Source organism: Zalophus californianus, chromosome X (assembly GCF_009762305.2).
Source record: "Zalophus californianus isolate mZalCal1 chromosome X, mZalCal1.pri.v2, whole genome shotgun sequence".
Lineage (NCBI taxonomy): Eukaryota > Metazoa > Chordata > Mammalia > Carnivora > Otariidae > Zalophus > Zalophus californianus.
Window position 1 is genome coordinate 86,418,201 of NC_045612.1, and position 277,432 is coordinate 86,695,632.

Consider the following 277,432-nt stretch of genomic DNA (forward strand, 5'->3'; position numbering starts at 1 on the left):
TGATGAACATAGATGCAAAAATCCTCAACAAAATATTAGTAAACAGAATCCAACAATACACTTAAAAAAAATCATTCACAGCAGCTCTTTCTGCCCATGAATCTGGTCCCCATGTTTTAATAAAACCACCTTTTTTACAATGAAAAAAAAATTTTAACTAAAAAATAATTCACCACAATAAAGTGGGATTTATTCCTGGGATGCAAGGGTACTTCAATATTTGCAAATCAATCAAAGTGATACATCACATCAATCAGAGAAAGGATAAACACCATGTGATCATTTCAATATGCAGAAAAAGCATTTGACAAAGTACAGCATCATCCATGATAAAAACACTCAACAAAGTAGGTTTACAGGGAACATACCTCAACATAATAAAGACCTTATATGAAAAACCCCCAGCTAACATCATACTCAATGGGGAAATACTGAAGTCCTTTCCCCTAAGGTCAGGAACAAGATAAGGATGTCCAATCTCACCACTGTTATTCAACATAGTACTGGAAGCACTAGCCACAGCAATCAGACAAGAAAAAGAAATAAAAGGCATCCAAATTGGTAAGGAAGAAAGAAAACTGTCACTATTTGCAGATGACATGATACTATTTAGAGAAAAACCTAAAGACTCCAGAAAAAAACTACCAGAACTGATAAATGAATTCAGGAAGGTTGCATGATACAAATTCAATATACAGAAATCTATTGCATTTCTTTACACTAATAAAAAAGCAGCACAAAGTAAAATTAAGAAAGCAATGCCATTTACAACTGCATCAAAAATACTAAAATACCTAGGAATAAACCTAACCAAGGAGGCGAAAGACCTGTATTCTGAAGACTATAAAACACTGATGAAAGAAATTAAAGATGACACACAAAATGGAAAGACATTCCATGCTCATGGACCAGAAGAAAAAATGTTGTTAAAATGTTCACACTGCCCAACGCAGTCTACACATTTAATGCAATCCCTATCAAAATATCAACAGCATTTTTCACAGAGCTAGAACAAACAATCTTAAAATTTGTATGGAACCACAAAAGACCCCGGATAGCCAAAGCAACCTTAAAAAAGAAAAGCGAAGCTGCAGGCATCACAATTCCAGACTTCAGGTTATATTACAAAGCTGTAGTGATCAAAACAGCATGGTACTGGAGCAAAAATAGACACTTAGATCAATAGAACAGAATAGAAAACTCAGAAATTAACCCACAACTATATGGTCAATGAATCTTTGACAAAGCAGGAAAGAACATCCCATGGGAAAAAGTCTCTTCAACAAATGGTGTTGGGAAAACTGGAGAGCAACATGCAAAAGAATGAAACTGGACCACTTTCTTACACTATACACAAAAATAAATTCAAAATGGATTAAGGACCTGAATGTTAGGAAATCATAAAAATCCTAGAGGAGAACACAAGCAGTATCCTCTTTGACATAGGCCACAGCAACTTCTTACTAGGCATGTCTCCTGAGGCAAGGGAAACAAAAGCAAAAATAAAGTATTGGGACTATGTCAAAATAAAAATTTCAGCCCAACAAAGAAAACAACCAACACAGCTAATAGATAACCTGTTGAATGAGAGAAGATATTTGCAAATGACATATCTGATACAGGGTTAGTATCCCAAATATATAAAGAACTGATCCAACTCAACACACACACACACAAAAAGTCCAGTTTAAAAATGGGCAGAGGACATGAACAGACATTTCTCCAAAGAAGACATCCAGGTGGCAAACAGACACATAAAAAGATGCTCAACATCACTCATCATCAGGAACATGCAAATCAAAACTACATTAAGATAAGGGCGCCTGGGTGGCTCAGTCGTTAAGCGTCTGCCTTCAGCTCAGGTCATGATCTCAGGGTCCTGGGATCGAAACCCACATCGGGTTCCCTGCTCCACGGGAAGCCTGCTTCTCCCTCTCCCACTCCCCCTTGCTTGTGTTCCCTCTCTCGCTGTCTCTCTCTGGTCGAAAAATAAATAAAAATCTTTAAAAAAAAAAACTACAATAAGAAATCTCCTCATACCTGTCAGAATGGTTAAATCAAAAACTCAAGAAAGAACAAGTGTTAGCGAGGATGTGGAGAAAAAGGAATCCTCATGCACTGTTGGTGGGAATGGAAGGTGGTGCAGCCACCACCATTCCTCCATACTGTGGAAAACAGTATGGAGGTTCCTCAAAAAGTTTAAAATAGAACTACCCTACTATCCAGCAATTGCACTACTGGGTATTTACCCAAAGAATACAAAAACACTAATTCGAAGGGATAAATGTACCCCTGTGTTTATAGCAGCATTATTTACAATAGCCAAATTATGGAAGCAACCCAAGTGTCCGTTGATAGATGAATGGATAAAGAAGATGTGGTATATACATACAATGGAATATTATTCAGCCATAAAAAAAGAATGAAATCTTGCCATTTGCAACAATGTGGTTGGAGCTAGAGAGTGTAATACTAAGCAAAATAAGCCAGTCACAGAAAGACAAGTACCATATGATTTTACTCAAACGGGGAATTAAGAAACAAAACAAATGAACAAAGGAAAATAAATCAGATAAACCAAAAAACAGACTCTTAACGATAGAGAACAGATGGCTACCAGAGGGGAGGTAGGTGGGGGGATGGGTGAAATAGGTGAAGGGGATAAAGAGCCCACTTATTTTGATGAGCACTGACTAATGAATGGAATTGTTGAATCACTATACTGTATCTCTGAAACTAATATACCAATCTATGTTAACTAAACTGGAATTAATGGGCGCCTGGGTGGCTCAGTCGGTTAAGCGGCTGCCTTCACCTCAGGTCATGATCCCAGGGTCCTGGAATCGAGCCCTGCATCAGGCTCCCTGCTCAGTGGGAAGCCTGCTTCTCCCTTTCCCTCTGCCTGACACTCTGCCTACTTGTGTTCTCTATCTCTCTGTCAAATAAATAAATAAATAATATCTTTTAAAAAATAAATAAACTGGAATTAAAATAAAATATAAATAAATTGGTGATAGGTAGATAGAGAGAGATAGATAAAATAGGGGTTTGGAAATCTTTGTCTGCTGAGTCAAAATCCGAGCTCCCTCAAAGCAGTTTCTTTTGCTTGCTTTTTACCCTGTGTGGTTAACACGTTCCCATTTCTTTGCACATCTCATAATTTTTTTGAAAACTGAATATTTTAGATAATACATTGTATCAAATCTGAATTGTCATTCCTACCCCCAGCAGCCAGTGTCATTGCTGTTTGCTCATTTATTTAGTGACTTGTTGGATGCATTTTGTAGAGTCTGTCTCTCCTGTGTGTAGTTGCTGATAACTGCTGAGGTGTTTTTTTTTTTTAATTCTTGTTTTTATTTTTAAACCTGGCTTCATAGAAGCTGCCACTGAGTAAGCACAGCTTAATGGTCAGCCTATAATTGATCAGAAGTTGTGCTTAAACACTTTTAGCTAACTAAGACTTCCACCCTTTGCCAATCAATCTGGTGTGGTTTGAGGAACACATTTGACATTCAGGCAGTTTACAAGACTACCCAAGCTTTTATTTTCTTTGTGGCCAAGACCTCATATTCATCCTGGGATAAATAGATAGTTAGGACCCTGTCTGGTGTCTTCAGAGCATGTGTGCAGCTTTGTGCAAGTTCACAGCCTTACAGGCCACCAGGAATCTGTGAAAGCCCACCATGCCTGTCTTGTTCCTCAGATCCCCCTGTTAAATTTCTGTTTGGTCTGCCAGTCTGTTGCTTTCTCCAGCCTGTACAGAAATTTCAGATTACCTGTGATGCTTGCCAAATTCCCTTCGTTCTAACCAAGGCTCCACATTTTTCTTAAATTAATGCTTCTCAACTAGTTGTGTGCCTTTGGTCACCTTTCTAGAGTCCCTAAGGGGTTGTCTTTGATAATCTAAGTTTTATCATTGTTTTTTGTAGGGAGAGTGTTTTCAAGCTCCTCGTTCAGCCATTCTACTCTACAGTTGTTTATTAATTGTTGTACAAGATTCTTTATCCATAAAAATAGTGCAATTTTCAAATAGCCCCAAAATAAAGAGGCATTGCTGTCTTAAAACATAAGGCAAAGATTGTTTCTTCGTTGCCCAAAAACACAAAACAAAACAAAATCGGTCAAAATCATTTTTAATATTCAACTCACAAAATAACAAATATCAGGTAATCTGATAGTCCTTGGCCATTATGAGGTACTTTTGTTTTCACGTTTTGGTCTTAAAGTTGTCTCAGGTTTATGATGCAGTCAAATTTATTTACTTGTATCTTTCTGTCTTACGCCTACCCTACGTTAAAGCTTAAAACACTCTCCTATATTTCCTTTTATAATTGTATATTTTATATTCAGGCCATTAATCTATCTGAAATTTACATTTATAAAAGTTGTGTGGTAAAGTTATAATTTTATTTTTCTTAAATGGATAACCAGTTTTCTTGATACCACTTATGGAGTACTTCATCCTTTCTCCTCTGTCAAAAACTGGATTCCGATATACTCTTGTATCTATTTTGGACTCTTCATTCTGATCTATTGATCTACTTGTCAATTTTTGTTTCATTATCACATCATTTTAATTACTACACCTCTTGGGTATATTTTGATTATCTGGTAGGGCAAGTCTCCTGCCATTGTTCTTTTTCAAAACTGTCTCAGCTATTCTTGTACATTTTTGCTTCCAAGGGATTTTTAATTATTTTTTCCAATAAATATTCATCCCAAGGGATTTTTAGGGTCAATTTGTTGAATTCTGTTTAAAATATCATTAGAGGGCACCTGGGTGGCTCAGTCGGTTAAGTGGCTGCCTTCGGCTCAGGTCATGATCCCAGGGTCCTGGGATCGAGCCCCGCATTGGGCTCCCTGCTCCGCGGGGAGCCTGCCTCTCCCTCTCCCACTCCCCCTGCTTGTGTTCCCTCTCTCGCTGTGTCTCTCTCTGTCAAATAAATAAATAAAATCTTTAAAAAAAATAAAATATCATTAGGATTTTGGTTGGGATTAAATTTATAAACTTTTTAAGGTACTTGGCGTCTTTACAATATTGATTTTACCATAATATTTCTATCACTTCATTCAGATATTCTTTTATGCCCGTCAGTAAAGTTTTATATTTTTCTTCATCTAGATTTTTTACATTTATTGCTAGTTTTCTCCCTCTAGGCAATTGTTAGTTCTGAGAGTTATCGTGACTGGCATCTTTTCTTTATTACATTTTCTAGCAGATTACTGCTGGTATATAAAAACATTATTACAAAAAGGTATGTTGCTCTTGAATTTTTGCCACTTTGCTTAATTATTTTTATTGGTTCTAATAGTTTCTCAGTTGATTATCTTGGATTTTTTATGTAAACAATCATATTGTTTACAAATAATGATAGTTTTGTATTTCCGTTTTAGTATTTATATCTCTTTTGCCAAAGTTCATTCATTCATTCAATTAATATTTGTCAGCTGTTATGTAGCAAGGCAGCTGCTATGCGCCAGGCATTGTTCTACATTCTGGGGATACGGTAATGGGCAAAAGAGACACGTTAATGCCCTTTAGAGCTTATATTCTATTCAAGCAAGACTGACAATCTAGGAAAGGCATAAAAGGCTGAAGCAAGTGTTGAGACATTGCAGTTTGTGTGTTATTGTGAAGTGGTCAAAGAAAGGTTATCTGAAATTGGAGGGCAAATTGTTAATGACAGATATAAATGGTATCTTTGTATAGGTTTTTGCTTTGTTTTGTTTTTTGTTTTTACTCGTGCACCAGGAATCACAGTATATTCATGTAACTTATCACATCTTCCTAGTATTGACATCTTACCCCTTCAAGTGAAATATAGGTCCATTTTGGTCCGATTATGCTCCCACTTTATAATTAACTTATCCTAAATATTTCCGTTTGTATATTGTGAACCACATCAGACAATATAATTTTGTTTTCAGTAATACAGCAATTTTTTAAAACATAAAAATATTTCCAAACATAATTTTTAAAACTCAGAAGGAGATGTGTAGTCTATTATACTTACCTATTCTGTTGGTATTTCTTCATTCTTGATGTTCCAAGTTTTCTTTCATTGTCATTTCCTTTCTGTATGAAGAACTTCCTTTGGTCATTCTTTTTTTTTTTTTTAATGCATAATGCCATTGACTTCCTTTTTAATAACAATTCAAATCCAAACATTCTGTTTCAGTCATTCTTGAACCCGTAATCATGGGCCAGAAATGCTATTTTTTCACCAGATAGTTGCAACTGACTGAGATAGACAGGACAATGGGCACTAATCTGGCATTGGGGTTAAGAAAAACAGTTCCACTAGTGACAAATTTTGTTAACTTTCCTTATCTGAAAATGTCTTTATTTTATCTTCATTCCCAAAGGAATTTTTTTCAAGTTTTTATTTAAATTCCAGTTAGTTAACATACAATGTAATATTAGTTTCAGGTACAGAATTCAGTGATTTATCACTTACACACAACACCCAGTGCTCATCACTATAAGTGCCCTCCTGTAGGATACTTTTGATAGATAATTCTGTATTGATCATCCTTTTTTTTCAGCACTTAAGAAATGTCATGCCACTTCCTTTTGGCCTCCATGGCTTCTGATGAGGACTCCATTATCATTTGAATCCATGATCTTGTATAAGATTGCTTTTAAGATTTTTTTTGTCTTTAGTTTTCAGAATTTTTTTTTCAAGATTTTATTTATTTGAGAGAGAGAGAGGGAGAGAGAGTGCAGGCGGGAGAAGGGGCAGAGGGAGAGGGAGAAGCAGACTCCCCGTTGAGCAGGGAGCCTGACAACAGGCTCGATCCCAGGACCCTGAGATCATGACCTGAGCCAAAGGCAGATGCTTAACCGACTGAGCCACCCAGGCGTCCCATAGTTTTCAGAAGTTTTATTATGAAGTGTCTGGGCATGAATTTCTTTGGGTTTATCCTGTTTTGTTTTCTCTCAGCTTCTTGAATCTGTACGCTATGTCTTTTGGCAAAATGGGGGGGGGGCGGAATTCAGCCATTATTTCTTCTAATATTTTCAGCTTCATTTTTAGCTTTTCCTTCTGGGACTCTGATGATATGAATGTTGTATCTTCTATTATTGTTCCACATGTCTCTAGGCCCTGTTCATTAAAAAAATAAAATCTGTCTTGTTTCTGTTGGTTTTACTGGATGATTTCTGTTGATCTAGATCACTGATTCTTCTCTTTACTGTCCCCATTCTGTCATTATAGTGAGATTTAAAATTTTTGGTTATTATATTTTTCAGTTCTAAAGTTTCCATTTGGCTTTGCTTTATATTTTGATTTCTTTGCTGAGGACTTTCTATTTTGTCGTTTCTTTTAAGACTATTTGATATCTACAAGAAACATTTCAAATATAATGATAGAAGTAGATTAAAAATAGGGGAGGAGCTTGGAAAGATGGCAGAATAGGAGGACCTTAAGCTTACCCTGTCCCACATTTACAACTAGATAACACTCACATCTGTCTAAATAAACCAGAAAGTGAGCTGAAGACTGGCAGAACAAACACCACAACTAAATGAAGAGAGTTTAGAAAGGGCAGAAACATGGTCAGGAGCAGCCTGCACAGGATGGAGGGAGGGAGTTCAGGTGCAGAGAGGGTAGAGAAACAAGGCCTCTCACCAGGGAGCCCACGAGGGGAAGACAAATCCCCATAATGTCTGGCTCTGAAAACCAGAGGGGCTAAATTCCTTGAGTTTTTATAACCAGTGGAACTTGGAGCCTGGAGCTTTAAAAGTCAGCGGACTCAGCACTGCCCAAGTCTAGAGGGCAAGCAATAGCTGGGTCCCTGCCCTCAAAGAGACAGCAGCCTGCACAGAGAGGCAACATAGAAGTAATAGTTTGCAAAACACCGGGAGCAAACAGTAGAAGATATGTTTATAATGATTTTGGAGCATGTTGGGGAACTTCTCCAGGAACACAGGACCTGGCAGGTGCCATTTTCCTCCCCTGCCTCCCAGCATGAAAATAGAACCACCCCCCCCCACACACACACACATTCTCCTGAGGACCCACCAAATCCAAGCCTGATGGCCTTGGCCCTGGGACTAGCCCACATTTTGGTAACACCATGCACATGTCCTGCCCAGCCACCTCGCACATATACACAGCACGTCTGGCAACCGCATTTCAGGGATTCTGGCCTAGGACTAGCAGCTCAGCAGAAATTTTGCGAACACTGCCACCTTGCCCCTGAGCCCTCTTGTGGTCACGCTCCCTGTGAGCCAGGTGGCCTGGGTCTCCCTAACACCACGGAGAGAAAGCACAGCCCCAACAGGAAGAGAGTCAGTGTTGATGGCTGGACTGAAAGAAAAAGCAACTCAGACACAACATCAGGATGAAAGCAACACACATAAGAGATAGACTTGAAGCACCAGGTCCTGGGGAGTGGGGGACCAGGCACTGCACAGAACTAGAACAAACATTCCTAAAATTTGTGTGGAACCACAGAAGGTCTTCTTGAATGGCCAAAATGACCTTGAAAAAGAAAAACAAATCTGGATGAATGAATAAAGAAGTTGTGTATATATATATATATATGTATATATACACAATGGAATATTACTCAGCAATAAAAAAAGAATGAAATCTTGCCATTTGCAACAATATGGATGGAGCTAGAGAGTATGATACTAAGCGAAATAACAAAGAAATGATCTCACTCATATGTGGAATTTAAGAAACAAAACAAATGAACAAAGGGGGAAAAAAAGAGAGAGTGGCAAACCAAGAAACAGACTCTGAACTATAGAGAACAAACTGATGGTCACCAGAGGGCAGGTGGTGGGGATGGGTGAAATTGGTGATGGGAATTAAGGAGCACATTTGTTATGATGAGCCCCGGGTGTTGTATGGAAGCGTTGAATTACTATACTGTACACCTAAAACTTGTATTACACTGTATGTTAATTAATTGGAATTTAAATTAAACCTTTAAAATAAAGAACAGTAAGCAGCTATTTAAAAGCAAGAGGGAGAGCTATAGTGCTGATATGGAATGATCTCAATGATGGATTTTTAACAGTAAAAAGCAAGAGACTGTGAATATAGTATGCTACCATTTGTGGGTTTTTTTCTCCCTGGACAATACACAAAGACTGTCAAAAGTAAAATTACATTTGAGGGGCACCTGTGTGGCTCAGTCGGTTCGGTGTTGACTCTTGGTTTCAGCTCAGGTCATGATCTCAGGGCCATGAGATCAAGCCCCATATAGGGCTCTGCGCTCAGCACAGAGTCCACTTGAGATTCTCTCTCCCTCTCCCTCTGTCCCTTCCCCCACTTGCACTCTCTAGATAAATAAATTAATTAATTAAAAAATCTTTTTTGAAAAAAAGTAAAATTACATTAGGATAGAAAGACTAGGGTTCTGGGACTGGGAGCTTTTCATTTTAAATTCTATTTGTCAGAACTTCACAAATATTTTATCATGTGTACATATAGCTTCTAAATAAACCCCAAAACACCATTCTAAAGTATCAAAAAGGTCATTACCAGACTTGAAAAGCCTGGTCCATGGACCAGGTTAAGAACCTTTATTTTAGGGGAAAAAAATTGCCCAAATATTCAATTTTGCATTTCTTCAGTCTGGTAGCTCTTCGAAATCAAGAGCTCTACGGAGACACTTACAGCAAGGCTTACACCCTGGAAAGTCACCGTTGGGCAAATAATCTTTAGCAAACAAAGGCCATATGCATGCTAGAACATTAGGGGATAGCTTTAAGTAGCCAACTCTAGGTTTTTTCTTCTTTTTTTAACGTCTTATTGTTTAATTATTATGGGCTTGCAAGAAGTTGCAAAATTAGCACAGAAAGATCCTGTGTCCCCTTTCCCAGTTTCCCCTAGTGGTGCCCTCTTATGTAATTAAAGTGCATATCAAAACCAAAGAATTAATTGGCTCGATACAATTATCTAGACTACAGCTCTTACTCAGATTTTACCAGTTTTTGCACATACTCATTTTTTTGGTGTATCTCTGTGTCTAATTCTATTACATTTTATCACATGTGCAGAGGGATATAATCGTCACCTCAGGCAATAGACAGACGTGTTCTGTCACAATAAAGAAATGCTCTATTCTGTCACTTCATAATTACACACTCCTTTTACTCCCCTATCTGTTCTTAGCTGTTCTCCAACTCTATAATTTTGTCATTTTGAGAATGTTATATGAATGGAATCACAGAGTATATAATCTTTTGGAATTAGCTTTCGTTTACTCAGCATGAGTCCCTAAAAATCCATCCTTCTTGTTGCCTGCATCAGTAATTATTTCTCTTTATTGCTAAATAGTAAATCATTGTATGAATGTATAATAATTCATTTAATCATTCACCCATTGAAGAAAGGTTGTTTCCAGTTTGGGGCTATTACACATAAAGCGGCCATGAATAGGGACGCCTGGGTGGCTCGGTCAGTTAAGCATCTGCCTTCGGCTCAGGTCATGATCCCAGGGTCCTGGGATCGAGTCCCGCATTGGGCTCCCTGCTCAGCGGGGAGACTTCTTCTCCCTCTGCCATGCCCCCTGCTTGTGCTCTCTCTCTCTCTCTGACAAATAAATAAGTAAAATCTTAAAGAAAAAGCTGCCATGAATATTCATGTACAGGTTTTTTTGTGTGAACATACATTTACACTTCTCTAGGATAAATACCCAGGAGTGCAACTGCTGGGTTTTATACTAAAAAATTGCCAGACTGGGGGCACCTAGGTGGCTTAGTCAGTTAAGCATCAGAATTTTGATTTCAGCTCAGGTCATAATCTCAGGGTGGTGGGATCAAGCCCCGTAATGGACTCCAAGTGGTAAGCGCAGAGTCTCCTTGAGATTCTCTCCCCCTCTCCCTCTGCCCCTCCCCTCGCTAAATAAATAAATAAATAAATAAATAAATAAATAAATAAATAAATAAATAGGGAGCCTAGGTGGCTCAGTCAGTTGTCTGCCTTCGGCTGCGGTCATGATTCCAGGGTCCTGGGATTGAGCCCCTCGTTGGACCTGCTTCTCCCTCTCCCTCTGCCATTCCTCCTGCTGTGCTCTCTCTCTCTCTTAATTAATAAGTAAAATCTTTTTTTAAATTGCCAGACTGTTTTCCAGAGTAGTTCTACCATTTTTCATTCCCACCAGAAATGCATAAAAGTTTCAATGGCTCCATTTCCTGGTCAGCACTTGGTATTGTCAGTATTTTTCATGTTAGCCATTCTAAGAGGTGTGTAGTGATATCTCATTATGATTTTAATTTGCATTTCACTAATAACTAGTGATGTTGAAAATCTCCTCATGAGTTTTTAGATCCATATCATCTTCTTTGGTAAAATATCTGCTCAAGTTTTTTGCCAATTTTTGAATCAGATTGATTGCCTTCTGGTGAATTTAGATCATTATTTGTATATTCTGTACACAGTCCTCTGTTGAATTGAGATTTGCAAATATTTTTTTCCAGTTTACAGCTTGTCTTATCATCATCTTAACATGGTTTTTTTTCACTGAGAAAAATTTTTAAATCTTAAAAAAGGTCAATTTATTTTTTAATGGATTGTGCTTTTGATGTCATATTTAAGAACTCTTCCTCTAACCCAAGGTCACAAAGATTTTCTCCTGTGTTCTCTTCAAAACATTTTACACTTTTACATTTTACATTTAAATCTAGGATTCATTTGAGTTAATCTTTGTTTAAGATATGAGAGTCAGGTGGAGGCTCATATTTGGGGGGATTTATGTCCCATTGTTATAGCACCATTTGTTGAAAAGACTATCCTTCTTCCATTGGATTGTTTTTGCTTCTTTGTCACAAATTAGTTGAGCATATTGGTGTGTGTCTATTTCTGGGTTCTATATTTTGTTCCATTGTTCTGTGGGTCTGTGCATCATCCAATACCACAGTGTCTTGATTATGGTAGCTATATAATAAGTCTTAAAACCTAGCAGTGTGATTCCTTCAACTTTATTTCTCCATTTCAATATAGTCTTAACTATTTTACCATCTTTGCCATTCCAGATAGGTTTTAAGATAAGCTTATCTTTATCCACAAAAAAATCCAATGAATCTATAAATCAGTTTGGGGGGATTTAATACCTTTACAATGGAGAGCCTTCCAGTCTATACATGGCACACCTCTATTTATTTAAATCTTCTTTGACTTCTTTCATCAAGGTTTTGTAGTTTTCAACATACAGATTCTGCTCACGTTTTCTTAGATTTATATTTAAGTATGTTTGAGCTTCTTTTTTCTTTTATTTTTGGTGAAATGTTTGTAAGTGTGTTGTGGTTTTAATTTTGGTTGCCAATAGTTCATTGATAGTATAAAGAAGTAGATTTGTTTTTTGTTTGTTGACCTTGTTTCTTGTGATGTTGTTAAACTCATTCATTAGTTCTTGGAGTTCTTGTAGACTACTTGGGTTTGTTCATGTAGTAAATCATGTCGTCTACAAATAGGGGCAATTTTATTTCATCTTTTCTGATCCATATGCCTTATGTCACCTTTTCATGCTTGTATCACTGGCTAAGACTTCTAGTACTATGATAAGATAAAGTGACGAAAATCGATTTCTTCAACTTGTTCCTGATCTTAGGTGAAAAGATTTCAGTATTTCACTATTAATTATGACATTAGCTATAGGTTTTATATAGATGCTCTTTATGAAGTTGAAGAAGTTCTCTTTCATTCTGAGTTTGTTGAGAGTTTTTATCAGGGATGAATGTTAAATTTTGTCAAATGCTTTCTCTTCATCAATTGGTCTAATTATGTGATTTTTTTCTTTCGCTTGTAAATAAGGTGGATTACATTGATTGATTCTCAAGTATTGAATGAGCCTTGCATTTCTGGTATAAATTACACTTGATCATGGTGTATAATTATTTTCATATATAACTGAATTCTGTTTGCTGATATTTTGTTATGAAGTCTTATGTTTATGTTCTGAGGGATGTTGGTCTGTAGTTTCTTTCTTTTTTAAAAAAACATCATCTTAGGTTTTGACATCAGAGTGATGCTGGCCTCATAAAATGAATTGGGAAGCATTTCCCCCTTCTCTATTTTCCGGAAAAGGTTTTGTAAAATTGATATTAATTCTTCCATAAGTGTTTGGTTGCATACTCTAGAAAAGCCATTCGGGCTTGAAGATATCTTTTTCCAAAGCTTTAAAGATTACTGATAAAAAATCTTTTAATTGGGGCACCTGGGTGGCTCAGTCAGTTAAGCGGCTGCCTTCAGCTCAGGTCATGATCCTGGGGTCCTAGGATCAAGCCCCGCATCGGGCTTCCTGCTCAGTGGGGGAGATGCTTCTCCCTCTGCCTCTGCCCCCTGCTCATGCTCTCTCTCTCACTCACTCTATCAAATAAACTAATAAAATCTAAAAACAAAAAGTCTTATAATCACTGTAGGACTATTAAGATTATCTGTTTCACCTTGGGTGAGTTTTGACAGTGTATGTTCTTCCAGGAGCTGGCCCAGTCTACATTTTCTGATATTAGTATAACCATGATAGATTTTTTTTGATCAGTGTATCTTTTTCTATACATTATTTTTTTAAGAGCTTATTTATTTATTTGAGAGAGAGAGAGAAAGCAAGCACATGAGCAGGGGGGAGGGGCAGAGGGAGAGGGAGAAGCAGACTCCTCAGTGAGCAGGGAGCCCGACGCGGGGCTTGATCCCAGGACTCTGAGATCATGACCTGAGCCGAAGGCAGACGCATAACTGACTGAGCCACCCAGGCGCCCCTCTTTATATTATTTTTAACCTACTTCTTTTCAATAATTTTTTTAATTCCAGTATAGTTAACATACTGTAGGTGTTATATTAGTGTTATATATTTTATTATTATATAATAAGTGTTATGTAATAATATAGCTAACATAATAAGTGTTATATTAGTTTCAGGTATATAATATAGTGATTCATCAATTCCATACATCACCTGGTACTCATCACAACAAGTGCACTCCTGAATCCCCATCACCTATTTAACCCATCCCCCCACCCACCTCCGCTCTGATAACCATCAGGTTGTTCTCTATAGTTAAGAGTCTGTTTCCTGGTGTCTCTCTCTCTCTCTTTTTTTTACCCCTTTGCTCATTTGTTTCTTAAGTTCCACATATGAGTGAGATCATATGGTATTTGTCTTTCTCGGACTGACTTATTTCACCTAGCATCATACTCTCTAGCTCTTTCCATGTCATTGCAAATGGCAAGATTTCATTCTTTTTATGGTTGAGTAATATTCCACTGTATATATATACCACACCTTCTTTATGCATTCATCAATCAATGGACACTTGGGCTGTTTCCACAATTTGGCTATTGTAGATAATTCTGCTATGAACATCAGGGTGCATGTATCCCTTTGAATTAGTGTTTTTGTATTCTTTGGGTAAATACCTAGTAGTGCCATTGATAGATCTTAGAGAACTATTTTTTTAATTTTTGAGGAAACTCCATACTGTTTTCCAGAGTGGCTGCACCAGTTTGCATTCCCACCAACAGTGCAAGAGAGTTCCCCTTTCTCCACAACCTCACCAACATCTGTTGTTTCTTGAGTTGTTGGTCTTAGCCATTCTGGTAGGTGTGAGATGAAATCTCATTGCAGTTTTGATTTCTATTTCCCTGATGATAAGTGATGATGAGCATCTTTTCATGTGTTTGTTGGTCATCTATATTTCTTCTTTGGGAAAATGTCTGTTCATGTATTCTGCCCATTTTTTAATCGGATTATTTGTTTTCTGGACATTGAGTTTTATAAGTTCTTTATATATTTTGGATACTAACCCTTTATCAGATATGTCATTTAGAAATATCTTCTCCCATTCCAAAGATTGCCTTTTACTTTTGTTGACTGTTTCTTTCACTGTGCAGAAGCTATTTATTTTGATATAGTCCCAATGGTTTACTTTTGCTTGTTTCCCTTGCTCAAGAGACATACCTAGAAAAAGTTGCCATGGCCAATGTCAAAGAGGTTACTGACTATGTTCCCCTCTAGTATTTTTATGGTTTCCAATCTCACATTTAGGTCCTTAATCCATTTTGAATTTATTTTTGTGTATAGTGTAAGAAAGTGGTCCAGTTTCATTCTTTTGCATGTTGCTCTCCAGTTTTCCCAACACCATTTGTTGAAGACACTGTATTTTTCCCATGGGATATTCTTTCCTGCTTTGTCATTCATTGACCATATAGTTGTGGGTTAATTTCTGAGTTTTCTATTCTGTTCTATTGATCTAGGTGCCTATTTTTGTTCCAGTACCATACTGGTTTGATCACTACAGATTTGCACTATAACTTGAAGTCCAGAATTGTGATGCCTCCAGATTTGTTTTTCTTTTTTAAGGTTGCTTTTGCTATTCGGGGTCTTTTGTGGTTCCATACAAATTTTAGGATTGTTTGTTCTAGCTCTGTGAAAAATGCTGTTGGCATTTTGGTAAGGATTGCATTAAATGTGTAAATTGCTTTGGGTAGTATAGCATTTTAACATTTGTTTTTCTAATCCATGAGCATGGACTATCTTTCCATTTCTTTGTGTCGTCTTCAATTTCTTTCATCAGTGTTTTATATAGTTTTTAGAGTACAAGTCCTTTACTTCTTTGGTTAGGTTTATTCCTAGGATCCTATTGTTTTTGGTGCAATTGTAAATGGGATTGATTCCTTAATTTCCCTTTCTGCTGTTTCATTATTGGTGTTATAGAAATGCAACAGATGTCTGTACATTGATCTTGTATCCTGGGACTTTACAGAATTCATTTATCAGTTTTACCAGTTTCTTGGTGGAGTCTTTCAGGTTTTCTATACAGAGTACGGTGTCTTCTGCAAATAGTGAAATTTTGACTTCTTCCTTGCCGATTTGGATGCCTTTTATCTCTTTTTGTTGTCCAATTGCTGAGGCTAAGATTTCCAGTGCTATGATAAATAACAGTGGTGAGGGTGGACGTCCTTGTCTTGTTCCTGACCATAGAGGAAGAGCTCTCAACTTTTCCCCACTAAGGATGACATTTGCTGTGGATTTTCATATGTGCCTTTAATATGTTGCAGTACATTCCCTCTAAACGTACTATGTTGAGGATTTTTATCATGAATATATGTTTTACTTTGTCAAGTGCTTTTTCTGCATCTATTGAAATGATCATATGGTTCTTAACTGTCTTTTATTAATGTGGTGCCTCATATTGACTCATTTGTGAATACTGAACCACTCTTGCAACCCAGGAACAAATCCCACTTGATCATGGTGAATGACTTTTTAATGTATTGTTGGATTCAGTTTGCTAGTATTTTATTGAGAATTTTTGCATCCATGTTCATTAGGAATAATGGCCTATAGTTCTCTCTTTTACTGGAGTCTTTATTTAGTTTTGGTATCAGGTTAATGCTGGCCTTATAGAATAAATTTGGAAGATTTCTTTCCTTTTCTATTTTTTGGAGTAGTTTGAGAAAAATAGGTACTAACTCTTCTTTGAATGTTTGGTAGAATTCGCCTGTGAAATCATCTGGTCCTGGACTTCTGTTTGGTGGGAGTTTTTTGATTACTACTTCAATTTCATTGCTGGTCAATGGTCTGCTCAAGTTTTCTATTTCTTCCTTTTTCAGTTTTGGCAGTTTATATGTTTCCAGGAATTTATCCTTTTCTTCTAAGTTGTCCAATTTGTTGGCATATAGCTTTTCATAACATTCTCCTATAACTGGGGATGCCTGGGTGGCTCAGTCAGTTGAGGTCTGCCTTTGGCTTGGGTTATGGTCCTGGGTCCTGGGATTGAACCCTGTGTTGGGCTCCCTGCTCAGCAGGGAGTCTGTTTTTCCCTCTCTCTCCCCCCCTGCTCATGATCTCTCTCTCTCAAATAAATAAATAAAAATATTTTTAAAAATATTCTCTTATAATTGTATTTCTGTGGTGTTGGTTGTTATTTCTCCACTCTCATTTGTGTTTTATTTATTAGGGTCCTTTTTCTTTTCTTTTTGATAAGTCTGGCTAGAGATTTATCAATTTTATTAACTTTTTCAGGGAACCAGCTCTTGGTTTATTGATCTGTTCTATTGTTTGTTTGTTTGTTTGTTTAGTTTCTGTATCATTTATTTCTTCTCTAATCTTTATTATTTCCTTCCTTCTGCTGGCTTTAGGCTTCATTTGTTGTTCCTTTTCTTCTAGCTCCTTTAGATGTAAGGTTAGGTTGTTTATTTGAGATTTTTCTTGCTTCTTGAGGTAGGCTTGTATTGCTATATACTTCCATCTTAGAACCACTTTTGCTTCATCCCCAAGGTTTTAGACCATTGTCTTTTCATTCTCTTTTGTTTCTATGTATTTTTTTATTTCTTCTTTGATTTCCCAGTTGACCCATTCATTGTTTAGTAGCATGTTGTTTAACCTCTATGTATTTGTGATCTTTCCAAATTTTTTCTTGTGGTTGACCTCTAGTTTCATAGTGTTGTGGTCAGAAAAGGTGCACGGTATGATTTCAATCTTCTTGCTTTTGTTGAGGCCTGATTTCTGGCCTAAAATGTGATCTATTCTGGAGAATGTCCCATGTGCACTTGAAAAGAATGTGTATTCTACTGTTTTACGATGGAATGTTCTGAATGTATCTGTTAAGTCCACCTGGTCCAATGTGTCATTAAAAGCCATTGTTTCTTTGTTTATTTTCTGTTTAGATGATCTGCCCTTTGACGTAAGTCGGGTGTTAAAGTCCCCTACTATTATTGTGTTATTATCAATCAGTTCCTTTTTGTTTGTTATTAACTGTTTTATATATTTGGGTGCTCCCATGTCGGGTACATAAATATTTACAATTGTTATATCTTCTTGTTGGATTGTTCCCTTTATGATTATATAGTGCCCTTCTTTGTCTCTTGTTACAGTCTTTGTTTTAAAGCCTAGTTTGTCTAAGTATTGCTACTCCAGCTTTGTTTTGACAGTCATTTGCATGATAAATATTCCTCCATCTCCAATCTGCAGGTATCTTTAGGTCTAAAATGAGTCTCTTATAGGCAGCATATAGATAGGTCTTGTTTTCTATCCTTTCTGACACCCTATGTCTTTTGATTGGTGGGTTTAGTCCACTTACTTTCAAAGTAATTATTGATAGATATGTATTTATTGCCATTTTAGTCCTTACTTTGTCATTGTTTCTGGAGATTTTCTCTGACCTTTTCTTGTCTTTGTTACTTTTTGTCTCCCCTTTGCATTCAAAGAGTTCCTTTTAAAATTTCTTGTAGGCCTGGTTTAGTGGTCATGACCTCCTTTAGCTTTTGTTTGCCTGGGAAACTTTCTCTCTCCTTCCATTCTGAATGATAGCCTTGCTATATAGAGTATTCTCGGCTGCAGATTTTTCCCATTCAGCACTGACTATACCATGCCACTCCCATCCAGCTTGCCGAGTTTCTGTTGAGAAATGTCCAGCTAGCCTTCTAAGTCATCCCTTGTAAGTTAAGGACTTCTTTCATCTTGCTGCCTTTAAGTATTTTTCTTTATCATTATATTTTGCAAATTTAATTACAATAGGTCTTGGTGTTGGCCTGCTTTTGTTGATTTTGATGGGAGTTCTCTGTGCCTCCTGGATCTGGATGTCTGTTTCTTTTCCAAGATAGGGATGTTTTCAGCTATTATTTTTTCAAATAAATTTTCTGCCCCCTTTTCTCTCTTCTTCTTCTTCTTCTGGGACTTCCATAATACAAATGTTATTATGTTTGATGGAGTTACTTAGTTCCCTAAGTCTATTCTCATGTTGCATAATTCTTCTGTCTCTTATGTTCAGCTTCATTTTTCCCAGTATTTTGTCCTCTAGGTCACTAATCCATTCCTCTGCTTCTTCCAGCCTGCTGTTCATTGCATCAAAACCGTTTCCAGTCTTGTTTATTGCATACTTCATCCTTCTCTGGTTCTTTTTTAACTCTTTCATCTCACTGGTAAGGGTCTCACTGACATCTTCTATTCTTTTCTCAAGCTCAGTGAGTATCCTGATGATTGTTGCTTTTAATTCTCCATCAGGCATGTTACTTATATCTGTTTTGCTTAGATATCTGGCCATGGCTTTATCTTGTTCTTTCTTTTGGGATAAGTACCTCTGTCTTTGCATTTTGTCTAAGTCTCTGCCTCCTCCTATGTGCTATAAAAGCCAGTTATGTCTCCTGCTCCTGAAAGTAATGGCCTTATGAAGAAGAGGTCATGTAGTGCCTGGGGTCTGGCACTTCAGGGAATGTCTCTGGTGTGTGCTGCATGAGCTCTGCTGTGGTTTTCTGGTTTCTCTATCCTTCATGCCAGTCACCTGCAAAGGCTCTCCTTGCCTGCTGTGGGCAGTTTTTGGTCCCTGGCCTGAATGTGGTGTGTATTAACTAGGTGTGCTCTGATCTGCTTGTGAAATGAGACTGACACCACTTCCACCAAAACTGAGGCCCTGCAGCACTCTCATTCAGAGAGGGGACATGGTGTGAGAAAGGATTTCTGCTGATCTCCTAGGGGAGGGGCCCACTGTGCTGGGATAGAGGCAAGCTTGACTAAGAAGGGCAATCCCCACCAGTACAGGGGGGTGGGGCTTGGTGTAAGCAAGTTAGGTAGCCAGTATCAGTGCTGTGCTTCTTCCTGCAGGTAGCTCTGTATTTATGCTGAGGTGTGGGGGAGGAAAATGGGATCAGCCAGCTTCTTTGTTCCCAGAGAGGCTTCTTGTGAACACTGCCTCTCAGGGACTGCACTCTGACAAGAGTAAATAATCTCCCCCACTGTGTGCCCCACTCGTTCTTCAGATCACTCTTTCCAAGCTGTCTGCTCCCAGGTTGTTTGCCTGCCTTCTCTCCAGGAGCAGTGCAGTGCCCTCAGGGCTCTATCCCAGCCAAGCCCACTGACCTTTAAAAAGACTCCAGGTCTTAAGCCCCACTGGTAGCAAGCTCTCAAAATTCAGTCCCTCTTGTTTTCCAAGCCAATCGCTTTGGGGAAATGTTCTCCTTGTGCATTCCCCTGTGTGTTCCTCTGTTGCCCTTCTCTGTGACCACATCTCCCTCCCCTGCAGCACCCACAATCCATTTCTCCCCTTAACCATGTCTCCACATGTCCTACCTTCTTCAGTGTGGCCTCTTTTCTCCCTTTAATTGTAGAGGTTGTCATGTCATTCTTCAGGTTGATTTCTGGGGTACTTAAGATGATTTGATAGTTATCTAGTTGTGTTTGTGGGACAAGACGAGCCTAGGGTCCTCCTATCCACCATCATCTTCCTTTCTCTCTTTCTCTCTTTGTTTACTGTTCTTAATATTAATAGATGAACCACAGTCTATTTAACCAATCTTTAATGACGGACATTTAGTTTTTGCCTTTATGAACAAACTCTGAAGTAAACATCCTTGAATACTTACTTCATGGCATGCTTTTGAGTATATATGGGTAGGGCAAATTCTTAGCAGTAATATTGTTGGGCCAAAGATACATGTATGTAAATGTTGATGCACACTGCAAAATTTCCTCCAAAGACCCTGTGCTAGCCTCCCACCAACAGTAGAGGATAGCATTTATTTCCCTTTATGCTTGCTATCCTTGAGCATTATCAAACTTTAAATTTTTTTTTTTTGCCATTTTGATGGCAAACAAAAAACAAATGACAAACAAATGACATCACCTGATTATTGCTGGAGATAACTGTCTTTAGATGATTATGATTCTTCTGAAGTCTCTCTCTAAACTTTCCTCCTTATCTGTTGTCATTTATTTTTAAATAAATAATTGCATTGCTTTATCTTACAGAAGTAATAACTTTCATTGTAAAAAGAAGAATCAAACAATATAGAAGTATAGAGAGTGAAAAGGGAAACCCAATCAGTCCCAGTTGGCCATTCCCCAACCCCAATCCCATCAGTTCCACTTTCTTCCTCAGAGCTGCAGAGACACTGTTGTGTGCCCATGAGTTTCACTCTGCTGTTTGCAAGTGCACCAGGCACTCATTCTGATGTCTCTTATTTGGGATTGGAATGTTTGTGATGGGGCATAGCAGAGGTTCAGCTTTACCATATCCAGAAAGAAGCACCTCAATAGTAATAAAGACTGCAGAGAAAATGTCCAAACAATCTATGTGAACAAAATGGCTTAAAAGTCTTTCAAAAGCTTTAGAGGCATCATTTCCTTACAACAAACATGCAAGCTATAAATAATGAGTTTATTAAATCAGAATGCAGAAGCACTTCAAAGCCTAGTTCATTTATTTCCTATATCTTTGAAAGTAGTGGGACGGTATTTAAATAGAAATGGAGGGGAGGGGGAATCCGTTAGAAAAGACAGAGGCAGAGTCTACATGTCTCGAGACAGACTGGGATAAATTAGTTTCCTCATATCAAATGAGAATAATTGTAAAATATGTAGTTCATAGAGATACTGTAATAAATAATCCATGTAAAGTGCTTAGCACAGAATTAGGCATCAAGTAAGTAGTCAATAAATGGTAGTTATTCTTAGCTATTCCTAAAACCTTTCCTGGAAGAGGGAAGGTACTGTGAGTGGGAAGTTCAGAATGAATCAAAGCTTGGATTCTGGAATGAGGATGATGTGTTCAGAAGGACAGTGATGAGCCCTGAGTAGAAGTGGAAGATTTGTGCAGTAGATGGGGAAAGAATGAGGAAAGATATTGAAGTGGTGAGGAAAATGGAAATATTTTAGGCAAAAATCATGCAAGGAGTGGGTAGAACAGTTTCAGATGGCGAAACCAGGGAGCTGGTGGGGGCAGTAGGAAGTTGCGGCCGCACAGGAGAGAGGTAATGGATATCCTAACACAGGAGGAGCCAGAGGGCAAAAATGTTGTGAATGAATATGAATGGACAAAGAAAATGCCGTATATGCATACAACAGAATACTATCCAATCTTAAAAAAAGAAGAAAACTCTAAAACATGCAACTACATGGATGAACCTTGAGGACATTATGCTAAGAAACCAGTCACAGAAAGACAAATGCATGATTCCACTTAAATGAGGTATTTAAATAGTTAAATTCATAGAATCAATGAGGGAAATAGTGGTTTGCAGGGGCTGGGGGGAGGGAGGAAATGAGGAGTTACTAATCAATGGGCATAAATCTTCAGTTAAGTAAGATGAATGAGCTCTAGAGATCTGCTACACAACATTTTGCCTATAGTCAACAACACTTAAAAATTTTCTTAAGAGGGTAGATGCATTAAGTGATCTTAATAAATTAAAAGAATAAAAAAATTTTTAAGAATCCCCAGGCCTTGACGCCTGACTATTTAAGGTATGCGGAAAGAAGGGAGAAGGGAAAACTACTTTGTTAAATGGATAGTGTTAGTTGGAGGGGTTGGTTTTACTCTAGGTGGAGACCTGAGACTGAGATCATATATACTGAGTATGAGTGAGGTGACTGCAGAAGACTTCAATTAGTAAGCTTTAACTAGAGGGAAAACCAACAAGGCCAAGGTCTTTGGGTCTCTTTTCCAGAATTTCTGACATCTAAACAGTTTGGATTCAGAATGACCGACACGACTGTTACATGTTATCAAAGATGCTAGTTTAGGAACACTCACTATCCTCCTCAGATTTTGTTTTTCACCTACAGAGTTCAGGACTGTTCCAAAACACATGCCTGTGGGACCAGAAGTTTACTACTTCAAGAAGGCTGCTTCAGAGGCCTGGTTCCAATTACTCGCATTCCAACCTGTGGCATCTCTGGCCTCTGATGGGTTATAATTCAGAGATGTAGACCCTTGCTATTTAGAGTGTGGTCTAAGGACCAGCAGCACTGGCATTACCCAGAGCTCATTAGAACTGCAGAATCTCGGGCTCCACCCCAGACCTACCGAAGCAGAATCTGCATTTTAACAAGGTCCCTATATTAAAGTCTGAGAAGCACTGAACTACAGCATGGTTTGGGGAGTCAGATACTTTTTGGAATATTCTGAAGAGGTGAGAAAAATGACCTTAAAGGTAAATGTAAAATAATGATGAGTGCCAATTTCAGAAATCTGAAAGAATAGCAAATCATAGAATCAAGGAAACATGGTAGTTACGTATTCAATAAATACATCTATTGCTTTTGTAACCTAAGTAGATGATGACGACGATAGTTAACATTAGCTTTCATTGAGCACTTAGATAGGATAGGATAGGATAGGATCTCAATTAACCTTCAAAGTAATCTATAGTCTCACAACAAACCTATGAGACAGGTACTGTTATCATCCCCATTTAACAGATAAGGAAGCTGAGGCACAGGATATTCAATTGACTTGCTCAAGTTCACACAGCTAGTAAGTCTTGGAGCGACTTTCCAATCCAATATGTCTGACTCCAGAAGCCACAGACTTAAATTCCATATGTCAGTTGACAAATTTCCCCTATCCCAGACCTGGGAAGTTCAATGTTCTCTCCAAGATGTCTATATTCTCAATGTCACTTGCTCACTTTTGCTTGAAGAACCTGCTGTTGCTGAACTACTCTGTATCCCACTTACATTTTACCTCCTGTGGCTGAACTTTTCTCCTTTCTCTGAAGGAACCACTACACATGATCAGTCTCTTTTTAATTTCCACCGAAATTACTCACAAAAGACATTTGTGTGTGTATCAGTCTTTAGTGAAAGCTTGAAGCAATGGAGGGAATTGATACTACAGAAATACAAAAAGAAAAAAAAAGCAACAACCTTAACTGATTATTTGATACCTTTGCCCTTAAAATCCTTTGTCCATCTTCCTAGTAGAAAATTTTCACTGTCTCCCTACAATCTTGCTCAACTCCCCAGGACCTCAATTTCCACATTGCAGGAGGCTTACCAAGTTATTTTCCTTAAAAAATTGCATTCCCTTCCCTAAGAGAATTCTAGCACCACCTATTAAAATATCAAATGTTCACATCACTACATACAGATACAGGTTTCTGTTGGTTGGTTTTGTTTTCTACAAAGTGGGGTTATATTGTACTTAATCTTCTGCAACTTGCTTCTTTCACTCAGTTATATGTAACACCTATTCTTCCATACCAGCCCATATCAATCTACCTTATTCTTTTCAGGATATAGATAGACTCATTGTATGGCTGTACCATAATTCATTAATCACTACTATATTGATAACTGTTTAGGCTATATCCATTTCTCCATGATACAGACAATGCTGAAATAAATACATAAAGCTTTACATAAAGCTTTGCACAATTGTTTATTTCTGTAGCAATGTTTCCCAGAAGAGGAATGCCAGGGACAAAGGGTAAGCGCACTTACAACTTGGCGAGATCATGCCCAGTGGGCCTCTATAAAGGTTGCATCAATCTATATTCCAACCTAGGGTCTGGGGTTGTCCCTTTCCTTGTACTCTTTCCAACCTAAACCTCAGTCTTTCTTCAATCTTCATTTATATTTCTTTGACCGTGAGCGAGATCAAATGGCTTTTTAAAGTATTTATTGGCTGTTTGTGCTGTCTCTATGACTTGCTGTTTTATATACTTTTTGCCCATGCATCACTCCCTACCAGTCATGTTTTGAACTACTCCCACTCTCAATTCCTTCCAGGGTAGCTCAGGCTCAAAAACCAGGCCCAAAATATATCTCCACCACTTGAGGCTTTAATCTCGTTGTTTGCTTAAAATGTTCTATTTTATTAACAAACTTTCTGTCATTCTTAATATGAAAAGCAAGCTATTTCTAAAAGCCATTCCTTTTTATTTTTTCAAAGAATAGTGAATGAAATGGAAAACACAATGGACTGCTAACGAAACCACTCTTCAAGTGTGGAGAACTACAGTCCCACTTTTGTGTAACCCATGCATGTTCGGCCAAAGTTGAAATCACAGCTGGGGTATAATTTGGTGCCTCGCTTTTGGCATTTATCACTGGATCATTATTAACCTCGGGTTTTTCTCGGTCAGCCCAGTGCCCATTTGCATTCCCTTACTCCCCTGGCCATAAATCTTAGCCTGTGGCTTTGGTTCTAATTGCTGTGCTTTAGTAAAGCAAGACTGGAATCTGTGACTTAAGGGAGTCCCAGATTCTGGTGTGTTCCTTTTACCCATTCCCCAGAGCTGCCATTTCCTGTCATCTTCCCCAGCTAGGTTGCAGGTGAAAACAGTTGCTGAGCAGTCACGTGGCCCGAGGCAAGTCCACAGGGGCAAAACTCCTTTAGGCTTGGAGCCAGGGCCTGAAACAGGCCAAAGCTGTCTTGGAATAGACTGGAGAACAGGAAGTCAAAAGCCCAGGAGAGAAATCATTCTGGAGGAAAAGACATCTGTGGAAAGCAATCTGCTCCAAAAAATATTAAATGGGAGGGGGGAAAAAAAGAATATAAGGCACTATGGATTAGCATCACTCTAATTGTGTGTGTGTGTGTGTGTGTGTGTGTGTGTGTGTGTGTACAAACTGTCATATACAGAAAAATAATAAAAATATGTTCCCCAAAACCCGAACAGTGGCATCTGTGAGTGAAGGAATTGTAGAGAATTTTACTTTCTCCACTGTGATTTTCTGCATTTTCTTATTTTTTTTACAGTGATCCTATATTTCATAATCAGAAAAAATTAAACATTATAATTTAAAAAGTAGATTGTTGCTTTTCACATGTCCCAAAGTCATCCTTTGAACAGTTGGGAACTGAGGGAAGCAGGTTCTGATCTCTGAATTCATTATAATGGCTTCACCCAAGGAAGGGGTGTCAATCTGCTTGGGCCACCATAACAAAATACCATAGAAGGGGTGGCTTAAATGACAGAAATTTATTTTCTCACAGTTCTGGAAGCTGTAGGTATGACACAGGGTGCCAACATGCTCAATTTTTTATGAGAGCTCCCTGCCTGGCTTGCAGACAGTTGCCTTCTCATTATGTCCTCACATGGATAGCCTTTCCTCGGTGAGAGAGAGTGAGCTCTCCCTCTTGTGTCTCTTCCTCCCCTTCTTCTCCCCCTCCCCCTCCTTCTCCTTCTTCTTTTTGGCTTAAAACAACAGAAATTCATTTTTTTCACAATTCTGGAAGCCAGAAGTCTACCAAGAAAGCTCCCTCCAAAACCTCTAGGGGAGAATCTTTCCTTGCCTCTTTCAGCTTCTGGGGGTCCCAGGCATTCCTTGGCTTGTGACAGTATGACCCCATCGTCTGCTTCTGTCTTCACGTGGCAATCTTCTCTCTGTACCTCTTCTCTTATAGAAAACTGGTGTCTCTTCTTTTTTTTATTTTTTTTAAAGATTTTATTTATTTATTTGTCAGAGAGAGAGAAAGCACGCACAAGCAAAGGGAGCATCAGGCTCCCCACTGGGCAAGGAGGACCCCGATGTGGTACTCGATCCCAGGACCCTGGGATCATGACCTGAGTTGAAGACAGACACTTAACAGACTGAGCCACCCAGGCGTCCCAACCAGTGTCTCTTCTTAAAGGGACACTAATCCTATTGGATCAGAGCCCCACCCTTAAAACATCATTTAACCTTAGTTACTGCCTTACTCCAATTACAGTTGCACTAAAGGTTAGAGCTTCAACATAGGAATTTTGGGAGGATGCAAACGTTCAGTCTGTAACAGAAGTAAAGGGAAGGGATCTACATACCTACTATATGCCAAGCCGTTTCACACATAATCTCACGAAATTCTCAGAACCACCTTGGAAGTTAGGTGTTATTTTTCCTATCGTGTACGAAGTAATAGCAATAGTCAAATTTATTAAGCACTTACCATGTGGCGGGCGCTGGGCTGGGGGGGGCATCCCTTTTAAGTAGCAGGAAAAAAAGCTTATTGAAATTGTTGCCTGAAGTCATGTGGAAAATAGAACAGGTGAGGAGCCTGCTTATTTACTCAACAAGATTTCCAAGCAAAGTGTTGAAGGCATGGTCTGGTTTCTTCTTGCTGTTTATAGCAAAATATGAAAGGAAAAAGATAAATGAGGGAAGAACTGTTAAATCAAAAAGGAACTGGGACTTGATGACTCTCAGCCTCTCCAGATGGCAGAAGATGTTAAACGTAAGAAATGGCTTCCAAACACTGTCAGGAAAGGATGACATGGAGAAAAAGCTGAGAGAGTGACTGTACAACCTTTTGTTACCTCCTCAGAAAGATCAAAGGATCAGAGTGGTATTCCGTCACACAAAAGGCCCTTTCAAGAGATTTAAGGGTGTGCCTCATGGAACCTCTCAAACAATAGGGCCTTTAGGAAGCTTAAGGCTGTGTACCTAGCCATCCCAGGACTCAGAGATAGAGAAGGGCTTATCTAGAACAGATCTGCAGGTGTATCTTTTTTTCTAATGGGCTGAGCCCCAGTTAAATCCACGGAAGACTCATCCAGTCGGTTGAAGGCCTGAAGAAAACCAAAGACCCACCTCCCCCAAGCAAGGTGGAATGCTGCCAGCAGACAGCCCACAGACTCAGACTGCAACATTGGCTCTTCCCCAGGTCTGCAGGCTGCTGGCCACCCCCTGCAGATTTTGGACCTGCCACCTCCATAATTTCATAAGCCAAATCCTTAAAACCTCTCTCTCCCTCTACACACGTGCGCGCACGTGCTCACGCGCGCGCACGCACACACACACACACACACACACACACACACACTCTATTGGTTCCGTTTCTCTGGAGAACCCTAACACAGCAAGAAAATAAGAGTGCCCTCTGGTTGTCAGCAAGCTAGGAACCAAGGCCTTCAGTCTGGCAGCCCCACAAGGAATTAAACCCTACCAACAATCATGTGAGGTGGATGTGGGTTCTTCCCCGGTTGCATCTCGGATGAGATCCCAGCCTGGTCCACATCTTGACTGCAGCCTTTACAGAGAAACAAGATGAGCTGTGTCAAGACCCCTGACCCACAGAAACTGGTATAATAAATGTGTGTTTGTCTTAAGCTGCTAAGTTTGTGGTAATGGTGTTACACAGGAATCGATAATGAATACAAGAAGATATGGAAACTTGGGGATTTTTGTCTCTATAGTTGACCCTTACTATTTCTTTCAAGAGATCTCCTAGCTTCCAGAAGTCAACCCTGTGCAGTGCTTTGTTAGCAGAAATATTCTTTGGAAAAATTGAAGGATTGTGGTATTGTAGAAAGAAGTTCAGAAGTCCTACAGACCTAGACTTGGATGCCACCTCTACCACTTCTTATCCGTGTAACCTAGGGCAAGTCACTTCCCCTTCTCAGCAGCATAAGCTTCCCTTTCCTCATCTGACATAAAAGATTTTAGGGGTGCCTGGGTGGGTCAGTCAGCTAAGCATCTGCCTTAAGGTTTGGTCATGATCTCTGAGTCCTGGGATCGAGCCCCTCCATTGGGCTCCCCGCTCAGCAGGGAGTCTGCTTCTCCCTTTCCCTCTGCCCCTCCTCCCCAGCTCATGCACATGCGTGCCCTCTCTCTCTCTCAAATAAATAAGATCTTTAAAAAAAAGATCTTAAAAACAGTGTCTATTTCTCAAGGTTGTCATGGGGATTAAGTGAAATAATAGATGTGACACAAGGAGTCTAGTGCATGAAACAGCAATCACTCTCAATACGTGGAAATTTTTTTAAATATAATTTTCAGAGGGTTCCCACGCCCACACAATCCCAAGGACAAGGACCATTGCCTGTCCCTGCCCCAGATCCAGGACCACTTGTTCCTCTGGGGGAAGAGCTGGTGGTGGCCTGGTGACCAGTGACCATGGTCACCATTCCCCACTAGACAGAGAAAAACTGCCAGGCTCCATAAATATTTGAGGAAAGAGTACCTGGAAAACAAAACAGAAACACCGCCACCGGACTCTAAGCCCTGTGAAGACAGAAGCCATATCTATGTTGTTTGCTACTCTATCCACAGCACTCAGCACAGTGCCTGAAACAGAATCGATGTTCAGTAAGTAGTTGCTCCATAAATGAATGAATGAACAAACAAATGAATGAATGACTACCTCATATACGGGACATGAAGGGAAATAGGTTGGGTGTTTACTTCCAATATGTGGCCCCTCCACCTGAATGGCTCCTCAGAGATCCCCGATAGAAGCACTGGGGCCGCCCAGGGGCTCCCTTTATGCTGAATTATTTCTACTGCTGTCCTGGGGAACTGCTAATTTCCCCCGAAGGGAGGCAAATAGCTGTAAGCAGACCGACCTTGGTTTTCTAATTAAAGTAGAGGTAGAATGCCATTTTTAAGGTATCTACTGAGTATCAGACACTGCTTAGCTTTTTAACACACATTATTTATCTCATTTAATTCCTTACCACACCTTTCTGGGTCAGGTATTCATATTATCTGCATTTGGCAAAGGAGATTACTGAGGTACAGAGGGGTTAGGTGCCTTGCCCAGGATCACACAGCTAGTAAATGACAGAGCTAGGATATGAACGTAGACCTGTCAGACTCCAAAGCCACAGACTTTCAGAAAGTCTAAGAGCAGGGACCCTATCTTATTTGCCTTTGTGCCTCGAGTTCTATCACAGTGGCTGTCGAGTAGTAGAGATTCAACAAATGCTTAATGAATGAGTCTATCAGTGAAGAACTCTTCCCACTCAGTCACTCATTCATTCATTGAACAGATATTTATTGAGTGCCTATAGTGTGCCAGGTATGTCTAGGTAGAAGCCGCGGATACAATGGTCAACAAACTCCCTATGGCACTTACATTCTAATTGGGGGAATATACTAAAAACAAATAAACAAGAAAACGTCAGACAGTGATGAGTCCAGAGGAGAAAAAAGAGCATGAAGCAATTATGAATGACTGGGAGGTCAGGGAAGACCTCTGGAACAGAGGATACTTAAACTGAATAATGAGAAGGAGCTAGTTATGTGAAAGTCTAAGGGAGATACGTTTGAGAGAAATGAAACAGCCAGTGCAAAGATCCCGAGGCCGGAATAAACTGGGTGTGTGGCGACCTGGAAAAAGAAAAAAAGAAGATAGAAGAAGATAGTGTGCTAGGAGCAAGTAAGAACAGGGGATAAGTGCTAAGAGATGAGGGGTATTAGTTTGCTAGGACTGTCATAACAAAGTAGTACCATAAACCAGGGGGTGTAACAGAAATGCACCGTCTCGGGTCTGGAGGCCAGAGGTCCGAGGTCAAGGTGTTGGCAGGGTAGGCCCCTTCCGAGGCTGTGAGAAAGAATCTGTTCATGCCTCTCTCCTCGCTTCTGGTGATTTTCTGGCGATCTTTGAGGTGCCTTCTAGAAGCATCACCCTGATCTCTGCCTCCATCTTCACACGGTACTCTCCCGGTATGTGTGCTCGTTTCCAAAGCTTTCCTTCTTGTAAGGGCACCGGTTATATGGGATTAGGGCCCACCCTACTCCAGTACCCCCTCATACTAATTCAGCTAATTTACATCAGCAACAACCCTATTTCCAAATAAGGCCACATTCTGAGGTTCTGGGGGTTAGGACTTTAACATATCAATTTTAGGTAGAAACAATTCAACGTATAACATGAGGTTAGCAAGATAGGCCAGGTGAAGGGTATGGAAGGCCTTAGAGGCCAAGGCAAGGGGTTTGGATTTGCTATGGTCGTAATGGGAAGTCACCAAAGGGTTTCACATCAGGCAAGTAGCATGATCTTATTTATGATTTAAAAGGATCATTCTGGCTGCTATGTGAGATTCTGAGAGAAAACAGCCTCCTGTACCTGCATGAGTCACATGGCCCCCCTGCTAGGGATGGAAATTCTCATGACAACCACTTACTGGACCTGAGGCTTTAGTTTTCATTATCTATCATTAGTTCACAGGAAAAATAAATTTAGCTTCCAGTTGATGAGATGAACACATCCTTATAACTACATATACAAATACTGTTTTCTTTCCTGGATGTTTACATTAAAAAAAAATTTAAAAAGTGATACTAGCTCTTGGTAAAAGCTTCATATAATACCAACAGAGGTAAATTAGTAAATACAGGCTCCCGGACACTGTTCCCCTCACCCCTATCCATTCCCACGTCTCACTCTTTACACACCCACATTTTAAAAGAAACTTTGGAGATCCCTTCCTAGAATTGTTTCTGATAATCTCTACACATCTCTATACAGATTCTTACCCATGGTAAATTTTTAACACTAGGCCAACTGCCCAACCAGACAGGCTCCTATTACCTCCCTCCCATAAACTGGCCTGGAAATGGTCAAGGGTGAACAGCACTTAGCCACAAAATTAGTAGTAGAAAGATCACTGGACTTGAGATCAGAAACATTGAGCTCCAGTTTCTGTTACAACACTACCTGCCTCTGAGATACTGAACAAATCGCCACCAAGTCTTAGTCTTCATTTCCTTGGATTTTGCCTGTCTCAGGGGTTGCTGTGTAGTTCAAGGGTATTTGTGTAATAAAACATTTCTAGTATATTGCTGCCTGCGTAGACGACCCTCTTCTTCGCTCTCCACATACACACAGCCATATCTGTTGGTATTCATCCATATACAATGGAGTTTTTGTTTTGTAACTGGAACTAGAAAGAGGAGTTATGCTGGAGGACGGGCAAGGAGGAAAGAGGTACAGTTGGCTTTGTCAGCCTGGGTGGTATCTGGGATGAGGAATAGTGCTCCCAGGTGGTTTTGCCAGCTTCAGATGTGGCCAAGTGGGAGTTGGAGCCAGAGGGAATGAAGTGGGTGCATCCTTCTTGAGAACCAGAGCTGACGGATTGGTTTGTGTGTACACCTGGGATGTCCTGATTTAGTGCTATATTCCAGAGTCTCAGAGGCAGAAATAATCAAGAAATATTTTGGTGGGTGAGGAGGTGCCAAGATTCTGCTAATTATTCAGGAGAGGTTGCCAATCCCATAGATGCTGGACTTGGAAAAAGAATATTCCGTCACTAGAACAGACTGCTGGTTTATGGCATTCTAAATGGACTGTGATTTGGATTGCCATCTCGGGAACGGGCCTGTTTTTTCCTTCCATTGAATCCCTAGTGCCTAGTGGTGCCCAATAAACACTGGTCATGAATTGACTGTTCTCATACGTTATCTTTTAGCCCTCATGACAATTGAATAGCAACGACGTTTGTATAGCCAACTTGTAAAGCCCAATTTTTATACCCAGTTCCAATTCATCTCAACGATCCTATGAGGCAGTTTTCATCATCATTCCTACTTTACAGTTGAGGTTCCTGAGGTTGAGAGAAGTCAAATCATGAACCGAATGAGTAGGAGAGCCTGAAATAAACATGCCCTCCATCACTTCCCGAGGGCGGTATGAGATGGTGATTATTGGGTCGTGACTTATAAACTCAGATAGAAGAACTTCTTGTGGGTGCATAAGTGCATTGTCCCTGGAAGGCGGTGTACATGTAGGGAAGAGACACATCTCCAAGCAGGAAACGGGAACTAAAAAAGGCAAGCTTTACACAAACAGCCACCCCGCCAGTGCTGTATTGTTGGGGGGCCCGCGTTGTGCCGGGCCCCGTAACTGGTACTTGGGACACAGGAGTGAACAAGTGGGACCGTGAGTTCTCCCAGGCGGTGCTAAGATGGTGCCCACCAGGTAGGAGGCTGATAAGACTTCAGGGTGTGGGGGCGGGGGGTGAAGCCTGTAATACTCCTGTATGGTTTTCCAAATACCCGTCCAAGATTTAGCACCAAACGTCCAGGAATCTCTATTTTAAGACCCATTTCAGATGATTCTGATGTGTAGTCAGGATAAGCCGAATGAGCTTGTTGCACGTCACATTGACTCCCTTTTATTTTCCCCAAGCTTTCAGATGAAAAATTCTACCTCTGCTCAGCTGTGCTATAGAGGCACACTCAGGCCAGAATCTTTAAGGAGTAGTGATCTCCCACGCCCCCCTAGGCCAGTGAGATAACCAGAAAAAGGCCTCACCGGTAAGGAGAATCATATGGAACTCAAAGCCATGCTGTGAGATCCAGAAGCCCCTTTTCAAGAGGGCCAATCTTGGAGATCCTGAGTTTTGTTTGACTGAGGAAGGCAGCAGTTCCCTTGCAGGAAAGCCTCGAGTCTAGGTCCTCTGGCTCCAAACCCTATGCTTTTTCCCTTCTGTCTTCTAGTTTATCTGCAGCCTCCTGAATCAAGATCCTAAAATGTCTACTGGGAGACACTAGCACTGGGTAATGTATAGACAGGGAACTCTTCAACTCCACAGCTTAAGGAGGCCTAAGGGGAGCCAAAAGGCCAAAAAATGTCTTTTTCCTACCCTGAATGTTGCTCTCTGCCCAGAGTCCTACTATTATTTTTGAGAACAAGACTTTTTTTTACCTGCGGTTGTTCAAACACCTCTCTTACCTCACATCCCGTAGTAGCTGAGATTGCTTATTACGAAGGAAGGAAGAGAGGCCAGAAGAGGGGCCTTGGGAGCTCAAGGAAAGGGCAGAGTCTGAGCCCCCCAGGGAAGGAGCCTCGGAGACCTGGAGCTAGATGGAGTCCAAAGGCCAAAAGCTAGAGATTCCTGAGGAAGAGAGTAACTACACCTCTTGCTTTGCCTGGTGTTGGGAACTGAATGTTTGCATGCCTCCCCAATTCATCCGCTGAAATCCTAATTCCCACTGTGATGGTATTTGGGGGTGGGGCCTTTAGGAGGTGATTAGGTCAGGAAGGTGGAGCCTCCATGGGTGGGATGAGTGCCCTTATAAAAGGGACCCCGGAGAACACTCTAGCTCTCTTTCCGCCGTGGGAGGATACAATGAGGAGTTGCTAGTCTGTGACCTGGGAGAGGGCTCTCAGCAGGACCAACCATGCTGGCTCAGACTTCCAGCCTCCAGAACTGTGGGAAATAAATTTCTGTTGTTTCTAGGCCACCTGGTCTACAATAATTTGTTATAGCGCAGCCCAAACTAAGACATGTGAAGTAATTCCAGTCTACACCTGTTGTCCCTGGGTAATTATTAACACCACCATCCCATTGTCAGCAGTGTCCTAATCATCCAGTATCTGGTCATCCCAGCGAGGGAGGAACTGGAGTCCTTCTTCCCTCCTTTTTCCCTAGGACACTGCCTTGAAAAAGCTACAACTTTTGGACACCAGGACGACGAGCTCCTTAAAGGTAGGGACTGCCATGTGATTAATTTAATAAGAAGAAAAGCATAACGTTTATTAGATACGTTAAAAAAGGAATGTCTGCTAAATACCTTGTGCCTGAATTTTGTACTCCCACCATCTAGCTGTCCTATGAACCCATGCTTCTTGCCTCACCTGCCCTCAGACTCGGTTCTTTTTTGACCGAACCGTAAGCCACGTCAGTATTTTAATGATTGCACTGACATCTGGTGGTCATTTCCAGGTGTTTCTCTGGGCCTCTCCTGTACTAGGTGATGGATCGATCTGTACCTCATATTCCATCAAAGCCACTTTTATCTGAGCCCTGCAGCGACCGGACATGCCACTCTAATTCCTAGTAAGTGGCTGATAACCCGTAACACCTAGATGTAGTATGTGTGTGTGTGTGTGTGTGTGTGTGTGTGTGTGTGTGTGTGTGCGCGCGCACGCGCGTGTGTGTGTGTTTCTCAAGAGGTATTTAGATTAGATGCAGGGATGGTCATAGTGTGGAAGGGGTCCGGTAAAATGATAAATAACATCAGAAACTCAAATTTCATCATGGAATTTCTGGCTTATGAGGGAGGTATCTTGATACAGAGGTGTCCTTCCTAAAATGATACCAAGTAGGCCAAAAGCCTTCAAGTTCTTGGTAGCAACAGGTCAACGCCACGGCAGATGTGATGGGGTCCCCACTGGAGAAATTCTGAAGCAAAAAGTTGGACACGTGGTAAACGGCCTTCTTCGGGGTCTAGCTAACAGAAAGGGGAGGGAGGCGTCAGATGTGGGGGAAAATAGAGAAAGTCGGAAAACCAGACTTCAGTCTGGCTTTCCCTTGTTTTCCCCCTGTTCTGCAAAAGTGTGAAAGGGAAATGTTTGCATGTTCAACCTACCTCCCCAAAGAGCCCCCCCTCCTTGGTCACCTCAGAGGGCTTCTCACAGAAGACATTTTAATCCCAAGACACCACAAAGAGGGTACTCCTAACCTTCCTTTCTACTGGAGGCACCTTTCATTCACCCACCCTCCTCCTCTGAAGGAGTGACTGTAGGCAAGACGCCTGTCGAAGACCATCATCTGACATCACTAAAAGCTCAAAAAGAGAGGAACAAATCCAGCTCCCAGCTAATCCTCATGTCATCAGGAAAGTATCAGCAACCTATGAGACGGCAATGAGATGGATTGTTTCCATTTCTTTAAGGGGCCAGAATGAATGAGGTATCTGGAATCTCTCAAGACGCAAGCTACCCCTCATTTGTCTCCTTACGGTAAAAAGGTATTCCTGAATCTGTACTTGTAAAAAATAATTAAGCATTTAATAAATCACTTTAAGAAGTGAGCCCGCTAGTAGGAGTTTGCAGGTACCTTTTATACCATCCTCCCTCTCAATCCCCCCTGCCCTACCACACCCCCCCCACTTCTACGATCAGAAATCAATAGCTACACAACTTGGGGGCTTCAGAAAGACACCAGACACCAGGTTGGATAAGGCTGTGCTTTATTACATGCATAATTACAAATCTGTGCTAGGTGAAAATGTATAAAGCAATGGCGACCCGGGTTTATGCCACAGAGAAAGGGCTGGACGATCCCGTTAACCCTTCTGCCAATGTCCGTTCCATTGCCTTTCACGTGATTGTTTCCATTTCTTAAAATCTGCATAGCACTTACTTGTCAAAGTACTTTCCATTCATTGTCTCAGTTTATCCTCACAACAACCCTGTGAGGTAGGTACGGCAATTAACGCTATCCCCATTTTGCAGATGGGAACACTGAGGCACAGAGCGGTTAAGATCTCGAGGCTAGTTAGTAGAAGCATAGGGAATAGAAACCAGGTCTCCTAACTCCCCAGCCCATGTCTTCCTTTTTAGACTACGTTGCTATGCACGGCCAGGGAGCAAAATGAGGTGAGCAGTAAGCCAGAGCTTTGGCACAGGCTGTGCCTGTGAACGGGGACCAACACCTCTACAAGCTGGAGCAAAGCTAAGAAAGTGGGACTTAAGGGTTGGCAGCACTCGAATAAATAATTGCTCTGAACAGCTCAGCACCAAGCTGCCCGTGGAAACTCAGGCTGTATTAGCTTTGGTTGATGCTAGTTTCTGTACATGCCCGGCTACTGCTGCTCTCCATACATTAGCTTCGGTTGAACTTTTACCAACGCTTAGGAACTAAAATGTCGAATCAGATAGGTTTTCTTTGGCTACTGTGGCCAGGAGCCGGCCCTACAAGTGAGCGTACTACAGAGAATTCATATAGTGGCCCATGGGCTGGAACCCGGCTTTTCTGACCCTCCTGGCTTCACTGGCTCACCCAGTGGGTGGTCATTCTCCCCGAGCCAGAAGTGAATTGGACAGAGGTAAGAGCAGGAGGCCGGCCTTGGTCAAACAGAGAAGAGTCACCGTCGTGACATCAACGTCATCCTTAGGTGACATGACCAGGGTGCTGTCTGGCAGGCCCGACTCCTTTCTGGCCTGTACCTGGTTAGCAGCATAGCTTCAAAAGACAGTTTAAAAGAACAAAATATTAAACACATCATTTTTTTTAATCTAGAATGAAATGAATTCTTAATCATTACATAGTCCTAAAGGACCAAATATATGATAAAAATGTAAATACTTATTAAAAAACTGAGTACTGAAAAGGCAGGGCAAAGGGGGAGAAAGGAGGGAGAAAGGGGCTGACGTGAAATGGAGAAGGGAAATGAGCAATCTTAAAGGACCGTGTATTCTGAGGTACACTCAATGTGACCAGACTGAACATTCCCACCCTGATAAAACCATCTCAGGCCACTCCCTTGTCCCCATGTGGCCAGATGGCATTTCACTCACCAAATCCTAGGCTGCCTTTGACTTTCAACAGATTTGGACTAGTAGATAATCAGGTTTAGCAACGAGCACTTCATATGTCTGCCTTGAGATGCTCAAGCCCTCAACGCTCTCAACAACCCCGCCACCCCGCCCCGCCCCGGCCTTGGCCCCGCCCCAGCCTTGGCCCCGCCCCGGCCTTGGCCCCGCCCCGGCTTTGGCCCCGCCGGCGGAGCAAAGCCCTGTCTGGCCCATCGGCTCAGAAGTGTCTTCCATTCTCTGTTCTCAGAATGATGTTGTCCCTCCCCCAAGGTCCACATTCAAGACAACATGCCTGTTAACAACTGAGAAAAAATTGGAATTGGGATGGGGGGAGGAAGAGGAGAGAGAAGGAGAGGCAGAGATCACTGTTTTTAAACCTTCATATTTTTATACCATCGTATGCTGTTTCTCCCTTTATAATAAAAGGCCAAACTTTAGGCAAGGCATTGATTCAGTGAGTGCACACAGAGGCTGAAGACCCTTTGGCAGGAACTGAGAGGTAGGAAGTTATGACTGTGGGACTGGGCAGGGGGACCTCATAGGTCCCATCCAAGAAATGCAAACTCTGCACATCACAGACTTTCTTTCTTGGGTGAGTTGGCAAAATCGGACTACGCAGTGGAAAAAGCAATTTCGTTCCCTACATCGCTTCAAAACTTTGCCCAGATCCAGATGTTCAGAAGTGAGACTGCGGCCAGCAAACATTTGTGGAGTAACGTGAAGTTGCTAACACCTACTATTCCAAGAACTTCTCTCCTTGGAGCGAACAACCGAAACTGAGGCAGAGCAAAGCCGGAGTGGTCGCCACGGGACCATTGCATTAAATTTCCCTGTAAGTTTACACAGTTCCCTGAGCTCTGATCTGAGAAGCCCTCACCTTTCTTTTCTTTCTAATACATAATAAGTATATTCTAGGGAGGCTAAAATGTAGATTTAAAAAAAAATTCAAGACAATCTACCTAAAGCTTATCATTTAGGCAATCGCACGTAGTAGCTGGCCTCCTTCCTGAGCAGATGTCTGGTCACGGGTCAGCCCTCGAGAGTACAAGTGGACTGCCTCCAGCCGAATGTGGCTTTGAGCCTCTCCTCTGCTTGCAAACCCTGGTCTCTGAAAGACTACTTGACTTGCTCTCTACCTGAGGCACATGATCAGACGGTTTATAAATGCCAGGTTGTATGGCGTGGGGCGCAGGATGGCCTTCCTCCTGCCATCTTGCAAAAACTCAGACACATTCTTACTAGGGCTTCTCCACTGCCACATCTTCCAATTCTCTCTCCAGAGGGAGTCCAGGCAAACCCAGAGGTGGTTAAGCAAGTTCAGACCACATATTTAGACATGTTTTTTTTTTTTTTTTAAGAACTGAATATCCTACTTCCCATTTAATTTCTAAATCTCTAGTTTTTCTCGGGGTTTTCAAGAGCTCAATACTCTGTGCACCACCCTAAAAAAATGTTCTCCTGCTTTCTCTGAACTGATCGGTAGCAATGTGGCCAGTCCTCAGTAAGCACTTTGGCAGTACAAAACACACTGGCCGTTTCAGATTCTCAATATCATCTTCACTACCATCATTAAAAACCCAACTTCAAAAATTGCACTCCTCGTGATTTATTTAAAAAAAAAAAAAAGATACTGTGGGGTAACAAGTTCACCTTCCCATTCATCACCTCACAAAACAAACCAAGATTGAGACCCCAACCGGGATAGGCGACTCAAATACTTAAAACGTATACCATGTTCTCGATTACTTTGCATGATGGACTCTATTGCATGACAAGTTTTTAAAAACATATTTGCTCCCCCCACACCTGAATGAGTTCGTAACATCGTGGTTAAGGGGCGCCTGGGTGGCTCAGTCGGTTAAGCGTCCGACTCTTGAATTCGGCTCAGGTCACGATCTCGGGGTTGTGAGGGGTCGTGCGATCGAGCCCCGCATCGGGCTCCAGGCTGGGCGTGGAGCCTGCTTAATATTCTCTCTCTCTCTGCCCCCCCCGCCCCTCCCCTCCTTTAAAAAAAAGATCATGGCTAAGAATTACTTCACAGCCTTAGACCACACTAAATCCCCATTACTTTATCTTTCTCATGTTCCAACGGAAATGGAGACTTGCTAGAGAAATTTATGCTGTGCTCTGCTCTTCCCGTAAGGGGTTCAGATTCCGCCTCTGATGTCAAAACAACTGAACCACTTTGCCGTTCAATCAGCAAATTAATCGTTTGCTCTGCCAGCTGGCAAATCCGAAGTGTCATCAATGTCAGATTATCCACCAGAGGATATCAGTTCTGCGGGTTATGCCACCTCTACTGCACAGCTGGTCTGAGCCAGAAGGAAGCTGGGGCCAGAAAAGAGGAGAGCGTCGGACTAAACATCCAAAAAGAAATGACCTTGACAGCGGCCATTAGTTTGCATTCTCGGTCCCTTGCTTCCTCCCTCCTGTGGTCTCACTGTGCATTAACTGTTTCGGCCTCTTTTAATTCTTTACATTGAAGATCTGACTCTACAAAGTATAGCAGCTAGACTTCTACAAACCTACCGACTCCCACTCTTCTCACGACTGGATGTGTCCCAGATCTTTCTCTTCCGCAAATCCTAAGTCTCTTGAAGCATGCACTGGCATTCTTTTGTAGATCCTTCCCTTGTGTCGGGCAATTTTCTTTTCTTAACGCCCAAACACACTGGTCGCAGATCATCTAGTCTTTTGCCATTGAGGTATGTGGCCACTTGAGGCTACCAACGGGCCTCCCTGTATCGGCTTTGTATGTTGGGTAAGTCTGTCCAACTGCTGAATTTGCAATGGCAGAAAGAACATTTTCCTTTGCCTGAAGACAAGAAACCCTTGAGTGTTAGGTGCTGAGCTAGCAGTCTAGCAGAGAGCTTTAGCCACAATTAGCCAACCTTTGGGCCAAACCATAGGATCAGACATCTAATGAATACCATACAGTATAGCTACTTCTAGCCTATGTGTTACAAGGATTCCTGAGAAGCTGAGGTTAATGAATGAGATTTATCAGGAGTGAGGTATCAAAAGGATATTATTCTCTGGAGGGCCAATCGGTGCTTAGCATCTGGAAAGTATACCTTGGCACAGTGTTATCTGATTTCTCAAATTAATTCTCTGAAGTAGCACCTTAACACTGGCTCATCTGTCTGAAATCAAAAACAGAGCCTAGAAGAAACACAAAGGCAAACTTAGACGCCCTCCATATCGCCGCTGCACTATGAAATGCGACCAAACCTTTGTCATCAAATACCAGAAATACTGACGCTTCCTGTTTTGCAAACTTTAGCTGGACGGCTAATAAGAAAAGATAGGTAGTGAACCAGAAATATACAGATAAGAATGACTCCTGCACAATACACAGGGGCGGTCCGGCCCAGGGCCTCATCCCATATGAGGAAATCAGTGGCATGGAAGGGACAAAAGACATAGAGTGACTGAGTCATGACTCTAAGAGAAGACAACCTAGAGAGCTTTTTTCTCTTTCACTAAAATGTTAACGTGATAAACTTAAAAAAAAAAAAAAAAGAAAAGAAACGAAACTCTGGTGAGTGCCTTGATATTTGAAAGATAAAAATCAATACAAGCCTTGGCTACCCAGGTCTGGGCAATGAAAGATCTTCAGATTTTGGAAAAATAAGAACTAGGGGTAAAAAAAAAAAAAAAAAAAAATCCTAGATTCAGGGCTCAGCAACTTGTAAGATGAGGCACCCTGAGGTGTTCGGGGAGGGGAGGCGGGGGCGGGGGAGGATACGCTGAGCGATTGCTGGTTCCAGGCTGGAAGGATGGCGCCAAGTGCAGGGGGACAGACCTGTAGAACAGGAAAGGCTGAACTCACAGCCCTGCAGTTGAGTCTCGCTGCTACGGGCACTGGGCATCGGCACAGAAAGGGAGGGAGGCCTGGCAGCAGCAACTGGGCGAGAGAGCAAAGCAAATGGCTGTGTGTTACCTCAGGGGTCCATGTGTGCCAGAAGGTTGCTGAGCCCCGGTTTACAATTTAACTAGCCCCGGGAGTTATTTCTTGAGAGAGGAATGATTAACCAGGCATGGCGCTCAATCCCAAAGAGAGGAGTCGGGACTGAGGAGTGGGAGGGGAAAAGAATGGAGGGGAACATGGGGGTGGGGGGCAGCCGCACATGGGGAAAACAACAGAAAATGAAACCGGGCGTCGGTCGGGATGACGGTGGTGGCGCTGTGATTCCACCAGCTGTCCCTATGGTGTGATGTTTTCTACTGCAGGAAAGGTGGTAGAAAATTGAGACAGGCACCTTTGCAATTGGATAAACAAGCACCTTTGGTGTCACCAGGCCTTGTCCACACCCCTGGGTCTTAGGATGGTTCTGCATTTTATTCAGAATTCTAACGAGCCTCAAGGGAGTGGCAGCTGCCTATCCTAATTCCAATGCCTCGAATAGATTTGAAAGTACCCCAAGCCTAAATTCATGTTCACAGGGACAACACTGGCCTGTTACATGTACTTAACACTGGGAGGAGGCACGAGTGCCCAATTATTTGAGTACTGGTGGTCTTTATGAAGGAATGCATGAGAATGCAGATTCAGCTCAGGATCTTCCCTGGTTTATCAGTACACAGTCTAGACTTGGTTCCCTTTACTATTCTTACATATTCCAGAAGCCTAAAGCACCATCACTCATGGAGGTGGCATCTGGGTAAGAGAATTAGTTGGGACCTCACCAAAAAATGTGAAATTCCTTGTCATTGACTTTGCTTAGAACTTTACTAATCATTCATTCCAAGGAAGCTGGAGAAATCATTCCTTGCTACTAACAAATTCATGGTGAAGTCCTTGTCTACCAGCTAACAAATACCATCGGGAAAATTGCCCTTTTTGCAGACAAGGAGAAAGTTCCATAACTTATCTTTGTGCACTTCAAAAGAGTACCAGGAACAAGCAAGCTATAAAAGTCAACCTCTCTAAATTCGTTTAGAGAAGGTTAACCAAAGCAGCATTGTCTTATAATCAGATATTAAAATTAACATACACGTACACACACACAAACTAATAATGCTAAATATTGTAACAGGAACAAGATAACATTTGAACTGAATTTTCACAGTCTGGAAAACACCATTACTATTTTCCTTCTGGCCTTCCTTTCTGTGGTTGGAAAAGCAAAGCCCCTTAGTTTACACTTCATCTTCCACCAATGACAGTTAAGAGTCCAAAAAAGTGACTTTTTCATGAGTTTCCTGCAGGCTATAGGTCAGGACGGTTGGAATTTTTCTTGCATAGTTTTCAGTGATTGCATATTGGCTAACAATTATGTTTTAAATTAAAAAAAAAATTTAAGAAGAATCAAACCAGAGCAATCTCACTGACTCTTTCACGAAATCTTCCTAATGCAGTGTCACAGAAGCCTAACTGTATTTTCTCCTAAAGAGAAGATTAAATTCCAGAGATTATGTAGTGCAACCGGTTAACTTATAGGAAAGAGACAACACACTAATATAACTTCACCCTCCAAATATGGGAAATGTGTTTTGGGTACCCAGTTAACAAAATACATCCATGGTCTGCAATGTCCTTCCTGTTTTATATCCAAGCACAACCCTGTGATTCTAGTTGAAGAGAATGGAGTCAGGATCTTGGTTTGCCATCTGTGCTATATGCTTTAACACGTCCTTTTTGGTAATGATTCCGAGCAACCGCCTGAAAGACAAAACGAGACAACAAAACAAAAATAAGCCCATGGTTAACATCCTGCGAGGGGACGCTTTTCCGCCCCAGTCCTTTGCAACTCTGTCTTCAACGGTGTCTGCGCATACAGCATGAGGTGCTAGCAGGACCAGGTGACATGCGCCAGGCGAACGGGACTGGGCATGGGTCCCCAGACAGGCAGCCAGTATTTCTACCTCGGGTCTCGCATCCTGCTACTTCTTGTGGCTTAAGTATTCCCTATATGTCTGAATCTTCTCGTTTGCCACCCAGTTCAAGCGCTCCTCTTCCAGAACGCCTCCCCTGATCCTGCGGGCCAGCAGTGACTGTGTCCTCCTGGCAGCAACGGCCTGACCTGTGCCTTTGTCCTGTCTGCTGTCGTGTGACACGGGCTCATGTGATCTCAGATTCCCTATGACACTGTGCGCTCCTTGAGCAGGGAGAAGGGCCTTATTCCTTTTTTGTGTCTCCTTGGCGTCTAGTGGAATACCTTCTTGCACGAAATAGGGGATTTGGTAAATGCTGAATGAATCAGTTAGGGAAAGTCCCCTTGCTGATTCAAATCCTGCAAGACATCTGTTACAACATTTATAAATTGTAGAGAGTGAAATTCTTACATAATTGCTGGATTAACATAGCATGCTTAGAAAAAAAAAAAAATCCACCCTCCTCCGCCACCTCCCTTCTTTTCCAATAAAAATAGCAGGGCTTCCTTTACTGCATAAGAAATGTCCCGGGGGGGGGGGGGGAATTTTTTTTAATTAAGAAAAAAATAAAATAAAGAAATGTCCCAGAAAGAAAGAGCCTTGGCCTTGAGAGTCGGAAGACTTGTGTCTAAAGCCTACCTCTACTATATATTAATGGGGGGCCCTTGTGCAGATCTTCAAACCTCACCAAAACTTGCTTTTCTCATCCTCAAATAATAATAACAAAGGTACTAAAAGGACCAAATACTATATATACATATAGTATGTAATACCATCATAACTTCAGTGCTGTCTGTTCAAGAGGACACAGCCGTTTCCTTTGCGGGGGAGGAACTGCATTATTTACAATGTGCAGCAAGCAGTTCCCATCTCTCAAACACACTTTTCCCCCCAAACCCCTTTTCCGTTAATTATGACAATAAAAGAAACACATCCATCTTCATCACGGAGCTTCAGGAAGGCCTGTAAGTGCTACTAACATTCAAATGAATTGGGTTCTTCTCTCTTTCTCTCTCTACGGTCTCCTTCCTCCCACAACCCAACACGCCTCCCCCAAGGAGCCCTCACCCGTTGTGTGTCACCAGGCACTGCCGCAGTCCCAGCTTGCGGAAGATGTCCACAACAATCTCCATGGGCGTGAGGTCAGTCACAGTGAAGGGGCTGAGATCCAGGATGTTCCGGAGCTTTAGGGTGGGCGGGGTGTAGGGCGGCATGGGAGGAGAATGTTCGGTGAAATAAATGATGGACGTGCTCACAACCCCATCCTGTTTTTTTCGAGCATTTTCTATGTGAGAAGTAGAAAAAAAAAAAAAGTTGAAAATGGAAATGCTTGTTCTATCTTGAGGGCCCCTAACTCATCCCGTCCTCCCTCTGTCTTCCCCCCTTTGACACATATTGATTTATTTCCACAGCGGATCCCATGATCCTCTTTCGGAAATCCTTACCAATGGAAATAATGAGATCTCTCCGGAGGACAAAACCCACAAGTCTTTGGGACTCCCGGGACACCACCACTGGGAAGCCACTGTAAGTGGTTTCACTGATGATGGTCTCTACATCTTCCACGGTCATACTGTCCTGAGTAAGGACAGTCAATAAAGGATCATTTCTTCGGGGTTTCATCACATCCATTGCCAGGGTCTTATGGGCAAACTCTTCTTTGGCTTCAAGAAAGGGGTAACCGTTGAGACGAATGTGGGCATCGTAGATGCCCTCTCGCCCAAGAGCGTCTGCCACCCACTTGCTTGTCATGGCTGCAGCCATCAGAGGCACAATGTACTCCAAGCCCCCCGTTAGTTCAAACATTATGACAACAAGGGAAACAGTCATCCGGGTCACCCCACCTGCAAAGAAACAGATACAGGCCACTGAAAACAGGAAAAGTTCAGACTCATGCCAGATAAGGGCCTGCGACAGACCCCCATCCAGGGAAAGCTTACTTACCAGAAACACTGCTAAGATGGGGGCTCCCCTGTAACTGCAACTGCATTACAGCCAGTTTATAATGGACATGAGTCACATTTCTCAAAATAACATCTACAGAAGCGCAAGAGGCCTTCTGCATTTTTCTCCTTTTGTTTCTTACTCGTGCACTGCTTTCTCCCCCCCTAATTATAAAGGTCATTGCAGAAGATACCCACAATTGGTGTAACACTACTGAGACGAGAGGCTCTCTGGAACGTACAGGCCATTGTGGAAAAGTCAGAACACATTGCTTTAAAGTCTTTAAAAGACGGGGCGGGCGCCTGGGTGGCTCAGTCGGTTAAGTGTCTGCCTTCGGCTCAGGTCATGATCCCAGGGTCCTGGGATTGAGCCCCGCATCGGGTTCCCTGCTCAGCAGGGAGCCTGCTTCTCCCTCTGCCTTTCCCCCCTGGCTTGTGCTCTGCTCACTCTCTCTCACAAATAAATAAAGTCTTTTTTAAAAAATTAAAGTCTATAAAAGAAAGTCATTACCCATAAGCTCACTGCCTAGAACTAAGCAGAGTGAAAATTTTTAATGACTTTTTCAAGTTTTTCACTACATAAAAATGTATGTTTTTATGTAGGTGAGCTCTTATTACACGTTTAATTCCCCACTGTGCTCCCCTCCCCCCACTTTATGTCAGAAACATCTTGGATATTATCACAAATTTATTTAACATTATATTTAAAGATGTTAAGTATCAGCAACACATTTAATAGCTACATAGAATAACATTACAAGGTTATACGGACCATAATCCACTGAACCAGTCCCTTCCTGTGCATATTTAAGTTGATTCCAATTTCTTGCTATCATAAATAATCCTGTGATGAACACTCTTGGGCAGATACCTTCTCCACGTTTCTGATCATTTCCTTAGTATGATGAAATTTGAGAGTAAAATTGCTCCCCAAAGGGAGGAATGTAGCTATATGATAAAGAATGCTTCCAAAGCACTTGAAAAATGGCAAACCCAAAAGGAAACGGATGGTCATTTAAAAAAAATAAATCAATCTGCAGTCAACTGTGTTTCATATCATGCTTCTTCATGATGTCACCTGGGTGGCAACTTCTTCAAACCCAATGCAGACACCACTCACCCAAGCAGGCTGCAGCCCCAACCATCGCATACAGGCCGGGGGTGATGCAATCCGCTCCCTGGCTACACCAGCTGTTGAAGATGGCCCAGTCATGGTGGTAATAAGCCAGCTGTTCCATCCCCACTCCCAAAAGTCGACCTGCTATAGCACCAACAGCCATGCTGGGGATAAACAAGCCAGAAGGGATCTGCAAAGAGAAAGCAACGGGTGCTTAGGGAGGAATGATGCGCCCGCCTGGCACGTGGTAAGGGCTAGAGGACTGACCCTCTGCGAAGCGAACAGGCCAAATGACAATTTAACTATGCACTATGCTAGCAAGTGGCCGTAAAGACTTGTGTAACGCTACAGGGGCTAGAGGTTCTCTGGGACGTGCAGGCAAGGACGACTGCAGAGAAGCTTACCCTGATCCGGGGTCCATCAGGCAAGAACCTGAATTCTCCAGACCAACACAGAACTGGAGGCAGAAATTAAGCCTTTCCCAAAGAAAAAGGAAAATAGATGGAGTTTCTCATATATGCAGACATGTTCCCCAATTCTGAATTCTTAGCAACAATTCCCCTCTATTGACTATATACCATGTTCTATGCTGGATACTCAACTGACAGGATTCCCTGAGTTCTTGACAACTACCCCTGGGGGGACAGGCATTAGGATTACCCAATCACAAAGAACTCAAGGTTCAGGGAGGTGAAGTAACTCACCCAAGGTCAGGATACAGTAAATACCAGTGCTGGGGATGAAACGCAATGCTCCTAACCACTCCCATATACTGAATCTTAACCTACTGCTCGCATTAAAAGTATTGTACATGAAGTTACATTTTATTTTGTAATGGTATAAAGAAAGACGAAATGATGACATTTTTTAAATGAGGTAGTAACTGTGGTTGCGTGACTATCCAAAACAAAAAAAACCCACTGCCACCACCACCAAAAGACCCTCTCATCAGTCTCCCGCTCTATTTCCTGACTCCTGGGATATATACAGTGAATTCTCAATGTTCTGTGTGAAGGGAGGGAAATGATGACAAGGACAAAATAAAACAGCAGATTATTTTTAAATAGGCTGTGTTTGATTGTGGAATACATATGAATCTGGGTGGGTCCGATGGTCTGAACATTCACTTTAAAGGAAAGAACGAAGCCACAACGGGGAAAAAAAAAAATCACTCAAGAAGCACTGTAAAACCTTCCAGGGTGTTGAGGAGGATGCGTATCAATTCGGAGACTATAGTACCGGCTAAACTGAGCTGTGGAGTCTTTTCTGGTTCAAATCTCCATTTCCCTAGAGAACAGAGGGAACTAACTTGGTAGGTGGGTGCTAAAGAAAAGACAAACAAATAACCTAGGGAGGAGGAAGAAAATACCTCAACGAATGTTCCTTTCTGATTTCTTCTGAAACATGGAAATGGTAACAGGTACCGAAAATAAAAGATGCTGGCCCGACATCTGCTTCTGACAGTTGCACTATTAACTTGGGATCACCTGTGAAGTTCCTGCTACTTGGGCACTGATGACAATGGTATAGAATGCATTTAGCGCCACACTGGGCCAAACCGTAGGACACTGCCATCTTAGGGTCAAAATGGTTGAATAATGGCTACTTCATTTGGTTCAACTTGATATTTTGCTCTATTGGCAAACTCTAAAGCCACCCTATAATGACCAAAAATGTGGTGGTCAGACATTGTTTTAATACAAAATGTGCATGAATAAATACCTCACCATCCCTTTTGAGGGGCAAAATCTGTTTTCCTCTGGAAAGGAGAACACACTTCTCCTTAAATCTCATCACTGAGGTTTGCATGTGGCCTAAAACTAGGCTTGGATGATGTTTGGTAGAGGTACAACTGTCTAGGAAGTTATGAGGACACGTGGGGGGGGGGCTTCTGAGGGTGGGGGATAATGCTACATGAAGCTGGAAATGCCACATGAGCTTTGAAGATTGTATGGTGTCTTGGCTTTGCCCCCCAAAACCCACAGCCACACATCTACCCACCAAGTATCAAAAGGATGTGCTCACCTTCATGCCAAAGGTGAATATGGTGATGACAATTTTCAGTATGAGTGTCAAGGCCAGCTGCCACATGGCACTGTAGACTCCCACACCAGCTGGTCTGTCGGGCAGCTCTCCCCCCTTGCTTGTGTTGAAACGGTTCTCATAATCACAGAGCTTGGAGGAGTCCAGCAGGCCACAGTCATTGAACAGCTCAGAAATGAGCTCACTTGTGCTCATGCGTGTGTATTCGTTGGGGAAAGCCAGGATGGCAGTGATGGCTGTCACAACGAGTACCTCCACGACAGGGTACCTGCCCAGCTGAGTGGTCTTACGCTTCCGACACCAGGCAATGTTGGTGCGGATAAACAAAGCTCCCCACAGACCACCAAATATGCCCAGCAGAATGAAGGGCACGAGCTCAAAGAGATGCCAGGGGGTGTGAAACTCCACATAAAATAGAACCAGGCGGCTGTTGCCAAAGGGATTGATGGAACGTAGAGTAAAAGCTGCCACCAAGGCAGCAAAGAATGAGCGCCACAGTGTTTTGAGGGGGAAATAGTAGCTGACCTGGAAGAAAGAAGGTGAGAAAGCAAACGTAAACCAGGATGCAGAAACAGTTTCAGGTGAACAGTCGCTGCTGCAGTTCTGTGAGGACCGAAGAACTGCCCAGAGAGCACTGGTCACACGGTAAATGGTAACCCGCTGAGTCGGGCGGAGCACTGCCGGTCCGCAATGTCCCATAGACACCGGCCAGGATTCCTGACACGAAAGCAACACACACATATTCCAGAGACAGAAAATAGTAGTTACCTCTTCTAGGCTGAATAACACCCCGCCGATTGGTGCCCCAAAGGCTACAGATACACCAGCTGCTGCTGCAGCCGACAAGACCTACAATCCAAAACTCAAAATTAGTGTTGGAATAATGACACCCTTCTACCGTCGATCACGTTTTAAAAAAGGAATGTTAGTGTTTACTAAACATTTAAAAAAAAAAAAACCAACTATACATGCTCCATATCCAGTTGATCAAAAATGAAGTTCAATTCATATTTACTTATTTTGAGAGCAAACGTTGCAGGCTACATTTCAAATGCATGGTTCAAATGCTGGAACAGGTAGAGGGTCTTTCCTGTGTAATTAATCCAGGCATGTACTTTGTTCCGAATCATTCCCCTCATCCCCAGTACTCTCAATTCATTAACTGAACTTGAGTCTGTAGCCCTATTAACCACCTAAATGAAGTCTTTTCAGTGATATATTTACATAGCGCTTTCTTTATTAAGGAATGCTTTTTAAATGAGATTTTAGAGAAGGCTGTCATGATACAAAACTGAAGCAACAATTGGCTCACAGCTACTCAGGAGCTGCAAATATTCATACAACGGGTAGCTGGGGGTTCCTGTACTCTGTGCCCCTCTCGGTGCCTGGTGACCGGTGGAAACAGAAATAGGGAGCAAACTAGAAGCAACGAGAAGCAAGGGGATAGACTCTGAAGGGAAGAGAAGACCCAAGTGTGTTTCGGTGAGGCAAGGAAAAGGGCTAGGTGGGAGAGGAAGAGGAAGGGGAAGAAGCTGTCAGAGGGAAATAAAAAAGGACAAGGAGGTAGAGGAAGAGAGCGAGTTTAGCTCAACCTCAGTATGCAGGCACACTCATGCGCATGGAGAACATGCATGACCAACACCCCAGAATTAACAGAAGGATAAAGTCCTTTCATTGGATTCTGGTTGCTGTGGAGTGACACGTGATTTGTGGTAGTAAGGAAATTTTTAAAAGAAAGTTCAATGAAAACGAAGAGCTTCTGAAGAATAAAGTGGTTCTTGGCAAAATAAATAGGCAGGTTTCCCTGGGAGCGCAGGATGGCCCAGGAAAATGAAGGGGAGGAAGGAGTGAGGTCTCCGGGGCTAGCCTGGGAGGACTTCGAAATTTGTGCCTATATACTGGCTTTCATCTGAGAAGAACGAGGACAGTCAAACAAGAGGATCTCAGTGACTCTTTAGGATGAATTATGAGGAAAAAGAAAGAACCGTGATGGCGGGTTTGCTTCAAGTTTTTGCTGACAGAGTGGAGTCTGTCTATGCCCTTCCTTCTCAAATCTGTAATCTCAACCATCTGCGCACTTTGACAAGGCCCTGGGACACAAAAGGGTTGCTGCCGATGGTGAGAAGGACAGGAAAAAATAACTGGAAAGTCTAAATAAACCATAGGAAGTGAACTCAAGATGCAAATATTCACGAGTCTAGTTAGAGAAATACAGGACACCTATACAGGGAAACAGCCCGAACTCCCCTCTCATTTTATAAGGAACTGTCTGAACAAAAATGCCAATTTTATGGAATGAAAGAAACCGGCAATCTATAGTTTCGAAGTCCCCCTACCCACGCAAAACCAGCAAGAATCAACACTCTACTCTTGCCAGCTAAACTGGTTTTTTCATCTCTTTAGCTTCTGTTGTACCTTATTCCCATCTAACAACCTCATCAGTTTCACACTGCCTTTATGCCCCACTGCCATTTGACGGGTAGCTAAACAATCGACTCCAACTTCCCTCTCCCTTTCCTGCTAACCTTCCTCTCCTGCCAGGAACTTTCCCCCTTGAACTATCAAAATGGATTCCATATTTGAAATCTCAACATTTTTGAGTTTCCTTCTGGGCCTTATGGTTTGGTTTGGTTTGTTTTCTGAATAAATCACTGGGTTCCAATTTTGTGAAAAATCCGTTCTAATGAAATGACCTTGGCCTTGACCCATTTCCTATGTGATTTCTGTGTAATTCAAGGAAAACGGAGCAAGAACCATTGTTTTCTTAAATCCTTAATTATAGCAGGATAAAAGTAACCAATGACCCGGGACAGTTCTAAAAACTGTTCTTCCTCCGCAAAATGATACACATTAAGAACCGCATGAACGTGAGAACAGCTACAGAGATGCGGTGGGGGGGCTGTTAGCAGGGTTGAGGCAGAAGGCAGACAGAAATCCTATACACAGAGAAACTCATTCAGTGTGGCATTAAGGTAGAAATAAAAGATGGAAAAGCTGGTACCTGAAACACATGTGGAGCTTATATTCGTTCACAGGAATAAATGACTTCTTTTAAAAATCTTCTCTTATTTTTGAAACTTATTTTGTTATAAAACAGCACAACTTGTATAGCGTGATATGTAATAAAGGTTATTAGAGTTAAAGTCCTTACTTCTCCCTCACTACCACCTCACTTTCCTGCTCACCACAGGTGGACATTTTCAACAGTTTGGAGTAAAACCACTTTCCAGACATTTTCTTTCTAGGTGCACATATACATACTTTTTAAAAAAACACTAACTGAGTTATTCTATACATGCATCATTCCAAAATTGGCTTTTAAAACTTAATGCTATTTTGTAGCCATCATTCCACGTCAATATACGTAAGGCTATCTTCTTTAACGACTGCCTAGTATTCTATAGTATGGCCAGAATATCGTTTATTCGATCGCTCCCCTGTTGATGGACCTTGCGATTGTTTCGTTTTACTGCGATACTGACAAATGCTGCACCGACCAGCCCCACACACATACCTTGGTTCCCACACACACTTGGGGTGTCCGTAGGAAAAATTCCTAGAAGTGGAACCACTGGGTCAAAGGGTATTTGTACTGACATTGGTCGAGTCCCCAGATCCTCATCCCTAAGATCGTACCACTTATGCTCACCAAAAAAGAGACAATTCGGGCCATCTGTCATTACCTCTCTGCGCTTGGCTTCATTCTTCCTGTATTTGTTGAAACAATGGCACAGGATGTTCCCACAGCAGCAAGCCACGTGCACCAGGGGGCCCTCTTTGCCCAGGCTCAAGCCAGATGACACGGCCAGCACCAGCGTGATGGTTTTGATAATCAGGGTCCACTTACCCAAATAGCCCCTAATAATAAAACCGCTCAAGATAGTTTTTATCTGCAGGTCAAACACAGAGAGATTGAATATAGACTAAGCAAGTAAACAAGGTTGGGAAGCAATAATCTGGACCTCATTATGGAAACTGCACCTTTCGAACAAGTGACATAGAAATGTTTGACCTACGTGACCCCAATTTGGGAGGGATCCCGAGAGCCCAAGAAAGCAAGAACTGTTCTTAAAGCTGTCAAGTTCCTTTCCCCACCCCCACCCCCCTGCCATGTGCTAGCTGGGCAAGGGAGTACTGCAAGCATGACAGTGTGTGTATATCGGAGAAGGGGAGGCAGAGTGGGAGGGTGTTTTCCTTACTTACATCCTTACAGGCCAGTAGAGCCTTGATTCTCTGCCAAAGAAATTTGTAACTATGACTTGGTCAGGAAACAGAGAGGGGCAAGGTCGTCTGGGTAACCTCAAATCTCAGTGGTTTCGGTCACTGTCAAGCAATCTAAGCCAAAAGTAGTTAGAAACAGGATTTCGGCCACCCTCCTTCTAAGCCCGAATCACATTATAGGAAATGTAGCAAAATAGTTTTATTTCTCCTGCTCGAACAAAGTTGACAATACCACTACTTTTTCCGGCCAGAAACCTGGGATCTACACTTGATCTCCTTGGGTAGGGAGCAGGGGTTGGCCTTCAAAGGGCCTGATTCCCCAGGAACCCGCAAGGGGGCTAGGAATCCACCCCTTTCGTGTCCAGGTGGCCCAGGCTGGGAGACTTGAGGGAAGATCTAGAGAGACCCCACATTTCCTCCGGGTCTGATCCTGTTTCATATTCGAATTGCAGGACAGGCTGGAATACCTATTAAAGGCTTTTAACCAGGAAGGATTCACTACTGTTAACCATTTATAAACCGTTTGAGAGACTCACCTCAGGAATTCCAGAGCCACAGGCGTAAGGCGCAAACACTTTGACAAGAGACACGGCAAGGAAGGCAAATAGGAGAGCCCAGAGGACGTACATGAAATAATTGACTATGTAGGCAAAGGCTCCCTGGAACAGGGGAAAAAGAAAGAAGCTTGTTTTAGCCCCGGCAGCCTCAGTGAGGCACGCAGCACTGAGGAGGAATAGGGTTTCGGGAGAGGGCCTCGGGAAGGGGAAAAACCTGTATCACATCGCTCAAAGGCGACCCCTGAAACTCTGTCAGCCCACTTGGCACTGAAAACGAGAGGCTTTGCTCCCCGCAAAGGAAAACTGACGCCAGCTGCTAAGGATGGACAAGAACGAAGAACAAACAAAACCCGAAGCAAACTCACATTCAATACGAGACCTCAGGCAGGTTCTGTGGTCAAACAGATCTGATTTTATGTCGATTTTATTAAGAGCCTGGAAAGCTCTCTTGCTGGAACGGCCGAACCTTGGCTACGCGTTTGAAGTGAAGACCAGCTCTACCTGCCCTGGTGTCAAATTCTCAAGGGGGTTATGGTGTCAAAAATTCCTGAACGCTTTTCTTCAAATACACAGTTCCGTTCTATAGGGAGTCACCACATCTTTGAGAGAATTTTGCTGTCACAGACTCAGCAAAAAGCAGATGCGAGTAGAAAGTTTCAGGCTCTGACCATAGAACAAAACCAGTGAGATGCCAGCTCATCCGAAGAATAAAACAGCAACAGCTCTTTTTAAAATGGAGAGAACATACTTGTGACACTGTCCTCCTAGGATAATCAAGTCTGCCAGAAAATAAATATAATTTTGACCACTAATAAGGAGTCACCAACATAAAGGGCTGGCAAATAGTTACATCTTAAAAAAAAAAAAAAGGCAATTTTGAACATTAGGAGATGATGCTTACTGATAAAAAGAGAAATTGAAACTCACTCGAATTACATGAAACACACAACTCACTGCACTTCTGGCTTCTTAAAATGTAAAACATTATTAAAATAATTCACTGACCTAAACAAGCAGAGCCAAACTGCTCAGGGTTTTTTTTTTTTTTCTCCTGAGTTATAGCTTTGACACAAGTTTTCCATTATTTTAATCCCTCAGAGGAATAAATAATTGCTCTCTCTTGGCCTTTCAAATGTAGCTAGGGAGGAAGAAGACTCCAGAAGCAGGAATCAAAGAGGGAGAGGGAGTGGAAAGGCAAGTAGCTAAAAGCGGCTAGGGCCAGAAACCTGGAGGCTAAGTTCTTGGCAGGAGAACTCTTAGAATCTAGAAGACTCTCCAGGCAAGGATTTCATTCATTAAAAAAAAAAAAAAAAAAAAAGACGGCCAGAGAAATGTGTCACTTGAGCAAATCTCAAGTTCCAGTTTGAAAGCCATAGTTGGAATACTTAAAAAAAACACATAAATGGCTATGACGGGGTAGCATGGGGGAGCCTTACAGGGATGGAACAATAGTTCTAGATCCTGATTGTGGTGGTATTACATAAATCTACATGTGTGATAAAACTGTAGAGAACTGCATACACACATACACATGCACATATACACACACACACATCTATGCACGTAAAGTTGGTGAAATAAAGTCTGTGGATCATATCCTTGTCTTGCTACTATCCTCTGGTCATAGAAGATGTCACCATTGGGGGAGGCTTGGGTGAAGGGTATGGGAGACCTCCCTTGCTGTGCAACCTCTTGTGAATCTATAATTACTTCAAAAATAAAAGAATAAAAAAAGGCAAGGGAATCTCTCTCTCTCTCTCTCTCACACACACACACACACACACACACACACACACACACACACACACATACACACACTCACCCTAAATTCCAGGGCTTCTCAAACTTTTCTACCCAAGTACTCCTAATCTAGGAGAGAGGGTAGGGGATAGGCTACTCAGGAGCAGAGCTGAAACAGAGATTGCTTTATCTTAATAAACATGGAAATTTTGCACCCCTTTGTAATTCAAGGTAGTTTTAGAAAAAAATATTCAAAACAAACCCCACTGATTTTCTGAGAAGGCACACAGCATTTATCTTGTGGTTTTTACCCACCCACTGGCACGCCAACTTTAGCCCAGTTGGAGAAGAACAGACCTAAACCCTCTCACACGTATGGTATGTACCTAACCCTTTTACGGAGCTCTTTGCCCCAGCCAATGTGTACAGTCATTTATGTACATAAACACTCTTATTTCTGACTTCACTATTTTCCTATCCTTCTTTTCCCTTGACCGTGTGTGTGTGCGCGCGCGCGCACGTGCACGTGCACATGCACACACCCCATTGCAAATCATCTGTGGACCAAAGTAGGAAAAAAATGCATTTTAAATGTATAAATATATATCCTAGCCTTGTCTCAGTCACTTTGCCAACAGAGTAAATGAGGAGTGAGCTGAGATGGTACCTGTTTTGGTTGGTGGAAGCCAGAAAGGAACTGGGAATTGAGAGCTGTTTTGTTCTGTCTTGTGTGTTTTTGTTTTTAGTAGGAGAGATCTAACAAACAGCTCAAGTGGTAACAGAGAGGGAAGGAACTGGAAAACAACGTTATCTTTACATTGAAAAATATCTGCTAGGAGACAAGGACAAATGAAAATATTGATTTATTCTCCAAAGAAGGCTACTGGCAATTTTATTCCTGCGTTTCTGTTATTTTCATATGGAATGTATCCTTATTTTTTTTAATGTACTAATGCAATGCTCAGGGGAAAATTACTTCTGGAGTGTATACAACAGACACATTTTTAAGCCACTCTGTCGTTGTTAGAAATTATAGCATCCCTGTTGGCTGGCTCTGACATTTTTACTGAAATTATTAGAGAAAGACAGATTCAATCACACCCCGTACTAATAGCTAAGGAGAAACACCGGGACTGTTTACCACGAGCAAAAACATGAAGTCACTGTGTAAAGCATCAAAGCGAGGGAAATAGGGTCGCACTTACACCACAGAGAAAGGCAGCTGGCGCTGGTCCCCCTTTCCATGAAGAGGAAAAGAGGGGCGCATTCCACAAGTGCCGGTGAGTACAGTATAAGAAATTCAGTCAACGTAAGAATAAAAGCCGGCGGTTTGGAAATCTTCACAATGCATTACCTCATCGGTGCTGATGATAAGCTGGGACCAGCTGTTCCACTCTGGGCATTTGTCTCTGTCTTCGAAGGTGACGTGGTCGGAGTTCCAGCAACAGTGCTCATGGTTAAACCAGAATCCCTCCGTGCATATGCCTTCTTTTAAGTCTGTCATCCAATGAGCAGAAATGTCTATCAAGCCAGCTAAGGAACCTGATTTGAGGCAAGGGAAGGGAAGGCCAAAGTTGTCAAGAGAAAACGAGGGAAATGGCAGCAAAATAATGGATGAGCCATAAACTTCCCGGCTCCGCCTGCAAACTCTTTCTGATGGTCTGTCTGCTTGATTTCCACCTATCACCTCCAAGAGATTTCGCCTGTCATTAAATGCCTATTCAAAATGGGGCACCTAGGTGGCTCAGTTGTTAAGTGTCTGCCTTTGGTTCAGGTCATGATCTTGGGGTCCTGGGATCGAGCCCCGCGTCAGGCTCCCTGCTCAGCGGGAAGCGTGCTTCTCCCTCTCCCACTCCCCCTGCTTGTGTTCCGTCTCACTCTCTCTCTGTCAAATAAATAAATATTTTTTTAAAAAATAAATAAATGCCTATTCAACAGGGGGTTAAAAAAAAACACAAAACACTGTCTGCATTGAACACTGTGTCCGTAGAATTTCTACATAGGGGAGCTTGGGGGAGAGCAAAGTGGTTGGGTGGGCACAAGGGGTGAGTAGATTTGCCTTTTAGCTGATTTACATGGCCAAGACTCTGCTTTGCCTCACAGTTGCCGGATACTGATCTCCGAAGACGATCAAATTTCTTAAAGAGCATTTTATTCTCACTATTTACAGAAGACTGAGAAAATGTGAATTGCCTGCCTTGAAGACTCTTATATGATCTTTGTCTGAGATGGCCGGGGGAAGGGAGCTGACGAAGACTACTGAGAGGAGAGCTCAGCCTTGTTAGCGATCCTGCTCCATGGACGAGGGAGCCTGAGCCATGGCAGGAAGGCATTCGAGGCTGAGGGAAATGAACCTGAAAAAGCACATGGAAAGTTACATGAAGCTACAGACATGTCGAAGCCTCCTGAGCCTCGCACGTGAACATCTCGAAGTTTTCATAGTGATAAAGGAGCAAACAATATTATCTGCAGAACAGCCACCAAAGGCAATTCTGAGAAGCTGAAGAGTGAATGGGGACTTATGTGCTATGGTTAACAGACTGGTAGGGTTAAGATCGTTATAGTACTTTCGATTCTGGCCTTCTCATCATTTCTGTCGTCCAGACAAAGAAACTCTGGCCTAAAGAAATGAAATGGTCTAGAATCACGCTTTAGGGAAATAGCAAAGACACCATAAAATTCACAGCCCCTGAATTCCCAGACTGTTCTTGCGTTCAGACACACTGCTTCTATTGTTGCTCTGCGGTGCTTAAAAACAAAATGCCCTGTGTGTTCGAGGGAAAGAAAAATATTCACTGGCCACCGAGTGACAAGAAATACATTAAAAAGTTGAGGATATTACGCCTACATTCCAACAGGCTGGAGGCCATGTCATGTGTATGTTTGGGTAGGTGCTAAAAGTGTTAACAGAGGTTATTTACATACTTGAATAACCTAGTCAAATCTAACACCTTGTTTGACACCTCCTCTCGGCCACGCCCACCTTCTCCAGCCTTCTAACTCTTCATCCTAACTCTTAATTCAGAAAATTGACATGTGTTACAGAGTTTGGCTTGTTCTCTGGTTGTTTTCGTGTGAGCCTGTCTTATTCTAGCTAATGCCGGTACCCTCAATCCTATCCTCCCTTCTCCTGCTGTTTTGCCTTCTTTTCCCGATGGGCCCCTTCTTCCCCGGTGACAAATTTTATCAGGTTTCCCTTACCCTACAGAACAAAATGCTTTCCCTTGTCCTCGTTACCGTTCCAAGCTTCTGTCCCTTCTCTCCTTCCAATGGCCACCAAATAGCTCCGGAACTTCTACGCTGGTCGCTTCCCCTTGAAATCTGACTCCTGATATTTTTTTATGAGATAGTTTTCCAAGGTCACTGGTATCCTACTAACTGCTAAACTATAACCTTTTCCTTCCCTTCAGCCTCTCTGCAATACTTAGCATTACAGACCACTTGGTCTACCATTAGCCAACTCTAGACTGGCCAGACCACGTTCTCTCTCCCGCGTGAGCCTGTAGGGGTAGTACTAAGCCCCGAGACCACGGGTTGGCAAACTATGGCCCAGGGGTCAAATCTGCCTCTATGCTTGCAAGTAAAGTTTTTTTTTGGGGGGGGGCCACAAATCCTAAAATATTCACTGTCTGACCCTTTACCAAAAAACACTGCTGACCCCTTCCCTAGATAATCTTTGAAAACCCAGCTATGGCTGAGCCTTTCTTCATTTGCAGCAACCGTCTTATGCTCTGTGGCTTATAACGCTTCTCCAGGTAACAGCAGCAGTGGTGTTGTTAACAACTGTGGGCACCGTGCTGAGCACCATCCGTGCTAGATCTCATCTACCCACTATTCTGTCCTCACAGCAAACGTGGACTATGCGTACTCTTATGAGCCCCATTTTATAGATCAGTAAACTAGAGCTGCCAAGGGTTAAGAAATTTGCCAAAAGTCACAAAACTATCATGTGCCAGGGCTGGAATTCAAGTCCCAGTAGCTGCAAAGTAGAGCCCGTGCTAACGGCCATTTTATCCCGTCTACCTCCAGGTTTCCCACCTAACTTCTCTTTCAGCTCAATATTCCAGATCCTCCTAGGCCCATCGTTTAATGCCGTTAAGGATACAACCCTTAGTATCTCTGCCAGGGTATTTTTGGCTTTCTGCTTCCCCGGTGGGAGGGGAAGCCTGCCTGGAAGCTTGCTTTAAAGCTGTATGGGCATAGCAAGGGCACTATTCCTACTTAGACTGTGCATTATTTGGAGCGGCTTGGGAGGTTGACGAGACGAAAGGAAAAGGTAGTGCCATCCCACTCGTCCACCAGCATGAAAGAGTGCGATTGTAAGTTTCTTGAGGGCATGGGCCACATCTTCTATGCTGTTCTTCACCACCAAATGAGAGAGCAGATGTTTAAGAAATACCTACAAAAAGCTCCCAGGAAGTTCTCTTTCTTCTCTATCTCCTCTTATACACCCCACATAGTATGTGTTTAAAAAAAAAAACAAAAAACATTGTCCCAGAGTGCCTGGGTGCCTCAGTTGGTTAAGCATCTGCCTTCAGCTTGGGTCGTGATCCCTGGGTCCTGGGTTCTGGGATCAAGTCCCAGTCGGGCTCCCTACTCAGAGGGGAGCCTGCTTCTGCCCTCTGCCCCTCCCCTGCTCGTGCTCTCTCTCTTTCTCTCTCAAATAAATAAAATCTTTAACAAAAAAAAACCTTGATTGTCTCTATTAGAAGGACTCCTCCTCAAGACAATCACTGGAAGGCAGTGCTAATAGGGCCTTAAAATGGATACAATATTTTATAGCATACAAATGCATTTAGATACATTTCCCCTTTTAACTGCATTTATTTAAGGAAGGGGATGCAGTATCCCTTTACAGATGGGAGCATTGAGCTTCCTCAAGGTCCACCAGCAATATATTGCATGTAGGAAAACCGTAAAGCACAGCACTCAACTCAGTTCATGACTTGGGGGAAGAGCACACCACAGTTTTAGGAGATTTGTTTAGAAAACAAACACAGTTTACCATACCTGATAAGAGCCCAATAAGTAGCATTAACAACCAGCCAGAAAACGCATCGCTCACACTGTGAATTAAGGCCCATGTCGACTCTTTGCTTTTATTGGTAATCTAGGGAGAAATGAGAAAAAACTGGTACACTCTATACACACGCTTGCTTTTTCACCTTAAAATGCACATTAAAGAAATACAAAGATAAATCTGTTCATTAGGCAGAGAGACCAATCTGGAGTTACTTCTCAAATAATCTCGGGGTGAACTGACCTCATCGGGAACTTGGGAGGTTTACTGAAGCTTGTCTTACTGAACCCCACCTTTCTCTGCAGTATCGCAATGGCTCCAAGTACCTTAGTCAGGGATTCCCCATTCAGCTGCTAATTCTCTATCACCTCAATTTGGTTTGCTTTTTGCAGTGGTCTCTGTCTGCCCCAGACATCCGATATTCTAAGGATGGTCTCTTGACTCAGGCAAATAGGCTGACTGTTTTTCCAATCGACAAACACGGGCTTATTTGAGTGGTGAAAGTACAGTGTGAAGTTTCCTATCCGGGCTGTGCTTCAAGTGAGGCAAGTTCCAACACTTGCTCCCCGCACCGATCACAGATACTAAATGGTATCAGGGATGCATCTATTTTCAAAAACCTGCTGGGAAGGGTGCCTGTGTGGCTCAGTCAGTTAAGCTGATGCCTTCGGCTCAGGTCATGATCCCAGGGTCCTGGAATCGAGCCCCGCATCGGGCTCCCTGCTCAGAGGGAAGTCTGCTTCTCCCTCTCCCTCTGCCCCTCACCCTGCTCATGCTCTCTCTCTCTCTCAAATAAATAAAATCTTTAAAAAAAAAAAAAAAGACCCTGCTGGGAATATCTGAGGCTAATCGAGAGGTGCAGAAAGGTCTTCTGCCCTTGCCTCAATTTAACCCTTCAGTGCCCACATTTCAAAACCAAGCATTCTGACAGCTTTGTCATTGTCCCCCTTCTCTGCACCTCTATTTCTTATCTTTGAAACTGTGACTTCGTTACCCCATCTTCATCTACAGCACTATCACAAATAATGATAAATTATTATAAACATTTTAAAAGCATTTTAAAAATTCATCTTGACCTATGACTTTAAGTTTCCAGTTTTAGTGCTGAAAGTAGATGAGGTGATGTTTTTTTCTGTGACAGTGTTTCCAGTCAGATGATGAACAGTTTAATGCAAAAAAAAGTCCCTTTTGATCACTTGATAAACACATTTTAATTGATTTTGAATTATTGTTAATTGGCATAATGTGTCTCAGATGTGACCATTTTCAGATAGTGGGAAAGATGCCCTTGTCGTATCCCAGGTGACTTTCACAATGTAAATAACATGCTGAATATGCACGTGATGACAAATTGAACTTTGAATTACAGATGGCAGAAATTCTAAAGCCTGCCTGATGAATTGATACGATAGAGTATGTGTGCATGTTTCCAAACAGTGGCAACCTTATGAAAAAAACATGGAGTGTTTTTGTGGAGATCCCCCTTTTCAGTTAGGATAGAAAATTCAGTGAGATGGTCACAAATCCAAGGATTACACAGGAATTTCTCAAAGCTTCTCCCAGGGACAACCTGACTGTGAGGCTCCGGTGATCATGAGAAAACCAGTCAGGAGATGGAAATGGCTTAAGAATACGAAGCGATCTGCCCCTGACTGCTCAGGAGACTTGCCTGGCTCTGAGAGAAGGAAATCATGAACACAGGAGAGAGTGGGACCAACTTAAAAAAAAAAATCACATTTTAAATTTGGACTCAAAGCAGAAATAGTAAGGAAAAAAAGAACCACACCTAAGGTTGGTTGAAAGAATGTCTCACCAGAGGATCACCCACTGAATTCGGATCACTGGGGCTAGGGCCCTCCCTTTCTAATAAGCTCTCCGTGAGGCCCTGATGCGAGCTAGAAATTGTGATTCCCTGATTTAAATGACACACAGCAACAAGTTAAAGACAGACTGCTTTAAGAGGTTTTCACGGGACTCTGGAAAGAGAAAAGTGGGGAAATTCTCTCACCAAATTCAAAGGAATCTGTGTCATAGCCATGAGCGCCATCTTAGTACCTATCACATTTAATTAATGTCCTTAATTTTGGATTTGATTGGTCTTGTGGGTTTGAGTCGAATGTGTACATTTTGTCTTATGGTTGTTCAAGAGCCATAATCACAAGGACTTTATCCCGTAGGCTTCAGTAAACACCAGGGCTCTGGGGTTTTTTGGGTTTTTTTCTTCTTTTATTCTTTTGAAAGCAGCACCCTTTCTTTTCTTAGTTCTAAAACTCCTGTTTCAGGGAAAACCATAAAAGGGAAACGAGATCGGGCGCCTGGGTGGCTCAGATGGTTAAGCGTCTGCCTTCGGCTCAGGTCATGATCCCAGAGTCCTGGGATCGAGTCCCGCATCGGGCTCCCTGCTCCTTGGGAGCCTGCTTCTCCTCTGCCTCTCTCTCTCTCTCTCTTTCTCTCTCTGTGTCTCTCATGAATAAATAAATAAAATCTTAAAAAAAAAAACAAAAAAAATCATTTCTTGAAAAAAAAAAAAAAGGGAAACGAGATCGAGGAAGACGATCTCTGAAATGCACTTCAGTCCCCTCCACCAAGTTGGTTTTCACCTCTTTGCTAGGCACTTATCCTCACGTCAGGGCTGCAAGGATTCTTTCCAACTACTTTACTACAGGAAGATAAATCACCGTTAAATAGAAATTCTTAAAAGCACATACAAGATGCCCTAAAAATAAAAATAAGTTAAAAAATAAAACCCTACATTGCCAGTAGACACCAGATTCAGCCAGATCCAGGGCTGAAGGAAAGCACACATGGAAAGAATACGTATCTTCAACTTCTTCCCCTGGTGCTTCCTGACACTTAGCTCACATACCATCTTTGTTCTTACCTCTCGGTGCCTATCCCGGTCCCGTGACTTCTCCCTCACCCAGTCAATTGTGTTGAAATCATCATAGGTCCCCACACCAGGGATTGGCTCCTCCAAGAAGTCCATCATCCTATTTGAAGAACCTATTCCTCCACCATTGTATGACCTGTCCTCTGTATTGAACAGGAAGCAGACATTAGTGCCTCAGACACTCTAAACACTTTGATACCTCCCTGCTAAGTACCAAAAGGTGAGTCCTTAAACCATCGGATGATTACAGTTAGGGTGTGCTGATAAAGCAATATAATCATTGGTGGGAACATCCATCGTATTTAGAGGTTTCTGTGGTCTAGGCACAAAACGGTGAGTGCCTTCAGGCCGTATAAATGGAAAGGGACAGATGAGCAGGACAGTACAAAAGGGAGAATTGACAGGAGTTGAAGTGTAGTGGGAAAGGATTTATGAAACAAAATACAGGAGCGCGCGGAGCAGCTTAGGTTTTTCAGTTTCTTTTATGGAAGGGAGACAAAAGGGCCAAAGGTCTTTGCAGACATATCACATCAGAAACCATTTTGCATGTGTAAGGCAGTAATTCAATTCTGGGAGGTGGCTTTTGCCTGAGTGGGAATGCCAAAGAAAGCAAGTCAGCCTCTTCAAGAGTTAAGCTGGCTGGAATGTACACATTTCCCTTCAATAGGTGGAAGACTTTGATCCCTGATGTAATGGGCTTGTAGAATGTCAGAACAGCCCAAGACTTACAAGTAGAGATTCAAAGACCAGTGCACAGTCTGGCGATGGGCCGTCCCTCTCTGATCCTTCAGTGGAAGCAACATATCCACTTGCCCAACTGCAGTCCTTTATCTGCTTTGCTTTCAGCGCTTCTATTACAATCACTTATGCAAATGTTTTGTCTTCCTTTCTAGACCGGAAGCTCTTTGAGGGCAGCCCTCTATCTGAGTCATCACTGCCTTCTCGCGTCTAACACATAGCCAAGATTCAATAAATATCAGCGGAATCAACGTTTATTTGCCGAATGGTGGGGATGAGAAAGAAGTATTCAAACTCAGGAGCTGTACACACACAAGGTTACTTAGTATTGCTTGACAAACTTGTTCCAAATATTTCCACCGTCCTCTGGTGAAACAGTATTTCTCTATTAAACACAAAATGTAAAACAGTATTCAGGAATTTATGCAAACGCGAGCTGAGGAAAAAATGCAGAGTAATGCGATCATTGAACTCAACCAGCCAAAGCTCACATTCGCAGCATCAACCTTGGCAGGGACAAAGCTTCATCCAGACTGTTTGGTGATGAATCCCTCCGCAGAGGAGGCCAAAGTGGGCCTGAGCTGAAACCCAGCTCCCTCCCACCCAGCCTCATCCCCATCTTCACTCTAAACTCCGTAGGGACGACTTCAGCACTGTAGTGGGGTAAGTGGAAATTAACCCCCAAGCTGTACCTGATTTACAAACTGTCTTCCAAATACTTCACCTGGTATACCTTTCACCAGCAGCACACACATTTAAAAGGAAAAGCCCTGCAGAATCCAAATCATATTGAGGGTGGGAGTGGGGGTGGGGCTGGAGTGGAGGAGGGGAGCAAGTTAATCTTAAAACCCCCTAAACCAAAGTCCTTTCCATATCTTGAACCTACCTGGCTGTAAAATGGTTGGCTGCTGAATCACCAGCCCAGCGTTTCCTATCATGTCAGTGGCATACTGATAAACATTAATGCCGGTGTGTTTGAGAGCTTGGAGGGAAAGAGCCAGCTAGGAAAGGGGGACAGAAAGAAAATAAAGTATGGGGGGGGGCAGCAAAAAAAAAAAAAAAGCTGTTTCTATTCTCGAGACAAATGCTGACATGAACATAGGACACCAAACAACCAGAAATTGGCTTTTGAAAGCAGGTTAATGCTCCAAATGAATTTGCTCTGATTCAAGGGCTCTCCTTTCAGGAGAAATTTAGAGAGGATTTGGTGAAACTGATTTTTAAAAGCACCCAATAGCTATCTAAGGTTACACGATGTATCAAAGGAGCACCCCCCCCCCCCCCCCGCCGCTCTAAGGCTCTAAGGATGTAAAAAATGAAGCTCTGCAACAGCTTCCTAACAGGAAAGGAAAGAATCCTATTACATCACTAGGTAACATGAGCACTGCATCATCCTTCTTTGTAGATAGTCTCCTATTAGCAACGCAAATTGTCAGGCAGCTCTGCAAAGAGCCAGCAGTGATCAGAAGCCGAGAAACAGACTGCTTGTGATTCTCCAGATCCCCTTCTCCCTGGGGTCACACTTCGGTCCTGGGCTGGGCTCAAGTCGGCTTACCTTCAATCACAGCTTTCTTTTTTTCTGCCTCAAGGAAGAAATAACCTGGGCAGCCCACATTTGGCCATTTAGGTTGCGGCGCTTTTCTAGAAGGAGCCCCGGGAGGCACTGCTTTAGAAGGGCACTTGCTGCGTTCTCTGCCTTTTGCAGGAACAAATGCCACCTAAGGCACCACCAGTGTTCCCCAGGCGGTCAGAATGTGATGTCACTGGTGGAGTCACGTGACCAGACCCTTGGACCAGCCTTGGAGAAAGGAAGATTTTTTTTTAACCGAGCACAGGCGCCTTAAAGATGTAGTCTCATCTAAACCAAGGCCGTCCCACGGGGGCCGCCAGGTCAGTTCACAAAACCGGGGTGCAGGCAGGTTTCAGTCTTTAGACCTTATTTAGCAGCAAATCCAGGGAGGCAAAGTAGGGCTATCTGAGAGCACTCAGGCAAGTTACGGGGATCCTAAGTTAAAAAGGGAGAGGGGCAAATACAGAAAAGCCTTTTTAAAACGCCCTGGAGAGCAAAAACACGGAGGAAATCTCAGACATGTGACGCTGGATGAGAGATGCCAAACACAGGGGCACATAGCGCGACTTCTCTCCACAGAAGTTTGAAACCAGGCCAACCTACATTATGCCATTTTAGGGCGCAAATGTAAGTTGCCACATTACAAAGAGAGGCAAGGGAATGACAAAAGTACAGACGGTAGCTACCCAGAGGAGGGGAAGGGGGTCGCCTTCTGGACGGAGCACATGGTGAGGGTGGGGCTTCCAAAGGCCGGTAATTTTTCTTGATCTGACCCGTAGTTACCTGAGTGTCCACATGATAATCATTCTTTAAACTGTATGCATATGTTCTATGTCTTTCTGTGTATACGTCATAATTAGAGAAAATTATGGAAACGGAACTGCATGTGAACTTACTATACAAGCTCAGCTCTTTAATAGCACCTAGTAACTTAAAAGCTCAGATTACAGTCAAGAACATGAGTTGTTTCATAGTATTTAGTTCTCTACCCAGAAAGCAACATCAAATCTGATCTCACTAATCCAAACTGGGTAAAACTAGCTATTTCAGCTGTGAAAATAAATGCACTACTACATTTGCATTATTTAAAAGGCTCTCCCTTCCCAGGCCCTATTCCTAAGGCTATTCTCCAGCAGGTCTTAATTAACTGTGCAATAAGGCCAGTTGAGTAAAGGAGAATGAAATAGCCATCTCACAACTTCCTCAGTGAATCCGCAGGACAGCTGCTGTTAAACATTAATCCAGTCAGTGTGCTCCAATAATCAGACCTAAATGTAGGGGTCTGAAATGTTGTGATCACTCTCATCACTTCTTAGGGCCCAACGCATCCTGAAATGTTAATACAGCAAAACCTCATGAAATGTGAGGGACTTCATGAAACCTGTGTGCTTTGGGTCCAGTCCATCATTATCGTAACATCTCAGTCTCTTGATGAACTCAGCTAGCATTAATGAGAAGAATTAAAATGAAGTGGCAACTGATAGTATTTGTGAATGAACTGCAAAGCTTGAAAATCAAAAGCGATTTGTGGCCCAAGTATGATTGCGTTACACAACTGTACTTTTAGAAAAGTGTGTCTATCTTACTCAAAGAGTGTAACATGCCCAAACTCATAAGCCTCCTTCAAAGTCATTCTTTATTAAACAGGATCCTACCACTAGTTTCTGAAGGTAACTGCGGAATTCACTTACATTATCTGGTAAGATGTATGTTATCTCACTAGATGATTTTACGCTTCAAGATAGTATATGTTTTGGTATTTATAAAAATGTATAGTTCTTCAATGTACAGTGACTGAATTGTAGGACTGGTACCGTGTTCTAATAACTTTTGATGTAAGCTCATGTGTTTTTCAAATGTTACATCTAGGGGAGGGACTTTATCATTCCATGTAAATTTACTTCCTTTGAAAACTAGGTCTGGTAGCTACAATGCAGTCCTTGTACTAAAATGAGATTTAATTTAATTACAATTCCCCTTTGTGCCAAATTTGTAATCTCTAGCATATGTTCATGATACAGACTGCCAGGCGTAGGTCCATTGATATTATTGTGAAAATAAGACACAGAATGCTTACTGATTTGTAATGCAGCCTATGATAAAAAACAAAAAATATAGTCAACATTTGGGGACAAACAGAGTTAGGTTTCTGGAACACAGATGTGATCAGATCACCTTCTGATTTCTAAAATGTCAGTGGCTCCAATAACAATGTTTTTTTTTTTTTAATTTTAATTCCAGTGTAGTTAACATACAGTGTTATATTTGTTTTTAAAACTTTCAGCATAGGGAGCCCACTTAATGGGCATTTGGCACAAGTGTAGAACCAGAGTTTTTAAATATCCTCGTAATTTTTAGAATAGGACAAATAAAATACTTAAAAGTACATAATAATAATGACAATGATGTTACAACTATTTTCGGTTTCATCAATGAGAGGGATTAAATTGTTTCCACTCTTTCACAGACATACCTATATCTGACTGGATGACAAACAGCTTAAACTGTGGGTCATATGCCACATCGAACTGGTTTCGTTTCTTAGCATTTTTTTTAACTTACTAGAAAGAAATGGTAAATTTATAAAACTTAGTTGTCAAGAATAGAAGCAGAGATTATCCCGTTGGGGACCAACTACTGAGGTACAAAGAAAGTCACAAAATGCAAAAGGGCTTTTCAAAAAACAGTGTATTAAGAGTTAAGCTTCTGGTGTGTAAATTCTCTGCCAAGGAAGGAAGAGTAAAATTAAATGGGACCCTAAATGTCATATTAAGGTACTTAAGTAAGTCTAGATTTTTGCCTCCGTACCAAAAAAAGGTAAAACTTAGCTCAAGTAAGTTTTTAAGGCATAGTGTGCTCTAAGTTACACATAAAAAAATTTAATACTTTAATAGGAAAATGATTCAAGTTAAAGTACAATTAGATCTCAATTTGAATAATTTTTTAAAGCCCCTAAAGGGTAATTTGCACTGCTTGAGTCTGGGAAAAAATGTCCAGAAAAAAGTCAATACTTAAACAGCTTTCCCGGTAGGTTACACTTAGGTCTAAAAACTTAACAATGGGTCTTTAGAAACACACCGCTTGAATGAGGCGGCATATAAATGAATGCATTTAGCTCGTTCCCCTTTATGGAAACTACTTTCTAATTTTTTTTCCTACAAATCACATGATGCTTGAAACTAGACAACCCTGTAAAATACAAAAAAAGAAATTCCAATTTGAGAGTCATGTTTACTTCAATCCCTAACCAATAAGCCACTAGAAATTTACCTGGGGAGCTGAACAGTAACTGATTAAGTGAACTAGTTAAACACTAACAAAAACACAAGGGGAAAGAGGATAGAAGGAAACCTGGTGCACAGACCCTGAAATACTGCTTTAGTAATATGGCAGATGCAGGAGGGCTCACTTATTGGCAGCTGCCCTAAGGAAGAAAGAAACATTTAGAGAAATGGGGCAGGGCTCTTGGTATGTATCACAGGAGCCGAAAAAAAGTCCCATTTTTTTAAAATATATTTCAGTTTTTACAAGGATATATTGTATGTTTGCAATGCTGAAATGACACCTACAAAAAATTCAACACTCTACCTAGCATACGTCAGCAGATATTCATCTTGTGGTTATTTAAATTTTACCTTCATTCAACGGCATGTACTAAGAGCCTATCGTATGCCATTTCTCACTTCCGTTTCTGCAGCCCCTTCCCTTCTTTTATTGGCTCATCCATTTTAGATCTCCCAGAAAGTTATGAACCCTTCCACACTCCATTCATCCCTAGGTTTGAGACTGCATTACAGTTGAAGCCCCAATATTAGTCAATACTTTTAAGACCTATCAACTTGAGCCTCCATTTCACTTCTAGCTTGCTTTCCCACTTACCCAGACCCAGGGGCTGAAAAGCAACTGTTGGTGGAGTAGCTCTCCCATCTAAGCCCTGGAGAGTACCACAGGACCATGTCATGCTTTAATACACTATCTTAGTTTGGCCCCTGGGACACATATTCAAGGAGACTTTCCATTGATACCCATCTGTACAGCCATACTGGTTGTTAAATACTGAAATACCTCCAGAGCTGTGGATAAATAACTACTTTTTCCTGAAGCCTCTTCTCCCCACCAACCATCCCCTGGAAGGCTCCTGAATGTTCCCCATGATTCAGCAGCTGGAACATGAGGAGGCCCCAGGACACTGCCGAGTGCTACGTCCGGCATCCAGTCTGACTGGTCAGTGCCTGTGTTGGTTTGCATACATTTCATTTCAGGACTGACTGCTTTGGTTTCCGTTCACAGCAGGTTAAAACTTGAAGTTGTCTAAGAGGCAGGAAGGACAACAAAGAGGAAGCTCTCTATCCCAACTCTGCTGAAAGCTAGACAAAATAAGAGGTGGTGAGGGGCGCCTGGGTGGCTCAGTCGGTTAAGCGTCTGCCTTCGGCTCAGGTCACGATCCCAGGGTCCTAGGCTCAAGTCCCGCATTGGGCTCCTTGCTCAGCAGGGAGCCTGCTTCTCCCTTTGCCTGCAGCTCCCCCTGCTTGTGCTCTCTCTCTCTCTGACAAATATATAAAATCTTTAAAAATATATATTAGAAAATAAGAGGTGGTAAGAGATGCGGGTAATGGGACTGCAAAAACGGCAACAAATCTACTAAGTGAAGTTTGAGGATTCTGAGCAGTACACAGGAAGATGAGGCATGGCAGAAAGCGATAGGGAAAAGACTTTAGAAACAAGAAGGAATCTAGATTCTAAGACCACCCTTGGACTCCCCATTTCCCAATGGATACAGCTCTGTCCCCACTGGGTTGTAGACATGAGTGTGGGAGTGTAACTTCTACGCCTCCTACCCCCAGCATCTGCTCTAATCTGGAAGTTCCCAACCCAATCCACTTTCATTACCACTGGAGCCAGGCTGCAAACTTCCAGAGTTATCAAAGCTGGGAGAAATGGCATGTGGATTTATGGCTTGGTATCGGCAGGCTCCTGCTGGACTAGAATGCCACAAAAATCCATGGAGAACTGGAAGTAGAGGGACTAGATTTGACAAGGTTGCCGAGGGGTTTGTCCACGTAAAGAAAACATCCCTCAGCTCCATTACTTGCTCTTCATTCTTTCCTTCTCAAATTTACACATTTATGGGATTGACAAAAGGCCTGGGGAATGTCATGGGTAGGGAGACGCTGCCCTAAAATGCATATAACATACCCCAGGGTTGGGAAACCTAGCTAGCACAGTCCTGTGTAATAACTTGTAATTACTGTTTCAGAAGCAGCGGTTCTCTGCTTCTTCTGTCCTAAGTCTGTGTTGGTTTCTCTTTATTAATCTCCAGAAGGAAGTTGGGAACAAGAGATCAGCAATTATTCTTTGCAGGAGCAAAAACTTGGAGAGGAAACACCAATTAGGAGATTCTTCTTGGGGGCACCTAGGTGGCTCAGTCGGTTAAGCGTCTGCCTTCGGCTCAGGTCATGATCCCAGACTCCTGAGATCGAGCCCCGCATCGGGCTCCCTGCTCGGTGGGAAGCATGCTTCTCTCTCTGCCTGCCGCTCCCCCTGCTCTGTGTGCGCTCTCTCCCTCTCGATCTCTCTCTCTCTCTCTGACAAATAAATAAATAAATAACATCTTTAAAAAAAGAGAGAGAGAGAGAGATTCTTCTTGGGCTCATGGAAACAGCGTGATGTCATGGACAGAAATAATGAATTATAAATATAAAATCTAACAACTGCTCTTAAAGAAACCCATGTACCTGGCCACACCAATGTGTGTATGTTATTCACTGCAGCACTGTTAGTGGTAGCAAAACCTGGAAACAATGAAAGAGTCCAGTAATAGGCGCAGAGCACAAGGGGAGAAGTAGACTGATATGAACTAAAATAGAAAAATCTCAAACACAGTGTGTAAAAAAAGCAAGTCACAAAATAATAAGTAGAATATTTTTAAAAGTGTGTGTCTATGTGTTAACTGCAGAGAAAAAGAACTGCAAGAGTCACACTGAATTATTTTTAGGGGTTATCTCTGGAGTGGGAAGTGGGGGGGGGGTCTTTCACATTTTCTATACATGTGCATTGTTTGAATCTTAAATAGTGAGGTGTATCTATGCGTTACGTGGTGGTTCTGAAAAGAAAAATAATGACCAAAAAAATGATAGCGCAGCTAGAAGAGTAGAGACAGCACATTTCAAAGGGCAGACTTTCATTCTGAGAGGCAGACCACTGGAGTATTTAGCAACAAAGCAGGTGACAGTGTCTGGAGAACACCAGGAGGAAAGCACCAAGAAGAAGATGGCTTACGTAGTTTTTAAATGAAAGGCAATGGGAAGAAAGGCTTTGCCGGCGGCCCTCTTGTCCCGCAGTGAGAAGGTACAGATTCTAACCCTAGCTCCACAAATCACTAGTTTTATCACCTTGGGCAATTGCCTTAATCTCTGTGGCTTTCAGGTTCTCCGTCTGTAAAATGGGGGAGGTTTAGCAAGCATGATTTTTAAGGTCCCTTCCAACTCTGATATTCTATCATTTTAGCGATGATTTTTTTTTTTTTTTGGTCACTCATACACTGTGCTGCATGACTTGAGAAGACCTTAAGCTTTTGAAGAATTCTAAATGGCATTTTGATTGCATAGTTATCTGAGAACACCCTTCTGGCAGGATCATAAGATGGCACTACTGATCCTTAGGAAAGAAAAGTAAGACTCAGCTCATGAGTGAAGTATATGACAACCTGGGACCCAATGCTCTGGGGTCCCTTCAAGAGGGGATCAAAGTGGACCCACTGGCTGAAAAACACACAGGGAGCTTCCAGATTCAGCTCTGGCAAGTTGTCACTCCCCATCCCTACAACAAGAAAAAGCTGGACAAACTGAAAAGTCCCGAACTTTCCAGGGACCTGCCTGAGAATGAAGGCTGCAGGGGAAACTGCAACGCCCAAATCCACAGAGACGGGTTTATCCAAAAAGACACAAAGAGATCTGCTCACCTGAAGTAGAGACCAACTGAAGCAGCAACTGTTGCAGGGACACTTGAATGGCGACGCTGATGAACTGCGGAAGGCTGAGTGCAGACCCGTGTGAGAGTGAGAAACTTCTAAGGCTTGCCCGCCTGTGGGCTCTACCTCCAGGAACCCTACCAAGTTCTCACAGGGTAGATAAGAGAAAGATCCCCTCCTGGCTCTGAGGAGGGGAGGGGAAGAGTAATCATTGTGAAATTCCCCAGAGCTTTCTCTATACCAAAGGCCTATGCTCCGGGGGAAATACTTTGCCTCAGCCTTCTCCCAACTGGGGGAAGGGCATTCCTCTCACTCCAGCAGAGAGAGAGAGAGAGAGAGAGAGAGAGAGAGAGAGCGAGCACCCCCCCCACATACCCACCCCCACCCCTACCAGCCTTCTTGTCTCACCCAAAGGAAAAAAAAAGGCATATCAACAGGGGCCTGCGCTTCCAGGAAATGGACTGGGAAGGCCGTGGTCAGAACAGAAGTATGGGGCAGGGAGAACAAAAACTGTACCACTGGACGAAACCGTGTGAAGGTCACAGCCATAAGACACATGCCCAACAGACACTGAGATTTCACAGAAAATTATAAAAAGACCTGCTCCCACATATCTTACCATGACACCATAGGGCTCCCGTGTAATGACAGTGGACTGCAGCTCAAAGAACTGAGCCACAGAATCTCTCTCAATAAGCTGCATTTAACTCAAAATCAAGAGGTGACACAAAAACAAGGTCACTACAAGGGCGCCTGGGTGGCTCAGGTCATGATCCCTGGGGGTCCTGGGATCAAGTCCCATGTTGGGCTCCCTGCTCAGCAGGGAGTCTGCTTCTCCCTCTGCCACTCCCCCTCCACTCATGCTCCGCCCCTTGCTTTCTCTCTCTCAAATAAATAAAATCTTAAAAAAAAAAACAAGAACACTGCTACAAAATTTTAACACTCTGGCACAGACAGTTACACCAAACATTAAACAGCCCAATGCGTGGCCACTTTACCATAAATTCACAATGGAATTAAACTAGAAACCAATAAAAAAAATAGCTGGGAAATGCCCCAATACCTAGAAATTAAACAACACACTTCCAAGTAACCCACAGGCCAATGAAGTCTCAAGACAAATTACAAACTATTTTGAAGCAAATGAAAATGAAAATAGAGGGCGCCTGGGTGGCTCAGTCGGTTGAGCGACTGCCTTCGGCTCAGGTCATGATCCCGGGGTCCTGGGATCGAGCCCCACATCGGGCTCCCTGCTCGGCGGGAGGCCTGCTTCCCCCTCTCCCGCTCCCACTGCCTGTGTTCCTGCTCTGTGTGTGTGTGTGTGTGTCTCTCTGTGTCAATTAAATAAATAAAATCTTTAAAAAAAAAAAGAAAAAATGAAAATACAAGATATCAAAATCTGTAGGATGCAGCAAAAACAGTGCTTAGAGAGAAATCCATAGCATTAGGTGCATATATTAGAAAAGGATCTAAAACCAAAGAACTAAACCTCACCAAAGAAGATACACAGATGGCAAAGAACAAATGTAAAGATGTTCAACATCATTTTTCATTAGAGAAATGCAAATTAAAACAATAATGAGGGGCGCATGGGTGGCTCAGTCAGTGAAGTGTCTGCCTTCGGCTCAGGTCTTGATCCTGGGGTCCTGAGATGGAACCCCATGTCAGGCTCCCTGCTCAGTGGGGAGTCTGCTTCTCCCTCTCCCTCGGCTGTCTCCCCCCAGTCATGCTCTCTCTCTCTGTCTCTCAAATACATAAATAAAATCTTTTTAAAAAATGAGATACCACTACCTACCTATCAGAATGGCTAAAATCTAAAACACTGACAATATCAATCATTCACACAGATGTGGAGTTAACAGGAACTCTCATTCATTCCTGGTGGGAATACAAAATGGTACAGCCACTTTGGAAGACAGTTTGGCAATTTCTTACAAAACTAAACACAGTCTCACCATATAATATGGCAATCACACACCTATATATTTACCCAACTGACTTGAAAACTTATGCCTGCACGAAAACCTGCACACAGATGTTTATAGTAGCTTTGGTCATAATTGCCAAAAGCTGGAAGAAATCAAGATCTCCATCAGTAGATAGGTGAAAGGACAAACTGCCATATATCTAGACAATGGAATACTATTCAGCAATGCAAAGGAGTGACATCTCAATACACACAAAGACATGGAGGAACCTTAAATGCATATCGCTAGGTCAAAGGCGCCAACCTGAAAGCCTACAGACTACATGATTCCATTTATTGACATTCTGGAAAAAGCAGATTGATGGAGATGAAAAACAGATTGGTAGTTGCCAGGGGCTCAGAAGGGAGGTGGCTGAAGAGGTAAAGCACAGGGGATTTTTTCTGGGCAGTGAAACTGTTCTGCATGATACTGTAACAGTGCATACCTATCACTATGCATCTGTCAAAATCCATAGAACTTTATAGCACAGTGGACCTTAATTTACACAAATTTTTTTTTTAAATCCCAGGATGGAATGCAGAATGTGACAGAAGAATCTATAATACAAATTAGTGAAACAGCCTCACAGAAGGAGGTATTGAGAGAAAAGGTGCTGATCCAAGAAACTGGAACTGAGTGGAGTGTGTAAGGCTAAAGGCTAAAGAAATTGTGTATAAGTATTATATTCTAGCTGACAACGTAGTTTCCCATGGAAAGTAAGGGTTAACGATTTGAAAGCACCATACATGGGTGCACGCAGGTGACTCAGTCAGTCAAGCATCTGCCTTTGGCTCAGGTCATGATCCCAGGGACCTGAGATCAAGCCCCACATCAAGCTTCCTGCTCAGCAGAGAGTCTGCTTCTCCCTCTCCCATAGCCCCTCCCCCAGCTTCTACGAGCTCTCTCTCTCTCTCAAATAAATAATCTTTAAAAAAAAAAGATAAAAAAAAAAAGAAAGCACCATACATGTACACTGGAAGAGAACAGTTAAATAATGGATGGAGGATGGTGGGAGCCAAGTTTCTCACTACCTGTAATGGGAGGTTACAAACAAGCCATGGGAGGAGGCAAGAATGATCCATGTGTTAATGGAGCAGAATTACAGACATCAGTACAATCTCATGTTTAGCTTAATGTAGACACGGATGGTCACATGTAGATAATATATCTACCTATAGATATATATATAGACACGGGTCAGTACACACACACACACACATTTTTTTACTGAGTGGCTGAGAGTGCCTAAACCAATAATGCCCCAGTAGAAATGAGCACACCTACTGCCCATATCTTCATTCCTAATACCATTCTCTACTAAAGGGAACCAGGGGGGTGCCTGGGTGGCTTAGTCGTTAGGCATCTGCCTTCAGCTCAGGTCATGATCCGAGGGTCCTGGGATCGAGCCCCGCGTCGGGCTCCCTGCTCCATGGGAAGCCTGCCTCTCCCTCTCCCACTCCCCCTGTTTGTGTTCCCTCTCTCGCTGCTGTGTCTCTCTGTCAAATAAATAAATAAAATCTTAAAAAAAAAAAAAAGGAACCAGGGCTCCTTGGAGAAATGGCACATTGCAGTGGCAGACAGTAGGTCCTCAAGAAAACCCCAAGGTGACAGGGCCATGTCAAAGGGAAACAGAAAACTGAAAGAGTTCCAAATGGCCAAAGCTGGAAAAATTTGAACAAAATAAAGTAGAAATGGATTATAACCCAAAGTTTAAACAAATGAGTCCCTACTGACATAAATAAGTAGTTGAATAAATAAATGGGAGAGAACAGACAAATGTCCCATGCAGAACAATTCCAAATAATTTCTATAGATACTTTACCCTCAAGGAGGTGGAGCACAGCTCCCTAGTTCTTAAGTGTGAGCTATGCAGTGAATTCCTTCCATAGAGTACATTATGGAAAGGATGAAAAGCAAGTAACTTTACAGTGGAGAAAGCTGACACACACCACCTCAGCCAGAAGATCAAGGTTAAAATCGGCAGCCATAAGTCATATCAACAATATATAGCCTTGATACAATGTGATGAGAATGGCACTTTACCTCTACTCCTCCTCCCTAAAACCCATAACCCCAGTCTAATCATGAGATAAACATCAGACAAATCCCAATTGAGGGACATTCTACAAAATACCCGACCAATAATCCCCAAAACTGTCAACTGGTGCAGCCACTGTGGAAAACAGTATGGCGGTTCCTCAAAAAGTTACAAATAGAACTACCCTTCTATCTAGTAATTCCCCTTCTGGGAATGTAACCAAAGGAAATGAAAACACTAACTTGGAAACACTAACTCCCATGTTCACCACAGCATTATTTATAATACCAAGGCATGGCAACAGCCTAAGTGTCCATCAATGATGAATGAATAAAGAAACTGTGGCATATACATATACAATGGAATATTATTCAGCTATCTAAAAAAAACGAGGAAATCCTACCATTTGTGACTGGACAGATAGACACTGAGGGCATTATGCTAAGTGAAATAAGTCAGACAGAGAAAGACAAATACTGTGTGATCTCACTTATATGTAAAATCTAAAAAAAAAAAGTAAATGAACTCATAGAAAAAGAAATCAGATTTATGGTTGTCAGAGACAAGGGGTAGGAGGATGGAGAACTGGAGAAAGGTGGTCAAAAAGGTACAAACTTCCAGTTACAAGACAAATAAGTGCTAGGGATGGAATGTACAACATGACGGAATATAGCTAACAGTTAACACTGCTGTATGATATACAGGACAGTTGTTAAGAGAGTAAATCCTAAGAGTTCTCATCACAAGGAGAAAGTTTTTTTTTTCCTTTCGATTCTATCTGTAGGAGATGATGGATGTTAACCTACTGTGGTAATCACTTCACAGTATACATAAATCAAACCATCATGCTGTGAGCCTTAAACTCATACAGCGATGTATATCAATTATTTCGCAATAAAACTGGGGGGGGGGGAGAACACAGGTATGTAACAAAGTTTAAAAACTACGGAAAAAAACACCTGTCAAGGTCATCAAAAACAAAGAAAGTCTAAGAAACCATGGCAGCCAAGAGGAGCCCCAGGTGACATGAAGACTAAATGTCACATGGTATCCTGGAAGGGACACCAGGTAAAAACTAAGTACACATGGATAAAGCATGTTCTCGAAATAAGACAAAAATGTAAATAAATAAGTGGGAAGAGATAAGAAGGCACAGATTCTAAAATCTAACCAGGTATTTTCCTATCAAGTAACCTAAAGGAAGCCCTTAAAGCCTGGATCCATGATAAGAAGCCTCATTTTGAGGGTTCGGCACAGAAAACTGGTATGGTTTATGGCCCCACGGTGCTTTTACTATAGGCCACTTTTTTTTTTTTTTTTTCCCAAGCTCAAAAAGCAGCAGTAACAATCACCGTCCTCCCAGGCTAAGTATTTAGGGGAAGTTTGAGTATTATGAGGGTGATGGATTCTGAAGTCCCTTTCGTTATCATAATAAGGACAAAAAAAAGTTTGTGCCATCCACACTTGAGTCAACTGGAGTGCTGACAAGAGCCCATGAGCTGGGGCCCAAGATGTTTTTCCATTTCTCTCTGGAGGGATACGATAATCTTTCATTGCCGCACAGCAGAACAAACACAACTGTTTCACAGCTTACTTGGTGGATTTCACACTGTGTCATGTGCTTCATTTTCAAAGACATCTTTCCTTCCCTGGGACATCGGGAGGTTATGTTGAGGCCTGCAGGGGCGGTCTGGGCACGTTCTCCCACACGAGGGGGGCTCGGCCGGCTCCCACACTCTGCCTGGGCTCTGAAGTCATCTGTGACTCTTCCAGTTTATTCTCCATATCGAATTAGTCCTATCAATCCCCCTTTTGAAATTTCTCTAGAAGTTATTATTCTTTCCTCTCCGTTCCTGTTGTCTTAATTCAGGCCATTTGATCTTTTACCTAGATTATTGTTTAAAAAAAAAAAACAGTTTAACTGGTCTTCCAGTCTTTGACCCACTCTTCCCCCGAATCCACCCTCCACGCTGCCATAAATTCACAAAAACACCAATCTGATCATATCATTCCTCCGCTTTTAAATCATTTGACGACTCCTTGGTTACAAGATAAGGTCCAGAAGCACAGACTGTCTAGACCTCACCCAGATTTCTAACTGGATCTCCCGCCTTATCCCCTGCTATCTTCCCCTCCTGCTCCAACCATCATCATCTCTACCCCAGGAGCCTCAGACCCCAGATGCACAGGTTCCGTGTTGCCTGAATAGAAAAGGCTCTCTCATGCCGCCGTGCCTTTAGCCACGTGGCTCTCTCTTGCCAGGAAGGTCTCCTCACTCAACAATCTGAGAGGAGTAGCAAGGCACACGAGGTGGAAAGACAAGGAGGTGAGGGAAACAAGGGAATTGATGAGCATTACTAAAACGGCACAGGGCTGGGTTCCTAAGATCTGGGGGCTCCATAAACACTGAATACCCGAATGCGTGAATGACTGAATTGCCAAACATGATGCCCAGGCTGCAGAGGCAGGCAAGTGAGAACGGATGGACTATGAGTACAGCTCTGAATTTCTTCCTACTACTCCAACCCTTTTTTCTATTTCCCTCCCCCTCCCCTTCTGTGAGACCTCCATGTTTATGTTTCTTCTCATTGGCAGACTACTATACCACCACCACAGATGCACTTAACCATGCCATGCATAATTTATTTATTCATTCCTCATAAATCAATCCCTCTAGCCATCTGGAAAACAAGAACCACTTCTACTGCCTTTCAAGCTCCTTTTAACTAATCTTTTTAGTACGTGCTATTGTGCCTGGTACAAAAGGTAGTATTTTATGTACAGCCACACCACCGATATCAAGGACTTTATGACCTTTTTTTCTGTTGTTGCTTTTGTGTACATTAGGAAATCCCAGGTGAAAACATTAAATAAAGTGAGAACAATTAAAAAGCAAAGCAAGAAAATTATATGACTACAGAGTATAGTAAATGGACCAATTTCTGTGTGTAGCTCACAGAAAACAGCTTTGCCGTTTTATGGTCAGACCTTGTAAACCACAAGCAGTAATTCTCCTGTAAAGGCCAAGTGAAAAGTGGCAAAGGACTACTCATGTAAAAACACATTCTACAATCACAAGCAATGTCAAAATCTCGTCTGCCTCAGCTTTTGGGTCTACTAAATAGGAATAATAGATGGATACTCGCCTGCCTCCAAGACCTACTGAGAGCACTGTGAACACAACGAGTACTTTGGTGATAGGGATGTTATGCGATATCACTTTCGATTAGAAGCAATAACGAGAACTAAGCTAAACCACTCTGGATTAGCCAGAGGTTTATTAGAAGTGGCCGGCTTAAGCTTACGGAAACCCTAACTGACCACTTCACTCGAGCCAGTGATGGCTGTAACTGACTCGCGAGGGTTATAACTACACATAAGTGGACAGGATATATAAACACATGTGCCTTTCACAGAAGGAGGCAAATATGAAAAACCATTAAATACCAAACCATGAGTGCCCTTCTTTTATGAACTTTAAATTCAGGGGCTCTCTTCTACCTGTTACTGTCTTGAGGCACCTTTACGAGACAATTTCTTATTATCCTTCTGAACCTGTGGTTTGCATACTGGTATGTTCTTCCCAAGTTGGTCACCTCCTCAGAGAGGCCTTGCCTGACCTTTCGAACTTTCTAACCTTTCTAAAATATCATCCCTTAGTTATCCTCTATTGTCATTCACTTTATTTCCATCTTGGTACTTATTATAATGGGTAAATAACTAAGTAGTTGGTTTGTTTACTCATTGACCCAACTAGATCTAAATTCCAGGTCAACTTGGATCTTACCTACGTTAATCCCACCACTGTATCCCCACGGCCTAGGATAGTGCCTGCTTCGTAGCAGGTATTCAAAAAGTATTCATCGAATGAAAGGGTGAAGGAGTTTGTCCTCACAGTGACAATAAAGTTGATTCAAACTTCTTAGCGTGACATTCAAGGCTCCAATCTATTTATTTGGGCTTATAGCCTGCCTTTTCATACCTCTGTATATTATGCCTGTTGATATCTCTGTAAAAGCTTGCTTTCTGCCTAGAAAGGCCTTCTTCCTACCAAATATCTTTCAAGGCCCTTCTCAAACACACCTTCTCTGTGAAATCTTTTCCAATCCTAGACACACACACACATACAGAATGCTTCCTCTGCTGAGTTCTTATAAGAGTTATAACACTTACAGTATAGGGTTATAACAGAAATAAAATAACAATAATAATGAGAGCTAACATTTTATTGAGCGTTAGCTCGAGGCCGTGTACAATTATAACCACTTTATGTTATTATTTCATTTAATCCTGAAAACCACTCTAAGAGTTAGGTGCTCTCATAAGTACTTAATGTTTGTTTAGCCAGCTAGAATCAACTTCATGAAGGCAGGGAGGGTGCCTTAAAGCCTTGCTAATTCCCAGAACCTAGCAAAGTTTCCACAGTGTCATACGCCTCCAATTCAAATTTGCTAAATAATAAAATTCTGACATAGTTTCTTGTCCTCTGACTTTATGTTGAGAATGGCAATTCCAATCAGTTAAAGAACCAGGCAGTAGTTTTAAGTAATTGTACAAATTTAATATTAAAGTCCTTTCTGACTACAACAAGAAACTCAGAAGTCAGAAAAGAAAAGGGTGATATATCTGGCTATGTAAAAATGTTTAATATTTGTAGATTTTTTTAAAGGAAACAAAAACAAAACAAATGGAAAAAATACACACCAGCTACGTTAGACAAAACATTAAGAGTAATATATGAAGGGCTCCTAGAAAAAGATAAGAAAAGATAATCAGGCCATCAGAAAAACAGGAACATCATATAAACAGGAAACTTCCAGAAAAAGAAATTTAAGTGGTTCGTAAACATATGAAAATACACTCAACTTCATTAATCTAAAAAAGTGAAAATTAAAACAATAATGAAAATTTACTGATTTTATTTATTTTGCCTATCATAGTGTGAAGATGAAAAAATTATAATATTCAGCACCAGCAAGGCTGTGGGGAAATAAGCACTCATACACTCATGCTACAGAAATGTTCTAATATACTAATATTCTAATACAGAATAAATATTCTAATATACTTCTAATATACTACATCTTATATATACAGATGCACACACATACACATACACAAGGTTGTTCATTGCAGCATTGTCTGAAATAGCAAAAGATTGGAAACTGAAATGTACATCAATAGAAATTTGGTTAAATAAGCTATGGTACAGCTATACCATGAACTTATATGCAGTTATTGAAAAGAATGATGTTACTGGATAACCATATAATAGATGGAGGGAATTCTCCTTCTATAAATATATTCCAGGGACTCCTGGGTGGCTCAGTCAGTTAAGTGGCTGCCTTCGGCTCAGGCCCTGCTCCCAGGGTCCTGGGATCAAGCCTGGCATCCGGCTCCCTGCTCAGCAGGGAGTCTGCTTCTCCCTCTCCCCTGCTCAGGCTCTCACGCGTGCTCTCTCTCTCTCTCTCTCTCAAAGAAATAAATAAAATCTTTTAAAAAAATAAACGTATTCCAGATAATAAAAACCCAATTATAAAAAAGGGAGAGGATTTGAACAGACACTTCGTTGAAGGGGATATAAGGTTGGCAAATAAGCACATGAAATGATGCTCAACATCATAAGGCATTAGGGAAATTAAATTAAAACCATGATGAGATAACACTACACACCAATTAGAATGGCTAAAATAAAAATTACTGAAAATATCCAGAGCTGTTGTGGACGGGGAACAAGTGGAACTCTCACTCATGGCTAGGTCAGCTATAAAACGGTACAGCCACCCTGGAAAATGGTTTGGCAGTTTCTTAGGAAGTTCAACATACATTTCCCACATGACCCAGTGATCCCACATCAGGCTCTACTAAGCAAGAAAAAAAGGAATGAACGACTTGAATTAATCTCCAAGGCATTGGCTGAGTGAATGAAGTCAGTCTCAAAGGCGACATACTATATGACTCCATGCATATGACATTCCAGAAAAGAAAAAAATACAGGGACAGAGAATACATCTGTGGCTACCAGGGGTTTGGGGTGGAGGAGGTTTGGCTGCAAAGGGATAGCAAAAGGGAACTCTCTGGGGTATGGAACTGTTCTGTATCCTGTCGGTGGTGGCGGTTACAAAAGTCTCTACATATGTTAAATCTCCAAAGATTGCACCAGAAAAAAAGTGAATTTTACTGTGTGTACATAAAAAATAATTTTTAAAAAGATAAACTGTCATCCACAGTAATGATACCAGGGTGCCTGGGCGGCTCAGTCAGTTAAGCCTTGCCTTCAGCTCAGGTCATGGTCTCAGGGTCTCTGGGCTCCCTGCTCAGCGGGGAGTCTGCTTCTCCCTCTCCCTCTGCCTCTCGCCTCCCCACTCATTCTCTCTCTCCCTCTCTCTAATAAATAAATAAAATCTTTAAAAAAAATAAAAAATAAATTTAAAACAAACAGTAATGATACCTTCTATTTCTCCATCTAAGGGAGGAACATCCTCTCTCATGGAAAAATCCATAGCTGTCCCTGGAATGTCCATCAAGTCTTCATCACTGGAGCTGCTCCGGAAGCTATTGAAACTCCCCTGCTGAAAGCCTCTGTTATCCATAGCCCCTGCGCAGAAAGAAAAACAGGAGGCTTGTTACAACGATCTTCAAGCTCCTTACCACTTATCCTTTTTTACTATGGTAAATACACATAAAATTTACCATTTCAACCATTATAAACTAGACAATTCAGTAGCATTAAGCTCATTTACAATGTTTTGCAATTACCATCGCTCTCCATTTCCAGAAATTTTTCATCCTCCCAAACAGAAACTCTGTACCCAGTAAACATAACTCCCCTACCCCAGCCCCTCGTAACTGCTATTCTCTGCCTCCATGATTTGCCAATTCTGGATATTTCATATAAATATAATCATACAATATGTGACCTTTTGTGTCTGGCTTCTTTCACTTTTCATAATGTTTTCAAGACTCGTCCATGTTCTGGCACGTATCAGTATTTCATTCCATTTTCAGACTGAACAATACCCATTGTATGAATAGACCACATTTTGTTTATCCATTCATCGGCTGATGGACATTTGGGTAGTTTTCACCTTTTGGGTTACTACCAATTCTGTTTTTTATTATTGAAGTATAGTTGGCACACAATGTTATATTAGTTTCCGGATGAACAACACAACGATTCAACAATTCTATACATTACTCAGTGCTCACCACAATAAGTGTAGTCACCATCTGTCACCATATAAAGTTATTACAATATTATTGACTGTATTACCTATGGTGTACTTTCTAACTCTGTGACTTGTTTATTTTATAAATGGAAGTTTGTACCTCTTAAATGCCTCTCACCTATTTTGCCCATCCCCCACCCACCTCCCCTCTGGCAACCACCTGTTCTCTGGATTTAAGTCTGTTTCTTTGTTCATTTTTGTTTTTTAGATTCCACATATAAGACAAATAATATGGCATTTGTCTTTCTCTGTCTGACTTATTTCACTTGGCAGAATACCCTCTAGGTCTGAGTAACATTCCATTGTGTATATATACCACATCTCCTTTCCATTCATCTATCAATGGACACTCGGGTCGCTTCCACATCTTAGCTATTGTAAATAATACTGCAATAAACTCAGGGGTACATATGTCTTTTTCAAATTGGTGTTTTCAAATTTTCTTTAAGTAAATACCCAGTAGTGGAATTACTGGGTCATATGTTATTCCTATATTTATTTTTTTTAAAGACTTTATTTATTTATTTGACAGATAGAGAGCACAGATAGGCAGAGTGGTAGGCAGAGGGAGAAGCAGGCTCTCCACTGAGCAGAGAGCCTGATGTGGGGCTTGATCCCAGGGCCCGGGGATCATGAGCTGAGCTGAAGGCAGATGCTTAACCTACTGAGCCACTCAGGCGCCCCTGTTATTCCTATATTTAATAAAGGAACCCCTATACTGTTTTCCACAGTGGCTGCACCAATTTACATTCTCACCAACAGTGCACAAGGGTTCTCTTCTCTCCACACCCTCACCCACATTTGTTATTTCTTGTCTTTTTGATACTAGCCATTCTGAGTGGGGTGAGGTGAGACCTCATTGTGGTTTTACTTTGCATTTCCCTGATGATTAGTGATGTTGACCATCTTTTCATATGTCTGTTGGCCATCTGTATGTCTTCTTTGGAAAAACGTCTATTCAGGGTTACCACTCATTCTTATGTCTTCTTTCATGCTCCTACTTGGACAATATAGACACGCAAACTACTTAGTATACTCAGTTACCTTTCAGGTGTAATGTGCCTCTACCCTTACCATGTAGTCGACAGCCGTTTTTTGTTTTGTTTTGTTTTTTTGAGAACCATGCAAATGAGCAAACCAAATGAGGACATGTGTACAAAACTCATGGGAATTCATAAGTAATCAACTGAAATAAAACCTAGACATCAGTACTAACAAATGTCCTGGCCATTTAGGAGTAGAGAAACATTATCTCATGGCTCTGACTCTCCCAGAGCTCATAACACAATGCAGATGCTCAGAAATACTGGGAAAAAGAGGCATGCTATGCTGTTTAATGTTTTTCTCTGCTCAAGAATTTAGTATTAAAGATGAAACATTCCCTATATCCCAAGTGTGAATCTTCAGATTATAAATTTTACCCCCAAAAAATCTTAGTATATTGATTTTTAAAAATAGCATTATAGTCAACTTTACTTCACCTAGTCCTGTCCCTTCACCTTTTTTAAATGAAATCTTGATCCAAAATCATAGTCAGCATAGTTCTTTTGGGTTTGGCAAATAATATTCCTTTTGAAGTATTCCAATTCTTTTAAGAAGCTTCTTACTTTTTTTAGGTTACCAGAAGTATATACGATGAATGTGGAAAAATCAGATAGGATAAATTAAGCCATAGAGCTGGAAAATTGGACTAACAGATAACTATTTTAAACACTAAGCATAAAGGACAAATAACCAACATTTACCAGGTACTTACCAATTTTTAGGCACTGGGCTATGTGCTTAAACTGAATTCTTTTCCCACTCCTAGTGCAGATGAGGAAACTCATGAAGCTCAGAGAGGCGAAGTATTTGCCCAGTTAATATTTCATAAAAAGTCAAGCTCTAAATCATGTGTTCGATTTCATAAGAACTCACTTGTAATAGAGACCAGCCTGACTGAAGTGTGAGTGACATTCATGAACCACCTATTACATACAAATCATCGTGGGACAGTGGGACAGATACAAAAATGAGGCTGGGTAGGCCAGATGAGATGAAGATTGAGAGTCAAAGATTTGAGAGTCATCAACGTCAAGGTGATGGTTGAAACCAAGAGAACAGATATCCCAAGGGAAATCTGCCATTCACTTATGGATAAGAACAAATATAAAGAAAAGAAATGCATTCCCAGCACCCTCCCTTAATATGCACAAATAGCTTGAACTCTGTGCAGACATGAACAAGAAGTTCCCCCAGGAACATTACCATGCTTACACGGTCACATATGGTCAGGTAGGGAAGGTAGGGTCATTTATCCAAAGGTACTAATAATGTACAAAATTACTGATCAGAAAACCATTTCCTCAGCTACAAGAACTCTAACCTCGCTTTGTGGATCAAGCAGGTCCTAGGATACTAAGAATCCATGCTCTGTGGTCTTAGCTGAGCTCCTCCGCGGCTACTCACCAAACCTTCATCCTTGCTGGACTCTTTCCCCTGCTCTACTACTTCCTTCACTCACCTTCTCCGAGCACCTCCCACAACAAACGTGCTTACACAGAATGCCCCGTCTCAGTTGCTACTTCTAGGGAAACTGACCTGCCACAGGTCCTTAGCAGTTCTTTCCCATTACTAACAACACGGAGGAAATCCTGAATTTCTCTGTCTTCCCTCATGCCATACAGGAAGAAGTGTTTTTACTTTCTATTTAAGAAAAAAAAAGGGGGAAGTAGGGATGCCTAGGTGGCTCAGTCGGTTAAGCGTCAGCCTTCAGCTCAGGTCATGATCCCAGGGTCCTGGGATCGAGTCCCGCATCGGGCTCCCTGCTCAGCGGGGAGCCTGCTTCTCCCTCTGCCTGCTACTCCCCCTGCTTGTGCTCTCTCTCCCCCCTCTGTCTCTCTGACAAATAAATAAATAAAATCTTTAAAAAAAAAAAAAAGAAAAAGAAGAAAGGAAAAAAAAGGGCCCCTCTGCTTTGTTCTGGATCTGAGATCACAGATCCTTCTCCACCTTAATCTGATTTATTTCATTTGATCCTGTAAAGAAACCTACTATCCCTAGCTCTCATCTCTACCTTGAGCTCTAGTCCTGAATTCCCAAGAACTCTACCTGACACTTTTATTGCTACCTCAAACTCAACAGGATGAAAATGAAAAATACAGCAGAAATAACATCAACTTAAACACAAGCCATAAAATGCAAAGAAGACATGTTCCCTGCCCTCACCCTCACCCTCCACATCATCCTTCCTTTTTAAATGCAGTTGGCATCAGAGTCAATATTTGTAGTTAATATTTGTCTAACTCTGGATTTACTACATTCACGAAACCTACAAAAAGCACTTTATCTCAAGAGTAGGTATTCCAGGTTTCTAGAAACCTTCGCTAAAAACAAACATCGTTTTAGCTGATGAGAAGAACTCAGGCTAAAAGGGTAGCACAACTCAACAGGTTTTCTTTCCGTTTATATTTATCAAATGCCCATGAATCCCATAGAGTGACTAGCACTGAAAAAAAAAAAAAAGGCAAGACAATTTGCAAAATAACGCAGAATCCTTTTCATCTCTCTCCACTGGTTGCAGGTTTCATTCAGGAAATGATGTAAAATACACAGTGCCAGCAACTTTACATTAACCACACAAATCATAGGAAGAAAAAGTATGGGGCGTCCAAAAATAATTTATGTCTGGCTTTGGAATATGTCCTGTGGTCATATTTTCAGATGGGTGTACCTATTGTTCTGGGAATTCATTAAAACAAAATAATGACACTACAGGATGAGGACTCACAAAGGAGAAGCTGGAAAACTTTTCAGTTTCCCCACAGGGACCTTACAAACTCCTTCCTGTAACCCACTGACATAGAACAATCCAGCTAAATTGAGCTGCCTCATTCTAAACATTTCCTGGAGCAGCTATCTGGTTCACTGTTTAGGTTATAAAGTGCTTCCTTAATAAATACATAGAAATAAGGGGTCAACAAAAGTAATTTAGAAGTAGCAAGTAAATAGAGCAAAACAGGTGCTATAAATAGGAGTTCGACAAAGGAAATAAACACAATTGGTAAAATGCAAGAGTGATATTTGCCTATGGATAATCCATTCCAGTACAGCCGGTGGTTTTACTCTGCAGATACACAAAAGTTCAAGAGAAAAAGTTAAAGCAGCAGAATAATGAGAAAATAAAGTTCCTTACAGCTGAGATTTGAACCCACATGCAGTTAAAACTCCGAGCCCAGGGCTCTTTCCACAAGAGTTTGCAGCTTCACCATGACATGTAGGTCCAGAGAATGGCACATCTGGAATAAATCAAACTTCTACATGGCCACAAACCTGAAATCAGCCAGAATTTAGGGTAGGAGAGGAACAAAGTAAGGGGATTTGATATATCATCCCAACGAGTGGATTACATACATATAGGGCTTGTCATTTAATGGAGGGCCAAGGAGGAGGGCAATCAGGGGGCAATGTTGGGTTGTTATCTGTGTTCCACAGCTGACTTTTTCAGCCTAATGGCAGTAGTGCCTTCTGTCACTCTCTTGCTTAGAATCATAAGCTGGTTCCCCAATGCCTATAGGGTCAGGTTTACATTTCTTTGCATGGCGTTCAGGGCCCTATCAAATCTAGAGCCCATCCACCCAGCTAGACTTCTCTTTGGCCACAAATTTTTATACTCCTTATAAGCCGCCTACTTTTACACCTCCACGCCTTCGCTCAGGCCAGATACTCTCTCTGAAATCCCATCCAGGCCCCCATCCTCTTTTCCGCCTGATGAAATCCCATTCAATCCATCTAAGAGCAAGCTCAAACAAGCTTTTCCCTCAACACCTCCTTTGTTCAGACATCTATGTTGATTGCGTAATCTCTTCCACTTAAGTCTTGTGATTACACCATGTTCGCCTCATTTCTGTTGTCACAGCAACTCTAGTGTTGTTCCAGGGTAGGTGTTCAATAAATTCTTACTGAGGAGGATTCCAGTTGGGGAAGAAGAGTTAACAACTAATCAACATATTTATATGGCTGACACTCAATAAATCTATTCCTTGCACCGTGACAGCAGGGAACTGAGGACACACAAAAAAAATATTTGCTACCTTGTCACTACTCGCAAGGAATTTTGATCTAGTTGGGGAGAAAACTTTCATATGATACGATTACACAACAGCTAAGTGCTAAACCGTTAGAATAAAAGTGCAACTGGCATTCAGAAAATGGAGAGGAGACTGTAAGCCAGAGAAGGCTTCCTGGAGGAGAGAGGGTATTCCAGGCCCCGGGGTGGGGAGTGGGAGGGGAGAATGGCCAAAGGCTTGAGATGAGAATGAGGCCAGCATTTGTGCTTTGACTACAGGGCAGGAGGGTAGGTGTTTGTAAGCAAATGGATGGAGACAGATGTGAAGGACCTGGGAAGCCCATGGAGTCATTGTGGTTTTTGAGGAAGAACGTGATCAAAAAAAAAAACAAACATGATTTTAAGAGGTAAGTGCGGCAGCAGTGGGCTGGAAGAGACAGGAGTAAAGGGCAACAGTAAGGCAGTTTGCTACTTCCTGTTTAAATGTGGGGCATTGGCGCGCCTGGGTGGCTCAGTCGTTAAGCGTCTGCCTTCGGCTCAGGTCATGATCCCAGGGTCCTGGGATCGAGCCCCGCATCGGGCTCCATGCTCTGCAGGAAGCCTGCTTCTCCCCCTCTCCCACTCTCCCTGCTTGTGTTCCCTCTCTCACTGTGTCTCTGTCAAACAAATAAATAAAATCTTTAAAAAAAATAAATGTGGGGGATTTGGGAAGGAGGAGGGGTGCATATTCCCAAAGGCTATACTGAAATAGCCAGGTGCGTGTGGCGGGGGAGGGTGCTAGTTTTGGTATACCTTCCTGACATCTTGTTTTACTAGTGACACTGACATCTGTTGGTTCAAATAAATTAACACTTCCATCTCAACTAGCCCATTTGGTAAAAACAGATGTATAAACCAATGGGTGGGCTGATACACATGGCCCTTCAATGAAAATATAAAAATATATCACACATTCCCATGCTAAGAAGCCCAAAGAAGTAATACACTTTTCTATTTCTTATTTTTGCTCCACAAAAATAGCCGTTGACCTGCACATGGCATTCTGTGTAAGTAATACTATGCCAGATGCTGCAAAAGCGGAAGAGAATGCAAGAGGAAGAAAAGCTTGAGAGAGGCATTATAGAATCTACCAAGATACAAGTATTATCATATCATTAAAAATAAAACATTAAGACAATCCTAAGTATAACACTAAAGGTGATACAAACTGACACACACATGAGAAAATCAGTTTTTGTCTACCCACTGTACTTTGAGTTACCTGAGGACGAGGTAACTTAAATCTTTGTTCCCAAATGCCAGACACAGAGAGCTCAGTAAACCATCTAGTTTACAGTCCAATTCCAGTTTTAGTTACTTTATTTTGAGAAGCAGAAATGAAATGCAAACCTTGCAGTGTAGTAGATGACATGGAAGGTACTTATTTCAGAGGTTTGGGCCGATCCTTAACCCAAGGCACCTTCTCTGTCAAAATTGTGGGTAAAGGGGCGCCTGGGTGGCTCAGTCGTTAAGCATCTGCCTTCGCTCAGGTCATGATCCCGGGGTCCTGGGATCGAGCCCCACATCGGGCTCCCTGCTCAGCGGGGAGTCTGCTTCTCCCTCTCCTCCCAGTTCCTGCTCTCTCTCCCTCTCTCCCTCTGACAAATAAATAAATAAAATCTTTAAAAAAAAATTGTGGGTAAAAAACCCCATGAGGAAATAATAGCACTGCTTCTCACCACGTAGTCTTCATCTGGGAGTCATCCTCACAGCTAAGTACGGACTATGAGAAATGACAGGACTCAAAGCAGGCAGCTTCAGGGCAGCAGCTCTCAAATTTTTTGGTCTCAGGATCCCTTCAGTCTTCAAAATTATTGAGGAGCGTAAAGAGCTTTTATGTATATGGGTTCTATCTATAACTATTTACTTTATTAGAAAGTAAAACCGAGGAATGTTAAAAATAAATACTTATTAACATATTTAAATATAATAATACTCCAATCACTATACATCAACATTCTGCAGGAGTGAGGGAGGTCTATATTTTACAAAACAAAATTAGTGAGAGGCACTGGGGCACCTGGGTGGCTCAGTCGTTAAGCGTCTGCCTTCGGCTCAGGTCACGGTCCCAGGGTCCTGGGATCGAGCCCCACGTCCGGCTCCCTGCTCTGCAGGAAGCCTGCTTCTCCCTCTCCCACTCCCCCTGCTTGTGTTCCCTCTCTTGCTGTGTCTCTCTCTATATATCAAAAAATAAATAAAATCTTTAAAAAAAAATGTTTTTAATGTCTGCCTTAATAGAGGACAGCTGGATCCTGCTTCACATATTCCATTAACCATCAGAGCAATGACATCATCACCTGTCACATAGCCTCTAGAAAACTCCACTGTATAGTCATGATAAAATGAAAGTCAAAGGGGCACCTGGGTGGCTCAGTCGGTTAAGCATCTGCCTTTGGCTCAGGTCACATGATCCCAGGGTCCCAGGATCAAATCCCCTATGGGGCTCCCTATTCGGTGGGGAGTCTGCTTCTCCCTCTCCCTCTGCCCTCCCCCTCACTCGCTCACTCTCTCCCCCCCAAATAAATAAAATCTTAAAAAAATGAAAGTGAAAAAGGCAAATAATATTTTAATATTAATATGAAAGTAGTGTTTGAACTTGCAGACCCCTCAAAAGAGTCTCAGGAAGCCCCGGCCACTCTTTGAGAATTGCTGAACTAGAGACAGAACACTGAACAGAGAAACTGTATCTGGGCCACACCTATGCCCCGTGAGACAGAGGAAGGGGACAAGCCAGTCAGGAGAGACTACAGTGGCTGCTGTGAAAGTGAAACAAGTGACAAACTAATATTTTCGATAATTTTTTTTCCAAAGGAGTAATAGCCATGATATATAAAAAGATATTTTGAACCATTAAAATTGGATCCCAACAGATGAACAGCAAGAAGACATTAGTAGATAATTTATTAAAGAAAAGGAAAAGGGGGGCTTTAAAAATTCAGAGAAACTAAAACTAAAACAATCATGTGCTATCTTCCCTTGGTAGATCAGCTTTTCTATGGTTTTATCTCAGAGACTCTTCGCATGTGAGAACACCGTTATAAAACCTTTCAAGAGAGAAATGAACAAGATGGCTAGAGAAGCACCATGTGGTTCAAGGACAAGGGTCTGTCATGCCTGCAAAGACAGTGCTCAAAATTTATAGATCACTTTCACTTTGGAATATACGAATAAAACTCCTAAATAAACTTTAACAAACTGAATATAGCATCACATTTGCAAGAGTTGCATGCTATAAATAATGAGAGTTTATTCCAAGACCATAAGACTGGTATTGCAAGGCAAACTATCAACATACTTTATCAGATTAACCGACAAAATTTTAAAAGCCATAATTATTTTAACAGATGTCAAGAATGGATTTTTTTAAATTTACATTTATTCCGGATTAAAATTTTTAAAATATTCCGAGTGGAGGATTTCTTTCCTGACATGATATAGAATATTTAAATTAAAACCAAGCTGCAAAATAGCATTCTCTTTAATATGGGAAGGCAATGATGTCTCCCCACTGTTGCCAATTATATTAATATGGTACAAGAAAAACTTTAAGGGGGGAAGAATGTACATAGGCAAAGAAGAAATATGATATTCTGATGTTTAGATTACATATCTATATGACTCTAAGAATATTAACTAAAATAACTAAAGATAATACATGAATTCAGAAATTATAAGGTAAATAAGCAAGAAACAACTACATTCCTATGTACTATCCTAGAACTAGAAAATACAATTATTTAGGATAGAGACATAAACTCAAAATACAATATTACTTTAAAATTTATAAAAGTCAAATAGTAGGGGGAAAAAGGAAGACATAATTCAAAAGATTTATCATGCTCTTGGATGTAAAGTCTGAATATAGCAAGAATGAACAGATACTAATTTAAATTGTACTACATCTATATATTAATCTAAAGTCCCCATGGCATCTTTTATACAACTTAAAAGATTGATAGTGAAATTCATTTAAAAGAGTAAGTAGGCAAGGATACTAGTGGATGTATTATCTTTTTAAAAATTCAATTTATTTAAACTAAAAACAAAAACATTTTGCCCATGTCTATCACCCCCACCCCCCATTTCTAAAAGCCACCAATCTATTCTATGTGTCTATAAACTTAGTTTCTTCTTTTTAGATAGCACATATAAGAGAGATCACATGGCATCTGTCTTTCTCTGACTTATTTTACTAAGCATAATGCCCTCAAGGTCCATCTATGTCATTGCAAATAGCAAGATCTCATTCTTTTTGATGGCTAAGTAATTGTCCATCATGCGTGTGAGCGTGTGTGTGTGTATGTGTTTCTTTCCCGACATGGATTCTTTATTCATCCATTGGTGAGTACTTGGATTGTTTTCATATCTTGGCTACTGCAAATAATACTGTGATGAACATGGGGGTGCACATGTATTTTGAAATTAATGTGTTTGTTTTCTTTGGGTAAATACCCACTAGTGGAATTACTGGATCATATGGTAGTTCTAATTTTTTGAGAAGCCTCCATACTGTTTTCCATACTGGCTGCACCAATTTATATTCCCACCAACAAATGTGCACAGATTCCCTTTTCTCCATATCCTGGCCAACCTTCTTTCTTATTTTTAGTCTTTTTTATAATAGCCCTGCTAAAAGGTGTGAAGTGATTGCATTTCCCTGATGATTAATGATGTTGAGCACCTTTTCATGCACTGTTGACCATCTGTATGTCTTCTTTAGAAAAATGTCTATTCAGACCTTCTGCCTATTTTTTTAATTTTGTTATTGAGTTTTAGAAGTTCTATTGGATGGATATTAGCCCCTTAATGGATATGAGTCTCAAATATTTTCTCCCATTCAGTAAGCTGTCTTTTCATTTTGTTGATGGTTTCCTTTGCTGTGCAGAAAGAAGCTTTTTAGTTTGATGTAGTCCCACTTGTTTATTTCTGCTTATGTTGCTTTTGTTTTTGGTGTCAGTTTAACCAAACATCACCAATACCTATGGGAAGGAGCTTACTGCCTATGTTTTCCTCTAAGATTTCATGGTTTCAGGTCTTACATTCAAATCTTTAACCATTTTGAGTTAATTTCTGTGCCCGGTGTTAAGGCAGTGGTTCAGTTTCATTCTTTTGCATGTAGCTATCCAATTTTCCCAACACCATTTATTAAAGAGTCTGTCCTTTCCCCACTGTATATTCTTGCCTCCTTTGCTGTAAATTAATTGACCATATATGTTTAGGTTTAATTCTGGGTTTTCTATTTTATTCCACTGATCTATATGTCTGTTTTATGCCAGTGTTTTAATTACTATATCTTTGTAATATAGTTTTAATCAGGGAGGAAGATACCTCCAGTTTTGTTCGTCTTTCTCAAGATTGTTTTGGCTATTGGGGGTCTTTTATGGTTCCATACAAATTTTAGGATTGTTTGTTCTATTTCTGTGAAAATACCATTGGAATTTTGATAGGGATTGCACTGAATCTGTATGTTTTGTGTAATATGGACATGTTAACAATATTAATTCCTCCAACCCATGGGCATGGAATATCTTTCCATTTATTTGTGTCTTCTTTGAGCTCTTTCATTAATGTCTTGTTGGTTTCAATATACAGGTCTTTCACCTACTTGGTTAAATTTATTCCTAGGTATTTTATTCTTTTTGATGCAATTGATTGTTTTCTTAATTTCTCTTTCTGATACTTTATTATTAGTATATAAAATGCAACAGATTTTTGCATGATGATTTTATATTCTGCAACTTTAAAGAATTCATTTATTAGTTCTAACAGTTTGGTGGAGCCTTTAGAGATATATATCTCAACAGTTTTTATAGAGAGATAAAATATTGACCAAACGGTCTTTCCTTTTCTCTTAGATACCTTTTATTTCTTTTCTTGCCTAATTGGTCTGACTAGGACGTCCAAACTATGTTGAATAAAAGTGGTGAGAGTGGGCATCTTTGTCTTGTCCCTGGTATTAGATGAAAAGCTTTCAGCTTTTCAACACTGAGTATGACGTTAGCTGTGGGCTTCTCATATATGGCCTTTATTATGTTTAGGTATGTTCCCTCCCTCTATATTCACTTTGTTGAGAGTATTAGTCATAAATGAATGTTGAGTTTTGTCAAATGCTTTTTTCTGCATCTACTGAGATGATATGATTTTTATCCTTCATTTTGTTAATGAGGTGTATCACACTGACTGATTTGCAGATGTTGAACCATCCTTGCATCCCTGGAATAAGTCCCACTTGATCGTGGTATATGAACGTTTTAATGTATTGCTGAATTTGGTTTACTAATACTTTGTTGAGGATTTTTACATCTATTTTCATCAGAGATATGGGCCTGTAATCTTTTCTAGTGTAATTTTCTCATCCTTGCCTGGTTTTGGTATCAGGGTAATGCTGGCCTCATAAAATGAATTTGGAAGAGTTCCCTCCTCTTCTAGTTTTTTGGGAAGAGTTTTTGGGAAGGATTACTATTAATTCTCCTTTGAATGTTTGCTAGAATTCACCAGTGGAGCCATCTGATCCCAGACTTTTGTTTGTTGGGAGGTGTTTGATTACTGATTCAATCTCCTTACTAGTAATTGGTCTGTTCAGGATTTTCTATTTCATCTTGATTCAGTCTTGGTAGGTTATATGCCTATAGGAGTTTATCCATTTCTTCCAGGTTGTCCAATTTGTTAATGTATATTTGCTCATAGGGGCGCCTGGGTGTCTCAGTTGGTTAAGCGCTGCCTTCAGCTCAGGTCATGATCCCAGGGTCCTGGGATCAAGCCCCACATCAGGCTCCCTGCTCAGTGGGAAGTCTGCTTCTCCCTCTCCCTCTGCTGCTCCCCCTTGCTTATACTCTCTTGCTCACACTGTCTTTCAAATAAATAAATCTTTTTAAAAAAATGTATATTTGTTCATAGTAGTCTTTTATGATCCTTTCTCTGTGGTATCAGTTGTAACAACTCCCCTTTCATTTCTGATTTTATTTATTTGAGTCCTTTTTTTTTTGGTGAGTCTAGCTAAATGTCTGTCAATTTTGTTAACCCTTTCAAAGAATCAAATTGTAGTTTCATTGATCTTTTCTACTATATTTTTCTATTTCTTTTATTCCTGCTCTGATCTCTGTTATTTACTTCCTCCAACTAACTTTCAGCTTTCTTTCTTCTTCAGGTGTAAAGTTCAGTTGTTTACTCAAGACTTTTCTTGTTTCTTTAGATAAGCATCTATCACTATGAACTTCCCTATTAGAAATGCTTTTGTGGCATCCCATAAATTATGGTATGTTACATTTCTCTTTTCATTTGTTTCAAAGTGGTTTAAATTCTCTTTCGATTTCTTCACTGACCCACTGATTGGTCAGTAGCATGTTATTTAAACTCCACATATTTATGAATTTTCCATTTTCTTAAATGTAAATATGGCAAACATCCTGTCAGATTTTAATCATCTATAAAGAAACAATCATTAAAATTTTGTGACATTGGAATAACAATAGAGATTCTAGCAATGGATACAAATTACTATAAGAATTTAAGTGTTAATAAATCAGAATCAACACAAATGTAAGAATTGCTTTTTGGCAAACAGTTGAGAGATCCCCAGATATCAAAATGGAAAACAATATAAAATTACAGTATATACAACACTGCAATAAATTCCAGATAAGGTTTTTAAGCTGATTTTTATTTTTTTTAGTTTTTATTTTAATTCCAGTTAACACACAGTGTTAGATTCAGGTGTACGATATAGTGATTCAACAATTCCATACATCACCCAATGCTCATCACAAGTGCACTCCTTAATCCCCATCACCTATTTAACCCATCCCCCCATCACGCTCCCCTCTTGTAACCATAAGTCTCTATAGTTAAAAGTCTGTTTCTTGGTTTGCCTCTCTCTTTTTCACTTTGCTCTTTTGTTTTTTTAAATTCCACATATGAGTGAAATCATATGGTATTTGTCTTTCTCTGACTTATTTCACTCAGTATTATACTCTCTAGCTCCATCCATGTCACTGCAAATGGCAAGATTTCATTCCTTTTATGAATAATATTACATTGTGTATATATACACTTCTTTATCCATTCATCAGTTGATGGACACTTGGGCTGCTTCCATATCTTGGCTATTGTGAATAATGCTGCTATAAGCATCAGGGTGCATGTATCCCTTTGAATTAGTGTTTTTGTACTTTTGGGGTAAATACCAAGTAGTGCAATTACCAGATAGTAGGGTAGTTCTATTTTTAAATTTTGAGGAACCTCCATACTGTTTTCCACAGTGGCTGCACCAGATGCCACTCCTACCAACAGTGTACAAGGGTTCCTTTTTCTCCACATCCTCCCCAATACCTGTTGTTTCCTGTGTTGTTGATTTTAGCCAGTTTGACAGGTGTGAGGTGATATCTCATTGTAGTTTTGATTTGCATTTCCCCACTGATAAGTGATGTTGAGCATCTTTTCATGTGTCTATTGGCCATCTGGATGTCTTCTTTGGAGAACAGTCTGTTCAGGTCTCTGCCCATTTTTTTTAAAAGATTTTGTTTATTTGAGAGAGAGAGACAGAGAGTGCACGGAGTGGGGGAAGGGGCAGAGGGAGAGGGACAAGCAGACTTCCTGCTGAGCAGGGAGCCCAACACAGGGCTCAATCCCAGGACCCCAAGATCATGACCTCAGCCAAAGTCAGATGCTTAACCAACTGAGCCACCCAGGTGTCCCATATTCTGCCCATTTTTTAGTTATTTGTTTTTTGGGTGTTATGTCAATTCTTTATACATCTTGAATAGAAACCCTTTATCAGATATATCATTTGCAAATATCTTCTCCCATTCTGTAGGTTGCCTTTTAGTTTTATTGATGATTTCCTTTGCTCTGCAGAAGCTCTTTATTTTGATGTAGTCCTAATGTTTACTTTTGCTTTTGTTTCCCTTGACTTAGGAGGCATAGCTAGAAAAAAGTTGCTATGGCCAATGTCAAAGATGTTACTGCCTATGCTCTAAGATTTTTATGGTTTCAGGTCTCAAATTTAGGTCTTTATTTTTATTTTTGTGTATGGTGTAGGAAAGTGGACCAATTTCTCTCTTTTCCATGCTGCTGTCCAGTTTTCCCAACACCATTTGTTGAAGAGACTGTCTTTTTTCCATTGGATATTCTTTTCTGCTTTGTTGAAGATTCACTGACCATATAGTTGTGGTTTTATTTCTGGGTTTTCAATTCTGTTCCATTGATCTATGTGTCTATTTTTGTGCCAGTACTATACTATTTCAATCACTACAGCTTTGCAATATAACTTGAAGTCTGGAATTGTGATGCCTCCAGCTTTGCTCTGCTTTTTCAAGACTGCTTTGGCTATTAGGGGTCTTTTGGGGTTCCATACAAATTTTAGGAATGTCTGTTCTAGTTCGGTGGAAAATGCTGTTGGTATTTAGACAGGGATTGCATTAAATGTGTGGATTGCTTTCGGTAGTATACACATTTTAAAAATATTTCTTCTCCTAATCCATGACCATGGAATATCTTTCCATCTCTTTGTGTCATCTTCAATTTCGTTCATCAGTGTTTTATAGTTTCCAGAGTACAGGTCTTTCACCTCTTTGGTTAGGTTTACTCCTAGGTATCTTATTATTTGGGGTGCAATTATAAATCCACCTGGTCCAATGTGTCATCCAAAGCCATTGTTTCCTCATTGATTTTCTCTTTAGATGGTCTGTCCATTGATGTAAGTGGAGTGGTTAAAGTCCCTTACTATTATTGTTATTACTATTGATTAGTTCTTTTATGTTTCTTATTAACTGTTTTATGTATTTGGGTGCTCCGATATTCGGTGCATAAATATTTACAATTGTTATATCTTCTTGCTGGATTGTCCCCTTTATTATTATATAGTGTCCTTCTTTGCCTCTTGTTACAGACTTTGTTTTAAAGTCTATTTTGTCTGATACGAGTACTGTTATTCCAGCTTTCTTTTTTTTATTTTTTATTGTTATGTTAATCACCATACATCATTAGTTCTTAATATAGTGTTCCATGATTCATTGTTTGTGCATAACACCCAGTGCTCCATGCAGAATGTGCCCTCCTAAATACCCATCACCAGGCTAACCCATCCCCCCACCACCCTCCCCTCTAGAACCCTCAGTTTGTTTTTCAGAGTCCATCGTCTCTCATGGTTCCTCTCCCCCACCGACTTACTCCCCTTCAGTCTTCCCCTCCAGCTATCTTCTTCTTTTTCTTTTTTCTTAACATATCTTGCATTATTTGTTTCAGAAGTACAGATCTGTGATTCAACAGTCTTGCACAATTCACAGCGCTCACCATAGCACATACCCTACCCAATGTCTATCACCCAGCCACCCCATCCCTCCCACCCCCCACCACTCAGCAACACTAAGTTTGTTTCCTGAGATTAAGAATTCCTCATATCAGTGAGGCCATATGATACATGTCTTTCTCTGATTGACTTATTTCACTCAGCATAACACTCTCCAGTTCCATCCACGTCGTTGCAAATGGCAAGATCTCATTCCTTTTGATGGCTGCATAATATTCCATTGTGTATATATATACCACATCTTCTTTATCCATTCATCTGTCCATGGACATCTTGGCTCTTTCCACAGTTTGGCTATTGTGGACATTGCTGCTATAAACATTGGGGTGCACGTACCCCTTTGGATCCCTACATTTGTATCTTTGGGGTAAATACCCAGTAGTGCAATTGCTGGATCGTAGGGTAGCTCTATTTTCAACTGTTTGAGGAACCTCCATACTGTTTTCCAGAGTGGCTGCACCAGCTTGCATTCCCACCAACAGTGTAGGAGGGTTCCCCTTTCTCCACATCCCCGCCAACATCTGTCGTTTCCTGACTTGTTAATTTTAGCCATTCTGACGGGTGTGAGGTGGTATCTCATTGAGGTTTTGATTTGGATTTCCCTGATGCCGAGCGATGTTGAGCACTTTTTCATGTGTCTGTTGGCCATTTGGATGTCTTCTTTGGAAAAATGTCTGTTCAGGTCTTCTGCCCATTTCTTGATTGGATTATTTGTTCTTTGGGTATTGAGTTTGATAAGTTCTTTATAGATTTTGGATACTAGCCCTTTATCTGATGTGTCATTTGCAAATATCTTCTCCCATTCTGTCGGTTGTCTTTTGGTTTTGTGGACTGTTTCTTTTGCTGTGCAAAAGCTTTTTATCTAGGGCGCCTGGGTGGCTCAGTTGGTTAAGCAACTGCCTTCGACTCAGGTCATGATCCTGGAGTCCCGGGATCGAGTCCCACATCGGGCTCCCTGCTCAGCGGGGAGTCTGCTTCTCCCTCTGACCCTCCCCCCCCATGCTCTCTCTCTATCTCATTCTAAATCTCAAATAAATAAAATCTTTTAAAAAAAGCTTTTTATCTTGATGAAATCCCAATAGTTCATTTTTGCCCTTGCTTCCCTTGCCTTTGGCGATGTTTCTAGGAAGAAGTTGCTGCGGCTGAGGTCGAAGAGGTTGCTGCCTGTGTTCTCCTTTAGGATTTTGATGGACTCCTGTCTCACGTTTAGGTCTTTCAACCATTTTGAGTCTATTTTTGTGTGTGGTGTAAGGAAATGGTCCAGTTTCATTCTTCTGCATGTGGCTGTCCGATTTTCCCAACACCATTTGTTGAAGAGACTGTCTTTTTGCCATTGGACATTCTTTCCTGCTTTGTTGAAGATGAGTTGACCATAGAGTTGAGGGTCCATTTCTGGGCTCTCTATTCTGTTCCATTGATCTATGTGTCTGTTTTTGTGCCAGTACCATACTGTCTTGATGATGACAGCTTTGTAATACAGCTGGAAGTCTGGAATTGTGATGCCGCCAGCTTTGCTTTCCTTTCCTTTTTCAATATTCCTCTGGCAATTCGGGGTCTCTTCTGGTTCCATACAAATTTTAGGATTATTTGTTCCATTTCTTTGAAAAAAGTGGATGGTATTTTGATGGGGTTTGCATTGAATGTGTAGATTGCTCTAGGTAGCATTGACATCTTCACAGTGTTTGTTCTTCCAATCCATGAGCATGGAATGTTTTTCCATTTCTTTGTGTCTTCTTCAATTTCTTTCATGAGTATTTTATAGTTTTCTGAGTATAGATCCTTTGCCTCTTTGGTTAGATTTATTCCTAGGTATCTTATGGTTTTGGGTGCAGTTGTAAATGGGATCGACTCCTTAATTTCTCTCTCTTCTGTCTTGTTGTTGGTGTATAGGAATGCCACTGATTTCTGTGCATTGATTTTATATCCTGCTACTTTACTGAATTCCTGTATGAGTTCTAGCAGTTTTGGGGTGGAGTCTTTTGGGTTTTCCACATACAGTATCATATCATCTGCAAAGAGTGAGCGTTTGACTTCCTCTTTGCCGATTTGGATGCCTTTGATTTCTTTTTGTTGTCTGATTGCTGTGGCTAGGACTTCTAAGCCAGCTTTCTTTTAACATCTATTTGCATGATAGCTTTTCTCCATCCCCTCACTTTCAATCTGCAGGTGTCTTTAGGTCTAAAATGAGTCTCTTGTAGGGAGCATATAGGTGGGTCTTGTTTTTTTTTTAATCCATTCTGTCACCCTATATCTTTTGATTGGAGTGTTTGGTCCATTTACATTCAAAGTAATTATTGATATATATGTATCTATTGCCATTTTATTCTTGTTTTGTGATTGTTTCTGAAGATTTTCTCTGACCCTTTCTTATCTTTCATGGTTTGATGATTTTCCTTAGTGATATATTTGGATTTGGATTTCTTTCTCTTTATTCTTGCATATTTATTGGTGGTTTTTGATATATGATTACCATTAGGCTTGTATATAACCTTTTCTGCACATAGCAGTCTATATTAAGTTGATGGTTGTTTAGGCTTAAACCCATTATTTTCTCCTCTCCTCCCCACATTTTAGGTACATGTTTTTATATTTTATATCTATTTTTTTTACTTCCTTAACTGATTTTTTACAGAAATATTCATTTTTGGTGCTTTAGTGTTTCCTACCTTTATACTGTCACTTTTGGTTTTTCCTTTCCACACAAAGAGCCTCTTTAATATACCTTGCAGGGCTGGTCTGGTGGTCACAAACTCCTTTAGTTGTTGTTTGGGAAACTCTTTATCTCTCCTTCTATTCTGAATGATAGCTTTCCTGGACAGAGTATATCTGGATGCATATTTTTCCTATTCAGTACTTTGAATATATCATGCCACTCCCTTCGGCCTTGCAAAGTTTCTGTTGAAAAATCTCCTGCTAGGCTTATGGGTTTTCCTTTATAAGTTACTGTCCTCTTTTTGTCTTGCTGCTTTTAAATATTTTTCTTCATCATTATATTTTGCCAATTTAACTACAATATATCTTGGTGAGCATCTGCTTTTACTGATTTTGATGGGAGTTCTCTGTGCCTCCTGGATCTGGATATCTGTTTCCTTCCCCAAATTAGGTAAGTCTTCAGCTATTATTTCTTCAAATAAATTTTCTGCCCCCCCCCCCCGCCTTTCCTTCTTCTGGGACTCTTATAATACAAATGTTGTTATGTCTGATAGAGTCTCTGAGTTCCCTGAGTCTATTCTTGTTTTGCATAATTCTTTTTTCTCTATTTTGTTTAGCTTGATTACATTCCATTACTCTGCCTTCTAGGTCACTAATTCGTTCCTCTGCTTCTGCCGTCCAGCTCTCCATTCCATCAGGTGTGTTTCTCATTTCATTTATTGAGCCCTTTATGTCTGCTATGTTATTCCCTATCTCTGTGTTAAGGGTCTCACTCATGCCTTCCACTCTTTTCTCTAGTCCAGTGAGTAGTATCCTTATGATCATTGCTTAAATTCTCTATCAGGCATGTTACTTATGTCTGGTTTTTTTTGTTTTATTTTGTTTTTTTAAAGATTTGATTTATTTATTTGACAGAGAGAGAGACAGCAAGAGAGGGAACACAAGCAGGGGGAGTGGGAGAGGGAGAAGCAGGCTTCCTGCTAAGCAGAGAGCCTGATGTGGGGCTCGATCCCAGGACCCTGGGATCATGAACTGGGCCGAAGGCAGACACTTAACGACTGAGCCACCCAGGCGCCTCCACTTATGTCTGTTTTGCTTAGATCTCTGGCTGCAGCCTTGTCCATTCTTTCATTTGGCATAAATTTCTGTCTCTTCATTTTGTCTGCCTCTCTGTGTCTGTTTATATGTGTTAAGAAAGTCAGCTATGTCAGCTTTGCGCAGTGGCAGTATCATAGCCAATGAGGTTTATCCAAGGCGCAATTACTGCTAATAGAAAGTCAGCTATGTCTTCTGTTCTTGAAAGTAGTGACTTTATGAAAAGGTCATGGAGTGCCCTGCAGTGCAGTGTCCCTTGTCCACCAGAACCTGGCACCTCAGGAGAGTATCCTACGTGTATTGTTTATGCCCTGCTGTTTTGTGTGAGTCACTTTCCCTTTCAGTGCAGTCATCTGCCTGCCTCTCTGCCTGTTGTGGGCTGTGCTTGCTCTCTGTGGTATTAGGGGGACCCAGGCAGGCCAACTCTGATGAGGCATGCCCACTGGGGAACTTTGGCTGGTGGCTGTGTTAGCAAAATTTGTGCCAGGCCACTAGTCCTAATCTGGATCCCCCAAAGCACTGTGGCAGCTGGGGACTGTGCCATCAGGGCAGTCAAGGGCACAAGGCTGGACATAGTGCACATCAATGGCTGGGCATGGCCGGGCTCAGAATGCAAAGGTGGCAGGGGGCATCACAGTGGCTGGACATGGTGGAGGGACAGCAGCTGTGCACCCCATGGCTGGATGGGGCACACTCGTGGCTTTAATAAAATTTGCCCTTACTGCAGGGCCAAGACTAGCAGGCTTGGAGTAGCTGAGTCCCCAGAGAACTGGTGGGCATGGCATACTACTAGCAGGTTAGGTATCAAGTGTCTGTGCAGCCCCACTTCCCACTAATGGCCCTGTACTTATGCTGGGGGATGGCCTTTAAGTTGATTTTTTTAAAAAACACAGAATAGTATATTTATCCCAGATGTAGGCACTACACAAAAATTATTTCTGACTATGGAAAGATATAAAATGGATTAATTCAGATGTACTAAAATAAGCAACTTTTTGCATCGGGGAATGTATGCAATAAAATGAAGTGAAAGGAACAGAACTGGAATATATCCATGTCATCAGTGATAAAGGTCATAGAAAAGGCAGCTCCATTATCCAAGTAAAAAATCAAAGGTCAACTTTGGTTTCTGGTCAGTTGTGTAAAGAGCTTGGAAGTCATCCTCTCATTCTCACAATGATTAAAAAAAAAAATTGAAGAAACTGAAAACCAACAATTCTTCTTAGATCCATCAGAGAACTGAGGTCACAGGGCAAACTACTGCTTTCGAAACTGGGGAGACAGACATGTGGATACAAAGAATCACAGCTTACACAGCAGAAACCTCCATGAGAACCAGTACTGGAATAGAACTTGAGATATAGCTGAAAAATCACCAGAGGCTCAGTGTGCACAAGCTTAAGAGTTAAGAACTTGAGGCGGCCCAGTCTTAGAGGAACCCAAAACTTCCATAAATTTTACCCCCAGGTGCCCTATTAGTTCTCACAGTGAAGACCAGAGAATAATCCCCTGTGCTTCTTGATGAGGGCATAGAATTGAACCAGAGCATTCTGTGTTTCTTACCAAGGCTGGCCCTCAAGAGAGACTATTTTACCAGAGCTTAATCAAATTAGGGAAAAGAAAAACTCAATTCTAGTTCTCTCTAGCCTTCCTGTCTCACTTAAGTGTGGAAAGGCACAAAACCAAACAAAACTGAGAAGCACTTATGAAATTCACAACTAAAGGGTACAGGCTCACTAAAAGACTAAAACCTAATCATAGGACTATGGAACACTATTCCCCCCACTTTAATACCACATCAACAGGGCTCCTGAAAAACAAGAGAGGAACACAACTACAAAAACTGCCTGGTTTAAACCTTATTTAAGAAGTCATCTCTAGTTGCGACACCTGGATGGCTCAGTCAGTTAAGCGTTTGCCTTCAGCTTAGGTCATGATCCCCAGGTCCTGGGATGGAGTCCCACATCGGGTTCCTTGCTCAGCGGAGAGCCTGCTTCTCCCTCTGCCTGTGCGCTCTCTCTCTCTCTCTGACAAATAAATAAAATCTTTAGAAAAAAAAAAAGAAGTCATCTCTAGAGAAACCCAAGTACATTAGAGAGACAAAGACAAACACTAAAGAACATTTTAGCCTCTGATGCACAGCTACAGCAAACAGTAAACACATACTAACCCCCATCCAGATAAACACTAAAGGCCTATATACCTAATCAGTTACTTGTATCCAATATGTAATGTCCAGCTTTCAAAAAAAGAAAATTACAAGGCATACTTAAAGACAAAAAAAAAAAACACAAAAGCACGGAGAGAGCAAGCATCAGAACCATAGTCAGATATGGAAGGAATGTTGGAATTTTCACATTAGCAATTTAAAATGACTACGATTAATATGCTAAGGGCCCTAATGGAAAAGGTGAACAACATGCAAGAACAGAAGGATAATGTAAGCAGAGAGATGGAAACTGAAAAAAAAATCCAAAGGAAATGCAAAAGATCTCTAAAAGAAATGAAGAATGTCTTTGATGGCTCATCAAAAGACTGGACAAAGCAGAGGAAAAGAATCAGCAAGCTTGAAGACATGTCATTGGAAAGTTCCAGAACTGAAATGCAAAGAGAAAAAAGAGGATAAAAAAATGAACAGAACATCAAGTACTGTAGGACAATTACCAAAAGTGTAACATGCATAATGAGAATACCAGGAGAAGAAAGGAACAAAAGAAATATTTGAAGCAATAATGAAAGGGAATGTCCTAAAATTAAAGACACCAAATCACAGGTCCAGAAAGCTCAGAGAACACTAAGAAGGATAAAAAAAAAAAATCTACAACCATGCCTGTCATATCCAAACTGAAAAATCAAAGACAAAGAAAATTCTTGAAAATAGCCAGAGGAAAAAAAATGCCTTACCTATAGAGGAGTAAGGATAAGAATGCAATCAGACTTCTTTTCAGAATCCATGCAGTCAAGGGAAAAGAATGACATACGCAAAATGTTAAAAAGAACCATGAATCAAGAATTCAGAATCAAGAGAGATTATCCTTCAATATTGAATGAGAAATAAAGGTTTTTTCTCAGGGAAACAAAAATTGAGGGGATCTACTGAGAGTATACCTGCCTTGCAGAAGTGTTAAAACAAATTCTTCAGAAAGAAGAAAAATGACAGAGGTCAGAAACTCAGATCTACATAAATAAAGAGTTCTAGAGAAGGAATAAATGAAAGTAAAATAAAATATTTTCTCATTCTTTCTTTTCCTACCTGCCTTTTTTTCTTTGAGGTATAATGGACATATAACATATCACTTCAAGTTTATAATGTAATGGTTTGATATTTGTATGTATTGCAAAATGATCACAATAAGTCTAGTTAACATCATTTTATTTTTATTCTAACTGATCTTTGTTCAAAATAATAATAGCAACAATTCATTTGGTGATGACAGCTCATGGATAAGTGCAATGAAAGGCAGCAATGTTTTAAGGGAGGAGAAGGGAGGAAGTGGGAATACTCTGTTATATGGTATTTGCACTACCCATGAAGTAGTATTATGTTATTTGAAAGAAGACTTGGATTAGTTGTAAATGGACATTGCAAACAAAGGGTAGCCACTACGAAAAGTTTTTTTTAAAGTATAATTAATATGCTAAAAAGAGGGGGAAAATATTATCACACCAAATGCTCAACTAAAACCAGAGAAGGCAAAAAGAGTGGAAGACAAAATGAGAAAACAAGGACAACAAATAGGAAAAAGCAACCAATATGGTAGATAATATGGAGACTCAAACATAACAGTAGTCACTTTAAATGTCAGTGGTCTAAATATTTGAATTAAATGACAGAAACCATCAGAGTAGATAAAATATAATAGGGGTGCCTGGGGGGCTCAGTCAGTTAAGCGTCTGACTCTTGATCTCGGCTCAGGTCATGATCTCGGCTCAGGTCATGATCTCGGGGTCATGGGATGGAGCCCTACAACGGGCTCCACACTCAGCAGGGAGCCTGCTTGGGATTCTCTCTCTCCCTCTCCCTCTGCCCCCCTCTCTAAAATAAATAAATCTTTAAAAAAATACAATACCCAACTATGTTTTCTACAAGAAACCTACTTTAAATATAAAGACGCAAACAGATTAAAAGCAAGGATATGGAGAAAGATATAACATACTAATACTAATCAAAAGGAAACTAGAGTAGCTATATTAATTTTAGACAAAGCAGACTTCAGAGCAAGGAAAATTATCAGGAATAAAAAGGGGCACTACATGATGATAAAGGGTCAATTCTATAAAAAAATTCTAACAATCCTTAACATATACATGCCTAATAATAGAACATAAAAAATACATGAGGCAGGGGTGCCTAGGTGGCTCACTCAGTTGAGTATCTGACTCTCGATTTCAGCTCAGGTCATGATCTCAGGGTCATGGGATCGAGCCCCATGTCAGGCTCTGCACTCGGTGGGGAGTCTACTTGAAGATTCTCTCCCTCTGCCCCTCTCCCCACTCTCTCTTTCTCTAATAAATAAAATGTTTAAAAAATATATGAGGCAAAAACTGATAGAATGGCAAGGAGAAATAAATGAACCCACTGTTAATAGTTGTAGTCTTCAATACCCCTCTACTGGAAGTGGAGAGATCCAACAGCAGAAAATCAGTAAAGACATAGTTGAACAGCATCATCAATCAACTAGATCTAATTGACATCAGTAGAATACTTCGTCTAACAACAGCAACAGAATATACATTCTTTTCAAGTTCACATGGAACATTCATTGAGATAGATGACACTCTAGGCCATGAAATATACCTTAAGAAATAAAATTTAAAAAAAAAACAGAAATCATGCAAAGTCTCCTCTCAGATCACAATGGAATTAAACTAGAAATCCATAACAGAAAGATAGATGGAAAAAAACAAAATAGTTAAAGATTAAACAACATGCTTCTAAATAATACATGTGTCAAAAAACAAGTTACAAGAGAAATTTTAAAAACATTTTGGGGACGCCTGGGTGGCTCAGTCAGTTAAGCGTCTGCCTTCGGCTCAGGTCATGATCTTAGGGTCCTGGGATCGAGCCCCGCATCGGGCTCCCTGCTCAGTGGGAAGCCTGCTTCTCCCTCTCCCACTCCCCCTGCTTGTGTTCCTTTTCTCGCTTTGTCTCTCTCTGTCAAATAAATAAATAAAATCTTTTAAAAAACAAAAATAAAAACATTTTGAACTACATGAAAACGAAGAAATAACTTGTTGAAATCTGTGGGATGCAGCAAAACCATCACTTAGAAGGAAATTTAGAGCATTAAATGAATATATTAGAAAAGAAGAAAATATCTAAAATCATTCACCTATGCTTCCACCTTAGGCAACTAGAAAAATGAGAGGAAACTAAACTGAAACTAAGCAGAAGAAAACAAATAATAAAAATTATAGCAGAAATCAATAAAACTGAATAGGAAAGCAATAAAGAAAAAAATCAACAAAACCTCCAGCCAGGTTAACTAAGAAAAAAACAGGGAAGGTACTCATAACTAATATCAAAACTGAGACAGGGACCATCACTATTCATCACATGCATATTACATATACAATAAATATTATTAACAATTCTATGCCCACAAATTTGATAACCTAGATGAAATGGACCAATTCCTTGAAAGACACAATCTATCAAAACTCAAAGAGAAATACATTAGTGAACAAGCCGATATCTATTAAAGAAATTGAATCACTAGCTAACAACCTTCCAAAACAGAAAGCACAATCTCTACAATCCCTTTCAAAAAACAGACCCAGAGAGCGTACTTCTTTATTCACTGTACAAGGCAAGAATTATCTTAATACCAAAACAAGACAAAGACATTTTAAGAAAGGAAAAACTATAGACCAGTCTCATGAACGTAGTTGCAAAAATCCTCATCAAAATATTAGCAGATTGAATTCAACAATGTATAAAAAGAATTATATACCATGACCAAGTTGATTTATCTCAGGCATGCAAGGTATGTCCAGCATTTAAAAAATCAATTAATGTAATGTATCACATCAACAGGCTAAAGAAGAAAAATCTTAGGAGAATATCGATTGATGCCCAAAAAAGCATTTGACAAAACCCAGCATCCATTCATGATGAAAATCTCTCAGCAAACTAGGAATGAAGGGAACTTCTTCAATTTGATAAAGAACATCTACAAAAAACCTGGAGCTAATATCATACTTTCTTTTTTAACAAAGAGTGTTATGTTAGTTTCATGTGTACAATATAATGATTCAACAATTCTAGATATTACTGAGTGCTCATCAAGATAAGTGTACCCTTGATCCCCTTTATCTATTTCACTCCTCCCTCACCTACCTCTCTTCTGTCGACCACCATACTTAATGGTGAGAAACTAGATGTTTTGTGCTAAGATCAGGAACAAGACAAGGATGTCTATACTCACCACTCTCATTCAGCATATTACTGTTAAGTCCCAACTCATGCAAAAGACAATAAAAAGAAAAAAAAGTATACAGATTGGGAAGGAAAAAAATAAAACTTTGTTCACAGATTACATAATTGTCTACGTAGAAAATTCCAAAGGATCAACAACAACAACAAAACTCCTGGAAGAAATAAGCAGTTATAACAAGGTTGCAGGATACAAGGTTAATATACAGAAGTCAACTGCTTTCTTATATATCAATAATGGAAAACTGGAATTTGAAATTAAAAATACAATGCCATTTACACGAGCATCAAAATGAAATAATTAGGTATAAACCTAACAAATAGTACGAGAGCTATTTGAGGAATACTACAAAACTCTGATGAAAGAAATCAAAGACCTAAATAAATGGAGACATAATATATGCACCTGGACAGGAAGACTCAATATTGTCAAGATGTCAGTTCTTCTCAACTTGATCTATAGATTCAATACAATACCAATCAAAATACCAGCAAGTTATTCTGTGGGTATCAACAAACTGATTCCAAAGTTTATGTTGACAGGTGAAAGACCTGGAACAGCCAACACAATATTGAAGAACAAAGTCAGAGCACTGACACTAGATGACTTTAAGACTTTACTATAAAGCTATACTAGTTAAGATAGTGTAGTGTTGGTGAAAAAATAGACAAATTGATCACTGAAATGGAACAGAGAGCCTAGGAATCAATCCATACAAAAATAGATCTTTGACCAAGAAGCAAAGGCAATTCAGTGGAGACAGAACGGTCTTCCCAACCAATGGTTTTTTGAACAACTGGATATCTACATGCAAAAAAAAAAAAAAAAAAAAAGAGAGAGAGAGAGAGAGAGAGAGAGAGAATCTAGACACGGTTCTTCAAATTTCACAAAAATTATCTCAAAATGGATCACAAACCTCAATGTAAAATACAAAACTATAAAACTCTTAGATGATAATATGGGAGGAAAATCTAGGTGAATCTTGGGTTTCACAATGACTTTTTAGATATAACACCTAAAGTATGATCTATGATAAAAAGGATTGATAAATTAAACTTCAATAAAATTAAAACTTCTGTTCTGCAAAAGCCACTCCCAATAGAATGAAGAAACAAGTAATATACTGGCAGAAAATATCTGCAAACAACATACCTGATAAGGGAATAGTATCCAAAATACACAAAGAATTCTTAATATTCAACAAGGAACAACCGGATTAAAAAATGGGCAAAAGATCTGAACCTAACCAAGTAAGATATAAAGATTGCAAAGAAACCTAAGAAAAGATGTTCAACATCATATGTGCTTGGATAATTATAAGTTAAAACAATAATGAGATACCACTACCTACCTGTTAGAATGGCCAAAATCTAAAACACTAACACCAGATGCTGAAAGGGTTACAAAGCAACAGGAACTCTCATTCATTGCTGGTGGGAATGGAAAATGGTAACAGCCACTTTGGAAGACAGTTTGGCAGCTTCTTACAAAACTAAACATACTCTTACTATAGGATCCAGCAACTGTGCTCCTTGGTAATTACCCAAATGACTTAAAAATTTACATCCACAAAAAAGCCTGCACACAGATGCTTATAGCAGCTTTACTCATAACTGCCAAAAGTGAAAAGAAACCCACATGCCCTTCAGTAGGTGAATGGATAGACAAACTGCAGTACATCCAGATAATGGAATGTTATTCCATGAGAAAAATAAATGAGCTATAAAGCCACGAAAAGATATGGAGGGATCTTAATTGAAGTAAAAGGAATCATTCTAAAAAGGCTACATACTGTATGATTCCAACTGTATGACAGTCTGTAAAAGGTAAAACTATGGAGACAGTAAAAAGATCAGAGGTTGCCAGGGGTTAGGGGAAGAAGGGCTGAACAGGCCGCACAGACGATTTTAGGGCAGTGAAACTACTCTGTATGACATTATAACGGTAGATCACAAGAGTATATAATTGTCCAAACCCACAGAATATGCAACACAAATAGGAAACCCTCGTAGAAACTATGGACTTTAGTTAATAATAATGTATCAAGGGTGCCCGGGTGGCTCAGTCGGTTGGGCGTCTGCCTTTGGCTCAGGTCATGGTTCCAGGGTCCTGGGATCGAAACCCACATCAAGCTCCCCACTCAGGAGGAAGCCTGCTTCTCCCTTTCCCTCTGCCTGCCACTTCCCCCTGCTTGTGCTCTCTCTGTCTCTGTCAAATAAATAAATAAAATATTAATAATAATAATAATAATAATAATGTATCAATATTGGCCTAAATGTAAAAGTGTACTCCGCTAACTGCAAGATGTTACTAATAGTGGAAACCGAGGTGGGAAAGTATATGGTACCTCTCTGTACTTTCTGCTCAATTTTTCTGTAAACCTAAAACTGCTTAAAAAAAAAAAGTCTTTTAAGTTAAAAAAAAAAAATCGCAAAGGAGACTAAAAGGGAAGTTTACACATAAGGCAATTTTGACTCTCCAAATCAGCCTGTGGAATGCAGAAATCTCTATTAAAGTTATTTAAACCAGAGGTTCTCAAAGTTCAACATGCATCAGAACCCCTGGACCAGCACTTGTTAAAACCCAGACCTCTGTCTACCCTCCAACTTTCTGATTCCCTAGGTCTGGGGTGGGGCTTGCAGTTTGTATTTCTAACAAAGTGCCAGGGAACGCTGATGCTGCTGGCCCTGTGAATCAAGAGAGATATAAGTGTATAGAATTGTCGAATCATTATATTTGTGTACCTGAAACTGATATAACACTGTATGTTAATAATACCTGAATTTTTTAAAAAAAATTAAAGAGTTAATAAAGTCTAATAAAAATAAGAACAAAGCCGAACAGTAACCAAAAAGGGATCTTAGGGTAGATAGAAGATAAGGGGCACATACTAAATAACCTGAATCTTTTCTGCAGAATATAATGGGAGAAGTTGTGAGAGAAGGACCAAGAGTCAGAATTTTTAAGTGCCACCTGTTTAAGAACTCGAGAAAGAAGACTGAAACGTAGTGTCTGTATTTCTTTCTCACCATTTGTAATCCTGTATTGCTATGCTGACCTGAAAATCAGAAATCTGTAATGGGCAATGGGCAAAGACACTGAGAAAAACAGGAATAAACAGATCAGTCAAGCTGAAGGAAAGAGGAAGTGCTGGAGAATAATGCTAAAGCCACAGTGGGGACAGGCTAAAAATGCTAGGCCAACTCCAAATTCTCCAGCCCCTCCCCATCCCTTTCTCTTAAAGATTTATCCTAGATCACTTAACTCACTGGATTGTCCCCTCATTTCCAGGAGACCAAAGGTGCCGCTGATACACAACTTTGAACCCTGGGACAATAGTCTTCTGCCTCTTTCTACCTCCCTTTACACACAAATGTGAAGTTAAAAAGTGAATAGAGAACGTACTAGAAGATTCTAAGAAACTCCTGTATGTGCCCACAAGGCCAAACACCCAATGCCGTCTACTGTGTTCACTGCAGTATTTCTAGCAAGCAGCACGGTGGCTGGCATGTGGGAAATGCTCCCTAAATAAATGCTGAGAGAATGACCAAATCTGAGGGAAGTGATGTAAAGGTGAACAGTCCTCCTCTATGATCACAATGCATGCTTTTCTTCAATACAGCAATAGAGATGATGGATTCAGAAGGCAGGGCACCTATGTGCAAGGACTATGACAGAGAGAGCAATCAGAAGGCTCTGGTACTGGGTGAGTGTGTGTGCATACATGTGCATGTACCTCCACCTGTCTACAAGGACAAGGCCCAAACCGACACGTCCTAGGTGTGCCTAACAGGTAATAAGGAAATCTACTCTTCTCTATGCTTCCCATAGTCCACTACAAAGAAGATTCGCCTTTCTGTGCGTGGGGCGGAAGAAACGGAAGACTGATTTACTTGCACAGTGAGCATGCAGACATAATAATGATGGTTTCTTCATACAAACCCACTAGCCAGTAAGGCCACTGGATCCCCAACACCCAGAGACCACCCAATAAATATTTATCAAAGAAATGCATGAATGAGTGGGAGAGAAGGATAATCTAAGGGCCCTCTGGGCCTGTCCATGTCAGATGAGGCTCACCTTCTTAAAGTCCTTGTACCAGAGCACTGAACTGCAAGCACCTGGACCCAGGGACCAAGGATGGGAGAGATGGAGATGAATATGGGGCACCTGCATGCCCCAGGTGAGACAGCCAGTGAGCGAGATGGAAAGAGAGAGACAGATAGTATGGTAATGTAAAGATATAGGCTGTTCTCCTTTCCATAATGTATGATGTGCATACAAGATCAGCAATAAGAAGGGGCCCCTGCTCTTCACTCCCTCTCCAATTCAAGAACAGTCTATGGTGGGCATCTTAAGGAAGCTCATAGTCCTTCCTGCAGATCCTGGGAGATAAGGGACAGCTTATGAGCCCAAACTCCTACACATCCTGTTGGTGTGATGCTTCTCCACCAATGGGCACATCTCCCTGTCCTCAGGGGGGATGGCGTTGAGGGTGCCATCAGTGGCCGGGGAGGCTGGCAACAAGACTTACTCTTTAGTGCCTCCAACATCTGTGCCCATCTGCACTGTGGATCTGGATGAAGTTCAATCTCCTCAAGATGCCACCAGAGGGCACAGCCAGTGATTTTGCCTGTCTGTTCATTATTGTACGCTCAACACTCAACACAGTGCTGGACACACTCCAGAAACTCCGTACATACTCAGGAAGGCAAGAAGGGAGACCTAACAGCACTCAGTCCTGCCATATGCAGGCAAGGCTCCCTCTCTTTGAAGCTCTGACTGGAGACAACACTTGAGACAGCGCTCGAATCTAGGTTGAAAGGAAGTGTGGGAAGTGCGGGAAGGAGCAGATGGGAAAGCTCTGGTCCCAGCCCAACACACCCTGTGTGTGGAAGGCAGGAGAGGAATCAAGAGAAGGCTCACTCTCCGGCACCCTGGGCACCTGAGCACACAGACATTATTTGATAAGGACTTTTCTTCTAGAAGACAGGCAAGCCCACCAGACAGAGAGACCAAAACCCGTAACTATTCTGTTTTTCGGTGCTTCCCCAACACCCACCAGTTACAGAAAAACTCTTACTGAGAAGGAAGGAGGGGAGAGGGAAGAAAAGGAGCGGGGGAGGGAAGGAGGGAGGAAAGGTGGGAGGGAAGGAGGGAGAGAGGGAGGGAGGAAGGTGTCCAGTCTCTGTCCTTCTTGGTGCAGTCAAGCCCACCCTCTCTGAATCCTTGCCCAGGTGCATTGCACTGAGACAGCACTACCACCCAGAGAGCAAGGATTAGAGAGGTGGAGCAGGGCAGAAGGCTGAAGCACCTGCAGTGCTCGAGGTGGAGCAAGTTTTCGGTTACACAGGTCCACGTGGGAGAAGGAAGGAGAAGTCTCGAGATGTGTACGCAGTGGGAAGGGGTATTAATAAGAGGTTCCATTCCGTGGCCCACCAAAACTCAGCACATGCAGGGATATTCAGGGACACGGAAGTCCGCTCTCCTGCATATATGCTTCGAGACAAGGGCCAAGCCCATGCTGTGTCCCATCACTGCCCAGCACAGGGTCAGCACATTTGCTCAATAAATACTTGTGGGAGGGGGGAGAGGAAAGGAAGGAGAGAGGGGACAAGTCACAGGTGCTTTGTCCTTCTACATGCAGCAAAGGGCTCCTACTAGAGTCCTGGAGGTGTACTGCATCAGGAGAGTACTCACATCTAGGTCGCGAGCATGTGAGAGGAGGAGCAGAGGAGAAGGTTCGGGATGTGCGTACGTACCATGTGCACATCTAGGCAAGGGACTAAGGAGAAGCCCGATTCCTGCACCCTGAGCCCAAGCATCCACAGGCATTGTCGTGAGGAAGCTGACACTCCAGGAACCTGCTAGACTGTAAGGCCAGTGTCCCTGACCGGTTCATTTCCCATGACATCCCCACACAGCAGGAACTCAGTACCCTTGTGAAATGATGGACAGAGAACCGCACACACAGAGAATTGAATGAACAAGCAAAGCCCAGTGAGGTTCTGTCCGACACATAGACCAGGCTCACGATCTCTATCCTTGCACGAACCCACCGCACTGATCAGCCAGCACTCGAGCCTTGGCTGCAAGGACAGGGGAGGGGGGGACAAAAATCATGGTCCAGACACCTGTCCAAAAACCATGCATTTGGACTGTGAGTGCAATGAGGAAGTTCACACTGCTTCAGACAACGATGAGGGAAAACAAAGTCTATCTCCTGCCTTTCAGTCTGGGGCAGAAATGTGTGTATACGTGTGTATACGTGTGCACATGCACAGGAAGAACATGGGTATGTATAGGAGAACGAAAAGGCTCAATTCCTGGCACAGCCTGCATGCCTGTGTTCTAGGCCTGGGGAAGTTCATTCACCACATTCCTCCACTGGACAGGAAGTCCTGTAAAGAAAGAAGTTGTCTCTTATTCAGCAGGATACTCCAGCACATGGCCCCTAAAATGTCATCAGTGAATATGTGCTGATTGAAGTGCTTGGTAGAAGGTCTGTGATGACAAGGCTCACCCTCCTGTAATCCATGCACACAGGAGGTGCTTTGAGAATTCACAACTCCGATATGCAATGGGTATAGGAAAAGGAGCAGTTCATTCTTCTGCACACCACAAGCATGCACGTGTGTCTGTGTGTGTCTACAGTGTTAAGTTCATGCCCTGAAAAGGAATGATGAGGCTCTTTCCTGATACGGTCTTACCTGTAAGCTCACTTAACTTCCTATGCTGGCCAAGTGTGTGGTTCTGGAGGAGGCAGGGAGAGTCACAAGTGGGTGTACTCCTTGCCACAGCGTGCGGGGACACAGCACGGAGAACGTGCATGAGAAAGTGGGAGCTCATTCGCTGCCACCCATGACAGGAGGAGTCCTCCGAGGGCTGAGCCCCCACCTGACTTGCTTCTCACTGCGTCCCTAAGCACTCCCACTAACAGTGATTCTCAAACGTGAGTGGACATCAGAATCAGTGGGAAGGCTGGTTAGAAAACAGACTCCTGTGATTCATCATTTACTAGGTCAGGAGTGGAGTCCAAGAAGTTGCATTTCTAACAGGTTCCAAGGTGATACTGATGCTACTGGACCAGTGAGCACATTCGGAGAACCACCATTCTAAATAGAGACATTAAAGAAATTAAAGAATGAGAGGGGTGATGTAAAACTCTCCACTTTCAAATATGGGTGAGATTCCCTCTGAATTTTTGTACAAGGGCAATGCACTGGGACCGCACTTGGACCTCAGTACCAGGAATGAGAGACAGGGACCTGAGCACAAGTCTCAGGCCTTTTCAGATCGTGTGTGTGTGTGTGTGTGTGTGTGTGTGTGTGTGTGTGTGTGTGTGTACAAGAACCATCACTCTTGCGCTCACAGGTGACTGCCTACGACTGGACAAAGGGAAGTGCCTTTCCTGCACATGCACATGTGAGCTAAGCCTTCAGGGCTACTTTCATTCAAGCTCTGGCTGTGGAAGGAGCATATGGAAAGCTCACTGCCCCGCCCGTGGGACATGGAGAGGCTGCTGCTGGGCTGCTCAGCCCCTACACACAGTGGATGCAGTTCTGTGTGAGGGGACACACCTGTGTTTCTATACCTGAGTGCTATGTGTGGGGGTGGTGGCGTGGGTGGGTGTGTGCGGACCCGGTTGCGCCCTTCCCCTGCACACAGTGTACTTATATGGGATTGTACTGAGGTTTAGAAGGTTCTCCTACATACATCTGTGAGACCAGAATGGAGGGCAGGGCATCTCAAGTCCCAGCGTGCAGCCCACCCACCCCCAGGACATGCAGGCATAACAAATGAGAAGGAATCCGTGCAGGGAGGGACCAGAAGTGGCTCATTCTCTTGTGGGCCAGTTGCCCAGCATAGCACCTGAAAAAGAGAAGGTCCTCGGTAGGCAGTTGTAGAAAGGCGAGGAGGGAGGACATAGAGGTGCTCTGTCCCACGCGAAGATGATGCTCTCCCTCTCAGAATCCTTGCCCAGGTGCACTGCATTCAGAAAGCACTCTCACCCAGGTAGCAAGGATTAGAGAGGGGGAGCCAGACCAGAAGATTCCAGCACCTGTATGCCTTGTGTGTGTCTGTGTGTTTAACAAGAAGGCTTACTGTTCTTGCCCAGTGCCTGTACGCAGGACTGACCTGAAGAGAAGGTTCTCCTACACATATCAGACATGCATTTGTAAGTTGGTGGGGGGGGGTAGGTGGTAGATAAGAAGTCCCCTATGTGACACACTCACTCTCAGCACATGCAGGGGTGGTGAGTGATGACAAAGCCCATTCTCCCCCCTGGACTAGAATATCCAGGAGGGCAGGGACCAAGTTTGTCTCGTCCAGTCTGCCATGACCAATGCCCAGCACAGTGCCTAATATTATTTGTGGAAGGAAAGAATGAATGAGGGATAGATGGCAGCCTGGCAGGCAGCAAGCAGCTGAGAGGTGGTGTACAGATTCCTCTGTTCTTCTCCATGCAGAGGATGCTTGCCCTCCAGACCCCTGGCCCTGGTGCACTGCAATTAGAAAGCACTCTCACCCAGGACAGAGGATGAGAAAGAGGGAGCAGAGCAAAGAGCTTGGGCACCTGCGCCCTATGTGTGGTGCACATGCGCGTGTGTGCATGTGCATACTTAACTCTTGGTTGCGTTCCCACCAAGCATCACCATGTGCATTGAATAAGACCAATGCATCCCCCCCGGGTGTGCACATGTATTCATCCCCACAAAATCACACAGCCTCTCTCTCTCACGCGGTCTCTCTGAATACGTGCTGGGAGTGGCCCTTTTTTCAGATGGTACCTGAGCATCTGCATGTGTTGGCGGTGGGGTTGGGGGTTAACAAGGCTGGGACAATGCGTGTACATGGGCACTGCTGTGCATATACATGTTGGAGGATGGCATAGTAAAGGGGATACTTCCCTTCCATTCCTCTGCTAAACCATGAGCTCACTGAGGGCCACCACTGGCTGTGTGAGGCTTATCACCCAATGTATGTCTCCCCATTACAGTATCTGACACACACGAAGCCAAAAGAAAAAGAAAGCTCATGCCCTGACATAGGGGCAAGTCTGTCCACAGGGAAGGATGTCCATTCGCCCACAGGTGTCCTTGAGAGAGCCCAGGAACGAGGCCTCCAGGACAGGGACCTTATCTGTCTTATTGACCACTGTAGCTCAGTGGTCACACCCAGTGCAGGGGCCGGCATCTCAAAGCAAACTCAAATATTTGACAGAATGTGGACGAGGTGATGTACATACAGGTACTCAGTTCTTCTACATGCAGACAAGGCTCAGCCTCTTTGAATCCTTGAATAGGTGTGTTGCACTGAAACGGCACTCACACCTAGGTTCCAAGGATTCGAGAGGGGGAGCAGATAAGAAGGCTCAGGCACCTGCCGTGTGTGTGTGTGTGTGTGTGTGTGTGTGTGTGTGTGTGTGTGTGTGTGTGTGTGTGTGTGTGTGTGTGTGTGTGTGTGTGTGTGTGTGTGTGTGTGTGTGTGTGTGTGTGGCTATGACAAAGAGTACAGAGACTATTCTCTCCTGCACTGTTCTGTGTGAGATCAGAAACGACGCCACGCTTCTGTGTACTTGTGGGCGACAATGGCAATGAGAGGGCCACTCTGTGGCCCACCCACTCTCAGGGCAAGTAGGTGCAGTAGCTGATGAGGAATTCTATTCTTCTCCCTTGACTGTAAGCAACACAAGGACAGGGACCAGGTGTGCCTGCTACTGCAGGTTCACCGCCCAACTTACTATCATGTATAGAAGAGGCGATCACAATTACTTGTGGAATGGAAGCAGGATGGGAAAAATGTTCTATCCTTAAATGAAGATGAAGCTCTCACTCTCAGAATCCTTGCCCAGGTGCATTGCATCCAGAAAGCACTCTCACCCAGGTAGCAAGGATTAGAGAGGGGGAGCAGAGCAGAAGGCCCTGCAGGGGTTTAACAAGACAGCTCACCCTTCTCCACAGAAGGTGCTCTCTTGTGATGACACAGAAGACAAGGTTCTTGACCTTCACGTTAAGGATGTCCGGTTGAACAACCATTTGACTGATTCCCTGAGATGACAACGAGAACAATGACAGAAGAGTATAAACTTACAAGGACAAAGAGACCGAGGAGAGGAGTGTGAGCAAGAAGAAAGAGAGAATGATCATGAGCCATCGCCTAGCTCGTGGTCCCTTATATGCTTTGTGTGAATATGTGGCCGGAAGGCAGGACAGGTAAGTGCAGTCGTTCGTAAACTTCAACATGCATCATGATCACACAGAGAGCTTGGTAATATGCAGGTTACCTCCTAATCGTGCCGAGAAAATGAAAGAAGACAACAAATTAATATAAAGTGGAACACGACATGGGACACACAGCCATAATTATTTGTACTTCTTGCCCTCATTTGTAGGTGTGTGTGGATTTGAATAAGTGTGCATTTTAAGGAAGGCGGTCACATTCCTGCATGCAAGGGACATGTGAGAGGGAAGAGGTGTGAATATCTACGAGACCAAGTACTTGCATCGGGGGGAGTGAGTAGATTCATTCTCCTGAGTTCCTTGTGTGGGCCTGAGGTGATGAGTCTCTCTATCTTTCAATCTTGCTTATCAACAAAGTCCACACTCCTTCATATATAAACAATATGAAGGAAAACATCAGAAGTTCCCCTCTCCTCTACAGTGTGTGTGTGTGTGTGTGTGTGTGTGTGTGTGTGTGTGTGTGTGAGAGAGAGAGAGAGAGAGAGAGAGAGAGAGAGAACGCACAGCAGGGAGCCACTGCAACAAAAAGATGCACCTTCCTACAAAAGCACCATATGGGAATGGTGTTTGGGAAGCTCACTGTTCAACAGGCAGGAGTTTAACTCCAAGAGCAACCTCAAGTTCAACTTCCAGTTCAACTGCAAGAAAGTTGAGTCAGAGGGCCTGTGCCTTCATATTGGGCAAGCATTCGTACATATAGTTCTTTGTGGGTGGGGGGAGTGGGCCAAGAGAGTGAGATAAGCTGAGACTTGCCCTCCTGCAAACCCTGCACGATGGAGGGAGTTGTAGAGATCCCAGCCTCCCCCACCCCCCACCCTGGGGAAGGGATGTGTGAGGGAACAGGTGGGATGGCTCACTCTCCTGAATGTCTCACGTGCATGCATGCATGTATTAGAGAGTAGCCAGAGAGAGAGTCAGAAAGTGAATTCTTTGAGTGAGCGTGTGTGTGTGCATGCGTGTATAAGAGAGAGAGAAATAGAGAAAAAATACAAATGAGTGAAAATGAGGGCATTTGCCCCTATGAGTACGAAACCGAAAAGCTCTAGTGTCTCCCGTCTCTGAACACTCATCTGCCTGTATATGTTGTGCACGTAGCTATGTGTGAGCCTCTCATGCATGCTTATCGTCCTGTTTACCCTGCTTGTGCATATGTGTACGTCCAGGTATCTGTGTATGTGTGAACGCAAGAGAAAGCGCTAACAAGCAAGTGCACCTTCATTCAACAACTTCTCAAGGGAAGAACGCTGAGACAGCTCAAGGGCGCGGAATCAGGGCAGTCAGGCTCTATCCCTGCTCACCTCTGGGACTCCAGGCACACAGGTCCACACCCTGCGATATGCCTACCTGTCCTGGGAATGGGACAGGGCACTGAGCAAGTGGGGACTAAAGTGTAAACTCCTTCACCAGCATCCTCAGTACATGGGCACACCTGCACGGTGGGTTCAAATGAGGTCCATCTTCCTGTATGTGCCCACTAGCCCGTGTACTCAGGGGACTACGACTGTCCTGTTCACCGCTGGCTCCCCACACCCAGCACACTGTCTGGCACCAAGTAGTAAGTACATACATAATGGCAGGCAGGAAGGAGGAGGAGGTGATGGACAGGTAATCTGTCCTTCCATCTGCAGATAAGGCTCAGCCTGCTCTGAAATCTTGCCCAGGTGCATTGCATGTAGAAAGCACAAGCAACCAGGTATCAAGGATTAGAGAGAAGGAGCAAATGAGAGGGCTCCCCAGGGGTGGCGTGGGAGGAACAACAAAAAAAGCTCACTTTCCCCAGCCCCTTGAGCACATGAAGGCAAGCCTAATGGGAGTGAGGAATTTTATTCTCTGGCACAAGCTCATGAGACAGTAAGCCCAGGGCCCCTAATGCTTTGCCCACTCCGGGATTCCCAAATCCAAGAGACATCCAAGAAGATCTGTGAAAAATCTGAGGAGAGGTGACAGGCACTCTGTACTTCTCACCTCCTGTGAATCCTTGCCCAAGTGCACTGCACTGGGACAGCACCTGCATCTGGGTACTAAGACTAGAAAGAGGGAATAGAGTAGAAGGCTCAGGCACCCACATATCCAGTGTTTGCACAAGTGCCCAACTCATACGTAAAAAAGAGGAAAGAGAAGGTTCAATCTTTTCTTTCTCTCATACCTCACATTCAATATATCAGTAAATTCAATCGGCTCTAACTGTAAAATATATCCATATCTAGCCAGTTTTAACCACCTTCACAGTTCCACACTACCACCATGTCTCCACCAATTTCTCACCCGAATTATTCCAGTGGCCTCCCAACTGGTCTGTCTCTGCACTTGTTCTCTCTTATAGTCTACTTGCCATGCAACACTTAGAATGATACTTTTGAAACAGAAACAAATAGAACCCCTGTAATCCTGATTTGTAACTGGAAGTTTAAGACTGAACTCATATGTTTTATCTCGAAACAAGACAAAAGCAACAACAAAACATTTTTTTATGACATGGTCATGGAAGAAGCCCGAAATCAATCACCAATCCAGAGGCAATGAGCACCCCTAGTGCCTAGAATGTGGTCTCTAAATACCACGTCCAATAAAAGGAACCAAGGCTTATTGAAGACACAGCAGATTCCAAGTCTGGGGAAAGAGATGTCTGTCTGAGATGAGCCTGGAATCTTTTTTTTTTTCAATCCAGAAGGCAGAGAAGCTATTGAATAGTTACTGGGGCCATGTCAAAAGAACTCAGGAGCCAATTTGAAGAAGTTCCCCCTGGCTAAAGATGGGACATTTGAACTTCACTGAAGATAAGAACTACAAGAGATTGAAAGGTCAAATATATTTAAATCCATGACTTTATCATAATAATTTTTTTAAATCCTCTTTGGAGTAAGCTAATGAGCCAACTCATTATTCTGAGCACTGACAGAAAGAATCAAGCACTTATCCTGCCTTTCCTAAAAAACGGTAGCACTGCATAATCAAACAGTAGATGAGGGGAATTTTTTCTTTATAGATGTATCCCAGCTAATAAATGAAGACAGAATAATGGAATTAGAATATCATCATTTGGCAAACCTAATAAAATAATGGCTCTAGGAATTGAGCATCAGTGGCAACTAACATCACAGAAAGAGAGACAACAAGTCATTATGTGCCTCTTGATGGAAGTACTTCTGACCCCATCCCCAAAATTAAGCCTAAATCCAATCAGGCTTCTAGATACAAGTATCAGTTTACAGGAAATACAAACAAGGAAAAGGAACATGTAAACTACACCACAGGGATGCAATCAGAAAAATCCAGCCTGTGGGAAACTGCAAGATAAATGGCCCACTTTCTTCCGACAAATAAATTACAAGCAGAGAAAAAATACAGATAAAGAGGGAAGTTATAATTCAAAGACTTCAGATACCTATCAGGCAATGTAATGTATGGACTTTATTTCGATCCTAATTTATGATACTTTAAGACAACTAGAAATTTAAACAATGGATATTTGATTGTGTTCATTATTGTTAGTTATTAGGTGTGATAATGGTATTATGGTTATGATTTTATTTTTTTAAAGACTTTTTATTTATTTGAGAGAGAGAGCACAAGCAGGGGGAGCGGCAGGCAGAGGGAGAAGCAGGCACCCCGCCGAGCAGGGAGTCTGATGCGGGGCTCGACCCCAGGACCCTGGGATCAAGACCTGAGCTGAAGGCAGACGCTTAACTGACTGAGCCACCCAGGCGCCTCGGTTACAATCTTTTTAAATGAAGAGTTCTCAACTTTTGGGGATATGTACTAATAATCATCAGCTTTCCATTTCGTCCATCATATCTTACTACTTCCCAACTCTCTGCTCCTGCCACAATGGCCTCTTTGTTGTTCCTAGAACACAGGAGGCCTTTCCTGATTGCTGTTTGATCCTGAAACTTCTTTACCACCATCTCCACTGCCACTGCCCCCATCCATTCCTTATCCCCTTTCCTGCTTTATGGTTCTCCAGAGTAGCGATCACCAACTGACGTGCTATGTGTTTTATTTATTCACTTTGTTCGCTGCCTGTCTCCCCCAACTAGGGCAGGGTTTCTTGTCTTTTGATCACTGATGGATCCCTAGTGCATAGGAGGGTGCCCAACACATAGTGGGTGCTCATCGATCTCCTGCAAATCTATGCATGACGGAGATGGGAGAAAGAACACACAGCTGTGTGTGTCTTTCTTTTCTTGAAGGTGTGTGTGTGTGTATGCGCACATGCACAAGAGAGCAAGGAAAGCTGAGGCTCACCATCCTGCAAACCCTGCATGTGGGAGGGGTTTTCAGAAAGCTCACCCTCCACCATGCAAGGGATGTGAGAGAGGGAGCAGGGAAAGGCTCACTCTCTTGGCACATCGTGTGGGTGTGCTCTAGAAAGCAAGGTGCATCAGCCTGGGGGGTGCCCACAGGCAGTAAGGAAGCCAGAGGAGAGCACTGGTGGGTCAGCCAGGAGGGCACGCATGGAGTGGGACAGTCATCCAGAGGGGGATTTGGTGGCAGTGGTTTGTGTCCCCCACACAGGGCTTATGAGGGAGGGGTTCCATCAAGACCTCAATTGCCTTGTGTGTGTATGTTTGTGCTCCTGCCTGTGCAGAGAGGAAGGAGGCGGCTTGCCCTCCTGCAAGCCTTGGGTGTGGGAGGGTAATTAAGATGCCAACGGTCCTACACTCAAGGCATGTAAGAGAGAAAGCAAGTCAGGAGGCTCGCTCTCCTGTACACCGTGTGTATGTGAGTGAATGCGTGGGTCCCAGTCGGACGGGTGTGTGTGTGATCGTGCCCCAGACATGCTAGAATGAGAAGGTATGTCTGTGTACACATTCCCATATGTATACCTTCAGGAATGTTCACTATCTACTACCTATTTTTCCCCCATTGTCCTTCTTTCTTTTTTCTTATTTTTATTCCAAATGCCATTATGGTGTTTGTTCTTTACAGGGCACTGCTCTGAGTGCTTTTCATATGCTAACTCATTCAATGCTCATAAAATATTTACAAGGCAATCATCATCATGCCTATTTTACAGCTGACACAACACCAGACCATGCAGGGAGGACACACGGTAAGAAAGCTCAGAATCTTACGTGCTTGTGTTTATAGAAAGAAGACCCAACAAAGAAGGGCTCAATCTCCTGACCACTGTATGCCTATGAGACAAAGAGAGCTTGCTCGAGCATGAGCACAGGAGCGTCCACCATGCAGCATGTGAGAGGGGCTCATCCCCCCTCCTGCTGCATGGAGCGAAGGAGGTGTGGGTGTGACAGTGAGGTGGAGGGGATCTGGGTTCCATGCGTGTGCTAGATGTAACAGGGAGGCTCATGCTCCTGCTTGCCTGCTTGTGTCGGATGTTAAAGTCCACAACCCCACACACGAGGCATGAAAAATGACAGGGTCCCCATGCGCAAAGACAGAGTGCAAGAGTTTCAGAGGGAGAAACCAGGCGATCCACTCGCTAAGAAGTTTCACTTTCGTGCCAAGTCATAGGAAGGAGATTTAAGAAGTGTAGCTTTCTGCAAGCAAAGGATGTGAAGAAGAGAAGAAAAGCCTTCCTCACGTGCCTGTGTGAGCAAGGGCATGAGAGCCAGGTGAGCGGAGGCTCGCTCTCCTGTACAATGGCAGCACTTTCAGAAAGCACACCTTCCCCCTGGCAAAAGATATGAGCACGGCAGCAGGTGAGATGGTTTGCTCTCGGGTGTGCACACGTGTGTGTGCGTCCCAAGTGAGATACAGAAAGAATGTGGAGTAAGGCGCAGGCAGGCAGGTGGACAAGCAAGGCCGGGGCCTGGGGCAGATGGTGGCTCACTGTCTGGAACACACAAACCCCTACACTATGTATGTGCAGTAGTGGCTGGGAGGCTGGGGAGGGGCTGTAATGAGTCCCCCTTTTGCTCAAGCTGCCTGTGGGGGAGAGGGTAGAGGAAGGTGGAGTGTGGGAAAAGGGAACAGCAGGAGGAAAGCGACAGAGCCAGATAAAGAGGGAGAGAAGTGGGAGTGGAAGACTTTCTCTTCCGTCAGCACAGAGAAGACTCAGATTAGGGTGGGAAGTAATGGAGGAGGTGACAAGGGGCTGGATGCAAAACAGTCAGATTAGGCATATATTCTGAAAGGAGAGCCAAAAAGATTTGATAATGGGTTGGATTTGGAATGTAAAGGAAAAAAAAAGTGTCAAGGATGAACCCAAAGACTTCATATTAAAATCCTATGCATCGTTGGCCTGAGCAATTTTTTGGCGGGGGCAGGTCGTGGTGCCATTTACTGAGAGAACACTGAAGGGAGAGGGGGGAGGCTTCTTGAGGGAGAGGAGCGGAAAATCAGGACTTCAGTTTTGTGTTAAAGTTTGAGGTGCTTATTAGACATCCAAAGGCAGATGTCGAGAACTCACTTGGATACATGCATCTGGTATTCAGGAGGGAGGGCCAGTCTGGAAATAGAAATATGAAAGTCATCCACACAGGATGGTATGTAGAGCCATAGGACAAAATCAGGACAGCTAAGGACTAGTGATGAATAGAAAGACGTCACCCACAAACTAAGCCCTAAATCCCTCTGTTGAGAATTCAGGAAGAGGAGAAGCCATTGAAAGTGGCTGAGAAAGAGAAGCTGGTGAGCTGAGAGGACAACCGAGTGTGTGGAGTCCTGGAAACCAGGTGGAGTCTCAAGACACAGGGAATGAGCCATCGTGCGTGACTCTGTCAAGTCAGATGGTGAAAGGGCCCAATGAAGTGGGTCATGTGAAGAGCATCGGGGGTCGTGACAAAGGCCATTTTAGGGGTGTGGTGAAGAGTAAAGCCTTAACCAGAGGGTGTTCAAGGGAGAGTGGAAGAAGCATAAAGAGTGAAGTGCAACAGAGAAATGGGTAGAAACTGGAGGCACTCTTTGGGCCAAAGAAGGAAGTAGTGCCTTGATTTTTTTAATTTAATTTTCAAATTATATATGTTGTGGAAACTGAGACACTAAGAGGAAAAGTCACTGGTCTGGGATCACGGAGCTGACAAGGGATCACACCAGGCTTCCACCACAGGTAACTCGACTGCCAAGACAGCAGGCCCAACCACCAAACCCCGAGCATGTATCCATGCGTGTGTGAGAACCAAAGGGGATAAGAACTCATTCTCTGGCACCTCCTCGGCACGTGCATGGGAGAGGGAGGGGGAAGATGACAGAGAGAAAGATCAAGAACGTATAATAAGAAGGCTCAAGCTGCTGTCATGACCGTGTATGCGGGTGCACACAAAGAAAGGAGTAATGAGCAAGCTGACCCTGAGCACCATCAGTGTGTGCTTTGGGAAGTTGTAATAACAAGGCTGATTTTACTTTCGTTTAAGCCATGCGTGGGGTGGGAGGGGGGCAGCACTAGAAGGTTCACAGTCCTGCAATGCTGGATGCAAAATGGCAGAACACACACACCACATGTGCACATGTGAAAGAGGTGTGTCAGATCAGAAGAGGCAAATGGGAGGGGCCCCTGGAAAGCACACACTGCAACAGACGGCACGTGAAAGAGAGAGCGCGTCAGCAGGCTCACTCACCTTCAGTGAGTGTGTGGGTCTGGGAAAGCACGTTAAAAAAAAAAAAAAAACAATCTCTGGACGCCTGCATGGCTCAGTCAGTTGAACGTCGACTCTTGACTTAAGCTCAGGTCATGATCTCAGCATTGTGGGATCGAGCCCCGCATGGGGCTCCAGTGCTCAGTGTGGAGTCTGCTTGTCCCTCTCCCTCCACTCCTTCCCCTCTCACACTCTCCCCTTCCCCCCCAAAAAAAAACCCTTTATAAAAAGAAAAAGAAAACAAGCTCATAATCCTGCATGCTCAAGGTGGAAAAGATGGGACAGCTCAAGAGGCCTGCACTCTTGCACAGACAGTGGGGGGAATGGGGGGGGTAAGTGGGGAACAGAGGCAGAAATGGTGCAGGTCTAGGAATACTTACTGATGAATCCTATAAAAATGTTAAAATACCATAAATATTCACACTACCTTCATTTGAACACTGTTCCAAAACCTTTGAAACAACTAAAAGACAAAGGGCTTTTAATGTACAGACTAAGCAAGCAAACTTACTAACTGTAGGATAATTGTCATATTCTTTTCCTTAGATGTCAGTTGGCTTGACAACACTAATTATAGTATAAAGAGCCAAATGGTTATTCACCTTGACACTTTCTCTTTAGGCTTCAATCTTGCTGGCCAACAAATTATAGCTTAGAAGTTACCCGCCATCCTTGAAGGATAAACTCCTCCAGTTTCTGATCTTATTTTTTTTTTGCCCTAAAAGGGGCAAATATTTTTTTATTCCTTCAAACACCCCACCATACAAGGCAAACACTAACAATCAGAAGGATTCTTCTCCCTCACTGTGTGTGTGTGTGTGTGTGCACGTTGTTTGTGTACACATCTGAATAAATATGCACCTGTGGGTCTGAACCAACTTTTTTAAAGCCCACCATCCTACAAAGCATGCTTTAGGAAGGAAACTGAGAAGGCATGCTGGGTTTAAGAGACAGGGCACAGCTCAGAAAGACTACACATCAGTAAAGGTTGTGTGTGGGAGGGGACCTGAGACAGCTCACACCCCAGCATGTGAGCCTTGTGAGACCAAACAGGTCAGGAGTCTCCTGCTCCTCACAGACAGAGAACGTGCACAGACACAGGTATGTGAAGGCCAAGGGTAATAAGGAGGCGTGCATCATCTGTGTGCGTGTGTTGGGGCGGGGAGGGTGTCACTGTGGTAAAGCTCACTCTTGTTCACCATGCCCATAAGAAAGGCAGGGGCGCCTGGGTGGCTAGTCATTAGGCGTCTGCCTTCCACTTGGGTCATGATCCCAGCGTCCTGGGATCAAGCCCCACATCAGGCTCCCTGCTCGGCGGGAAGCCTGCTTCTCCCTCTCCCACGCCCCCTGCTTCTGTTCCCTCTCTCGCTGTCTCTCTCTCTGTCAAATAAATAAAAATCTTTAAAAAAAGAAAGGCATTAAGAAATCTCCATCCTGCATGCTGGGGGCAGGCTCACTCTCCTGCAAACTCTACTAGTGGGAGTAGGATTTGGAACTCACCTCCAGTCAAAGCATATGAAAGGGTGATGGGGTGAAAAGGTTCTTCTCTGTGGCACTCTTTGCATGAGAGAGAGACAGAAACAGAGAGAGATAGACGGGGTGGGGGGGGTAGGGAGGGGGAGAGAAAGACAGAGAGAGAGAGAGAGAGAGAGAGGAGTCACAGAAAGGCTTATTTACCTGCAAACCTTTAGTGTGGGAGGGGGGACTGAGAAAATTCACACTGACACATAGAAGGCCTGTGAGGAAGCAAGCAGGTCAGAATGTGGGTGTGCTTGTAGGTCTGAGGAGAGAAGGCTTGTTTATCTGCACCTTTTTCATGCGGCTGCTTGCGAGAAGGTTCACTTGGCAGCTTCCCCTATGCAGGGTTATGTGGGTGCCCACGCACTGGCGGAGCAGTGGGGGTGGTGGGAAAGTAAGAAGGGTGACCCCCAACTGTTCATTTTCTCCCTGTCAGGGGCCAGGAAGGAGCTGCTAAAGGATGCTTAGTCCCAGACTTTACTCTGTGCTCAGCAACCTGGAAGTAAGGGGCAGGGGAGGAAGAGAGAGCGAGAGGGAGGGAGGGAGTGAACAAGAACTAAGAAGACAACACAGAGGTGGAATCTGCCATAAAAAATGTTCATTATTACAATTTGAAGGAAAGGAGAAGGTGTCAAAATGGACTGAAGACCAAGACATCTGCGTGTATGTGTTCAGGAGGTGAGTGAGGAGGTACTGAGGCAATGTGTGAAGATACAGACTATACAACAGGGACATGACATGTGGGAGGCGAGACGGTAAACTTGTGGCTTTGATTCCTCTAGCGGAAACACAGGAGATCAGCAGGATAAGCTAGATACTGAGCTCCTAAAAAGAAAAAAAAAAAATCACAAGGTAATGGTACATTTAGTGGCATCCAGAGTGAAGAAACTCTAAAAAGGAGACACACGTTCGGGGCGTCATATGTATAACGTGACCGCTGTCCTCAGGGAGCCTGAAGTGTCTGCACCAAGGAAGAGTCCTATGAAACGGTCTCTAAGCTCCATCCCACTCTGAGACTTAGGGGATGCCATGAAGAGAGATCTAAGCCAGATAAAATGAAAAGCTGAATCGGTGACACAAGGCGGTAGATGAAAAATGTAGGAATTTAAAGAGGAGAGACACCGCTGCAGACCAGATGGGTTATAGAGGAGAATGAACAAGGAGGATGGAAGAGATGCCAAAAGGCCAAGAGAAGAGGCAGTAGAGGAGGGAGTGTTCCAGAAGGTAGGGAGGAGAATATGTAAAGGTGCTACCTAAGAGGCCACAAATAAACCAGTTGGGCTGGAGTGGAGAGTTCTGCCAGGAAGATGAGGGTGAATCAGGTCAGTGCCATCCTGTGGTCCTTAAAGGGCACAAGCATAAAAATCAGCTGGACTTTCGGGGTGCTGAGCAACCACTCCAGGGAGGGAATTTTAGGTGGCTCACTGACGTTTCTCGTAATGTGTCTACTTGAGTGTGAGGAGGATGACCTAAAACTAACCCCAACTCACGTTTGCATGGAGTGTAGTGCTTGAGATAGAGATTTAGTTTTTTAAATTAGCTGATTCAAAATAAGACAGCAAGTCCCGATGGACATGAAGACTGTGAGGACAAGAGACCGGCAGGGCCACGAAACACAGGGACAGGCAATGGGCAGTTACCGAAGTGGGAGAAGTTGGAGAGCAAAAACGCTTCTTTGCGAAGTTTAGTCCAGCAGCAAGTGGAAATGTGGATTGGCACTAGAGAGACCAATCTAAGGCGCGGCCCTCACAACCGACACATGAGAGAGTCCAGGAGGGCTGGAGCCAGGCTGAGTGGATGGGAGAACGGAAAGGAGGGGATGGGGGGTGGGGTGCGCAGGGATTCAGTAGATTTCAAGAGCAGGAATTGGCAACTCATTGTATGAGGTGTTTTATGAAGATGAATCTTGGGACAGCGTTCGGAACAAGGCTTGAATGAGGGGCCAGCTGGGCCAACAGAAATGAGATGAGCATGAGGGACCCTTTAAACAATCTACAAAACCTGGACAATTAAGCAGGGGCATGATTCCATCAGAAAATGCCAAGGATTCCAGCATTAACACACAAATAATGGCTTGGGGCTAAGAAGTAGGCATTTGGGGTCTTAGCATCCTTCCCTAAAAGGGAAGCGGAATGCTGTGGCACTGCAGGTACCCGAAGCATTTAAGATACTTTTGCTACTCCGAATTCTGAACAAGCTACCTATCCTGTGCTGGTGGTATTCCCAACATGAAGCACTAATTCTTCCCTCATTTCCCAACCCCTGGAGCTCTAAAGCCAAGCTCTAACACAGGATAAAACCGGCAGTTGAGTGGATTTTATTTTATTGCTCCAGGGAAATTTAAACAAAAAAAAAAAAAAAAAAAAAACGACAAATTGGAAGGACTTTACCCATGAACTCAAGTCCCCTCTAAAAATAGACACAGTTACACCATTCATTTGGTACATAAACTTATTACGTCTTACAACTTGGAGAACGGGCAGAATGAATAGATTCATTCTCTCTTTATTTATGCTTTTCTTAAGAGCTGTCAAGCCTTTGCACTCTACATTTCCTCCAAGAACCCCCCTCTAAGAATGTCTCTCTGACTGGCTCACACAGCATTTACATGTTTCCCGCCCCGAATTCGGGGATTTGCATTATGCCTTATCTCTCCCGAAGGGAAGAGACTAACTTTGACATCATTGGGAGGCCTCAGACTAGGGTAGAAGCTCCCTAACTATCTGTGAAATAAATCTGCTTACTTTTAGGCTAAGTACAGCCACTCCCATTCTGTTTGAAGTCCTGCCATTTCAAGGGCCCCAAATTGTCTTATCAGCAGCTATTCAGATTACTTCCCCTCCGCCATTATTGTGCAAGAAGATATGGATAAAACGATTTACTAATTCAGGAAGATTTCAGGGTGTGTCAGGTTTTAGGACACACACTCCATCCTTCAGTCACCGTTCTGCCTCCCCACCCACCCAAGGCGTGGCGACTACTACCAAGACAAATACCACCTACACCTCACTCTAATTCTAAATTGTAAGCTTATGAATGAGCTTGGTCCGAATTTAGGTCCAAGAGACAAGATATATTGGGTTGAAGGCTCATCTTCATTCTCTCGATGGGCTAGAGAAGAAAGAAACGTATTGAACAATCTGGTGAGTTGGATCCAGTTCCAACCCTGTCACTGACTTGACTGGAGTCTGCGAGAAAGTGGTTGGCCAACACCACTGCATCTTAGCCGCTTCATACTCACAGGGATAGGAACAAACATTTATTTTGGGGAGAAAAAAGGCTGCTGGAACTTTGTGGAAGAATTCACCCAATCGTGTTTAACTTTTGTGACCTACTGTATATATTTGAAGAGAACATGCATAAGCCTCTGTCTTGCGCTGTCCCTAGGGTTTATGCAGCAGACTGGAACCATGGGTAAGACTCTTCTAGGGACAGCTACCTTCTTGGAATGGAACACAGGACTGAATAGGAGTGTGTATCAAATTCTGCACTATTACAGGTTGCATTATAGTGACGTTCTAACTTTACATGGCAAAAGGGGTGTAATATACACAAGATCGAACACAGCTGAAAGGATTTTCTTTTAACTTCCTCCTCTCCTCAATTTCTTCTTTGAGCATCTGAAATAAGGTGACCCCCTAACCCGTGAAATGCCTTTGTCTTTATTTATATTATACCCTACAGTAGTCTCACTCTCCTGCTACCTCTGTGATCTTTCCTTCTTTTCAATCTTTGCTGCCACCTCTTCCACATTCAAGGTTCCTACTGTGTGTGTCTCCCACCTCCCCAGGCACCCCCCCCCAGCAAGAATACATCTTCAGCTTGCTAATCATCTCTCTCTGAATTCTACTATGGGTTTCAGACATCTTTATTCGCTAGGTATCCATTCCTGCTCTCCCATTCAAGCCACAGGATATTTCAAACCATTTGTCACAACATAAAAAGGCTGGTACCTAAAAAACATACCTAAAGCTAAACCCATTACCTCTCTGCAAATCAAATATCCAATTCCCCAGATTGCTTGCAATCACCATTGCTATTTTGAGTTTACCAACTTAGAACGTTAATTACCTTTTGCTCCCTCCTACTGTAATCACTGTATTTAATTTGTTACCGAGTCCGAACTTTCTGGTTTGCAACAGACCATATTTGTTCCCTTAGTTTCTATCCCCACCTTTCCCTTTGGAGGCTGGCCCTGACTGTTTTATACCTTTCGTTAGCTGTTATTCCTCCCCAAGACTGGTCCCTCCTGTTGGCCACACTCAATCTGCTTCCCAGACTCTCCACAGTCCTCTTGCCCATCAAGCCAATTTCCTCCTGGTCAGCCCCCCACTCTCCCCAACCAGACTTGTGTTACTGGGCCAGACTGGATTGCACCCTCACTCTCTACATGGCGAAATGCTGACTGTCTTTATTTTTTTTAAGATTTTTTTTAAATCTATCTGACAGAGACAGCGAGCCAGAGATCACAAGCAAGGGGAAGCGGCAGAGGGAGAGGGAGAAGCAGGCTCCCTGCTGAGCAGGGAGCCCGATGCAGGGCTTGATCCCAGGACCTTGGGATCATGACCTGAGCCGAAAGCAGATGCTCAACTGACTGAGCCACCCGGGTGCAACATGTCGACTGTCTGTAAAAGGCCCTGGGATACCTGGGTGGTGCAGTTGGTTAAGCACCCAACTCTTGGTTTCGGCTCAGGTCATGATCTCAGGGTTCTGGGATCCAGTTCCACATCTGACTCCATGTTCAGTGCAGAGTCTGCTTGAGCTTCTATCTCTCCCTCTCCCTCTGCCCTTCCCACTCATGTGCACGCGTTCTCTCTCTCTCAAAAAAAAAAGTAAATTTTTTTTTTATAAAAAAGCCCAGTTCAAGTTTCACTTCTTTCATGATACTCTGCTTTTTCTAAATTCCCATTGGACAATGCTACTCGCTTCTTGAGTATATTCTCATTCTCTCCACTCCTCCTTGTTTCTTGACTAATAAGCATGAACGAAGCTAGGTTTGGGACATTTTTCCCTGATATCCTCATCCGTGGTGCCAGATGCATAATAGGTGCTCAAGAAATGCTTTTTGATTTTACAATGATTAAGGTTCAAACTGTATTACTTCACTTGAAAACCTCTGCTCTTATTCCTCTTCTCAGTGATCAAATATTCAATTCAGAAGAGCTCATGAGAGTCATGACACTCTGGTTCCCCTCCCTACTCTTCTCTCCCCTTTTGCAATTTAACACATGAAAAACATGCAGCATATGATACTTAAAGTTCAGCAATTTGAGAACTTTAGTAACAAAGGACCACAAAATCCAGCTAGATACTTCCCTTAAATGTGAAAACCTGTTTTCCCCACAGCATTCAGGTTAAACAAAGCCCTTAAATTAAAAGGCAAGGATAACCGGAAACCCTTCCTCTTCAGGTCCCTGGGGAAATGCTGCTCTGAGACTGACCTTGGTGGTGGAGAAGGTGGGTGTGGGGAGGAAACCTTAAATGCCTAGAATCCAGGGCTCAAGCCAAGGGAGGATGAGACCCAAATCCACTGGCACACAGCACATCTTTCTCTGATGCCAGAAGTTGAAGGGGAGGGGGAGGATCTCACTTTTTAACTTGTCTTGCTCTATTCTTAAATCTGTTTAAGCCATTGTTCTGCTCATCCTATCGCCCACCAGCCACCAAGTAATAAGGCCTTCCTAGTTAGCTCAAGGAAACAACAACACACCAAGTCACGGACCCTGTTGTGCTCTGCCGAAGAGTAACTGCAACACTGAGGTTTTCGTGGGCCAGCAGAACTTAATTAACTACATTATAAACCAAGGAAAAATTATAGCTCCACATATATGCAAATCTTTATAATTTCAATACATCCCTGAATTAATCATAAGGGCAAGGAAATTACTTGCATTAAAAACCATCTAAAAACGTTGTTGGCTTGCCACAAGGTTAATATATCACTGAGTTAAGAAATTATTGCTAGGGAAAAAAAAGGAAGAAAACAACGTATGGAATACGCAGCATATCATCCTAGCAAAGTGCTAGTTCTTCTGTGAAAGACTTTCGCGGTGCGGCCATTTTTCTCCTTGACACAAACCACAATACTTAAGTACTTCTCTTTCTTTTTTATTCCCAAACCGAGGTCTTGGAGATTCTGCCAGTGAGGTAGCTGGAGAGTCACTGGGTATGTTAGTCTGGGTACTGACTAAAAATGCCCACCCTACAAAACACATAGGACCCTGAAGAAGAAAACAGGCCTTCGAGCACAGGTACTTAATGAGGGTTGTGTCTAAGCCTACGGTAAGACGCATAAAATAGTACGTCAGAATTCTGAGACGTTGAAAGCCCAAAGAAAGTGGTAACAGTGGAAAAATGGGGATATGGAAACCTTTTTGTAATTTTTCCAAGCTGAAATTCAGAAGGCAAAAGAAAAAAAGAAAAACAATGGGGGCGGGAGAGACCAACCCCAAGACCCTTTTGCAGATTCTATGGCACGAGTCAAGAAGATGTAGCCAGCCAGCTCATAAATTTGCCACTAACCACAACTAAATATAATTCAAAACACCTGGAAAGCTTTTTGAATAAAATGAACTGAAAGACCCTATAGAGTCAGGCAGTTGTCAGAATTTGTGCTGCCAGACAGATGGCGTCAATCCTCTCAGGACAATGAGACAAGTCAAAGGCTTAATTCATTCCACTGAGCAGCACCTCTACACATGGATTACAGTTTACACTTCATAACATACACTCCTGCTAACGCCATATGTTTAAGAAACCGTCACTGGGGTTGTGAAAAAAAGGAAAGACAGTTCCCAAATTCTCTCCGCCCTTGGTTACACGAGTGTGTTCCCTCAGTGATAAATCATGGAGCTGTAGCTTTGGATTTGCACGCTATTTTGCACGCGTGTTATATCTTAATAGAAAAGTTTAAAAGCTTCCCGGCACCCTTCGGCTAAACTAGTGGTACCATTAAGCACTGCAGGAGAAATACTTAGAGAGCACAGCATTCCAGTCAGTCATCTGGAGTAAACTAACCAGTCAGGATGGAAACGTTAACTGCGTGCGGACTACTGGCTCATGGGCGCTAAGAACCAACATCGCATCTAAATGTCTAAGGGAGAAATTATTCGTTGATTTAGGGGTGTACATCCTGGGCCACCTAACCTGAAACAGGCTAATTCAGCAATTTCCAAATGTTGGACAACTGTAATACTCTCTGGGTTTAAGGTTTACTCTAACCTTTAAAGGGAAAAAGCACTGCATGGTGTGTGTATGTGTAACAGAAATTAGTAGAAACTGGGCCAATAGGAATCCATTTTTGAAGTTTCAAAACATTCTTAACACATGACACGCCATGGAATGATAGAATCAGAGCCGAGAATAACTGATCTGAATCAGCAGAAAATGCCTATGAGAAGCAGGACACCCAACCAAAACCTGTGGCCATGGTCACAACCCTATACAGCAGCTAAAGGATTGTATAACGGGGCAAAAGTGGAAAGTGAGTACTCTCTCTGTCCCCAGACTATAATCAGTTTAACATACTTTTTAAATACATGCTTTAATCAAGTGCCTCCTATGTATTATGGAAGATTCATTTTAAGAGTAGGAAAATGTTATATTTATTTGGAAAGAAGATTCACTTATTCCTTTAACAAATATGTATTCAGGGACTTCCATGGCTAAGTGCCAGGATACAATATTTTTCTTGAAGACACACTTTAGGCTCTTTAGGACCTCAGGCTACTTGGGAAGGCAGGCGGTGGGCGGTACTAACAGAGATGCAACAATCACAGAAAAATAAAATGTGATGTGTATCAGGTGCTAAGCAGTGCCGTATTAACTGCAGCAATTAAAGGAAGGGGTAAATTCGGTATAGATTAGTATAACTGCAGGGGTGGGAGTGGGATGGGGCACAGTCTGGGCCTTCTAGCATGGGCAAGTAAGATTGCTGAAAGAGATAGGGCATTCCAAGCTAGGACAGGTACAATCTAGGCAAAGGGCAAGGTGATATGAATCAGCAGGAGGTAGACAAGTGCCACTCAAAGTGTGATTCAAGGCCTAGTGCCAGCCCCCAATTTTTTATTACCAGTGTTCACCAAGACAGGTCCAGAAATTAACAGGCATCTAGAAATTTTTATTGCAGTTTGACAGAGTAATTTTGTTTTGTGAAATAATTAATAAATATGAAACTGACATTTTATACATCTTTATCATTTCATTCTCGTAATGGTTTTTACTGTATTATACAAAAGTATCCATCCATGATGCGTTAGAAGTTAAAAAAAAAATACAAATCCGAGCAGCGGATCTCTCAGCACAGCTCCTTTGAGAAGCACTGGTAGGGAAGCGTGAATAATATATCTGACTCAAACAGCTGGGGTGTGGAGGAGAGGTGGGGGAGGCAAGAGAGATAACAGGGGCCTTGAAACCCTAGCAGCTGGAGGAATTTATACTGGAGACAACAAGCACTGGAAAGTCGTCCCAGGTTCACAAATAAGGAAGTGACATGAAGAAAGAAGTTATTTTGTGAGGCAGAGTCTCCCAGCAGTTGGTTGGGTTTGACTGGAAGGGAGATCAATCTCTGGGGGGGGGGGGGGGGTACAGGGATTAGAGTTAATTCGGAAATCTGGTGAAGAGGCTGAATTTGAATTCCCCCGAGCCCAGAGGGATGGATGGTAGCACTGTAGAACAAGTGGCAAAATTTAGAGACACTGGCTATCTGGGGGTAAAAAAGGAGAAACAAGGGCTCCAAGGTTTCTTGCTGGAAGCCGAACACAAAGACCTCACTTCTCTTAAAGGAAAAGCTAAGCTTTGACCAAGGATGACAAGTAAAGAGGGGCTAGTAAGGAATGCGGGGGACCCAAAACACTGAATTCCTTGAAGGATGGAGAGGTTTTTATGGGGGTGGGGGTTTGGGGGGGCAAAAGGTATAATCATGGAAAACAAGAAAGGTCTAGAAAAGTCACACTTGAAACACCAAGACTATGTATCAGTACCTCATCAAATCTGTATAATCTATAAACTAACCTACATACATGGTTTCTACCCTGAGATTGCTCTGCCCTGGAATTAGTATATATTAAAATGGCCAACTGCAGAGGACACTGTGGGGGAGGAGCCATTCTGTAAAGGTTTAAATTGCAATGCTTCCCTGAGCTCCTTCGTACAGGCATAGGCAACAGAATGTTACCCGAGATTTAATAGAATCTAAGATGACCTCTGCTTGGGACTTCCAGGAAGAATATTTTATTGTGCCTTGAAAATACCCTCATAAAAAGTTTACAATGATAACACCAGTGATCTGTTAACATTCAGTTTGTGGTACCTAAGGACTTCCAAGGGTATCTTCTATGAAGGACAGTGATTTTCCCCCCTTGTCATACTTGTACCCATAAGGGGTTGATTCTTATGAATTTAATAAGCAGTAAGACTGCTTTTATATAAGTATATTACTGTTAGTAAGTTTCCAAAAGGATATACAAATTGCTCTCAGACTCTGGTTGGGGAAAAAAGATAAGATACCATCTATCTTGTATAAGAAATGCATTGTTTACCCGCCCCCCCCCCTCCAAGGCTATGGAAGATAAGAGGACTACCCACAACCTCGGACAGGTTTAGAAGCTAAGGAAGGACTACTGGAGTTACAGTCTCCTAAAATGTCAAACTTCGAGCAATTTCAGTAAACAGAGACACAGAGTGGGGTGGGGGTCCCTATGAGGATGAGAATATGTTATTAAAAAATGTGTTGGCAATATATGCTGGTTCTCTTGTCAGCACTGAAGTTTCTGGCCTTTACTATGCCTACATTAAATGTTCCTGAATGTACCTTGCATTTTTCCTTATTACATAAGCTTTAATTTCTGAAGATTATCCTGTCCGGCCAGCGGCCTCTTCTGAATGAATGCAAGTATATAGTCCCTAGACTGGCATTTTCTAAACTGTGAATTAATGGACCACTTGGTTCTATGAAATGTTAGCATATTCCTCACAAAAAGAGTATGACTGTCCTATGGTCAAAAAAAAGTTTGGGAAATATACAAACATATTAAAAATTTCAAGAAGCTCTGCAGTGAAGAAATTCATTAAACTTTTTACTTACCTTATAATTTTGGAAATGACCAGAAAACCTTTTTTCCCCTTCTCAGAATGTTTATGAACCTCACAGCAAACACTGTGTTTTATGTAGAAAGTACCGCCTTGCCTAAGCAGAGTTAAAATCAGTATTTAAAATAAAAACTAAATGAAGTATGTCATTAGAAGGAAAAAAAAAAGGATCCATGTGAAATTTTTGGAGAAAATATATAATATTAATATTATCGTCTCTTTGTTAAGTTTCTATTACGCTGACCAAAAGTGAAATGTTTCAGATGGATTTGAATGAGATGGAAAGTGTAACAGAGATAATTTTATTTTAAAAGAGCAGTATTCATAAAGTCCTTTGTCTTAAGCGTTAGAGGTAATTTCATATTTTTAAAGTATATTTACTTTCCCAGCTGCACTTTCCATACTTTTGTTTTTATTCCTGACTGTGGGGGACAGCATTTTTCAAAATATCGGGTAGGCGGCAGAAGACAGGCAGATGGGATGGGATGTAAACTTAGCCACAAATTGCCCATGCATACATGGACTTGACTGAGGATATATTTTTAAGGCTTATAAATATATAGAGATAATTTTATATAATTTTATTTTTAAATGTTAAGGTTACAGAGAAAGCAAGCTGGAAGACAATACAGTCACTTTGCTTTGAGGAAAAAACTGCTCTTTTGCTAAATGTTTAGTTTATTAGATCTGCTAGTGAAGAAAGAAAAGTAGATTTCTAAATACTGTGTTTCCTTCAATAACTGCTTTTCTCTAAATTAAAAATGAATAAGGATGGAAAATTATACCATAAATGCAAAGGGAAACTCTTAATCATCCTTAAAGTTTTACCACATATGAATGAGCTAAATTCACATCTGCGAACAGAAAGATTAAAACACCCAATGGATTTTTTTAAACAAACAAATCCTTATATACATTTGACTAAGGGAAAAATAATTTATTTTCATATCCTAGAAAAGAAATTCCATGTAGGTGTTTTTAAAACATAACGTTAATTGTTAATAATAGAAAAAATGACTGAGTAAAGCTGGCCACACATCTGGCCACACAACAGCTCCTTTGAAATTAAATATATCAACTTTTTCTTAGTCTCAAAGAATAACGAGTATTATTAATAAAAAATAATCAAGATAGGACTCGATTATTATGATTTTTTAAGACGCAAACCAGGTCCAATTAAAAAGTTTTGCAATACACAAAGCAAATAAGCAAAGGTGCAATGAATGATAAGGTGAAAACCGCAGCAATTAAGATAGCATAAGAAAAACAAGTAGAATAGGATGGATGGTCTAACAAGTACATAAGAAAGACTACAGTTCTATGGCAAATAACCATTGGATTATTAGAAATAAAAGAATCGCTGGACACAGCAGTAAGAAAATAAAGCAATATTATAAGTTAAGGAATTAAGGCCATCCTTTCCCATCATTTTGAACCATCCCTCAAATCTACTAGAGTATGAATTTAAAAAGAAAAAATCATCCACTGCTAAGTGAAATAAGATAATTATAATGCTAAATACCATGCAGTGAGTACAATACAAATAATTATAGATCAGAGTAAACAAAATCTGACCCTAACTGATTATAAAAATACATGTTAAGAATGGCTACTCCTTTCAGATTCGCTAATGCAAATTAAGAGGCCAGACATTAGTCAAAGAATCTGAAAAAAAGCAAATTTTGAACCAAAAAAGGACATAAAATGATAAAGCACCAGATAATTTTTTAAATATCTAGTAAATTAAAGAAAACCTAATGATTTTTTACAAAACACTGATAAATTTAACATGACAAACACAATCCCACCTGAAAAACTATTCTACCATTTGAATGAAGAATCAAATTAGCAACACAAACAACGAGAGAATTCAGTATATCTAAACAAAACAACCAATACTATAATATAATCATCAAGTTAATCATAATATTCAAGTGCAGAATTTTGGGAAAACGTTTCTTCACAATAGTTTATCATATACTCAGATACAGACATTCTCAATCAGTATAATACTGCAGGATTTTTACACAGCACAAGGCAGTACAATAAATGGAATATAAGAACACGATCAAGCCACATGGAAATTGTAAAAATACATCTTTCTTAAATGACAACTGAATCAAAATAGGAACTATTTAAAATACAGCAAATCGAAATATATTCATAGCTCTACATGCCTCTCTTAAGAACAGCTTGAAAAAAATAGTAAAACTGATAAACTGCTAATACAATTAAACAAAAGAGAAAAGCACACAAATTACTGACTTCAAAAATAGATAGTTAATGCAAAAATTATTTAAATTGTTAGGGAGTTCCATATGCAAGAATGCTTTTCTTTAAAAAGGAAAGGAATAACCTCAAAAAGAAAAGAAAAAAAAAGCTTAAGTACCTAAAATGAAATAAAGAATCTAAAGAGACCAAAGAAATAAGCAATATTATCAACAAATTTCAAAAGAAACAAAAATCTCACTTAAATGTTTAAATATTAAATGAATGATAATCCTCTTACAGAAGTGGTTCTTAAAAATGCTCTATCAAATTCATCTTCATGAGGTGAGTGTCAGCCTGATTATTAAACCAGACTTACGGGGGTGCCTGGGTGGTTCAGTTGGTTAAGTGGCTGCGTTCGGCTCAGGTCTTGCCCAGGATCCTGGGATGGAGCCCAGCATTGGGCTCCTTGCTCAGGAGGGAGCCTGCTTCTCCCCTGCCTGCCACTCCCTCTGTTTGCTCCCTCTCTCTCTCTGTCAAATAAATAAAATCTTAAAAAAAATTTTAAACCAGACTTATGACTAAAATCTCAAAAGGAAAATTACAGATTGGTCTTATTTGCGATCTTAGATGCAAAATTCGAAATGAAATTTTAACAAACAACTTTAAAAGAATTGTTCTTCATGTTCTGTCAGGTTTTAGCCTGAGCCTACAAGGCTGATTTTAAATAAGACCAATGATTCACAAAAGAAATAATAAAAATAAAGTGATATGGTGAAAAAAAAATCTGAAAATCCAACACTCATTTCTGTCTTTAAAGTAGATGGATTTTTTTAAAATATTATATATATGATATGTCCAAAAGAAGTCAACACTACTCTTAAAGGAAACAATTAGATCTAGTCATCTAAAAAAAGACCACAGAAAGATATCTAGTCACCATTCCTAATTAACCATGTTAGAAAATTTGACCTTTATAGTCAAGTATGAAAAACGAATGAGTTATATAAAGAAACAAAAGTAAAACAGCACTATTTACACACTATGCAATTATATAACCTAGAAGACCAAGATACTGAAGAAACAACCCTAAAAATAATGAGTTCAACAAAGGGGTAAGTTATAAAAATCACAAAAATCCACTGCACTCCCACTCCAATAATAAACATCTACCAAACACAACTGGGACAGAAATCCGTTTTACCACAGTAACACCAAAAAAAAAAAAAAAAAAAAAACCATTATCCTGAAAATTACCCTAATTGGACACATACACTGTGGGGATTAAGCATGGCCAAGATGACAACAGCTTAATACAATGCAGAAGCTAAAATTTAGGCCTTCATTTCTACCTCAACAGTTTCCAAATCCTGTCAATTTCACCTCTGTAACGTAAGGATATAATGTACAAAAAGCTTGTCCTCTAAATATCAACTTAATGCCCGAGTTCCTCAGAACAGGAGGTTAGAGACAGATGGTTTCTATTGAAGGAATGAATGAAACAAACCACAAGTAAATGGTTATTTAGTACATTTGTGGTCGTAAAAGAAAAAAAATAAGGATAAAGCCAAATAACTGTGGAGCTACTGGGATAATGAAGACACTCAAGACTCTGTTGACTATACTCCCACATAAACCAGCAGTCTGAGCCAGGACTCTCAGGAACAGGTGCCCCTCCAATGAGACTTCTCCTCTTCCCTCCCATGTAAAAAGAGTGTTTTCCACCAAAGATGTTTGTCGCAGCTGTATTCATAATTATTTTTTTTAAATCTCAGAGATGTGATTAAACCAACTCTGATATAGCACTTTTTCCCCTCATTCCCTGATTGTTCGTTTCGAGGGATATGCACATGAACAAAACATGCAGTCTCTGATCTCAGGGAACATCCATTATATTATTTAAGACAGCCATTAAAATAAGCGTTTGTAAAGGAAAAATAATAATAAGCGTTTGTATCATGCTACCTGATACATGAAAACGAATGTACAGAAAAAGTCAGCTGATAACGTCTCTCAATGACAAAAACAAAAAACGGCATAGCCAATGATAAAAGCAGTGTGAAAGGATTGTCTCTAAAATGCAAACAGAAACAAAGGGGAGAGATGAGAATCTGAAAAAAAAAAAAAAAGGGGGGGACAATATAAGTAGTTGGTGTTTTAAATCTGTGCGATCGTTTTCTACATGAAACTTACACTGCAACTTTCACAAAGCTTTCAACAGCAAAGTCTGGCATGATCTAGCTGCTTCTATTCCTGTATTTTTTAGAGGGGGACCAGCGTTTATGTATAGGTAACTCAGTATACCCCTTTTTCCCTCTCCTCTGTTTCTCTTTTGACTGCCAATAACATAAAACACAAGTACTTCTTGTAAATTACTCGCTGTACTTACTGAATAGGGGAAGTTATGTTCCTTTTCCTCATTTTAAAACAAGATGAATGGAACATGTTATATTTCTTTACTTTTTAAAAGTCGTTTTTTTTGTTTTTTTTTTTAACCGTGTGAGCCTTAAATGAATTCTTTCAATGGGTCGGTGGCCTCATGATAGAAAAAAAGTTCCCCCGCCCTGTTTAATATGATGTTATTTGTTAGAATATAAAACGAAATCCCAAAAGTAGACGTTCCAAGTTCTCCAACACGGGGCAGGGGACGCCTCTACATTTAGGCCTTTGAAGACATTTAAAGGGATTTTATGTTTATTCTTTAAACTTCCAACTTACTTTGTTCCTAAATGTTGCCTGTATTAAAAACAATGTTTTGTCTCTCAATGAAATCTTGCCATTTGCAACGACGCAGATGGAACTAGAGGGTATGATGCTAAGCGAAATCAGTCAATCAGAGAAAGGTAAGTATCATATGATCTCACTGATACGAGGATTTGAGAAACAAGACAGAGGATCATAGGGGAAGGGAGGGAAAAATGAAACAAGAGGAAACCAGAGAGGGAGACAAACCCTAAGAGACTCTTAATCTCAGGAAACAAACTGAGGGTTGCTGGAGTAGAGGAGGGTGGGAGGGATGGGGTAGCTGCGTGATGGACATTGGGGAGGGTATGTGCTATGGTGAGCGCTGTGAATTGTGTAAGACTGATGAATCACAGACCTGTACCCCTGAAACAAATAATACATTACATGTTAATAAAAAAAATCCAGTCTGAGAAAAAAAATAAAGACCAAATAAGCAACTGCTATAAAAAAAATAAAATATCTTTGATGAAGCAGTAAAAAAAAAAAAAAAAAAAAAAAAAGCAGAGAAAGATGTGGATAAGGCTCAGAGACAGAGGAATGAGTTAACCATGAAATCAGAAATTAGAATAGGATTCAAGCAACTTCAACCACGTGAGCAAATGGATAGCAGAAAAAGAATTCACACAATATCTTCGGATTACAATGTGAGAAATGATGGCTCAGTGGGGAGAGGAACTTTCAATAAACACTTTTGTGGAAACGATTAAAATTCATTCCAGATGAGTCAAGGATTCAAACTTTTTTAAAAATTATAAAAAAAACTAAAAGAGGGGTGCCTGGGTGGCTCAGTCGTTAAGCGTCTGCCTTCGGCTCAGGTCATGATCCCAGGGTCCTGGGATGGAGCCCCACATCGGGCTCTCTGCTCTGCGGGAAGCCTGCTTCTCCCTCTCCCACTCCCCCTTGCTTGTGTTCCCTCTCTCACTGTGTGTCTCTCTCTGTCAAATAAATAAATAAAATCCTTAAAAAAAATTAAAAGAAAATGGAATGATGCATTTACACTCTATGTGTGAGAGAATTTTATTACTACCAAAGCAAAGAAAGAAAGAAAGAAAGAAAGAAAGAAAGAAAGAAAGAAAGAAAGAAAGAAAGAAGTTATGACCCATGGGTGATATACATGACTAAACAAAAAGATAGCTTTTTGTACATTAAAAAAAAGAAAAACAATATTGCAGCCACAATTTTGATGTTAAAAGAACTTAATATAGAAAATAAAAATCCGATACAACCTGATAGTTAATACTACTATAAAAACATTATGCCAACAAGAAAGGAACACTGAAAAATGTTCAGCTTTCATCAGCAACTAAAGTACTGCATCCCTATTAACTTTATAACAAAACTCAAAGCTCTATGCACAGTTTATTCTCTTGGCAAACGATAGCAGTTTTTAAGGATACAATACTCTCTTGGCTCCAGGTGAATTAGTTAAAGCAACAAATAAGAGAAAAATCCATATTTTAAGTCATTGGCATTTTATATACTGGCCATTTCCATATACCACTAGGATAGTTCTGTGACTTTTAGCTCATGTTTTGAACATTTCAGTTTCTTTCAGATTTTTTTTTTTAATTTCAGGTTTATTTTTAGTCATGTGTGCCTAAATGTATTTGCTTGGCAGTCTTTCCTAAATAGTTCTCCATTACATCTCTGCCATTAAGTGAAAATGCTTTTAGAAATTTGGTGATAAATATTTCCAATCACAAGCTTATTTATGACAAATAATTCTGTACACTCTCTGGTGATTTTACCCCATTTAAAACATACTTTTAAAAAAAGCATTTTGGACTATTTTAATTATTTTGTTTCATAAAATCCTCTATCATAGAAAAACAAAACTTTTATAACAGGGTTTAAGGACTGGCTAAATTTATTGTTGGGTGTTCCTAAAAGTGGCATTAGATTTTAAAAGTCATTTTATGATAGAGGTGTTGGCTAACACTAAAATGTAATCATACTGCAATATATAAATGTATCAAATCAACATGTTGTACACCGTAAGCTTACACAATGTTATATATCAATTATAGCAATAAATGTTATTTTAATTCTATAATATAAAACTAAGAGATACATATATAGGCATACAATTAATTCAGTATCTCAATGATCACAAGAATATTTATATCTTTACTCCTGTATGCATTATACAGTACTAAACCTGTAATGGGACTAATTAATGTTTATAAAAGCAATGTTGCTTCAATATAAAAGAATTCTACAACAAAAAAAAGGTGGAGAAAGCACAGCTAAAGAGGTAAAGCAAGCAGAGACTAACATTTTAAAATCGCCTGAAAGTTTACCTAATGGAGAGAATTCTTTTAAGTTTAGAAAGATACTGCCAAACAAGTAAAGCAGATAAGCTGAAACTGAATTATATTTTGTTGAGCGAAGAATGGAGAGAAATAATTCAAGGCAGGTAAAAAGCTTCAGAACTACCCTGTGGTACACAGAAATAAGCAATATGTGAAAATTGTGTTTAAGTTCATTCTCTCAAATAAACCATCTGCTTCCTAAACGTTTTAAAAACTCTGTCAGTGGCTAAATAAACTCTGGTATATTAGTGAAGGACTAAAATCTAGCCATCAAAAATGATAAATGTGTAGCCCATGGTGGGGGGTGTTAGGAAAGATGGGCGGTAGGCAAGACCTTAATAAAACAGAGAACACAAATGTGTTTTTGGCAAAAATGACAAGGACACAAAGAGATTACAGAGTTGTATACACAGTTGGTACTCTGTGGGGAAGACACTGCCCTCTTTTCTCTTAAGGTATTGCAGTATACAATAAAGAAAAAAAAATCATAGTATCTTCAACCTATTTTTGCTCATTTCAGTGGATGAAGTGTCCCCCCCCATCCTCTCCAAAGCTGTCCCTCTAACTTGTGTTTCCATGATCCTTTGTGGGACCCCTGTATGCCCAGTGATGCATGTGGTCCACCTCTCCCATTTAAAACAGAACCAGTAACACTCCTTTAATCTTGCTGTACCCTCCAGGACCACCCCCCCCACCGTGCTTCCACAGACACTGTGCTCTTGCCTTTATATCCCACATTGGTTGACAAGATGTCTACCCTTTCAGAAGAGTCTACAGGTCTAACCTCTCCCACTTAATGTATCATATTCTCTAAATAAAGGACACATTTTTTTTCAGCTTTATTGAGGTGTAACTGACAAATAACGTTGCAAGACCTTTAAAGTATCCATCGTGGTGATTTAAGTATACATTGTAAAAGGATTCTGCCCATCTAATTCATTAATACATCCATCATCTCACATATTTATCTTTTAAGTGAGAATATTAAGTTCTACTCTCTCAGCATATTTCAATTATATAATACACTTATCAACTATAGTCACCATGTTATACATTAGATCCTCAGACCTTATTCATCTTATAGCTGACAAGCCAGATTTAAAATAAAATCATTGTGTAAGAATTTTCAAAGGAGATTTCAAGACTGGCAGGTAGAGGCTACAAGCAGAGAAAATGAATGTGAATGTGTTTGTTTGTTTTAAAGATTTTATTTATTTGAGAGAGAGAGAAAGGAAAGGGCAGAGAGAGAGAGAGTCTTAAGCAGACTCCGAGCTGAGCGAGGAGCCCCAAGTGGGGCTCAATCTCATGACCCTGAGATCTCAAAACCAAGAGTCAGATGCTTAACGGACTGCACCACCCAGGTGCCCCCGTTTGTTTTTAAGTCCAGACCATAAAGAAAGGAAATAAACACTTATATTTCAATAGGAGCCACTACGTTTTTTGAAGTGCTTTCCTTTGGGTTAGGGAATGTCACAGGTATACTGTATACTGTAGAGGAAATCTCAGCAATGCTCTAATCTAGCACTTTCACTTTACAGATGAAGAAACTGAGGCCCAGTGGCTTGTTAAGGGTGGCTAACATCAACCAATCCATACTCTGCACCTACAAGTAAATGCTACACATGTGTCTTCTGTATAAACCTCAGTACAAGCCCCACTTAACAGTTGGGAAAACTAACTCAGGACAGTTAAGTAATTTCCCAAAGGTGACACAGGCAAGCTGCGTTAATTTGCCAGGCCCAGTGCAAAGTGCAAACGCAGTGTCCCTCGTTCAAAGCTTAAGAATTTCAAGATCGCAACAGTAGAGAATTAAACCAAGTACAAGGCCCTCGCCTGGCTCTGGGGGACTGCGCAGGTCACAGTGCCCACAAAGTCGAGCCCGGGTGTACCGTTAGTACAAGCAGTGGGGCTGGCACTTAAACCCACTTCCTCGGATCTCAAAGCCCCTAGACTTAGCCACTACTTTCTTCTGTCTCCTGGGGAATTGAAGGGATTGGCCTACCCAAGGCCTCACCACTGGTTTGCAACAGAGATAAAATATGAACCCCAGAAGCTTGACACCAGTTGCCCATGGCCACAAAAGACCCCTCTGCGCCCGGTCCCTCCTCCAGGTGATTGAGATCAGCTAGTTACAGGCAAGTGAGGGGACGCAGCTGTCACCTCCACAGCTGACTCGGCTTGCTGCCGGCTGGCCCAGCCCTGCCCACCACCTGCCCCACACTCTAAAATCAGCCTTTGTACAGCCTGGCTTCGGGGAAAGAGGCGCTGGGAGGAAATGGGGGGATGTGGTTCTTCTGGGTGATTTTGGTTTGTTTTTTTGTTTTAAGTGTCCCTCCGTACATCCTCTCTGGGGCCAGTCTAGACATATATTTTGAAAAAGTCCCCCTGTGGTCCTCCTATCTAACCTTGGGTACTGATTTTAGTCTAATAAGGAGAGTTATGAAGACATCTCAGGTACCTCTAGGAAATACCACTAGGGCAACTATTACTGTGGAAATGGCAGTACACTTGGACAAACACATACCAGGGCTTAGAATTCGAACTCTGACACTTACTTGCTGTCTGACTCTGGCCACAACATTTCACTTCTTTGAGCCTTAATCTCCTCATCTATAAACTGAGGATGCCACCATGAATTTCTCTGTCTTGTAAAGTGTGCTTAAAGACTCACTGCCCTGTGCCAGACGCACATCTAATCATGAAGCTTTTTTTTAAAAAAAGAGGGAAAACTCCACTACACAAAATAACTGCTTTTTAAAATTTATTTAAATTCAACTTAATTAACATATAACGTATTGTTTCAGAGGTAGAATTTAGTGATTCATCAGTTGCGTATCACACCCAGTGCTCATTCCATCAAGTGCCCCCCTTAATGCCCATCGTCCAATTACCCAGTCTCTCCACCCCACTCCCCTCCAGCAACCCTCAGTTTGCTTCCTAGAGTTAAGGGTTTCTTATGGTTTGTCTCCCTCTCTGACTTCGTCTTATTTTAGTTTTCCTTCCCTTCCCCTATGTCCATCTGGGCAAAATAACTGTTTTAAAGCAAAAATTATATTCAACATTAGGGAGCATTTCCCTAAGATACTCTATTTGTTAGGGAAGCAAATCTCTAACCCCAGTACCTGTTCTAACTCTCCTTCCCCCCAAAACAGACAAGGATGTAAAATCCTTTTCTCCTCCACCCCCACTCAATAAAAAAGCTTCTTTAAAAAAAACTATTCAATACAAACATCAACCCAAATAAAATTTAGGAAATCCATAGCATGGCTCTGAGATAGCACTCTGAGTATCTACTATTTATCATGTGAGCTAGACGCCTAAAGGAGACCTTTCTCCCAGTTGTCAGGTCCATATTCTCAGCTTCCTTAATGAGGCTTAAGAAAAATTTCTGTTCTGAAGTTGGGTTTTTCTGTTGTTTACTTCCCAGATCACCAAAATTAGCCTAAGTGCACCTGGCTGGCTTTTCCGAGGACTTCAAATTCCACCAAACCACCCTGCCCCCAAGCAGAACAAACTGACAATGAGATCAAGTTTACCTTTGCTGCCATCACAAAACACCGCCTACTGCTCTGGCATAGCCCTTGAAAACCCCTTTGTATTTATTGTGACAGCAGAATGCTCCCCTGTAAAAATAGTTATGTACATAGACAAAGCCTGGAAGAAAACACAAACAATAAAAGCCGCTGTGTTATAGAGGCACCAGAGTACTGGCAAGTTATTCCCACAAGCCTAACCTAAAAGATAAATTTTAAAAAGTTGTTATGATGCAAAGATGACTGCAAACTAAAAGCTTTCAGCCCCCCGCCCCCCCCCCCCCCCGCCGCCAGAGGCCCCCTACTCCAGCATGCCACTTAATGACATTATCATGGCCTCCCTCCATTTCAGGAGTCTTAGCTGTTAGCAGCAGACTCACCTCCCTTTGCCTGTTCTCATATTTAGCAACCCTTCGGGAATAGTTGATACCAGTGACCACACTTCACGCTAGAAATCATCACTTCCTGTGGATTGTTCTACCATTACTCATTGGCCACTCCTACTCTGGCTTCTCTTGGGGTTCTGGTGCTGGCTCTGTTACCAACCAGCTTTGGGACTTTAGGGGTGCTTCTCCCATTTCAGCCGGCATCAGAATCCCCTGGAGGGCTTGTTCAAACAGAGCTGGGTTCCAACCCGACTTTCTCCTTCAGTGGCTGTGGGGTGGGACCCTAGAATTTGCCTTTCTAAGAGTTCCCGGGTGATGCTGCTACCGCCAGGGTGCCGCACTTTGAGAACCACTGTTCTAGGTAAAAGAGTACTGAACTTGATTTAGATTCAACCAGAGTTTCTCAACTTCAGTACTACTGACATTTTAGGTCGGTTAACTCTTGGGGGGGGGGGGGGGCGCTGTTCTGTGCACTGTAGGATGTTTAGCAGCATCTTTGGCCTCTATTAGATGCAGGAACCACCACCCCCAGCCAATTATGAAAACCATAAAAGTCTCCAGATGTCACATGTTCCCTGGGGATAGGGCACACAATTGCCCCTGGTTAAGAAGCACTGAGTTACACTGACAACCAAGCTCCTTTCCTGTGAAGTGATGAAGCCTCCTCGTCTCATTCATGAGATGCAGATCTTTCTCAAGAGGTGGTCCTTTTTGTTTAATTCACCCATGCATCCGTCCTACTCTGTGTCAGGCACTGGGGGGCTACTCAGGTCGATGAACATGTCCCTGCTCTTAGGGCACTTGCAATTCATAGAAAAGACAGTGTGACTGATCATTAGGCCCCACTAAGCTGTGGGGACACAGAACCGGGGGTCACGGCAGGTTTTCTGAAAGATGACAATAAAGATGGGCAGGAGTTGCCTAGACCGAAGGGATGGGGAAGGACCACTCCAGGCAGAGGACTTGGCATATTCAAAGGCACGGGGGTAACAAGGCACAAGAATCAGAAAACTACGTTCTTCCACAGGGCCGCAGGCCATCATCTTTCGCCCCTGGTAGGAAGTGGGAAAGTAGAGGGGAACAATATTATCAACTGTCAACTTTCTTATCTTTTTATCTCCTGCCCATCTCTGGTAAATCTATGTCCTCCCCCCAACTTATATCCTAGGCTATAGCCATTCTGAAATTCTACTCACCTCAGAGCCTTACAGAATCACTTTTTGCAGATGCCTGAATTAAACCCTCCTCCTCTCCTCCAGCGTGACACCCATTACACCTGATGAGAATTGGCTTTGTCTGTCTGCCCTACTAAGCCCACAAGCTCCATTTAGGGCAGGAACCATGGCTATGCTCTTCAGTGTCTCTCCGGGGTCCTGCATTGCGTCTGGCATAGACAAGCCACTCAAATGTCAGTTAATGATGCCCGCTTCTCTATGTCCCAGGCTGAACACTCACCAATGTCTCCCTTCCCCAAACCAGCTGCTACTTTTATATCCACCCACCATCCCCTCCACCTTCCACACTCCCCACCCCACCCCCAACTCATGGAGTCTCATCGCAATCTTGGCATGATCTTCACTTCTTTTTTCTCACTCCATACATCCACCTTGGTGTTTCCAGTGAGAAGAAAGGTCTGTCGTCTGAACCTTAATAAACACTTCATCTGGGAGACAGTATAGGGAAAGAGCATGGGCTCTGGAATCAAGCAGAGGGTGAGCTCATCTCACTTCTGCCTCTTGATCACTAGGTGATTTTGAACACATTACGGCCCAGCCTCAGAGGCTTAATTTCCTCATCTTTAAACGGGTTCGACAGCACCAACCTTATAAAAGGTTGTTATGAAGATCAATGTGAAGGACTTAGTACTTCAATGTTACTATGTAAATGTTTCCTTTCACCTCATAGCATCCCTGGCAGGAGTAAGAAGCAGGCAGGAAGATGGGGAAAGAGCTAGCTAAACAGGAAGGTCAACAGAATGGGGCCGAGTGAGAGGGAGAACATGGAAAGCCAAAAAAGAAATAAAAATTTCATTTCCCGAAAGAGCCACATTCTCTTTCCTCTTTTTTTTCCTCTCCAAGTTGAAAACATAACACTTATGCTAATTGAGGAACACAGTAGAGAAATGAAAATGTATGTCTACCAAAACACTTGTACACAAATGTTCATAGCAGCATTATCTGTAAGAGCAAACCAGTGGAACAGCCCTGATGTCCATCAACTGGTGAATGGGTAAACAAAATGTGGTCTAGCCACACAATGGAATATTATTAGGCAACCAAAATGAGGGAGGTTCTGTTACATACCATGACATGGATGAACCTTGAAAACATTATGCTGAGTGAAAGAAACCAGATACACAAGATTGCATATTGTGTGATTCCATTTATATGAGATGTCGAGAATAAGCAAATTCTACAGAGACAGAGAGCATATCAGCGGTTGCCGGGGGCTGGGGGGCTGGGGGGCTGGGGAGAACGAGCAGGGACTGCTAATGGGCACAGGGTTTCGTTTTGGTAGGACACAAATGTTTCGAAGCGAGTGTGGATATACTTAAAACCATCGAATCATACACTTTAAATGGATGAGTTGACAGAATGTGATTTATATTTTAATAAAGCTGTTAAAGGAGAATGAAAAGAACAGCTAGAGAAATGCCCCCCCCCCAAAAAAAATTCTAATCATTTCCTGCCCACATCCTAGTAGATTATGTTCTATATCCCGCTCTAAAGACTGCCACCTTCAACTAAAGAGAAAGTGTCTGGCTATAGAGAAAGTCTCTCTGGCTCTGGCTGTGACAGGAATTTGTGGGCATGGACAGAGAATCTGGTGAGGGGACAATGAGCCAGGTCTGAGTAGCAGCGAAGGATCAGTGCCCCCAGAGAAGCACTGCTCAGACTTGAAGGTACACACGCGTCACCTCGGGGTCCCGCTTTCACAGGTGGTTGTGGCTCTAAAATGAAAGAATGTACTAAAATGTTTTGGGATCAGTAAAGTGCCATATAAATGTTGTTATGCAATCAAGTCAAACACTTCTGAGGCTATATGGGGATCATTTTGAGAGGAGGAAGGGATATGGCAGTAAGATTTCCTTTCCCCTACTTCACTTAGGCCGGGGGTGGGGTGTGGGTAGGAAATGACGGCCACTTCACCTCACTGAGCCACAGTGTCCTTAAATCTATACGCTGGAAGCATCTGGCACAGGTTTTAGAGTCTATGACCTTAAATTGCTTTAGAATTCTTAAGTAGGAAAGTCACATGGAGACAGCGGAGAGCTTATCCAGCAAAGTCATTTGGTGTGGAAAGAGTATGGCATCTGGGGTCAGAAATCTTGACTTTTGAGGCCCAGGCCTAACACTTGCAAAGCTTTATATCTTTAGTGAATTCCTCAGTGTTTCTTCATATTTGATACGGGTGGGTAAATGTATCTTGCTTATGTCACAAGGTGGTGGTAGGATCAGATGAGCCAATATGATGAAAGCACTTTGTCAAACTGGATTGGTTGCTTCACAGATCTTTTCATTGTACAGGTCTATCAGGAGGAAAGCATTCAAGCATGGACTCCCATGTGTGTACCGCTGTATTAATATTATGTACAATATAAAACACATACAAAAACAGAGGGAGAAAGCATGAGATAAAAATAGATTAGAATTCCTATGGTAGGTTTAAGAATCAATGTCAAGTTTTCTGAAATTGGTTATTATGCTATGATTATGTAAGAGAATATCTCTACTCCTAAGAAATACACAGGGTAAAGGGCCATGATGTATGTACTTTACTCTCAAGTGGCTCAGAATAGGCATATACACACCAGAGCATGCAAATGGAATAAAATGTTAACAACAGGTGAATCTGGGTAAAGGGTACAAGGGTGTTCTTTGTACTCTTAATTTTTTTTGCAAATTTTCCGTAAGTTTGAAATTATTTCCAAACATTTTTTTTTTTTTAAATTAGAAGTTCTAATCATTGGGACCTACAGAATGGCAGAGTGAAGAGCTTGGCCCACTCTCTCCCCAGCAAAGCAACAATTTAACTGGTAAAAATTATTTTTAAAAGCAATCATTTAAAGTCTCTGGAGGGGCGCCTGGGTGGCTCAGTCATTGGGCATCTGCCTTCGGCTCAGGTCATGGTCCCAGGGTCCTGGGATCGAGCCCCACATCAGGCTCCCTGCTCAGTGGGGAGCCGGCTTCTCTCTCTCCCACTCCCCCTGCTTGTGTTCCCTCTCTCGCTGTGTCTCTCTCTGCCAAATAAATAAATAAACTCTTTAAAAAAAAAATAAAGTCTCTGGAAATTGTCCTGAGGGCAATCAGCAAATGGAGACACATACATTGAGGAAAATCTATTAAATCTCAGCAACAGTGACAGTAGATGACATTTGAGCAAAGACTTGCTTTCCTTACCGCCCTCCGCCAAGCTCTGTGTTACAGAGGCCCTGCCCTGGGTAGCCAAGAAGATGGGGGCTCCTTCCCCTCACCACTCCCAGTCTGGGGCTACGGTTTCACCTCAGGAGGGGCAGGTTGTTGGTGTTTCTCATCACCCCCGCCCCTTGGCGTTGCAGAAGTTGTAGCCCGATCAGGCACAGCCGAAAAGACCAAATCTCCCCTCCCTTACCCAGTTCCCACTTGCAGGGCAGAAACTCTGCTCCAGGTACAGCAGGCCAAGAACGCTGGGCCCTGATCACCCTCACCCCAGCTCACTCCTAGGGCAGGGCCTCCACACCCATTTCTTTTTTTAAGTTTAAGTTTAATTATTTTAATTCCAGTTAGTTAAGATACAGTGTAATATTAGTTTCAGGTGTACAATAGAGTGATTCAACACTTCCGTACAACACCCAGTGCTCATCACAATGAGCGCACTCCTAATCCTCATCGCCTATTTCACCCATTCCCCCACCCACCTCCCCTCTGGTAACCATCAGTTTGTTCTCGATAGTTATGAGTCTATTTCTTGGTTTGCCATTCTCTCTCTCTTTCACTTTGGTCATTTGCTTTATTTCTTAAATTCCACATATGAGTGAAATCATATGGTGCCTGACTTTCTCTTATTTCGCTTAGCATAATACACTCTAGCTCCATCCCTGTTGTTGCAAATGGCAAGATTTCATTCCTTTTTATGGCTGAATAAGATTCCATTTGATATCTCACATCTTCTTTATCCATTCATCTATCAATGGACAATTGGGCTGCTTGCACATCTTGGCTATTGTAAATAATGCTGCTATAAACACAGGGGTGCACCTATCTTTTTAAATTAGTATTTTCATTTTCTTTGGGTGAACACCCAGTAATGGAATTGCTGGACCATATGCTATTTCTATTTTTAACTTTTTGAGGAACGTCCATACTGTTTTCCAGAGTGGCTGCACCAGTTTGCATTCCCACCAACAGTGTAGGAGGGTTCCCCTTTCTCCACATCCTCACCAACACCTGTTGTTTCTTGTGTTGATTTTAGGCATTCTGACAGCTATGAGGTGATATCGCATTGTAGTTTTGATTTGTATTTCACTGATGATAAGCGAGCATCTTTTCATGTGTCTGCCGGCCATCTGGAAGCCTTCTTTGGAGAAATGTCTGCTCATGTCTTCTGCCCATTTTTTAATTAGATTATTCAGTTTTGGGGTGTTGAGTTCCATGAGTTCTTTATATATTTTGGATACTAACCCATTATCAGATATTTCATTTGCAAATTATCTTTTCCCATTCTGTAGGCTGCCTTTTAGTTTCGTTGACTTGTCTCCTTCACTGTGCAGAAGCTTTTTATTTTGATGTAGTCCCAATAGTTTATTTTTGCTTTTGTTTCCCTTGCCTCGAGACGTATCTAGAAAGAAGTTGCTACAGCTAGTGTCAAAGAGGTTACTGCCTGTATTCTCTTCTAGGATTTTTATGGTTTCCTGTCTCACATTTAGGTCTTTAATCTATTTTTAATTTACCTTTGTGGGTGTTGTAAGAAAGTGGTCCGGTTTCTTTCTTTTGCATATAGCTGTCCAGTTTTCCCAACACCATTTGTTGAAGAACCTTTTTCCCATTGGATATTCTTTCCTGCTTTGTTGAAGATTATTTGACCACATAATTGTGGACTCATTTCTGAGTCTTCTGTTCTGTTCTATAATCTATGTGTCTGTTTTTGTGCCAGTACCACACTGTTTTGATGACTACATCTTTGTAATAGAGCTTGAAGTCCGGAATTGTGATGCCTCTGGCTCTGCTTTTCTTTTTCAAGATTGCTTTGGCTATTTGGGGTCTTTTCTGATAAAACCATCAATAAACTAGGAATCGAAGAGAACTTTCTCAGCATGATTAAAGACCAACTACAAACCCAGAGCTAACACATAATTAATGGTGAAAGACCAAACGCTTACTCCCTAAAATCAGGAAAAAGACAGGACGTACACTCTTACCACTTCTATTCAATACTCTGTTAGAAGTTCTAGCCAAGGCAATTAGGCTGGAAAAATAAATAAAAGGCATCCAGATTGGAAAGTAAGAAATAAAACTATTGGTATATACAAGGGACATGATCATGTATCCAGAAAATCCTAAGGAATTCACCAAAACATTATGAGAACTAATAAATGAGTTCAGCAAGGCTGCAGAACACAAGGTCAACATACAAAAATCAACAGCATTTTCATACACTAGCAATGAGCAAGCTGAAATGAAATTAAGAAAAAAATTACGTTTATAATACCATCAAAAATAATAAAAATCCTTGGGAACAACTTTAACAAAAGCAGTATAAAATCTGTACTCTGAAAACTCCAAGATGTTTTTAGAAGAAATTAAACAAGACCTAAATAAATGGAAAGGACATCCCATGACAGACAATAACAAGTGCTGGCAAGGATGTGTTAAAATTGGAACCCTCACACATTGCTGCTGGAAATGGAAAACGATGCAGCTGCTTTAGGGAAAAAAAATACATTTTGGCAGTTTCACAAAAGAGTAAACAGAGTTACAATACGACCCAGCAATTCCATTCCTCAGTATATAGCCAAGAGAAATGAAAACATAGAGCCACCTAAAAACTTACATGTGAATGTTCATAGTGGCATTATTCATAATAGCCCAAAAGTAGAAACAACACTGAAGTCCATCAACTGATCGTCAAAATGTAGCATATCTACACAATTGAGTATTTTTCAGCCAAAAAAAATGAATGAAGGACTGATGATGCATGCTACAACATGGATGAACCTATACAAAGTTGAGGCGCCTGGGTGGCTCAGTCACTAAGCGTCTACCTTCGGCTCAGGTCATGATCCCCGGGGTCCTGGGATCAAGCCCCACATCAGGCAACCTGCTCAGTGGGAAGCCTGCTTCTCCCTCTTCCTCTATCCCTGCTTGTGTTCCCTCTATCGCTGTCTCTCTCTCTGTCAAATAAATAAATAAAAATATTAAAAAAAAGAAAACATTATGCCAAGTGAAAGCAGCCAGTCACAAAAGACCACGCACTGTATGAATCCATTTAAAGGAAATATCCAGAACAGGCAAATACACAGGGACAAGAAGTAGATGAGGGCTGGCTTAGGGCTGGTGTGGGGGAAAGGAGAGTAAGACTGACTTGCTAATGGATACAGGGTTTCTTTCAGGGTGATGAAAATGTTCAAAAATAAGATTGTGGTGATGGCAGCATGACTCTGAACAAAATTAAAAAAAACTATTAAATCGTATACTTTATTTATTTTTATTTTTTTTAAAGATTTTATTTATGTATTTGACAGAGAGGGATACAGCGAGAAAGGGAACACAAGCAGGGGGAGTGGCAGAGGGAGAAGCAGGCTCCCCGCAAAGCAGGGAGCCCGATGCGGACTCGATCCCAGGACCCTGGGATCATGACCTAAGCCGAAGGCAGACACTTAACGACTGAGCCATCCAGGTGCCCCTAAATCGTATACTTTAAATAGGTGAGTTGTACGAAGAGTTATATTTAAAATGTAAATAGTCTAAACAAATCAAAGAAAGGCAGAAATATACAGACTGATTTTTAAAAAGAACTTATGTACTATATGCTGTCTATTAAAAAAAAACACTTTAAATAGGACACAAGTTAAAAGTAAGAGACAAACTAAAGCTACAGTGAGATACAACTACACACCTACTAGAATGGCTAAAATTAAATACACTGGCCAAATCAAGTACTGGTATGGATATGGAGCAACTGAAAGTCATTGACTACCATTTTACATTCCCATCAGCAATCACTTTGGATAATGGTGTGGCAGTTTCTTAACAAAGGTAAACATACGCTTACTGTGTGATGTAGTCATTCCAAACTTAGCTATTTACCCAAGAGAAATACAAGTATATGTCCATAAAAAGATCTGCTCACAAATGTTCGCAGTAGCATTATTCATAGTAGCTAAAAACCAAAAACAACTCCGTCCCCAGTGTCCATCAACAATAGCAGAATAGATAAATTGTGGTATGTCCATACTACAGAGCAACAGAAACCAACGCACTGATACATACAACATGGATGAATCTCAAAACAAATACGCTAGACAAAAGGAGCCAAACAACAGAGACTACATACTGTATGATTCCATTTACATAAAACTCTAAGAAATGCAAATTAACATTTCTATCACATAGTGATAGAAAGCAGATTGGCTGGGGGCTGGCTGAGAAGGGTACAAGGGAGGAACTAAGAAAAGACTGGGAAGGGGCGCCAGGTGGCTCAGTCAGTTAAGCGTCTGCCTTCGGCTCAGGTCATGATCCCGGGGTCCTGGGATTGAGCCCCACATCCAGCCTCATATCCAGCCCCACACTGGGCTCCCTGCTCCACGGGGAGCCTGCTTCTCCCTCTCCCTCTGCCTGCCACTCCCCCTGCTTGTGTTCTCTCTCTCTCTCAAATAAATAAATAAAATCTTAAAAAGAAAAAAGACTGGGAAGAAACTTTTGGAAGTAATGGATAATTTATCTTGATTACGGTAATGGTTTCACAGGTGTATATGTATTTCAAAACTTATCACAAAACTTATCACATTGTAGATTATAAATATGTGCAGTTTATTGTATGTCACCATGATCCCAATAAAGCTGATAAAAAATAGATAAAAATCACACGTTCTCAAAGCCAGACAGAATCCCACAAATCATTACACCAAGCCCAAGCATATCCTTCAGCCCCTTTGCTACTTCAGTGCTCCTGGTTTTAAACTGAGGAGGAGGATGATTTCATGTGTTCACCTTCCAAGTGGAAGGAGTAACACGTGACTGCTGACTGATTTATTTCAATCCTGCTGCTGGGTGCCCCAAGAGCACATATATTTTGTTATACATGACACAATTTTCAGTCACTGTGCATACTGATATACTATGCATAGGGATATGAAAGGTTTTTCCCTCAACTTCGGAGACTGGGTCACCATCCCGCGTGGGATCCGTAGAAATCTGCTGTTGAGGGAGCAATGGAAGGGAAGGCTTGAGAAACTGAACAGTGTGATGGCTGAAAGAATGAGACCTGGAGACAAGTGTCTGGCACAAAGTACTCAAAAACTTAGCAAAAAATAACAAAATTTAAAAATAAATACCATTAATTCAGGCTTTGTCATAATCTGGATTAGAGTCGGGTAGAAAAATCTTTATATGGGGATAAAGGAGTTTGATAAATACATCAATTGCACAAGCAGGATTTCGGGGGGCATGACAAATCCACTGGAACAAATTACCCTTATAGGTCCCTCAGAAAGAACCTATTTGCAGCTCAATACAGGTAGCACAGACTGTGGAAATGGACTGCCCGCAGTCAAATCCCAACATCCCAACTTAACAGCCTTGTTAATGTTGGGCAAGCTACTAAACCTCTATGTGACTCAGTTTCTTCATCTATTATATGGGAGTGAAAATAGTATCCACCTCATAGAGCTGTTGTGAGGATTAATGAGCTAATACTTGTAAGATGCTTAGAACAGAGCCTGGCACTAAATTGCTACTTGTTCATTAGAACGATAACCGGAAAGTCTATTTCAGGCCACCCCTTTCGCTAAAATACACTGATTTTACTTAACATTTGGATGGGACTAATGAAGTTTCTTTTCAAGGTGTAATCTCTCAACTATTTCTCCTTTAACACCTCTTTCTAAAGAACATACCTTGTAAGTAGTTTGCCACTCTGATTTGAACAAAAGCAGTTCAGTTATTCAAAACATCATTTGACACTTTCTGGCACATGGTTGGTGCTCAATAAATGGTTACTGAACAAATATTCTTCCAGACCACGGCAAATTTACCATACTTAATACTTTCATTTTTAAAGTCAGAGTAAAAACACAACATGCGGGGCGCCTGGGTGGCTCAGGCGTTAAGTGTCTGCCTTCAGCTCAGGTCATGATCCCAGGGTCCTGGGATCGAGCCCCACATCGGGCTCCCCGCTCCGCGGGAAGCCTGCTTCTCCCTCTCCCACTCCCCCTGCGTGCCTGCTTGTGTTCCCTCTCTCGCTGGGTCTCTGTCAAATAAATAAATAAAATCTTTTTTAAAAAATGCAACATGCATCACATCCAAATAGGGAATAAAAGACTCAAAAGAGGTACAGTTACCACCTAACCAATTAGCCAACTTCAATGAAGTTGCCCAAGATAAGAAAGGTGCTAGTTTACCGCTTTGGTTTCAACCAAAATGATGATGCCAGGCAGGCATTCCTTAGCACTTTCTGGTGATACTTAGAAAAAAGACAAGACTTGGGGCACCGAGCTGGCTTAGTCGGTGGAGTATGCAACTCTTTATCTCGGGGTGTGAGTTCAAGCCCCATGCTGGGTGTAGAGATTACTTAAAAAGAAATAAAAATCTTTCGAGAAAAGGCAAGACTTAAAGGTCCACAAACAGGAAGAATGTGGGCTCTCTTCTAAATGGCCTCACCAGGAAATGGCACAGGTCTTCGGGGTAACTCTGACAGAACTCACCTGTCATCTCTCTTTTGAGGGCAATACTGACCTGGTTTGTAATATTTGTCCTGAGATCCCTTTTAAGGAGGGAAACTGTACTCCCTTTTTCTTAATGTAAGACCAGAATCAAGCAGGAAGTAGTATCTCCTTGCTCTGAGTGGTCCAGGTGAGCAGGAGGTGAAAGCACCTTCCCCAAAGGCAACAAGTAAAGTGCCTTCAAAAGAAGCGGCCAAGGGGTCACCCCACTCTGCCCTGGATACTGCTAGACATTTCTGTTCCTCCTCCATTCAAGACTAGTTTTATGTTACTCTGATGGCCATCGGTTGCAATCAGCCTCTCCCCAGCCCTCAAACCATACACTTCACTGAGAAGAAAGGTCACCAAATGCAAGCTTTCTCGTTCCTTATTTCTCCAATCTCAAGAGAAGGGCTATTGTTCCAACATGACTCGTTCATTCTGCCTTCCATCCTTTTACACAAGTCATTCTGTTCTACCCAGAATCACTTGCTCTTGTCTCTCTAATCCACCCCAACTCAAATACTTCCTTAAAAATAACTTTTAAACCAATGAATGCCCTTCACTTCTTTCACTGCTCCCCTCCTTCTGGAGTCACTGTCTGGCTACTCATTAAGTCTGTATCCCTTTCACCACCATGTATAGTACTGAACTGGGTACGTCAAGCCCCTAATACTGTTCTAATACTGGGTTTTTAGCTCATGCTATTGCCTCTAGGCTGAGATGGCACCGTATCAGTCTGTTACCAGCACCTTCCCAGGGCTGAGCCAGGAAGGGGGTGGGGACTTCATTCTCAAGGCAGGAAACACGGAAGTGGGCTAGGCCTGAACTTAATCAAATAGGCCAAATTTTCATTTGGGGGAAGCTCTCTCAGGGTGAGACTGACATTTAAAGCTTAATCTGCCAGAGACCACCAAGGACAAGTCTGTAGTCTGACCAAGTCACATTTACTCATCATAAGGGAGGGGAGTCCAGAGGAACCATGAGACGAAGGGACCAACAGGGATCAAGGAAGTATCTTTGGGCTTCCTGCTGAATGATTCTGAGGAAGATATAAGGAAAGCAGCGGTCAGTTCTGGATTGGCTATTATCTCTAAGGCAAGATTAGAAGCTGCGATAAACTAGGGATTGACTGGGTGCTGTTCTGAGGCAAGGGTAGCTCAGAAATTGGGAGTCTCCAGTAATAGAGGGACATAGCCCAGTGGGTCTGGGGCCTCATTGAAAAGAAAGCAGTATTCACTGACAGAGGGTGTCTTTGTGGCTTTTTACAGCTGCTGCATGACTTTGGGAGAAACAGTGTTTCCTGTTAAGTCTGCAGTTGTCTTTATCTGTGTCTGTCCTCCCAGCCTAAGTGACATCAGGGCTGCCTTTTTTTTTTTTTTTTTTTTTCTTTTCAGTCCCAGCTGATTCTTCCATCCTGGACATTTTTGACTCTTTCACTGAGAGGGACATGGGCGCTACCCACCTTCCAGTTTATTTTCAGATCTGGTAACAAATTATATAACCAAGAAGAACCTGGACTGTATCTACTGACTCAGAAAGCTTGGGTAGAAAACTGAACACTTTAGGGGCACTGTGGAAGCTTTTCACCCCTTCCTCTTGTTTGAAGGTCATTAACTTTTGACTAGAAGGGAAGACATGGGCAATGAATATCTTGCTACTTAAATGATGTCAAAGAATAGGATGTGGTTTTCTGGACAATTACTTAAGATCTCAGAATGATGGACTTCCAGCAAGGGATAGAGAAAATTTCACACAGACCAGGAAGAAATGATTTTTTCTAGAGATTCATTAACATGATGAATAGGGACTCAAAGGAAAAGGTTAAGGGGAGGGTAAAAATACCACCAACTGGGCGCCTGGGTGGCTCAGTTGGTTAAGCGACTGCCTTCGGCTCAGGTCATGATCCTGGAGTCCCGGGATCGAGTCCCACATTGGGACTCCCTGCTCGGCAGGGAGTCTGCTTCTCCCTCTGACCCTCTTCCCTCTCGTGCTATCTCTCACTCTCTCTCTCTCTCTCAAATAAATAAATAAAATATTTAAAAAAAATACCACCAATAAAAATGTGACACAGAGGGGCACCTGGGTGGCTCAGTCAGTTAAGCGTCCTGGGATCGAGCCCCGCATCAGGCTCCCTGCTCAGTAAGGAGTCTGCTTCTCCCTCTCCCTCCACCTCTCCCCTGGCTTGTGCTCTCTCTCCCTCTCCTCTCTCTCTTGCTCACTTTCTCTCTCTCTAAGTAAATAATAAAATCTTTTTTAAAAAATGTGACACAGAAAGAAAAACCAGAGTGGAAGAGATACCTACTATTCTTCAGGAGAAAACTGGACAAAAGAGCTATAAGTCATTCCTAGGGCTGAAGAAGCCCACAGAATGATTTAACAGAGGAGCAGTAACAAAGTCACAGGGTACTCACAACACGGGAAAGCAAATATGATCTCACGGTTATCATCATCAAGAGCTAGTGAGATGGCATCTGGTACTAGATCACAGAAGGCAGGAGAGAACAGTTAAAAGAGAAATTTGAAGCCAGGATGACCAGGGCTCAACTCCCTGTGCTGCCTCTCACTTGGCATGTGATCCTGGTTGAGACACTTACCCTTCCTGAACTATCATTGGCCCATCCATAAAATGGGTATTAGAATACTTACTTCAGTAAGTTATCATGAAGATTAAAGGTTATAATGCATTTAAATATCTACAACAGGGGCGCCGAGGTGGCTCAGTCATTAAGCGTCTGCCTTCAGCTCAGGTCATGATCCCAGGGTCCTGGGATCGAGCCCCGAATCAGGCTCCCTGCTCAGCAGGAAGCCTGCTTCTCCCTCTCCCACTCCCCCTGCTTGCCTGCTTGTGTTCCCTCTCTCGCTGTCTCTCTGTCAAATAAATAAATAAAATCTTTAAATAAATAAATAAATATCTATCACAGCGTGTGGTATATAGTGAGCACCCAAAAGGTGGACACTATCATCATCATCATCATCATCATCATCATCATCACTTATAGTAAAATGGTGGTACTTTCTTATGGACTTCAACAAACCAGATGATGAAAACATGGTGCATAACAGTTGATTGAGAATAAAAGCAAAGGGAAAGAAGCGATGCTACTGGATCATGCTATGAACTTCCCTGGAACAGAAGAAAGGTACAGTATTGAATTCTATCCCTCTCCCTCATACTTCTTTTCCCCTCTTAAACAGGCATGGGCAACTCTGTGTATGGATATACATATGTACATACGTACATACATACGTACGTACACACACACACACACACACACACACACCCATTCCCTCCTCTGTTTTCTGTATCTCAGGGCGTCCAATCCACCCAACCTGAATTTTGAAGCCCCTATTGACCTATGAAAGGTCAGTCTTTTTAGTAGAGGGAAGGGTGTACAAAGCAGATTCTATGAGCTGATGACAGAAAGATGAAGTATAAAAAATATCCCATTAGTCTATGGGGATGGTAGGATTAAAAAATGCTTGGGAAGTAGGTGGAAGAGGGATTCTTGGACATGTCTATAGACAGAAGAAAAAGAGCTCTTTGAGAAAAAATACTAAAGATACAAAAGAGAGAAAGGAGAGATTAATGGAACAGAGTGTCTGTAAGGAGGCATCCAGGGATATGCAAAAAGACGGGTTAGCCTTGGAGAAGACGATACAAAAAGAATGAAGATAAAAGTAGCCATGGAAATAAACATTTCTGAGGGAAAGAGAAGAGTTTGTAACCAATGGGCTCTATCTTTTCAGGGAGGTATGTAGCTAGATTATCTGCTGAGGGGAGTTGGGAATAGGGAGGGCTAAATTGGGGCACCGAAAGGGTATAGTAAGAAAATGCAACAGATGCTGTGGGAAACTGGAAAAGGAACCAACTAGGAATGTGTAAGAAAGGATTAGTGAGCAGCCACTGAGGATCCAGCTGTGGTCAGAAATCACAGTTTGGTCATGGATATAATCAGCATGGTGAGACGATTTTCCCGAGTACTACTCAGCAGCCTGGGAATGGGAGAGAAGAAAACAGATGCTCAAGTCCATCTCGGTCTGGGGATTGGCAGGGCAGGTGCAGGGAAGCAAGAGGGACATAAGGGAACTGAGGATACTGGTGGGGATTAATATCAAATGGCCGACAGAGTTGAATGTGGGTGGGAAACGGCTGATTGAGTGGGGAAGACCATCGAGGCAGGAAAGTACCGAGAGCCAAGGAAGACAAGAAAAGGGACTGGGAAGTGTCAGTGAAGTCAAAGAGGTTCTGGAAGAGCAAGAGAATAGGAGACACGCAGGGCTCGAGACACCAGTCGAAAAGCTGAATTTCAGAGTTTGAAATATTAGAAGTAGAAGAGCTCCAGTTCCAGGAAGTGCTATGCTGGAGCATTTGATGATGTATCCGTGTGGCCGCTGACATGGTCTAAGATGACGCCCGGAGTCAGGATAGCATAGAATACTAATCTAGGTGCCAGAGTCCTCAAAGAATGCGAGCAAGTCACCCAAAGATTGGTCTATGCCAATGAAGAGAGTCAGTACAATACCTGATGGCATGTATATTAAAGAATAAGCAGAAAGGAAAGTTGCTGAACAATGTCCTGGCACCAGAAGCTAGCTTTGAGACTGAGAAATTACAACCATGGGCAACTTCCGTGAAGAAAATAGAGTCATCGAGACAAAGAAATCCAGAAAAAATGGTTGAGGATATATGGACATTTCTTCACTGACCAAAGAATGACCAAAGAACAGGAGTTTTGAGGGGCACAGGAGACATTAGAAGGGAGTGTCAGCCAGGAGACCATATGCCTATGAAAGGGACAAGACTGCGCTGAAGTTATAAAGGGACATTTCAGCCTTTAGGATGCCAAGGAAGCAGCCAGGGGAGCTACAGCTCTGTATGAGTTTGACCAAGAAAGAAGAACTGATTGGTAAAAAGAGAAGTGAAAGAAAATTTAGGAAATAGGGCCATGTCATCTTAATTACTATTCAGCAATGACCAAGGACAAGAAAGTGACAGGTACCAAGATATTCCCCAAATACTGGGAGTGAAAGTTTCTACAAGAGACCACAGTGGCTCTTCAGTGGACTACTGTTTAAGAATAAAAGATCTGGGGGGGGGGGTTGTTCTCATATCATCAATTCTCCATGTTCTTGAAGGAAAAAAAAAAAGGAGAAATAGTTGAAGAACACAATGGAGCTACACAGGAAACAGGCCGGCAGGCTACGGGAACTATAGCAAGCTTGGATTTTTCAAGGTAAGATCACTGACCCTAAATAGAAGATATATGTGAACAGGTGACAGAGCAAGTGAGCAAGCAAGAACACCAGTGAGATGACTTGGTTCCTATTTCTATTCCACTTAAATGATAAGGATAATTTTCAAATTGGAAAGGGTAGCATAAACATGAATAATAGTTCGTAAGGGCCCAATAGATGCTGAGATACTGAGAACAGCAAGCTGCTGAAAATGAATTTGGGCCCACGGGCCCACATCAAGGATATCCCATGGTACTGAGATAACCAACATTCCTGATCAAGAACACTGCTGGTAATCTCTGAAAAAATCATGGCCCACTACAAAACTGAGGAAGACGACAGTTTGACAAGAGCCCAATTTTCAAAAGCCAGACACTTCTAAAACAGCTCAGAAATCAAAGACTGATCTTGATGGAAAAAACAGTCTTCGGTGGAGTATTAAGCTGGTGGTTATGAGCAATGATCAGGTAGCAAGACTGGTAGATTGAGGTAGTGCCACCAACTAAGTGTTTCTGAGTATCAGCAAGTCACTGAAGACATTTCTCCCTGTAGAATACATTCATTTGAGGCAGGGAGATGTGCCCTGCACTGTTATACACGTAGGTTGACTCATGACTGACTGAATAACCTTAACTCAAAAAGAATGCTAATAGAGTGCTACTCAGCAAGAAAAAGGAACAAACTACTGATAAACGCCACAACTTGGATGAACCTCAGAAAATTATGCTGAGTGAGAGAAGCCAATCTCAAAAGGATATATATTGCATGATTCCATTTATGTGACATTTGTGAAATAACATAGTCATAGAGAGAGTGAACAGTTGTCAGGGAGTAGGCGTGGGGAGAGGGAAGGGATGTGGCTACAAAGGGGTGGAACAAGGGAGTCTTGTAGCGATGGTAAAATGGAGTATCTTGATGGTGGTGGTGGGTTACACAAACCCATATATGTGCTAAGACTTCATAGAGCTATACACACACACACACACACACACCTACACACAATCTGAATTAAGCGCTATGGATTGTACCAGTGTCAGTTTGGTACAACTGAGACCTAGTTGCTTATCTCAGGGCTCTGTACTTGGTACTACTGACATGCCATTTTTAACCCAACAAGCTAAAGAGGACAGAGAAAGCATGTTCACCAAGTTTATGAATGATATAAAATGCAGAGACCCAGTGAATCTGTTTTCAAATAGAACCAGAATCCAAAAATATCATCAGGCCAGACTGGGGACTGTAATGTAGCAGAGGCAAAGGTGGAAGCCACTGGTGTATTCCCCAGCACACGGCACAGTGCCTGGCACAAAGAAGAGGGTCCAAAAAACTATGTGGTGAAAAAATAAGTGAATGCTGTTTTTAAAATATTCGACAGGTTTAATGGGACTTCATCTGAAAAGGGTCTTTGGCCAAAAGAATGATAATATTCCCACAACCTGACACAATATTCCAGTTCATTAACAAAGTATAGATTTTTAAGGGACAGGAGGGAGGAGGTAAATATTACATTATCACTATGCTCTGCACGATTCTCATTGCATATATAGGACCAAGTCAAGCCCTAGGAGCCATGGTTTAAAGGAGACATGAATAAAGGAGAATCTATCCCAAGTAAGGCAGCTAAGATGGTTATCCGGAAACCCTATTATATGAAAAACACTAGAAGGAACACAAGATATTTAGCCTGGAAAAGATGAGATTTGGCAGGTGGAAGGGACAGGCTAGATATAATTATGTAATTATCAACGTAGACCACGATATAACAACACTAAATACTCCATCGTAGATAGCACAACGCTCTACAATTTACAGTGTGCTTTCACACTTGTCTCTTTCCCTGTCCAAATACCTAAAAGCTGGCAAGTCAGGGAAGGGTTCAATTTTTTTTCTGTGCAGCACAAGGGTTAGCGATTACAAAGAGACTGCCGCTCAAAATAAGGAAGGATTCTCGAACATTTCAATCTTCATGTCAATGCAATATCAGTAATGGTAAGAGCAACAAGAATGTGCTAGTAGCCATATAATAAGGACTATACATTTATTATCTGACTTAATCTTCACAACAGTCCCATAAGGTGGGCACCATTATCCCCATTTTGCAGACGAGAGAACTAATGCACAGAGGGGTTAAACAACCTGCCCAAGGCTATAACCACAGCTAGTCAAGTGTCAGAGCTAGAATCCAAATTCAGGCAGCCCCACTCCAGAGCCACGACTTGTGGGGTAATGGGAATGATGACCCGGAAAGGCCACTGCAGGCTGAGTAGACTGCTAGACTGAGTCAGAGGCTGCGCTAGAGCAAATGTAAGATAATAGGATTCTAGGAATCTTGGATGATGGGCTGGTTTGGACTGGAAACACAAAGCGACGCCCTCCCGGAAGTGGTATGGCTCTGGTCCAAAAACAAAAAGAAAAAGAACCACTTTTAAAAATTTATAGTTTACTAGGCAGGTAAGGGACATTGCTGTCAGAATCGTTCTTACACGTCTATTTTTAGTCTTGTAATGGCTGTTTATTTGATTCCCTAAACCTCTGCTCTCCTTTGCTCTCCTGCAGAGTATTTTCACCCTATTTCCACAGTGTTGGGTTTATCCTAGATTTAAGAGTGAGGGGGAATAAAGCATAATGCAACGTGTGTAGTTAGGAAATGAGCTATGCTGTTGCCTGTTCGGTCTACGTAGCCCCTACACTGAAAACAACTAAGACAAAGCAAAACAAACAGAAAATATTAGCTGTAAGGCCCTAAAACAGGCTGTTTGAGAGTGAAAGCAACAGCATTAATGCCCAAAGAGCTAAGACAGACCTTGGAGATAGTAGCACAATTCTCGACACATTTGGATTGATTTTGGCTTTACCAAAATCTGCAGTTTGAAAATCCACCAGAAGATTAGTGTCATCATAACCGAATCACAAAAGTACCTCTGAACTATTTCCTATTCCAACCCCTGCCTCCATCAACTGATGCAACATACATTAAAATCTCAAAGCTCACTATACTTTGACAGTTTTAATTAACAAGTTTTCTCTGCTCGAACCACATAAATTGAGATTTCTACCTCTGGGGAAATAGAGTAGGGTTTTCCCTCATTAAAGATTAAAAAAAGAAAGAAACCTGCCAAATTGAAAGTCAGTTTAATAGTTGCTAACTTGAACTGTCTTTGGAATATGCAGTACGTGGTTAAAAGCAGAGACAGAAGATAAAATACTGAGTCAAATTAGATAAATTTCTGAGTAATAACTTAGAGGAAAATAAACCAAGGTCATCACAATAAGCAACCTGTTTTCAGAAGCAGCCAAATTATCTCAGACTTTTACCAATGGCCATGCTTATGGCATCTCAAGGGAGTTGGGGGTGGGTACTGTCTGAACAGCTTGTCAGAAGCCTTCAAACAAACACGCCAACCCTGTAAAATAAAAGTGCTTTGAAGAGAAGGCTTCATAGCTCAGGGGTTAGAGCACTGATCTTGTAGAAGTGCTCTGTTGGGTTTCTACAGATATCTGCATTCCCATCTGCTGGGTTCTGGCGGGAGTTTAAGAAACAGAGCTTGCGGGGTGCCTGGGTGGCTCAGTCCGTTAAGCGTCTGACTTGATTTGGGCTCAGATCATAGCTCACGGGTCGTGAGATCAAGCCATACGTCAGGCTCTGCGCTCAGGGCGGGGCGGGGGGGGGGGTTCTTGGATTCTCCCTCTCCCTCCCTCCGCCCCTCCCCCTCTAATAAATAAATAAACCTTTAAGAAAAAAAAGCAGCAGAGTTTGCTACAAAAGGAGGTAGAGTTTTGACCGCTTTATAAACATGGGCAACAGCCAGCCTGTAGCACGAGGATGAGGTCTGAACTGACCACAAGGGGCAGAACCTAGAAATTGCAGCCAGCTGGGTGAAACAGTGGGTGGTGTGCAGGGGCAGACGGGCGGGTAGGATTCCCGTATCTAATTATCAGAGACCTGTTTTCCATACCATGTGAAAGGCCAGTTAGCACCAGACCCCAAAGTCAAGCCCAAATCTATCTGTCTCAAAAGAATGAGCACTAGTCTGTCAGTCATAAGAAACATATCTGCCACCAGCCAGCCCAGTGACTGCGCATAAATTACAATTTAAGACTCGCTTTCCCCAGTTATAAAACAAGAGGGGTGACATTTGGGGGGGAAAGTTAGTTTGGGGGTTTTTTGGAGCTTTTTTTTTTTTAAGATTGCATTCATTTGTCAGAGAGAACGCACGCACAAGCAGGGGGAGTGGCAGAGGGAGAAGCAGGCTCCCCGCTGAGCAGGGAGCCCGATGCGGGGCTCTGATCCCAGGACCCTGGGATTATGACCTGAGCCTAAGGCAGGCGCTTAACTGACTGAGCCACCCAGGCGTCCCTAGTTTTTGACCTCATAGCTCAGCCCAAAGGAAATGCCAGATGGAATCAAGATTTAAATGTCATTAAAATCATAAATATTACTGTGAGAAACAGGTCCATTCCCGACATTTGCAAAGCCAGAGGCAAGAATATAAATGTAGGCTCACAATACCCCCTCCCCTGACCCCACTTCTTCCTGGTTATAATAAGAACATATCACATTACTTTTTTTTTTTTTAAAGAGGAGAGCTGGATTCTCATTTCTAGGGACTTCGTAACCTTCTACAAGAATATCCCTTTGTGGCTTTAACATTTCAGGGTTCTATGAAAGGAAAAGCCATGGGGCACCTGGGTGGCTCAGTCGTTAAGCGTCTGCCTTCGGCTCAGGTCATGATCCCAGGGTCCTGGGATGGAGCCCCGCGTCGGGCTCCCTGCTGTGCGGGAAGCCTGCTTCTCCCTCTCCCACTCCCCCTGCTTGTGTTCCCTCTCTTGCTGTGTCTGTCAAATAAATAAAATCTTAAAAAAAAAAAAAAAAAGAAAGGAAAAGCCAATGAACTGTATGATATTCTCCAGAAAGCAGGAGTCACTGGAACATCTTCTACATCAATGGGACAAAACTCTATTAGCATAAAACAAACAAAAATCCCCCTAGAAGACAAAGGCCCTGCAAGTACAGAGTCCGGAGTCCCCATACTTAAGGCTCTAGAGTTCTTTTCTTTCTGGATTTTTATCTTGAAAGTGATATCCCAAAGCCTTTTCATGCCAAATGACTTCCGCACAAACCTAAACCAATCCATTTGATGAACAACTGGTAGGTGGAAGGAAAGGTCGGAAGTGAACACGGTAGTATTGGTGGGGGGTGAGGAGAGTAATTTTTCCACTTCTTCCATTTCAAGGTGGAGAATCTTCTGTTAGAGCAACATTTCCAGCCTCTTTCTGGCCCTGTACTCCCTCGTCCCACGCTACAATTATTTGCTTGAGATATCAGACAATTTAGAAGAATAAATTCATGTTAATCTAAATTTCAAGACTGGCCCATTGTAACTGTAGTTTAAAAACAATTCATCTGCCTGCCTATCCATCTGTAACGCACCCAAAAACATATGCATAGGCACGAGCTACATGCTTAAGCAACACTTGCTGCCTGGCTGATCCAGGAGGTCAGAAATCAGAAAGACTTAGATAAGTAGTCTGTTTCATGACTGGAAATTTGTGTGTATATGCAAGAAAGGGGTCTGCTGAGCAAGGCATAACAACATAAACGGGTCCTTAGAAATCCCCCATTTCGATGTATCGGGCCTCTCTCCATCTTGTACGAGGCAGAGCTTCCCTTTGGCAAGCAGAAAACCACGCCAGCTCAATGACCTGTCACCTATTTCTGCATGTCCCTTTGAAATACAGAGGGGACCTCTATTAAAATCCTATCCATCTTTCTCCAAGCAGCTCAAATGTCACCTCCTTCCCAAACCTTCCCTCCTCCTCACCATAGCGGCAAATGACCTCTTGTTCACTTAGGACTCCAAGTGCTTTGTTTCTACCGCTCATTACATACGATTTAATGTAGAATCATGTGTGTACATGTTCTCTTTCTAGATTATAAGCTCCTCGATGGCGAAGTCCAAGTCATTTATTTTTATCTGAGCCACATTATCAAGTGTCTTACACAGTTATTCAATAGATGTGTACAAGACTAAAATTTTAGAACTTATATATGTTTAAAAGCATCCTCCCTCCCCACCCCTTAATAATGCAAGCATTAAGAGAATCGACCTGATGTCTACCTCAGAGACTTACTAACTACAGCAGCAAACTTTAGCCTAAAGATTTAAGTTTTAAGCCCCCCTCAGCTTTTAGTCTCAACTACATGACAATAAGGCAAGAGATCACCCACCCCCAGGAGCTAGCTTGAAAAAACAAGGGCCATCTAAAAGAAATATAAAAACGCCAGCCACATGTGTAATTTTAAATTTCCCAGAAGCCACATTAAGAAAAGTGAAAAGGGGGGCGCCTGGCTGACTCAGTCGTTAAGCATCTGCCATCAGCTCAAGTCATGAACCCAGGGTCCTGGGATCCCGAGTCCCGCATCAGGCTCCCTGCTCAACGGGAAGCCTGCTTCTCCCTCTTACTCTGCCTCTGCCTGCCACTCCCCCTGCTTGTGCTCTCTTGCTCTCTGTCAAATAAATAAATAAAATCTTTAAAAAAAAAATAAAGGATAAGTGAAAAGAAATATGGTGAAATTAATTTTAGTAATAAATTTCACTTAACCCAATATATTCAAAATATTATCACTTCAACATGTACTCAATACTTCAAAAATTATTGAAATGCTTTATATTCTTTCTGTCATATTAGTTCTTTGAAATCTGGTGTGTACCTTCCATGAACAGCATACCTCGATTCATACCAGGCACTATTTATTCATACCAGGCACTATAAAAGCTAGTACCTTAACCTCTCCACCTCAGCGTCCTCCATTTAAAAAGGGGGGGAATGGCATTTACCTTATAAAGCTGTACTAAATTTTAATAATATGCATAAAAGGGCTTAAGAATAGTACCTGGCAAACTGTTAGGGCTCCACGAACATTAACTTCATCATCATCATCCTTCATCATCATCCTCCATTTACTATATGGAGAAACTGAGCACATGACAAATAAAGCATATTTCCCAAGTTCATGAAGCAAATCAACGCTGCCTCTATTCTCTTTCAAACAGTTGTCTATTAAACCGTACAGGGCAGCTGGGAGCAATGGAAAATCAATTTTTTTTTTTTTTTTTGCCCACTGAAAATTCCAAAGTGCAAGCCAAATGGAGTTTGGGAGTCGGCCCAGAAGGCAACATTCTTCAAAATGGCAGCTAAGAGAAATGCCATCCAGCTGTGTTATACTAACACCCTTTTACCCCCACCACTTCCTTGAGGCTCTGTCCGCCATTTGCTGTAACACTGCATCCATGCTAACAGGTAAAAAAGTAGAACTCCTTAAGTTCCACTTTGCCTCATTTGGGGTATTTTTGCTGTGGCTGCTGTCGTTGTTTTAGACGACTGGTAAGGTGGAATATTCTCACGCACATCTGCAAAATGCCCAGCAACTGAGACCCTCTGATCTTTGACATACTTGATCCTGCTCTTCAGGAGACTCAAAGCAGAGAAGCAGCAATACAGAAAGGATGGCAGAACTGAAGGAACAGTGGCCTAGAAATCAAGAAATCTGATTTCTAGACCAGGTTCTATGATCAAATCAATACATGACCTTGGGCAACCCACCTAAACTCATGAGCTATAATCTCAGTTTAAGATAAGGTCACCTGCAATATTCAGGACTAAGAATTAAAATGGAGTACACCAGAGCAAAAACTCAAGATGAAATCGCATCAGGTCTTAGCATTCTTGTTTCTCTCTCTTTAAGTGTTCTGGCGATAAGTTCCTCTTGGGGAAAAAAAAAAAAAAAAGGACTGACAAAGCTTGGAGATAATTTCCATTAATGACCAAATAATTAAAATACCTAGAGAAGTAACGTTCGCCTAGCTGATATTTATGCTGCTGTCACTGAAATCCAAACAATCATCATATCCTCCAAGGTTAAGAACTACAGAACATCAGCATAAACACAAAGGGGCATGAGTGACCACCTCCACGGATCTCCCCCTAACCCCAAACGCCCTAGAGCAGGGTTTCTCAACTTCAGCACTGCTGACATCTTGGGTCAGGTAACTTTGTTGTAGGGGGACTGGCCTGGGCATTATAAGATATTTAGCAGCTTCCCCAACTTCTACCCACTAGAAGCCAGTAACATCCCCCGCAGTTGTGACAACCAAAAATGCCTCCAGACATTGCCAAACGTCCTCAGAGGGGCAAAACTGCTCCCGGGGGAGAACCACTACTATGGATCTTCTACCATGGCTACCTTAAACGCCTTTGGAATTAAGATTATACAGAGACCTGCAATTTTCAGTGCATCATTACTTGTGACACAGCCTCATCAATAGGACACGGAGTGATCAACTTCCACTGGCAATCTGGATTCTCAAAAGGCATAACCTTTCCAGTTAATTTGCATTTAATACGCATATAGTGGAAAGTAATTTTGTAAAATGACCCATTACACTGCAGAGGTTATCCATCTTTTTCAGTCAAAATGTTTCCACACAAATAGTGATGTTGGCAGCTAATATTTTAGATTAAGATATTTAAGTTTTAGAGTCCATGATTTACTCCTTTAATGGTAGCACCCTTTGATTTACTGATCAAAGTCTGGTTCCCAATGACTGGGCCCTATGCCTATTCAACCACCTTTTCATCTCAAGTTTTGACAGCATTATTCTATTTTCTTGGATCTGTGCATATCAGCAAATTGAGAACCTATCAGCCATAAAATAACAGGATCACCCAAACATATAGGGAAGATCTACTCTTTAGTGCTCTGAGGACACAGAAAGAAATACATATTAGACACAAAAGAACCACAGAACAGCAACAACCACAGAAAGAATCACATCAACCACATGCCCAAAGTCATTCGGCTAACTAATTTGACATGCTGATAGTGAAGCATTCGAGTAAGGGTATCTTGATTGCAAGCCACAGATGAAAAAAAACTAGAGTTTGGGGTTCAATTTATGGGTCTGGGACTCAACCTCTATAAGAAAGGTCACCAGCATGATCATGGTGGTCACCTCTGAGGGGGAGGTTGAAGGGACACTTTTACTTTTCACTCAAGATGCTTCTATATCATCTTTTTAAGATAAACGTGTAATTGCGTGTTACTTCTATAATTAAAAACCAAAAAAGCTATTCAAGAAGACGAAATCTCAGAGGGAGAGAGTATAAAGAGAGAAAGGCAAAGGACGTGACACTCCCAAATATGGACAGAATTAGGGGGGCAGAAGAAAGCAAAAGCAAAGCAGCAGCAGGAGAGGGAAGCAGAAAGGGAACCAGAAGAGTACAATAACTCGGTGGCCAAGGGAGGGAAGTTTCAAAGAGGAACTGAACTGTCAACAGAACCAAAAAGGGAAAAGAGGAGAACAACAACATGGCAGAAAAGAATTCAGATCTGAAAGAGGCTACTTAACAATCATAACCTTCTCCCTATGTCATGTCCCTCAATCTTTGAGAAAATGGAGGCCCAGAAAGGTTAAGTGGCTAGCTGGACAGGTATTGGTGGCTAGTGGGCACAGCAAAGGGAGACCACAACACGTTTAGGGACAGGCTAGCGAATGGGTCCAGTGGAAAGGAAAAGAAGACACCAGGAGAAAAGGGGGATGACTGGGTAAGTAGTACCTGGAATAGACAGGAAGAGAGGGAAAGGGAAGGAGAAGCAAACAAAAATAATCCAACTTCTCCTCTGAAGCTAGATGATTTGCTTCCTTCTTTTAAAAGTTTGGGTTGTTAGAGTGGAAGGTCAGGGGAATCACTTAGAGTACGTGGGTTTCCCCAGGACTCCACCCTTGGCACCTTTCCCCTCTCACACTATACACATACCCTAGGCTCCTTTTATCTGTACATGAAAGAGTCCCAAATCTCTATTTAAGCCCAAACCCTCTCCTAAGCCCCAGACCCAGAGGACAGGAATCTCTACTTGGATATCTGTAGGCATCCAAACTGAAATCCCCCTCTCCACAATTCTACTCCTGCTGCGGGGCTCTCCCTCTCAGTCAAAGACCCCACAATTGGTCTGAACATCATCACCTCGTTACATCTTTGTAAGCAAGGCAGAAAAAAAAAATCTGCGGGATGACAGTAAAGTCACAGAGTCACAGCAGCTGTGTCCATTAATGGATTAATGGTAAGCCGCTAAGTCTTCAATTAGCCTCATTCGGCTCTATGCCAAGTGTACTAGACACTTGTAGGTGACCCCCAATAACGTCCACCTCCTTGTGTCCATGCCCTTGTATAATCCCCTTGCCTTGAGTGTGAGAAGGACCTAGAACTAGCGTCTAGCCAATAGAATACAGCGAAGGTAATCCAAGATCACCCCCATGATTAGGGGGGTGTGTGTGTGTACACATAGTAGTCGCCCCTCTTATCTATGGGGGATATGTTCCAAACCCCCAATGGATGCCTGAAATTATGGAAAGTACCAAACCTTATATATACTATATTCTTTCCTATACATTCATACCTGTGATAAAGTTTAATGTATAGACACAATGAGATTAATAATAAAAGAACAATTATAGTATACTGTAATAAAAGTTACGTGAACGTGCTCTCTCTCTCTCTCAAAATATCTTACTGTACTATACTTACCCTTTTTATGCTGTGATGCTGGGAGATGACAAGATGCCGACGTGATGAGATGAAGGGAGGTGAATGGACTTTCTGACAAAATGTCAGAAAGATCATCTGCTTCCAAACTGAGTTGATCCCCGAAAAACTGAAACTACGGAAGGCATAACCATGATAAGGGGGACCACTGTATATGGGATTCCTTCTTGCTGGCCTGACACAGACTCCATCCCTTGCTGGCCTTGAAGCAAGCTGCTGCGCTGCAAAGTGCCCACGGAGAGGGCCGCATGGCAGGGGGCTATAGGTGGCCTCGAGGAGCTGAGGGCCTCCATCCTCCAGCCGCAAAGAACGAAATTCTGCCAACAGCTACGTAAACTTGGAAAAAGACGCCAAGCCTCAGATGAGACTGTGGTCGCAGCCAACACCTTGACTGCAGCCTCAGAAACTGAGCAAGAGGACCCAGCTAAGCCATGACAGACTCATGACCCGTGGAAACCGTGAGATAAGTGGGTATTGTTTTGAGCCACATTTGTGGTCATTTATTATGCAGCGATAGAAAACTAATACACCAAGCAATATTTTATTAATTACTTAAAGATATTTATGAAATATGTATGGTAATGCTAAACCTAACAAGAGGAACAAGAAATAAAAATTTAACATTCTTATTTAAAACGAATAAAAGCCGAGACAGAAAGGTTTGGTTTTTTGCTTTTTAAAGAAGAAGAAAAAGAGAGAGACAGACATATACTTGGAGAACAAAGTAGGCCTTGGGCTCATTATGAGCTCATAGTAAGATGTAGCTACCAAAAACCCAATGCTGTCTGAGACAGCATATAACAGCATATATATATTAACAAAATATAATGTATAAAACCAAAGTAGAAGCAGTCTTATTGTGCCATATGAACGGGTCAAATCAAATTAATAAATATTTCCTGTGTGCCTCCAAGGCATTAGGAAGAATAGAGGGACATATATGTTCCTGTCCCTCGAGTATTTTTCATGGTATCTACGGAGCTAAGATAAACATATTAAAAAGTCAAATCATAATAATTTAAAACGCAGGGGCACCTGGGTGGCTCAGATGGTTAAGCGTCTGCCTTTGGCTCAGGTCATGATCCCAGGGTCCTGGGATCGAGCCCCACATCAGGCTCCTTGCTCAGTGTGGAACCTGCTTCTCCCTGTCCCTCTGCCATTCCTTCCACTTATGTTCTCTGGCTCTATCTTTGTGTCAAATAAATAAATAAAATCTTTAAAAAATAATAATTTAAAAAGCAGTTTAAGACAACTATAGAAAAAATGTTATAAAGCAGGCATTAGAATTCATCTAGCAATTAGTGATAGGTGTTAACAGAAGCAGGAGACAACACGTCCTTACCAGTACTATCATTATTGCTTTGCCAATAGAATATAAAAGTGAGTGTACTCAACACTGGGATTCAATTTCACATTACTGAGCGCAAGCACTTGAAATTTTGAAAATACAGAGGTAAAAAAAAAAAAAACATTCAGACAAGCTCTGCTATTTTGGAGGCTTTTTAGTGACAACATTACATTTTACAGATAAGTAAATATGGGCAAAGGAGGATCAAATAATTTGTTTATGATTACAAGTCAGTAAGTCAATTGTACCGAGAAGCAGATTTTCCCTTAAGTCTAGAATGCTAATGAAAACTCACATAACCTTTCTAGGTTACAATGGCTACTTTTGGCTAACATGATGTTTTCACTAAAAGAATTTGAAATCCTGAGTCATCATTTACTCTTCTCCCTCCAAAGCAGACCAGTAGTCAAGGTTTGTCACTTCTTCCTTTGTGATGTGTCTCACATTTATCCCTTCCTTTAAGTCCCCAAAGTCAACATCTTATATCCAGACCCTTGCAATGTCCCGCCTGAATCTCTTTTGGCAATCTCCTACCTTATCTCCCCATTTGCGGTATCTGCCTGCCCCCGGTCTTGCATAGTTATAACCACGGCGTTCTCTGCTCCAAGCCCTTCAACTGCCCCCATTGCTTACAGAATAAAGTATGGACCTCTCAGTTTGAGGGCCACAGTTGGTTTCAAATTCTGGTTCTATCGCTTCCTAGCTGTGACTTAGAACCTCCTTTCATTTGTTAAATAAGGATAGTATCAACTGCCTCATATGTCCTGGTTTTTCTGGGTCTGTCCCTGTCTATATGCCTACCCCATGTGATTAGCACACCACTTCACTTTCGTAAGTGTCCAAGTTTTGACAATAAATCATTTGGGCAATAAAGGGTTGTTAGAAGGATGTAATGAGACAACGCACATAAATATAACAGGCCTGGCATGATACTTCTTTCCCATTCCCTCAAATGTACCTTACTTATGCCTTGCTGCCTGAAATCGTATGTCTAACATCAGCAACTATAGAAGAACCTACCCCATACTACATGGTCTACCTCAGATGCTCCCTCCTCACCCTTGTCTAACTTCTATGGTATTCTAAACCTCTCGTATAATGTATATCCAACACTAGCTTGGGTCATGGTAATTTGCGCACGTGTTTTCAACTGCCTCAGAGACTAGCTATGGGGAAGACAGTGTCTGCTTCTGTTTCCTCTTAGTCGCACACATGACACCTAGTAGTGTCTTCCCCACAGAAGATACTCACTAAATGACTTATTTAATTTAGAAATAACCCAGAATTTCGGCCACAGACTTGCATTTCGTTCCTCCGTCCACTCTTTATTTAAGCCTCTGCTGTCTTATTCTTCTGAGACTGCCACACTTGCTCATTAGTATCATCATTAGAGTACCCAGGGGACTCTAATAGAAAGCTTTCCTCTTTCATACCTGGCCACCATCCTGATTGTCTTGGGGGCAACAGTGGAGAGGAATTCTTGGAGCAATGGACCTAGGAATACAGAAGAGCCAAGAGCACAGCTTCTTCAGCCAGACTGCCTTGGTTGGACCCAGGCTCTATCAGCTACAAGCTCAGAACCCATGTAAAGCACTTGGGAAAAGTACACGGTAAATAATCGATAAATGATGGCTATTATTTTTCTCTTCCCTTCCACGACCTCAGTCAAATCAGAATACTTTACTATGAAGCGAGGCCTCTCAGCAACATCCTCTACACAGGGCAGCCAAGTACAGGCTCTCAGCAGATACCAAGTCCAGCCCACCCACAGCTCAGGGTCTTCTCTTTCTAGGATGTCTGCTTTCTTCTCTCAGTTCCTCCCTCATTTATGCCAAGTCCAAGATGGGGCCGTTTCTAACAGCTTCTCTGATCACCAGCAACGACAAGAATCTTCCTGTCTGGTTCTCTAAGCATAACATCCAGGTCCAGGTTCAGGTTCAACCTCAAACCACACTCCGGGCGGCTCCTCATGATCTACGTTTCCACAAGCAGAAAATCTCTCAAAAGTTACACTCTTTATGGGTCCCCTCTTTCTATACCAATCTGCAGCCTGAAATTACTTAGCCTTTGTCTTTTCTCACAAGTGTTCCCAACACTCCAGTCTCCGCCACTGGCCCAATTCAACATCTTATAGGTACAATTATACATCCAAGAGTAAAACCTGTCTTGCTTCTTAATGCACTGGCTAAAATTCCAAATATTAGCAAACCAAGGTCAGTTAAGACAAGCTAGGGACTCTAGTCTCTAAACACACAGCTGAGTAAAGGAATTACTCATTATAGCAAATCAAGAGGACATTCATTTGAATATTCCTCTTACTTCTCATAGCTCAGGCAAAAGTGGTCTTCTTGGGGGGGGGAGTGAGCTACAATGAGCTTAAAGCATTTGAGGATTTAATCAAAACTTCGTTACGTAAATAGAAGGCAACTTATATCTTCTTCATTTCAAACATAAGACTATACCTGCATTCCTCATCAGGACCTTAGGCAAAAAGCTCAAGAAATTGTAGCCTAGCATTCACTTACAATATTTAAACAAGTCAAACAAGAACAACAACTATTTATCCAGACACCAAGGCACTTAATTGTTTAATTGTGGCCTAGAATACAATTACCGTGCAACTTAGGTATTAAAATACCCACATATCAAAACTAACGACATAATTAAAATTGTTTCATCAAAAAAAAAGAAAAATCTAATAAAAATCATGATTTTTTTTACCTAATTTTCTCTCACTTACTTTCTTAACATTAAGCTTTAACAAAACCACAGCTCCCCTAAGCCCCCCGGCCTTGATGAGTCCCTGGCAGCTTACAGAGGCCCCTGATTTGCCCAGACTCTGCCTCAACCATTATTATACCTTTTTATTTCTTAGTATAATAGTGTCAAGAAAAGAATCAAGTGAGGTACAGGTCTTATTTATATTTTATTTTTTAAAGGCATTATGGCTTGTTGTAAACAAGGCAAGCAATAAAGAAAGGTATCAAGTGAAAATGAAAACCCCTCGCCCTCCCAACCCTTAATCTCAAAAGTTAACAACTGATAACGGTTTCTCATGTATCCTTCCAGAAAATGTCTATGCATATGTAAGTATACATATCATATATACAAACTCGTATCTATCTAACCTTTTAGCTCCCCTTTCTTTCCATTATACAGATGGGATCATACAATACCATTCTGCACCTGTTTTTCCACTTTAAATGTATCTTGGACACCATTCCCTATCATTATATATAGATCTACCTCATTCTTCTTAATGAAATGCACAGCATTCCATTGAGTGTGTACGTACACCATGATTAACATAACCAGTCGCTCGTGATGGACATCAAGATTGTCAATGGTGAAAGAGTAGCAACAATGAAACAACTAACATCCTCATGAACAGTGACTTTTGTGCAGTTCCTTTTTAGACTAGATTGACTGAGACAAAAGATATACACATCTTACATTTTGATAAGGACTTCCAAACTGCCCTCCAAACAGGCCCTAACAATTTATACTCCCACTGACTCTGCACAGAAGAGGGCTTTGAAATCAATCACCTGGTCTGAAGTTTCTGTAGCACAAAGAGGAAACTAGATGTTTAACACAAAAATAGCAAAGCACTGATGATTTTGTTACATCTTTTATTTTAACACACTCTAGAAAACCAAAGGCCACAGTGGGTGGCAGCCAAATGCCAAGTTCAGAGGGTGCTATTCCTCAGCATTAATCCAGGTCCTAAATAATGAATTCCTTAGTTTTGGAGGTTTATTGAGTGAATCCAGCATAGAAGAGAAACTCACACTGCTCCCAGCAACATCATCCACAATGATCACTAACACCAGAAGTTCTACATAATGGTGTGATAATAAGGTGGTTTCCACTCGCCCGTAATTAGTTAAAGTCACTGGCAATGAAGGCACACTATAAAACTCACTATATTAGCATATTCGTGGTATGGGATAATCTGATTGAGAGAATGCTACTTTAACAGAGAATCGGGTTTTTTCCCGTGATAGTGAACATCGATAAGCATCACTGCACAGAACCTACTGAATCACATCTAGAATAACACTTGTTTAACATTTTCGGTTTTGCAAAACACCTTAGCATATCTTACCTCATTTAACCTTCATGGCAACCCTGGTAGGAAGGCAAAGTAATCATTACTCATTATTACTCACAAAGATTCCATGAACACACAGTATGTGCTGGGTACTCTCTGCTAGGTGGTCGGTATATGAAGATGAGACCCTTCCCTCATTCACTGTAAGCCCTGCCCCATCCAATCTATCCGCAAAGCCTTCCCATTGCATTTAGGATACTTAGCAACATGGCCTACAAACCCTGTGTGACCAGAGCCTTCCCCATCCTTCCAGTTTCATCCCGTGCCCCTGGGTATTTCATTCACCATCATCCAGCCACAGCAGACCACACTAGGTAAGAATCCAGGTTCTTGCCGCCTCAGGGATTTCTGCTTCATTTCCTCTGCCTGAGACACCCTTCCCCCAATTAACTCTTTGCCTAGACAGCTCCTATTCATCTTTTGGTCTCAGCTGAACCTATCGCTTCATCCCAGACCCCTCCTCCTAATAAGTTATGTCTCCTTTATTATTCTTTTTATAGGACTTGACTTCCCTAGTACTCCTAGTACTTCATAATGAAATATCTGTGTATTTGTTTCCATTGCAACTCCCCCACATGACTGCAAGAATCGGGACTTTTGCATTCACCGCTATAACCCCAGCACATGTCCAATGCAGTGCCTGGCACATAGCAGACCTGAAAACAAAAGTACTGAATACAGCCAATGCCCTCAAGGGGCACAGGATGTAGCAGGGAAACACACAAAGAAGGGAAAGACTCATTTTACCAAGGATGGGCAAGGCGCAAGGCTTCAGGAAAGACTACGGAGAAGAGACGACCCTGAGCTGATGGCTGAAAAGTAGACATTCGCCCGGAACGCAACCCTGCTGAAATGATGTAGGCCATCAAGAGGCGACTGCAGGCAGAGAAGAGCAAGGGCTGTGCCATGCCTCTCAGACTTTTGGCTTTGATAGCTGGGTGGATAGTGGTACAATCATTCAATGGAGAGAATGCAGCTCTATTATTGTCACTTACTACCAGGGTACAGAACCTGAGGAAAAGAAGGCCTTGGCAGAGCTGAAAATCTGGATGGCGGCCATTCCTCTGCCCACCTGCCTCTCACCACTCTCAAGCTAAATAGGAAAAACTGATTTCAACCCAGGAATATTCAGTGCTAAGCCACAGGTAGCCACAGGCCAGGCCAGGGCAAGGGAGGCTGGTGGAAGGACCAGACGACTTAGCACACAGGCCCAGGAGGGTTCTCTATCTGAATACTTTTGGGGGCCAGAAGATGGCAACAATGTGACTTAAGGTATGGAAGTATCGAATCACTATATTGTACATCTAAAACTACTAAGATAACACTACATATTAACTAACTAGGAGTAAAATAAAAACTTAATAACAGTAATAATAATGGAATTTAGCATGCTTCTCTTTTTGTGTGGGAGCCAGAAGCAGGGAAGAAAAAGATTCAGTGTCCTGAGTATCTCACATGCTTGGTAATATCTGTTTCATTTCCACTGGAGGGTCCCTTTCCTGGATTTATTTCTAACGGCTCTATGTTGTAATTTCTGGGTTGCTCTTCATGGAAGTAGTCAGGGCAGACATCCTAAATAAATATAATAAAATGCTACCTAATGCCTGAATGGTATTGGGTTGAAAAGCATCAAAATATGCCATTACTAAGGCGGCTAACCTCATCCTATTAACTCCTCAACAACTTCTCTGGTCTGGCCACGGGTCGATAAATACAAAAGGCAGGAAAAAGAAGGAGATTCTGGCATTTGTTCCCACCCAGAGTGAAACTTTCTAGTCCCCCCTCCCTCGATCCTGCCACACACAGAACAGCATTACGTGAAACAGGAAGCTTTGAATCATAATTCTGGTTAAAACATAACCTATAGTTTATTTCAAAAATGTCAACAGAGTGACTGGAAGAAAAAAAACATACCCTGGAAGCCTCAGTGAAAAAACAATTCTGGGGGGGGCGGGGGAACCACCCTAAACTTTTCAAAGTCACAATAATGCATAGGAGGGGAAGACTAACATTTAGCAGAAAATTATAAAATAGCCAGGCCTAGGGGAGGCAGTGTAATTGCAGGAGAACTAAACAGGCAGGCAGACTGGCAGAGTGAGTGCGCTAAGCAGTGCTGATCATCAGGAGCCTGGGGCCTCGTCCTGGCGCGACGCACCATGCGACAGTTCTGTGACCCAGAATCAGTTTCCCTAGGCCTCAGTTTCCTCCCGTGTAAGATGAGATGTCCTGAAAGATCCCTTCCAGTTTAAAAACATCCCTTTAAGAGTATATTGATTTTTCTTTCCGCCACAATTATAGTACAATCGGAACAGCTACAACAGGTGAGTGTTTGGGTGATTCTCATTCTCATCCGCGACCATGTGAGAGGCAAATATTGTCATAGACTTTTGCATAGTTTAATAGTAAAGGTGAGTGCTTAGCAAGTGGCAGGCAGCGTGCCAAGGCTCTAGATGGATTGGCTCTAGATGGATTAACGCATTTCATCCTCCCAATCCTCCTATGAGTAGATATGATGATTATTAACCCATTTTACAGATGAGGAAGGTGAGGTGTGAAGAGATAAAATAACTTGCCCACAGCTAGCAGTGATAGCCAATATACAAAGCCAGGCAGTCTGTCTCCCGAGGCTACACTTGACCCGTGATGAGACAATCGAGGCTTTCAGAGTTTAGGTAACTTGAGCTACCACCTGGCGGCACTGGGTTCAGATTCAGATGTATCAGATTTCAAGGCCCATGCTCCTTCCACAGCCCTAAGCTTGAGAAGGAATGGCTGGCTCTTAGAGAAACATTTCCTGAAAGATTATTTTTGTTTACCCCCTACCCATCCCCCCACCTCTTCTGCCCCGCTGAGGAGCTGTAGGGGGCGATAGTGAAGAGAGACTGAAGAACGCTTTTCCTGGACCTGCCATAGGTGAGACACTCTGCCAGAGAAAGAGAAAAAGGGGAGGGGCGGGATGCTCTGCATCCTTACTCCTGCTCTAACAATGTGACTTTTGTTTGAGAGTCCTGCAGATACTAATGCTTTGGTCAACAGGCAGGAGCAGATGGCTTCTCCGAGATGATCGTGGTCCAACTCTCAAGCCACACAAGCGATCCAGATTTCACACTGAAGCTCTGTCATCAACTCACTAACTGCTTTGTGATGCTCCCCACCGCCCGCATGTGTTAGCTAAATCACCAGAGTGTTTACAAATACACTGTGATGTGCTAAGGGAAAAAAAATCTGTGAGGTCAAAACATACTTCCTTTGGATCGGAGTTTCTCATTGCAACTATCTGTTTTACTACCATTTTCCCCTGTCTTATGTTCATTCTTATCCTGACATATTTTGCCACCTCACCTTATTATGTAACCCCCACATTTAGATGAAGTGTAATTTCCCAATTGTTGCACAATCTCCCTGCCTGTCCCCACTCTCACTCCCAAAAGAGTTTCTGGAGTCAATGGGAGAGATGCCCAAAAATCACAAGAGTACTTGAGGAAGTATTAGTAGCAAAAAAAAAAAAAAAAACAAAAAACAAAAAAAAACTGCTCTGACCAAACCCCTGGGGTCTTGGGGTTTTTTTTTTTTTTTTTAATGGAGGGGGCACAGAGTGACTGAAGCAATTGTCCAGAAGCCCACACAATTCACTCCTTGTTGGTGGCACTATTATTGTATATTGTATTTTCAAATAACTTTTTTTTATTATAAAAGTAACACATACTTATTGCATAAAATCCGGAAAATAAAAGAATGAAAAAAGGGAAAAATACGTGCATCCTACTACCTGGAGATAGCCACTTTCACAACTTGGTTCCTTTCCTTCCATTCCATATTTATCGTCACATTCACAGGCGAATATGTAACATGTAAACACACAGTGACACATATAGTCCCACACCTAAATTAAAAAGGCAGAAATGGAATAGTCCCATATTTTTCTACTGTATCACGAAGATTTTTCTCGGCATGAGTCTTTTTTTTAAAACGTTTTATTTTTTTTTTTTTAAAGATTTTATTTGTTTGCTAGAGAAAGAGTACAAGCGGAGGGAGTGGCAGGCAGAGGGTGAAGCAGGCTCCCTGTTGAGCAAGAAGCCCGATGCAGGACTCAATCCCAGGAACCTGGGATCATGACCTGAGCTGAAGGCAGACGCTTAACCGACTGCACCACCCAGGTGTCCCTTAAAGGTTTTATTTATTTATTTGAGAGAGAGAGAATGAGAAAGAAAGAGCACATGAGAGGGGGTAGGGTCAGAGGGAGAAGCAGACTCCCTGCTAAGCAGGGAGCCCGATGCGGGACTCGATCCCGGGACTCCAGGATCATGACCTGAGCCGAAGGCAGTCGCTTAACCAACGGAGCCACCCAGGGCCCCACCCCCCCTCGGCATGAGTCTTGATATTTAATGGCCAGATATTTTACTATGTGGACCTGCCATAATTTACTCACATTCCCCTACTATGCAAACTCTGTCTTCAGTTTTTCACTATTATAAATACGTAATATGTAAAGCTGTGCATGTGTATCAGAGATTTCCTTCAGAAAAAAAAAATTAGCAAGGAATCCATATTATTTACAGAAAAGTTGGAAGATACAAATAAGCAAAAACAAAGTCAACTGTAATTTCTTTCTTTAATACTTCTGTGTGCATCCCCTCAGATTTTTCTTTATATTATACACACATGGGCACAAAAACATATATTAAAATGGGGTCATATTATTAAAAAATAAGTTACTAATAATAGTTACCATGTATTGACTACTTACCATATGCCAGGCACTGCGATCTCCTCACATTCCCACCCATCCTACATGTTAGCTCCACCGTTCCCAAACTTGTCTACACACTGAAGTCACCCAGGGAGCTTCAAAACTCCAGAAGGCTGCATCCAGTCCCCAAAGATTGCGGCTTTTAATCAGCTGGGTGAGGCCGGGACTTGGGAGGCTTTAAGAGATCCCCAGGTGATCCTTTTTTTTTTAATTTTTTATTGTTATGTTAATCACCATACATTACATCATTAGTTTTTGATGTAGTGTTCCATGATTCATTGTTTGTGCATAACACCCAGTGCTCCACGCAGAATGTGCCCTCTTTAATACCCATCACCAGGCTAACCCATCCCCCCACCCCCCTCCCCTCTAGAACCCTCAGTTTGTTTTTCAGAGGCCATCGTCTCTCATGGTCCGTCTCCCCCCCCGACTTACTCCCCTTCATTCTTCCCCTCCTGCTATCTTCTTCTTTTTTTTTCTTAACATATATTGCATTATTTGTTTCAGAAGTACAGATCCGTGATTCATCAGTCTTGTACAATTCACAGTGCTCACCATAGCACATACCCTCCCCAATGTCTATCACCCAGCCACCCAATCCCTCCCACCACCCACCACTCCAGCAACCCTCAGGTGATCCTAATGGGTGTACCAGTTGGGAACTATTAGGTTCGCTGCTATTCTGTCCCTCTTACTAACGTGGAAGCTGAGGAACACACAGGTAAGAAACTTCCCAACGTCACCCAGCCGATAAAACTGGGATTTCAATCCAACCCTAAGCCCAGAGCCCAGACTTTTTTTTTTAAGATTGATTGATTGATTGATTGATTTGTCAGAGAGAGAGAGAGAACGCACAAGCAGAGGGAGGGGCAGAGGGAGAAGCAGGCTCCCCACTGAGCAAGGAGCCCGATGCAGGACTCAATCCCAGGACCCTGGGATCATGACCTGAGCCAAAGGCAGACGCCCAACCGACTGAGCCACACAGGCGTCCCAGCTTTTTTTTTTAATATGGTTGACACACAATGTTACATTAGTTTCAGGTGTACAGTACAGTGAACCCACAGGTCTATCCCTTATGCTGCGCTCACCACAAGTGCGGCTCTCATCTGTCACCATACAACTGTCACCATGCAATGGTATATTACAATACCATTGACTAAATTATTCCCTGTGCTGTGGCCTTTCATCCCCGGAGCCCAGACTTTTTAACTATTGATAATCTGGGATCTGCTTCCCCCATCACCACTCATATAACATCATATTATGGACCTATGCTCTATGTTAATTAAGTAGAACTCAGCATTATCCTTTTTAGTAACTACAGTATTCCACTGTATCGCTACTTTAGAATGCAAGTGCTACCAATTCCCCCCATCCCCCGCTCTAGAAAATGCTGCAATGAATATCCTTATTGACATACCTTTGTGCACATCCTTAATTACTTCCTTGGGATAAATTCCAAAAAAAAAATGCTGGGTCAAAAGGTAAATATGGTTTTTAAAGCTTTTAATAAACACTGCCAAACTGACATTCCCACCAGAAGTGTATAAGAATGCCTGCTTCCTCATGTCCTTGCCAACACTGAGTTTTGTCATTCCTTTTTAATCTTGGCAAATTATATTGGAGAAAATGGTATGCCATCTTAAATCTCCTTCCTTTGACTACCACTAAGAACATTTTTTCACATATATGGGCCATTTATATTTCTTCTTTGATGTATTTTCCTATTCCCATCCTTTGCTAGTCAAACACATTTTTCTTACTGCTTTTTTTAAGATTTTATTTATTTGACAGAGAGAGACACAGTGAGAGAGGGAATGAGAAGCAGGCTTCCCACTGAGCCGGGAGCCCGATGCAAGGCTCAATCCCAGGACCCTGGGATCCTAACCTGAGCCGAAGGCAGACAGATGCTTAACCGACTGAGCCACCCAGGCGCCCCACTGCTCTGTCTTTATGTATTAAGAATAATGAGTCTTGGGATGCCTGGGTGGCTCAGTCGGTTAAGCAGCTGCCTTCGGCTCAGGTCAGGATCCCAGGGTCCTGGGATCGAGTCCCACATCGGGCTCCTTGCTCAGCGGGGAGCCTGCTTCTCCCTCTGCCTGCCGCTCTCCTGCTTGTGCTCTGTCTCTCTCTCTGACAAATAAACAAAATCTTAAAAAAAAAAAAGAATAATGACTCTTTTTGCAATTGCTTCCAGTTTTCTCATTAACTGTATTTTTGGGGAGGAATTTTTTAAAATTTTCATAGTTGATTATATTAATATTTTATTATTTTACCTTTGATATTATGCATACAAATATCTTCCCTACCCCACGATTATATATTCTCCTATGTTTTTGAGTTCTGTTATCTCTCTTTTTAGAAAAGTTTTAATTATTTAATGATGCAGTTCCCAAACAGAATTACACATTAGAATTGCTTAGAGTTTTGTTTTGTTTTTTTTTTTTTTAATGCTCAGGTCCTAAGACTGAACCACAATTTAGGGACCTGAGACCTGAGCAGGCACCTTTTTAAAAGCACCATGGACAATTCTGAGGCACCCCCTCCTAAAAGAAACACCATTTCATCTTCTAAATTTATATTGGTGTCATTTTTTTTTTCCAAATTACTTCGGCACATGTGTTAAATAAATCATTTCGTGCATAAGAAATGCTACCTTTATCCTAGTTGGCAAGCTCCATGGAAGCAGAGACCATACCCGTTTTACTGACCGTTGCACCTCTAGGGCTCAGCACAGTGCCTGGTGCACAACTGGTGCCTAATAAACGATAATCGAATAAATAAATAACACCTGACCACACGTCTCCAACCTCATCCCACCCCAAACTGGCTAGTCCTCTTGTCAATAATTCCTCAACCATTAGACCAAGAAAACTGATGGTATTGATGATGACCCTGAGTTACCAAAAATATTAAATTATGCCCAGTAGACTCTGTTTAAAGGAGCCAGGAAATGTGTTAGAGGGCTTCATCGAATGAAGTCAGTAATGCTGACCATGCTTAAGAAGTACGGGAATTCTGATAAAATTCTCCACGGAGGAGCTAGGCAACATTGACCTGAGAGGCTAAGGAGACTCGGCTTCCTCTGGCTCTTAGAGTTCCTCACCTAGCTCCAGAAACTGATTCAGAGCTTCCCTGAGCTGAGAAGAGACCCACACATTCCCTCTTCCATGAGCCCATGGAAAGAAAATTGGAATAGGGAACCAGGACACCTGGGTTTTAGTCCTGTCACCACTATCAACCTGTGTGAGCATGGGCATGTCACCTAACCTCTGGGGTTGGGCTAGATGTTTTCTAAGGATCTCTCCAGATTGAAACCTCTACCTAAAGACCCAAACAGATGACCACAGGGCAGGGCTTCCAAGGACAACCTGAAATTCCCTCCACAGGGCCCCAGGCCCACCTCAGGCTAGAGCAAAATAATAGTGACAACAACAGTAGTAGTCATATAAGTAGTAGCAATAGTAATGGTAGTAACAGCAGCAGCTACTGCTCAATTTTAATGAGCACTTACTATATGCTGAGCAATATTCTAAATGTCTTACTACTAAGAATAAAGGCACACACTTCCACGGAACTTACGAGGTCCTAAGTGCTTTGCATAGATTAATCTTCAAAACAACCCTATAAGGTGAGTTCTATTATTATTCTCATTTCACAAAGGAGGAAACTGAGACACAGCGAGATTAAGGGACTTGCCCAAGATCTCACACTACCAAGTGATAGGACCAGTAGAGGTGAACCCAAAACCATATTTTTAACTATTATACCATACTGCCAGCCAAACTATTATTGTACTATGCTTGTCACTTCAGAGGTTGCACAAAACAAAGAATAAGCTGCCATTAGTTATAGGGAATACTCCGCTCGTCACTAATGCTAGAAAAATTCAGTCTTACTCCAATGTCATTTTAAGCAGATCCGGTTTCAGGGCCTGAGACTGCAAGATACATTATTTATTAAGAAAATCCGCCGTTTTATTAAGAACTGGCATCCATTAAAATGTTTTTATTAGAAAATAAATAAATCATTAACTACTAACGACGTTTCCCATTAAACAGAGAAAAAACACAAGCTCTTTCTGCGTCATTAGGAACAAAACTTTAGATCCCCACCTGCACCAACTTCAGTTCCCTACTCCCAGCACTACCTTTTAATCACAGACCTGACAGCCCACAGGTGTCCCAAGCAAAAGAGGCCAAACCGAAGGCAGGACACTAACTTCCCACCATCCCCATACCCTTCTGACCTCCTCCTGTGGCCCCCATCTCAGTGACTGGCACCACCAGCCCCAAGCACCCAGACTGGGTGTCAGCCCGGGCTGCTCACCCCACATCCGGCACAGGACATTTCTAGAATTCATCCCGTGGCTCTCTGCCCCTGCTGCCCCGGCTCCTGCTCAGACCCCCATCTCTTTCCCTCAACTACTCTACCTGAAACCTTCCAACCACTTGGCTTGCTTTCTCTCCAGCTCCAACTCCACCTCAACACTGCTGCCAAAGTAATCCTTCTAAAACAAAATCTGATTATGTTACTTCCCTGTTTAGAATCTTTGTCTCCTGGATAAAGTGTAAAATCCTTCCTAGAACATACAAGGTTCTTTATTATCTGGCCTCCGACTACCTTCCCTGCTTCATCCAAGGTCGTGGCCCACACATCTCACACAAGGCAAATGGAGCAACTTGGAAGTTCCCAAACAGTGCTTCTCTGTCTGCCCAGAATGCAATTCTCTCATTTGCCCATCTGGCAAACTCCCACTCATTTTTTTTAGACCAGCTCAAAATTCAAAATTCAGCACGCTTTTCTCTGGGCTTCCGTCACATCTTGCACCTCTCCCTATTCTGACACTTAATTCAACCTAACACAATTATCTGTTTATATGTCTCTCTTTCCCATAAGACAAGGAACCCTCTAGGGCTCTGTGTTTTGCACATTTCAGTATCATGTTTGTTGAATAAAAGAATATCCCGGGATTTAAACCAGAATTTCCAAACTGTTCCTGATCAGTGTCCACTGTGTGCATCAAAGCAAGCAATACAGGCCAAATCCCCTTTCAATAAACATCTTCAAATTGACGATCCTCATACGTCAAAAATACTTGTTACATTTGTGTGCCTTCACACTTGAAGCCATACCCAGCGGGAGACAGTTTTAACAGATACCTCAGACAACCAACAAACCTACCTGTTGAATACTTAGAGCTATTCAAGTTCTTGCATAGTCTACTCCATCTAAGTGGTCCTTAACCTTTTGTGGGTCATAGACCAGTTTAGGCAGCGTTTGTCTATCATTTCTTAAACCCACACGCCCTTTTGAGAAACATAAAAATCCCACATACCCCCAGAAATGCTGACAGTCTCCCAAAGGCACAATCCTCAACCCCACCAAAAATAAAAAATAACTTCGTATGTGGTAGGAATTCCCAGGTTCACAAAAGATGTAAACCCATCAGGCAAGACATCGTTGAGTTTTGCTCTTGGGTAGTTCACAGTATTAAAATAGGCATTTTCCTTCTATCACCAAATATAAACATTATAACAGTAAATATGCTTTAAAGTCTTTATGGGGAAGAGGAAGCCAGAGAGGTGCTGACATCTGTCTCCCCCACCATTGGGAACCTTATGATAGGAATTTGCCGGAAACAAATGAAAAGCACAAATATGAAAAAAAAATCCTCTGTTTCCTCACATATAACCCCCACAAGCACATGTTCAAGCAAAGGGAGTTCTTTGAAAATGCTTCTGGCATTACCTTTTCCGGCGACTTCCCTCTCCCTACCCCTCCACCCCTACTTTAAAATACGTCAAACTACTAGCTAGCAGCAACGTCTTTCAAATTAATATCCTTTGTCCTTGTGGAGACAAAGGGTTAAATTAAAGAAATAGCTGGCTGCCTGCCACTGGCTTGGGGGGTTGGGTTGGGATGGAGGATAGAGAAGGAGGAAAAACCAGTTAGAGAAATAAGTGCTGATTTCTTACCCTGCCACATGGCCATCTTGATCCTGTCCTCTCCCACGTTGGGGGTCACACACTCAGTTTCCCAAATTCCTCCACTTTTGTAAGGAGGCTCGAATGGGATATAGATGCAACAGCAGCTGTGTGGTCTTGTTTTCTGCAAGTGGCTCAAGCCCTGAACCTGAAAATGTGAACAGAAAAATGAATACCTAAACGGAAAAAAAAAAAAACATTCCAAATCCTTAAAAGTTACCTCCTGTCCCTCTTTGAACCTCTCTTTCAAAGATATGCAGACATGGGCAGTGTCAAGTTTTTCCCAGAGAGGTACCGCTTTAAAAAGACAGACTGGGAAGATCTAGAGTCAGTTACTATTGCCACTGAGTGCTGGCCAAATCTGCATGAATCACTGGATCTTCAGTAAATAGGTTTCAGAATCTCAAAGGATGGGTGGTTGAATGAGATAACGATTAAACGTCTTTCCTATCTTGAAGTTCCACAGTTTGGGAAAAGAAGAGCAGCATAATATCCAATGACCTCCCCTACCCCCCAACACCAACTTTACATTTAAAAATTTGTAGAGAGGAGAGCAAATTTTGTAATACTTCATGTTTTAAAATAGCCCCTGTATCGGAATGGAAAAGAAAGGAAGCATAATAAAAAGTTAAGAGCAATGCCCTTTGGGTCATGGTTCTTCCTCTCGGCTTCATTATACTTTCCCATACTTTGCCAATGTCCTATAGAGAACATATACTGCTTTCCTATTCAGGAGGAAGAACCAAAAACAAAGAAAAATGTAAAAACAGAATACTAATTTAAGGACAACCAAATTAACTCAGCTAATTCCTAAATTTAAAGCGTCAAATTCAGTCTTAGGACAATACAATTTGCAAGGATAGGAAAGGAGCTAGGAATGAGAAGGGAGGGGGCAAGGAAATGTCCGACTACTTCGTTTGATTCAGCGGCTTAACATATTAAACACCGTGCTGCCCACTTAAACAAGTTCCTAATTAATAAACTGGTCTTCCTTATTTAGCATACAAGCCATCTGCTTTGTCTCAGAAAAAGCCCTCACCTTTTTGGCTTGGTCAACATGAAAGGACATTGCTATTTCCATAGCTTTTAGACCAGCGACACCTCCACCCCCGAAGTGAAAGTGCTAACGCACACATACTGAAGACTAATACAAACTTGAGAGTCATCATTTTGGTCTTCCTTAACGACTTTTTCTTTCTTTCTTTTTTTTTTTTTTAGGACAAGATTGTCAATGTGTACACTAGTCCCAAAAGCACCGACAGAGGAAAAAACAATGCTTTGGATAAGGAAAGGCTCGCAAAGTCCAAGAAAACTTAGGAACTCAGAAGTCCAAGGATGAATTCATCAGGAAAAAGCGCCCCGATGACTTATCTGGAACCTGGGACCGTTTGTTTTGGTTTGCCTCCCCCCCCCCTTTTTTTCGCGTACAGTTAAGTAGTGGTCCGCGCCTCTTGGGACCAGGCGAAATTTAACATCTCTGAAGTTAAACCCGCGTAGTTGCTAAAAAATGTATCAAGTTGACGTAAAGCAGATTCTTACTGGCTTTTTATGCTCCACGCTTCTGGATTTCCCTCACTTATTCGGGGTAGCTTACACTGACGTTATCACACGGGCACACGGACAACTTCGCTTGGCACTCCAGGAAACTGATTTGCTCTGCAATGTTAAGAAAGGTAAACGTGCATCAATGCGAAGGTAAAGCTTTCCCCTTCGGGGTGAAGGCGCTCAAGCGCAAGCCTAGAAAAGTCTGGAGAGAACCAGCTACCCGCGTTAAGTGGGCGGGGGGGGGAGGAAAACTCGCGGCTACGACTTTTCTGAGAGCCTGGAGTCCACTTCGCTAAGACCCACACAAACCTGCGGGTCCAGAGCAGGAGGAAGAAGAACGGGGCCTCGACAGAGCCTCACCAGCCAAAACCACTCTGCCCCAGTCCAGGAAAGGGGACGCCTTGCAGCCAGCCTCCCCCCATTCAAAAGCGGGACGGGCTTGGCGCCGCTCCGCGAGAAAACTTCGCTGGGACAGCGCAGGGACCCTGGCTCGGAGAATAGGGCAGGGCTCCCGGGAAGATGCCGCCCTGCACTGGCTAGAACTAGCCGGTCTAACTCCTCCGAGTGCCAGGCGGTGGCGGCCGGGCAAGGGGAACCCCCATCTCCGGGGCGCCGAGCCAGCGGGGGGAGCGCTTCCCCTGTGTCGCTGCGCCCCGGGGCTGCTCCGCGGGTGGGCCGGGGGCCAGCGGCCGGCGAAGGACCTGTTGGGGAAGCGACAGCCCATCTGTCTTTACCTGTCGCCGAGGTCAGGGGCGGCGGAGCCTGTGTCGGCCGCCGGCGGGCCGAGCGCTCAGTCGGCTCTGGCGTCCAGGACACCAAGCTGAGCTAGCGCCCCACGTAGCCGGCAGAGCTTCATTCACAGCCCAGCCGGGAGGAGGGGGAGCGGAGCGGGCGCGCGGCTCATGTGACAGGCGCCTCGCAAGTATCGGCCAAGCAGAGCCAATGTCTGCGCGTGCGCGCCCTGGCCGGCCTTCCCCCGGCACCTCGGCCCAGCGGGGGCGGAGGTGAGGCGAGCAGCGGCGGCGACGGGGCGGAGAAAGCGGCGAAGGAGGAGTTTCCGCGTGCGCAACCGCAGTAAGTCGGCCCTGCTCGCTGCCATATTTAATGAGGACTGGGCGGGTCCTAACCCAGTGCTGGGCGGGCCAATTGCTTTTTGAAAAAGAAATGCTCCATTACGTTTCACTGTTTCCAGCCTGGGATACGGTTCTTTTGGGGTTTTGTCCTTAGAATGAAACTGTTTATCCTGGGCTTCTGGCCCACAGAACAGCTAGTAGTAATCTAATGCTAATTACATTAGCTCGCATATTTTGAGCCTCTAATTGTGTGCCAGGCACTGCCCTAAGCCCTTAACTCATTTTCATCTCATTTGACGCCTGCAATAACCGCACGGGGGTACGTACTATTATTCTCCACTTTTATTCGTGAGAAAACAGAGGCACAGAAAGAGTAAGTTGTCCGAGCGCACATAACAGGAGTAGGAATGGTGATCAAATATAGTGATGCTTTTTAACAATTTGATCCTCATTGTAGCACTGGATAATCTACACGGCGGTTTTCAGTCTTATTTTAATAATGACTAAACGGAGGCTCAGAAAAAGCAAAAATCACAGGTCTCAGTTAAGTGGCAGAACTGAGAGCCCAACCCAGGTCTACGTGGAATTGGAAGAAACAGCCCCTCATCTTACAAAAGAGAAAATAGGCCCGTGGAGTGCGTTGACTTATTGAGGTGATCCTGCTAATTAGTTATCAGCAGAACTGAGACCGGAATCCATTTAATCAATCCAGGTAATCTAAAAGTCAGGCTTTTTGACCATTGCAGTGCAGAAGACCACACACAAGAGAAACCACGGGGCATCTCAGCAAACAAAGAAAAACAGTCACTACAGAATTTGAGGGAATGGTGGAGTTTAGATCAATTTTAAACGAAGGATTGTTTTGGGGAAGCGCAAAGCAGGACTGTGTGAAGGGGTCAACATCAGGTCTGGACTGTGAAATGAACCCAGAGACCTGTTTCCTTGGAAACCACAAAGTAAAAATAGATGTGGAATGTTGTGTCCAGATACCCCTTATCCAAAGCTCTGCACCTGGATAGGAAATCAAGGCGGCCTCTTCGTGTCCAAGAACCTTATGTCTTCCAAATGTGGGATGTTTTATTCTCGTTGGTATGATTTCAAACAGCAAAGTCCCTGATAGTCTGTGTTTGTAGAGAACAAAGTTTCTCGGCGAATAAAAAAAGTGGTGGTCACTCAACGGAGGTTGTTATCACTTTACAGCTGCAATGTGTCTTTGGGAGAAATATTGTTCCCTATAAAATTTGCAGCTGGCTTTATCTGTGTCTGTTATTCCAGCCTGATGAATGGCCAGATTTTTGCTTTCTCGGTCCAAGCTGATTTTTACTTTCTCACCTGGTAGCATTTTGTCCCTGCCTTCAGGCACTCACAGCGTAATGGGTGAGTGGGTGGGTGGGAGATAGCCACAAGTAACTAGAAAGAATCCAGGGAAGGTTATGCTGAGTCCTCTGATAAAGGTAAATACAAGTGGAGATAGTAACTTGTGCAAAGGAAATCACCTATGAGGACCTGTGAGTAGTCCTGTATGATCGAAGCTTAGGGTTAGGGAAGTGTCGGGGAGATACAACCAGAAATTCAGGCCAAATTTTGGAGGATCCTAAATGTCAGACTGAGATTTGTACTTAATTCAGAAAGTGAAAATGAATTAAGGTTTTTGAGCAAGGGAATCCCGTTATTGGAGCTCTTCTTTAAGAAAGTGACTCTGAGGGGGCACCTGGGTGGCTCAGTCAGTTGAGCGTCTTCCTTCAGCTCAGGTCATGATCCTGGAGTCCCAGAATCGAGTCCCGCATTGGGCTCCCTGCTCACCCGGGAGTCTGCTTATCCCTCTGACCCTCCCCGCTCTCATGCTTTCTCTCTCCCTCTCTCTCAAATAAATAAAATCTTTTTTTAAAAAGTGAATCTGGGGGGCGCCTGGGTGGCTCAGTCATTAAGCGTCTGCCTTCAGCTCGGATCATGGTCCCAGGGTCCTGGGATAGAGCCTCACATTGGGCTCCCTGCTCCACGGGAAGCTTGCTTCCCCCTCTCCCACTCCCCCTGCTTGTGTTCCTGCTCTCACTATCTCTCTGTCAAATAAATAAATAAAATCTTTAAAATAAAAAAGTGAATCTGGGGTGATTGTTCAAAGAGAGGTTCATTTGTTTGGTTTTGTCTTTGCAGGATAGGAAAAACCAGAGCTTATTTGTAGGTTGAGCAGGAAGAGCCGCTGGTGAAAGAGAAATTGAAGAGAAAAGAAAAGGGGGAAGATAAATAATGGAGTAAAATACATGGGGGATAGAAATGTGATGCAAAACAGAAGCTAACCTTGGGAAAGATGCCTTTTCCCCTGAGACAAGAAAAAGAGAGGTTGAAGGATAGCAATCTGGTTGGAAGCAGACTTGTCATGAAGCTACTTCTGTAGAGCGAGCAAATATAAATTTATTTGGGAGAGCTTGGGCGAGAGTGATTAACGTTGAGTTGGAGAGGGCTGCAGTACACACATATTACCACTTGGTGTCGCCACTGACCGCTGACGGGTTGGAGGGCTCCCATTGGGGACTTTAGGAGTACATTTCCAAAAAAAAGATTATTTCACCTTTTGTGAATTGCAAAACAAAACAGTTATGAGAAATGGCTCTGGAACCAGACTGCCTGGGCTCAGAACTAACCAGACTCAGACACTTAATAGCTGTGTCACCTAGTTCAAGTTACCTAATTTCACTCTGTTTGCAGGGTTCTTATTTGTAAAACGGGATAATAGGATACAATGTACTAATAGATGTAAAATAGAAAAGATTAACACTCAATAAATGTCAGCTAGTATTACTATTGATGATGATAATGATGATGAATTCTCTTTCAGCCTTTGGTTCCACAAGATTTGCAGGAGCTATTTACGTGGCGAGTAATAAATGCCTATACAATACCTTGCCAAGTGAAGTGGTTAGAATGTGGTGCTAATGAAGCGAAGTTAATAATTTAATCAGAAGTTATAGATTCTGTTAACTCTATGTTCTCTTCCCCCTGAGATCCTTGGCCAGGTGTCCCGCAAGTGGGCGTATATGGTCACAAGCGAATCTGGCCAAAAGAGTGTAGCTAAATCAACATAAATGAGTCCTCTGATTTCCTCCCCCTTCCATGGAAGGAATTTTTAAGAATGTTCCCAGCCCACCCCCTACCCCCCGCCCACAGTGGTCAACAGCATTGGTCAAAAGCCATGTCAGGTCTTATAAAGCAAAAAGTAAAGACAATGTTCTCTTAAAAGTTAACTATAAAGAAAGAATAAAACAGTAAACTTCTCTATAAAATAAAAGGTAGCACTTGAAAGTGAATTTCGCAGAAGAAAAAGCCCCAGAACAGTAGCTCACTGTGGCACATAGAATGTCATGCCTAAAGCAGCCCTATCTTTAGTTTTGAAATTGTCATTGCAAACACAGACTGAAAGTTACAAAAGTACATAGCCATGTGAAGTAGTGAGTGAATGTTTCTGGTATTGTTCTTATTTATTTGTTCCACAGTTTGTTTGAACCCTTCCTATTGTGCCAAGCACCGTGTTAGCCCATAGGGATACTGGTTTTAAAATAAAATATCTGGGGTGCCCAAGAAATGCCTGGGATAGTTCTGGGAAAATGGGGCAGAATGAAAGGAAATGAACAAAGTTCTCTAGCTTTGGGGCTCTATGGAAGCAGTAGGTTAGGAAATTCTGAAAATAGAGTGATCTAGGATCATTTGTATTTGCCCTGTATCTGGACAGCTGAGTATCAAAATTAACAAATGATTTCTATGCCAAAAATGGTAACCTCATGCCTGGAGAAACACTAATGAAAACTACAGTGAGATACCATTGGTTAAGTATCAAAACATTGACAGTACACTGTGTTGACAAAGCTGGGATGGGGGAAAGTCCTCTCAAATCGCTGATGGGAGTGCAACCAGTCAAGTGAAGGCAATTTTGCAATAACTATAAGAAGTACAAAGACATGAGACTTCCATACCAAAATTCCATTTCTAGGAATTTCTCCTCCAGTTATGTTTGTGTAGGTATAAACTGTTATGTGTACAAGGTTATTCACTGTAGCATTGTGTGTAATAACAAAAAATGAGAAGCAACCAGATGTCCATCAATAGAGGACTGACCAAGTAAATACTGGTATGTCTACCCAATGAGAAAACTCTTTTGGTATTCATATTTAAAGGTCTATGAAAAAGCAAGATTCGGAGCAGAGTACTTTCTCAATTTTGTGCCACAGAAGTGTATTAACTATTCAATTTTATATCTGAGAAGTAATATAGAAAAACATTTAAATAGCCCGTCAACAATAGTGTTTAGATTGAAGGACCAGTTGGTTAGCTCACTGCCTTAGTATCAGCTAAAGAAAGATGCTGTTAGCCTGTGAGCATATACTGGGAAGTCTATGACACGCAAAAACCTAGTCTTTATAGTTCTCTAATTGGGCCCAGCATAATTTTTCACAGATGGTTTCCATGAGAAATTTTACTCTTAAAAAATCACATATCAGGGACGCCTGGGTGGCTGAGTCGGTTAAGCGTCTGCCTTCGGCTCAGGTCATGATCATGGGGTCCTGAGATCGAGCCCCACATCGGCCTCCCTGTTCAGCGGGGAGCCTGCTTCTCCCTTTGCCTGCTGCTTCCCCTGCTTGTGCTCGCTCTCTCTCTCACACACACACACAAATAAACAAATAAAATCTTTTTTAAAAAATCACGTATCAGATTGCCCTCTATTTGAGAGAAGTCCAATTCTATCTAGATTAGAGCTGCCGGTATTCTGAGGGGACAAATATGAGAGTTTGTTCGATGTGAGGACTTGCAGGTCTCTAATCCGTAAGCGCATCCAGCTCTGTATAGCCTACTGTTCCGTGAAGGGTTGAAGCAGGTGGAATCGCAGCAGTGGGGTCTCAGAACCGCTGTGACACTTGTTCACCCACGGGCATGAGCGCTCCCTGAGGGCACAGCCCACATCCTCTATTTCCTTTATATTCATGGAAGCAGTGCTTTCCAAACCATTTGTGACGAAGGACCATCCCCCCCCAACCCATTGTGCACCGATACTTTGGTGAAATACAATAAAAATGAATTACTAGGAATAGCAAATCAAAACAAACACATACAAAATTCAAGGCCAATGTTTTTATGATTATGTTCGACACAGTATTACGCTGTCAAATCGTTACGGTTTTGAAACATTTATTCTCGATTTCTTGTCACGGACCACTAATAAACAGTTTGTGGACTGGCACTGGGCCACGGACCTCACTTTGAGTAGTATTGCCTTCCAGCACCACCACAGTGCCCAGCTCATAGTAGGCACTCAATAAATGCTGGGTTCAGTGGCGCCTGGGTGGCTCAGTCAGTGAGCATCTGCCTTCGGCTGGGTTCATGATCCCAGGGTCCCAGGATCGAGGCCTGCGTCCAGCTCCCTGTTCAGTGGGGAGTCTGCTTCTCCCTCTGCCCTTCACCCCGCTTGTATTCTCTCTCTCTTTCTCTCTCTCAAATAAATAAAATCTTTTAATAAATAAATAAATGCTGGGTTCAATGCATCATTCTTACAACGTTTTCTATTTTGCAGAGCGTTTTCACCTCTCTTTCCTCCTTCTGTCCTCACACCACCTTCAGAATTCGGTGGAGCAGATATTAGCACTCCCATTTGACAGAGGAGGAAGCTGAGGCATGCAGATTAAGTGAGTTGCCTGGTCTGAAACAGCTAGTTAGTGTCAGAGCCGGAATTTAGTCTCCGAGTCCTACCACGGTTGTGGCATCAGCACTAAAAAAGCCCTCCAGTCAAAGACAGCTGCCCAAGAGCTCCACCAATAAAAAATTAAAAAAAAAAAAAAAGGAAACCTGCCCTAGCTTTCCAAATGACAGCCAGTTGACAGAGTGGCATAATAGAAAAAGCAGAGACTCTGGAACAAGATCCAGTTTGGGAATCCAGGCTTGAGCAAGAGACTTTACCTCTGAGCCTGTCTCCATATCTTTAAAGTGGGGATAATAACAGCTTCTCTCCAGAACTGCACTAAGAGGTAAATGCTGTAAATAGCCAGGCCCGGAATTCAGAGAGAATGGTTGTTGTTATTGATACCAGGCTCAGTTTAGAAGGCCCGCATTAAAGGGCTGGCTCTGTGAGCTAATCACGTGAAAAGTGCGCCATCTACTGGTGGGCTGAAGAACATGGCTCCCGGGAGGATCCGTGAATAGTGAGTGCCCTTCTCTCTCTCTCTCTCTCTTTTTGCACTGGCTACTAGACAGCTCGGAGCCAAATGTTTGGTCCACCCCTAACAAGTGAACAGAAGCTTACAGATTGTATTTTATGCTAACCTCACCTGGAGCTACGTTCTATTTTTCCTATCCGTATTTTCCCTTGGCTTGATTATCTCATTTTTAATATATTTTTGTAAGTCATTTCCTTTTTTTATGTTAATTCCAGTGCAGTTAACACGCAGTGTTATATTAATTTCAGGTGTACAGTATAGTGATTCCACAGTTCCATCTATTACTCAGTGCTCATCAAGATAAGTGTACTCTTGGGCGCCTGGGTGGCTCAGTTGGTTAAGCGACTGCCTTCGGCTCAGGTCATGATCCCGGAGTCCCGGGATCGAGTCCCACATCGGGCTCCCTGCTCGGCAGGGAGTCTGCTCCTCCCTCTGACCCTCTTCCCTCTCGTGCTCTCTATCTCTCATTCTCTCTCTCTCAAATAAATAAATAAAATCTTAAAAAAAAAAGATAAGTGTACTCTTGATCCCCTTCACTATTTCACCCATCTCCCCACCCCCCTCCCCTCTGGTAACCACCTGTTTGTTCCCTAGAGTTAAGGGCCTGTTTGGGGGTTTGTTTCTCTTTTTTTCCGCTTTGTTCATTTGGTTTTTTTTTTCTTGACTTCCACTTTTGAGTGAAATTATATGGTATTTGTCTTTATCTGACTGTGCTTTAGAATATGCAGAATGGTGATTTATTAAAGTAGATACAAATATGACAAGAATACTTTCTATTTTTTGTTACTACTGGTCTATTATTCTGGCAACCTCCAGAATCCAACAATAGTTGCAAAATAGATAAGTTGACTCTAAGATGTCATGGAGGTAAAATAATAATAATAATAACTTAAAATAAAACTGTAAGATTCCAAGTCTGTGAAAAACAAAACAGCCATTACCAATTAGAACTGGGACACTACAGGGACGCCTGGGTGGCTCAGTCAGTTAAGCATCTGTCTTCGGCTCAGGTCAGTCCCACATCAGGCTCCCCACCTGCTTCTCTCTCTGCCTGCCGCGCCCCCCTGCTTGTGCTCTCTCTCTCTCTCTCTCTCTCTTCCTCTCTCTGACAAATAAATAAATAAAATCTTTTAAAATAAAAAAAAGAGAACTGGGACACTACAACCAAAGTTAGGCGATATATTCATTTTTTATACACTGGGTACTTACCATGTGCCATACTGTTCCAGGTACAGAAAATACAACAGTGAACAACAACAACAACAAAAAAGTCCATGCCCTCGTTGAGCTTGTACTTTTTGGAGGGGAGCGAAGACAGATGATGAACAAGATAAATAGGAATATTATATGGTATATGTCAGAGGTAAAGTAAAAAAGAGTCTGCAAAGGGGTATGGAGAGATCCGGAGGGTGAGTTACAATTTAAAATAGAGTAGTCAGAGAAGGATTTGAGAGAAGGTGACACTTGAAAAAGAACTTGAAGCAAGCGAGAGAATAGCTCATGTGGGAACATAGAGAAAGGGTATTTCAGGCAGAGGGAAAGCAAGCATGAAGGCTCTTAGATGGGAGCATGCCTGGTGTGACTGGGAACAGTGAGGAGGCTAGTGTAGTGGAAGAGAGAGACTGGTTGGTGATGAGGTCAGAGAACTCACAGTGGGTCAGATCATATAGGCTAGCATAAGACTTTGATTTTACTCTTGCTTGAGCCACGGCTTGGGAGTCATGGGAAGGGTTCAGAAAAGGGGTGATTTGATTGACTTCTCTCTTAAAAGGATTACTGTGGTTACTGTGTTCAGTGAGAGGGAGAAGCACAAGTTAGGAGGCTCTTTCAGCAATCCAGACAAGAGATAATAGTAGCTTGGACCAAAGTGATAGCAGTGAGGATGGTCAGAATTGGTCAGACTGTGCATTTATTTTCAAGGTGGCACCATCAGGATTTGCTGATGGATTGGATGTGAGGTGTTAGAGAAAGAGGGAAGCCAAGAATGAGCCCAAGGTTTGTGGCCTGAGCAATTGGGAATAATGAAGGACAAGCGGGTTTGGGGAGAGTGGAGATCAGAAATTTAGTTTTTTACATTTTACAGTTTGAAATATGTGTTATATACCCAAGTGGAGATATTAAATAAGCTGCTAGATATACAAGTTGCTGTTTAGGGCAGAGGTTTGGACCAAAGATACAAATTTGAAGGCTGACAGTAGATGGCGTTTAAAGCCATGAAATTGGATAAGAGGACCAAGGGAGAAAGAGACAGAGGAGAGACTAGGACAAGACCGAACCCTGGAGTACTTCTACATGAAGAAATCAGGAAGCCAAGAAGGAACTGAAAAGAAAACTAAGAAAGAGAAGCCACATGATAGAAGAAAATCCTGAGTGGTGTGGTGTCCTGGAAACAAGTGAAGAAAGTGTCGTGGTTTTTTAAGATTTCTTTTATTTATTTGAGACAGAGAGAGGGAGGTGAAGGGGCAGAGAAAGAGGGAGCAGACTCCCCACTGAGCAGGGGTGCCAGATGCAGGACTCGATCCCACAACTCTGAGATCTTGACCTGAGCCGAAATCAAGAGTCGGCTGCTTAACCGACTGAGCCACTCAGGCACCAGTGACGAAAGTGTTTTAGGAAGAAAGATCAACTGAGTTTAATGTAGCTGATGGGTCAAGTAAAATGAGGACAACATTGGATTTGGCAATGTGAAAATTACTGGTGACTTTGACAAGACCAATTTTGGTAGAGCCATGAAAGATGGAAGTTGGGTAGGAATGGATTTAGGAGAAAAGAGAAAAAGGAGGCATTTCGGTTCATAAGATGAAGCAAACACACTTATCCCTCCTCCTCCCACGAAGCAAAACCCCTAGACGTTATATATAAAACAAAGTGAAAAAGATTTTGAAAGAGAAAGAGAAAGAAAACTGACTAGGGACCTTGGAGCCTGAAGAATGACAGTGCTTGAGTGGTGTCAATGGAGGCCTAGTGGGGAGCTTGAATTTTCACCTCTTCCCCATAGTAACCAGGTGCCTCTCCTGACCATGGTGTCTCCTGACCATGGTGAAAACAAGGTAGGAAACATTGTCTTCTGCGTCCAACTGGCTATAACAAGGCAGCACCCCCTTCCTGACATGATATCAGAAGAGATCAGCTAAACAGAAGATTTAAATAAAATCAAAAGTCTCAGGGCACCTGGGTGGTTCAGTGGATTAAGTATCTGACTTCAGCTCAGGTCATGATCTCGGGGTCCCGGGATCAAGCCCCACGTTGAGATCCCTGCTCAGCAGGCAGTCTGCTTCTCCCTCTCCCTCTGCCCCCCCAACTCTTGTGTGCACAGGCTTGCTCTCTCTCTCAATAAATAAATAAAATCTTTTTAAAAAAAAAAAGATTGGGGCGCCTGGGTGGCTCAGTTGGTTAAGCAACTGCCTTTGGCTCAGGTCATGATCCTGGAGTCCCGGGATGGAGTCCCGCATCGGGCTCCCTGCTCAGCGGGGAGTCTGCTTCTCCCTCTGACCCTCCCCTCTCTCATGCTCTCTCTATCTCATTCTCTCTCTCAAATAAATAAATAAAATCTTTAAAAAAAAAAAAGATTAAGAGTCTCATCACATAACAATCAAAGTGTCCAGAACACAAATAAAAATCACTTGTCATAACAAGAAACAGGAAAATCAGGGCTCCTGGGTGGCTCAGTCGGTTAAGCATCTGCCTTCAGCTCGGGTCATGATCCCGGGTTCCTGGGATCGAGCCCCAAGTCGGGCTCCCTGCTTAGCGGAGAGCCTGCTTCTCCCTCTCCTTCTGCCACTCCCCCGGCTTGTGTTCTCTCACTCTCTCTCACTCTCACTCTCTGGCAACTAAATAATATAAAAAAAAAAAAAAACAGGAAAATCTTACTAATAAAAATCAGTCAACAGACACCAAGACCTATGTGACACTAATGTTGGAATTATATTACAAGGATTTCTAAAGCATTCAACATAAAAATGCTTCAAAGAGTGGTTCTGGAACCGGTTTGAAATAAATGAAAAAGTAGGAAGTCTCGACAATGAAATAAGATGATATAAAGGAGAACCAAATGGAAATATTAGGATTGAAAGCTACAATAACTAAATATTTCCCAAATTTGGGAAAAGACATCAACCTACAGATTCAATAGCTGAGCAAACCACAAACAAAATAAACCCAAACAAGCCCATGCCAAGACACATCGTAGTCAAACTTTCGAAAAGTCAAGACAAAGTAAAAATCTTGAAAGCACCAAGTAAGAAATGACACCTTACTTAGGGGGACAATACTATTTGAATGAAGACATATTTCTCATCAGAAACCATGGAGGCCAGAAGAAAGTGGCACAGCACTTTTCAAGGCCTAAAAGAAAGGGATATATAAAGAACACTCAAAATTGAAAGAAAACAAACAACCCAGTTAGAAAAGGAGCAAAAGACGGGAAGAAGCATTTCACTGAAGAGGCTACGCTGAGAGTAAATAAACATATGAAAAGATGTTCAACAAAACTAGCCTTCAGGGAAATGCAAACTAAGACTATGATGAAGTATCTCTGCATACCTACTGGGACTGCCAAACTAAGTAAACAGCGATAATACTAAATGCTGGCGAGGATATGGAGAAACCATGTTTCAGACATTTCTGATGGGATGCAAAATGGTCCAGCCACTGTGGAAAATGGTTTAGCAGTTTCTTAATAAACTAAACATATGCTTACCGTATGACCTAGAACAAGTTCAAGGTCCTGTATGGGAAGGAACTGATGGGGCCGGATTTCTCAGCGTCACAGCCCCTGCTCCCTGGTGTGCGCCATCAGCCAGAAGAGCTTCCTGTGGAGCCTGCATCCAGTGAGGTGACGGACATGGGCTCCATTGAAATCCAGCGATACTTCCACCAGAGGATCAGCGTGAAGCACTTCAACCTCCAGAGCATCTCCCTGCTACACGACGTAGAAGACAGCAAGACGCTTAACCTCCAGTCTGGGGACCCCCAAGCCCCTCGAGGTGGTCAGCGTGGACTTCTTGGTGGACAACGCCCTGCTGGGCTTCGGCGTGTCTGCCTGAGGCGGTAACTTCATGGTGTCCATGTACCTGTTCAAAGCTAAGGACAGTTTGGGGGCATGAACCCGCTGCCCTGGGCAGAATTCCCCGGGGGCAGGATCCACGTTCTGGAGGATCCCCTGCGGGAGGGCCACTGCGGGGCCCAGCAAAAAGTGGGTGGTGTGGGGGAGAAAGCACATCGCATGGTTCATCACACTGGATGGTGGCATCGGGCCCTCGCTGCCCCTGCAGGACAAGACCTACTGCTGGCTGTTGATGCCGGAGAATGCACAGACCACGGTGCTGCTGGGTAATGTGTGGACACTCACGTCCCACAGAACTCCTTGCGGACCACCCTCACCCGGGCTGCAGCCTTTACCTCTCTACCATGGAGCGCTTCGAGCTGGACAAAAAGATCAGCACCAAGTCAGACTTTATCCTGGAACCCCTGATGGAGACCCACCGCGTCACAGCCCGCTTCATCCGGCGCCCATGGATGCCGTCACCGCTGCCTCCGTGCGCTACTTCCCACCCCCACCCGCTTTTTAAAAAAGATTTTGTTTATTTATTTGTCAGAGAGAGAGAGAGGCAGGCAGACGGAGAAGCAGACGCCCCGCCGAGCTGGGAGCCTGATGCGGGGCTCGATCCCAGGACCCTGAGATCAAGACCTGAGCCGAAGGCAGACGCTTAACCGACTGAGCCCCACCCCCTTTTTTGTGTAACACACAGGGAAAGGGGAGGGGAGGGGAAAGAAGATTGTGCATGCAATAACTTAAATGAATCTCAAGGACATTATGGTGAGTGTAAAAGGCAATCTCAGAAGGTCACATATTATAGGATTCCGTTTACTGAACTTTTTCGAAATGAAAAAAAAATTAATATAGAGATGGAGAACAGATTAGTGGTTGCCAGGACTCAAGGATGGTGGAGGGAGGGGAGTGGGTGTGACTACAAAGGAGAGGCAGCAGAGAGATCCTCATGGTGATGGAACCGCTCTGTATCCTGGTTGCCGTGGCGGTTACACGAATCTGCCCATGTGATGAAATGACATGGAACTGTTCACATACTTTGTCCCAATGTCAGTTTCCTGGATTAGATATCATACTACAGTTTGTAAGATGTAACTCTTGGGGGAATCTGGGCAAAGTTTACAAAGGACTTCTCTGTAGTATTTTTACAACTTCCTGTGAATCTATAATTACTTCAAAATAAAAAGGTTTGAAAAGAAGGGGAGGGGTGCCTGGGGGGTGCTCAGTTGGTTGTCTGCCTTTGGCTCGGGTCATGACCTCAGGGTTCCGGGATCGAGCCCTGCCTTGGGCTCCCTGCTCAGCGGGGAGTCTGCTTCTCCCTCTCCCTCTGCCCCTCCCCCCAAATCGTGTTTTTTTTCTCTCTCTCTCTCAAATGAATAAATAAAATCTTTAAAATAAAGAGGGGGAGGGCGCCTGGGTGGCTCAGATGGTTAAGCGTCTGCCTTCGGCTCAGGTCATGATCCCAGGGTCCTGGGATCGAGTCCTGCATCGGGCTCCCTGCTCGGCAGGGAGCCTGCTTCTTCCTCTGCCTCTCTCTCTCTCTCTCTCTCTCTCTCTGACTCTCATGAATAAATAAATAAATAAAAACATTTAAAATAAAATAAAATAAAGAAGGGGAGAGGAATTGTAGACATCAAGTACAGATAATTCTAGTGAGGAGTTCACTGTAAAGGGAGACAGAGAAATGGGGTCGATTGTGAGCAAGGGAAAGTGGCTCAAAAGGCATTTTAAATGTTTTAGTGGGAGTACTAATAGCATGGTGAGGCTGATGGGAAAGAACATGTAGAGGGGGAGAGAGGGGGAACAGAAGAGAGAACTGCCAGAATAGGATGGGGTCTAGCAAAAAGCTGGAGGGGTTGGCTCAGCTGAGAGCAGGAAAGTTCATCCAGTCACAGGAGAAAAGGGTAGAATTTACACATAGATTTAGGTAGGTGGGTAGATGCAGCGGTCGAAATTTGCAGGCTTTGTTTTCTAATTGTCTCTGCTTGCTCAGTGAAATCAGAAGCAAGGTCAGGAGCTGAGAGTGAGGACGGGTGTGGAGGTGTTAGAGGTTTGAAGGGAGACGAGAAGATATGAAATAGTTGTCTAGGAAACCGGGAGAGCAAATGTACTAGGATAATATTGTGTGATTTCCTGGCAACATTAAGTGCCCACTTCAGGTTCGTGGTCTTGAATTTAAAGAGAAAATGTCATTTTGTGTTTTTGTCCAACCATGCTCGGCTCCGGGGCGAGAGGAGAGGAGTAGGAATTATTGGTAATGACATGATGGAGGCAAACGACTGCGATTAGGTGGAAGACAAACCTGGAAGAGTGGATTTCAAGAAACTGGAGCCTAGGGTGTTGGGAGGATCAAGTACTGAGATATTGAAATCACAACGAATTAAAACAGGATTAACTGGAGAGAGTGACAGTTAAGACAGAAGCAAAAATCTTTGAGAAACTAGAGGGGCACCTAAGGGTCTATAGGTAACTACCACAAGGTAGGATACAAAAATTTAGTCATATATGTATTACATATTATATGATATATATATACTATATTCTGTGACAGGGAATTCAAAGATGGGGATTTTTAATGAGAGGAAAGGGAGAATGATTTGGAAGTGGCCGTGAGGGACCACAAGCTGTGGGATTGAACTATAAGGTCCTGGGGTAGATCCAGATTTCAGTCAGATCAAGAAGGTGAAAGAGGCATTCAGTAAACAGGGAAAGACTGTGGGGAACTTTGCTAACTATTCTGACCTCAAGATAAGGTGACTGTATAATTTATTATCTGATCTGGGACACTTGAGACTGGGCAGGCCAGTGGCATACCATGGACAAACTGGGAATGGTCCTGAGCAAAGCAGGATTATGGTTCTAGAAGGCACAGTAAGGGGGGAATTTCAGGATCTGGAGAGGGCTAAGAGGTGGGGATAGGTTAGGTAAATACACAAAATTATATGGGATTGGAACATGAGATGAGCAGATGGTGACCCAGGAATCCCAGGGTCCTTGTGATGACTGACATAAACAAAGTTGAAGGGCATAAGGAACTTGGCTCTGGTACTATTAAGTGGTGGCAAGTCTGTGAGTGTCGGGAGGGAGAAATGGGTGAGTGTTCAGGTCTTGCCCTTCACTCCTGCACATGGAGAGGCAGCGTCCCAGAGAAGGGCATTTTATTCCCAGCCAACAGGGAAACACCTCAATCCAAAACCCCACTGAGGAAGATCTTGCTATTTCCGAAACTCTTCGGGCTTCCAGTATGAAATGTTTCAGGAACTGGGACTGGACTGACTGCAGGTAAGGAAATTAATTGACTTAGCCAAGAGAAGCTGAGGATGGCAGACACAAGGGACACAGTGGCATTTCCAACACAAGCTATAGGGAACCACATTGACACTGACAAACAGAAAATACCAAGGTGAATGGGGGAAAATGTAGAGTCCACCACTTAGATCCCAAAACCTAACTGTGCTTGAACAAAATGGTTAAGAGGGAGCTCAACTACTTAAGGGTTCTTATTCCTCTTTTCTCTCTATGTTCATTCCCCAGGTGAGTTGATCCAGTCTCACGGTTTTATTCACCATTAGTAGGCCATGACTTCCAAACTTTTCACCCTAAACCTCGTATCTCACCTAAATTCCAGATCATATATCTAACTGCCTTCTTGACATCTCGACTCAGATGTCTAATAGATGTCGCAAACTTAGTATGTTCAACACTGCACCCCTGATTTTTCAAGGAATTTTCCTTAAACATTTGTTCTATCCCCAGCATGCCTCATCTCAGTTGATGGGAAACTACCCTTCCAGTTACTCAAGCCAAAATACTTTGGCCATAACTTTAACCCTAATTCTAAACCTGATTCTCTTTGGTTTGTCTGTCTTTCTCACACCCCACATCCAATCTACGAGCAAATTCTTTTGGCTTTCTTTCCAAAATATACCCAGAATCATACCCCTTCTCACTTTCTCCACCACTACTACCTCGTTGTTCCTAAACACCATGATCTCCCACTCAGATTACCGTAATATTCTCCAAACTAGTCTCCCTGATTCTACCCTTGCCACCTTATATTCTATTCACAACACAGAAGTCAAAGTGATCCTTTCGTAGCACAAACCAAGTCGTGCTACTCCTGTGTTCCAAACCCTTTAATCGCTTCCCCCACTTGCTCAAACAAAAATGCATACTCCTTATCATGGCTTACAAGAAAAGCTCTATGGAAAGACAAGTACCATATGATTTCACCCATATGTGCAAGCTAAGAAACAAAACAAATGAACAAAGGAAAAAGAGACAAACAAAACCAGCCTCTTTACCATAGAGAATAAATGTGGTTGCTGGAGGGGAGGTGGGGGGGTTGGGTGAAATAGTGAAGGGGATCAAGAGTCCACTTATCTTGATGCACACTGAGTCATGTAAAGAATTGTTGAATCATACTGTACACCTGAAACTAATATAACACTGTATGTTAATTATAGTTTAATTTAGAAAGGCTCTATGATCTAGTCCTTGCATAATTCTCCTCCAAACACACTAAATTTGTGTTGCTCTTTTAGACCTGCCATGCTGTTCCCAGCTTGGGGCCTTTGCACTTGTTGCTCTCTCTGCCTGAGAAGTTCTCCCTCCCCTACTCACCCCTCCTCGCCGCCCCCCAACCCCTTGGCAAGCTTCCCACTTCATCTGGGTCCCTGTTCATATGTCTTCTCCTTCCTGTCTACCACTCCTTCTAAAATACCACCTCCTTTGTCATTTATTCCTTTAGCTTGATTTATTTTTCTTCAAGCACTTTTTCCAAGGCTATATAGTTTATTCTAATCTTATCTATTATCACTTCCTCCCACTAGGATATAAGTTTCATGGAAGCTAGAACTTTGTTTCATTCATCTCTACATCTCTGGCCCTAACAGCAGTGCCTGGCACATAGTAGGTACTACAAATTTTGATTGAGTGGAGACAAAAGCATACATAATTAGATAGAAATCAATTTCAAATCATTATATATTACTTTAAGTAAAATACCGGTTTTAGATTTATTCCTATAGGTTTTTTCTGTTGCAAATGAGATCTTCCTTTACAATTACATTTTTTTAAAGATTGTATTTATTTGACACAGAGAGAGAGAGCACAAGCAGGGGAAGCGGCAGGCAGAGGGAAAGGGAGAAGCAGACCCCCTGCTGAGCAAGGAGCCCAATGTGGGGCTCAATCCCAGGACTCCGGGATCATGAGCTGAGCCGAAGGCAGCTGCTCAACCAACTGAGCCACCCAGGCGCCCCCTACAATTACATTTTAACTACTAATTGCTACTGTAGAAACTCTACTGACATTTATATGAAACTCTTACATCTAGCAACCTCGTTGAATTCTTATTCTAATAGTTCATTTATAGATTCTCATAGATTTTTTACATAGACAGCCATATCATCTGTGAATTATATTTTCATCTTCTTTTCCAATCTTTCTTCCTGTTTTCTTTCTTTTTATTATCTTAATGCATTTGTTAGAACCTCCAGTATAATGTTGGGTAGCAAGGCCACTACATTTGATTGTTTTAGGTAGATACCCTTTTTCACCTCTGTATCTGTTGCATTTTGTTTGTTTTTAAATTTTGAATGGGTGTTTAATTTTATCGATTGCTTTTCCTACAACTAAGATGATCATATGGTTTTTCTCCTTTTTATCTATTAACATGGTGAATTACATTAGCAGATTCTTTAATTAAGCTACTCTTGAAATAATGGGATAAACCCTACTTGCTCATATTTTTTTAATGTATGTAAGGAAATAAATCTGTTTGTATTTAACCTAGGAGTTTTCATTTATGCTTAAAATCAAGATTAGCCTATAAAAATTTTTTTATGCGCTGTTGTTGACAGGTTTGGGCGTCAAGATTATTCTAGGCTCATGGGTGGTTCAGTCTGTTAAACATCCAACTCTTGATTTCAGCTCAGGTCGTGATCTCAGGGTCATTAGATTGAGCCTCACGTGGAGCCCCAGGTGGGCTCTGAGCTGGGCGTGGAGCCTGCTTAAGGTTTTCTCTCACTTGCTCACACTCTCAATCTCAAAAAAAAAAAAAAAAAAGATTATTCTAGGCTCAGAAAATGGATAAAGCTTTCTTATTCACCAGTAAAGTTGAAGTTATATTTTCGAAGGTTGGTTAAAAAAAAAAAAAACACACTATGGTAAAGTCATTTTGGTCTCCTGACTTTCTTTAAGGGGAGTTGTGGGGGTTTTGTTGTTGTTGTTGTTGTTTGTTTGTTTGTTTTTACTATCAATTTGACTTATTTAATGGTTACCGGTCTATTCAGCTTTTGAAAGTTCTTTATATATTTTGGGTACAAGTCCTTTGTTAAGTATGGATTTGCAAATATTTTATTCCAGTCTGAGGTTTGTCTTTTCACTTCCCTAACAGCATTTTTCTAAGAACAGCTTTAAATTTAATGGAGTCCAATTTACCAATTTATTCCTCTGTGGACCATGCTTTCAGTGTTACATATGAGAAATAAGTGCCAAATTCAAGGTAAAAACATTTTTTATACAATGTTTTCTTAGAGAAGTTTTATAACTTCTGGGTTTTTTTAGGTTTTTCTAAAGCTTTAGGTTTTTCATTTAGGTGTATGACCATCTGGAGATTTTGAGTTAATTTTTATAAATGGAAGGAGGCCATGCATCAAAGTTTTTTTTTTTTTACATTTGGCGATCTAATTATTTGAACACCATTTATTGAAAATACTGTCCTTTCTCTAATGAATTGTCTTTCCATATTGATCAAAAATTATTTCTGTGGGGGCACCTGGGTGGCTCAGTTGGTTAAGCAACTGCCTTCGGCTCAGGTCATGATCCTGGAGTCCCAGGATTGAGCCCCGCACCGGGCTCCCTGCTCAGCAGGGAGTCTGCTTCTCCCTCTGACCCTCCCCCCTCTCATGTGCTCTCTCTCTCTCTCTCTCATTCTCTCTGTCTCAAATAAATAAATAAAATCTTAAAAAAAATTATTTCTGTGGACCTATTTTTGGACTCTCTCTTCTGTTCCATTGAATTTACCTATATTCATGCCCCCATACCACACTGTCTTGATTACTGTACCTTTATAATAAGTCTTGAAGTCGCTTGTCATAAATATTCTAACATTATTTTCCTTTTCCAATATTGTGTGCATCAAATCATTATGTTGTACACCTTAAACTTTCACAGTGTTATATATATCATTATATTTCAGTAAAGCTGGAAAAAGATTTAAAAGATTTAAAAAGGAACCAAAACCTCAATAATAAAATAATAGTTTATACAGTATTTTTAAAAATCAAAATTAATGTAAAAAATCCCTATTGAACAAAATATAAAATTTTAAATAAAGACAGGATCTGACCCTACAATCAATCAATTGCATTTTCCTTAAAAAAAAAAAAAAGCATTTGACTATTCAGAGTTCTGGGAATTAATGTGAATTTTAGAATCAGCCTGTCAGTTTCTAAAAAGATTCTGATAGGATTTTGGTTGAGATTACATTGAATCTTTAGGTCAGGTTGGGGACAATTGACAATTAACAATATTGAACCTTCATATCCATGATACGAAGTGCCATAGTTAATAGTATAGATTTTTAAATTCAACTCCTGATTGATATTGATATTGCAGATAATAATTAGAAATGCAAGTGATTTTTGTATATTGATCTTGTAGCCTGTAACATTGCTAAACTCATTAGTCCTAATAGCCTCTTGTGAATTCCTTTGCATTGTCTATGTAGATGATCATGTCATCTGACCAAAAAGAGAGTTTTGCCTCTCTCCTTCTACTTTGTATACCTTTTTTTTCTTTGTCTTGCTTTCTTGTATCAGCTAGGACCCCAAACAGAATAATGAATCTAAGTGGAGAGCAGATATTCTTCTCTTGTTCCTAATCTTGGGGTCAAAGTATTCCATTTTTCATCATAAGTATGATATTACATGTACAGTTTTTGTGGGTTTTCTTTAACAGATTGAGGAGGTTTCCTTCTTTTCCTAGTTTGCTGAGAATTTTTATCATGAAGGGATGTGGCATTTTGTAAAATATTTTTTCTGAATCTATGATCATACAGTTTGTTATTTTTTCATCTTTTAATATTGTGAATTACACTATTGGTTTTAAAAAAGTAAACCCTCCTGTATTCTTGACGTGAATTACTTGTTCATGATATATTTGATTATTTGCAAAAATTCTGTTAAGAATTTTTGTATCTTGCAAACAATGAATCATGGAACACTATATCAAAAACTAATGATGTAATGTATGGTGACTAACATAACATAATAAAATAAAATTTAAAAAAATTTTTTTGTATCTATGTTCAGAAGGGATATTGGTCTATAGTTTGTTTTTGCTTTTGTTTTTGTTTTGCCTCATTTGGGCATTAGAGTAATGCTGGCCACATTAGTTAGAGAGTATCCCACTTCTGTATTCTAGAAGAGTTTGTGAAGAATTTGTATTATTTTTCCCATTAATGTTTGGTAGACTTTATCAAAGAAGCCATCTGTGCCAGGAGTTTACTTTGTAGAGAAGTTTGTAAACAAAAATTCAATTTCTTTATTAGTTATAGGTCAGTTTAGATCATCTATTTCTCCTAGCACGGACTTTGGTAGTTTGTATCTTTCAAATTCTTTGTCCATTTTACCCATGTGGCTGGATTTATTGGCATCAAGTTGTTCATAATATTCCCTCATTATCCTTTTAATATGATAGTAAATTGTATCTTCTTTTTTTTTTTTCCTGATCAGTCTGAATAGAGGCTCACTAATTATATTGATTTTTTTTGAAAGAGCCTACTTTTGGTTTCATTGATTTTTTTCCCTATTTTTTTATTTTGTATTAAGTGATTTCTTCTCTAATATTTATTATTTCTATTCTTCTGTTTAATGTGTTTGATTTGCTTCTCGTTTTCTAGTTTCCTAAGATGGAAGCTTAGGTTATTTACTTGAGACCTTCCTTCTTTTATTTATTATTTTTTTAAGATTTTATTTATTCATTTGTCAGACAGAGAATGAGACAGAGCACAAGCAGGGGAAACAGCAGAGGGAGAGGGAGAAGCAGGCTCCCAGCTGAGCAAGGAGCCTGATGCGGGGCTCGATCCCAGGATCCCGGGATCATGACCTAAGCCGAAGGCAAACGCTTAACCGACTGAGCCACCCAGGTTACCCCAGACCTTTCTTCTTTTCTAATGTAAGTGTTTAGTGCTATAAGGTCCCCCTCAGAGCCTGCTCTACCTATGTTATTTTAAACCCTTAATACATTGTTACTTTCTTTTGCTTTAAGCTGTCAATCATCGAGTCAAAAGATTTAAAAAAATAAAGAAAAAAAAGTGTATTTACCCACACAGTTTCCTTTTTCAACCTCTTAATTTCTTTCTTTTTAAAAAAGATTTTATTTATTTATTTATTTATTTGAGAGACAGACAGAGCATGAACAGGGGGAGGAGGCAGAAGGAGAAGGAGAAGCCGACTCCCCGCAGAGCAGGGAGCTGGCCGAGGCAGGATTGGATCCCAGGACCCCAGAACCCCAGGATCTGAAGGCAGACACTTAACCAACTCAGCCACCCAGGCACCCCTCAACCTCTTAATTTCTTTTTTCAGATCCAGGTTTCCACCTGGTATTTTCTTTCTGCCTAAAAGACGTCCTTTAGCATTTTTTTGTAGTACTGAGGCTGGTGATGGATTATTTCAGCTTCTGTGTGTCTACAGAAGTCTTTATTTGTCCTTCTTTTTGAAAATATTACTGCTGGGTAGGCATACAACTCTAGGTTGAGTTTTTTTCTTTCAGCTCTTTAAAATGTTGCATTACTGTTTTCTGCCTTTACCTGGTTTCTGGTGAAAAATATGAATCATTTTAATTTTTGTTCCTCTGCACATAATGTGTCTTTTTTCTGGTCCCTTTTAGGATCTTTTTTCTTTATCACTTTTTTTTTTTTTTAGCAATCTGACTTTGGTGTGCCTTACTATAGTTTTCTTTATGTTTCTTGCACTTGGAGTCTGTTGTTTCTTAGATTTGTGAGCTTATAGGTTTATCATATTTAGGATAATTTTAGCCATTATATCTCCTAATAATTTTTCTTTGCCTTTCTCTCTATCCTCTCCGAAGAATCATATATGTATTAGCTGCTTGCAGTTGTCCCATGGCTCACTAATGTTCTGTTCATTTATTTTCAGACTTTTCCTCTGTGTGTTTCTTTTTGAGTCATACTTATTACTACATCCTCAAGTTCACTAATCTTTTCTATTGGAGTGTCTAGTCCGCTCTTAATCCCACCCAGTGTATTTCATATTATAAATATATATTTTCATCTCTACAAATTCAATGTGGATTTTTATTTATATCTTCCATTTCTCTGCTTAATGTACTCAGGCTTTTCTATATGCTTTCCATATATGAAATATGTTTTAACAGTTGTTTTAATGGCTTTGTCTACTAACTTTATTTTGAGGCCTATTACTATTGATTATAGTTTTCTTATTATAAGTCATATTTTCCTGCATCTTTGTATACCCGGTAACTTTTTATTGGGTGCCAAAATTGTGAGTTTTATGTTGTTTGGTACTAACTTTTCTGTATTTCTTTGAATAATTTTTAGCTTTTTCTGGGATGCAGGTAAGTTATTTGGCAAGAGTCTGACCCTTTCAAGTCTTGCTTTTAGCCTTTGTAAGGTAAAATCTGGAAGGGTAAGTAAAAATAAAATTGAACTTCCCCTGTTGCCAAAAAGGAAAGAGCACTTTTCTCCCTACTCTCTCTTAGAGTATTTCCTGGGAAATCTAGTATTTGTGAATTCTTCCTCTGTCCCTTTGATATGCATGCAAATCTTTCTGAGGACAGAATAAACCTCTTGCCAGCCTTGAATCCCAGAAATGTTTTTCTTAAGGGACTGGGAACCATCTCTTTGAAATGTAAACATCAAGGATGATAGCGCCCCCATATTTCTCTGTCATCCTGGGATTTTAGCTTAAGAACATTGCTTTAAGCTGTAAGCACCTGCGTGTTGTAGAAATAGGAGGTTTTATTTTTCCTTTAGATAAAGGCAATTGACCAGCACAGGTGGCTACTCCAGTTACCCGGTGAACTTAGGATGAACTATGGAAGAGTGTATAGCAAACAGTGCTTTCAGGTCCTCTTACATAAGGACAATTTACCATTTATTTTAAGATGTATGTAATGAATAAATTACATCCATAAGAATGGGATTTATTTCTGTCTTTGCAATCTTATTAGCAGATTGTCTGTAATGCATCACAGTCTGGTTTAATGCTTATTCAATAATAAAACTGTTTTCTATCTTTTCTATATTCAAGAAGAGAATTTCCTGGGCTGAGAGGAAATTTTATTTTTAATTTTTTCCCAATAGATCATAGCAGTCACTTACAGCTAATATTGTTCTCTACAGAGGCACTACTCTTCTGAGCATTGTATCCAAAGTCCTGTGTATTACAAGGTTTCTCCACTCTGGATATTGGGGAGATGAACTCCTCCCAGCCCTGTTTGAGCTCCAGGATTTGTTCTCCATGCTCATTTTTTGCGATTCATTCCCTGGCCTTGGGTAGTTTCCTCATACACCTGTGCTGATCAATTCTAGCTGAAGACTCTAGGAGAACCCTCTGCATATTTCCAGAGTGCTTGAGCTTGTGGCATATTCTCTTTCTCTCTCTCTCTCTCTCTCTCTCTCTCTCTCTCTCTCTCTCACACACACACACACACACACACACACACACTACTCTGTGCTGTGAATCTAATCACCTTGTGCTCCTTGAATTTTCAACTCTGTGTTCTTGACTCAGGGAGACTGCCAGGCTCTCCTTAGATTCTCCTTGCCTGTGCTATGACCTGAAAACCCTCCAAACAGTCAGCAGAGGTAATCATAGGGTTCACTTTGTTTGTTTCCTTTCTCTCAGGGGCCAGTGTCCTTTGCTGCCTGATGTCCAAAGCCTGAAAACCATTGTTTTCTATAATTTATCCATATTTTTAGTTGTTTGAGACAAAAAGTTAAACCCAGTTCCTTTTACTCCATCATGATCAGAAAAAACGAGTCCCTGTGTTTTCTTTGAACCATATTTTCTTCTTTTCCCTGATCCATTCCTCCCTCCTTTTGGATTAATCACTTTAAAAAAAAAAAACCCTGTCTATTTCTCTGATTTTGAAGTTGTTCATTATATGCACCCCCTTTTTTTAGAGGTGACTATTGTACACCTGTCTTCCTGAATAAGTGGTGAGCTTCCTTGCCATATTTCTGGTCCTGTGGGTGAAATTTTACTAGTTCCCTTTGTGTGAAAGCGTGGCTCATGGCTTAATGGATGGAAATCAGTTCCTGCTTCATGACCTCATCTTCCATCTCTGTAGAAGTATTAAAATGCCAGTCCCGGGGTACCTGAGTGGCTCAGTCATTTAAGCGTCCAACTCTTGTTTTCAGCTCAGGTCATGATCTCAGAGTTGTGAGATCAAGCCCAGGCGTTGGGCTCCATGCTTGAGCGTGGAGCCTGCTTAAGATTCTCTCTCTCTCTCTCTCCCCCTCTGTCCCTCCTGCTTGTGCACTTGCATGTGCACTCTCTCTCTAAAAAAAAAAAAAAGAAAAGAAAACTAGTCCCTAAAATGCAGCAGTTCTCAAACTTTCATCTCAAGACCAATTTACACTTAAAAATTATTGTTTTGTTCTGGTAAGATGGACCAAACAAACCCCAAACAGTCTCTCCCACTAAATACAATTGTACAACTCTACAACTTGGACAGAATGCATAGAACAGCTCTTTGAGGACTCAGAAAGTAAATAGTAGAGAGTGGATTGGGGAAGAAGACTGGATTTTGTAGTATCACTAAATTATCAGTAAGCTTACCACTTTATTTCTTCTGGTATAACCTGCCATGGACTCATGGAAGTCTAAAACCTGAAGTGTATACTGAAAATTACAAAATGCTGATTGAAGAAACCAGTCAAGGCGTAAATAATGGAGGGATATGTGTTCACAGATTGGAAGTCTCAACAGAGTAAAGATACTAGTTCTCCCCAAATTAATTTATGCATTTAATGCAATTCCAATCAAACTCCAAGCAATATTTTTTGTTAATATTGACAAGCTGATTCCAAAAATTATAAGAACAGAAGAATGAGAATAGCTGAAACTATTTTGAAAAGACTAAAGTCAAAGTAATCACACTACCTAATTTTAAGACTTACTATGAAGTTACAGAAATCAAGACAGTGTGGTACTGGTGAAGGGACACACACAAAGATCAATGCAGAATAGAGCATCCAGAAATAGAACCACACCAATATGACCAATTGATTGTTGACAAACATGTTAAGGCAATTCAACAGAAAAACGATAGTCTTTTTTTTATTTTATTTATTTATTTGACAGACAGTGAGAGAGGGAACACAAGCAGGGGCAGAGGCAGAGGGAGAAGCAGGCTTCCCGCTGAGCAGGGAGCCCGATGCGGGGCTTGATCCCAGAGTCCCGGGATCATGACCTGAGCCAAAGTCAGACGCCCAACAACTGAGCCACCCAGGCGCCCCGAAAAACGATAGTCTTTTCATTCTTTCCAAGTTTTATTTAAATTCCAGTTAGTTAACATACAGTGTAATATTAGTTTCAGATGTCAAATTTAGTGATTCATCACTTCCATACAACACCCGGTGCTCATCCCACCCAGTGCCCTGAGAAAGGATAGTCTTTTCAACAAATGACATTGGAAAAACTGAATTTCCATGTACCAAGAAAAATGAACCTCACCCTTAACCTCACACCTTATACAAAAATTAACTAAAAATCAAAAATTGATGTCAATATAAAACATAAAACTATGAAACTTCTAACCAAAAACAGGAGAAATAGCTTCATGATCTGGGGTTAGAATTTTTTTCACATGACACCAAAAAGATGATCCATAAAAGAAAAAAAAAATGACAGATTGGACTTCATCAAAATCACAGTTTTGGGACGCCTGGGTGGCTCAGTCGGGTAAGCGTCTGCCTTCAGCTCAGGTCATGATCCCAGGGTCCTGGGATGGAGCCCTGCATAGAGCTCCTTCCTCAGCGGGGAGCCTGCTTCTCCCTCTGCCTGCCACTCCCCCTGCTTTTACTCTCCCTCTCTCTAACAAATAAGTAAATAAAATCTTTTTAAAAATCACAATGTTTGGTTCTGTAAAAGACACTGTTAAAAAATGATAAGAGGAGCTCCAGACCAGGAGGAAATATTTGCAATTCCCATATCTGACTAAGGACTTGTATTCAGCATATATAAAGAACTCTCAAAACTCAGTAAGAAAATTAAAACTCCATTAGAAAATGCCCAAAAGGGTGGGGGGATGGGTTAGCCTGGTGATGGGTATTAAAGAGGGCACATTCTGCGTGGAGCACTGGGTGTTATGCACAAACAATGAATCATGGAACACTACATCAAAAACTAATGATGTAATGTATGGTGATTGACATAACAATAAAAAATGACTGCGAAAAAAAAAGAAAGAAAATGCCCAAAAGACTTAAACAAGTACATCAACAAAGAGGATATATGAACAAAAATAAGCACGTAAAAAGATTTTCAACATCATTAGCCATTAGGAAAATAGGTATTAAAACCATGATGAGATACAACTACACATTTATTAGAATGGCTAAAATAAAAAATACTGCAGGTGCCTGGGAGGCTCAGTCAGTTCAGCGACAGACTCCTGATTTCAGCTCAGGTCATGATCTCAGGGTCATGAGATCGGGCCCCTCGTTGGGCTCCATGCTGGGCACGGAGCCTGCTTAAGATTCTCTCTCTCCCTCTCCTTCTGCCCCACCCCCGCTTGTGCTCACTCTCACTCTCTCTCTAAAAAAAAAAAAAAAGAAAGAAAAAGAAAAGAAGGGGCGCCTGGGTGGCTCAGTCATTAGGCATCTGCCTTCTGCTCGGGTAGTGATCTCAGGGTCCTGGGATCGAGCCCCATGTTGGGCTCCCTGCTCTGTGGGGTATCTGCTTCTCCCTCTCCCCTCCCCCTGCTTGTGTTCCCTCTCTCGCTGTTTCTCTCTCTGTCAAATAAATAAATAAAAACCTTTAAAAAAATAATAAATAGGGGCACCTGGGTGGTTCAGATGGCTAAGCATCTGCCTTTGGCTCAGGTCATGATCTCAGGATCCTGGGATCGAGCCCCACATCGGGCTCCCTGCTTGGCGGGGAGCCTGCTTCTCCCTCTCCCTCTACTGTCCCCCCTGCTTGTGCTCTCGCTCTCTCTGTCAAATAAATAAATAAAATCTTTAAAAATAAATAAATAAATAAATAAAAAATAAAAGAAGAAAAGATTTTTCTTTAAAAAAAGTAAAATAAAAAATACTGACAAAACCAACTGCCAGCAAGAATGCAGAGCAACTGGAACTTTTTTATATTGCTCTTCAGCATACAAAATGTTGTAGCCACTTGGGAAAACAGTTTAAAGGGTTTTTTTCTCATAAAGTTAAACATATACTCATCATATGATCCTGCACTCTCATTCCTGGATATTTACCTTAGAGAAATATTCACATGAAACCTGTACATGAATGTTCATAGCAGCTTGATTTGTGATAGCCCCAAGGTAGAAATAACCCAAAGGTTCTTCAGCGGGTGAATGGATAAACAAACTGTGGTACTACTTGGCGATAAAAAAGAATGAAGTATTGATGGATCTCAACTTGAATGGATCTCAAAGGCATTATGCTGAAAGGATCAAGCCTCACAAGGTGACATATTAAATGATTCCATTTTCAAAAAGATGTAACAACAGTGACAGAACAGATAGGTAGTTATCAGAGCTTCAGTCAGTGGGTGGGCAGGGGGAGTAAGTATGACAAAGGGATAGCACAAGGGAGGTTTTTTTTTTATAGGCTCATTTGTATTGTATTGTATTGTATTTTTTTAGAGAGGGAGCGGGGAGGGGCAGAGGGAGATCCCCAGCACCTATATCACCCATCCCCCACCCACCTCCCCTCTGCTAATCATCAGTTTGCTCTCTACAGTTAAGGGGCTGTTTTTTTAGCACAGGGGAGTTCTGGGGGTAAAAGAATTGTTTTTTTATTCTGGTTGTGGTGATGTTTACATGAATGTACGCAAGTGTTAAAATTCACCAGACTGCCTTCCAACAAAGTCAATTTTACTATATGTTAATTTTAAAATAAAAATAAAAAATTCTTACACATCCTAAATGGTTTTTGTTTATGTGGGGTTATAATCTCTCAGTTTTTGCCACAGTGGAAGTTGAAAGTGATAAAAAAATTTTAATATTAATTTGTTAATTCGTTTAAAAACAATGCTGAAAACATGTTACATAAATAGCATACTTGTAATAAAAAATAAACTATTTCATATATTTCAAAATGGGCAAAACACGTAATCTCATTGTTTTCCATTTTTGCAAATCTCTATCATGTCTGGCTTAATAGAAGACAGCTGGAGTCAATCTCCATTCAATCTGTTGTAATATCATAGGTCAAGTAGCTTCAGGAAACCTCTGCTGTGTACTTGAGAGTGATAAATTCAAATAAAATCTCAGTATTATTGTGAAAATAGTTTTGACTCTGTGGACCCTGGAAAGGATCTTGGAGATCTCCAGGGGTCGCCAGACCCCCTCTTTCATTATTGCTGCTAGTGTATGCCAAAATCTGATACCCTCTTAGGTCATTTTCTGCTTCAGCTCAGGGTCGCTGATCTAACTTTGCCTTCCCTTTTTGTCTCTGATACTTGGGGATTTCCTTTTCTTGATTCTGAACATGGGTATATATCTATTTTATTTCCATGTGTCCGGCCGTTATGTATCTGAGATGGGATGAAGAATTTCATTCATCAGCATCATCTATCTGATTATCAGCTGTAGTTCTATCATCGTGGGGCTATTGATATTTTCCATTTTGCTCAGTGTCTTTTCCTTGAGCCTTTTCACAATGTTTCCATCTTTTCAGTTGTGGGGTTTGATCACTTGCTTGCTTCTAATGTGGCTTTGTAATTTATTTTTCTTTTCTATTTTGTTTTGAGATTTATAAACTTGTTTTCTTAATCCCCTCCTGTCTGACATATCTTCTTTGAACCCTTGTATTTCTTGACTGTGCCCCCCCTTTTTAAAGATTTTATTTATTTATTTGATAAAAGAGGGAGAGAGCACAAGCAGGGGGAGTGGGAGTGGGAGAGGGAGAAGCAAGGCTCCCGTGGAGCAAGGAGCCCGATGTGGGACTTGATCCCAGGACCCTGGGATCATGACTTGAGCCAAAGGCAGATGCTTAACAGACTGAGACACTCAGGTTCCCCTTGACTGTGTTCTTTTTAAGAGCCATCGTGATACCTATAATAACTACATATCATTATTATATTTATAATAGCTATATACCATCATGATATTTGCAATACTTCCAGTGTTTCCCTGGTAAACCTTCTAATTGTGTATGCTCTTCATTTACCTGTTTCTTTTTTTTTTAAGATTTTATTTATTTGAGAGAGAGAGAGAGAACACACGAGTGGGGGGAGGGGCAGAGGGTACAGGAAGCCCGATCCTGGGCTCAATCCCAGGACCCTGAGATCATGACCTGAGCTGAAGGCAGATACTTAATCAACTGAGGCACCCAGGCATCCGTTTGCCTGTTTCTTATGTTCCTTTCTCTTTTCCTCATTTCTCCGCCAGTTTCTATGCATAGGTCTTTAACGGGTTCCTTTTGTTTTGTTTTGTTTTTAAGATTTTATTTATTTATTTGAGAGGGAGAGAATGAGAGAGAGAGAGCATGAGAGGGGGGAGGGTCAGAGGGAGAAGCAGACTCCCCGCTGAGCAGGGAGCCCGATGTGGGGCTCCATCCCGGGACTCTAGGATCATGACCTGAGCAGTTGCTTAACCGAGCCACCCAGGCGCCCTCAATGGCTTCCTTTTGGATTACCATTCATATTTTGATGGGCTGGCTACCTGTTGAAGACACTATAAAGCAGCCCACATCCTTGACATAGGTTTATTGTATCAAATACTCTATCTCAAATTATATCAGCTTATTTGCTCTAGGAGAACATCTCTCCCTTATCTTTGTCATTCCTTACCAAGGGCAAAGGTGGTGGGAACAGCTTTCTGCACTGGGTGGTGAGGCAATATAGGGGTGTATTGCCCTTAGATAATTTAAAAAAATAATAATAAACAACTAAAAGTCAGTCTGCTTTTTATCCCCAAGCGTCAGCAATTCTAAATAATATCGGTGATAAAAATACTCCTTCCCCCCAGGGAATGCTCCCATTGCCCTGCCCCCACCTCTCCCCTGCCCATGCCGCTGATTCATCAGGTTCATGTGATTCAAGCCCTTGACGACACAATATCTTTATAAAAGAGCCTTCCAGTTTTTGCTGGGTTGCTTATGTGTTATTTGCAACCAGGGGCAGTGGGTGTGGTCAGGGCGGGGACAACAGACTCAGCTGTTCCAGACACAGATCTATAATTCATTCCCCTATTTTCAATCTCACTTTTCATTCCTACCAACCTCCAAACCCTGTCTGGGACTCCACCAGCAAGATGGGCTTTAACCTCCACTCCTGCCTCCTCATAAAAGTACTGTGGAGTCAAGGCTTCTCCTTTTCCTCTGGAATACAGTCTCTTTAAATCAGGGATTTTCACATGTTTTGTTCTCTGCTACATACCCAGTGACCAGTACAGTGTCTGGCACATGGTAGTTATCTATCTATTATCTATCTACCTCTCTAATCAGCCATGATCATACTTGATGAGTGTGGTACATCTCAGCAGATGGTACCATGGGCAGCATTATGAAAGTTACATGTCCCAAACATGGCACAGATTCATTAGATAGGCAGCAGACTTCATGGAACTGGGAGGCCCAAGATTTACTCGGTGGCAAACCATGTGGACAGAAGATTGAAGACCAGCTGCCAATCTCCAATATCCTGGCACTATCTAAAATATCTGGATTTGGGTGGTAGATGGGGATAGGTCTGAAATAGTATTACTGGTGAAGTGAGGGCTCAGGGACAGAAATTAGACTGAATTATTGAAAACCTAGTTACCTTTATTTCACGCAAATTTGTGGACAGAGATAATGCTAGGTACACATACACAGCTTATATAAATAAAACCATAACTCTGGGACAGATAATATATTCACATGTGATGGTGGCATTTCATACTTACTATTCTGCCCTCTGCTTTTTTTCATTTACTATTTCTTGCCAATTATTCCATATGAATACGTAAAGAGTTTGGGTTTCTCTAAAGACTTATTTATTTCTTTTAGAGAGAGAGAGCACTCAGGGGCGAGGGGCAGAGGGAAAGGGAGAGAAAAACTCAAGCAGACTCTGCGCTAAGCGCAGAGCCTGATGCAGGGCTCGATCTCACTACCCTAAAGTCAGACCTGAGCAGAAACCAAGAGTCAGATGCTTAACCGACTACACCACCCAGGCACCCCAAGAGTTTACTTGCTTTTTAACAGCTTCATTTTAGTCTATTGTATAGAGGTACCATAATTTATTTAACCAGACCTCTGCTGATAGACACATAGGTTGTCCCCAATGCTGCAATAAATAACTTTATACATCATTTTGCAAGTATATCTGTAGGATAAATTCCTGCAAATGGAATTGCTTGGTATAAGTATGTGAATATGTAATTTTGATAGATAACTAATTGCTCTACACAGAGTCTGTATCAGATTAATAGCTACCAAGGATATCTCTCTGTCTTGTCTCTCCACATCCTCACCACTTTGGTGGGTAGCAGACTTTTTTTATACTTGCCAATCTAATGTATAAAATATGGCATCTCAACTTAGTCTTAATTTGCATTTCTCTTGTTATGACTGAGGATGAGAATCATTTATGTGTAAGAGCAATATTTTTTCTTTCTCTGTTAATTGTCAATATTCTTTGCCCGCATTTTTATTGTGGTCTTTTTCGTATAGATTTGTAGGAGTTCTTTGTATTTCAGGAAAATAAGCCCTGTGTGATATGAGTTGTAACTATTTTTCACAGTTTGTTATCAGTCTTTTGGCATTGCTTATGTGGGTTAGAGCAATAAATCATGCTTTTATAATGAAATATTTCAAACATATGGAAAACTGCACAGAATATGATAACAAATACCCATGTACCCTAAATTTTGTTATTTGGGGCATATTTACATAAACAGTTTTTCTTTTTTTTTAAGATTTTATTTATTTATTTGACAGAGAGAGACACAGCGAGAGAGGGAACACAAGCAGGGGGAGTGGGAGAGGGAGAAGCAGGCTTCCCGCCGAGCAGGGAGCCCGATGTGGGGCTCGATCCTAGGACTCTGAGATCATGACCTGAGCCGAAGGCAGACGCCCAATGATTGAGCTACACAGGCGCCCCTTGTTTTTCTTTTTAAAGAAGTAAAATGTTCCAGATACAGATGAGGCCCTCTTTGTACTCCTTTCAGATACCTTTCCCTCCCTCCCTCAAGGTAACCATGATTCTGAAATTATTTTTTATTTTTCCTTTCAATGTTTCTATACTTCCTCTATGTGTCCATAAAAACTGTACTGTTTGGTATAATTTTTACATCTGCATAAACAATATCAAACTCTACGTAACACTCCCAAACTTGTTTTTTTTTTTTTACTCAATATTATGTTTGTAGGGTTTATCCAGGTGGTACATATAGATCAAGTTAATTGATTTTCATGTCTATAAAGCATTCCATTGTGTTAACATACCAACATTTGTTCACCCCTTCACTCACTGGTGGAAATTTTACTATAAAAGCAATATTCTGTGTGCAAGAGTTCTCTAGGGTTTATGCCTAGAAGCTCAGTAGCTAGCTGGTACCAAGTCCCTCTCAAAACCTGTGAGAGAAAACAAAAAACAAAAAAAAAACCCTCCAAACTGTTCTCTAAAGTGGTACCAATGGAGTATATGGAAATCCCAGTTACTCTAACATTCTTGCCAATGCTGACTTGGTATTGTCAGACTTTTAAAATTTTCCAATCTGATGAGTATGAGAATGGTAAATCAATACTGTTTAATTTGCATTTCCTAATTGCTAGTACCATTGAATATTGTCCAGCTGAGTTTCCTCGTCCACAAATTGCCTATTCATCTGTTGCTCATTTTTTTCCATTGGTTTGTGCGTCCTTCTTACCGCTTTATAAAAGAAATTTTTATATTCTGGATAATAGAGGTACACAGAACATATACGAATGACATTCAAAGTTAAGGCCAAAGCTGAATATCATTATCATAGAATAAACTCCTGGAATACAAGAATACTTCTGAAATTTTTTTAAAGATTTATTTATTTTAGAGAGAGAGAGAGAGCAAGCAAGAGCATGAGCAGGGGGAGGGGCACAGTGAGAGAGAGAATTCTGGAGCAGACTCCCCACTGAGCGTGGAGCCTGATGCAGGGCTCAATCCCTGGATCCTGAGATCACAACCTGAGCTGAAGGCAGACACTTAACCGACTGAGCCACCCAGGCACCCCATACTTCTGAAATTTTATCAGTAAGCATTTTTACAATTACAATATTATTACCGAATATTATTATGAATATTATTATGAACAACTTGACATAATGCAAGAATATGAACTTCTCAGCACTGTCAGCAGCTCGACTCTTTCTATGCACACTAGGGCACATATGTTCAGTACTAAATACTCACTTTAAATTGAGATCAATGAAAGAATGAGATATTTGAGGGGCTTCTCATTTTTCTCTAACCTTTTTCCCTTTCTTTGAACTCTTTATAATCTTTATTAAAGCTGAACTGAAGATTTATAGTGAATATTGTTGTACAAGATTTTGGGATTTTTCCATCACATGAAATTTTGACAATGGAAAAGATGACAGTTTGCTTTTATTCCATCTTCACAAGACATGAGAAATTCTCTTTCTCTTGAAAGATTTATAGTCTAAATGGAATTCAGCAGCTAAAAATTAAATATAATTTTAAAAATTATTTTGTTTAACATGAATGCTCTATAAGCAAACAACTCTTATCTTTGTATAATAAAATTATTATATAATGAAATATCTGTTATTGTGCCTTGGACTATTATGTAAAATAACATACACATCTGTTAGTTCAAAAAGCATATAATGCCTTTCCTAAAATTATCTAGCTAATATAGTCTCTTAATATTGGCATTAAAGGCCAACCTAAGTCCCTATTTAACTATTTGAAATTTCTTGATTGGTTTTTGACATAAGATTAACAGCTTGTATGAAATTAACAGAATTTGCTCTTGTGATAATAAACAAAACTTTATTCTTCAAGGAACTGATAGAACTTATATATAAATATAGAGAGGGAATTTATATAGAATTTATATACAAAGCAAATAAGATTTTGTTGGCTTCAAGTTATATCAAAGATATTTTATGTTGTGTTTTTTGCGTGTTGTGTTCTGTTTAGGAGATCCTGAGGTTATAATATTCTCCTATATTTTCTTTTTTTTTTTTAAGATTTTATTTATTGGGCACCTGGGTGGCTCAGTTGGTTAAGCGACTGCCTTTGGCTCAGGTCATGATCCTGGAGTCTCAGGATCAAGTCCCGCATAGGGCTCCCTGCTCAGCAGGGAGTCTGCTTCTCCCTCTGACCCTCCCGCCTCTCATGTGCTCTCTCTCTGTCATTCTCTTTCTCAAATAAATACATAAAATCTTTTTAAAAAATAAAAAAAAGATTTTATTTATTGAGGGAGAGAGCGAGATAGTGAGAGAGAGAGCATGAGCAGGAGGGGGGCGGAGAGGGAGACTGCCTTCAGCTCAGGGAGCCTGCTCAGCAGGGAGCCCCACTCAGGCCTTGATCCCAGGACCCTGGGATCATGACCCCAGCCAAAGGCAGCCGCTTAACTGGCTGAGCCACCCAGGCATCCCTCTCCTATATTTTCTTTTGAAAGTTTTAAAGTTCTATTTTTTCACATATAGGTCTTTATCTGAAAGTTTTGGGGGGGGTTATGATGTCAAATACTGGCTGAATTAAATTTTTCCATGTGGGTAGACAATTGCTCCAGCAGGTTTATTAAATGATCTATCTTTACCCACTAATTTGTAATGCTACCCCTGTTGAATACCAAGTTTCCATATATGTGTGGGTTTTTTTTTATTATTTATTCTCCTTCATTGATATATCTATGTCCTATACTTTCTTCTCCTTCAGAATTATTCCGCCCTTTGTTTTTCCATATGAATCCTAAAATTTGTTTTTCTAGTTAGATGAAAAAAACCTTTGGGGATTTTTATTGATTTACTTTGAATTTTACATTAGTGAGATTTTTAAAATCTGTGAACATGCTGCATTTCTCCATTTTTAAGGTAATATTTATATGTTACAATGAAAATTTTATTTTATTTTTTAATATTTTATTTATTTATTCAAGAGAGAAAGTGAGTGGGTTGGAGAGGGAGAGCAAATCTGAAGGAGATTCCATGCTGATCGCTGAGCCAGATGCGGGGCTCGATCTCACAACCACAAGATTATGACCTGAGCCGAAACCAAGAATTGGACGCTTAACCAACTGAGCCACCCAGGCGCCCCTACAATGAAAATTTTAACACCTTCCATATACGTTTTTGCATCTCTGGTTAGATAATCCTTAGAAACCTTATGCATTTTGTTGCTATTGCGGAAGTTTAAAAAAAGTTTTCTAATAATTTGTTGCTGGTATATAGGCATGCTTAATTTTTGTACACTAATCTTGTCTCCTGCAAGTTGAACTCTCTTTTATTAGTTCTAATAGTCTGTTGTAAACTCTCTTGAATGGAGTGATGTTAATGCCCTGTCCCACACCATTTGGCCCATCTTTGAGTTCATCTACAACTGTGATAGAAAGTTTTTGTCAAGCTGACTGCTTCCCACCTGAAGGGCGTGACCTTAAACTGATGAATGGAAATACAAAATGTGGCATATCTATGCACTGGAATATTATCCAGCTACAGAAGGAATGAAGTATTGATACACTCTACGACATAGGTGAATTTTGAAAACCCTATGTGAAGTGAAAGAAGCCAGACACAAAATGCCACATATTGTATGATTCCATGTATATGAAGTGTCCATAATAGGCAAATTCATAGAGCCAGAATTTAGGTTAGTGGTTGCATGGGGTTGAGGGGAAAGGGAAATGAGAGTGACTGCTAATGGACAGGGTTTCCTTTGGGGATGATAAAAATGTTCTGGGATTAGATAATGGTGATGGTCGTGTAATCCTGTGAATACACTAAAATCCACCAAACTGTACACTTTAAAAGGGTGAGTTTTATAGGATGTGAATTTTATCTCAATTTAAAAATGTAGATTATATGGGTGCCTGGGTGGCTCAGTTGGTTAAGTGACTGCCTTCGGCTCAGGTCATGATCCTGGAGTCCCGGGATCGAGTCCCACATCGGGCTCCCTGCTCAGCGGGGAGTCTGCTTCTCCCTCTGACCCTCTTCCCTCTCATGCTCTCTGTCTCTCATTCTCTCTCTCTCAAATAAATAAATAAAATCTGTAAAAAAATGTAGATTATAATAATAGAATCTCAGAGAGTTATTGTAAAGATTCAAAGAGATAATGCATGTGTTTAGCACAATTCTTGACATTGTCATAAGTCCTCAATAAATTAAAGGCAGTTCTTTCCAAAAAAAAGAAGAAATTAGATCCAGAACCTGCCTCCTCTCGCCATCTTCAGCCATACAGCTTCCTGTCTCCCACCTCAGCAGAAGACTTGTATTTGTTTTTTGGGTTTTTTTAAGATTTTATTTATTTATTTGACAGAGAGAGACACAGTGAGAGAGGGAACACAAGCAGGGGGAGTGGGAGAGGGAGAAGCAGGCATCCCGCGGAGCAGGGAGCCCGATGTGGGACTCGATCCCGGGACTCCAGGATCATGACCTGAGCTGAAGGCAGACACCTAACGACTGAGCCACCCAGGCGCCCCAGAAGACTTGTATTTGTATATATCTTTTAGGCTTTCTATTTCTTCTTAAATAGGTTTTGCAAAGTTATATTTTCTAGAAAATTGTTCATTTCATCTATAACTTTATTGGTAGAAAGCTGTTTGTAGTATTTTTTAAATTATTTAAAAATCTCCATAGTATCTGCAGTTTTGTCCCTCTATTCATTCTCAATATTATTCACTTACACCTTCTCTTGTTTTCTTGTTCAATCTTGCCAGAGGTTTGTCTTTTCAAAGAATAAAGTTTTGGTTTTATTGATCCTCTCTATTGCATCCTTATTTTCTATTTCATCACTTCATGGTCTTATTTAGGTTATGCCTTTTCTTTTGCTTTCATTAAGTTTAATTTGTTGCTACTTTTCTAACTTCTTGAATCAGATGCTTAAATCATTAAGTTTGAGCCTTGTTTTCTAATAAAAAGTTTTCAAGGCCATACAGTTCCCTTTTAGTTTTGTTTCAACTATATCTCAGAAGTTTTGATACCTATATAATCATTCGGTTCTAAGTACTTTTTAATTCACATTGTGATTTGCCTTTAATCCATGAGTTACACAAAAACGTTTTTTAAACATTCCAAAAAACCTTTTACAAGTTTTTGCAGCTATGGTTGCTTTTTATTTCTAACTTAATTTCATTGTAATCAGGAAACGTAGTCTGAATGAAACTAACGCTGTGGTATGTATCGAGACTTGTTTTTTTTTTTTTTAAGATTTTATTCATTTATTCATGAGAGAGACAGAGGGAGAGAGAGAGGGAGAGAGAAGCAGAGGGAGAAGCAGGCTCCCAAGGAGCAGGGAGCCCGATGCGGGACTCGATCCCAGGACCCTGGGATCATGACCTGAGCCGAAGGCAGACGCTTAACCATCTGAGCCACCCAGGCACCCGAGACTTGTTTTATAGCCTAGAATGTGGTCAGTATTCCAACTATGCTTTAAAAAAACTAGGCGCCTGGGTGGCTCAGTCGGTTAAGCATCTACCTTTGGCTCAGGTCATGATCCCAGGGTCCTGGCCCGTGTCAGGCTCCTGGCTCAGTGTGGAGTCTGCTTCTCCCTCTCCCTCCACCCCTCCCCCTGCTTGTGCTCACACGCACTCTATGTCTCATAAATAAAAAAATAAGAAAGATCTTTAAAAGAAAGAAGATTACCACTTTGCTTTATAAAGATTGTGTCTAATAAGTGTGAATATCCCAACTTCAGAAGAGACTTGACCTGGATATAGAAAGTTCCGAAAAGGAAGTTATTTACATTATAAAATATTTATTTACTTTACAAAAGGCTTGTTTGTGTCTGTTTACATGTGTGTTTTGTGTATGTAATTGGAACTCTTTTGACTCAGTGACAGGGTGGAATGGGGTGGCAAGAATACTTAATACTATATGCTGAGCGAAATCAGTCAATCAGAGAAAGACAAGTATCATATGATCTCACTGATACGAGGAATAAGAGAAACAAGACAGAGGATCATAGGGGAAGGGAGGGAAAAATGAAACAAGACGAAACCAGGGAGGGAGACAAACCATAAGAGACTCTTCATCTCAGGAAAAAACTGAGGGTTGCTGGAGTGGTGGGGGGTGGGAGGGATGGGGTGGCTGCGTGATGGACATTGGGGAGGGTATGTGCTATGGTGAGTGCTGTGAATTGTGTAAGACTGCTGAATCACGGATCTGTACTTCTGAAACAAATAATACATTATATGTTAATAAAGAAAGAAGAAAGAAAGAAAGAAAGAAGAAAGGAAAGAAGAAAGAAAAAGAAAGAAAGAAAGAAAGAAAGAAAGAAAGAAAGAAAGAAAGAAAGAAAGAAAGAAAGAAAGAAAGAAAAGAAAGAAAACTTAATACTAAACTCATGAGCTGAAGGTCAATTAGAAATAAACAAAATATATCTGAATTCATATTAAAATATAAATAGTTCAGTGTTCAAGACTGTATACATTTTTTCTCTTTATAACAATGTAAGCCAATAAAACTTAAAATACAAAAGGTTCACAAAATAAACTTACTGGAGAATCTTAAAGAAATAAAAATAAAATCAATAAAAAATTAAAAATGGGCAGAGGACCTGAATAAACATTTGTTTCCAAAGAAGACATACAGGTGACCAACAGACACATGAAAAGATGCCCAGCATCCTTAATCATCATGGAAATGCAAAGCAAAATCACAACAAGGTATCACCTTACGCCTGTCAGAATGGCTAGAATCAAAAATGTAAGAAACAACAAGTGTGGAGAGAAAGGAACCCTTGTGCACTGTTGGTGGGAATGTAAATTGGTGCAGCCACGGGGGGAAACAGTGTGGAGGTTCCTCAAAAAAATTAAAAATACAATACCACATGAACCAGTAATCCCACTACTGGATATCTACCCAAATTAAACGAAAACACCAATTCAAAAAGGTATATGCACCCCGTCCTCTTTTTTTCCCCCCTTACTTTTTAGCAAGAGATTTCTGCTTGGTGCCAAGACAGGCTTCTGTACCATTTCTCTAGGATTGTTGGGACAGGCACATGTTACATTCTGGCTGGCCCTTATGCAGCTGATGTAGGCCCTTGGGATCTCAGCTCAATGTGGAGAGGTTCTCCTATTAAACTTTGACCCGTGGGCTGGCCCTTAACATGTCTCTCTCTAGCCCTGTGTGGTCACTGAATCAAAGCTCATGTGGGCAATGGAGGCAAATGCCCTCAGAGCAAACTGGCTTGGGGGGGTGCCCATATTCTGTTTACCTGTCTGGTTACAAGCTTTCATCCCAATTTGGCCTGGAAGTTTTTGTCTGTCCTCTCAGCTTTTCAGGGCTTCTAAAGTAGTTTTGAAAGATTTTAGGCAGCATACTTCTTTACTTCAATAGGCCAGTTGAATATCAAAGAACCAAGCCTGCCATTGCCAGAAACCAGAAGCCCATATCCTTGAATGTTTAAACATTTATACTCGACTTAACAAGGTCCAAATTCAGGCAATATCCGCACCCTTCTCCCAAACAATACGAGAGCTTTAGAATGCTTTAAATATTAATGGTCTCCTGCTGTCTTAGATGTCTTTGTGCTCCAATGTTTGGGGGGCCAACTCGTTTTTTATACCTCCACCTCATTCAACGTTTTTGTTGTTGTTGTTCTTGTTTTTTAAAGATTTTATTTATTTCTTTGACAGAGAGAGACACAGCGAGAGAGGGAACACAAGCAGGGGGAGTGGGAGAGGGAGAAGCAGGCTTCCCGCAGAGCAGGGAGCCCGATGCGGGGCTTAATCCCAGGACCCTGGGATCATGACCTGAGCCGAAGGCAGACAATTAACGACTGAGCCACCCAGGCGCCCCGTTTTTGTTGTTTTATACACCAAATGCTTACTTAGATTTCCCCATATTTCCCAATTTTTGTTCACTGTTCCTTGCCTCCTATTCACCCCTTCTTCCTGATTTCAGTTTCCTTCTTCCTGAAGTATACCGTCCAATAGTTATTTAATGACAGTCTATTATTGCTAAACTTTCTTAAGTTTGTTTTTTTTTTCCCTGAAAATCTCCTTATTTCCCTCTCAAAAAAAAAAAAAGACTAACAGTTCTCATCAGGATTTCTTGGGGATGCTAATTCTACTCCTTGTGGCAACTGGTGACTCTCCTTCCTGGCGTGCCATTTCTTTTGCAAGTACAAGATTTCTACCGTTTGTTTCTGAACCCCTATTCCACAGCCATTGTCTTTTTCCATGAAGTTCCATGTGCTCTGGGCTGTAAAAAGTTACAATATTTGGCTCTTGCTGGGGTTCTAGAGGTTTGGATGTTTCTGCTCCCATTTTTATTTTAATTTTCCAGCATGTGGTTTCCATAACACACAACAGGGTACGCTTAGACCCCCACATCCACATATAACATAAACCTGGGGTTTTTATTTCTTGTGGTGGCTCTGGAGAGAGCATAGAGTTTTTAGCTGCTCACTTTCCAAACCCGTTGTAACAGACAGAGGAGCTACTGAGGGCTTTATCCGGAGGTTTCAGTCACAGCTTCTCTGCCTCTGGTCGACTTGAGGCTGAGTTGCCAGTAGCCACGTGGGCATTAGATTCTCAGCTCTAAGCCCCTGGCCCCTAGGGACCAACACCACAATGGGCAATTACAGTGTCGGCTGACAATTACTAGCCTGGCTTTAATTTTTCCTTTTGTTTCTCTGCAGATTCTTACTTTTTTTAAAGGTCAGCTGTAAATTAAAACTTTTGTTATGGTTTATCTCGTGTTACTCTGTGTTCATAGTTGGCGAGTGCTATTCATGTCATCTTAGTGCGCTATCTTGCCAGAAAAAAAAAGTCTTTATACATATGACTTGGCACCTTATTTATAATTAAGCATTTTCCCTTATGACTTCCATCCTCATAAATCTGCACCTCTGGAAGTTCCAAGGAAATTAAGCTCCCCTCAGCACCATCTAGATTAAGGGCACACAGGAGGCCAGGTCTCGGTAGCATGTTGGATTATTTTCCAGATACACCACCCATGTAGTTTAAAGACATCGTTCCCTTAGGGTCTACAGCTCCTCAGCGCTGAGATTTTCAGCTTTTACAAATTTTAGTGGCAGAACTTTTTCTTCAAGTATTACTTGGAACCCCAAGATCTAAAATAAATAAGAGTGGAGCTGCTCTGGTCAAAGTGGGGTTAAGAGTTCCTGATCTTCACCAATGTACCCTCCCTCTTGCTCCCCTGGGTGCTCCCCAAGGTGCTCCCTGGAGCATCTTCACAGACTCCTTGGGCTCCAAGGACCACAGTGGGAAAAAGAACTGAATAGATCACTGGTTCTCAAAGCATGATCCCAGAACCAGAGGCATCCCCGGAGAATGTGTTAGAAATACAAATTCTCGGGCCCCCCTCCCAGATCCACCGAAATCAGAAATTCTGAGGGCAGGACCCAGCAATCTGTGTATTAACAAGCCCTCCTGGTGACTCTGCTGCCCATGTAAGTTTGAGGATTTACCAGAATAGAGTATCCCATTCAGGAGCTATTGGAATGGGGCTGGGGTCTAAGATTATTAAACAGAACAGGGCCCAAGATCAACATTTCTGGGGTACTTAAATTATCCCAAAATTCTCTGGAAGGCTGTTTTCTGTCCACCATCTTCTTAGACCTGAGATTAGACACACTCTCGAGGTCCAACTTTGCAATAGTCTGCGTCCCTTTGAATGGATTCAATATGTCAGAAATCACTGGGAGGAGTATGGATTCTTACTTTTGGCTCATTAGACAGAAATAGTGACACTTCTCAGACGTTTTCTTGACAAAGGGACTTCAGATCTGAAGCTCCTAAAATGTTGAGCAAAAGAAGCCAGACACAAAAGTATACATACTGAACAATTCCATTTATAGAAAGCATAAAAAAGGCAACACTAATCTACAGTGGAAGAAGTCAGGATAGGGATTCCTCTTTGGGGTTATTGACTGGAAGGAAGCAGAAATGGGGCCTGACTTACAGGCAATGTCCTGTTTCTTGACCTGGATGTTGTTTGCAGGGATCCGTTCATTTCCTAGAAGTGCATCGAGTTGCACCCTTATGATATGTGCGTTTTCCTATATAATTGAGAGACGTTAATACAAGAGTTTAAAAATGGTATCGGATCACCTCCAGGGAAAGGTCAGTGTGTGATGACATTCAGCTGTGGGTGCTGAGCTTCATAGTCTCAGAGGACCTGGGCCTTCATTTCTGGGTGTGAATATACATTTGGCACAGACACAGGTTCCTGGCATCAGCTCTACTGCATTATGACAACATGAGTTGTATGGGGGCCACTCTGTTTTCTTGATTGGAAAAGACCTCTTGGTTGATGGCATCCCTGATCAGGATTCCCTGTGGATGGGGAAGAAGTGAGGCAATTACATATGTGAACTGTGGGCCAGAGTAAGCTTCAGCATTTGGCTACTCCAGGAAATGGGAAGTTGGTGGGGTCCTGAATGTTGAACCAGGTTAGGCCAAAAACCCGTGGGAAGCATGTATAATGGGCAAAAGGGAAGCACCGCATTGTTTGGTCTCTCATTCTGAGCTCTCTGGGTGGGTAAGACCCCCGTGGTGAGCACTCATCTGTTGCCTGGGCCCTCAGGGCCCAGATCATAAATCTACATGTGAACTAAGTTCCCCTGGCCTTCCCAGCTTGTAAAAGTAGATGGAGTCTGAGTTAAAAATTAGCTTAAGTTTCACCAGCTCTTGCCCACACAGGAATTCCAACCATCACATAAAATAGCCCAGTTGTGTCTGAAAGTCACCCGTAGGTCACAAACCCATCTGTCGTTGACCTCTCCCATTTTTTTCCTTACTTATTCTGGGTCCCATCTTCGTGTCCATGCCCCCCACCCTCCTCCCCCGCCGAAGCTGTTTAAGAGGAACTCACCCCTTCCCAGCTCCCTCCCCAATGCTGCTGTACCCACCACGGAATGTTGATAAAGGTGTCAAGCCTGGTCCCCCTCTCAAAAGGCCCCACCATGGCGGTGCCTGCCCAAGGTGGAAGACATGCCTGAATCATTCCATGGCTCAATTTGGGGGTTAGTGACAGGTAGAGGCATAGGGCTGGGCTTGAATGGCTCCCCTGTAGCTGAGGGGCAACGGTGTTTTCCAGAGGACGTCAGGAAGGGCCAGGCGCAGCAGCTCCCTCTGGTGGTCTCTGCATTCCACCAGCAGAGACAGGGAAGTGGGCTTCAGCAGTCTCCGGCCATTCATAGCTCTTAGCACTATTCCTGAGTGCAGGGTATTTAAAAGACAGTTTCTGCATCAGACAAACCCGAAATGAGGAACAGTCTATTGAAAATGCTAATGCCACACAAGACAAAGTAAGTTTGTGGAAGTGTTCCAGATTAAAGGAGGCTAAAGAGACGTGACAACTAAAAGCAAGACCTCACCCTAGACCAGATCCTACGATGGAGAGGGAAACGCTGTAAAGGATGTCGTTGGGCGAACAGACAAAACTGAAGTACAGATGGGAGATCAGATAATAGTATTGAGTCAATGTTAAATCTACTGACGCTCTTAATTATATACTGTGATGGAGAGAACATGCCCATTTGTAGGCAATGCGTGCTGAGGTACATTAGCCATGAAGGGCCATGACGCATGTAATTTACCATCACGTGGTACACACACACACACACACACACACACACACACACACTTACGAGAGTGTGCATACATGTAAGCAATAGCACAAATGGGGTAGTGTTAGCAATAGGTGAAGCTGGTAAAGGGTATACAGACATTCTCTATACTATTTTTATTTTTGCCACTTTCCCCTGGGTTTAAAATATTTCTGAATAAAAAAGCTGAAAGATGCAAAAGAGAGTTTCTGCAAGCAGTCAGAGTCTGGTGGCACATGGCTGAACTATTCCAGTGGCAGAGATGAGGAACAAGGACGTGGCTGTCTTCCCAGCAGGGCTACCAGACACATCCCAAGAGGTAGTCAGATACCCTGCGTTAAGTTGCCAAGGGACACCCGAGGCCTCTCATCGTTTGATCTCCCCCATCCTATAAGATAACAAAAATAACACCTTTGACACGTTCTCCTAAGGATCATGGGCCTCGGGTGTTGGCAAAAATTCGGTCACGAAAGGAAGGTGTATTGCTTCACTGATTCATCCAGTTAGTGTTTTGATGATCTACTTACTCTGTGCCGGGAACTGTGCTATGGGCCGAGTATGCAGCCTGGGGTACAGGAGGAGACACAACCCCTGTCCTACAGAAAAATCTATGAGCCAGTTGGGGATGCACCCACAACCACATAAATAAATGTGTATTTCCAAATGAGTGGACCAGAAAATAGACTTGGGAAACCCTGGGTTGTGTGTGTGTGGGGGGGGGGGGACAGCCTTTTTCCAGAGCCAGTGGATCCAAGCCCCATGGGTCTGATACACAGTTTCCCTCCCCCCAAGATTTTCTAGGTTAGAGGTCCCTTTGTACCTGATGCTGAAGAGAAAAGAAAGAACCACCAGTGTTCACCCCCTCCTGGGCACATCCCATCTGTCCCATCTGTTCTGGCTTAGCTCTCTGCGGGCCGTTCTGCCCTCGGGAGAGAATCAGGGAAGAGGCCAATGTGCCACTCCATCGATATCCCTGGGCTGGTGGACCAGCGAGCTTTGGAAAATAGTCCTTGTACTGATCTATGCCTGCAGGTGAATCTTACAGCAACACACATAATGCTCGCGGGAAGGCAAAGACCAGCAAACATCCTCATGTGGAAGCCTGGCAGCCTACGGGCCCTGAGAGTCCTGTCACTAGGGCGCTGAGTCATGAAAACAATACGACAGTCTTCCAAATGGACAGAATGACTTTGGGAGACAGCTGTGGAGCTCCCCCCGACCCCCGGTGTGGCACTGGTTGTGATACCCTTACACGGGGACAAAAGTGGAGTCCATTGCCTTAGGGCTCCAGGTAGGGTGTTGGGGAGGGAGTTGTACGAGTGTGTGTATGTGTGTGTGACTGCATGTGACACGATGCGTGTCCATTCCGTCCACGGGTCTCAGGGAGGACTGACCCTCACCTCTGATGCATTCTGGTTCTGGTCCAAAGAAGTTTCCGATCCAACAAACGTTTACTGAGCCCCTACAAAGTTCCAAGCCTTTTACTTTATACTTTGACACATTTTATATCATTTAATCTTTAACAATAACCCTTTAAGGTAGGAATTATCTGCATTGTACAGATGAGAAAACAATCGCAAAGAGGTTCATTGATTTGCTCAAGTATATCATACAGCATCTTTTTTTTTAAACACTCACACACTATACTCTTAGCTGAGGCCTGTCTGTGTTGGTCGCTTATCTTACAGTATTTTTTTTTTTTTTGTCTTCTCTACTTTTGGAGCAATTGCTCCCCTTGTACAAGCCCCCTTCTTCCTTCCACTAGCCCCGTGGGCTTTTCTTTTTTTTTTTTTAATACTGCATTTAATAGCACAAAAAATCACGAATACAAAGAAACTGGCAAAGGTGTTTGTCAATGAGATATCCTTGCCTCCTCCACTTTTCCGCTTTCATACCCATATAGGTCATGGGCTACATTTGTATAGACTTTTCTTGCCCCCCCCACAAACATATAACTGTTATGTGATTGGTCAGTTGAAGCTGAAACACCCATGGAGAAAGATGTTTTACGGTTACAAGGGCACACACCCCCCCCACACCACCCCCCTCCCACCCCACACTTTCCCACACAATCTTTTGGAGGAATATAGGATATGTACCAGTGTCACGATTTCCCTGCTCCTGCCTTCCCCGCCTAGAGCATTCCTGCCATTGAATTTTCCTTCAAGTGACTGCTTAGACTAGAGCCTCTTCTCCCGCCCCGTCTATTTCTCTTCCAACCAGGACCTCTTAGACACTGGGTACTGTACTGTTCAATTCTTACTCTGTCAGGCCCGTGGGCCACACGAGTAGGTCCTTTAAATCTCGATGCCAGTTGTCGTATGGGTGTCGCCATCTTCCATTACAGGTAGGTCTGTGTGTCGCTTCAGTAGGCTTGTGTATTCATTTCTTTCACTTTTTCTGACTCATGTTCCAGGACCTGTTTGTGATAGAACAGTAAATACCCTTCACTGTCCAGAACGTCCTTAATACTGGCCTTGGTGATGACGGCATCATCACACTTGAACCACTGGTCCTTGTGGTGCCGGATGAAGCTGGTGTAGTGACCACTCTCCAAGGTTCCTTGGTGATTAACCACAGCAAACAAGGAATACTTATTCTCATCGTTTCCACTATTGGTTGGCAGCTGCAACTGTCCATTCATCCTGCTCTCTTTACTCGAGGCCATAAATGGTGTCATATCCAGCTCCAGAGGAAAGGATATGTATGTAGTGATCTTGCGCCTCTGTTTGGCCGAGTGTTCAAACCGTTTGAAATGAAAACAGGCAACAACAGGCAATTTATTCATTGTGAGCTGTTTGGTAGATTCCTGGTAGCTTTGGCAACTACCACATTTGATTTTGGCACTGCTTCCCAAATGCTCTGGCCGTGTAAACCTTCGCAAGCAGTCCGTGAGGGTGGTGATTCCTGGTATGTGGCTTTCCCCATTCACACTGCTCTCCCTCCCTGGGCTCATGGGCCAGAAGGAGGTGCAAGAGCCAGGCAAGTCCAAACTGATGTCCCAGCATGGGTCTATGGTGGTGGAGACGCCATGGCAGGCTTGACAGGTGACATCAGACTGCAGGCCACCTGTGAAGATTTGGTCTATGATGCAGTTACAGTGGTTGGGGTTGTTGGCGGCCTTCCCAGCATCATCACCTTTGCAGTGCCTGTGCAGGACATCTAACGCTGCAATGAGGAACTCGTGGGCATCCTGTTGCCTGTAACCTGCTAAGTGACGGGCGTGTATCCATACCAGGTGCAGCAACTTATAAGGAACGTGAGGAGATGGGTTTCCAGAGTACAACTCCCGAAAAAGCGAAGACATCTCACAGACCAGACACAACTCAGGGCTTGGCATTTCACATCTGTGCCTGTCGGAGAGGAAGAAATCTCTCAGGATTGGAGTATGGGTAAGGGCCTGGACGATGCAGTTCATAAAGCACGTGTTGCCAAGATTGATCAGTCCTCTTAAGCCGATGGTAAAGCTCGACGTGATTCTTCTTCTCCTTGGGTTGTGTCCCAGCAGTTCTAACTCAGGTTTGGTCGTCTCCCAGCTTGGATATTTCTCACCCAGCCCCGGCACTGAACACTGCTGGTGAGAAACCTCAGTTGAGGTGGAGGCTTGTAATTTCAAAGCTTCTCCTTGCTCTTCTTTGGCAATTTGCTCAATGTCTTTGTCATATACATAGTCCTTACACATAAAGCAGTATATACCTCCATAGTAAAGGTCTACGGCTAAGTTGTGTTGTTTTGTCTCGGCGTGCTCATGAATGTGTTTCTCTGTGAAGCAGCCAAAGAAGACACAGGAAAGGCAAGAGTGAAGTCTGTTCAAATGGGTGCCACACACATGGCAGATGCACGACTTTGCCTTGCTTTTCCTAGTCTCTGGGGTTCCACACCACACGAAGCACTGGTAGATCACCCGCAGTTCCTGCCTCCAGTTCTCTCCCACCTTAAAGCTGTTCACGTGGGAACAGCCCGGTGGACCCACAGCGAAATCCACATCCAGGCATCCGCCCCCAGGGCCGCGCCGGGGCCGGGGCCGGGGCGGGGGCCGTGGCCTAGGCTGCGGCGGGGTACGGAGCCGGGTCTGTGGCCGCGGCCGGGGTCGGCGGCGGGGGGCACGACTGCGCCGCGGTGAGGGATCGGGGGGCCGCGGGGGGTCGGAGGGAAGGGTGGGGGGAGGAACCTCGTCGCTGCTGCCGCCACCGCCGCTCCGCGCTGGGTGCTCATCCTCCAGCTCCTGCTTCGGCTCCCCCTTCGGCTCCTGCTCCGCCTCCGGCACCGGCTCGGGTTCGGGCTCCAGCTTGAGCTCAAGCCGGCGGCCCGGACCCTCCGCTGTCTCCACCTTCCCGGCGGCGTCCACCTTCCCCGCCGCCTCCACCTTCCCCGCCGCCTCCACCTTCCCCTCCACCTTCGCCTCCGCCTCCACCTTCCTCTCCGCCTTCTCCGCCGTCTCCGCCGTCTCCGCCTCCTCTACCTCCTCCGCCTCCACTGGCGGCGGCTCCTCCCCCTGCTCGCAGGGCTCGGGCGGCCACTGGGCGTGGCGGCGCGGGGGCCACGCAGACCTGGGCTGTCCCCCGCCCGGCCTGAGGGAGCGCGGCGGCTGTGACAGCTGGACCCAAAAGGGACTTTCACTGAAGGAGGCGGCGGCGGAAGCAGGCGACGCCCCCCGGGAATCCTCCCGCCGTAGCCCCCTAGCGGAGGCCGCTTCGGCAGCCAGGCCTCGTTTCCTTTAATTCAGTATTTCCCAAACTTGCTTGTTCACGAGAATCACGTGGGGAGCGTGTTAAAATTACAGATTCCTCGGCTCCGCCCGCAGACCTACTGAATCAGAATCGCGAAGGGAGGTGCTCCGGAACCTGTATCTTTAACTAGGGCCCGGGAGGATTCTTATGATCAGGCAAGTTTGGGAAACACAGCTCTAATTCATTGAGGCTGGCGGGAAGGGGGGCGGGGACCGCGCAGTCTCTTTAAGGCGCTTCCAGTTCTCGGCTCCAATCGCAGCTCTGACCCCCTTCATCGTCTCCTCCCCTCTCCTCGTCCTTCCCTTCGTCCATGCAGCTTCCCCCAGCACTGCGGGGCCAGGGACGGAGGAATCGCCACGTCCAGAAACGTCCCTGGGGCTGGGAAACGTCCCCTCAGAGGCCAGGTCCTGAGGAGCAGTCAGAAACCGTGATAGGCCCTCATCCCCACAGCGGAGCCTGCCCCCAGCCCTGGCCCCCCTCCCACCCCAGCTTCTGCCCTTCCCGAGAAGGATGAAGCCCCAGGGCCACTCTGGGGACAAGGCCTGTACCCCAGGTCCCGAAGCGCAGAGCCGCCAAGGCTGCGGGGACTGAGGGGGCACGTCCCTCTGCCCATCTTATCGGTGCCCTGCAGAATCTCTGCCTGCCCCTCACCTCCTCCTCGGGTTCCCAAGGCCGCGGGTGGGATGACGATCTGGCAGTCGGCCTCCTGGCCCAGCAAACGCTGAGCCGCCCGGGGGCAGCGGGGGTGGGGGTGGGGGGGGACAAGGCACACCAAGGCCATGCCTACTTGCTGGCACCTCCCCGACGGCTGAGAAAGGGGAAGACACCGCCCCAAGACCCTCAAGTCTGGCGGAGCCCGGGTCGGGTCGGCAGCAGGTGGGAGTTGGGGGGTGGGGTGGGGCGGGGAGCAGCTTCTGTAGTGGAGCTGCCAGCAGCGGGGGGGGGGGGGGGGGGCGGGCCTGGGTCTGAGGGCCTCGCAGAACTCCTGCACTGAGAGCCGTGGGCACTTGGGGAAAGGGGCCGCTGATGCCAGGGAGTCAGGACGGCGCTGCGAAGAAGTAGATCGCCAGTGTCCAAAGATCAAGGAGAGGGTGTTCTAGGAAGAGTCCGTTCCCTGAGTCCTGGGACGGCTGGCCTTGGCCGGGAATACGCTGCCTGGCCCGTGGGGCTGTGCTGCCTGAGTGTACCCTAGCAGAGTTCTGCTTGCTTAGCGCTGGACCTTGGCCCTCAGCCTGGCCCCTTCCTGCAGTGAGGAGGTGGTGCCTGGGCCTCCCGGGGTTAGCAGCAGGACTTGGTCGTCAAGAATTAGGAGCCTTTAAGAAGAATGAGATGCTCGGTTCCCATACAGCTGAGGTCCCCAGCAGCTGCCCTGGTGCCCTGCCTTCCTAAGCCAACTCATTGCTTCAATTCCTTGAAGCACCTCAGCATCTTTCCAATAAATGCCTGCCCTCTGTGGCCTGCAACCAGAGGAACTGCAACTAGCACACCCACTGAAGGAATCCTGCTCCTGCTGCTGCTAGAAATGACTGAGGTCATGGAGTGGAGGGAGGCTGGGGAGGGTACTCTCATCCCACCTCCGCAAAGTGACGGCCGTAAGAAAGACCTAAAGATCTCTGTATGCCTAAGACTGTCTACCCTCTACCCCTGAAGCCTAACCATGGCAACCTGACTACCTTACTGATCAACCTCCAGCAGAAGCCCGCATGTCCGGCAGGTTCTGGAAGTCAGGAGGCTCAGCCATCATTCACCCAGCAAAGGTGTATTCAGCTCCAACCCAGAGCCGGGTGTTGCACTAGGAGCTGTGGACAGTGTGGAACCAAACAAGCTGGCCCCAGGGCCACAATCAGGGCTGGGTTCCCCAAAAGGCAGACTAAGGAAGTGTCTGGGTCACCAGCTGAGAAGAGGCACCAAAAACAAAAGAATAGAGAAAAAAATATATCGGAAACAGTTTGACATTTGATTTTTTTTTTTTTTTTTAGTCCTCATGAGAAAAGTCAGAATTTTGTTGTACTTCCTTACGTTTCTTTCCTGATTGCATGTTGCTTTTGCTGTGAATCACGTGCAGGAGGGTGGGGGGCAGGGCGTCAGCCTGCTTGCATGTGTCTCCATTCAGTCCTGGGCAAATGTCACCATGTCTGCCTCACAAAGACCTGACTGAAGGTTAGCGGAAGGGGCCCACTTAAGGAGAGACCCCTCCTCAGTATAGTCGGGCCACGTGGGGTTGAGCACAGTTCTGACCACAAGGTGGCAAAAGAGTATATGACACTTCCCCGGACATTTATACGTTTCTATAAAACTATTGGTTTATATCCCAATACACTCTAAAAATATTTTTTAACCTTGGGCTCCTTCACACATTTTTTGGGTTGGCATCTAAAATTTTGCATCAAAAATGTCAGCTGCAAACAATGTGAATCCTGACAAATATTAACATTCACAAACAAAACTGTTATGTCACAATTTTACATGAAACTAGTGGAACCTAAATACTTTAATTTGAGAGCGACCATCATCTTTTAAAAATTCACAAATGAGTTCTTGATGGCTGGGAGCTGTACATTTTTCCTTTTCTTCCTAGGTTCTTCATTCTATTCTAGTCTAACAGAATTTCACCCAAATATATTTTTGCACTCAAAATTATTTTATTGTTAATTCTATCATCTTTCCCTAAGGCAAAAATGTATATATATTTTGCTATTTAAATGCTTTTTAAATGTTCCTGTGAGCCTAAAGCTCTAAGTGTTGTGTAAAAATTTACTCTTGCTTGAGTTATTATGACAATTAGTATTAGAATGCAATGGATCAAAAAATTGTAAGTATATTACAAATTCTGCTAGGTAATTATTAAACGTAAAAATTAAAGTGTATTAGAGATGTCTTTTTTTTTAAAGTTAGTGGGTGTCTTCATGGATAAATATTGCTTATGGCTAGAATGAGACAGAATTCAGCATCAGTTCTCTTTTCTACTTTGTGTTTGGTTAAACGTTAGCACACAGGAACCTCCGTTATATAAATAACTAAATGGGAATGCACATTTGTTTTAGCAATGTTACTCAAGTCTCTGAATTCCTTTGGAGCTCTATGGGGGGGGTCACACAATGATTTGTCTTCAAAATTATTTTTCCCGATTTATCAGCTGACAGCTCCACTCCATGGGGTTTTCCTTCAGTTTTATGGGAAGCCATCTGAACTGCAAAAGGATTTGATCCCCATTCATTTGTTAGAGCAATTTTTTTTCTTCACTGTTGACGACAGTGTTTGGCACTGTCTGGTGCCCTGTAGATTTTATACCTTGGGGCAGTGCACCCAGCTAAGAATCAGGATAGGTGAAAGGTATGCTTTGTTTTGTAAAATGCAGAAGGGACCATTGATCCTGCCACCACATGTGTGTTCTCTGGCAGATTGATTTTAGGAAATATGAAATACGAAATTTGAGGATAATAGATCCTCTTAAAACTCTGCTTGTTTACCCCGTGGAGAGTACCTGTATCCCCAGGGTAATGCACACTCCACTTTTAAGGTTGCTGGTTTATATTTATTACGATAAAACAAATATATACAATATTTGTGGGTTTTTTTTACTTTTTATTATTTTTTAAGTTTTTTTTTCTTTTAAGATTTTATTTATTTACTTGCGGGGGAAAGCACAAGCAGGGGGAGAGCAGCAGGCAGAGGGAGAAGCAGGCTCCCAGCTGAGCAGGGAGCCGGATGCGGGGCTCGATCCCAGGAGTCTGGGATCGCGACCTGAGCTGAAGGCAGGTGCTTAACTGACTGAGCCACCCAGGCGCCCTGTGGGTCTTTTTTTTGAAAGATTTTATTTGAGAGAGAGCGAGCGAGCACGTGGGGGGAGGGGCAGGGGCAGAGCATCTGAAGCAGACTCCACAGGGAGCCCCAATCTTGGGGCTCGATCTCATGGCCCTAAGATCAGGACCTGAGCCGGAGGCTTAACACCCAGGTGCCCCCAATACTTGTGGTTTTTAAAAAGGGTTTAGAAGGTTTAGAAGAAGGCATAACATGAAAAGTTAATCTCTTCCCTGCCAATCACACCCAATCTATTCCCCTGAAATGACTACTTGTTAACAGTTTCTTATGTACCCTTTGTGAACTTTTCTATGCAAATACAAGCATGTCTTACACATTTATCCTTTTTATGAAATAGAAATGAGACTAACATACATATTGAGCTACAATGTAGCACTATATATTGGGCATCAGGCAGTTTTCTCCAAGTGGATCTACATAGCCAATGCAATGCCAATAAAAATTCCAGTGAGTTTTAGGGGGGAGACTTTCACAAAATTAATATAGAAGAATGAAAGGCATCTTCCCCCTTCCTACTTTCTCCTTCTTCCTCCTGAAAATGAGGATATAATGGTTATAGCTGAGTAACCATCTCGTAACGAGAAAACGGATTACCTCTGGACCTATTCTTACATGAGGAAAACAAAAAAGCCATATTTTACCAACTCTAAGATAAGAGGTACACCTCTTCATGTTTCAGCATCTCTGAAATCTTTGAATGACAGTTTATGATTATATTTGGCAGCATTTTTTTTTCTTTCTTGGTGGTACATATAGTAATGGTGTGTCTTACAGTCAATAGTGTCTTAGAATCAATAACACACTTGAAACATCATCGTGTTTGAGCCTTTGTTATTTGGATCCCAGTCATCTATAGGTGATTACAATTCTAAATGATAGCAAGCTTTCCAGTTCACTCCTAGTGATGTCCGAAGTCCTTATCCTAGCCTTTAAAGCCTATAGAGTCTGACCGTGGTCTCTTAGACCTCACTTCCTATCAACTCAGCCTTGCCCCAAACAAACTGGAGTTACCGCTGTTCCTTGACTACGCTAAGCAGGCTCCTGCTTCCAAGCCTGCACCTTTACTGCTACTTCCGCTTGGAAAGCTCTTCCCCTAGAAATCCTCATGCCTTTCTCCCTCACGTCAGATCGCTGCTTAAATGCCAGAGTCCTTCCTTGATCTCTATATAAAATGACACCCCATCGGGCGCCTGGGTGGCTCAGTTGGTTAAGCCACTGCCTTAGGCTCAGGTCATGATCCTGGAGTCCCGGGATCGGATCGAGTCCCGCATCAGGCTCCCTGCCGAGCAGGGAGTCTGCTTCTCCCTCTGACCCTCCCCCCACTCATATTCTTTCTCTCAAATAAATAAATAAAATCTTAAAAAATAAAATAAAATAAAATAACACCCCATCTCTGCTTTTTCTTCAAAACACTACCACCACATGATGTGTTAAATATTACACATACATATTAAAAAATTACTATAATGTAAACTCCACGAGAGTAAGATGTTTTCTATTCCCAATGCCTTTTTGGCACTTAATGCATATTTAAATATTTGTGAAACAAACGAATGCATGCTTTTCATTATGGGTGAAGTTGACCATATTTTCAAATGTTTATTGGCCATCGTTTGCCTATTTTTTTGGCTTCTTATTAACAATAATAAGTAACACTTATATGGCACCTGAAGTATGCCAAGAGTTGTTCCTTCAATAGGTTTAACCCTTACTACAATTTTAGGAAGTCGGTGTTGTTATCATCCCCGTTTTAGAGGTGAGGAAACTGAGACACAGAGAGATTGAGTGATGCTCAAGGTCAGACAGCCAATAAATGATGGACCTGGGATTCAAACCCAGCAGTGGGAATCTAGAGTTTGGATTCTTTATCCACTAAGCTATTAACCCTTCATCTGCCATACTCTAGTGTATTTTTCCCATTTATCATTTGACTGTTGTATTTTATTTCATTTTTAAACTTTATGATGTTTAAGATTATTATGTAGTCAAGATTCTCAAACTTCTCTTTATTCTGGATTTTAGTGTCTCTTTTTTTTTTTTTTTTCTGATTGCAAAAGCATAGAGCAAGTGCAAAAGTCCTGAGACCAACAGGAGCTTCATGATTTTAAGAAATGAAAATAAGGCCAGAATGACTTGAGTTTGGTAACCAAGAAGGAGGAGAGTGATATGAGGGTAGAGATACAAGCAGGGACCAGATCACCTGAAGCCTTGCAGACCATTGTATAAGATTTGAATATTATCCCACTAGCAGTGGGAATCATTTGGCAAGGGAGTAGCAAGGAATTGACATGATATGATTTCTAATTTACACACAATAATTATAATCAAATAATTAAAATTTATTGACGATTTATTATATGCCAGGCACTTTTATAAGTATTTTACTAAGTTACATAAACCTCTTGACACCCTGATGAGGTAGGTACTAATATTATTCTCACTATAGAAATGCAGCACAAAATCATTAGGTAGCTTGAATTTCCTTGTGCTTACTCTCCGCTTCTATACCTGTTCCCACTCAGAAGATACCTACTATCAACCATAAGATGTTTGACACCTACTTTGTCCAGGCCCCTGACATCCCATTCGTGGTCTGCAAGTTTTCACTGGGCTAAAGAAAGGGGAAAATGGCAAATACACTCAGCACCAGGGCCCTTGGGTCTAGTTGCTAGTCAGGCGGGCTCTTCCCATCCCACTTAGACCACGCCAAACTTCGCTAAGCTCAGGAATAGCCCCCCTGCCGGCCCATTCATGATGACCAAGGATCCAGCTCAGTGGTCCCTACTTGTCATTGCAGCAGGACAAGACTTCATGCCCTGCACCCCCAGAGCCATACCAACAACCAGGAGAATGAAGAATGGGCTCATCGGGATCCAGGAGGTGCCAACCCTACAGAGGGAAGCAGCAGGCCTAGCGGTGTGCAAGGGGCACAAAATGGAAGAGTTCAAGCACACATCTAGCCCTGGGGTAGCCTGTACATCTGTGATTCCAGTGTCTGGGGCCCTTCTCTGACCGAAACAAAGGAGGCTCACAAAGAGAGCAAGGTCATGTTTGTGAGGGATGTAGATCTATTGCAACGATGTAGGTTACACTGTATCATATTCTAACCAGCCATTCCTGCAGCTTTGCGGCCAGAGGTACTCTGTGTCTCAGCTTCCCTCAGCCTTTAGCAACTCTATCATCCTTCAGACTTCTGCCCCATTTGACTTACACTTTTGATTCCTTACGTATCTGCTTCATACTGTGGCCTCTGAACAGCCTCCTGCGTTCTGGCACAGCATCTGGCCAACCAACCCTTGTATCCCTGTCCTCGAGGGAAACTCTGGAATCCCAAAATCCGTATCCGGTGCTGGAGGTCAGCCTTGTGGGATGTAGCAAGGCCGTGGGCCTGAGCTTCGACAGAGGCACAATAAAGAACACATTCCCCAGTTTTACTCACTGAAGTGTGGAATCTGACTTCTTGTGCTTGTCCTAAATGTCTCTTTCAAGTTTGAAGGGTGGGAAGGGTACATCTTGTTACCAAAACTAGTAGTTAAAAGTCCTGATCACACTTTTTATTCTTTTTCAAAATTTTGTTCCTCTTTAAATTTTTTTAAATTTTTTATTTATTTGGTTTATTTTTATTGAAATGTATTTGATATATAACATCATATAAATTTAAAGTGCACATGTTGATTTGATACATTTATTTGTTGTAATATGAATTGCCATTGTAGTGATAATTAGCACTTCTATCACATCATATAATTATCATTTCTTTTTTGTGGGTGGAATAATTAAGATTTAGTCTCTTGGCAAGTTTTATGATTATAATATAATGTTGTTGCTTGTATTCGCTATACTGTACATTAGATCTCTATGGCTTATTTACTACTGGTTGCAAGTAAATCCGGTTCCTTTTAAAACCACTAAAAGCAATACAAACAAAATTATATTAAATTTTGGAATTAATAGAAATTTAGCAATGTCTAGCGAAATCACATGTGTATTCATTGTTTGGCTCTGTAATCCCACCCTAGGACCCTAACCTAAAGATACACCAACAAAAGTACAGGATGACATATGCACAAAGCCATTAATTGCAACACTATGTATAATAACAAAAGACTGGAGGAAAAAGTCAACAAATGTCCATCACTAGGGGACCAGTTGAATAAATTACAGTGGAGTCATAAAATAGAAAAACTGGGAAAAAATTTTTAATAAATTAAAATATAGAATACTATGAAATGAGATCGATATCTATATGGGAATAATATCTGGGATATGTTGTTAACTGGAAAAAGCAAAGTATAGAATATTGTATACAGATGCCACCTTTTGTGTAAGAAAGTTGGGGAAATAAAAATACTTACAAAATGTTATGAACTTATCTATTTATTTTTCTTTCTGGAAAAATAAGTATTTCCTAGCTCTGTTCACTGAAAAGACATAGCAGCAATGACAACCTAGTAGCAATGAGTATATCTAACGCCCAGATTGTGGTCTCTAAATGTCATTTCCCACCAAAAGAAGCCAAACCTCCTTCAAGAAATTATTAGTTGTTTATGGGTCTGTCACAAGAAATGTACAAAATGAGCCTGGAACATCTTGTTTTGCCAAAAAGCAAGAGCGATATCAAAGATTAATATAATCATGTCAAAGGAACACAGGATCCAAGATGAAGGAGAATCCCCACTTGCCTATATTGAGACAATAAGAGCATCAAAAAACCTACCATTAATCAAGCGTCAGATGTATGAAATACATAATTTCAGAGAGACATTAAAAAACAGTGGTTACCCCCGGCTGATACTAGGGCACCAAATTATTATTGCAAAAATTAATAAAGGGAAAAATCAAGAATTTACTCTGCCTTTCCTTCATGAACAGTATTTCAGGGTAACCAAATAGTGATATTCTTCTTTATGCAACAATTCCAGATAGCAAACACGGAAGGAATGACAGAAATAGTACATCACCATTTACAATACCTAATAACAAATCTAGGCCATGGTTTCTCAACCCCAGCACTCTTGATATTTGGGGACAGATAATTCTTTATTTGGGGGCGGTCCTATGCATTGTAGGATTTTTAGCAGCATGAGACACTATTAGCACCACCACCCAGTTGTGATCATCAAAAATGTCTTCAGACATGGAGGACAATTATCTCTGGTTGAAAACCACTAATCTAGGGCAATGATCATGAATGGATGAGAAAAGATTAGGCAAATGATGATGAAGAATTTTACAATGGATGGACCAGATTGATCTCACCTGAACCCACTGATCAACTTTAGCATCGCCAAAAGTGGGATAGCTAGATATTATGTGCCCCTGATGTAATGCAATAGTAAGCATCAGCACCACCTATGGTATATTGATGCCAAAAATAAAAAAAAAAAAATTTGAACCTAAATCTAATCAAGTGTCTAGCTCTAACTCTCAGTTAATGGTAAATATAGGAGATAGAAGAACAAGTTCATTTTCACCACTAAAAAACAATCGGGCAAATCCAGAATGTGGAATATTTTATAGAAAAAAAATGACCTGTTTTCTTCAGTGATAAATAGGATTTAAAATGGGATGAGAGGGGCGCCTGGGTGGCTCAGTCTTTGAGCGTCTACCTTCTGCTCAGGTCATGATCACAGGGTCCCGGGATTGAGCCCCACATCGGGCTCTCTGCTAAACGGGAAGCCTGCTTCTCCCTCTCCCACTCCCCCTGCTTGTGTTCCTTCTCTTGCTATCTCTCTCTCTGTCAAATAAATAAATCAAATCTTAAAAAAAAAAAAAAAACGGGATGAGAAAAAGAAAGATGGGAAAACTACAGATCCTTTTTTAGCTTTATTGAAGTATAACTGACAAATAAAAATTGTATATATTTAAGGTGTACAACATGATGTTTTGATATACATATACATTGTGAAACGATTACCACAATCAAGTTAATTAACATATTCATCACCTCACATAGTTACCTTTCTTATGGTGAGAACAGTTAAGATCTCCTCTCTCAGCAGATTTCAAGTATTCACTACAGTGTTATTAACTACAGGCATCATCATGCTGTACATTAGCTCCCCAGAACTTAGTCATTCTGCATAACTGAAACTTTGTACTCTTTGACCAACATGTCCCCATTTCCCCCACCCTCTGGCTCCTGAAAAACACCATTCTACTCTCAGCATCTATGAGTTGGACTTTTTTAGATTCCACATACAAGTGATGTCATGCAGTATTTGTTTTTCTGTGGCTGGCCTAGGAAATTTATAGATTTTTAAAAGAGACTTAAAAGAGATAACAACCAAATACAGTGTTACAGTTGGTTTGGATCCTATCTTAAGAAAACCAGTTTTAAAAACACTTCTTGAAACAATCAGGGAAAATTGAATATGAATTCTTATTTAAGTACATTAAGGATTTATTGTTAATTAGTGAAATGTGATCATGGCATTGTGATTATGTTTTAAAAAGCATTTTTCTGTTAGAGATGCACATTCACATTGCGTGAGATAATATTATTTCTAGGATTTGAGTTAAGACTCCAACAAACCTCACAGTGAGGAGAAAAAATGAAACAAGATTGGCAAAATGTTGAAAATTGTTGAAGCTGAGTAAAAGGAATTTGCTATACTAATCTCTCTACTTCTGGGTATGTTTAAATTTTTTCATCATAAAATAAAATGAAATTTTAAAACAAAGCAAGTATGATGTCTGCTCCTGGAATGGTGTAGTTGGTGTACTTCTCCCTATTCCTTCTGCTAAATACAGTTAAAAACCCTGAACACTGTATATAAAATGAACATAAGAAGACTCTGAAAAGTAGACATAAGAAGGAAGACTGGCTCTAGACATCAGAACCCAAGGACTGACACAGCAGTGAGTTCTCTGAGGTTTTGTCTTGTTTTGCCTCATATATTCTAGACTGAGTGCTGCAGAAGTGGAAAACCTCGAGACATCAATGGGCACAGGTAAAAAAAAAAAAAAAAAAACAACTCCTGAAAAGCCTGCTCTCTCAGGCAAAGGACCAGGAATAGGGCAACCTTGCAAGATAGAAAAGTTTTAGATAATAACCACTCTACTCCAACCAAGCACCACAGGAAAAAAAAAAAAAACTGCAGCACCACCCATGCTAACAAAGGTCAAGTGCAGAAAGTAAACTTCTACCCTTCCAGAGGAGGACAATTCGGGAGGCAGAACTTTCATTCCTACTGGGTGGTAACAAGCCCCCTCTGTCTGACACAGTATCAGTGGATACTACATGGGAAACCTGGACTTCCTGCCCACCTGTTGGTAACAAGGGGTCCCTCCTCTTTTCCCCACTGGGGTGGTGTCAGAGGAGTCCCAGTGGAGAATTGGTGTTTTCACCAACATCCAGCAGTTACAAGCATCCCTCCACACTGTGCTGTGAGTGGAGGTTATAAGAGGAACTACGACAAGGCATCCCTGCTCCTTTCAGCCAGAGTGGTAATAGCAGGGGCACAGTAGAGACCCCAAGCCCCCACCTTGCCAAGCAGTAATGAGAAGACCCTCCCCACAGGTGCCAATGAAGGCTGACTGAAGAACCTCAACTTTCATTCCACCGGCAGCAATGAAGTGGTATTCCCCTTCCCATGCCGGAGCAGTGTTAGAAGAAGCATGATAAAAAACAGAAGATTTAAGCAAGATCCAGAGTCTTGTAACATAATACCCCAAAAGTTCAGGTTTCAATAAAAAAAAAAATTACTCATTATATCAAAAGCCAGAAAAACTCCACTTGAATGAGAAAAGACAACCAAAAGGCACCAACAACAAGATGACATAGATGTTCATAAAGATGCTTCCCCAAGCAATTACAAACATAACAGAAACAAACAAAAGAAAATGGAAAGTCTCGTCAAAGAAATAGAAGACATAAAAAAATAACTAAATGAATTTTTAAAACTAAAAAATATCATAACTGAAACTTTAAAAATTATAATAGATGGGCTCAACAGCAGAATGGAAGAAACAGGGGAAAGAATGAGTGAACTCGAAAATAGAACAACAGAAATTATTCAGTGTGAACAATAGAAAGAAGATAGACTGAGGGAAAAAATGAACAGATTCTAAGAAGCATGTGAGACTACAACAAAAGATTGAACATAAGCATCTGCCTTCGGCTCAGGTCATGATCCCGGGGTCCTGGGATCAAGCCCCACATGGGGCTCCCTGCTCGGCGGGAAGCCTGCTTCTCCCTCTTCCACTCCCCCTGCTTGTGTTCCCTCTGTCTCTTGTCAAATAAATAAATAAATAAAATCTTAAAAAAAAAAAGTTCAAGTAATCCCCAGGAAGGCAGAAAAAAGAATACAGAGAAACAAAAACAAAGAGATCAAACAAAACCAAAAATAAATTAAATGTCAGGCATAAGCTCTAACTTATCAGTAATTACATTAAAGTGTAATGCAATGTTCAAAATGCTCAAAATACCATTAGTTGAAAATAATAGTAGACAAAAAACATGCCCCAACTATATGCTGTCTATAAGAAACCCACTTCAAATATAGCAACATGGGTAGTTTGAAAGTAAAAGGATGTAAAAATATATGCCATGCAAATATTAATTAAGAGAAAGCAGGAGTGGCTATACACTTAATATCAGATAAAGTAGGCTTTGGAGTGAAGAAAATTACCAGAGACTAAATATCCATGAGTCCATATTGTTATAAATAAATGTTTGAATAAATTAATGAATGGGGAAAAGAAACAAATGTCCCTTGCAGAAGAATTCCAAATAATTTATGTAGATACTCTGCTCTCAAGGAGGTTGAGCTCTCCCTCCTCAACTATGGATTGCACATAGTGACTTCCTCCCAAAGGGTATAGTTTGGAAAGAGTAAACAAGTAAAGCAGTGGAGAAACCTGACAAACACTACCTTGGCCAGGTGATCAAAGTCGACATCACATAGATAGTTATAATCTTGGTATGATGTCATGAGAATGGCACTTTACCGCTGAGATCGTCCTTTCTAAAACCCATAATCTCACACAAATCACGAGAAAAATATCAGGCAAATTCCAATAGAGAAGCACTCTACAATATGCCTGACCTCCACAAAACTGTCAAGGTCACCAAAAACAAGGAAAATCTGAGAAGCTGTCACAGCCAAAGGAGCTTGAGGAGACACAATGCCTAAATGTAACTGTTATCCTGGATCTGATGCTGGGGCTGAAAAAAGGACATTGGGGGAAAACTAAGGAAATGTGAATAAAGTATGGACTTCAGTTAATAACAATGTATCGATAGGGGTACATTGATTGTAACAAATGTACCATACTAATGTAATGTGTTAGTAATAGGGGAAACTGGGTACAAGGGATACATGGGGACTCTGTACTATCTGATTGATTTTTTTTGTAAATCTAAAACTGTTCTAAAAAATTAAGTCTATTAATAAAAAAAATTATTGGAGATATTACATAATTATAAAAGGGTTAATATGCCAAGAAGACACAGCCCTCATAAATGTGTATAAACCAAAGAGCACAGCTGCAAAATTCATGAAGAGAAAACTAATAAAACAAGAAATAAATTCATAATGAAAGTTAAAGATTTCAACATATCATTCTGAACAACCGATAGAAAAACTACACAGAAAATCAGCAAGGATATAGGAAGAATTCAGAAACACTATCAAACAATAGAATCCAATTGGCATTTATACAATATCCCACCCTACAACAGCAGAATGCACATTCCTTGTAAGCATTCACAGAACATTTACCAAGATAGACCATATCCTGAACCATTAAAAAACCTCAACAAATTTAAAAGAATTAATATCACACAGACTGTGTTCTCTGATCACAATAAAATCAAACTAGAAATCAATAACAGAAAGATTATAGGAAAATTTAAAAACACTTGGAAACTTAAGAACACATTTCTGAATAATCCATGGATCAAAGAAGAATGAAATTTTTTTGTCAGTGCATATAACTAATGAAAATTACATCAAAATTTGCAGGACACAGTTAAAGCAGTGCTGAGAAAGGAATTCATAGCATTAAATGCTTACGTAGAAAAGAGAACAAGTCTCAAATTGATAATCTCAGCTGCTTCAAAAAATGAAAAACTATCAAGCAAAGGAAGGAAATAATAAAGAGCAGAAATCAATAAAACTGAAAATGGGAAACAATGAGAAAATTAATGAAACAAAAAGCTGATTATTTGAAAAGATCAATAAAATTGACAAACCTCTAGTAAGACTGACAAAGAAAAAAGATACAAATTACCAGTATCAACAATAAAGCAAAAGATATCACTGTAGACCCTGAAGAAATAAAAAAACAATAGTAATAAGGGAAAACTGCTAACAACTCTACACACATAAATATGACAATTTAGATGAAATGGACCAATTCCTCCAAAAAATACAAACTACCGCAACTCACCCAATATAAAATAGATACTTTGGATAGCCCTATAACTATTAAGGAAACTGAATGTGTAACTGTGAAAACTCCCCAATCAGAAATCTCCAGGCCTAGATAGTTTCACTGGAGAATTCTACCAAGCATTTAAGGAAGAATTAATACCAATTTTATATAAACTCTTACAGACAATAGAAGAGGAGCACTTTCCAACTCATTCTATGAGGCCTCTGTTACCCTGATAACAAAAGGAAAATTACAGACCAATATCCCTCATGAAAACAGACTCAGAAATCCTTAACAAAATACTAGCAAATAAAATTCACCAATATATACAAAAATTATACACCATGATCAAGCAGGCTTTATTTCAGGAATGCAGGACGGCTTTAAAATTTGAAAATCAATCAATGTAACCCACCATATCAGCAAACTAAAAAAGAAAAATCATATGGCCCTATCAATTGATCCAGAAAAGTATTTGACAAAATTCAACACTATTCACAATAAAAATTCTTTAAAAATTGGGAACACAGAGGAACTTTGTAAAGAACACTGACAAAAAATCTATAGGTATCATACTTAATGGGATGGACTGAATGTTTTCCCTCTAAGGTTGGGAACAAGGCAAGGATGTTCATTCTTACCACTGCTATTCAACATAGTACTGGAAGTTCTAGCCAGGGCAATAATACAAGAAACAAACTAAAAAAGGAATAGAGATCAGAAAGAACAAATAAAACTGCCCCTATTTTCAGAAGACATGATTATTTACATAGAAAATCCCAAGGAGTCTACCCAAAAAAACCCAAACTCCTGCAACGAATAAGCAAGTTCAGCAAGTTTGAAGGATACAAGCTCAACGCAAAAATGTGAATCACATTTCTATATATTACCAACAAATATGAGGAAACCAAAATTAAAAGCACAATACCATTTGCAATTATTCCAGAAAATGAAATCTCAAGGCATATATCTAACAAAACACACACAGGATGCATATGTTGATAATTTCAAAGTTCTGATAAAAGAAATCATAGAAGATCTAAATAAATGGAGACACATACTGTGTTCATGGGTTGGAAGACTCACCATATAAAGATGTCAATCCTTCCCAAATTTATATACAGCTTTAATGTAATTCCTATAAAAATTCCAGCAGGGTTTTTTTACAGATGTAGGCAAGGCTATTCTAACACTTACATAAAAAGGCAATAAAAAAACTACAATAGCTAAAACAATATTGAAACAGAGGAATAAAGCCGAAGGAATCACACTGACAAATTTTAAGACTTCCTTTATAGCTATAGGAATCAAGACTGTGTGGTGTTGGTGGAGAGATAGACATATTAATGGAAAAGAACAGAGATCAATGACAGAGAGTCAATGATCAGTGGAACAGAATTGAGAAACTAGAAATAGACTCACGCAAGTATGGCCAACTGATCTTTGACAAAAATGCAAAAACAATTTTACGGAGGAAAGACAGTCTTTTCAACAAATGGTGCTGGAGCAATTGAATATCTATAGACAAAAAAAAAATGAACCTCTACTTAGATCTCAAATTTTATACAAAAACTAACTCAAAATGAATCTCAAGTTTAAATGTAAAACTATAGGGCGCCTGGGTGGTTCAGATGGTTAAGCGTCTGCCTTCAGCTCAGGTCATGATCCCGGGCTCCTGGGATCGAGTCCCGCATCGGGCTCCCTGCTCCTTGGGAGCCTGCTTCTCCCTCTGCCTCTCTCTCTCTCTCTCTCTCTCTCTCTCTCTCTCTGTCTTTCATAAATGAATAAATAAAAATCTTTTAAAAAAATAAATGTAAAACTATAAAACTCTTAGAAGAAAACGTAGGAGAAAATCTTCAGGCCCTAGGGCTTGGTGAAGAATTCTTAGACATAACACCAAAATCATGACCCATAAAATAAAAATCAGCAAATTGTATTTCATCAAAATAAAAAATAAACTTTTGGGAACGACTCTTCTAAAAATTAAAAGATAAGTTACAGACCGGAAAAAAACTATTTGCAAACCACATACCTGACAAAGGACTCATAACTAGAATATACAAAGAACTCTGAAACTCAACACTAAAAACAAATCCGATTAGTAAATAGACAAAAGACTTGAGATATCTCACTGTGAAGAGGATAAACAGATGACAAATAAGCACATGGAAAGATATTCAATATCATTATCTATTAAGGACATGTAAATTAGGATCATAATGAGATACCACCACACACCTATTAGAACAGCTAAAACCAAAAATTGTCACAACACCAATGCTGGTAAAGATGCAGAGAAACTTATCAAATGAAATGAAAGAAAATGAAAACTTATGTCCACACGAGAATGTGTATTTGAATGTTCATAGCAGCTTTACTTGTAATAGCTAAATTTAGGAACAACCAAAATGTCCTTTTATAGGTGAATGGTATATCCGTTCATGAATACTATACTATATATATATATATATATATATATATATACACACACACACACACACACACACACACACACACACTATATTCATGGAATACTATTGTAGTATATCCATACCATGGGATATTACTCAACAATAAAAAGACAAACTGTACACACAAGAATTTGGATGGATCTCAAGGGCATTATGTTGAGCAAAGAAAAGTCAATCTCAGAAGGTCACACACTGAATGATTCCATTTATATAACATTCTTGAGTGACAAAATTAAGAAAGAGTGAACAGATTAGTGGTTGCCAGGAGTTCGGAATGATGGGTAGGAAGGGAATGGATGTGACGATAGGGGGTAGCAGGAAGATCTTTTCAGAGATAGAACAGTTCTGCATCTTGATTGTGGCAGTGGTTACACCAATCTACATGTAATGAAATGGTGTGGAACTATGCACACACGTTGCGCCAAGGCCAATTTTCTTTTACCTAAGATGTTAAGTATTGGGGGAAGCTGAGTTAAGGTTACACAAAACAAAACAAATATAATCTTTCTTTTTTTAAGATTTTATTTATTTATTTGACAGAAAGAGACACAGCGAGAGAGGGAACACAAGCAGCGGGAGTGGGAGAGGGAGAAGCAGGCTTCCCACAGAGCAGGGAGCCCGATGTGGGGCTGGATCCGAGGACCCTGGGATCACGACCTGAGCCGAAGGCAGACGCTTAACAACTGAGCCACCCAGGCACCCCCAAATATAATCTCTTTAATCTCTTGAAAAGGGAATTTCAAATAAAAACAGGAGGAAATTGAATTCCCGGAAATAGTTTTCTACTGTATCGTTTGCAACTGGAATGTCAAGATTGTTCTTTGTTTTTTTCTTAATGCAGAGCTTCCCAAGTGTCTCCACAAAGTGGTAACCCAAATGCTAAAGATTTCACCAGTAGCAACCAGGGGAATGTCTGCTGGAAGGGAATGCCCTTGCACATACGAGGATTCTGGCATTTGAAAGATAGGTCAGTGAAGTTGGCCAGTTATTACTAATTTGTATTGATGCCCGACAAAGGGATAATGGAATTGAGGGCTGTTGGCAAGCAATTAATGGCGGAGTATAAGAGCCAGAGGATCTTGTTGATAGCTTATAAAGATGCTCTTTTCTCCTTCAGTAGAAAAGCAGATACATCAGCGGAACAGACTCAGGTCTTGATAGTAAGGGCCTCCAGATGATTAAATGCTCATCCCAGGCAAATCAGTCATGCTAAAGTTATAGTCCTGGCTGAAAAAAAAAACCCTGAGTCCCGAAAAATAGGATGGAGACATCTGCATGGATATTCCTGTGAGGCTGGCTCTGTAAATTTCCCTGAGCTCTGAAATTCCCTAAACTTGGAGAGGTAACTCACCCTTCCCTCGTAAGAGCTTGAACTTCTCTCACGCTGGAAGATGCCAATGAGGCTTCACCCCACAAAACCAGTGGCTTCCCCGGGGCACCGGGGTGGCTCAGTCGGTTAAGCGGCTGCCTTCGGCTCAGGTCATAATCCCAAGGTCCTGGGATTGAGCCCCACATCGGGCTCCCTGCTTGGCGGGAAACCTGCTTCTCCCTCTCCCACTCCCCCTGCTTCTCCCTCTCCCACTCCCCTTCCTTGTGTTCCTGCTCTCGCTATCTTTCTCTCTGTCAAATAAATAAATACAATCTTAAACAACAACAACAACAACAAGTGGTTTTCCTTTCAGGGTCTGCCCCAATCTTTTCTCCTGGCTGCCAGGCTAATAGCTTGGATTAAATCTCAGTATAATCCAATTGAAGATATGCTGGGCCTGATAAGGAAGGAAAGAGATCATGTACTGAAGGAACTGCAAGAATTAGCTAGCACATAATGGCAGTAAGCAGATGAGTAGCCCTCAGATTGAATTTTGAAGTACTTGATCAAGGCAGCTAGAGAATAACATTGAATAAGCAAGAATTTATCAATTGGAGGGTGCTTTCTCGAGAACTGGATTTAACACCCTGGCAAGCACCCCAGGAGTGGGGCACATTTCTTGCTAGGGTGGTTCTTAGAAGCCTGGAGTAGACAAAGTGTATGCTTAATGAAGTGGAAATGCTTGAGTTGCTTGGAAGATGGTAGAAGGGATACAGACAGAGGCTGAAGGAACTGGACACATTGAAATGGGTATAGCACAAGGTCAGAAACACCACCAGAAGATTGTGTTCCACAGGGAGCCCAGGAAACTCACTATTCACCAAAGCCATCAGAGATTCAGTAGTGGCTCTCACCTGCTGGTTAGGGCTGAGGGTATACGAGGTGGCAACAAAGTGGGGCTCATTAATGTCCATGGGGATCATGGAGACTTGAATGTCAGATGTATCATTTTATGTAACACTACAATAAAAAGTAAAAGGTCTGCCAATTAAATCTACCATGTTTTCTTTGCACTTATATTTTTTTACTTAATGAAATAATTATTTTAGGCTTATGTGGGCATTAGTATCTTTTCATATGTCATTCTTATGAGTACAAAAAAATAAGCAATATAAATTGCTTAAAGTATTTCTTTTTTGTTATGTTCAGTTAACCATCATGTAGTAAGTACATCATTAGTTTTTGATGTAGTGTTCAACGATTCATTAGCTGCATATAACACCCAGTGTTGCACTTAAAGTATTTCTAACATTTCTTCACAGCTATAACCTGACTATCCTGAATCACTTTTCAGTTCAGAGTCGAAATTGTCCGTATTTTTTCCACATAGTATTGTCCTCTATGCCTCCAAGATTGTCAGTGATGCAGAATTTCTTAAAAGAGTGACCGACTAATTGTCCAGCGGATTTTCTTCCAAATTGCTTCCAAGCTACAAGTTTTGACATGAGCTTTCTTGCTTGGCTTGTGAAACTCAATCTTGTTGAATGTATCACAATAACAAAGCATAACAGAGTTTCCACTGCTTGTACGTATCTCCCTTGCTTTGGACTCAAAGTACAAGTGAAAAATTTTAAATTGGTCTTAAATGAAATGTTTCTTACCAATAACTAGGATCTTTCAGTAAATCTAAATGACTTTGGGTTTAGTTTTTAATGATTTTATGAGTCAAGTAGATTTGTTTTAGGTTCTTGCTGAGTTGTTTCCTTGTTGTGGCTCTTTTGATAGTCTTCTTTATATTTCAATTTCATTTTAAGGTAACTAATTTTATTCTCTCTGTTCTGTTTTTAAAGTTTTCATAAACCTTTTAAGTTTGCAAATTGGCTGAAAATGAGTTATCTCCCTACAGCAGTTTATGCTTTTGTAACTATTGTGTTCATTTTTAAGCTATTTTATATTACTGTTCTGGCATCACAACGCTTTTTCAGTTTGTGAATTCTGGTTTTTTTTAAGATTTTATTTATTTGAGAGAGTGCGAGAGAGAGAGAGAGAGAGAGAGAGAGAGAGGGAAGGGGAGGGGCAGAGGGAGAGGGAGAAGCCGACTACCCCCCACCCCCCCTCCCCCCGCTGAGCGAGAAGCCAGATGACATGGGGCTCAATCCCAGGACCCTGAGATCATGACCTGAGCCGAAGGCAGGCGCTTAATCAAGCCAATCAGGAGCCCCATGAATTCTTTTTTTTTTTTTAAGATTTTATTTATTTATTTGACAGAGCGAGAGAGGGAACACAAGCAGGGGGAGTGGGAGGGGGGAGAAGCAGGCTTCCCGCAGAGCAGGGAGCCCAATGTGGGACTTGATCCCAGGACTCTGGGATCATGACCTGAGCCAAAGGCAGACGCTTAACGACTGAGCCACCCAGGCGCCCTTAAGATTTTATTTATTTATTTGAGAGAGAGAATGAGAGAGAGAGAGAGAGAGAGAGAGAGAGAGAGCACATGAGAGGGGGGAGGGTCAGAGGGAGAGGCAGGAGCCCCATGAATTCTTAAAAAATTAACTTAAAATGTTTCAATCATTTTTGCACTGTGTATTTCTTTCATATTCAGTAAGTTTTCCATTTGCACAATTTTTAGCAGTCTGATATTATTTTGCCACCATGCGCTTTTCTATCGCAATTGAGGATGTGAACATTCCTAGGCTTTTCATTTGAACACTTAATTAATTTTTAAACCCAGTGTGACATTTTCTAAGCTTTTTATTTATTTATTTTTAAAGATTTTACTTATTTATTTGACAGAGAGAGTTAGCGAGAGCTGGAACACAAGCAGGGGAAGTGGGAGGGGGAGAAGCAGGCTTCCTGCCGAGCAGAGAGCCCAGGGCCCTGGGATCTTGACCTGAGCCGAAGGCAGACGCTTAATGGCTGAGCCACCCAGGCGCCCCCTAAGCTTTTTTAAAAATGATATATTTGCATGTCTCTCAGGGTTTGGGGAGTTTTTTATCTTTCTTTTAATCCTGATATTTAATTTTTATTTTTCATTGAGATATAATTGACATGTAACATTGTGTAAGTTTAAGGTGTACAACGTGTTCATTTAATACATTTACATATTGCAAAATGATTACCACAACAGCACATTAGCTAACACCTCTACCATGTCACATAATTATCATTTCTTTTTTGTGGTGGAGATATTTAAGATCTAGTGTCTTAGTAATTTGATAGTTGTAATACACTACTATTTTCTGTAATCACTAAACTGTGCATTATATCTCCAGGACTTACTTATCTACTAGTTGCAAGTTAAACAGTATCTCTCCTAGTCCCCCACCCTCTAGCCTCTGATAACTACCATTCTACTCTCTTTTTACAAGCTCAGCTTTTTGAAATTCCACATATAAGTGAGTATTTATCTTTCTGTGTCTGACTTATTTCACTTTAGCATAACGCCCTCATGGTCCATCCATGTTGTCACAAATGGCAAGATTTCCTTTTATCTCATGGCAGAATAATATTCCATTCCATACACACATACCCCCACATCTTCTTTAACCACTCATCCACTGATGAATACTTAGATTGTTTCCATCTCTTGGCTACTGTAAATGAGGCTGCAATAAACAAGAGTGTGCAGGGATGCCTGGGTGGCTCAGTTGGTTGAGCGTCTGACTCTTAGTTTCGGCTCAGGTCATGATCTCAGGGTCGGGGGATCGAGCCCTGCAGTGGGTCTCTGGCAGGCCCCGCAGGGGTCCCGTGCTCAGTGGGGAGTCAGCTTGGGATTCTCTCTCTCCTCTCCCTCTGCCCCTCCCCCCAGGCTTGCTCACTCTTTCGCTCTCTCCCTCAAAAGTAAATAAATCCTTAAAAAAAACCATGAGAGTGCAAATATATCCTTGATATCCTGTTTTTCATTTCCTTCAGATAAAACCCAGAAGTAGAGTTGCTGGACTATATGGTGACTCTATTTTTAATTTCTGAGGAACCCCCATACTGTTTTCCTTAGCGGCTACATCAATTTCCATTCCCACCAACTGTGCACAAGGGTTCCCTTTTCTCCACAGCCTCGCCAATACTTGTTGTTTCTTGTGTTTTTGATACTAGCCATTCTGACTTGTTTGAGGTGATATCTCATTGTGGTCTTGATTTGTATTTCCTTGATGATTAGATGTTGACCATCTTCTTGCGTGCCTGTTGGACATTTGGATGTCTTTTTTGGAAAAATTCCTATTTAGTTCCTCTGCCCATTTTTTAATTGATTGCTTTTTCTCTTGTTATTGAGTTGTAGGATTTCTTTACATATTTTGGATATTAACCCCTTATTTGATATATGGCTTACAAATATCTTCTCCCCTTCAATAGGTTGCAATTTTTATATTTTATTTTATTTTTTAAAGATTTTATTTATTTATTTGACAGATAGAGACACAGCAAGAGAGGGAACACAAGCAGGGGGAGTGGGAGAGGGAGAAGCAGGCTTCCCGCCGAGCAGGGAGCCTGATGCAGGGCTTGATCCCAGGACCTTGAGATCATGACCTGAGCCGAAGGCAGACGCTTAACGACCGAGCCACCCAGGCACCCCAATTTTTATATTTTAAATATAATTTATTAAGTCATTATTCCTGCTCTGTTTGGCAAAGATCTCAGCTGCAAATTCTTTTAAAATACATGCCTCCTACCAGTAGTTAACATTTTTGGTAACTTTTACGTATCCTATTTCAATGTTACAAAATCGTAAGTTGAACTATTCATGCCCCACAGATTTTGGCACACTTTTATCATCAGTCAGTACAGGCTATTCTCTTTTTTATTTTTTTAAAGATTTATTTATTTGAGGGGGGCGGGGGTAGAGAATCTCAAGTAGACTCTGCACTTAGCTGGAGCCTGATGTGGGGGCAGGGCTCAATCCCATGACCCTGAGATCGTGACCTGAGCTAAAATCAAGAGTCGGACGCTCAACCAACTGAGCCACCCAGGCACCCCTCTATTCTCTTTTTTAAATTTAATTTTATTTTTTTCTCCTTTACCTCACACCTCTACTTTCATTCCCCTTTCTTCACCACAGACAAGCACTCTCAATGTATTTAAAATTTATTTTGACTAAACCTATTGTGATACTCATTTCAAAATGTATATAAATCAAACCACCATGCTGTATACTTTAAAGTTATCCAGTGATGTATATCAAGTATTTCACAATAAAACCGGGGGGGGGTGCGGAATTGTTTTGGATACGTTTGTATCTTTAAAAATATATGTAGTGTTGCCTGATCTCACAACTTTTTAATGTGTTACTTCTCAAAAATAATTTTTAAGCTTTAATTTCTTTTCCAGACAGCAATATTCACTTCATAGATCTAGCCTTGTTATATTTTTTATTATCTGTATCGTTTACGTCAATGCAGGTCGCACTTAGCATAATGTTCCTCAGCCCAGTGACATTATATTGCTACTATTTGTTTTGCTTGCAGAATTGACGCTTTTATCTAATTGGGCCTGTTTCATATCACAAAAGGCCCATCTCAGAGTGTCAGGGGCAGGGATGAGGGCTCTTTCTCTGGGCAGAGAACGACGAGTAATGAACTCTGCAGATTGGCTAGCCGGATAGCTCTTCTGACCCCTGGCTAGTGCGCCTTCTCCTTTATGACAGAGGCTGGAAAGCAAAAAGCTCTATTTTCTTACTCCTTTGAAACAACGAAATGAATGTAATTTAGGTTCTATTAATCTGGTGTACTCATATGAGAATTCGCTTTGGAAATTTAGTCAAGTGGGGAGAAAGGTGACCATCTGACAGGCCTCCCTTATGCGGCCGTGACTGAATCTAGCAGGCCGGGGGTGGCTCAGGAAAAACAGAGATTATGGCAGCTTCTTGATCTCAGGAGCACAGCTGGGGTGGTAGAGCCACCGGCTCTGGTGGCAGATTCCGGGTACCAGGATTGTGGCCGAGGTGGTGTCATCCTGAATCTAGCTCTTGGGAAAGAAACTTCCTGATTCCTGACTGAGGTGGCAGTCTTCCTGGTGGGACAGTTCATTTTGTTGTTCTACTAGTCATTCTTGGCAGCTGAGCCTAGAAGTTGCTATGCCAGCCCTTCTGAAGATTTCGTAAGCCCCTTGTTCCCTGTGTTAAATCCATATCCTGTTAAAGTAACTGGAGTGATTTCTGTCATGGACAACTGGACTTCGACTAATATACGTGCTGATCAAAATAAAGTTCTTCCTATGAGAACACTCCCTACTAGGGATATTAAGACTAATGTCCCTTCAGACAACGACTCCCAACAACCCGTTCTTATTTTTAGAAGTCCTCATTAAGGCCTATCAGGTATAGAGCCTCTTTCCTCACAAACAGATCGCAGACTAGCGACCAGAGGAAAGGAGTCTCTCATATGTTGGTGCAGGAACTCATTCCCCTGGGTAATTAGAACCCCTTATCCTCAATGGAAATTGCTTTAAGTTTCTGCATTTCCCCTCTCAGAATAAATCAACTTAATAGGGAAATGTCTCACTGTTTTGCCTGGGGCCCCTGACACCAGAGGCTTAGGTCCAGAAGGGAAAAGATGAGGGGAGAAGAGAAGGATATACAGATCATCTTTAGCGGGCCATCAAAAGAAAGAGAGCAGGGATTATAAGCTTCAAGGTTCCAAATGTGGGAACTAGGCAGGCGGGCTCTGCACATCTCACTGGGGCCACCTGGAACGGCACCAAGCTCCAAAGAGTCAACCTGCTGAGTCCCTTTGGGGTAACTGAGGCAGCCTGCTCACCAGCCCTGTTCCCCGTTTTCCTTGCATCCTCACACCGCCACCCCCAGAGTGTGTCCCATCAATCAGAGAATGAGGCAGGCACACTCCTCTGTAGAATGCTTGTATATGCAATGCTTCCGGACATCAGCTAAAGGCCCGGTGGATTGCGAGGGCCCTGGGCAGCGCAAGGGGAAATACACAGAAGGCGATAGGCCACGCAGGCCACATAAAAGGTAGTCCCACCAAAGCAGCCTTTCCCCACCTCTGTATTCATATCATTCCCAGCTGTTTTGTTACTTATCGTTCTGCTTTTGAAGCTTCAATTGTGGAGGCTGATTCCCCTGTTTTACCTACACTCTCTGAGTTTTCTACCTCTTGGCTGAATTTCCTAGGCTCCTATCAACCACCTTCCTGTTAGCATTGTGTTTTCCAACTGATAAATTCCTAAATACCCCCTTGGGGGCCCAGTCCTCGGTCCTTTTGCCTGTGCTCTTTCCTGTAAGGCAACCCTGATAGGACCTGACCCAGTTCAGACCTCGGGCTTACCAAAGTACATGGCTACCATCACCCCAGGCATTATTTTTATCTGGTTTTCTGAAATGTATTTCAAAGTTGGGGAGTTTGGAAAGGCAGGGTGTATTCCAAGGTCATGCTCCACCAAGACCAGTGACTGGAGAAATCCCCGATACCCCTCTCTATTGGTTAAAGTAACACTAGCTACTATAACAGATAAACCCGGAAACAATGTCAGCGGCTAAACATAATAGAAGTTTATTGTTTTAGGTTTCTTTTTTTGAGTATAGTTGATACACGATATTACACTAGTTTCAGGTGTACAACATAGTGATTCCACAACTCTATATGTGACACTTTGCTCACCACCAGTGTAACTACCATCTGTCGCCATGAGACACTATGACAATACAATTGACTATATTCCCTGTGCTGGGACTTTTATTCCCATGGCTTATTCATTCCATTACTAGAAGCCTGTATCTCCCTCTCCCTTTCACCCATGTTACCCATCTCCCTACCCCCTTCCCCTCTGGCAACCATCAGTTTGTTCTCTGTATTTATAGGTCTGATTCTGCTTTTTGTTTATTCGTTTGTCTTGTTTGTTTAGATTCCACATATAAGTGAAACCATATGGTATTTGTCTTTCTCTGATTTATTTCACTTAGCATAATAGTCTCTAGGTCCATCCATGTTGTTACAAATGGCAAGATCTCATCGTTTTTGTGGCTGCATGATATTCCTCTGAGTGTGTGTGTGTGTGTGTGTGTGTGTATACCGCATCTTCTTTATCCATTCATCTATGATAGAAGTTTAATTCTTGCTCCATAAACCCAGTGATGATGTTCTTGCCTGATGGTGGCCTCCTATCTTATGACCTCACTCGTCTCTAGGGCCCCAGTATTCCCTCCATTTAGCTGGCAAATGGGAAAAGAGACCATGGAGAAGACACAGCCCCTTATTTGGCCATGTAGTAACCCTCATACTCCACTAGCAAGTATGAGTTACCTGGATGGAGTTGGGGGTGGGGTGGAGGTGTTGAGAACTGTAACCTCTGACTGGCCATGACTCCATGCCAAGCCATCTCAGCCACATCCTCTGTATTCCTTTTCAGTTAGCTTCTAAATAAATCACAGCTGGAGATAAAATCTTTAATTTTGTAAAAAGGCAGTGAGGCAAAATTTCCTGAAAATAAATGAGAAATAATCTCTCTTAATATCTGAAAATTTGCCCAAAATCTAAAAGTGGACTTGAGAAGTTTTAAGACTTTTTCATGGTGTATAAAAAAAATAGCACCCTCACTCTCCACCAACATTTAAATAATTGGGCACAAAGGCTGAAGGGTACAAAAGATTAGGAATAAAAGCCCCACCACTACCCAAGCTCCTTCTTGGTATACAAAGGTTTGAAAACATTGGTATGAAATAATTATTGACTCTTTGTGGGGTTTTTTTTCTCCTGCTGAAAATCTGCTCTTCCAGATCTGGCAAGACTATCCCCAGCAAGGGTCTGTCCCTCCTGGGCAGTATCTCTAGAGAACATGAAGCCCAGCCCAGATGGCAGAAAAGTTCCAGGAGCCTGCAGGCTCACATTCGAGGGGACTCCATCCCAGTCCATAGCCTATGGTCTTCCAGCCACGCCCAGTGAACACCCTCCAACCTAGCCTAACCAGTAAGTGGTAAACACTAGGTCTTTTCAAGCAAAGACGTCCCTTCATTTATACAGACTGTATATAAGCCATGTCTGCTTCTCTGACCCACAGGCTCTGTTCTTCTCCATCTCTAATATTGAAAGCAAATTTTGTTGATAGCCACCATAGAGAATCCATTCCCATCAAACAGTGAGCATTATACAATTAAATGAATATTTCCTAGAGGGACATGTGTTAAGAGGGTTGCCCCCACAGAATTTAACTTGAAAGTCCCCTTAGACATTATTTCTTCTCCCAAATCTTTCTTTTTTTTTTTAAGATTTTATTTATTTATTTGAGAGAGAGAGAATGAGAGACAGAGAACACGAGAGGGAAGAGGGTCGGAGGGAGAAGCAGACTCCCTGCTGAGCAGGGAGCCCGATGTGGGACTCGATCCCGGGACTCCAGGATCATGACCTGAGCCGAAGGCAGTCGCTTAACCAACTGAGCCACCCAGGCGCCCCTCTCCCAAATCTTTCTTTTCAGCCTCCAGGAATCAGACCCACCTCCTCCCCACCACCTGCACCATCTCCCAAACAGCCTGCCATTTTCCCTGGCTTCCTCCTCTCCCTCACAGATCTTGCCCAGGTCCACTTGATCACTCCTCTTATTCTTTCAGGGAAATTGAAGTCTCTTCTAGCTTCTTCCTCCAAATTTGCACACTCTGCCCACTACTGAAAACTCCCCCCAGATTTGTGACAAGCTATTAATTATATGGAGGTTCATGACTTTGTACCTAGGCACCCCCCCAAATTCTTCCATTAATGGGGCCTACCCTCCTTAGAAAGTTCTGGGGTAGGATATCTAATTTTCTCTTTTCTATCTATAAAACATAAACATACTGGTACTTCTCAGCTGATTTGTAGGGGAAACACTTTGGGGGCACTGTAACTGCAGAAGCCATTCAACTGGACACTGTCAGGTAAAATGTAAAACACATACAACATAGTTTCACCAGAAGCTGGTCAATGTGCCTTACTCTTGTGAATGAAAATCACTGACACTTGAAACCACTCAGTCCATCAGGGAATTTAAGCCCCCCCCCCAGTTGTTTATCTATTCCAGTTCTCAGAACCAGACAACTACACTGACGTTCTCTTAGATGAGAAGTTGTATGGTGGCACAGATTCATTTGAAAGTGATTAATTTGGGGCACCTGGGTGGCTCAGTCGTTGGGCATCTGCCTTCGGCTCAGGTCATGATCCCAGGGTCCTGGGATCGAGCCCCACATCGGGCTCCTTGCTCCGCGGGAGGCCTGCTTCTCCCTCTCCCACTCCCCCTGAATGTGTTTCCTCTCTCACTGTGTCTCTCTCTGTCAAATAAATTTAAAAAAAATCTAAAAAATAAAAAAATAAAAGTGATTAATTTTATTTTTTATTTTTATTTTTTAAATTTTATTTTATTATGTTATGTTAGTCACCATACAATCCATCATTAGTTTTTGATGTAGTGATCCACGACCTTAGTATTAAAATGATTAACTTTAAAACTGGTTGGTGACTGATATAAAAATACTAGGTCGTGTACATTACAGAACTAAGAATGTGAAGGAGTATGACGAGGGGGCATGTTTGAGTTAGGTTATGTAAAAAAAAAAAAGATAAAAGAAAATAATCTTGAAAGAAGACACTGCTTTAAATAGGACATTAACCTAGGTGATACCTAACTCTTGAGTCTCCTCTGGATCCTGCAAAGTCATGGAGTCCTGGTCCTGGGACAGAAAAGACACAGAAGCCAGCCCTACAAAGGTATGCATTGGGCCTGAACAACAGAGATTTCCTCAACTACGTGCTTCCAGTCTGGGAAAATTGAAGGCCAGAAGAGCAGTCTTGAGAACTGACCTCCCTAAACTAAAAACAGACAGGAGCTTGTTGGGAATGTCCTTCAATGAGAAACAACAACAACAACAATAAAGCTGCTGGGGAAGAAATGAGTTCTGTGCTAGAGCAGGCTCCATTGGGCTCTTGGGAGCAGATGGTGGGCATCTCTTTCCAACTTCACATTCCTTTCAAAGACATTGGTAGCTTGAAATCAGCCATAGTAGGAGTAAGTACACCATGGAAATTGTCAGATGCTTCAAAAAACAGGGGTTTTCTCCCCCTGAGAGCTGTTTTACCAGCCACCGATACCTGTGGGTATGTGTTTATCCAGGAAGGAGACAGGAAGGAGACAGGAAGGAGACAGGCCCCCCTCCCCCGTGCAAGCCCTTTGGATGCATGGTGCTTCCCCACCCTCTACCCGGGGTGGACATCTTCTTCAGATATTTGTATCTGCTCATCCCTATTTGTCTTCCTTTTGGTAATCACACCCCCTGTTCTTTTCCTTGGTACTGATTATAAATTCCTGTTTTACTCCATGGATTTGCAGCGGGCCCACTCTTCTATGTATAAAGGAAAATGGGACGTAACTGTACAAATTGAATCCAAACTGACTGTTACATCAGAGCATTTTACTGCAGAACCAGGAAAGTTATGGATCTTCTCCCTTGATCCCTGCAACCATTCTGAGGAGCTGGGTATTATCATCCCCCACTTTGCACATGAGGACACTGAGACAGGCTTCTAAGCGAATAGCTAAAGGTCACATGGAGCCAGATCCCAAAGCAGAATTTGAACGCAGGTCTGTATAACTCTGAATCCCATGTTCATAACCACTTCATGGCTCCGCTCTTGACACATTTATCAGGCATCAGCACTGTGGGGGAAGATAGAAAGCGCTTGGGGACCGCCATCCTCCTTTAGCCCAGCCTGTCTCATTATACTTCAGACAGCGTGTGGTACGAGTGCGGAGGAAAAAGAGCCAGCTGACGCGTGGGATTGCCAAGCAACAGCTTATGAAACGAACTCAAACCATGGCAACCAAACACTGCGGACCCAGCAATAGCCTCATTTCATTTACAAGAGTAAGAGGAGGGCTTTGTCAACAACCCGATGAGATAAACGGTAAGGTACTGACTGCGCAAGTACAAAGAATTATTATAATTACCATCATCATTATTTTTAAAGCACACGATACCAAATAATCTATGAAAACGATTCCTTAAAAAAAAAGACAGAATGAAACACATCAGTACGTCATGTACAAACTATGTACACATACATTTTGCAAAAACGCGTCTCTCTGATATCCCAAATCCCAACCAATCGCCCTTTATTTAACAGAGTTATTCGTTTCAGGGTGGCCAGGAGGGCTAACACATGAATACCCCTCATTTAAAAATCAGTTTATTTACACAACACCTTAATTAATTCCTCACAATAACTCTGTGTGCTTGGTATTGTTTTTCCCACTTCACAGGCAGGAAAAGCATGACGTGGGGATTGCAAATGAGTTTTCATAGGGTGCACAGTTAATAAGGCACATATCCAGGATGCCCTCCTGCAACAATGTCATAAATCCTGGAACCCTGTGAGAATCTGATCACCTCTACAGCCCCTCCCCCTTGAAAAAAAATGCACAAAAATCAACTTGCGTGCTATAGTTTGCCTGTAATTCACTGGGACTCACGGTTTCTCCTGCCATACGTCCAGGCAGCCCAGTTGGAGGAACAATATTCATTTGTTTTTAACCATGATGCACAGCGCTCTCGGGGCATCTTTCAGTTTCTTCAGGGGTTACATGAAGCCTCAGCCAAATTCAGAGGGTTGTTAAGGGAGAAGCCATGGGATGTTAGTAGTTGAGGCCGAAGGAACTGGACATGGCTGAGTTGTTAATAATTTCAATCTGCCCCAATTTGGGTCCCTCCAAATGCCATCCTGAGACTCGTTGCTCACTGCCTTGGTCAGGTACGCATCCACCAGAAACGGGGAAACCTGACATCTCTCCGTGAACAACGGATCCCAGAACAAGTGGGCTCAGTCTGTCCGGGTGTGTTTTATTCACCTGTTGTGACCTGGACATTGTCACCTTGCTGTCAGGAAACCGCATGGACAGTCTAGTAATGGAAGGAAAGGGTGTCTTCATTTGAGAGTGACTACCAAACCAGCAGGGCGGTGCCTTTTTGCTCAGAGAACCTAAAGTGGTTTGCTGAGGGCCCACACCAGGGAAAATCTAAGTCTTTAATAATACAGGTCTTTGGCGGCAAACCCCTCCCACCCTAGTAGCTGCGGAGGGACCTTCCGGTAACACCACAGTCTCATTTCCTCTCTCAATCCTAAGGCCCAGATTAAAAGCTAATCGAGTGGCCCTTTGGTCCTCCAGGTTATACCACTGCGATATTTGGAGATGAGAGGGAACCCAGATCCAGTGGGGAGAGAGGGAGAGAGACAGAGAGAGGGGGAAGCAGGGAGGAGGGAGGAGGAGGAGGAAGCAGGGAGAAGGAGGAAGGGGAGGAGGAGGGAGGAAAGGAGGGAGCGGGGAGAGAGGGGGGAGGGAGGGAGAGAGAGAAGCATATTTCTCCTTAAGGCTTCAGTGGAGTCGGAAATGGGGCTTGGGGTCCCCTGGGCCTTGAATGTCATCAGTAGCTCTCTGCCTCCCTCTCAGCCTTCCCTTCAGTCTTTGGGATCTTTATCTAGTCTGGCATGGCTGGTAGTCCTTGGGACAGACTACATATTCTTATGCCTGTAGATAAACCAGGTCCTTATCTCCCGGTATTCAAAGACCTAAGATCCTACAACTCAAAAAAGCCTTTCTTCCAGTCCTATTTTCTCTGCGCAAATTTCCTGAAGTCTCTTCACTGAAACTCAAAAGCTGATCTTGGGCTCTTTGATTCTATTTGCATTTCTGCTAAAATAACTCTACCCCGGGGGCAGAGCCTTGGACCTGCTGTGAATGAGGCAGGGCCAGGAGTACAAGGGCAAGCTAGAGCTGGGGGTGAAAAACAAAGGTTAATAATTCACAATGTCACACTTTCACGGAAAGAAGGAGAAATAAATTTGTCAGTAAAGAGATGTGTTCAAGAGGGGAAAAAGACCAAGCTAGATCCTAAAGTGAGCCTCCTGACTCTTCTTTCTCCCCCAAGAGGAAGCTCCACATGGAAATTGGAGGTTTCAATCTTGGTTTTGCGCCCACTGGACGTTCCAGCTCCTACACACTAGCCATTAGGATCTGGAAGGTACTGTCTTGCATGTGCATCATGTGCATTCTCTCATTTAAATTTGTAAGACTGTGGTAGGATACCTATAAGCAGATGAGGAAATGAGAATCTGAGAAAATAAGGAAACTGTGCTTCATACATAGCTAAGAATTTAAACTGGAAACTATTTTCTGCCAAGCCCAATGCTAATAATCACCTTGGCCTAACAGTTTCTTTGACCTTGGTTCCTAACGAGGCCGAAGGGTGGGAAAGGGACAGCCCTGCACAGCCCCGAAGTTAGAGTGTGGGTTTGTGAGCTGGGGCCTGGGTCCAGTTGTCTATGAAGTCCAAAACATTACAAGAACGAGAGGGGCCACACACTATTAGAAGGTGGTGTCAGCGGTCACTAATGATGTCCCTTCAGATATGCACAGGCGTGCAGAAAATGGTTAATATAGCAGACCTGAGACTACTGTCTTCAGAAAGGCTTGCTTTCAAGGCTGGCTCTTGGCTGGCATCTGAGAACTTGGCACATACAGGCAGAATACTGGCTGCCTAAAGATGCCCACATCCTAATCTCTGGAACCTATAAATATGTTACATTACAAGGCAAATGGGATTTTGCAGATGTGATTAAGGTTAAGGACTTTGAGATGGGGAGATGATCCTGGATTATCTGGGTGCGCCTAATCTAATCACATGAGTCCTTAAAAATGGAGAACTTTTCCCAGCTGTGGGCCAGACAGATGGGATGACAGAAGAGGGGCCAGAAGGATGTGACTGAGGTGAATGCCGTTCACTGTTCTGGCTTTGAAGATGGAGAAAGGTCTCGAAAGCCAAGGCATGTGGTGGCCTCTAGAGCTGGGAACAGCCTTCAGTTTATGGCCTGCAACGGAACAGGGACCTCTGAACTGAATTCTGCCAGCAACCTGAGTAAGCAGGAACCAGATCCTGCCCTGGAGCCTCCAGAAAAGAATGCACACCCGGGTTTCAGCCCGGTCAGGCTGTGCTGGACTTCTGACCTCCGGGGAGCCAAGATAATAGTTTGTATAGTTTAAGCGTCTAAGTTTGAGAAGATTTGTCACAGCGGGAATGGAAAATTAATACGGCACTTGACCCGTTCCCTCATTGATAAGAGTGGTCCACTGTCCCTTGCCTGTTTGTATAAATGTCATTTATGCTGAACACCTGCTTTCCTTCTGAGAATCTGGGATTTGGGTACATGCTAGGTAGAGGGTGCCTAGTGACCATTCCCCCAGCTAAGTACACACACACACACACACACACACACACACACACACACACACACAATCTTGGACACTGAGTGAGCATCCTTGGGCAAAAACATCCCCTCCATATTGTGCATTTCCACTCTGGAGGAAGAGCGTGCTTGGTAAAACCCCCCTCACAGAAGGGAGAGAGCATAAGGAAGCCTCAGGGCCCCACCTGTGTCTTTTTTTTTCCCCCTTGTTGATCTTCTTGTGTATCTGGTTGCTGTAACACACCTTAGCTGTGAGTACAATTATATACTGAGTCCCTTGAGTCCTATCGAACTCAGTGCATGTGTGGGTGGTCTTGGGGACGCTGGAAATGATGAGGGATGGCAGGCCACATTTTGAGTGGCCAGTAAGCCCCAAAGTGCTACAGCAGAGGTGATCTGAAGGCAGGCCTTTACATTCCCTGTCTCACTTTGGGTGGGTGACTGGAGGCTGGGACCCTACACGCGGCCGGACTCCCTGTTGCTGAGCAACAGTGGTGGTTTTCCAGAGCAGAGGGGGATCCAACCGGGAAGTGCCCTGATCCACCCCAGCAGAGGCACACCTGCTCCCTCTGGTGGCCCGTGCCTTTCAACAGTTGTAGCCAGAGGTGGCGAGGTGCCATTCCGTGATGGGTAGGGCAAATCTCCTTTGAAGCTGCTGGCTGCCCCCCTGCTAGATGTAAAAGGTCAATTCCGAGAGGCTTTCAGACCCAGCCACCTTGAGCAATGCCACTGTCGGGATATTGCATACGTCCCTCCTCGAAATATGTCCCGAGTGCAGTATTTTTTCAAGAAAGCGTCTGTCTGAACGGTAATTTCTGGTGGTCCGTGCTTGATTGTCCTTTCCCTCTGAATAGAGACACTGACTGTGTCTACTCAGGCAGTAAGCCTCCTGGAGGGGAGGCAGAAAGCCTACGTGAAGTTGTAGTTTGGGACAAGGGAAGCTACCTCTCTTTTGATCCCTCTTACTCAACAAGACATCCCCCAGACTGTACCCCTTGGGCTTCTCCTGAGAGTAGGGGCCCTAAGTCTCAGTGAAAATTTACAACTACATAAGGAAAGTAGCCACCTTAACTTGTCCCTTCACTCGTGGATTGAGATGCCAAGCTTGCTGCTGGGGCATACAGTGATAAACCAGACAGACATGGTCCCTGCCCCTATGAAGTGTCCAGCCTAAAAGAACCCTCCCATTTGGTATTACTGGTCAATGAATATGGAATTTAACAGAGTTAAACAGACCTAGATCGCCAGCAGTGCCTGGACCATATCTAGAACCTATTGCTAGACAGGAAGGGACATGGGATTTTGAAGCACGCGTGCTCAATATCCTCTCCCTAGCAACAGAACTGCGCCCCCTGCCCTAGTCGGCCTCTTCTGAGTAGCCTTTCTATTTTTTTTTTTAAAGATTTTTATTTATTTCTTTGAGAGAGAGAGAGAGAGAATGAGAGATAGAGAGCACGGAGAGGGAAGAGGGTCAGAGGGAGAAGCAGACTCCCTGCCGAGCAGGGAGCCCCGTGTGGGGCTCGATCCCGGGATCCCGGGACCCCGGGATCATGACCTGAGCCGAAGGCAGTCGCTTAACCAACTGAGCCACCCAGGCACCCCTGAGTAGCCTTTCTAAATTCTGGAATCCCTGCAATCAAGAGTCCTGCCTCCCTGAGATGGAAAGCAGAATTCAGTCTAGGGGAGAGGTAGGAGCCCTAGGCTCCACCCATCAGATGCTCCCCATCGGGGACTTTGAATCCGAAGAGAGAAACAAGTGAGGAGATAATTTTCCAGCTGAATCCATGCCTGGTGAAAATTTGGACTAGAGAGCCCGAGTTCTCACAGGCACTTGTAGTAGATGTCCTAATGCCACGGTCCTGAGGTTCATCTCAGCAGTGCCTGTCCTTAGAGCAGGTGGGATTGCATCAAGCCCTGGCTGTCTAGCCCCCAAGCCAGATGCTGTCCCTTGTTGGAGATCTTCTGGAGCTCTGATAG

The 277,432-nt window shown here is 42.0% G+C and overlaps 2 protein-coding genes and 1 pseudogene across 5 annotated transcripts; 1 reads left to right on the forward strand and 2 right to left on the reverse strand.

Annotated features, from left to right (window-relative positions):
• Positions 1–41,721: 41,721 nt before the first annotated feature.
• Positions 41,722–194,168, reverse strand: CLCN5 (chloride voltage-gated channel 5). Of its 4 annotated transcripts, XM_027608571.2 has the most exons (15): positions 193,994–194,168; positions 193,254–193,370; positions 191,706–191,862; positions 81,849–81,995; positions 62,106–62,257; positions 59,215–59,314; positions 55,559–55,746; positions 52,444–52,566; positions 51,370–51,576; positions 48,455–48,535; positions 47,669–48,211; positions 45,647–45,833; positions 44,029–44,427; positions 43,652–43,868; positions 41,722–42,371 (listed from the first exon to the last, which is right to left on the reverse strand). In XM_027608571.2, exons 3-15 carry the CDS (start codon positions 191,719–191,721, stop codon positions 42,281–42,283), a joined length of 2,451 nt encoding a protein of 816 aa, XP_027464372.1. In that variant the 5' UTR covers positions 191,722–191,862; positions 193,254–193,370; positions 193,994–194,168; the 3' UTR covers positions 41,722–42,280. The 4 variants fall into 4 exon arrangements, with proteins under 4 accessions (XP_027464372.1, XP_027464375.1, XP_027464374.1 ...); XM_027608574.1 differs by lacking the exons at positions 81,849–81,995; positions 191,706–191,862; positions 193,254–193,370; positions 193,994–194,168 and adding exons at positions 62,844–63,237; positions 64,408–64,439; XM_027608573.1 differs by lacking the exons at positions 81,849–81,995; positions 191,706–191,862; positions 193,254–193,370; positions 193,994–194,168 and adding an exon at positions 64,408–64,536.
• On the forward strand, positions 101,880–102,005 carry LOC113931583 (annotated as a pseudogene).
• Positions 194,169–239,007: 44,839 nt separating the features above from the next.
• On the reverse strand, positions 239,008–243,051 carry USP27X (ubiquitin specific peptidase 27 X-linked). The gene is made up of 2 exons (XM_027607588.2): positions 242,819–243,051; positions 239,008–242,255 (listed from the first exon to the last, which is right to left on the reverse strand). The coding sequence occupies exons 1-2, from the start codon at positions 243,049–243,051 to the stop codon at positions 239,906–239,908; spliced, it is 2,583 nt and encodes an 860-aa protein (XP_027463389.1). The 3' UTR covers positions 239,008–239,905.
• Positions 243,052–277,432: the final 34,381 nt, after the last annotated feature.

Bases quoted from the DNA above. Each gene is read 5' to 3' on its own strand.
- CLCN5 (XM_027608571.2), bottom strand. The intron at 52,567-55,558 runs GTAATGCATTGT...CCCCTGTTCCAG, and splicing joins TTATCATCAGCACCGATGAG to GGAGCCTTTGCCTACATAGT. The intron at 43,869-44,028 runs GTAAGGATTTCC...CTTCTCACATAG, and splicing joins AGATCTCATTATTTCCATTG to AAAATGCTCGAAAAAAACAG.
- USP27X (XM_027607588.2), bottom strand. From the start codon at position 243,051: ATGGCCTTGGTGTGCCTTGTCCCCCCCCACCCCCACCCCCGCTGCCCC. The intron at 242,256-242,818 runs GTACAGGCCTTG...ACTGAATTAAAG, and splicing joins TCTGCGCTTCGGGACCTGGG to GAAACGAGGCCTGGCTGCCG.